General features: G+C 40.0%; 10 protein-coding genes and 1 long non-coding RNA gene across 29 annotated transcripts in view; 6 read left to right on the top strand and 5 right to left on the bottom strand.

Annotated features, from left to right (window-relative positions):
• Window positions 1-30,214: 30,214 nt before the first annotated feature.
• On the bottom strand, window positions 30,215-33,475 carry fastkd5 (FAST kinase domains 5). Its single transcript, XM_077537560.1, has 2 exons — window positions 33,372-33,475; window positions 30,215-32,797 (listed from the first exon to the last, which is right to left on the bottom strand). The coding sequence occupies exon 2, from the start codon at window positions 32,791-32,793 to the stop codon at window positions 30,388-30,390; it is 2,406 nt and encodes an 801-aa protein (XP_077393686.1). The 5' UTR covers window positions 32,794-32,797; window positions 33,372-33,475; the 3' UTR covers window positions 30,215-30,387.
• A 35,674-nt stretch (window positions 33,476-69,149) lies between these two features.
• On the top strand, window positions 69,150-174,248 carry gpc6b (glypican 6b). Of its 2 annotated transcripts, XM_077537520.1 has the most exons (10): window positions 69,150-69,712; window positions 108,951-109,109; window positions 114,538-114,929; window positions 119,197-119,362; window positions 140,451-140,581; window positions 144,505-144,648; window positions 146,341-146,370; window positions 168,567-168,703; window positions 170,307-170,482; window positions 172,314-174,248. In XM_077537520.1, the coding sequence occupies exons 1-10, from the start codon at window positions 69,562-69,564 to the stop codon at window positions 172,517-172,519; spliced, it is 1,692 nt and encodes a 563-aa protein (XP_077393646.1). In that variant the 5' UTR covers window positions 69,150-69,561; the 3' UTR covers window positions 172,520-174,248. The 2 variants fall into 2 exon arrangements, with proteins under 2 accessions (XP_077393646.1, XP_077393647.1); XM_077537521.1 differs by lacking the exon at window positions 146,341-146,370.
• On the bottom strand, window positions 156,726-157,344 carry LOC144030876 (uncharacterized). The gene is made up of 3 exons (XR_013287384.1): window positions 157,184-157,344; window positions 157,043-157,086; window positions 156,726-156,981 (listed from the first exon to the last, which is right to left on the bottom strand). It is a non-coding gene; the product is annotated as an uncharacterized LOC144030876 (long non-coding RNA).
• Window positions 174,249-175,467: 1,219 nt separating the features above from the next.
• Window positions 175,468-259,776, top strand: LOC144030146 (uncharacterized). 11 transcript variants are annotated; one of them, XM_077536152.1, is made up of 8 exons: window positions 175,468-176,264; window positions 176,968-177,020; window positions 177,131-177,247; window positions 196,332-196,426; window positions 200,717-200,765; window positions 202,974-203,012; window positions 204,337-204,414; window positions 222,253-222,503. In XM_077536152.1, exons 3-7 carry the CDS (start codon window positions 177,182-177,184, stop codon window positions 204,409-204,411), a joined length of 324 nt encoding a protein of 107 aa, XP_077392278.1. In that variant the 5' UTR covers window positions 175,468-176,264; window positions 176,968-177,020; window positions 177,131-177,181; the 3' UTR covers window positions 204,412-204,414; window positions 222,253-222,503. The 11 variants fall into 11 exon arrangements, 8 of the variants coding, with proteins under 8 accessions (XP_077392278.1, XP_077392273.1, XP_077392280.1 ...); XR_013287204.1 differs by having other exon boundaries at window positions 175,468-177,020; window positions 196,332-196,421; window positions 202,977-203,012; XR_013287205.1 differs by having other exon boundaries at window positions 175,468-177,020; window positions 196,332-196,421; window positions 200,717-200,897; window positions 202,977-203,012.
• On the bottom strand, window positions 175,489-181,212 carry dct (dopachrome tautomerase). Its single transcript, XM_077536136.1, has 8 exons — window positions 180,713-181,212; window positions 180,344-180,643; window positions 179,876-179,976; window positions 179,483-179,649; window positions 179,218-179,397; window positions 179,007-179,142; window positions 178,731-178,932; window positions 175,489-175,881 (listed from the first exon to the last, which is right to left on the bottom strand). Exons 1-8 carry the CDS (start codon window positions 180,993-180,995, stop codon window positions 175,709-175,711), a joined length of 1,542 nt encoding a protein of 513 aa, XP_077392262.1. The 5' UTR covers window positions 180,996-181,212; the 3' UTR covers window positions 175,489-175,708.
• sox21b (SRY-box transcription factor 21b) lies at window positions 199,857-201,709 on the bottom strand. Its single transcript, XM_077536145.1, has one exon. The coding sequence runs from the start codon at window positions 201,707-201,709 to the stop codon at window positions 200,966-200,968; it is 744 nt and encodes a 247-aa protein (XP_077392271.1). The 3' UTR covers window positions 199,857-200,965.
• On the bottom strand, window positions 201,656-267,538 carry LOC144030138 (ATP-binding cassette sub-family C member 4-like). Of its 5 annotated transcripts, XM_077536135.1 has the most exons (32): window positions 267,250-267,537; window positions 266,695-266,805; window positions 265,818-265,938; window positions 265,529-265,747; window positions 265,365-265,454; window positions 264,759-264,922; window positions 264,563-264,688; window positions 264,238-264,487; window positions 263,520-263,627; window positions 262,423-262,512; window positions 262,161-262,352; window positions 261,961-262,055; window positions 261,814-261,900; window positions 261,639-261,735; window positions 260,735-260,956; window positions 259,511-259,639; window positions 259,394-259,431; window positions 259,052-259,155; window positions 258,504-258,650; window positions 251,849-251,928; window positions 243,945-244,095; window positions 243,289-243,408; window positions 242,619-242,729; window positions 242,446-242,546; window positions 242,198-242,389; window positions 240,008-240,163; window positions 236,780-236,869; window positions 236,145-236,317; window positions 235,570-235,675; window positions 233,819-233,953; window positions 201,809-201,846; window positions 201,656-201,726 (listed from the first exon to the last, which is right to left on the bottom strand). In XM_077536135.1, exons 1-31 carry the CDS (start codon window positions 267,321-267,323, stop codon window positions 201,817-201,819), a joined length of 3,909 nt encoding a protein of 1,302 aa, XP_077392261.1. In that variant the 5' UTR covers window positions 267,324-267,537; the 3' UTR covers window positions 201,656-201,726; window positions 201,809-201,816. The 5 variants fall into 5 exon arrangements, with proteins under 5 accessions (XP_077392261.1, XP_077392260.1, XP_077392257.1 ...); XM_077536134.1 differs by lacking the exons at window positions 201,656-201,726; window positions 201,809-201,846 and adding an exon at window positions 211,724-212,484 and having other exon boundaries at window positions 267,250-267,538; XM_077536131.1 differs by lacking the exons at window positions 201,656-201,726; window positions 201,809-201,846 and adding an exon at window positions 215,270-216,220 and having other exon boundaries at window positions 267,250-267,538.
• On the top strand, window positions 265,462-273,362 carry LOC144030141 (claudin-10-like). Of its 2 annotated transcripts, none has more exons than XM_077536140.1 (5): window positions 265,462-268,478; window positions 271,455-271,616; window positions 272,393-272,474; window positions 272,991-273,092; window positions 273,212-273,362. In XM_077536140.1, exons 1-5 carry the CDS (start codon window positions 268,136-268,138, stop codon window positions 273,360-273,362), a joined length of 840 nt encoding a protein of 279 aa, XP_077392266.1. In that variant the 5' UTR covers window positions 265,462-268,135. The 2 variants fall into 2 exon arrangements, with proteins under 2 accessions (XP_077392266.1, XP_077392267.1); XM_077536141.1 differs by having other exon boundaries at window positions 272,991-273,096; window positions 273,186-273,362.
• Window positions 273,363-274,956: 1,594 nt separating this feature from the next.
• cldn10l2 (claudin 10-like 2) lies at window positions 274,957-277,166 on the top strand. 2 transcript variants are annotated; one of them, XM_077536143.1, is made up of 6 exons: window positions 274,957-275,313; window positions 276,159-276,320; window positions 276,398-276,485; window positions 276,557-276,664; window positions 276,733-276,981; window positions 277,017-277,165. In XM_077536143.1, exons 1-5 carry the CDS (start codon window positions 275,082-275,084, stop codon window positions 276,929-276,931), a joined length of 789 nt encoding a protein of 262 aa, XP_077392269.1. In that variant the 5' UTR covers window positions 274,957-275,081; the 3' UTR covers window positions 276,932-276,981; window positions 277,017-277,165. The 2 variants fall into 2 exon arrangements, with proteins under 2 accessions (XP_077392269.1, XP_077392270.1); XM_077536144.1 differs by having other exon boundaries at window positions 274,991-275,313; window positions 276,438-276,485; window positions 277,017-277,166.
• A 72-nt stretch (window positions 277,167-277,238) lies between these two features.
• Window positions 277,239-280,562, top strand: LOC144030142 (claudin-10-like). Its single transcript, XM_077536142.1, has 5 exons — window positions 277,239-277,972; window positions 279,052-279,213; window positions 279,334-279,415; window positions 279,556-279,663; window positions 279,738-280,562. Exons 1-5 carry the CDS (start codon window positions 277,741-277,743, stop codon window positions 279,970-279,972), a joined length of 819 nt encoding a protein of 272 aa, XP_077392268.1. The 5' UTR covers window positions 277,239-277,740; the 3' UTR covers window positions 279,973-280,562.
• A 621-nt stretch (window positions 280,563-281,183) lies between these two features.
• The window catches only part of dnajc3a (DnaJ (Hsp40) homolog, subfamily C, member 3a), an 8,246-nt gene continuing 1,071 nt past the window's right edge, over window positions 281,184-288,358 (top strand). The window contains exons 1-9 of one of the 2 annotated variants that reach the window (XM_077536138.1): window positions 281,184-281,431; window positions 282,428-282,538; window positions 282,626-282,750; window positions 283,025-283,099; window positions 284,125-284,277; window positions 284,360-284,541; window positions 284,607-284,726; window positions 285,853-285,958; window positions 286,037-286,160. In XM_077536138.1, coding sequence (XP_077392264.1) covers window positions 281,350-281,431; window positions 282,428-282,538; window positions 282,626-282,750; window positions 283,025-283,099; window positions 284,125-284,277; window positions 284,360-284,541; window positions 284,607-284,726; window positions 285,853-285,958; window positions 286,037-286,160 — 1,078 coding nt within the window. In that variant the 5' untranslated portion in view covers window positions 281,184-281,349. Of the gene's footprint in view, window positions 281,432-282,391; window positions 282,539-282,625; window positions 282,751-283,024; window positions 283,100-284,124; window positions 284,278-284,359; window positions 284,542-284,606; window positions 284,727-285,852; window positions 285,959-286,036; window positions 286,161-288,358 lie in introns of both variants that reach the window. The other variant, XM_077536139.1, reaches the window with a different exon arrangement.

The following is a 288,358-nucleotide window of genomic DNA, read 5'->3' as shown; positions in this document are numbered from 1 at the left end:
ACTCTGAACTTCTTCATCCAACTAACAATCGTTGATTTTGATGGAAAGTTGCCACAATGGAAACGCTTTACAAACTGAATCTGTACACTCTGGTATGATTTTGTCGCAAAATCGGTCTCCAGGGAGAATATCTTCTGCTGATTTGTCCAAGACATTTTCAGGGCAACTATAGCTGCAAATAATCATCCATAGGTTCAACTTTCACGTCCTGCACCAGAAAAGACATTCGTTAAAAAATGGATTTTTTTTATCCAATAAAATATGGGTACGCATCTTTTTGGGTCACCCTGTAAATAGTAGTCTCATGCTGCGTTCTCACCAAAAGCGATTCGGCGGCGCGTTTGCATTGTAGTCAATGGAGTTTGCGCAACACGGAACGAAAGTGCGCGGGTCGGCGCGGAGGACGCGTTTCGCGCGTTGGGACGCGGTGCGCGGCAGCGAAAATCCGCACATTCGCATGTTCGTCGAAGTTAAAAAAATGTAACTTTGCAACCTTATGCATGCCAGATCCGTCGCACCAGCATCTACTGAAACTCAACAGAAGTAGCCTCTCCCTCCCACAGACCCTTGAATCAGTGGGTGCTGGTGTCTGTGGATCTCACTTTGCTTTATCTATCCTTCCCTCCTTCCTCTCTTTAGTTTTTCCTCTGGTCACTTGAGATCTCAATTTATTGGAAGTTTGAGGTTTCTGGGGTTGGCATAAGACTCTGGTTTTGTAACCACGCAGGAGGGGTTTTGTTGGTGCTGGATTTCACTTTGATGGATTGGATATACTGGCTTCTATGGATCTCACTCTGCCTTATCGATCCTTCCCTCCTTCCTCTCTTTAGTTTTTCCTCTGGTCTCTTGAGATCTCGCTAAATTTGCTGGAATTTAGAGGCTTACGGAGTTGGCGTAAGACTTTGATTTTGTAATCATGGGGAAGGCAGGAAGTGTTTGGTCGGTGCTGGATTTCACTTTGATTTATCTTTCTTTTCTCTTTATTTTTTTCTGACCTTTTCTCTGGTCTCCTGACCATTTAAACCTCACGACTCTGGCAAGATTCTGAAGTACCTGGTTAAGGCGAAGGGTAAATGGGATATTTATAAGGCTTTAGGTGAATTAATGAGTATAAATTTATATGTATTTGCACGCGCACGCACGCACGCGCACGCACGCAAACGCACGCACACAAAAAAAAAAAAAAGAGCAATGATGATAAGACGTTGAATCGGTAAGACTACCGAATGAACAATTCTGAGCTCTTAAAAAATAAATAAAAAAATAAAAAAAATAAAAATAAAAAAAATAAAAAAAAATGTTACTTTTTTCCCGTTTCGCCTCGCGGTAGCCAATCGGCTTCGGGTACGGGCCACGTCGCGCGCAGCGTCCTCTCTATTGTCACCCCCGAGCGCAACAACACGGCCGTGACAGAATGGTGATCAATAAAGTGCTGGTAAGTCTGTTTACTTGCTTTTGAACTGTACCGAGTTAGCAACAGTGCTTATTATTAACGCCAAAGCTATTTTTAGCACAAATGCCGGCCGCCCGATTGCCACTAAAAAAGCGAAAGTGCTATCACGTACCACTTCCTTGTTCACCAAGGGACACGCCCCCTCCGCTACGGTGAGCACGAATGAGCGGCAACCGTTCCAAAAACACCCGAATGAAGCGTTCCACTTCGCCTTTTCGGATTTGGTGAGAACGTAGCATAACGCGTTACTTTATTCTACAAAGTAGTCTGATTAAAGTTACTGTCCAGAGATTCAATGTGTTACTCCACATTTTCATGAGGTAGGCAAAATATCTCACTGTTGTAACAGTCACAAACAACTTCCGCTAACTACGAAGATGAGGCGAAAGTCGTTGATGGCCACACTGAATTCAGCCATGGTCTGCTCGTGAATGGTTTGCACATTCAAAACAAAAGTGATGATACTTTTACTAACTAGTTTTATTAACCAACAGGCACACAACGCAACAAAAAAAAGTGTACATTATGGACCATAAAAGAGGAAATTGTTGTTTTGAATTTTGTTTTTTTTTGCTAGTTTTAGTTAACTCAAATAAACTAATAGCACCTGTGTTTTTTGACACCCTCCCTTCTTACTTTGACCATCTCCAAACATCCATCCATCCATTTTCTTGACCACTTATTCCTCACAAGGGTCGCGGGGGGTGCTGGCGCCTATCTCAGCTGGCTCTGGGCAGGAGGCGGGGGGACACCCTGGACTGGTTGCCAGCCAATCGCAGGGCACACAGAGACGAACAACCATTCACACTCACACGCACACCGAGGGACAATTCGGAGCACTCAATTGACCTGCCATGCATGTCTTTGGAATGTGGGAGGAGACCGGAGTACCCGGAGAAGACCCACACGGGCACGGGGAGAACATGCAAATTCCACCCAGGAAGGCGAGAGCCTGGACTCGAACCGAGTCATCTCCAAACATTTTTATTTTTATTTTATTTGAACTGAGTCAAATGCCATTTTTTTTTTAGCATATGTCGCGGGCCGCTAAAAAATGGACGGCGGGCCGCAAATGGCCCCCGGGCCGTAGTTTGACCACCCCTGCTTTAGGGGCTCCGTAGGCCTGCCCATCCATCAATTGTAAAATAACAAACAGTATAAGTGAATAATTATCTGGCTATTTCTGAAATTGCGTCTGAGCAAGCCTTTCTGAATGTTGCCAAATTGTGACTAATAACTGCCCTCGCACCAAGTTTCTCCGCTCATTATTTGACAGCTCGAGTCGCCATGATCAGGCCACTGCCACAGTCAATCCACAGGATGGTTTCATTAGCCAGTGTTGGATTTGCGCAAGTACCGTTCATTGGCGGTCGTGACGCAGAGGGGCAGCTCCTAACAGAACATAAACATGGACTCACACAACATTGTGGAGATGTGAGGGTCTCCTGGCACACTATTTGTCATTACTGTAAAATCGTATTTAATACCGCGCAGGCACTCCAAGCTTTAATTTATGTGAGAGCCCGGTGACGTGCTCGAGTCAGATTCAGACAACTTTATTGATCTCGGTGTAGGGCAATTAATTTGCAGCTTCCAGGTCCAAATGCACCTTCAGTCTTAACAAACACTTCATAAGACAAGGGCAGAGAAGACACAGTTAATAGGCTGTGGGGCAGGTTATAATAAAGAAATAAAGAAATAAATAAAGAAATAATGTGCTGAAAGCAATGTAACAATAAAAACCCACATCAAAAACAACACGGTTTTGGCTTCGCAAACGGGTTCAGGATGACGTAAATTGGGGCAAATTTGTGACTAACAACTTGCCTGTCACTTGTAGAACACGGACCTCCACCAAGACTTGGGTCTTGTGGTCACGCCTGGGTTAAGTTTGAGTAGAGTTCATGACCGTGCGCCAGAGTTCACGACCCCGTTACGTGTCTGTTTTGGTAGTGATGTAACAGCGTCCAGTTTCAACTAGTTTTAGGCTATATGATGTCTGGACTATAATGATGTCAAGGATCTTTTATGCTATTTGATGTTTGTTGATGTCAGGAACTATCTGTAAATACGGAGTCAACAGCCAATCAGAGAAGTCCATGTCAGTACTAGTACTCACATGTCTCGCCACAACCAATGAGATTGATTGACTGTCTATTTAACTCATTTGCTCCCAATAACGTGTAAATACGTTTTTTTAATGTTCTAAGTGTCCCAAAGACATATTTATACGTTTTTTGTTTTTTGTTTTTTTTTTATGCTAGAGCATACGGAAGACTTTGATGCAGCCTCTCAACTGCAAAGAACGGTTGCAGAAATGGTAGTTATTATACAAACGGCCAGCAGGTGGCAGCAGAGCAAAGGAGATCAACCAGGGCCATGTAGAAAAAAAGCTCAGTGACTTAAAATTTTGAATAGACTTGTGAAAACTGATGAAACTTAGCTCTCTTCGAATGCTAATTGCTGCAAAACGAAAACAGATAGAAACATACTTTTTTTTTCCTGATGAAAGAAGAGACTTTAATCTTTCTTTTGATAGGTTCCACAGCAATAGAACACAATATTCTGTGGGCCTTTTAAAATCAGTCAAAATCTTCTGTGACAATGGGAGTGAATGAGTTAAGGGTCTGAGAATTGTGTGTCTTTTGCCGGATTATTGCTCAACTGTTTCTGTGTACAGCTCTCTTAGTTTCTGCCTCTCAATGTGAATAAATAAAGACATTTGAGTCTGCGTTTGGGATCCTTACAACTTCCTGGTTTATGGGGGATGCCATTATGATTCTAGTGGATTCACAGGGAACTTGACAGCGATTCAGACTGTTATAGTTAGGAAATACTTGTGCAGTCACGAACACATACATGAAACTTTTTAAGGCGAAACAAACATCATCGGATAAAGAGGATAAACACATTTAAAATTACAATGTAAAGTTTTGATAGATTGGGTTTTGTTCCCCTTCAAAAGGGACAAAGTCATTTTAAACCCCAAGTCGACATCTCGCAGTAAACTTTTGGGATGGAAAGTACGCAGATCTATGCCGTCGTCGACTCGTTTAATGGTAGCTTTACAAGAGAACAAGCTCGTTAAAGCTGGATTTTCTTTGCTTTACGTTTAAGAAAACTTCCACGTACAGGCGACAACGTTGTCAAAACAATCCCCACTCACGCGAAGCTGTAAAAATGATTGAAGACCTCAACTGCATATCCTGTCTTCGAATTTGAGTGATGGCAGTAATATGTCATTGTCGGTCACAGTAAATTTTCACTTCGCTGGAGAAGCGCCATCAAGCGAGAGCCTTGCCTTTGAAAATATGCGTTTTTCAGTCTTCAGGCGGGAACAATAACGTGATCGTTTTTAACAAAGGTCCACTCTGAGATCTCTTTTCAAAAAGTTTGACTTTATCTGATGCCAGTTAAAAATGTGGCCCACAAAATTCCTTGTTTTTACCAGTTTTTTAGTTTAAAAATGCTCCTGCATGCAGCTACCTTGTTATGATGTAACTAGAGCTGTCAAACGATTAAATTCTTTAATCAGATTAATCACATCGTAGAATTTTGATTAATCACGATTAATCAGACTTTAAAAAAAAAAAGCTTTTTTTCCCCCCCAACATTTTTGCCCGCTTCACACACTCATCCTGCTTTTTCTAATCAATTAATTATTTGCATCATTTAAAATGGGGAAAAATGACCGACGGCATATGTAAACATTTATTAAATGCTTTACTTTAATGCATGTAGTTTTATTTATTGCTCAAACTCCAACAGCTTCCTTTAATGTAACTATCCGCTGTTGCCTAAAAAGGATCATCTGCGGTCAAAATTAATAGTGCGATTAATCTGTGGTAATACAGTGATTAATGCGATAATTTTTTGGTGATTAATTAATTAGTTAACTTTGACAGCACTAGATGTAACACAATGAGTGAACAAGTTGACAACAAGCTCCAGGCAAGTAAATTAGGGCAAAAAAAAAAAATGTATTAAATTACATCAGCATATATAAACTAGGAAAATGATATTTACGAGTATTGTATCTTGAATAGCTGAAATGTGACGTGTGCTATTTGGTTCCTGGCAGCACGCCGTCTCAGTCCCGTGTTGTATCGGATATTGCGTTTATGTGCGTGTGTACGAGGGTGAATAAATTATTGACTCAGAGTGAGTTCATGCTTGCCTCCAGGATTGCAGCCAAGCACAGTGGCTGCATCCTCTCCTCTTTTAACATCTCTGTTGGCAAAACAAGGAGAAGGGGCAGTCTTCCCTTTTTTTCTATTTTTTTTTTTTTTTTTTTTTTTTTTTTTGCACGATATATTGAACACAAACAGCAAATTTGTCTGTGTCCGTCACGTTTGTTTATGTCAAGCGTGATGTCTCCCTGCTGATTTGAGGGGAAATGACACGCTGCAAGAGGGTTGGGCAATACATGCAAACGCACGGGGTTGGGGGGTGGTGTAGGGGTGGGGTGGGGGGTCGATGGGGGGGGTTGGCTTTGGCAGGAGCGGCACACTGCCAATATATTTGCAACAACACAGAGCTGTTTTTGTTGAAAAGACACTAATATTCATGAGGGCTTATCCGGGCTTATGACTGCCAAACCTGAGAGAAGTGACACAATCCCTCCTCATCCTTCCATTTAGAGAACACATACTACACGGGAGACTATTTCACATAAAGAAAAGGGGATTTGGCAACATTGCCGACGGATGTTTGGAGAAAGGCTTTCCAAACTGTCTGAGTACATAACGTAATTCTGCCTGTACGCGCACAAATTAATAACATCCTCCCATGTCAACATGACTCAGTGTTTGTCCCCCTGTCGCTCACTCGGATTCACGCTGCCCTGCAGAGATTTAACCTCTGCCCACGCCCACTTCCACTTGGCCCCGCCCCTGCCTGAATGTGGAACACATCAAGGGCGAATTGGAGTGCTAATGTTGGCCCGGAATTTATCGGGACAACAAACGTGATGAACGTGAACTACACATTAAGTACCACGGAAACTCGGCAAACTGGCTCCGGGAGGCTGACCGTCCATTTGTTCAGTTTCTGAATGAATCTGTAATGTAATGTACAATGTATTCCATCCACTCCGCTTAAGAGAATGTGGTTGCAGATTTGTACACACCCTCATATAACTGTGGATGTGGCTTTGTATCATGATTAATCAATCACTTTCAAACTTTGAAGGTGTTGTTGCTAACAGCTAATTTAAAGTAAGAAGTTTTGAACTTTCTACATTCCAGGAGGAAAAATAGGGATCCTTTTTTTTTTTTTTTTTTTTTTAATTTAAAGGCCCAGTATGCCGGTTTCACTCAGGAAAATGCACTTTTTAAATACAGGATGTACACACTTTAACTTTCTCTCAGTCTACACATGTGGGTTTATGTTAATCTTTGGTGGTGATTTTGTCCTAAACCCGCAACCCCCCAGCCTGTATTTTGTCATTTTGTGTTTGTTTTGTAAACAGCGGGACGATTCTGTGGAAAGACAGTGTTTACACCCCTCCAGCCAATCGCAGAGCGGGGGGGGGGGGGGGGGGGGTCTGGCGTGTCGCAAACGGGGCGGGGCGAATTTGTCGGCCGTGTGACGTCACTCCTGCGACAATTTGAAAGCACGCACGGATTATTATTATTTTTTCACTCACTCACTCACTCACTCACTCACTCACTCACTCACTCACTCACTCACAGAAGCTTACGTGTGTGAATGAGTGATTGAAGAAAAAAAAACATCCGTTAAGAAAGAAATCACATTAAGAAAAAGCCCAGATCTGTAAATTGAGAGGTAGTTTGTTTGTTTGTTTAAATCCTGTATTTAAAAAGTGCATTTTCCTGAGTGGAAACCGGCAGACTGAGCCTTTCAATAAATAAATAAATAAATAAATAAACAAACAAACAAATAAATACATAATCACGAGCAAACATTGTTTTGACTTCTACGTGTCATTTGTAGTCATCGTTGTCTTTTAAAAATAAAAAATAAAAAATGGGAGGAATCATAAATTACCAAGCCCTAATGCAAGCCAGAGGAATGACGTTACCTGCTAAAGTCTTCATGCACATATAAACACAGACGAGAAGGATAGTGACGTGACATTGCTAACAACATGCCAGGCGTGCATATTACAGCGTTTCTGTTTATTTTTTATTTTTGCTGTTCTGCGTGAACTGAGATCGTTGCAGTTTATTTAAACTGACCCCTTTAATATCCCAAATATAAACATGGAGAGGAAAACCCTCAAAATCGAATAGAAATTAACTTTCTCAATGATGAGAGAGAGGGGAAAAAAACAAAACAGTGTTTACTCTGGTTGTCGGCCAGGATTCATTAAAAATGTATTACACAATGTCGTCTGTTTATTGGTGGTTCCTTTTGCCTGAATACATGTTAGTTTTTGGCTTCAAATGGTAGTCTGTGGATGTTTCTAGCAAAAAGTATTGGAAAGGAAAAAAATAAGGCTGAGATCAGAAGTGACAGTTCTATTAAAACCACACTGAAGCAGATTACTTTACAACCTTACAAAAGACACACGTTAACTGCGATAATTCATCACAGCGTGTTATTCCCTACGATCTTCATACAGATATGTCGTCATTTCACCCGGCAAAAAAAACGAACGTGATCCAGCAGCACAATTTAACGCCGTGACATGTATGACTGCGGATTGCGGCGGGGAGAATTCAATTCCCGGCCGTCTCTGGAAACAACCGGCGTTCCGCTGACAGGGAGCCGACCGCTCGCCCGTAAATGAAGTTGGCCCTGAAGAGCAGCAGAGACTTCTGTAGTTAAGAGTGGGTCATATTTATTATAATAATCGTGCCATTTTCAATATTTGTATGGATTGTGTGTGGGACTTCAGCCTTGCATTTGCTCTAATGAGGCAACATTTCATCCCTTATTAAATGACTACTTGAGCTTAAAATGCTTGACTCAGTTGTCAATACTAATAATAGTCATCAAAATGATTAGTAAAGAATAATGATGCTGCAGGTTGTAAGATATGTTTCATTTCATTTTACCTCCCTGGATATAAAGCTGTAAGTGAAAAATGATGAACACGATGCTCTTTAAACCTGAATAGCCCAGCAAATAAATGCATGATGTCGACAGCAAAATTCTCGTAAATATACCGACAAATATGCGACTGTCGAGCAGAAACTTTTGCTCAAAGGAAACTGACATTATGTTTTAGAATTTATTAACAGGGTTCAAGCATGCATGCTTTCACAAACATATGAATATACACCCCATTATTTAAGCTTCCTTGAGTTTTGCCTGTTTTGCGGGGGTGGTCCTATCTCCTAAAATGTAGTGACTGGTAGAGCAAGCTCCTCCAAAATGCCCATTTTTGAATTTTTACAATTTAAAAAAAAAAAAAAAGAAGAGAGACACTATATGGAGGTTATATAGTACAATATGTTTTGCCTCAGTACAGTGTCACATAAACGACACGGAGCCAATAAGGACTCGGGCAGAGTCTCGCTCCGGGCCAGTGTTGCATCAGAACGGACACTTGGGGGGGATACAGTGACCCGCATAGCCACGCAGACCCGCACACGCTTTTGGCATCTGGTGCGTTAACGTCACGGCAAAGTACATACATGCCACACAGGGCACTGTCTGTTTAAATCATGGCTCTCCTTACGCTGTTTCATAAAAAAAAAAAAAACACTTCGAGCAATTCCAGCTTATGTTTTTTCTTCTTCTTTTCTTTTTCAGTCTGTTGCCATGACCGTAGCCAAGCATTCACTAGACCTAAAAACAGTGGGCAGATTCTACAAGTCCAGCAGCAAAAAAAAAACAAAAAAAACATGGCAGACACACAGCAGAAATGTGCTGAGCACATTTTACATTGCAATCATTTAAAGCGGAAAGCTTATGCTTTGATTCATATTCGGTGTGTGACATTTCTTGTGGGATTGTTTGAATACAGTACTGCCGAACAATTATAACTGTGTATTGCAGGGGTCAGCAACCTTTAAATGCATGTCAAAAGAAACATTTTAGATCAAATAACAAAAATTCTGTGTGTAATGCAGAGAGCCCATGAGCTAATTAGAGCTGCACCACAAAAAAATAAAATAAATTAAAGCAGCATCCAAAAAGTAGACGTTCATTTTCTTCAACCTTCAGTCTTCCCTTGTTGGATTTTTGTGTGTGTGAGTGTGTGTGTAATTTTTTTCATACTTTAAAAAAAAAAAAATGTTTTTATACATTTTAAGACTTCTCCTTTTTTGCCAAATTTCTGACATTTTTAGCAATTTTAAGGACATATAATGGTAGTTTCCTGCCTCTCTTCTTCCTTTTTAGACATTCTATGGCTATTTTTTGAAAAAATAAAATTCAATTCTGCCTTTTTCTTTTTTGCTATCAATTTTCTGACATTTTTTGGCAATTTTGTGGACATTTTATGGTAATTTTGGGAATTTCTTCTTTTTTTTGTGGACATTTTCTAGTTACTTTTGGAATGTTTTTTTTTCTGCCTTTTTTAAAAATAAATTTTCGGACTTTTTGGCAATTCCAAAGACATTTCTGGGCATTTTTCTGCTTTGCCTCTTCCTTTTTTTGGTAACTTTTTAGTTTATTTTTTTTCCATCTACCTTTCATTTCTCCTTTCTAACAGCATGCAAATTTTGACTCTGAATTTTTATTTTTTTTCAACATTTAATTATTCTTACATGCTTCTAGTTCTGCTGTTTTGGCCAGCAATAGAGCTAAGTAGCAAACTGTGGTCCCTTTTTATTCATTAAACGCATTAGTCGAGAGACAGGCACGCTAACAAGTAACAACAAAGGAAGTAAATGAGGGCATTTTCACACTTTATTATTTCAAAATCCAAACAAATGACCACATTGAAACTGTTTCTGTTTTGCAGTTTACAAAGTTTTGTTTTGTATAATCCCAAACACAAAAATAGCGTTTTCTACAAATGGCAATGAATTGCTTTCACACAAAATGCTATGCAACATTTCGTGACCACACACGAGCTGAGAAATAAAGAAGATGATTCTAATGTAAGTCACTCGTGACAGGAAGAGGGTGCGCAGCAGTTCCTAAAAGCACTTTTCTGTGTTTCTGTCTTCCCTCGCTGTGCACATCCTTGTGGGCTTTGCAGCCAGCTACATTGGAGTTGGACAGATGGCAAGGTGGGCGTGTTGGGTAACCATCTTGCGAGCCCCTGGGAGCGCGACCATACTCAAGCTGTCAAGAAAATGTCTTCGCCCGCCGTTGGATGCGTCATAATATCTTCCGATGCTTTGACAGCCGCGGTCACAGTTGTTCAGACACCCAAAAATGGCGAATTGCCACTTTGACGATGATGTAAAAACTTGCTTGAAATGCCATGAAGGAGTTGGCTTTCTCTCTTAACATTTACCACCTTTTCATCAGAAGGACACCTGTCATTCTCGCTCAAACGGACTTCCCTGTCCCATTCGGACAGAACTCGTGGAAGTGAGCGCGTGTTCAGACAGCCGTTTCGTCTTTGCGCATTCGGATGATTACATGCGTAGCGATGTCACAGACAGCTTCTGGGACGATGGCTTTGAAGTGAAGACTACAAAAGCTCCATTTGCATTGATGGCGCATGCTGAGGTGGCTTATCTTGATTTACGTGAAGGCCCAAGACTCTTTTTTTTTTTTTGCTGAATTTGATCAAGATTCAGGCAGACAAAAATACGCGAGCTCTGCAGTTGTTTGGTGAAAGTCATCTTATTTCATTCATAAATATTAACAACAGCGAGCATCAAACCATTTAAATTATTGTCGAAATCAGTTCATTGAACTTGTTGTTATTATTATTGTTGTTGTTGTTGTTGTTGTTGTTGTTGTTGTTGTTGTTGTTGTGGGAATGCTGAAACCGCATTCCGACTTATGTTGTTTCTAACCTTTATTATACTTACAGCATTTTATTCTCCACACTTTTCTTTTTTTTTTTACCATACTATTCCTGGCAATCTATCATCTGATTCCACATTACTTACAGTATTCGCACGATTTAACGTAAAATATCAACTTTTCCTCGTTCATTTTCAATGGAACAGACATTGAACTCTTTCTAAGTACCAATTTCCACACCCACTTTCATACATGCAACTTATCATCATTACCAGCTGGCTCATACTGCTCAGTTAATTGTCCAGTAACCACGAAGTTGCGGGTTCAAATCCCACCTCCGACTTTACATTGCAAATATATCCATGGCCATTATGTTAAGTGATAAACATGTATACCAACTGACTATCATCTGGAGAAATGCATTATAATTTCACTGAATGAAATTCACGCAACAATTTTAAATATAAATCCGCAATGAGCGTAAACAAGTGGTTAGAGCAATTGCCTGACATCACGGAGAACTTGGATTCAAATCCTGCTTGGACCACAATTTAGTACATTTAGTATAGTCCCGCCTTAGACTAATTGCAGTTCAACATGTCTACTACAATTAATAATGAGTAATTTTCACATAATTTATTTTTTAATTTACTTCATAAGCATTCCACATGCATTCAAAACCTTAGCATTGAGTTTTCAGCATTCCAACGCAATTTCTCCAGAAATTGCCTTTAGTCTAGTTATTATATTTATATATATTTTTTCAAATCATCCCAATGACTGTCAATCTTTTGGAGTAAGTCTTGCAAAAAATCAACGAGAAGCCAACGAAAACGTGACACAAAAAGACGTATGTAACTGTCCATCTTTTGGAATACAATAACTTGACGATATGCTGAGGTCTTGAAACATGCTGAAATCTACGAGGACAGTTTGCAATCCTTCAGAATGTTATGTACTATCTCTGTGTATCTTCAAATGTCAATCTGTTCTCGAGATAAAGTGAACTGAGGTCTTGTGAGATTTGCAGACCCTTATTTGTCTTATATATAACAATACATATATAAACCTCCCACGTACCCTCGCATCTCCAGCCCAAATGTTTAATTGGGCTTCAAGACATTCAAAGTTCCACCGAATTAACTGGGAAAAAAAAAAAGGTGCCTGAGGTCCAAAGTCAAATCAGTGCTTGTGCTTTTTAAGCGGTTCTAAGCTGTTCTTTGAGGGATTGTTTCTCAATGTCACAGCAAAGGCCTTATTGATTTCTAACATAAAACGGCCAGTGGAGTGAAGGTTTAAGGTCGGCATATGCAAATTGTCTTTTAATGCCGGCCACAATTTTCAATCAGTCCTCTTCAACTTTCAGGGATTATTTGTCGTCGTCGAAGCAAATAGTCGTACTTAATTTGATTAGCGTCGCAAGCAAGATGCTCGCGATAGCTGGTGTCAAGGATGTATCGTTGCGTAAACGTTTCATTGTGTCCATTTCAAAAGCCTTGTGGAGGGCACGGTTTTCAAATGATGAACGGCGTAATCCCCTTTGACTGAAAAGGGTTGTTGTTCACCGCTCGCATGTTCGCGAATCCACTGGGGGCAACACGGCCATCAAGAATTTCCATAAAGTAAAGTAGCAAATAGGTCATGAATGTCATTAATATTCAAAAGGCTGCACTTCAAAGAGCGGCGCGGCAACAGCGGCACGCCACGTTTGACCATTCGTATCGTTGCTCATTAACCGCACGAGGAAGCATTATGTGCTGCGGGCTGTGTACCGGCGGCTGGTGGCGAGGGCATCAAAACACTTTTCGCTTTCAAGTCGCTTCCTCCTTCCAGTTTTGGAATCAAGAGCGGCGGCTCCTAACGAGCCGGCGGACTGAGACGACCCTCCGCCGCAGCACGCGTCGCGTACAGCTCGGTTAATCACGATCGAGCAAAAGATACGCGGCCACTGCTCCCTCGCTAACCGATAGATAACTGGCGGCATGCTCCCTCCATTTGCAAGGTTTCACGACGGCATTTGTCTCGGCAACCGAGGAAAGTGACTTCCCATTTATGCATGAAATACAGGTCAAACTCATTCCTTGTGACAAATAATGGTGTAAAAATTCATATGAAACTTTCAATTTCAATTTTCTTTTCAATTCACTCGGGAAAAAGCACTTTTTAAATACAGGATTTAAACACACAAACTACTTCTCAATTTATAGATATGGGCTTTTCATAACGTGTGGGGGTGATTTTGTCCTAAACCCCCACCCACCCCAGCCTGTATTTTGCCATTTTGTGTTTGTTTTGTAAACAGCGGGACATTTCTGTGGAAAGACAGTGTTTACACCCCTCCAGCCAATCGCAGAGCGAGGAGGTGGCGTGCTGTAAACGGGGCCGGGCGAACGTGTCAGCTGCGTGACGTCACTCCCGCTGCAATTTGAAAGCACGCACGGATTTTTTTTTTTCACTCACTCATTCACACATGTAAGCTTCTGTGAGTGAGTGAGTGAGTGAGTGAGTGAGTGAGTGAGTGAGTGAGTGAGAAAAATAATAATAATCCGTGCGTGCTTTCAAATTGTCGCAGGGGTGACGTCACGCAGCCGACAAATTCGCCCCCCCCCCGCTCTGCGATTGGCTGGAGGGGTGTAAACACTGTCTTTCCACAGAAACGGCCCGCTGTTTACAAAACAAACACAAAATGGCAAAATACAGGCTGGGGTGGGTGGGGGTTTAGGACAAAATCACCCCCACACGTTATGAAAAGCCCATATGTATAAATTGAGAAGTAGTTTGTTTGTTTACATTTTTTTTTTTTAGATTATCCCTAATTTCTTAACCCGTAGGCCACATCTTATTTTGAAATGACTTGGTCAGAAAAATCAAAAGCCCAAAACGGGTCACAATACTGCCTACAGGTCATGATTCCATCAATGAAGTCATTGATCAGCTCCACGAATTAAGACGTGACAGCGGCAGTGTTTCCCACATAAATATAACGTGGACCAAGTACTGTACAGTTATTAAGTTATTTAAATCGACATATTGCTTCATCAGTTCATTTAAACTCACCGATCTGCCCCAGGAATACTAATCATGTAAAGTCAATCCAAAACTGCCTAAGCCAAACCCATCCTCAAAAAACCCGGTGCAGACCCAGAAAAACCCGACTACTAGCGAGAAATCTTCCAACCTTTCTGTCCTCATTAAGTCCTGGAAAGAGCAGCTGTCAACCAACGTTACCGACATACTGTATGCCTAACCGTGAATTCTATGAACAATTTCAATGTGGCTTCAGACCCCACAACAGCACTGACAAGGCCCTCGTAAAAATAACCTCCTCACTGCTGCCGACTGGGGACTCGTTCTCCTCGACCCCTCTGCTGCAATTGACACCATCGCCTCCGATCTCATCGTCAACCGCTTGTCTGAGCACTTCAGCCTCGTGCATAGTACAGCTCGTTCCCGGTTCAACTTACAGTATTTCCGTCCATCAGTGAAAATATTTTGATGTCTGACTGTGTTCAATCAATGAGGTGTATTATTTGGAACTGAAAAACCAACCCCCAAAACAGTTTTCTAGAGGTGACGAGACAAGGACATAAACATTAGAATTTTACCCATCGATTTACGGCACGGTGATTGAGTGGTTAGCATGTCCGAGTACTCAGTACTGAGGACTCGGGTTCGAGTCCAGGCTCCGGCCTTCCCAGGTGGAGTTTGCATGTTCTCCCCGTGCCCGCGTGGGTCTTCTCCGGGTACTCCCGTCTCCTCCCACATTCCAAAGACATGAATGGCGGGTTAATTGGGCACTCCGAATTGTCGCTAGGTGTGTGTGGATGGTTGTTTGTCTCTGTGTGCCCTGCGATTGGCTGGCAACCAGTCCAGGGTGTCCCCCGCCTCCTGCCCAGAGCCAGCTGAGATAGGCGCCAGCACCCCCCGCGACCCTTGTGAGGAATAAGCGGTCAAGAAAATCAATGGATGGACGCATCTACGTTGCTCTACTCACTAGAATAGTTCACAAATCACTGGCATGTTCCGTTCTCTTTTTAACGTTGGAAAAGAAATTAGTAAGAGCGAGCACTACAGTATTGTTTCCCAGTATGTAGTCTCCGTAAGTGGTTGGTGCCCCACTGTTTTTTTTATATCAAAATGCCACTTAAGTTATTTATAGCATACATTAGCCTGCTCTTAACAAAAATGGATGAACACCACACAAGGAGTCCATTTGTGAGGTATCATGATCCATTATGTCGTTATTTCATGTCATTGAAGCATCGACTCGAAGCTCATTTAAGGCTGAGCCCGTAATAGCAAAAATACGGTATACTGTACGTATTTGTCTGGGAGAGAACAGATGTGGCCCATCAGTACAATTCAATCTCGTGAGGCATTGCAGCTGTTCATTTTTTCTTACATCCACAGGAGAAGAAACAAGGAGCTTCCTCTGGTGGCTACATGGAGACAAGATGCCGAAACTCCAACATTTATCTCAGGAGACGAAGCACCCTTACAAATAGCGATTAGATGCACCCCCCGCCCACCACTACCACCTCCACCACCCCTTTGTCTGTGTTTTTATTACTATTTACTTAGTACTTAAAGACATACTTAAGTTGTGGTTAATTTGTTTACTTTTTGTGTTTACGTCCACGCGTTAGAGTGAATGGATGATTGTCGATTTTCGCTAATAGCTAGTAGGGATGTAACGATAACGGCAATATCGTGATATCGCGATATTAAAACTGTCAACAATATATCGTCGTTGTCATGTCAAGATATTAAGAGCAGCAAATCTGTTAAAAAAAAAAGTAAGGTTGATTTCCATTTGTGCAATTCTAGCACCCTCTGGTGGCGAGTTTTGTTTTTTAGTGCAGTTTAATTTTCACAAGGCATGTTTTGGCTCTTCTGTGTGGTGATTTTAAATCCACGCTAATGGTCAGATGAAGGGGAACGTAATATACTTGTGAACCGAGTCAATATGTGGGGAAACTCAATTCATTTGTGCATTAGCAAGTAAGTGCCTCAATATTAAGTGTTATTAGAGATTGTAGATTGCTTATACGCATTGCTGTAATATACAACAGCACATTTTTTTAGCATAAGCTATTTTTTTATATATTTTTTTTTTACAATATTGTGACTTTTGTATCTCCAACTTCCCCACAATACCGTGATAATTATCGTATGGTGGCCTTTTATACCATGACAATATCGTATCTTGATGTTTAGATATCGTTACATCCCAAATAGCTAGTGGATGAACGGGTCGATATGTTTTCAAGTTTGCTTCGAGTCTCATCTACGACTGACATTACCCTTCTGGGTAATCTTCTGATGTTTTTTGCTTATTTGTTTTCCACCTATCGTATGTTGCAAGGCCTTGTATGCATGGTACTTCGACAACATTGCTGTGTTTTTCAAAAATTATCTATATAATGAATAAAAAGATGTAAGAAAAAAAAAAAAAAAAGTCAGCTCACCCGCCACTCTGACAAGCTCTACAGAAAACGGATAGATGGAATACTCAAAATGATTATCTGTCTAGGATACCGGGTTTCAGTTGGGGCTCAATTGGGTCAATTTCCTCACAGAAGCCTGGAATTCATCCAAACTGCTCTACTTTCAACTCAATTTTTGGCATATGTCCTTCAGATCTTTATATATATATATATATATATATATATATATATATATATATATATATATATATATATATATATATATATTGTTATTTATTTGAATCCTCATAGAGCACACAGAATACTTTTCTGATAGCATATTCCACCAAAAGCAGATTTTAGTCACAAAACTGAAAAGGTCAACTTACTGAAGTTAGCAGGCAAATTGTTCATCAGTCATCCATCCCTGACGGAGTGTTGAACACAGCTGCATTTGTTGCTGCTGCTGCTGCATCAGCAACAGCAATGACCGTACATGACCGCCAGCCTGACACACTCGCTACAGATCACTTGGCAAGGCGGTCATCCGTGACATAGTGTACCCCTAAAAAAAATAAAATAAAAATCAAATAGTAAAAGAAACACATCACAACTGTTGTAATTGGGCAGAAGGAAGAAAGACAAGGTAATTAACATTTTAAAATGACCACGAGAATGCAAAGTATTCCCACGCCAGGACGCTCACTTGTAAATTGAGTGATCACTCCAATGGAAGGCGCGCAAAGAAAAATGATATTTGCATATATTTAATACCAGCCCAGCCACTCGCTACAGCTGAGCTCATCCTCACATCTTTTTTTTTTTTTTTTTTTTTGTCTTTTGGTTGCAAATGAAGCTCTGCGCGGCAGACGCGTGAGAATGGAGATTAGTTTTAAAATCAATTCTTTGAAAGCACTTTTCAGCATGAAACTCACAAGAACGTGAGATGAATTATTCAAATGGGCCATTTTGCAATATCTGTTAATAATGCACGCCATATCTTTAATATCTGAAAAATACCTTTGCAATGAGGTTTGCATGTGTACATATTACCACATGTAATAAGAATTAGTGTATATTATATAATAATATATAATATATAATCTGGTCATTCTTTACGCAACTCATCTTTATTTATATAACGTTTTAACAAATTGTCACGCTATTAATATAACTGCCTAACTCATCTTCTGTTTTATTATTTATTTATGAATTAGGCAGTTATTAGCGTGACAAAATAATATATTAATCTACACATTAAATAGCATTTTTTTAAAATGCCTTTTTTTTTTCCCCCGGACAAAAAAAGTTGTGATGAAAAAAATAATTTCTCATTGCATTGTGACTTTAGTGTCATAATAGGCCTACAACATGTATCTATATATTTTTTTTTTAATGCGATCCAAATAGTCCTCTGTACAGATCAACGCTTAGAATGTTCAGTATAAATAATTCCGACTTTTCAAAGACTGCAGCGTACGGTGACGATATTTCATTTCCTCTTGTAAAACATATCGACTGCTTGGCTGCTCCTCTCCACGGAGAAAGAGTCTCCCAGTGGTTATGGCACAATTAAACGGATCACCTAGCCGCCGGCTACCCGATCAAAGCAACATCCACTCACAGGAATACAATCGAGTGGGGGGGGGGGGGGGGGCTTGTTGCTATAGCAACTTATGCCACCGCTGTGGTGCGCGCAGTACGCACGACGCAGGAACATATTAGGAACATCAAACAATGTAAGGCTCAGCCTTTACAGCGTGAGAGGAGCTCGCCGCTGGGGTTTGTCGACGGAATCACACTTAATTAGAGATGTTTGAGAGATATTCAATCACTCTTAAATCGCTTGCACTGATGCGAGTTTGCTTGTTTTGCAGGATGGGACAAAAGTACTGGGACGTCTTTGTGCGTGTTTCTGGGACGATTTTTGTCAACGTTTGTGACATCAGAGGCCACTGATGTTGACGAACAATCTCAATTCCAGTTCATCCCAAAAAGGTGTTTGATGAGGTTGTTCCACACCAAACTCATTGATGTGTCAACTGGGAACAGAAAAAGGGCCTTCCTCAACCTGGTCCCACAATGTTGGAATCATTCGATAAGCCTTAGGTCAATTTTTTAACATCCTGTCTTATAATGCGAGACGCCAAAGATGACAAGGGGGAAAAAATGAGCACATACGTGCTTATGCTCTGATAGTGTGTCGTGCACGAGAGATGACCAAAACTGCACACTGCACACGTAACGATATCTACACTGACAATTGCTTGTCTGCGATGCCACAAGACATCAAGAGAGAAATATCGAATAATAAGAGAGAGTAGTAGTAGTCAAGTCAAGTCAAGTCAAGTCAAGTCATGTCATCTTATATAGTAGTAGTAGTAGTAACTGGTGCCTGGGGCTGCACGTACGGTCATGAGGTCCTGATCGAAAGAACAAAATCCCAGATACAAGCAGTCGGGCTCTCCTTTGGAGATAAGGTGAAAGGTCGGTCATCAAGGTGGGACTCCACGTTGAGGAGGCTCGGGCATCTGGTTCGATCGAATGCCTCCTGGACGCTGCTGCCCTGCCATGACCCAGGACACGCTTGGAGAGACGATCGTTGGTTTTCCATCCAGCCATTTTTTTTCAAAATTTCAAGAAATGCAAAAATAAAACTCATCATCATCATCATCATCATCATCATTTTCATTTATTTCAGGCAATAATGTTCAGTTGAACACAGCAGCAACAAGTCATACTGTAGTTTCATAATATGAACAGAAAATAAATAAATAAATAAATAAATAAATAAATAAATAAGAGAAAATTTGATTCTGCCTGAAAGGGAGTGGGAAAAAGAAAACTTATTTAATCCCACCCCCGTCTCTAATCTATAAAAATACATAAATACAGTATTTCCTGCAAGTTACAATATTTCTATCTTAAAAATGTAAACTGAATGGAAACGCTAGAAATTTGTAAAAAGGGCTCAAAATTCACAAACAAAATTTTTATGCTTAAAGGGGGTGGATTTTGAAGCGTATCGAATAAAAGGAAAATGCGAATTTTGGCTATGGAAACGGGTTTTGCGAATAAACGCCGACAAGATCGGATGCACGGCACATGTTTTGGCCGGGGGGGGGGACAAAACTGAAGTCTTTTTGGAATGAATTAAAGAAGCGAATATTATTGCAATTTTTTATGGAAAACAGTAAAGAAACGGTACAGTTTATGAAGAATTACAAAGCAGACTCGTACGACGTCAACGCACGGCGTAGTCGCTTCCTGTTCTTCTTCTGCTTTTAAACGACTGGTGGATCACATCTCTTTGGTGTATACCGCCACCTACAGCGGCGGAGTCCTCTCTCAATATTCACAAAAGAAGAACAGATGGAATAATTCGCATGTCCGTTTTGCGCATTTTCACAACATTTGCTTTAAAATTTGAAACATTTGGACGGAAACCTGACTTATGACTCGACTTAAGAGTTGGAAGAAGTGGATTGAGAGAGGGAAGACGGGATGTCTGAAGTCTCAAATTATCAGCATGTGTATACCCTCCATTGATAAAGTACCCCAAAAATATTTCATAATCCTTTCACACTACAATTAGCAGATGCTGTCTCTAATATGTTGGTACATTTTCCTAACATTTGGACATTGAGTTTTTGAGGTTCTCTTGGTTGTCATTGTAAATGGAAGGCCAATATAAAGGGACCATGTCGTGCATGTCCTCGATCCATCCTACAAATATCACCTTGTAGATTTCTCTGCATTTTTACATCTGTCAAAATGATGCTACATCAAGTATTCACACTTGGATTCGATGCTTCTGGCAGAAGAGCGTCCTTGAGAGTCGGACATCTCCTGTATAATTAAGTTGTGCGGATTAAAGGGAGGAACTGGTTCTAATCAGCGGCAAGAATGGGTTGATAAGCGTTAAGTCACAGTTTTTGATCAGAAGGTCTCAGAATGCATTTTCGTTTCTGCGGAATGAGGTCAAGCGCTGTGGGTTTGCAGTCAAGTCCATTAAATCAGCCAAGATGACAGCCGCGCTGCAGCGTCTAAATTGGTGGGCAAAACAAAGAAACGTCCTTCATTCTTGCAGTGTCGCTGATTTTGGGGTTTCTCAAAATTGCAGAAGAACATGCTTGAGCGAGACAAACTATAGCTTTGAAGTGTTTTTTTTTTGTTTTTTTTCTAGAGATAACATTGCTGGGTTCCTTAAAATAGGCCGAGTTTTCCTCTGCTGAATGACAAGCTTCCTTACGGGGATTTGATTATGCAAAAACTACAACACAGATTTCAGTGAGTTTGTGAATAGGTCGAACATGCACAACAGTCAATTTGGGTGTAAATCGGAGTAAAAATGTGGATGGGAGAATTAAATCTTTGACCGCCAAAAACGGTTAATGACGTATTCTAAAATCCTAATGAATGCCGCCCTAAACGTTAATTTACGTTTATTACGTTTTTTTTGGTGTGTTTTTTTTTTCTCTCAATGGGCAGCGCAACGTCTTGTGCAGAGCTGCCTTGTCACTAAACAAAAAACATTAGTGTCAAAGTCACTGTTGTGCAAAAAAAAATGCTTGTTTTTTCTTTATATTTTTGTTTTCGCTTATGTCACTCAAATGACCTACTTTCAAATCTTTCACAAGGTATCCACCGTGTTTATGTAGTTATACCGCACAATATTCTATTTGCTTTGAAAGATTAGTGAAAATGCTCCAAATCGGCTGGTACCATTGGGGTTGTTTTTTTTTGGATAATGTGTGGCAGTCAAAGAGTTAAATGGTAGAAGTGTCAACTTTCCTGCCTCAGAACGCAATGGTACGGTCTATTATATTATTAAGCATACTATATATCATTATTATACATTATATTTAGGTGATTCTGACATCATTTATGGTCCCGTTAGAATCACAATTTTATCTAATAAAAATGGGTGCTATTATTATTATTATTATTATTATTATTATTATTATGAGAGATGCGGTCAACCTTCATTGCCATTGGGTAGGTATGACTCAGAGAGGCTATACTGCTTTTTAATTTCACCGTGGCTCCGCTCGCAAACGAAAGGGACAGATGTTGCGGTGCTTTTCATGAGACGGGAATGTTCTCAAACAATGCGCAGCAGTGCGCAATGTTTTGCAATGTCAAGTCAATGTGAATGTACTGTAAAAAGCATCAATTATTCACAAAACAGAACTTGGAACACTGGAAAGATTTTTAAATTCCTGCAGCTCCTTCTTTCATCAGACGTCTTCCTCAGCACACCTCCCGACAACACAACACAACACCCCCAAGGACAGAATTAACGAACAAACACACTGACCGCAATATTTCACGATGTTTGCCGGTGTGGTGTTTGTGTGTCCGCGGTGACTTGACACTGAACAGCCCCATGCCGCGTTTTCACGAGTGTTTGAGATAATGTCATGAATAATTACGCAGCGCATCACTTCACATTTGTCGACGGGGTTACCAGGGTCTTCTTACAGACTAAAATATGAATTAGCATTAAGGAGACGAAGAGTTAAAAGCAAAGGACGTGGGCAGCTTTAATGTATGCTTGGAGGTTAGCAGCGCATGACTCTCTCGAATGTATGACACCAGATCTTAGCCAATTGAGTTTTCTCTTAACTCATTTGCTCCCAAAGACGTATGTATACGTTTTTTTGTTTGTTTGTTTTTTGTTTTTGTTTTTTAAGGCTAGAGCATTCAGAAGGCTTTGATGTAGCCTCAGAACTGAAGAAAACGCTTGAAGCAATGGAAGTTATTACAAAAACAGCCAGCAGGTGGCAGCAGAGTATAAGAGATCAAACAGGGCCATGTTTCAAAAAAATGTCACAATCTAATGAGAACCAATACAAGAGTTGAATGTGAAACTCAGACATTTCAAATTAATCTCTCTCTGTTTTTAGGCAGTAGCAGTTCAACAAATATAACGATGCGAGTTCAGGTTTTATTGCAGTCTTAGTTAGACAGTGGTTAACTTTTTATATCAATTATATGATGGTGAAGAATAGCAGAATGTTGACAATGATTGTAATAAAGGTTTTCAAATGTGTACATTTGCACATTAACATCCAATATTCAGTGACACATTTTGCCAAAGTAGCCTAATTGAACAAACATTTTAAAATGTGAATCTCTGATGGTCCATAGGTATGTATGTGAATGGTTGTTTGTCAATAGGTACCTTGTGATCACCCAAAGTCAAATGGGATAAGTTCCACTCACCAAAGACCAAATCACACCAAAAAGAAAAAAAAATACATGAACAATCGGAATTATTTCATGATATAATGTAAATAATTCATAAAACTACCACTACAATAAAACAATCATATTTAAATTAAATATTTAAATATTAATATTATTTTTAAAATAAATATTAAATAAATAATTATCAATAAATACATTAAATATTAATAAATATTTTTTGTGTTGATCAGGGTCAGATATTATTTCACTTTTTTCTGTCCCCTTTCATTTCTTTTTTTTTTTTTTTTAAGAATGAATTGAAATATTATTACAAAACAAAATCTGAACAGTCAGACTCCACTTGGAAAAATAAACATGCTTTAGTCTAATCAATAAAACATATTTTTACTTCACAATAGTGTCACTCAGTGGAGCGCATACCTGCTTCAAAGACAGTTGAAAACCTGAGGTGAAGCTTGTCACCCCGCCTGAGGCTCTGGAAGTTCAGCATGGTACCTCATAGATACACAGGGAGACCACTGGCACAAATGTTGAAAGGGAAACTCCCTGGAGGACGAAAAAAAAAAAAAACATACAGTATCAATAACTGAATCAAGATCAAATTCAAGTATGTTTTTCAACAAAGGAAAATCTGACTAAAATGGCATGCTTTAACATCAAATCCCAACTGAATAAAAGGTAACCATAAATTCAGAAACACGCCCTAAGCATGATATTGTACAGTTCTACAAGGTGTTATCAAATGAATACCTCGAAGATAGTGTCAATAAATAGTCTATTATCTTTGTAAAAGTGGAATCTTTCCTACAGCATATTGGAGCTCATCCAATTGTGTAAATGTACCTAATAAAGTGGCAGCTAGGGATGAGGGGAAAAAAAAAAAAAAAGTCATGACCGAGCGGTGAAGCGACGAGTGACTAATGAATCCAAGTAACGCTCATAATTAAGTTCATACTGTATGTGACTTTAGCAGGAGTAAACATTTACGGAGACATTTCCGCATTTAAAACACATCCCGCTATAATTGCAAAGCCCTCGGAGCATATCGTCGGCAGGCGTATTTATAGCAGGCGTATAAAAGATGGAGGACCAAAAAAAAAAAAAAAAAAAAAAAACAAGGTAGTGTGTTTTTAGACTAATTAGCACTGTGAGTCGCTCTCCCCGTGCGAGTTAAGTTCAAGATGACACTTGTGCAAGCGGCAACGTGTTGTGTAATCCCATTTCTGTCCCAACACGCTCACACACAGCATCAACGCTGTAAGCAGGAAGATCACGAAACATTGTGAAAGTGTTAGGTAGAAGGTTGTTTTGTTTTTTTTTTGTTTGTTTGTTTTTTACTCTGACATTAATCATCCAATGGCGCCATCCTCAAAATTTGGAGTCTGGTTTGGCTAATTGTTAAAGTTCTTATGCTATCAGTTTGATACATTTTTGTTTTTTTTAGAAGTCTATTGGAATTATAATATTTCAGTTGTAGGATTAAGTTGATGGAAGCGTGCATCTTTGCTGCCTTTTTGTCTCTACAAGTGAGAGTTCAAAAAGAATGCAAGCATCTGCAATAAAAGGCAGCAGAACCATGTTATTTTTCCAATACTAATGAATAATTTTACAGTAAATTGTGAACTACTGACCCAGCAGCATATTACAGCAATTTCAGTGTTTTCAAAGATCTGTGTGAACAGACATTGTTTTGACAATGTTGGGGGGTTTTTTTCCATGAACATTTTCAAAACGGAGAGAAAAAAAAAAAAAGCTTGCAGTTTTTAGTTTGTTGCTACAAGTTAATATAAGGTTGTTGTTTTTTTGTTTTTTTTTGTTTTTTTTATAGAAGATGGACTTTTTAATTGGCAGTGCATTTTCTTTTGGTTAGCACATTTGTCTCACAGTTCAGAGGCTTGGGGAAAAAAAATTATGCAAAATGTCTAAAAATGTACCAATATTGTGATATAAGGCGCACCTTCAATGGATGACATATTTTAAAACTTTTTCCATGTATATGACACATTTTCAAACTTTTTCCATATATAAGGCGCACCACATTATAAGACGCACCTTCAACGAATGACATATTTTCAAACTTTTTCCATATATAAGGCGCTACAGTCGAGGCTGGGGATTACGTTATGCATCCATTAGATGGTGCTGCGCTAAAGGGAATGTCAACAAAACAGTCAGTCAAACTTTATGAATAGATTACAAAGCAGCTTTCTGACAACTCCATTCACTCCCAAAATGAATAAACAGCTGTTTTATTATTTTCTCTGAGGTAAAGGCTAAGGTAAAGATTAAGGCTTTTCGGTGCGCCTTATAGTGCGGAAAATACTGTACATAAACACACACTAATATGACGTTACGTGGTAACAGTCACTAGCACAGTCGGAAAAAAAACTCAGATGAATCTTGCCTACATGGGGAAGCAAAAGCAATCCAGGTCCAATTTAGTATAACTTATCTTTATGCTTCATGTATGCCAGTTTACAACACTTAAAAACATTGCAAATAACTAATGATGGTAAAATTTTGGCCCTGAAACGGGTAAATGATGTACATTTCTATATGGGAAAAAAAATAAAAAATTGATCCTGCAGTCAAACGGCATCGAAAAACAGATTGCGTTAAACTGCTTAGGTTTGACTATGCTGCTTTTCAGAAGTCCATTAAACGTGTCGAGTAGGTCAAACAAGAGCTGAATGCAAACACTTCCCATCAATTCAAGTTGATAGCAGCGGGTTTGACCCTGGAACTTAGTCATTAAATTCCCATTATTTCCTTTGGGGAAACAGTGATCCCAAATGAACCAGTATCTCAAAAACAGATTGCGCTCCAACCTCTCGGTTCCACCGTTTTGCTGCTCGGGACTCTATTAAAGTGTATCTAGTGCTGAATGCAAACACTTTCCATCAATTTAAGTAGACCGCAGCTGGTTAACAATGTGTGTGCGTGAGGAATGTTAAAAGCTTCAGAGCCAGACACAATTCTGAAAGGCATCCAAGAGGTCAGCCGGGCCAAGACGATGTACGCACACACAAAACACCATCTCGGGAGATGAAGCGACTCCAGCAAAACCATTCACACATTTCCGCCGCTTCTGTTGCATTCCGAGCTTGTTGCGTCAGCGTTTTTTTTACGAGAGACATTCGGATTTGTCCGTTTCCCTACAATGAAGTAAATGAAAGAATTAGAGCAAGACACAATGTAAGTATCTCTCCCTCGGGACGGAGCCAAGCGATGCCGACGCGCGCTGAGGCCACAGATTCAGCTGCCGCCGGATTAGCCTCCAGCCGGAGAAAAAGCGGAAGAATTGAAATGCAAATAAGACGAGGATTACTGAGACAGCATTCACGGCTCCTCGACTAACTGCCTGCAATGTAGTGTCTGAGCCTGATGATTATCCTCTATTTACCTACTTGTATTGATAGCTGCTTAATTAAGCATGTCGTGAGAAAGGCGAGCGATCAAGGAAATGTAGAAATAAGACTGTTTACAAACCGAGGTCAGCCACTCCACCGAGCAAGGTAAGGGGAGACCGCTGCTGTTGTATAAAATATATATATTTAATAAAATGCGCTAAATGAGAAAGGGAGTCGTGTGAACTTCAAAGGGATGCGCCTTCGCTCACCCAGAGGTGTGAAATTTGCTGCCAGAGTTTGGCACATGAAAGGTCCAAATGTGAATTCACTCTTACAGTAATGTCTCGAGGCCATTGACGCCGCTTTTGACTAATTAAAATGCACTTACTGTCCTTTGGGTCTTTTTAAGTGAAAAATATTAGCTACGGCCGACAGCGTTATAGGTGGGCTACACCAGCATGATCCGTACTATAAGAAATTGTTTTGGGGAAAAGAGGTGAGGTAGAACGATAAGGCAGTGGTTAGCATATATGGCGTCAGTTAAAAGGTTTACAAATTGCAAGTTGTAATCATACAATTTTGACACAGCAACACCTCTACATACACAATAACAGTATACGCTTTTTTTTTGGACTCATGCTGCCTTCGAGGATGGTCGGAAGTCGGAAATATCCGAGTTCAAACCAGGAAGTGCGTCCAGGAACTAGGAAATTCCAATCGCGAAGTCGGAAAAAAACAAGGACCCCCTTCACCGGCGGACTACAATGTGACGTTACTCTGAATATGGTAAAACACAATTTACTCGAGTATACAACTAGATAGCTTTCTTCATTCATAAATATTCACCATAACTTCACGTAACGCAACGTACGTGACCGTATTGCCGCTATATCCCTACATGAAATTATACGGTAAACTACTTAACTATATGGAATGCTTATGAAATAACAATAAATGAAGCAAAATTGCAAAAAGGTCAATTTTGTGGCGGTCAAATTGAGTTTTGAGGACCAAAATAAAAAACAATTTATCACTATCCGCCATTTTGGTTGTTTACTTTCACCTCGAACGCTTTGAGGTCGAAACTGGGAAGTTTCAACTCGGATATTTCCGACTTCCATAAAAATAGCCACCTTATAGAAAGTACTACAAATACCAAAAATTGACAATTGTGAATACTTTGATTAGTGAAAAAAACTTTAATCGTCCCACTCTCTGTGATGTAATAGTGGTTATGTTAATGGGCATCTGCAGTTAGCTTGTCAGTAGCACTTTAGCCTAATATTAACACACACGATACAACAACTAGCTTCGTTCATGTAATTCAAACAAAGGACAGCGGTGGTGTCTCTGGTTGGTCTGGTGTCGCTCTTCTTTCCAAGCTAGAATAAATGTGCGCTAACTCCTACTTAACAAACAGCGAGCTACGATTAAACGGAGCAAAATTGAGGAATGGTCATGATAATAGTGTGCTGGTATTGAATGGTACGACTTAAATATTCCACATGTCCTGGTTCATGTCCCAATTAAGTTGGGAGGGAAGGGAATGAGCGCAAACGAGCCATTTTTGAGGCAAGGGCTGTTGAGCGGGATTTCAGTTATGTTATGTAACATTTCTTCCAAGTACGGTATGGTTATACATAGGGGTGTTAAAAAAAAAAAAAAAATCGATTCGGCGATATATCGCGATACTACATCGCGTGATTCTCGAATCGATTCAATTAAAACTCATTCACTGCCTTTGACAAGTATACTTGTCAATTGTATTTTTTAGAGCGGTGCTAAATGGGGGCGAATATGAGCATGCTCCACTGTAAATATCAAACTTGGAAACAACTTTACTGATGCCCAACCACCGGTAGATGACATCATTGCCCCATTTTATAGGAAATAAACACAGTTTCAGAGTCCATGGGAGAAATGGCTGTATTTTGGCAAACCTACATTTTTCTGCTGTCAATTATAAAAGAACGGGACGGGACAAAAAGTAGGGAGTCGATTCTGTTATTTGGTAGATTCGGTTTATATATAATTATTGAATGTAATATCACGTGAGTATTGGAAATGTAAAAATTTTCTATAATGACTGGCAGTGAATGAGTTAAAAAAAAAAAATCGAATTTTTTTTTTTTTTTTTTTTTAAGAGCTCAGAATTGTTCATTCGGTAGTCTTACCGATTCAACGTCTTATCATCATTGCCTTTTTTTTTTTTTTTTTTTTTTTGTGAATCGATTTTTAAACTTCCATTTTTAATGGAAAAATATTCAACAAAACGTCTGACTTCGGGTTAGGATTCACACCTTGAGCATGGAAGAATGTTATATGAACGGAACATTAAGCCTTAATATTTCATTTTAATGCTGTTCAAACATGAAACAGATTACAACCTCTATAAGACTGAAATTTCAGATAAATAAATAATACATTTTCATATAAATCTTACACTCTACAAGCTTACTGATTAGTATTTTCTAAATTTGAATGAAAAAAAATCGCAACAATCGACTTATAAATTCGTATCGGGATTAATCGGTATCGAATCGAATCGTGACCTGTGAATCGTGATACGAATCGAATCGTCAGGTACTAGGCAATTCACACCCCTAGAACTTATACACTTTTAGCTTGTTTTAAACGGACATAGGTCACGAAAGTCTCTCAAATTTCAGGGGTGCTCGGATTGAATTTAGGAGTGTTTGTACACAAAAATAAATATAAAAAATAAAACGGGAAAAAAAAAAAAAGGCTAGGAACACCTGTTTTGCACCATTTTGAAGAATCTGTGTAACATCCAGCACAGGTGTCACTGTGGGCTCCAGGTAGCCCCCAAAGCCCACGAGTAGCCCACCAACGTGTTCTAATAATAGCTCAGCAGTGATGGGACACTGATTTCTCAGGAATGTTATTGATCATTTGAAAATGTAAACAGTGAGATTTATAATCCTAATAATAATAATGATGATGAAGTGTTGCATATTAATGTGTTTCCTACCTTGTTAAATCATTGTTGGTCTGTATCTTCATAATATTATTCAGAACATATAAGAAAGAAAACGTGTGCAAATTAGTGCGGGTACGGTTTTCGCCTTGCAACGTTTTCTCAGAATTACAAATTGTTATAAACTATAGCAATTTCTTTAAAATATCTACATCTACTTTCTTCTGCCACTTTTGTTTGTCATTTACAACTGAAACATAGCAAAGGGCCCAATACAACAATCACTTTTACTGAAAATCAGAAAAAGGAATTTTGGGCTTTATTAAACTATACTCAATGTCAAAACCGTAGAAGTGCTAATTTAATGTGTCACATTTATTAACACTAAAGAAAAGCACATCGAAATGCATCACAAGCATCATAATGCAAACTACAGTTATGATGCAGCTTTTGCACTGGAACATATTTGATTCTGCGTTTGGTGTTACTCTGTTGGAGAGCGCTCTCTAGTGGCAACAATCCTAAAAGCAGCAGGGATTTAAAAAGACAAAATAGATATATTTTTTTTCTCCTTTTCATTATTGATGTTAGCTTTTTCCCAGCATTTGTTATGTAAATAATTTAATGAAGTCTGGTGTAAAATGAATCTTGCTTCTAAAATATATATATATACACATGTAATAACTACTTCTAAATAAAATACAGTATTCAGTCCCTTGTTTTTTGTTTTTGTTTTTTTAAATGAACCTTTTACGCTTTATTAAATTGTTTATAATTTGTTGATGCATCTAAGCAGAATAGTGAAATAATTGCTGAAATGAAGTCCCTCTGTGTAATTTCTTCTTAACCGCTTCTTCCTCACAAGGGTCGTGTGAGTGCTGGAGCCTATCCCAGCCGGCTTCGGGCAGTAGGCGGGGTACACCCTCAACTGTTTGCCAGCCAATTGCAGGGCATAGAGAGACGAACAACCCCTCAATGACAATGACAAGATGGATGATTTTGTTATACAAACTTCATTTTGACATACAGTATATGGATGATGTACACAAAAGTCAATAGAAATTTTTATCATTTTTTTTAAACTGTGCTTAGCACATACGTATTATTGGGCAAACTTTACATGTTTGTAAAGTCAAAATTCATTTCAAGTCCAGCAGGTGCATGATGTCAAGCTTCCAGGCTGTTGTACAGCTTGCAGTGAAGATACGCCATCTTCTCAGTCCTGCTTTTCCTCAGCATGGAAATCCACTCGTGATAGCAAAGCTCTACAACTTTGTAACCCGCCAACTTCAGTTGCCTCCTCTTCATGGCGTAGAGGCCCAGTAGCTGCTGCGAGTGGTAGCAGTAGTGGTTCCTGCTGGACACCTGGATGGCGAGTTTAACGATGGCGCAGTCTTGAGGGGCTGACCTGTGGATACTTGGAGTGGTGATCGTTTCTGTGATGCTGCTTGTCAGGTCTAGTCCTGCGCTCAACAATTTTTCTTCTTCATCGGGCTCCACAACAGAACGAGTTTGGACTTCTGGAGATGGGACTGGTGGACCTGGGAGGTTCTTGGCATTCGTAAGTTGCGCTATGAGATCATCAGTCACATTCACTCCTACGTTTGTTCTCCCCCAGCTCTGCTTTGAAGCACATTTGGAGGAGCTGCTCTGAACTTCTGTTTGAGATTCCGCGTTGACAGGAACAGGCTGACCAGTGGCGTCGAGATGCACTTCAAGGTCGATGGATCGCATGTGGGGTAGGATCATTCGTTTGCAGACAAACTGGTCTCCTCCCAGCAATTCTTGCAGCGTAGCCTCTGCCTCCTTCACCTCGATCTTCTGGCACACATCCGATTGGATAAACTCCCACAACATTTGTTTCACCTCTTCTCTCAGTTTGCTATTCAGCCGAGGACCAGTCCACCGAGGGAACTCCAGACCCACAACTCCATCCAAGGTGTACAAGTCTTTCTTCAGATCCAGCTGCGTAGACTTTAGCGCTATTCTGACAAAGTCCGGGCTCAGGGCTAACTCGATGAGGTCCTCTGGGAACTGCGAGACAAAAGCCAGGCCGAGAAGACCAGTGAGCAGATGCTGTGGGTAGCGTACAAATTCGGCCTTCCTCTGTCTAAGAGCCTCTATAAGACTTGGGTAAAAGCTTGAGTTCTGAGCAGGGAGGAACCCCAAGGTGCCAAAGGCCCACAAGAGCTTGCATAAGTCTTTAACCCGGCAGTGTGGCACAAGTGATGGAATTCTCTCAGCGATCGCGACGAGGATGCGCTCATTCCGGTAATGCAATGCCGAGCAAGCCAGCGCCACGTGCATCAGTCCCTGGACGCCCATCCCGGAAGCTCGCCGTGGCACCTCATACGTCATAGCCTCCATCCATGCCCTGTGAAGCAAGTAGCTGAAACGCAGGTATTTCAACACATTGGCCATTGCTAGGTCACTCATATCCCCCACAAGAGAGTGTGCCTTATCAACAAGGCGATTCACTGCTGCCTCAGAAAGGGATGTTTGGGATTTGAAGAGGCCCAAGCAGACAGCGCCAACCTCCTCCGGCTCTAAATGCTCCAAGTGCCGCATGAGTAGCTGCTCCATGGGCTGAATCAGGACTTTGGGGCACTGCCTCCCTTCTCCCATGATGTACAACAGTTGGACCACCTCTGGGAGCGCGACTTGTCCCAGATGCAAATGGACTAAGTCATACAGTGTCTTTAGGAATTGAGGCACCTTCCTGCCAATGCAGCGCCACAAGTCGGCTGCAAACAGCAATTGGTCTAATGTCATCTCGTTGGCGCGGCAACTCAGCTCACCCTCGTACAGCCCGAGGACTGTGTGGTTATGCGGCATTTCCAGCCACGCGAAGGAGCTCAGCACGTCTAGGAGCTCAAGCAGAGAAAAGAGGCGAAGGTTCTCCACGGAGTACCGGAGCAGCATGTTGAAGCGTTGGTCGGTCCTCACTAATGACACCTTGTCAGAGTCAGTGTGGCTGAGCTCTACAAAGAACTGACAAATGTCAGATGGCTTCATGCTGCCTCTAAGGACAGCCACTTTTTGGAGTACCTGCATCACCTGTTCCCATTCGATGGAGGAAGGTCGTTGGGAGAGATCAAGTGTTATGGATGAATAATCAGGCCGGCACTTGTGAAAGGCACGGGCATCAACTTTAACATCGGGTGACACATGTATTCTTTGATGCAGCGGTGTTTTGGGTTCGGAGCTTCTGTTGAAGGCCAAGTCGAGCAAAGTGTTTTTGGAGCTGGAAAGATGGCGTGAGGAGCTCACGCTGTAGCGATTCCTCTGCTGCCAGAAGGAAGGAGCAAGAGCAGGGAGACACGGTTCATCGTCATCGCTTTGACTGTGGGAGAGGGCAGATTTTCCCACAGGGTGATGATATGAGGATGGGCTATAATGGACCCTGTAGCTTCCAATGAGAGAGGCATCCAAATGCTGCAGCGCATACACCCTTGTGTCCTGCTCATCAGTCTCTATGTCAGGTTTGCCAATAACATGGTGAGCAAAACCCTTTCTCAAACCTGCAAGGTAGCGTAGCCTCGGCCTCAAGCGACACAGCACACAGGCAGCCATGAATCTGCCGGATGAAAAACAGAAATGCAACAATTTATAGTTAACAGTCCTCATCTTCATCAACACATTAATATTTTTACAAACAATTCAAAATCACACTTTTATTCCAAAAGTACAAACACTTTATTAATTGAATATGTTTAATCATTAAATAAAATGGCAGTGTGTGTCTGTGTTTTTTGTTTTGTTTGTTTTTTTCTTAATTCAGGACTTTTACACATTTATTTGCTGTTGATTGATACTTGTGTGATCACCGATCAAGCAAATGCAGAACCAAATCATGACTACACATTTTAATCAAACTCTTTTCATATTTCTTTTCAGACTGATTAATGCACCTTTCACTGACAATGGTAATCAAATCTGTTCCGATTCTGAGGTGAAGTAAACCTGCATGAGGGTCATTTCTGCTGAGCATGCACCATTTAACAATTAACCCATAAGGAAAACACGAGTCACCAATAACTGAGGATATTTGTACTTTACTCAAAGCAAACGCAAAGTTGTCATGTGTTTCATGTGTCATTCGGATGAATTAATAGCGCAGTAAGTGTTCTTTAAGAGAAGGCTAAACTTACCTTTACCTCCCCGACGCGAAAACCCCATGAAATTGACAGTGGAAAAGGTTAGCGTTCCATGCAGTCTCCTATTCCTCCCACGGCCTTAGCCGGACATCGTGAAGTAGCTACACCTTCACAATAAATATAAGTATACCGTTCTAGAGAACATCCTAAGCTAAGAAGCACAAACGCAAGGGACATATTTCACTTTTGTACAAAAAATTAAAGTATGAATTATAATACAGTATCTTGCTTGGTCTTTTAAGATGGTTAGGTCATTTAACCACTTAATATGAGTGGAAGCAAATGAACGGAAATGGTCTTATTTTGAAATATTTAGAAAGTCATTACAACTTCCGGTAAACGCTGCCATAACGTGACGGTATGACCTATGGCAACTGCGTAGTGCCAAACAAGGAGGAAACTCAGTACAAAAAAATAGTTTAGAAAGTTATTGGAATTAGTTTAATATTTTGTTTAGTTAATCTTCAGTTTTTATCAGACCTTCGCCCAGATATAAACTATATAAAATGCATATGATAGTTTAATTCAAGTTGATGTTGTATTGTGTTTTTATAAAGTTATTAATTTTTAACATGAATTAGTACCACATATATTTATTTATTTATTTATTTTTATCTATAATTACAACATATATAGAAACAGACAATTATAACTGAATACTCATGAAGAGCATATTACTATTCTAATACACAACCTAATCAGTATTTAAACTTTAAAAACTAAGGCAACTATCAAAAATGGGTTAATGAACATTTCTCTATTCATCATTGCTTTCCTAGTATGTGGAAAATCATGTTCAGTTTTCAGTAAATTCAAAGAACTAATTTGATAATTGTATTCATATGGGGTTTGACATAAAAACTGGCCTTGCTTATCACTGTTTTATTTTCTTTTAAAGAAGGACTACACACGAGCAGGAACCTTATTATTTGTTTATGTTTTTACTTTTAGACTGTTGTTGGTTAAAGATATACTTTAATTAGCAAATTAAGACCTAAACACAAGCCATGGATAATTTAGTCAGTTTTTTAATTACAATACATTTTAATCTAATTATTACCAGTGACATGTAATTCATTAATATTAAATTAAATGAAATAAAAGTATTATCAGACGTCTGTAGAATCATAGCTAAAATAGAGATTACAAAAAGAAATAGTGGTCATAACTTGTTTGTTTGTTGTTGGTGTTGTTGTTTTTTTTAATTGATTTTTCCTATTTGTTGAATGAATATTTTGTTTAAACAAACACAAAACACAATGAGCATTTGCGGGTTAAATGACTTTAAGGTTGTTTATGCTAATCCTTCTGAGGTTTTGTTTTTGGAAGTTTAACTGTAAAGTTGTGCTGAACATGCCACTTTCTTATGTCATTTCAAGCTACAAATGCACACTAGAAATGTACTTGAACTTAACTATCATAAAAAAAATACAAAAAAATGTTACAAGAACGGACAATAAGACATTTTTTAATTTTTGTTTTTAGGCTGAGGCCCTCAATCCAGAGGCCTTAAATGGACCAACGCAATATATTTTTTTTGCCCAACGAATTACATAAAAGAACACCACAAAAGGAAAACAAAATAATGGATTAAATCTATTCTGATTGTACTATTATGAACTGGTATTTCTATCCAGTTGGTTGTTTTTCTTTTTTATTGACAAGGCATGACATTAAAATACCCTCACGAATATATTTTCTTTTTACATATCTTTAAATGTGCAATGTGGCTCCCACAATTGACAACTAAGCCTATTACATTAAGTGCAAAGGAAATGTACTTGAACTTAACTATCATTTTTTAAAAAACTACAATAAAATGTTACAAGAACAGACAATAAGACATTTTTTTTTAATTTTAGTTTTTAGATTTAAAAACCTTCCTCCATCAGTGACCATAACTGGAAGGATTTGTTTTGTTCTGTTCTGCTGAATGTGTTCGACAAACTTTTCACATTTTAACGTGATAACTTTCTTTTGAAGTATTCTATAGTGACTTAATTTACAAAACAGACAGACAATAAACTATCAAGTCAATAAAACATACATTCATGAAAAGAAAAAAGAGCTGAAAGGATTTCAAGTAAAAACTACCGCTTCTGTATTTTAATGTTGATCATTATGGTGGTACTTTGAGTGCTCTGCGTCTTTATTTTTGTTTATTAATCCATCCATCCATTTTCTTGACCGCTTATTCCTCACAAGGGTCGCGGGGGCTGCTGGCGCCTATCTCAGCTGGCTCTGGGCAGTAGGTGGGGGACACCCTGGACTGGTTGCCAACCAATCGCAGGGCACATGTTTATTAATTAATTAATTTATTAAGGTTTGAGGTTTTTTTTTTTTTTTTTTTTTTTTTTTAGTTGAATAAGGTACTTCTTATGTACTGTCTGGTTTCCTTCTCAGACATTAAGAAAAGAGGTTTCGATTGACTAAATTTGGATTTGTGAACAAGAAATGTCAAAAGAATAATTATTACATTTATAACAAAAAAAATACGTTTTTTTTTTTTGTTTGGTTTTTTTGTGTTTGATTTTGCTTGCTTGCTTCAAGTAATTTTTCCAATGAAGGGTGAAGTCAGTGTGATTTCTGAATAATAAATCAGGAATTTGGGACATACAATTTGTTAGAATTGTCAGAATAATCAAAGTGTTTCAGGGGACATTTCACACAATATCAATCAATACAAATGATCTTTTATTCTCAGTTTTATTCTCAATTCTCAGTTACTATTTTCCTAAATTTAAGAAGAGTAACTGTATCTGCTTTATTTGTCAGATGATATTTCCACAAAAGAGTTTTAATATGATAACTTTAATGAAATGTATCACTAAAACATTTTAATAAATACTTCACTGGTCTTTCCAATTCAATGCGAAAATAAACATTAGTGTTGGAATAATCTGCGTTGTTTATTCATGGATTGTGAAGTTCAACACATTTTCTTACATGCAGATGAAACCATATCCCTTTTTCATCAACTTTTGAACGGAAGATCTCTTGCTGTTTGGTGGAGTTGTGTGTTGATGGAGAGGAGTGCTTGGAGAGGAAGTGGTTGATTTATGCTAATGAGGGAGTTGGGCTCCAGTGGCCTCCAGTGGGAGCCGCCCTTCATTGAGCACATGCTCAAACCTGGACCCGTTTCTACTCGCGCCACTTTCGCAATCTTACTACCATTCACAAACACACGGCCAAGCGTCACAGTGCGAGCACATGGTCGTGCTCGCCTCCTTTTACCTTCTTCTCTCTCTGTGTGGCGTCTCAGACTTTTGTTTTTTTCTCGTCACTTTTTATTTTCTTTCATTTTTAGTACAGAAGAGTGTGAGTAAACGGTAAGTGTTCAAGGGATGTTTTTTTTTATTATTATTAATTTTCCCCTTCCACCCCCCCATGTAAGCTAGTAGTGTGTGTCCACCACGCGTGTTATTACGTGAAGAAACCTGTTGTTAGCCTTGTTCTCGTGCAAAACAAAGTCAAGTGTTTGATGTGTAGTCGACATCTTATTTTGCTCAAACGGACCGAAATGTGCTTTATTGGCCACTTTCCACGTTTGGGGAAGGAGTGTTGTGCGTGCGCGGCGCATGGTTACCTCTCCTCCATGGGTGAGGGAGATTTGAAAAGCATGTGTTGCATTTTGCTTTCGCTCCTCCGCTCGCTAGCGAATGTCCTCGCGTGTTTCCTGCGTCTTTCCCCTCACGCAGCCCACCGAATCCCACCGCTCGCTTAAAGCCGTAGTGGGCGACGTGTTGGGCGGATAACGCTTAAGAAAAAAAAATAAAATCGAGCGAGTTTGTCCGCCGGATACTTAAAAAGTGGCTCCGGAACAAAGCGGCAGCACATGGGATGGAGCAGGCCGCGCACGAGCTACGTTGTTAGCTAGCTAGCTAGCGGCTAATGCTAATCGACAAACACGAAAACGGCGTGGAATTAACTCGTAGTTTTTTTGTAAACAACTATTTACACGCACGCGTGTAAAGTCCACACGCCACTCAGACCAACACCGATAAAAGCCTTTATTAGCACGTGTTGCGTGTTTACCACCAACTTAGTTACGTTTCGAAGTAACAGTATATGATGAAGGGGAAGCTAGTTGGCTAATTTAGTGCGTCTTTTTGAACCGTCGCTCTTGTTTTAAAACCCCACTTTCCCCATCTCATAACCCTCATAAACGCTAAAAAAAAATGGTGCAGCAGTGGTTTAAATAACAACGACGTTATTTGGCGAACACATGCCCGCATATGCGTGTTTTGGTGAGCGTGTAAGTGGAGAGCTGCTGAGGCAACCGCAACGTTGTGTGCGCGGTGGTGATTACACTTTACACGCACCACACCGTAGTGGTTGGAGGCACGTCGGGATTTAGTGTAGTTGTACTCGCGCACTTGTTCATGTTGACCGTAGCCAGCCGGTGGATGCATGTTGCTGCCAATGCGGACTCGTGGGCGCCATGTTAGTGCGTGGGGGGAGGGGTGCAAAGCAAAGTCTCGTTCTCCCACTCTTGTGTTCTCTCAGTCAGCGTATCTCTTGTATTTGATTGAGGTTCGAATGGTCTAAAATTTGTAACAAGCAGGCAATTTTCCAGAAACTACTAGGGCTTGTTGGATGGACCTCTGGTATAATACTTTAGTCCTAGGTGAAGTGTATATACTTTCTTAAAAAAAAAAAAACAGAAAAAGAAAAAAAAAAGTGCATATTGTGACGCCGTTTTCGACATGCACCAAGGTTGATATAATTAAGGAAATAAAATGAAATTGAAAGGGGGGGGGGGTCCAACAACAAAAAACTATTTTAAAAAATCACAATTGAAACATTTATTTATAAAACTATGATAGTGAAAATGTCCTTTGTTTTCAACTTTGTCAATTACTTTCATACACACACAAAAAAATTATGAACAAAATATTTTATGCCCACAATAGTCTAAATGCAGCATTTTGATTAATATTGCATTTGTAGCACATGAATTGAGCAGCAAAATCCACCAGTTTTTAATCCATCTCAGGGGACGGCCATTTTGACACTTGCCGTTGACTCAAAATGACATCACAGTTTCTCAGTGCTTAGATAGTGGATTTTGCTACATAACTTATATTCCACACCACAGACACAATAGTGTAAAAAATATTGGAGAGTTGACTTCCCTTTTAGATAGTCATTTATTAAGGTGCTACTATAAAGCCTAGAAGAAGAAAGAATGCAAGAACAGTTGTTTGGGAATTGTAATTTATTGCATAGTACTTAGTGACCCCATTTTATTTGCACTACACAAATATTCCATATACATTTTTAAAAAACTCATAAACTAAAGAGTAAAGCCAATAATGCATAACAAACACTGTAAAATTAATTAAAACTAACTTTAAAAAAAAACGTAAAATCAAAATATAAGCGACCTAGACTGGAAACCCCATCCTATTATATACCGTAATATATACCAAAGGAAGAAGTGCAGAAAAGTAGTGATAAGCCAAGTCAGTCATGAAAGATGCCCCTACCCCCAAAAAGAGGATTTAAGAAGCTATTTCGCTTAAGATTTAAATTGTTTAAAATTCTTCAATGCTTTGCTTTGTATTTTTATTTTTTTTTTACTTCATTGGTTGTTTCTATATTATGAGTGTTTGTGAATATTACTGTTTTGACTATTTTCTTTCACGGGATTAACAATTTATCATATTCAAGTGAAGGAATCAAAAAGCATGAATAAAACGGGTCTGATGGAGGTGGTCACGAAGGAAAAGATGTGTCTGAGCGAGAAGGAAGACAGGAAAGAGGTCAGAAGGAAGACAAGTTAAGGAAGAATCAAAAGCAGCTTGAAAGAAAGGAACAACGAATGTCACATACTCCTCTTGCGTAATGTTCTGAGCTGAATACTGTAAACAAGTTGTATTAATGAGGCACTAAACTAATATACAGTTGCACTTTACGGTAGTAAAATTGAGGCGATAATTTTAATGACGCTTGAAAGTACATTAAGTGGGTCGTTCAAAATGTACACAGTTCTGCATTAGTTTTGCTGGCTTTGAGTAAGAGAAAAAATAAATTGTATTATTAAATGTATAATTAAATGGCATGGACTAACCCGCAACAGCACATTTCTTGTGGTTCACACAATCGATTCAATGAAATAATTGATTAAAAATTAGCTGATTGTGTGGAATTCAATCCAAATCCTCGAGGAAAATGGAGTGGCTCCAACTAGCAAGTGCTGTTGAGTCAGTCAACCTGCTGTCTAAAGAAGCATATGACCACTGCATCCACACTATGGCGCAGGTTCTCTGTGCAGCAATAGTTGTCGCAGTACCACGCTGGCAATGAAAGCACGTTCAGATTCATCAAGTGAGATGAAATGGCCCATTGCTTATTAACACGAAATTGTATACTGGCGGTGAGCCAGAACCTTGTGCCTCCCAAAATAGTCACTTTTCAAGAGACCCCAAAAAATAGTACGTTTATTCAACCACTAACATTACATCCTCAAAAGGCATTTTCAATATTTTAGATTGGGAAATGGTTTGAAAAGGCCCAGCAGCATAAAAGTAAATATGCACCATACATTTGTGTAATTTTTAAACACACAATGTATATTGATTTTAAGGTGAACTAACCAAATGTAGTGATGGACCTAATTGAGCTACAAAAATTGCATACATGGTTTTAAATTTTCGTGCTTAAGAGTAGCTTATATATATTCAAGTTGTTACACAGAATTGTATTAAAAAAAAAAAAAAAAAAAAAAAGACTCAACATTAAATTAAATGCACTCATTTTACTCTCCCCAGGGGAAATTGTCTTAACAGCAAAAAAAAAAAAAATAACTGTAATCATTTGGCAAGAAATAATTAGCCACAACAGTGTGCCTTCGCTTGTTGACACTTTTAATGGCTGAATTTGAATTGCAAACATATCCAACTTTCAGTCGTAGTAGTGCACTCCATTCTTTGCAGTTTTTTTAGTTTTTCATTCATTTGTCTTGTCTCAGTTAGTAGATCAAAGCTTGAGTTGAGCGCAAACAAAAAAAATAAAAAATAATGGTGCCACACTCTTGATTCTGTGTCATGTTTCTGTTTTCAGGTGGTGGAACACACCTGCACCACGTCGGGAATCTTTGAAGGCCACTTTAGTGTCAAAGTGCTTACAGTGCAGGTAGTTTTATGAGATCTACTGCAGTGGAGGCACTTTCTGCACTATTGTGGCACATGGAAAGGAAGCTTCCCCCCCCCAGGACGGAGGTTTCCCTACAGAGGGAATCCCCTTCGAGCAACCCGGTCTTTGTGGGCAGCGTGATGTCATTCCACGCGCTAATCAACTCCATATTTTGACGGAGCGACTTCTCCAAGCCAAACTGCCTCTGGCGCTTATGCTAAGGTGCATCTAGTGCAGATAGTTAAGTCGACGTGCACCTACTGCCCTAAGTGCCCCTTCTGGCATAAGGAGCCTGGACTGCTCCATGTTGTTGCTGCGTCCGTGTTTGCGCAAAGCACACCAGCGGCGGTGCTCTGTTAGCTTTGCGTGGTTGCGCTGCAAGAACACAGTTGTGCAAATCTATGCAAAGCTGACGGCGTCCTGTGTTTTTACGACCGTCTATGAAATGTTGTGGCCCACCAATCAAGGCTGTCGGTTTCAGAGGTATTAAAGTGCTTATAGTGCAGGTAGTGTCATGATAATCTACTGCAGTGTGAGCACTTCAAGTACGTCTCGATGCCATTCCGGCAAGGAAGAACCCGAGCGGTGCCCACGTGTACGTGGTGACTTCCTGGTAAGTTTTGCTGGTTTGCTTTCAGCTGTTCTGTGCGGTGCTGTGCAAATCCATGCAAAACTGACCATGGAGCCAACGCCAATCACGGCAGAGTTGATTCCGGTCTCAGCAGGTTGGGAGAGGTGGCAATGCTCTGGATGTGTACGGTATTGCACTTGTCCCGGCCTGTTGATGACACTGGGAGTGCTGCTTCGCCAAAATGGTCCATGATGTATTGTTTCGCTGGCTGGATGGTCCATGTTTGGACAATGTTGTCTTTTTTTTCTTTTTTTCTTTTTTTTTTTTTCTCTCTCTATAATACTTCTACTTTTTAGTTTTTTATCTTTTAAACTATTTTAGCTATTTGAGTCATTTGCATTCATGGAGTGGCCATGTGTTTGTGAATCCTGTGCTGTGTACGCCTTTGTAAATGTTTAAGCATATGATAATAAAATTGATTTTAATGACCTATTGATATTTGTAAGTGTAAAAAAAAAAATGCATAGGTTTGCAGTGTAAAACTCATTGAGTGAACATTACGAGTAAAGTTAATCTTTATGAAGTGCACATAGTCCTGTCCAACCATCCATACCATAGGTCAGTGGTTCTCAAATTGGGGTACGAGTACCCCTGGGGATATGTTAGATTTTAAAATATATTCAAAAGAATATTTAAACATTTCTTTCAAAAAAAAAAATAGAGAGAGATAGAGAGAAGTTCATGAAATCAATTTTGTAATCAATAGGCAATTGAATTTCAGTGTCCTAAAACCCCAGCATTTCCCCCATACCAGAATGGTTTGACCCAACTTGTCATTATGCCACTTCGAATCGCCTGTCAATCACGTTACAACTTTATTTAAAAGTTAGTTTTCGTTTTGATAACAGAGCTTTGCTATGATCCCAAAAGATGACACTTTATATTGATTATATTGTGTACAAATCTTTTTTTTTTATATATATATATTTTTGAAATAGTTCAAGAGACCACATAAATACAAATAAGAGTTCCAAAGTTTAATATAAAAAAAAAAATCACATTTTCCTCCCAAACAGTTTTGCCTTTTTCATACATGGCCTACAAAATTAAATGGGGAGAAAATACATTACATGCTTTTACCCAGACTGATAACTTCTTGGATCAGCAGCATATTGTGCAGCGGCCTGCTTATAATACAAGCTTAATTATGTTGGCATTTTGTAGTTAACATTTGCTCACTGAGGAAGAAAATGTGCTGATTGTAATGGGGATTTCCTTGGTCACTTCCAAATACAGTACAACTTAATGCATGAAATAGCTTTGTCAACACAAATGAATGCTTTTACGGTACAAGTACTGTGCCGTGAAATTTGGCTAGCACCTCTGAAGAAAAAAATAAATGAAAATCAATTTCACAAATGTAGAATAGTTTAATGGCTGTATAATCTGCATTATTTTTTGCTAATTGCATCCAGTTGAAGAGAATTACAACATTAACTAAGGCATAAAGCAGTACCATAATGTTTCTCGTAATTTGGAGAAATTGTGGTTACTTTTACAATGAGGAGAAGAATGCCGGTTTTTACCGACATTGTAGTTGCAGTTAGGCGATTGTCCAGCAGGGGGAAGCACTTGTACACACTACTGTAACATGCATCTCGAACCTGCCTATAAGATGGCAGCGTCCTCATCAAGATCACGCAGTCGTCCCAATTTAGTCGTCATGAAAATGTAAGACAATAAAACTCGTTCGTTTAATGAGGCCAATAAACTTTTTTAATCCACTTGACCAATAAATAAGTTTCACATCTTTTTTTTTTTTTTTTTCACAGAGATGCAACATGTATAGAAATCTAGAAATGGTGTCATATTTACTCCAATTGGAGTTTACCACAAATTCATGCCATAAAATAAAAAAAATAAAAACATATGAGACATATCCTTCCAAGCAAGCCTCCCTTTGGCTCATGTTATTGTAGTGCCAGAGTGAGAGATGCTCACTGGGGTGTACACCTTTCATTATCATGTCCTCTTTGCTTTGACAGTCGAGATAAATGGTATACGCATCCGGGAAGGACACCGACTCAAAGGATGCATTTCCGCTTGTCACCTCGAGCTGATTGCTGGAGCCTCTATTTATCCTGCAGTCTGCGTTGACATTTTCCCTTTATTAGATGTTAAGAATGCATCTTGATGGCGAGGATGTCAGCCACGTCACTCGGGGCTTTCAAGCACTGCTCGTGTGGCCACTGTGACTTTTTCAACCCTGTGAGAAGCGAACAGTCAGAGGGCAAAATGAATGAGAAAACAGTGTTATGACTAGTGGGATTGCATACTGCAACACTTGCCCATATAGTGTAAATACAGCATTTATATTTGCTTAAAACTGTTGGGTCAAAAATTGGACCAACCCACCACTGATCAATTCGTAGTCAAGTAGTGGTGGGTCAGTAGGCTACTTTTTTTTTTTTTTTTTTTTTAAATAACCAATATTGTTATTTTTGACCTAGCATAGTACTAATTACATTATTACAATACATTCATTATTAGGGCTGGGTTAAAAAAACAAATATCAAATATATTTTCCTTTTCGAGCCTGATATCGATGAGTCCATTGTTTTATTATCCCATAATATTAATATTTATAATATTTCCCATAAATTCGTAAGATTTATTTATTTTTTGTATGTTACTGTTTTCTTGAAATTTACTGTTCACATAAATTTAAAAGTATTTTCTTACATATATGAAAGACCTGACCTAGGGCTGTGCAATTAATCAAAATTCAATTACGATTTCGATTATTACCCTCCGTGATTACAAAGTTGGCTGAAACGAGTCCTCGTCATTTCTGCCTCGGATACCCGCTGAGATAGTCATAGTCAAGCTCACGACAGTGTAGTACACGGGGATGTGACAAACCCAATTTCAAAATAAACCTTACCTTACCAAGTAGTATTTGTAGATCAATGCATTGTAGTGCTTTTATTTTGAAGTGTGTCGTCGCTGGATAGCGGCTGAGGACGTGCTCGTCAATTAAGTACAGTTTACGGCAATATAAATGCCCCAAACTGTTGCGACAGATGTCAAGTAACACAACTTAGTCCTGAAGTCACGTACAAGCTCCAGTTAAGCGGTAAGAGCGCTGAGACATAATTATTCTGACATTGTATAAATTGCACGACGCCTGTTGTCAGCGTTTAACGGTGACTGCTAGCTAACAGTGAGCTAACAGCAGCAAGCTAGCCGCGCTATCTAGCAGCTGTAAAGTGCTCCAGGCTGACTCATTGCACTTTGAATCGCTTAACTCTTATTTTAAATTTACAATTATCGAATTTGAATTATGAAAATATTTTCAGCTCATCCTTGCTGATGTCAATGTTTTTGTAACACTTAAGTGATTATAACGTGTTACTTTCATTAATAAATGAAATCATTTAACCGGTTACTGCCTCCGCTAAATTTAATTTGGAATTGAATGTTTGTGGAGTTTTGCCATGTCCTTCATATTTCAAAATAATTGACACTCCATAATTAAAATATCGGCTTTAATTGGAGTGAATCGAATATTTATGGAGCTAATTGAACCTTGCACGTGTGTCAACTTTGCAACATCTTGGCGGCGTAATCACAATGTGGCAGCAAACTCGAAACCAAATAAATAAATAAATAAAAGCATCCTGTCAGCCATCTTGCTGGCGCGGCACTTCAACCGCCAGCCTTCTCTGTGACAGAGGTCCCCGGTCCACCAGCTTGACCCCTGCCAGTTAACCGCCCCTCTCCCCGACCGCCGCTTTGAACCGCCGTTAAGTGTGCGCCCGCTGCACCGCCGCCGTCGATTTATGCTAATGCGCCTCCGAATTGGTTGCGGAAAACAATTAATTTTCCCGGGGCAGGTTGATGATGAGTTTTCACAAGCGAGCTTCTTCCCAATCCCGGTCTGCCTCGTCGACACTTTGCCGACTGCGTGGCTTGTCAGGCGAGATGTGAACCGAAGTAAATTTGTGTACACGCTTTGTATGCTTCGCACACGGCAATTAAAAATGTCAAGACTTTTCATTGTGGTTTATTTGCAATATTAATTAGGTTTTGATTCCCCATTAGAACTGCCCACTTTGCAACACCCACCGCGTGTAATGGAAACTCGCATGCTTGGCAATTCAACATCATCCATCTGTCGAATAAACAGAACCCACTATGAATATGAAAGTGGTTCAATAATGTCGCATCGCGCAGGTGTCAAAGTCAAGATAATGGGGCCAGATCCGGCCCACAGCATCGTTTCAGATGGCCTGCCAAAGCAAATCGTGTCCGTCTACTTCACGTTTCTTGCTAAAATCAGGAAGGAAAATGCAAATTGTCTTCACAAAACTGAACTGCAGCTCTGCTTACCTTTTGACGTTGGCATAACGTGGTTGAAGGGTGCACAACAATTTACTCGCAACATTTGCTTAACTCATTTGCTCCCAATAACGTGTAAATACTTTATTTATTTATTTTTAATGTCGTAAGTGTCCCAAAGACGTACTGGATTTTGACCTCTTTTGCAAGTCCCACAGAATATTGTGTTCAATTGCTATAAAAGCATGGAATCTACCAAAAGAAAGATTAAAGTCTCTTCTTTCATCAGGAAAAAAAGTATGTTTCTATCTGTTTCCGTTTTGCAGCAATTAGCATTAGAAGAGAGCTAAGTTTCATCAGTTTTCACAAATCTATTTCAAATTGTAATTTAGGATTTTTTTTCTTGATGGCCCTGGTTGATCCCCTTTGTTCTGCTGCCACCTTCTAGCCGTTTGTGCAATAACTACCATTTCTGCAACCGTTCTTTGCACCTGAGAGGCTGCATCAAAGCCTTCTGTATGCTCTAGCATAAAAAAAAAAAAAAATCCATATCGGTCAAGCCCTATTTAACATTGTTTATTTAAATACAGATGTTTGGCATTCGACCGCTGCACTTTGGGCTCGTCATTTTGTCGGTTGTTATGCAGTTGCTATGGTCCTGTATTTGTCACCTTTTGTTTTGTCATATAGGCCTTTAATCCGTCATATAGACTTGAGCATGGCCCTCGCTGGAGTTGCTCAATGACACATTTGTCAGTACGTCGGCGTTTCTTGGTCAAGGTTGCTTCGTAAAGTTCTCTGTGGTTACTTTGCATTTGTTTTTATTTTTTATTTATTCATATATGTTCTTTGTATACGAATACTCTGTTCTTTGACTTCCGTGTTCTGTCTGCGTTTGGGACCAAATTCCTCACCTCACGTGACAGCTCTAAAACTTTAAATCACTCCCCTGGAGAATGACCAAACGGAGTTAGCCCGCTCTAGTTGTCAGTGGCGCAACTGAAGCACAGCGTCGGTTTCGGCGTTAGATATCACAAGCTTGTGTATACGATCTCCTCTCTTAATGGATTTGGAGCAGATGAATGGGGATTAAATTCTTACAGTCTCGTGTGTTTGGATCTGCAAAGGCCACACCAGGCAAACCACGGGGGGAAATATGTGTGCTCCAACAGTGTTATTTGGTATAAACAGTCCACATTGTACCATCTGCGCTTTTGGTGTCGCTTATGCACCAGGCGTGGATTACTGTACAGACAGAGAGAGAGAGAGAGAGAGAGAGAGAGAGAGAGAGGGGGAGGGAGGGAAAAACAAAACCAAACAGGAAGCGGCTTGCATAGAAAACAAACACTGCAAATATTTTGTGAATGACAGATGGAGGATCAAGCCAAAGCCAACGCAGAAATCCCTTCAAAGTGTTCGTTTCCAAAGCCCAAAAGTAAATTGTTTTATGCGGTCTTACATTTGATGGAGTACTTCTATAATAACAAGGAGGAGGTCACGCTTTCATATTTATTTACAGAACAAACAAAACACATTTTCTTCCCGGCTTTTGCTTCTTTGAGCCACGTGAGATCATTTGCGAAAGAGCATCAGGGTCGTGTCAAAATCAAAAACAACAACGCTAATGTTGTAAGAGCAAAGCCATGCGTTTTAGAGAGATTTTTTATTTTTTTCCCCCCAAGGAAAAGTAGTTATCTACGGAAGTGTATTGCAATCAATTTTGGTGGGGTGTAGTTTTTATTTTTTGCAGGAGTTTCTTAATTTATTTATTTGTTTATTTATTTATTATTTTTATTACCTGTTTTATACTTTGTTTTTCCCGTTTTCTGGATTTTATTTGTCATAATAATATAGTGAAAAACGGGGGAGATTTTCCTGAAAACCAGGAAAAAATATTCCAAAAATTAGAAACAAAAATAGTCGGAAAATAATAATAATAATAATAATAATAATAATATAAACAGAAATACATTCCAAATCTTTTTTGAAAAACAGAGAAAATAATATTCCAAAAAATAGAAAAAAACAGTCAGAAAATAATAATAATAATAATAATAATAATAATAAACAAAAGTACATTCCAAAAAAATATCAGACAAACAAAGAAAATATATTCCAAAAAAATAGAAAAAACGTCAGAAAATAATAACAATAATAATAATAATAATAATAATAATAATGATGATGATGATGATAATAATAATATAAACAGAAATACATTCCCAAAAAATTTTGAAAAACAGAGAAAATAATATTCCAAAAAATAGAAAAAAACAGTCAGAAAATAATAATAATAATAATAATAAACAAAAGTACATTCCAAAAAAATATCAGACAAACAAAGAAAATATATTCCAAAAAAATAGAAAAAACGTCAGAAAATAATAATAATAATAATAATAATAATAAAAGCAAAGCCCTCAAAAATAAATAAATAAAATCTCTCAGAAAAAACAAACTGACCCCCCCCCCCCTCCCCCCAAGGGAATGCAATATGCCTCCATAGAGATGGTTTAATTAAAAAAAAATAAAAAAAATAAAAAAATAAAGGACGGGAATGGACTTCCATATGTATATAGACGAGCCAAAATGAATTAAAAATAAAGTAAGACGGTAACAAACGAAAACAAAGTATTTTTTTCTGGCAGGAATGGGCTTCCATATGTACATATATGAGCCAAAATGAATTAAAAATAAATTAAATCAAGCTTCCCTTCATTTCATTCGTCGCTACTATAGCAGTAATAAGCATCAGAGTAACCGGATTTCAAGGAGAGTTCTCTTGCACGCAAAGCATTTCAGTTCAAAAGCACGCACTTTCTCAAAAGATCGTCCCTCGACAGTCAAATGCTGCTTGATGTCTGCTTTACCAAAATATGAAGTCACGGATGATAGTCTTTTTGCAATGAGAGCTATGTGGTGGTGCTAGCCGATTAATGTTAATGTTATTTTGGGACGTGGCCGTTTTTCAGCTGCAGTGCTTAACACGTGCAGACTCCCTTCAAAGATGCGGTCTCACTTGACGAACCCGCACTCGGGTTTGAACCGCACAGGAAGGAGAGTCTCTCTCAGAGAGTTCCACGTGGGGTAACACACTTTGCTTTTGTGCGACGTGAAACGCTTGATGTGTCGCTCTGTGGGAAATAAAACCTTTTTTGACAGGTGAAATGACACATCTGAGGAAGCCATCGGAGAAGAGAGAGAGACTCGTTAGCGAGTAAATGGAAGCTGGCGAAGAGCTATCGAGTTCCCGACCCGATTTGTCAACCATAATTATGAGACTTTGCCATAACGGGGCAAAGCGAGGCTCGTATCTACTGCAGATTTTCAATAGTTGAACATGTGGAGCATGAAATTTTCAGCGCTTTATGCTTTGCCGTATATCTCAAGTCGGTGTTGAGTATTAAAGGAAGATTATTAATAGTGACAGCGTCAGCAGTGATATGTTTACATCCCCACTGTGGCAAATAAATCTTGTCGTTTGTCAACACTGAATTATTGAAATATACCCCGTTGTGCAGCTACGAGAGTCGGCAAACTCCAACGTAGACCTCCAACCAGGCCAAATAATCCTGGCATTACCGTCTGATGCATTTTTCTAAGAAATGAAACATGTTCTTCACAAGCAAGTCATTAGAACAAATCCTCCTTGACATTGGTAATTACTCACACCGTTGTACTAAGTGGCGCTCGTGTCGGGAACATTGATAGATGCTTGCGAGTATTATCATTCATCCTGCTTCTTGTATTGTCAAGGCATTGAATCGATCGCTGGACTGCTCGGAGACTTGAGCCTCTTATGCGGCCGGGCTTTATCAGAGGGCATGCTGAAAGAATAGCTTCGATAGCGCTCGTCTGAAAAGACGGAGGATCCAAGTATTTATTCTCTCAGGCGGGGGGTCGTTGACATCGGTAGCGCTCGCGGGCAGCAAGGTCCCACATGAGTAGCCCACTGGGCTGTTCTAAAAAATAGCTCACCAGTGATGGGACATTGTGATCATTTGGAAATGTAAACATTCATTTATAGAAAGGAAGTGTTGCATGTTGATATGAGCCAGAGTAAAGGTACCGTATTTTCCGCACTATAAGTCGCACCTCATTATAAGACGCACCTTCAATGTATGACATTTTTTCAAACTTTTTCCATATATAAGGCGCCAGAGTAGAGGCTGGGGTTACGCTATGCATCCATTAGATGGTGCTGCGCTAAAGGGAATGTCAACAAAACAGTTAGATAGGTCAGTCAAACTTTATTAATAGATTTACAAACCAGCTTTCTGGCAACTCCATTCACTCCCAAAATGAATAAACAGCTGTTTTATTATTTTCTCTGATGTAAAGTATTAGTATTAGCTAGCGATCCAAGATGGCGGGACCTTCTGCGCATGCGCGTCACCGATCGTGCAGGGTCACCGATAGCGTCTTGAGAGCGCGACCTGTTGCGGCTCAATATTGATCCATAAGGCGCACCGGATTATAAGGCGCATGGTCAGCTTTTGAAAAAATTGAAGGATTTTAGGTGCGCCTTATAGTGCGGAAAATACGGTAATTTGAGCACATTTGTTATTTCAGCAGTGTGTATCAAACTGGTAGCCATTCACATCAATCAGTCCCAAAAAGTAGCTGTTTCAAAAATGGTTGGCAATTGTTAGAAAAATTATTCTTTGCGCTTATAAAATGTATTCCATGATAATTATACCCCCATGGAAGTTTTTTTATTTATTTATTTATTTTAGCGTAAGAACAAGGAAGTCAACCTTGATCCTCTTCTGTCGCTTGTATTGTCACTTTGTTGTGGATAAAGCGAGATGTCTGTCGGTGTGGGGGGGGGGCAGTTGCATGAGGCAGATGACAACTGCCTGTTTGTGTGTGTTTTTATGACTTTGCCTCAGGCGAAATGGACAGACACTTCCTAGAAAGCAGCCGTCATCAGGTTGAATTCGAACTCTCTCCTTGCATGCAAGTTTGGAATAACAATGAACACTTTTAAAGTGCTTGTCCTACTATATGTTAAGATCAGAATTTTTGTCTTAATATTGACTCATTAATTCATGAGTGGAAAAAAACGCAACATTGATATTGTCATTCCATATATATCAGGTCTAACTGCACAACTCAGAAAACGTTTTTTTAACCAACACAACATACAAAACGTACACCCAAAAAAACAAAAACAAACAAACAAACAAACAAAAGCTTTGAAAGAAAAGTTAGTGAAGCCATTTACGTCAAGGTTGAGAACTGTCTCCTTCATACAATGCTGTCATTTCTTTTATTCTCCTTTATAGGATACAATAAAATCTTAAACAAAAAAAACAAACACGACAAAACTACTTTTGGCCTTCAGTTGCCTCCATGGTCGTTGTTGCAAGTGAAAGGAATATGAGGTGGTTCCACTCATACAGAATGACTACGTTAACATGCAGTCAATATTCGTGCTTAGAACCAAATTTCGGCTGCTGAAACATTCGGGATAACCAACAGAGTAAACTCCTGCTTACATATTCAGATCTAAACTGTGACATGCAGACATCATTACACAAATAGATGCATTCAGCATTGTCACTTTGCAAAGTAAATATAAACATATTCATGTCACTCACCACACTAAGAAAGTACAGCGTCGTCATTTTTCACCATGTATGTTTACCTCTACTTGTACGTTTCCAGTGGGTTAAACGTTGACTTATACCACTGGTGTCCAAACTACGGCCCGGGGGCCATTTGCGGCCCGCCGTCCATTTTTTTTAGTGGGACGCGACATATGCTAAAAATGGCATTTGACTCAATTCAAATAAAATAAAAACAAAAATGTTTGGAGATGGTCAAAGTAAGAAGGGAGGGTGTCGAAAAACACAGGTGCTATTAAATTTTATTTTAGTTCACTAAAACTAACAAAAAAACCAAAAATTCAAAACTACAATTTCGTTAACAAAATAAAATAAAAATTAAGACACTTTAAAAAAAGAAAGCTAAATGAAACTAAATTTTACGTTTACAAAACTAACTCAAATAAAACAAACAAAATGAAAAATATTGCGCACAAGTAATACACATTAAAAAAAACTAAAACTAATACTGAAACTAACTAAACTAAAACTAGGCATTTATTTAAGAACTAAAACTAATAAAAACAACTAACAGAACCACCCTGAAAACTAATTAAAACTAACTAAATTTAAAAAACAAAACTCAAAACTAAATAAAAACAAAAATGGAAAACTCCAAAACTATAATAATACGACTGTCATATTACAAATAAATTGGTTTATATACTGTAGCATTTTTCTAAATATGCAAAAGCACAAATCAATTATTTGCACAATATTTAGGACGAAACACAATTTCTCTTCATAACATGATGTGGCCCTTGCGTCCTTCTGATTTTCTGGATGTGGCCCTCAAATGAAAAAGTTTGGACACCCCTGACTTATACTGTATACATACTGTGAGTAAAGAAAATAATGTGAAAACAAACGCCATGAAGAAATCAATTCATTCAAGTTAGTCTGGCCTAGTAATTGGCAACGTAAGATGGCCGCCAGGCAGACCAAGATTCCTTGCGGATCAAACATGCGCAGAATACAAACTAATACTCAATGACCAATTCTTCAGGTTAGAAAAGGGGTCATATTTTGGGTTTTAAAAACTTTGGCACATTTATATGTCATTTTTTCAAAGGGTTATTGATTGATTTAATCGTTCTACCTGTCACTATACATCGCAATATTATATACGTAAATTATGTGTTTTTCTACAAAGTAAGCTATAATTAGCATGTGTGTTTATTTGTGTATTTTTTTTGAGTTGACGAGGACGCTGAACGAAAACCAAACACTGCAGCAAAGCGGAGATTGCGGAGCAGCAGCAGCAGCTGTGTAAGTCAGTTCATTGGAGGCTTTTGTGGCTTCAAGCAGTCATCTGTCAGTGTTTGATGCTTTGACCCCACTCGTGTGAACATGGCATCTGACACCACTGCAGGCAATGTCAAATGAGGCGGCGTGGGCGAAAGCTCCATACAACACAAGTGCGCGCTGCAAGGCACTCGTGTGCTCAATGGGCTCGCGTCTCACAGGTGATCTTTGCACGCCCTTTTGTCCTACATTCAATAAACATATTTCATGTACTGAACACAAATATTAACACACTTTTTTTTTTTTTGCTGCCATTTCTCATGTGCTAAACAAAATAAATTGCTATGCACAATGTGACATTAAAAACAAACAAACAACAATAACTTTTAACTCTTTGACTGCCAAAAACGTTTATTGACGTATTCTAAAATCCTAATGAATGCCGCCATAAACATTAATTGACGTTTCCTAAGGTTTTTTTTTTTTTTTTTTTTTCAATGGGCAGTGCAATGTCTTGTGCAGCACTGCCTGCTCAATGGGCTGTGGAATCAAAAACACCCATTAACTATGGCGAGCAGATGGCAGCATTGTATCTCTTTTCTCACGGTATACGAAATTACAATGAAACACAAATGATATGATGAAATTGAACGTTTTCGAGGATGACGTGAATGATCAAAGCCTTTGTCACATGAAATCTAATTCACAGAGCATCAATAAACAAAAAAAAAAAGTGTCTAAGTCACTGTTGTGTAAAAAATTTATCTTTTCAATGTCACTCAAATTATGGAATAAGAACGGAATAAGGTAGAATATACTTGTTTTATGTTTATGTAGTCGTAGCACACAATATTTTGCTTGCCTTGAAAGATGAGTGAAAATGTTTGAAATTGGCCTGCACTGCTGGGGTTGTTTTTTTGGATAATGTTTGGCAGTTTTTATTATCTAAAAAAGGAAACCAAATAGTCTTTACCTTTTTTTTCTCCAAATACTCAATTATTCAATAGAATTTTCAGCAGGATACTTGAATAGTAAAATATTTGATAACTGCAGCCCTAGTCATGGATTACTAAACCTTGAAAAGACGCACGAGAGAGACGACTATTGTGCATATTAGCCCAGGCGCGATAATAGATTCAGCTAATTTGAACCTCTCACACTGGTGCCATTATAACCAACCATCCATTTTCAAGCGTGCATGTCCTCATTAGCTGGAGTTCAGGCCAGCTGACTTCCAGCAAGTGGGAGGGTACACCCTGGACTGGTCGCCAGTCAATGCCTCAACATGCACACGTTCAGGTTTGCTTGCTTTTATCGTGTCGTAATTGCTTCCTCTCGATTCAGAAGCTTTTCTTTATGCCCTAATGTCTCTTGGTCAAAGTCTCAACAATTGTTTGTTTTTTTTCCATTTCTATGAGACTTTAAACTGTAATGAGGAATTCTAATGGGAAGTCACCTTTTCATAACCCAGTATGAGTCTGAGCAGCTTCTTTTGTGAGTTCAGGACTGCAAGTTAATTACTCTATAATTTGACATCTTAGCTAAGCAATCTTAATGCTTGAGTTTATTTTTTTTTTGTGAAACATTAAACTTGAAAATTTATGGACATTGATAAATATATTTTAAAGATATCCAGTTAAAGCTTCTACATGCTGTTGTGTTAAAATTGCAGGGGCGGAAAAGGTCATGGTAATTGCTAATGTTGTTAATTTATGGTAGATGTGGCATGCTAGTGGGTGCTGGTCTAACACATTTGTTGAGCATTGTACGATATATACACATACAATACTGTACATCATGAATATATTACATCATTAGTATAGTATAGTATAGTATAGTATGGTATAGTAAATAGCAATATACAGTAGTAGGAGTAGTAGTAATACATTTTTAAAAAAGTATAGAAAAAAAATAGTAAATAGTAAAAATAGTATAGTATTATATTATACAGAATTCTGACTCTTATTTTTACCATTTTTTTGGAAGAAAGAGGTTATCATTATTATTATTATTATTATTCCTCAATTTGAGTCTGAGCAATCATTCAGTCTCTAAAAACATGTTTGTTTGTGTTTAAAATCCAGGAATACAAAAACTGTAATTTCACATTTCAATATAATGAAATTATGCTATTATTTTGGTGGTGGAAAAGAAAAAGAAAAAAGGTTAATTAGAAAATTAAGATATGTATATTTTTTTTGTTTTAGCATTAAAAATATAATTTCAATGAAAGCTTCAATGTGACCATGATTGCTGTACATTTAGTGTAGCTTTGGCATAAACTTTACATTTGGCGCTGTACAATGTTTATGACAGTAATATACAAAATGTGTATATAGTGTAACATAAAAGCATAAAATATAAAGTATAAATTGTGAATAAATATCCCTGCAATTCCCATTTTCTCCCCAATGTGTAGAAGAATGCAGTAATGAAGTCATTTTGTTTGCCTTGTTATACGACATCTGCATCAAGACCTTGATGCAAGCATGTTGGTCAAAGGCGCATTTAATATTCCGTGCAGTCCCTCTGAGCTTTGGCCTTCCCCTCCTAGCAGGGGCGCCTAATGCAACATAATGAGTGGCTGGCACATACTCTTGAGTGCATCATCGTCCTCACTGCGGATCTATCAAGCCATCACAAATGAATGGACGCAAGCTTTTTTTTTTTCTTTTTTTTTCCCCCCCCTGAAATGTCAGGCCAGTTTTCAAAAGATGTTTACTGACTAATTACAGAATGTCAATTGCCAGGAGCTTGAGGGGGAGTAAAAAATAAATAAAGAAAGAAAGAAATAAATGCCACATGCATAACAATAACAAGGCTCACATGAGAGTTGTTTAATTGTGCAGTCAAACGTCAGGAAATGAAAAGATGATCAATTATCTGCAGGGCGAGATCGTTGACTTGTCTTAATCACACACTTGTCTGGTTTCAGTTGTGTATTGACGGTAACATCTGGTCTTCATTTTTTTTTTTTTTTTTTTTTTTATTGAAGGGAATCTATTAATAGACAGTAAATTCTGTAGAGTAAATTTGACTCTATATAGAGAGGGAATAAATAGAATCAATTTTAGAGTAGGCTAAAATGTACATTAATAAAAAATTGAAAAAAACTAAAAGTCACTCAAGGGTTGAGGAACGAACTCTCGACCTTCAGCTTGCGAGACTGCCACACTACCACCTGAGCTATGCCCCTCCTACTGTGTGCTTATCTCCAAGAGACCAAAGACATCGAGTCATAGTTTTCCACGCTCCAAATGCAGAGGTTTGCGGGTGCACCTGAAGGAATGTGTGTGAACTGTGAACCTTCCTGAAGTGTCAGACAGATTTTTTTATTTTTATTTTTTCCCCCCCACTGCTTAAAGTGACTTTCTATCAAAAAATAGTGATGCACCGAGGATTCACTCTGCACCGTCATACGAGTCCGGGGACTTCCGAGTCTAATTTGCCTCCAACTGAAAAGGCAGATAATAGGGAGGTTCAGAGAGGCAGCCCAATTCCCCCGTTTCCCTCATCCGGAATATATTCCCTTTTAAATATCAAGCTGCCAGTATCAAATGTGAAAAGAGCCTTTGAATGAACCAAAATTGGATATGAGGAGAAACATACGGAAACTTCCATAGCCACTTGATAATTTGTGCAATCTCGCTTCATGTATTGTAGTGGGAGGAGTTCATTTCTTTGTCTTGTAATGTAATGAGTCTATTAGTACAATGTTTTATAGAAGTCAAAGTAAATCTACAATACATGAACACTGGATCATAGCTGGGATTTTTTTTTAAATGTTTTGCGATATTGTAAAAGTGAACTCGTTTATTGAAAGGAGACATATTATGGAATATTGGTGTTTTAATTGTATACAAATAATATAAATATACATGTTTTTTTCCCACATGCTGCCTTTTGGGTGTCAATTTCTTGGTAATGAAGTGCTGCCTCCATATATGTATATGTACATATATATATATATATATATATATATATAGACACATTTCTTGCGTTGCAGTGAGTTTTTTCAGATCCCTGTTGACAGATAAAAAAATCTGAATACAATCTAATTACGATACTAATATATCTACTATTATTTGCGCATCTTTGTCAGCATTCTCAGCTTTTTTTTTGCAGCACAGCGTATGCAACATGGAAAGTGGCTCGAGAATGAGAGTGGACTCGTTTCATGCTGTCACTGCAATCGATGCGGCTGCAGTCAGAGACAAGAGAAAAAAAAACATTGACGTACCCAAAGGGCAAAAATATAATGGAATTTTAACAGCGAATCTGTTATATTGGACGACTTCTGTTTCTAGCGGTGTTTCCCAACCCTTATTGAGACAAGGCACCCATTTTACATTAGCAACATCGAATGACACACCACCAAATTAAAATGTCCAAAAAAGTATAAATTCTTATGACCTTGGGGCTCTATTGTCATGTTGTGCAATGTGAGATCTAAATCTGAGGTGTGTTAGACCGAGTGTTGGTAATTTCAGCAGCAATAATCGGCAATCAAAGGCCGGTAATAATAATAATAATAATAATAATAATATTTCTTTCCTAAGGCACCCCTGATCATCTGTCAAGATGCCACGTTGTTATGAATCACTAGTCCACGGCTACATAATTGCATCTGCAATTGACAGATAACTTGTAATTAAAACAAATAAGGTAGCCAGTAAATCAGCTAATTAGAGGAGCAAATCGATAATGAAATACATCACGCTTGGATATTTGATGAAAGTATAGGAACGAAAGCGCGTTGAGCGGCCCCCCGAGGGTGTTTTGCATTTCACCAGGCGGGAATAATCACAGTCCATCTCGTCGGCCTCCTTGAATTTTCGCACTTATTGAGATAAAATACAGTAATGGTATCCGTGTCATTGGACTCATTAACGGCATCTCCAATGTGAGATTACGTGAGATAAGAAGCGGCGCAAAGCATCCCTCAACCAGCTCATCGTCGTCGCATTAACGTTCCTTACTGCAGTCGGGCAGCACGCATTCAAATCTCCATATAGGGTCCGAGGACTTGCGGCATTTCTATTAAAGACATTGAACAAATGGCTGAATTATCGACTCGGTCTTTAAATATGTATTTTCTGTACGCCGAAAGCGAACGCAGGGACTTAATAATAATGTATTTTGTAATCTAGTTTATGCAGAACAGTGTGCCCATTTGAAGTATATATTTGGGTGCCACTGACAAGAAAAACTAAACTGCAAGTTTTCATCCATCCTTAGAATCCAGAATCCTCTTTACTGACCAAGTTTGGAATTTGCCTGAATTTGGTTTTCATCCTATAGCCACTATTAAAGCAAATGACACAATGCCGATTAAGCCTCTCAGCTCCGCTAATATCTGGCCATATTCGTTATTGTTTAACCTTTTAAATTTCATGCCAGCTATAGCGACATCACCGCAATGACATCATGGAAATGGCCGGGCGGAAATGATATATTACTTAGCAATCGGCGGAGTTTGAAGTTTTGTCTTACGTTTGTAAAAAGATAATTGAAGAATCATTTTGAATGTCTGTAGGGGTGGGAAGGAGTGGGCCTAAGTATAACCATATGTCATATTGAAGTGGCTGATCTGTTGAAATACAAGATTACTGAATTCAATTATTAACTCATATAACACATAACACTCCCAGCCATTTTTTTTTCACTGGATTTTGAGGCCCACAGAATATTGTTTTCCATTTCTACCAAAAGAAAGATTAAAGTCTCTTCTTTCATCAGGAAAAAAATGTATATTTGAATGTGTTTCAGTTTTGTCAATATTCACATTCCTGGTGAAAACACTGACAAAAAGAGCTTGTTGCAACATGGTCATGGCTGAGCTCTTATACTCTGCTGACACCATGTCACAAGCTGCATCAAAGCCTTCTGTATTCTCTTGTATTTAAAAAAAAAATAAAAATCTAAACATGTTTTTGGGAGGGAAGGACAAAACATTTCAAAACATTTTTACATATTTTTGGGATTGAATGAGTTAAGTATTAAATATTGTGAAAATAAATTCAGAATAAATGGTCAATGGCACAGAAAATTGTCATAATTTCAGTTTAGGTGAAAAAAAACAACTAAAAAAAATGTATTAAACTATAAAAAAAAGTAGTTTTTTTTTGTAAAATATAATATTAATTTAATAGTAATATACTCATCATAGTAGTTTGTATTGGAAAAAAAAATCAAACAAATATTTCATTTATAAGAATCAATTCTTACTATTAAGATGCTTGTAAGTTCTATCTATTTTTGTTCTCCTCATAGTGTCCCTTTTACGCTATCATAGCCAATAGTGTTGGCCCTGTTCCACAAACACCTTTAGAATCGTTGCACCTTTTAGCTCAATCACATCTCAACTCTTTTAGTCGCAGCTCCATTAGCGAGACACTTCTATATGGAAGCTACGCCTCATTAACTAGGCACCTTCATTACACTTAATGGGCTGATGGAGGCTAAGACAGGCGCACTCTTCCTTTTGCAGGACAATAAATAGCTCTCCAAAGACGACGTCCTGATAACCTGGAGGGAGCGCGGCACCGCCGTGCGCGCAGAATGTATTTCTACATTTTCTTTTCACAGAGGCGTTATTATGATGGCGACAATGCTGGGCCTGAGATGGAACATTGCACTTTGACAAGCACTATTTCAACAATGTCCATGTTACGTCACTGTAGGCCTACTTACCGTACATGAACAATACATTGCATGCTGCTTTGCCTCCCACTTGAAAAATCTTATTTCCAATGACTGGCTGTAATGTTAGAAAAGGCAGAATTTTTGCACAACTGTATTGGCTCACATAGGAGTGTACCTAATATTTTGTCCAACAAGTGTAGGCTCCATAGAAGATGGGAGAATCCATCTGGCACGTTCCGCTCTATTGACAGTAGCCTTACCTTTACCTGTCAGTCTGTTTTTCTTCATTGCTTTGTCCTTGCTGCATGCATGCATTTGCAGCTTTTTTTTTTTTTTTTTCTCTTCGCTGTGTTCCAAACTGACATTGGACTTCAATCCAGTGTTCGGAGCTCGCTAATTACAGGCCCCCGGGGGATGTAAATGCACTCTTTTTTTCTGTACAGGAAAGAACAACGTTTGGAGCGCTTTGAACAAACATGTCGTTTTGAACCGGCCAACCTGTTACGATTTATGAAGGAGAAACTTAGTTTTCTTGTTGTTTTTTTTCCCCCGTATTTGCATAGCGTAAGCGTTGATTGCTGCTCACGCCGTAATGGTTTCATTCCTCACTGTCAGCCCCACGGACATGTTTGTTTGCAACGCAATCAACGGGTGAGGTGATGAAGCATGAGCAATGACATTATGTTCAGGCGTTGCCTCGCTCGCTGCAGGCTGCAGGAGAACGTGTGACGCCTCTCCTCTCCAGTTCAAGCTTGTGCTAATTACGGCAGCCTGGTGGCTGGCAGGGGGGTCAAAATGTCACCGTTTCAACAGTTAGTCATTGTGAAATACATTCTTACAATCAGATCAAGCATTCTTGTTTTTCTGTAAAGCGCTTTGTGACAGCTAAGGCTGCCTGAAAGCGCCATGTAAAAAAAGATGACTTGGCTTGGCTTGACTTGACTTGACTTGAGTCACCTGTACTGATCGAAGATGATGGAAGTGAAATTAATCCATCCTAGCCTCTCCATCCCCCAAAAGTCCAACCAATATGTCAATAATGGATGGATGGATGGATGGATAACAACAATTAAATCAAAGTGAAAAATTCAACAGCTTGCTCATCACGATCATTTCATTGCAGCGACTCTGGTGTACGCTTCTACTGTACTGCCACCGAGGGGCGGTATAATACAGTTATTAAGACAAGTGAAGAAGAGTTTCACAACTACTGTAAGTTACTCAGTAAACTGCTGTAATAGTTGTCAGTCTTTGCAGAGGATGAATTAAATATGAAAATGAAGTGAGAAAAAAAAATGTGTTGATGTCTTGGTTTTATGTTTCGTCTAAAAAGTAAACTTCAACTGTAGGTAAACAACATGAAACCTCTTTTTTTTTTTTTAAAGCTTGCTTAATATCTGCCAAACTGCTGCTTGTTGTGAAGTGAGATGAGTTGAATTAAGTGTCCATACTGCGCTTGTATCACAATTTATTATTTTTTGCTCACAAGACAAAGTCAGGTCACTCGAATCTTGGAGCACCAATTTACAGAGGGTAAGGACCCTTTATTAAAAAAAACAAAAACAAAAAAAACAAACAGCTAACTGATAAAGCAAAAAGTCAAGGTGGTCGGCATCCTTATTTCCCACCAGAATAGATCCACCCCTGCACTGGCCAGCAACAGAATTTAAAATTTAGAACAAAACACATTATGTTAAGCTGACCTTGAAATGGAGCAGAAAGTGAAGCAATTGTGATTCACAGTGTTTGATGCTATTTCAACTGAATTATCTTTATTCATCGGGGTGTTATAAAAAGAAATGTTGTTACTATTTTTGTTGAAAATAAGTAGTAAACAAAGAAGTAAGAGATCAGGACAAAAACGGCTTTTCTTGTTTCTGGCTTGCCACCAAGTGTAGAAAGTAAGTACAGTGGTACCTTCCTTGACTTCAAAATTCTGGTGGTTGCTCAGATAGTTTTGATAACAACAACAATAAGCATGAGCAAAAAAAAGAAAGAAACTTATTAAGCCTAGACTTAGAAACCTTTACACTTATGTTTGACTTCACTTCTGCGAGTGTGCAGCATAACAACTGACTGCTGCTTCACCACGTTTGGTTTGAAGCCTGGCGTCCCATTATCTGACCCGAGTCTGCAAATATCAGTGCCCTCTGTGGTTTATATACCATTAGCATTTCTTTAATATATTCATGACCTAAACCATTCGGTTATTTATAGACCAGCAGCAGAACTTTAAATTCTATTCTACAGCTGATTTTGAGCCGGTGAAAAGCCATTTAAACTAAAGTAACGGTATTCTTCTTCTGGTTAGAAGCCGTGCTGCAGTGTCCCGAATGAGCTGCATCTGTTTCATTACCTTGTGATGGACTGATGATTATACTATCGGATGAAAAAACATTTTGTCAGTGTTTAGTCCATCTCTTTTATTTTTATTTTTTATTTTTTGGGGGGGCGCTAAAAAGAGGATGACGCGTCACAGACAACCCTGAGCCCTGTTTGGGACACCAAAAACATATTATTTCAAACTCATCATACAACATTATTACTAAAAATAATTGCCTTGCAGATGGGGGGGGGGAATGCAATAATCCCTAATTGCTTGTGAATCAATTTTGAAATGCCACGTCTTCTTCAGAAATGGTGGGTGCAGTGTAAAAGACGACTTCTTAGTACAGTTAGCAAAGCTAATTAAAGCCTACTTTTTTATTATTTTATTTTTTTTATATATTTGTTTTCATCTATTATTATCAAATAGAAATAAGAGTTGTCAATAAGAGTTGTCATTTGTGCAGCAGATATGCTGAAATAACTGGGTCAAGACATATATATTAGAACAGAGACCGCTATTTGAGGAAGTACGTCATTTAGAAGTGTGACCTTTTTACTTTTAACAACATTGAGTAGAAGTGATGACGTGACATTATAAACACCGTCACCGCGCCTTCTAGCCTCCTCCCAGTGGCTCGAGTGCATTTCATTGCTTTTAAAAGGCAATTTGAAACCCTGATGGATACATTTCATCCTTGAGCTGGCTAACATTATTAAGGAGACAGACATCTTCATTATGCTTTCATTTCCCTCCAGAGTATAATGAAGTTCTATTAAAAAACAAAAAAAAACAAAACTAAAAACAAACAAACTTTTCTGTGTTAATTCCTTTGTGCTAAAGTGACCCTTTCAGACCGTGCCACAGGAGATAATTAGCGTCGCCTATAGAAGCAAATGAGCCTATAAACAAATCCTATTTAATCCGCTTTAATTAGATCTACCTTTAAGCACTTTCATTAAAAACAGTCAATGACCATGCCAAAGCGCATCATTTAAAAAGAATCTAATCATAAAAATAAATACATGGTTAAAATATTATACTATGCGCCTTTTTGAGAATATGTACGGTTCAATTCACGTGATACTTTTTTTTTCTTCCCCCAATTGTATTATCATTACCCTGTTTAATCATATTAGATCAGACAGCTAATGTGTGCTGCGAGAAATTATCCAATTGCACAGAATTAGGCCTGAAATTGTTATACACGTACGAAAACTTTTATATATTTAATTAATGCTAGCTTTAATGCTAGCTTTTCCACTAGTAGCAGAAGGTACACTCAACTTGTGGATTAACCTGCTGCCTGTTGTTTGGTAGAGTGCAGTAAGATTGTATTATGTAAAATATCTGTTTTGGCTCAATAATTTGGGAGACCCTGGGATAAAAACACTGGCGGACAACTGGACATGTTGTGTTAGCATTAGCATTGGTGCTAACTTGTTTAGCTTCTGACTGTGTCATATGTACAACTTTCTATTATATTTTATGCTGCATTCGAGGATGGTCGGAAGTCGGAAATAATCCGAGTTCAAATCAGGAAGTGCGTCTGGGAACGCCCCCTGGAACTCGGAAATTTCACTCACGAAGTCGGGAAAAAAAACAAGCACCCCAACTTCACCGGCGGACTACAATGTGACGTCACTCTGAATGTCAAAACACAATTTACTCGAGTATAAAACTAGATAGCTTTCTTCATTCATAAATATTCACCATAACTTCATGTAACGCAACGTACGTGACAGTATTGCCACTATATCCCTGCTTGAAATTATACGGTAAACTACTTAACTGTATGGAATGCTTATGAAATAATAAATGAAGCAAAATTGCAAAAAGGTAAATTTTGTGGCGGTCAAATTGAGTTTTGAGGACCAAAATAAAAAACAATTTATCACTAGCCGCCATTTTGGTTGTTTACTTTCACCTCAAACGCTTTGAGGTCGCAACTGGGACGTTTCAACTCGGATATTTCCGACTTCCGACCATCCTCGAATGCAGCATTAGACCCTGGAATTAGCTGCTAACTAGTTAGCTGCCAAGTTGCTAATTGTGCTTCTTGTCACGTTTGAACATGTTAAATGACAGTGGTCAGCTATTTTTTCCCCACCTTGTATTGCTGTGACTGTATGGGTGCAATTTAACCCTCATCTTATATACAAAAGTGTTCATGGGTCAATAAGATTTTCAAGATTTGAAGATGATCAATTACAGTCAAAGCACCAAGATGATTTACTTGTTAGCATTAGCATTGGTGCTAACTTGTTTAGCTTCTGACTGTGTCATATTTACAACTTTCTATTTTATTTTAGACCCTGGAATTAGCTGCTAACTAGTTAGCTGCCAAGTTGCTAATTGTGCTTCTTGTCACGTTTGAACATGTTAAATGACAGTGGTTAGCTATTTTTTTTTCTCCCCACCTTATATTGCTGTGACTGTATGGGTGCAATTTAACCCTCATGTTATACACAAAAGTGTTCAAGATGATTTACTCGATTGATAAAAATGAAAGATGATTCGAAGGGCTTTTCCGTTGAATACATTGCGTTGTTGGGAAAATAAAACATTTGCCAGCGCAGCCCACCGATGCGGAGACCCCAAAAGATTAAACACGCACCTGCACGGACAGAATAAAAAGTCATTCACATCTCATTTAGTGAGAGCAGACTGCATGACGTACAGCTGGGAGCAAAGTGGGCTCAGGTGGAGGTCCGGGCGATAGCAATTTAAGAAGCTGCGTGCAGGTGCTTTCATAAAAACCTCAGCGATCCTCCCTCTGAAAGAAATATCGCGGATGTGTCCAGCTCCACACTCAGGAATGATTCATACGCTTTTTTCCCCCCCACTGGACTGTCCATATATTGGCCAGTTTTACCCATTTAGCACCGCTGGAGCCAGTATTGCTTTATTATTTCTCCTGCTGTGGGTCGAGCCTGCGTGCTCTGACTGCCACGCAGAGGCAGCTTCCACCGAGAAGGGATTAAGAGTTCGCCTCAGTGCATTCCCAGATATTCCATCTCGACATTCATACACACATATGCAAATTATGTGAGCAGTCAGATCGGGGACACGCATGCCCGAGAAATAGACACGGCACGTACTCTATCACAGGACGCATCTTTAATGCCAGAGAACACTGATAAAAAACAAACAAAACAAAACAAAACATGCGGACGGGACTAATGGCAACATGAATTTCACATTTCCCCGGTTTATCAATGTCCCACAGTGAGGAATGGAGTGATTTGGCAAGTATTATTATTAATAATGATCACATTTAATGTCACTTGACTCGTCATTTCTTTTGCAAGCCCAATTTAAACAATTATAATCGTTAACTGCAGGGCGCCGTCATCCAAATAAACATAAATATGCAAATAACAGACCCCCCCCCAGGCGGCATGCTTTTTATCCTGAGAATAATGGCTCACAAAAATCATCTTGTACCGTAATTATTTTTGGGTCGTACCAACTGCCACGTCTCATTGTCAGGCCAAAAAGATTTCTGGAACAATACCCAGGCGCTGGCAGCCAACGGGCTTCCTGTTGACTGATGCAAAAGTACACAGCAGCAACCACACAAGCTGTGTTTTTGTTTTTTTTGTTTGTTTGTTTTTTTGTTTTTATGTTCATTTATTTCTTTATTTTTCTAACCTTTTGTATGTAGCACAAGCTGAAGGAATAACAACTAAAGACAAAGATCCCAGAGTGAATAATTAAAATTGCACAAGGAACTGTAGTTTTGTATTTCCAGACTCCAGCTACATTTAAGCAATATAATTTTATGTTTCGATACTGTTGTGAATGCAGTCGACAGCAGCAAACTGACAATTAATTGCTCGATAAATACGCTCAACCAATGAATGCTAAATGCTAACGAAAGATGTTTTGTATTTTAAAAAACACATCTTTCTCGTCAGCATTAATGCAATTATAATACTTTTTTTTTATCAGTAAAAGAATGTTTTTCCCCAGAATTTGGGACAATTTTTATTAGTAGTAAGAATTATGAAAAATCGTCACACACTGTACTGCCAGTTTGAAGTTTCCTAGTAGTTTAGCCTTTCGGTTGTTAGCTTAATGCTAATGCTAAATAGCATTTCACACATGTATACACACAATATAGACCGACAATGTAACAGTACCCAGTCCTTTATCCTTATCTATTATTTCTGGTCTATATTACAACAAAAACAATGTACAAAACAAATGAGCCCAATTCACACTACGGCTTTCGCAAGGACTGCAATTCACACGTGCGTTGCGTGTCCGGAAATCTGCACCCGCCAGACCACAAGATCACGTGGGGTTCACGCTGGAGTCCTATTTTGTAAACAATAGCCACGCTTGCCTTTTGTTACATCGATATGCTTTTTGTACATTATTTCTTGGACTTCTACCATGGCTATTCTGCCATGTTTTGTGTTTAAATATTGTAATTTTGTCATGTTTAATTCATTCTGAGCTCATTTTTGTCTTAAATGTCTGACTCATGTCATGCTGTGCAGCTAGATAGCTCCCAAAAAAAACGAGTTCGCAAACAGTTTTATTTTGAAATACACCGGATTTACCTCGATGCGAGAAGCACTTCCTGTCCGGCTCGTGTCATTTCTTCAGCTTCATGAAAATCTGCATACGGCGTCTGGGAAAAAAATAGAACGCTTGCGGAAATCTTCCGCATCGCCGCAGTCGTTCCGCACCTGGTGTGAATTGACACGTAAACTTGAACGCGTTCTATGCTTGCGGCATCCGTACGGTCGCCGTACGGAAAACGCACCGCGTCCGTTCCGCAGCCAGTGTGAATTGGGCTTTTGGACTGTGGAACAGGTGCTGAATGGACAAACGTAAAGTTTAAAAACATATTCAATGTTCATTTCAAAAGCAGATGAGCTGCATTTGGCCCTTACATGAGCCGTTTTTGGCACTACGGTCTCATTTTCAACAAAATGGCCACCCGTGAAATGGATTTTACTTCCATATACCACAAACGTAATATTAATCACAATACTGTGTTTAGACTAGTTGGGGCACATTTATATATATTTTTTCCCAACACTTTTAAAACCGCTGGTCGGTACATCCGTCCGGTGAATGCTAAATGCTAACAGAAGCCATTTGTGTTTCGTCTTTCAGGTCATAATCTCGAACAGGAGCATTAACGGACATGCCCATGGTGGAAAAAACATCAGAGGTGTCCTGACCGGTCCATCACTTTTCTACTCCACAAGAGATGATGATTTTGACACATCACGGTTTGTTTAATTATTTATTTATTTAGTTAGTTAGTTATTGATTTTCTTATTTTTATAAGGAAGCGGTTATTTTGAGCATTTTTTTTTCTGGTACCCTTCCACTGCTACTCAACAAGGGGATACAAAGGGGAAGTTCAGTGTAAGAAATACTTGAGACTTTTTTGGGGGGGAAGCCTTCCTCTTGATTTGTTTAATTTGTACTCCCAAGTCTTGTGTCAACTCCAGGTTACATTTTTCACATTTTATTCCCATAATATATCAGCGGTACACCATAACCGAAGTGGATGGAACATGATGATACAACATGATGTATACCGTGCATCATCATCGAAATATGAAAATGCACGAGGTTTTCCTCTTTTGCATACTTTCATACTCAGTCCGCAACGTTGATCATCATGTCAGACTAATGGTAAAATCACATTGTGAATATTGGATGAGCAAGCAAACCACACATGATGTCCATATGGGGCTCTTACGACTCCACTGATTTACCATCAAACATCCGTTTTTGCACGAGACAAAACATCTCCATCAGCTTTTGCGTGAATGTGATCATCGAGGGGAAAAATGGTGGCGGTTTCCCACACCTCGAGGAATCATTGGCGCTGCCGCGGCGGCCATATTAATCCACTGCTGATCTACCCCTACGGATCAAGACGCCCTAAAATCGATAATGTCATGAAGGCTTTGCTTTCTGCTCTTCATCACAGCCTCTCCATCACTTGATTTAATGCACTTTGATACTGCGTTAATGGGATTTTCTGTTTTGGTGGGACGCGGAAAGACAATAGAGTGAAATATGTTTACAAATAATAATCCTTTACTGGTTCACCGGTGACTTTGCAATTGGATTTCCATGGTGCAGTAAATGCATGTAATTGCATTGCATACGTGCCCTCTAGTGGCAGTGATTAGCATAAGGACTGCGTCAGGATCATCCAATCTCAATGGAAGGAGTAGTAAATGTTTTGGAGAGAAATGCACACTATACAGTTTTAGCATTTGCACTGGAATGAAAATGGTTGGTACAGTATGAAGGCTGAGGAATCATCATTTTTTTATTACAACATTTGTTTGCGCAATAAATTCTGTAGAGTAAATTTAACTCTATTTAGATTGGGACCAAATAGACTCAATTTTAGAGTAATATTTACACATAGAAAAGAGTCAAATGAAGAATTGGAAAAAATAAAAGTGACTCAAGGGTTGGAAGAATGAACTCACGACCTTCCGCTTGGGAGACACCCGATCTCCTCCCCGAGCCACACAGCTCCTGCTTTCTGGTAGCATATCGCTCGTGTCAGCTGCAGATGATTCCATGTAATCTTCCTAACTCCAAAACCGATGTTTTTTGGTCTCTTTTTGGTCTCTTGGATATAAGAAAACAGCAGGAGGGGCACAGCTCAGGTGGCAGTGTGGCAGTTTCCCAAGCTGAAGGTCGTTATCATTCCTTAACCCTTGAGTGACTTTTATTTTTTATTTTTTCCCCAATTTTTTACTTTCTTGCTAGTGTAAATGTTAGCCTCCTCTAAAACTGAATCTATTTGGTCCCTCTCTAGTCATATTTACTCTACAGAATTTATTGTGTAGTAATTAGTGCTGTCAAAGTTAAAGCGTTAACTAATTAATTAATCACAAAAAAATATCGCATTAATCATGTATTAACGCAGATTAATCACAATTAATTTTGACTGCAGATGATCCTTTGGCTTGACAACGGATGGCTACGTTTAAGGTAGCACAGGTTGTGTATGAACAATAAACATAACATGCATTAAAGTGAAGCATTTAATAAATGTTTGCATGTGACATTCAGAATATTTGTTCATGTCAAACTATATGGGTCATTTTTTTCTACTTTAAATTATGCAAGTAATGTAACTGATTAGAAAAACAGGAGGATGAGACGTCCTCTTAACATTAAATGCCGAAAAAATTAACACATAAGAGGTGCATTTTAAATTTGGCAGGCAAAAAAAATGTTGATAAAAAAGCTTTTTTAAATAAGCGATTAATCGCGATTAATCCAAATTTGAAGATGCGATTAATCTGGTTAAAAAATGTAATCGTTTGACAGCTCTAGTAGTAATGCTTGTTTTCTAAGCATTCATAATATTTAAAATATGTGTAGGATACACTTTTTTTTTATGAACGCAAATGCTTGTGTCACTGCATTCATCCGTTCACTTTATTCTCTTTTTACTAGTTTTATTCGTTATGAATGTTTTTGCTCAGAATTAATTGTCTTTTATTTCTACAAAATGGAATCAACATGAATTTTTGTCACTCATCATTCATGCAACACATAAGTAGGCATACTTGTTTAGTTTTGTTTTTTTCCTAAGGCAAATTTCGTAAAAATGTCATATAAGAATACCAAGAAATAATCAGTGTCAGAAAATAGACAAATGCTGAGACAAGCGTTCACAATCAACCCTGAATTCTGAATGATGTCATTTTGTGGCATTCACACGTTAACGATTTCTAGGAAATAGTGATCTTTTTTTTTTTTTTTTTTATGTCACACCTTAAAATGACAACCTCTTTATCTCTCTTCAATACCTTTGAAGTGGTTTCTGCAGTGGACTCCAGTCCACGTTTTGTGAGCCGCTTTGCTTCGGCTTGAGCATCTGATGCGCAGTCGTCCCTCCACTGCACCCACTCGCACAGCGGTTGCACTTGAACGCAGCACGCCGGGCTTCTCCCACAGTCGTCTTGCTGCCGGGCTCACGGGCAAGTTGAGTGCGAGCGGCGGGGAAGAGCGCGCTTCTCTACTCCGGATCCATGTGGCACCTTCATGCCCGCCATCTCTCCAGCGGTGCATGGTGGGGGTTCTTAATCAAGCACCCCTTGCTGCATTTTAAACATATTTTCTTCTCAGGGACGTGCGCTTGCTTGGCTTTGCAGACAGTCACTGAGTAAAAGACTGAAGTACCAGAGGATTTTTTTCTTTTTTTTTTCTTCTTCTTCTTTTTTTTTTTTTAATTAGCAGAGGATACAGCAGGGAAGCTCCTGGATCTTTTTTTTTTTTTTTTTTTTTAAATCCAAGTCCACAATGCTCAGACTGGAGATGCTCGTTTACACTTTTTCTGCGCTGTGCGTCGCAGCCAAAGCAGAATTGAAAGCAAGGAATTGCAGCGAGGTGAGGGAGGCTTGTGCAGCCGGAGGCTTCAGCTTCACCAATGTCCCCCTCCAGGAGATTCCAGGTAAGATTCAAAGGCAATATTAACCCACAAGAAAGTGTTTGTTTGTGGCCGGGAAAAACAACTGACGAGTGATCATTTTTGTGTTTGCTGCTGGCTGAGTGAGAATGGGGCAACACATCAACCACTTGTTCAATTTACATGTGCTAAATAAAAGTTTTAAACTTCAGATTGGAGGGGGGAGTCATATGATGAGAATCAAGAGATTCAAACTGACGCAGTTAGCAGTTTATGGGAAAATGCTCAGTTCATGAAAAGTTGCTCTATTAAAATTTCTGTTGGGTAACAAAATGCAGAACGAAAAAGTAGCACTAATTAAAAATAAAATAATATATGCTGACTAAAGGTCGACACGCAACTTGATGCAAAAACTAAAGAAGACGGAATAAATAGTAGCCAACAAGGTAGGCTAACAACAGCTAAAGTAACTGGAAAGGAAAAAAGGCGCGAGAAAAACAAAACAGAAACTAATCTACTACACGACTGAAGACGAGGTGAAAACTCAAATCAATTTCTAGAAGGCAAGTGAAATACTGCTTCCCTGCTTACAAGCCGGCGAATTGTAATTCAACTCAGGTGCGTGCCAGAGGCTCCGCCCATCCCTGTGCAACCCCCGCCCACACTCCTTGCCAAACCTCTGCACCTCTGAACTTGGATTCCTTCTATTTCCATTCATCTTAATGAGAAACATTGCTTCGGTTTGTGAATATTTCAGTTTGCAAACACAGTCGCAAAATGAATTACGGTCCAGCAAGAAAGAAAAGTCATAATATTAAGATGGAAATGAATAATTACAAGGGCAAAAGATTAAAATGAAGTTGTCATTTGAGAAAAAAAAAAAAAAGTAGTGTACATCATACAACTTAAAAAGGTCAGTCAAACTTTTCACATTTTTATTTATATGTTATATTTCATATTTTTGAGAATAATAGAAAGTTGTAATGCGATTTTTCTTTCAAATTTAATTTAACATGATTAGTGAAAATATTGCAAAATTGAAGTTGTCAGTAGGCTACATGACTAGTTATATATATATATATATATATATATATATATATATATATATATATATATATATATATATATATATATATATATTATGAGAAAAACATTGAAAAAAAATTCCATTTGAGAAAAAGTTGTAATATTACACAGAAAACATCAAAAAATTGCAAAATAAAGTTGTCAATTACGAGAAAAGATGTATTATTAGTAGTAGTAGTAGCAATGGTCCATTCCACTTTTTTTCAGACCACTAGTACGAATATTCACTTAAGTACACTACCAATACCATGTAATGATACCACTTGCGCTTATGATACAAAACATTTCTATTAACACAATGACACAATTGTGAACAAACACCTTTGTTTTTTGTTTTTTTTATGTACATAACAATTCACTGATGTGTCAAACAGTCATAGTGTAGCACCACCTACTGGCAAGGAAGACTTCCTTGATGTGAGATTTAAAAAAAATAATATTTTTTATCAGGAGTACCTGATACCTTAAAATATGGCTTATAATAAAGTCATATTATGAGAAAAAAAACAAAAAGTGATGCCACTCATCCCAATAAATTCCAACTTTATTCTGTTTATATTGAGATTTCTTTTCTGGTAAACAGACACATTTCCAACTTCTTCTTTTCTTGTACTATTCCTTTATTTTCCATTGAATCGTGTCCCTTAATGCTCCTTCGCAGAGGTCAGTGGTCAGTGTGGGTTTCTTTCCTTCCTTGAAGCCCGCCAGTTAATTACGTGCGAGCTGCTTCTACATGATGATAACAATATTTAATCCTAATGTGAAGAGTCCCTCCAGGCGGCCGCGTCGAGATTGGCTGCCTGCTCGGTGCTGGAGCCGACCCTGCGTGCATAGATAATGGATAATGAATGGTCAGCCGTAAGCAGATTAACTAACCCGGTCCTCCTCGCGTTGGTTTTAGCGCCAACGCCAGGCGGAACTGCGGCTTCCACTCGCTTAAGTGTCTCCAACCACAAGGGACTCTTTTTCCACATGATTAAAAACCCTATAAAAGGCAATTAAAGCGCGTCTCACTTGCAATTATATTATATAGCTGACTGATAGACTGACTTGCGAGTTTTTTTTTTTTTTTCCACACTTGCAAATAATCACTACGGATATAAATACCCGGTTGCATAATTAGATATAGCGTAGCATTTTGTCAATGACAACAAAGCGAACGGTGAAAGGCAACGTCACAAAAATTCAAAGCAAAATGTCAAATTATTAGTGTGCTTGCCGGCTACTACCGAGGCGCCTTTTAGCAAAGCACCGCCGCCCCCCCGTTTGTGTCTCACTTTCACTCTGAATCGCTGCTTGCATGCCTGCATGTGTGTGATGTGGTCCTCGGTGTGGTGAGCAACGTTAAATTTATAGCCGAATTTCCCCTTGAGGCATTATAATGAGTATTTTTAAATTGAATATAGACGAGATGTGAGTGTGATACGTCAAAAAAAAAATAAAAATGTTGAGGACAGAAGATTAACAATAGCTCTCATTTTCAAATTGTCATCTTCCTCATTATCACTTGCAGAGTAGAAAAAAAAAGAAATGTTTTTAAAATAGAAACACTATAAATGCATGAAGTTGCTTCTTAACTGACATTTCAGTGTTGGGTCAAATTCGGGTGGTTCAATCAGTCATTCGGCTAAAAAATGATGCATAAATCTGTTGAAACTATGATTTGTTGTTCAGTTGATACCTCTCGACACAATGATCAAAATTGTGGATTAGTTTAACTCCAAATCAGTAAGAAATGTTCAAAGAGCAATCGTTTGTTCCAGGAATCAAATCCAGGCAGGGTAGAAAAAAAAATGCGGGTTTGAAGGGGCGAAACCTCAAGTGCATCTTTGAATGACAGTTGTGGAAATGAATGAGAAGGTTTTCATTGGCTGTTTGTATGTTGAATTGAAATTAAGAAAATAAATATTGATCAGATTAATTTTGGATACAATACGACCATTTGGGCTGCAGTTTTTCGTTCACTGTCTGCAAGCATTGATTGAAACATATCCAGTACTATTTATTTAAAAAAGTAATAATTTGTACCCTGACTACAGTCAAACGCTTGCTGGACATGTGATGACAGCACAAATGCCAGCGGAACGACACGTGTCTATTGAGAATGCTTGTGAACACAACACGCCTCCCGTACCACTTCAGATATACACAAGAAAGTAACCCCTGCACTTATTTCTAAAGATTTGCAGAGCTTTTCTGTGGTCACAAATGTGTGGATGAGTCAGTGAAAATGCTCAACCAAAGTTGTTTCAGGGACTATACAACGTAACAGTTGGATTTAAAATAGTAAATTCTGTAGAGTAATATTTGCTCTAAATTGGTCCCACTCTAAATAGAGTAAAATTTACACATGGAAGAAAATATTCAGAGTAAATTTTACTCAAAATATTTTTCGTGTGTACAAGAGAATTTGCCTATCACATGAAAACAAAAACAAAAAAAACTCATTTGCTCCCAAAAACGTATAAATACGTTCTATTTAAAATGTTTTAAGTTGTTTTATGCTAGAGCATACAGAAGGCTTTGATGTAGCCTAAACTGCAATGAATGGTTGAAGAAGTGGTAGTTATTACACAAACGGCCAGTTGGTGGCAGCATAGCAAAGGAGAGCAACCAGGGCCATGGTGAAAAAGAATATTTTGTTTTTGGTCTCTTGGAGTTAGGAAGATTTCAGCTGACATTAGCGACATCCTAACACACAGCAGGGCTGAAGTTGCGGGTTTTCTTCCTTCAGGCCTTGAGTGACTTTTTTTTTTTTTTTTTTTTTAACTGTTTTTCAAGTGTTACTTTTGCTCTAGAGTGGGGACCAAATAGACTCAGTTTAGAGTAAAATTTTTCTCAGAATGGGGTGCAGGCATGACCAGTCAACCCACACTTATCCGTTTGGTACACAAGTAGAGCTTTATTTGCTTACATTGTTGTATGTTTTAATTTGTTAAACATATTTTATTCTGTATTGTCAAGTATAAGCAGCATAGCAAAGGGCGGGATTTTCCTCATTACTTGAAAATAGTCCAATTCAAAAGTAATAAAACGCATTTTCCACGATTTCTCGCTAAATTCCTTTGAGAACACTTTGCATGGTTTGAACGTGGGAAATATAATAATTCACATTACCTAGCAATGGCAGGCCACTTTCCAATTGTTGCGTTCACCGGCACGCCGAAAAACCCGACAAGAAACAGCTGCGAAAGCGCGTCGGCGTTAGCGGCGTTGTGCTTCAGTCACGCGTTCAGAACAGAAACAGCTGTGTTTGGGGGAATTGAAGTCGGCAGTTAAGCGTAAAGGTGAGTTTGCAGGAGAAGTGATGGTTTCATCTAAAAATCTTGGCACGCGGCGAGCATAGCGCGAGCGTTTTTTTTCATCCTGCATCAGCAGAAGTGTCTCATGGGGAGAGGATTTTTTTTTTTTTTGTAGAAGGCAAAGCTGCACGGGATGAGGAGTGGAGACGTCGTGCTTGTTTCAAATGATGTCCAACATGGGACGTGTTTGGTCCTCCTAAATGCATTTAAAAGCGCTGCTTCAAAATGAATGGACACTCCATTAGGGACACCGTCTCTTGCGCAATTTATTTATTTTTTGTCAGTTTTGATTGATACTTCCGGAGATGTTTTAATTCAGCTTGTAGTACAGTTACACTACACTTCCTCATTGTATTGTAGATGACATGAAGAACTTTTCGCTCAGGTGCAATAAATAGCACATAATAGCACATTCTTTTAGTTTATGACACTTTTTAGTCAAGATAAATACAAACTATCCTTGTCAACATTCCTGACAGCCCTATTGTTTGGCACACTGCTAATTAAACACAAAGAAAGGAAAAAAACAATGAATAATCCCATCTGGCACGTCTATCACGGTCGTGTCTAAGAAGCCAGGCTGCATATTTGATAAAAGGCCCACCTGTTCGCTGGCGCCTGGTATAACGAACCCGCTCGCACCTTTTGCATCCGTGTCGCCGACATCACAAGCCATCTCGGAAAAAAAAAAGCGAGCGAACAATCTCATCTCTCGTCTCCAGATGATGTCACCTCTTGAATAGACGCCTTTTGATCAGCTCCTTTGAATGAGTCATATATAGAGGCGAGGCGTTATGAGCGCCTCAGCAAATTCACGCGGGATGGTCGTGCCCTTGAGGCGTGCAACCTGCCTGCTTCTCGTTAGAAATTTAAAACAGCTATGATTTTTTTTTTCTTAACTCATTCACTGCCATTGACGGAAAAAGACGTCAAATGATGCATTTTTTTTTGCTGCTCTGGCAATGAATGTGTTAATAAATAACTTTAAAAAAAAAAAATCAAAGTGGCCCTTGCAGCTTTCTATTTTTCTGTCTGTGGCCCTCAGAGAAAAAAGTTTGGACACCCCTGCTGTACATTATATCAGCAATTTATAATTGCTTCATTGATTTTTACCACGTTTAACTCATTCACTGCCATTGACGGAAAAAGACGTCAAATGATGCATTTTTTGCTGGTCTGGCAATGAATGTGTTAATGACAGCAGATTGTTGGTTTTTTGAGACACGTCGCTCCGCTAAAATATTGCAGCATCTGTTGACCAACTAATCAGCACTATTGGAGTCAGTCTCGGAGCTGCTGTCACACTCGATTAAGTCATGTGGAGCAAAAGGCAGCCTTCATATGGCTGCCACAATCACTACTGTACGTGTTTCTATTACATGAAACCGCGGTGCCAGTTCCGTTTATGTGCGTGTGCTTGCCTTCAGAAACGCATGAGGATTTTTCTGATCAAGGGTGCCTTAAATGTCACATGCGCAATCGCACAGGCGACACGGCAGAGTGATCGATAATGCGTAAAAAGTCTCAAATTGGATTTTCTAGAATAAAGACATTATTTATACTTAAATAAATACACTTGATCCTTAAATTTTTGCCCAATTGTGGCAAGAAATACAATAATGCAAGGCAAATTGGATAGGTAATATGTGCAACTGCTGTATATGGCCACATTAGGGTCACAGAGGTCAATTCAATCTCCGGTGTAATAACCTTAATTATTGATTGATTGAATTTTTATTTTTTATTTTCTTCTTCTTCTTCTTCTTCTTCTTCTTCTTCTTCTTCTTCTTCTTCTTCTTCTTCTTCTTCTTCTTATTATTATTATTATTATTATTATTATTATTATTATTAATAATAATAATAATAATTCAATCTCTGGTGTAATAACCTTATTTATTGATTGAGTTATTTTTTATTTTATTATCTGTTCTCATTGCTGCTGGACATGTAAATTTTCCAGAGGGAGCCATCCCAAAGGGATCAATAAAGTCAAGTCTAAGTCCAAGTCTAAAATGGCCTCTCTCTACTGTAAGTTCACTTCTGTTCATTCTACAAGTTTATTTGTATATCCCTTAATCACAAAAAAAAGTCTCAAATGGCTTCACATGGCTCACAAATATCGAAAAACATCCCCTAAGCGTAACCTCTCAACCGAGCAAGACAAAACTAAAATAAAAGCCATTTGGGTGGAAACATGAAGAAACCTTGAGAAGGGACCACAGATGGGGGTAATTCCCTTTTCAAGGATGGCCAGACTGCAATGGATGCTGAGTGGGCAAGTTCAATCACGTAGCTGTACAAATGTTAGTTAAAACAGCATAACAGCGTCCATGTAATGAAATGAAGCGCCGCAGGTAGACACCCTTGGGGAGGTGCGTTTGCTTACAGCAACACTGTCATTGTCAACACTGCTTCAAGCATGATGAACCAACAGTAAATTTGACCCCCAAAAATTGTATTTATTACAATATAAAGTATCTTTAACATTACATTCCTGTTCCATTACAGCTAACAAATTGATAGTGAAATATTATGAGCTCAGCGTGATTGCACTTAGGTGAAAAGAAGTCACGCTCTCAATCCCAGAGTTTTATCGTGGTCAAAGCGGTGCTGCGGGGTGAGACGGAGTCAGGGTGAGTCGAACAGCTCCACCGGTGTAAACTTTTTGTCAGAGCGAGGCCACGATTCAGCCTGCGGATGAGCTGGCTTGAGGCTGTTTTGCGGATGCAATTCTAAAGATATTGTGTTGTCCGACCTTTTGTACGAGCACAAAAAAATTCTGAATTGATCCAAACCTTCTGAAATTGCTCAAGTCAACTATTATGTGTGACATCTCATCTGATGTCAGTGAAACTTCAGCTTATGGAGCAAAATGGGGAAAATTAGGAAATTCAGCTAATTCAGTGGATCACATCTCCTTTGCATAAGTTTATTTTGATTGTGGCCTGCGGATTTTTGAGTACAGCTCATAAAAATGGAAGCCAAAACAAAAGTGTTGCTTTTACAATTTATAACTGCTTCTTCCAAACGTTTTGATTAAAATGTTAAAATAAAACTTAAAACATAGATTTAAAAAAAATGTTTTATTGTGATGACAGTTTGATACTGTATAAGGTCATGTAAAATAGATGGATGGAAGGATAGATAGCTAACTGGATGCATAGCTAACTAAATGATGGCTGGATAGCTAACTAGCTAGCCAGCGAGATAATAGCTAACCTTTAGCTAGTTGAAAAGATAGATAGCACAGTATATGATGCTAACTAGCTAGCTAGTTAGATGATGGCTAACTACCTAGCTAGATAGATTTCTAACTAGTAGATATCTATAGATGCTACAGCAAGCTAGCTGCTAGCTATCTAGCCAGCTAGCTTGACAGTTACTTTATTTATCCCATGAGATTTATTTTGTTGACCAGCATCTTCGAACAGATTATAATCAACTCTTACTTCACTGTAATAAGCAAACGCTCAGCATTACTGTCACATGAACGCCTGTAAGGTCTCTTTTGTGTCATACAAACAAAGAACGCTATTTGTTATCAGTTCTCATTTAAAAACATGTCACATCGACGGCCCCCAAACTGTTGTCTGCATTGAGGTAGCACCACAGATAAGATGTTAACGATATGGAGGAAGCCACATCATAATAAAGTCGCATCCGCTTCCACTGTTTGTTTACTCTCAGCCATCAGCCGGACTGAAATACGAGCGCTGATATTATTTGATCCTTGGCCACTCGCATAAGGGCACAAATGAGCCTTGCTGGAGTGCGTAATGTGCACAGGTTCTCCCGCATCATGTAATGGAATGGAGAGGATTAGAAAGGTTAAATAGGAGTACCTGCATGGTGGGAGGGGGGGTGATCGGGATTGGCCGATAATGTATTACGAGACCAAAGTGACCTTGCTGTCTGTCACACACGCCGAGACGGATCTGTGATGAGCTGTCACGCTGATGCTTTACGACGCCGCCTTTGGACTTCTATGCTATCCTTCTGCTCCAATCGCAAATCACCTGCAGTTACTGCTTTTATATGGCCGCCACATTGTTAAAGGGGGGCATTATTATTGAAAAGTGTCTTTTTAATTGCTGGTATAAATATAGTTGGGTCTCTGGAGTGCCTGCCCACCTGTCAAGTGGAAATTACAACACAAAACATTACAATAAGTTTCCGAGTTTTTATCTGACAAATCAGCGAGAATATTGCCCCCACCCTCTATTTATACGTGGCCCTAATATGCCGCCGTAAGATGTAAATACCGTGGCGTTAAAAAAACTGTATATGGGTATGGGTAAAAAATACAAGCCATTGTGAAGCTGAAGCCCAATTCACACTGACTGCGGAACGGTGCGGTGCAGAACGGCTGCGGCGATGCGGAAGGTTTCCGCAAGCGTTCTATTTCTTCCGGACGCCGCATGCGGATTTTCATGAAGCTGAAGAAGAATTACACGAGCAGGGCAGGAAATCGAGCGTCTCACATTAGGGTAAATCCGGTATATTTCAAAATAAAATTGTTTGCAAACTCGTTTTTTGGGGGGAGGGAAGCTAGCTAGCTGCATAGCATGACATCAGTCGGACATTTAAGACAAAAAGTGAGCTCAGAATAAATTAAACACGACAAATTGGAACTATTTAAACACAAAACGTACTTACCCATGGTAGGATAGCCATGGTAGAAGTCCCAGAAATAATGTCCAAAAAGCATATCGATGTGACGACAGGCAAGCGTGGCTATTGTTTACAAATAGGACTCTACATACACCAGGGGTGTCCAAACGTTTTCATTTGAGGGCCACATACAGAAAATTAGAAGGATGCAAGGGACACATAATGTTATGCACAGAAATTGTGTTTAGTTCTAAAAAAAAAAATTGTACAAATAATTTACTTGTGCTTTTGCATATTTAGAAAAATACTACAGTACATAAACCAATTTATTTGTAATATGGCAGTAGGGTTATTATAGTTTTGTAATTTTTCATTTTAGTTTTTGTTTTGTTTTGAGTTTTGTTTTTTAAATTCAGTTAGTTTGAATTAGTTTTCAGGGTGGTTCTGTTAGTTTTTATTAGTTTTAGTTATTTAATAAATGCTGAGTTTTAGTATTAGTTTTAATTTTTGGTTTGTTTGTTTTTTTAATGTGTATTCCTTGTGCTCAATATTTAAAAAAAACACCATGGGAGCGACGTCATCTGAAGGTGCTTTTCTATTGGTTGCTACTAGATGATGTCACTTCTATGTGACATACTTTCAAATGTCATTATTCTGGTTTAGATCAAAATAAATCTACTAAAAATTACATTTAAAGTCATCCGCAAAGTCTCATGCGTTAAATTAATTACCAAAGACTAAAACGAAGGAGATTTTTGCTGTAATTATAGTTAGATTTAGTTAGTTTTGTAAACATAAAATGTAATTTCAGTTAGTTTTCGTGAAGGAAATTGTTTTTTGAATTATAATTTTAGTTATTTCGTTAATCTTTGTTAACTAAAATAACCTTTAATAGCACTTGTATTAAAATTAGATGTAATAAATATTTGAACTGAGTCAAATGCCATTTTTAGCATATGCCGCGTGCCACTGAAAAATTGGACAACCCTGATATACACGGTTGTTATTGGGTGAACTCAACTCGCCAGCGTGAACCCCAAGTGATCTCGTGGTCTGTCGGGAGCAGATTTCCGGACACGCAACGCGCGCGGTGTGAATTGCAGTCCTTTCGCGCGTCCGCACGGAAAACGCACCGCGTCCGTTCCGCAGCCGGTGTGAATTGGGCTTGAGAGAAGATGGACAATAATTCAGAAACATTGCACAAACAAAGGCCAAAGCCATTCCAACCATTTGGAATGTCCTGCAAAAGAAGGAAACCGCTAACAACAACCAAGTAACAGACCTCAAACGGGCAGATCAAGGAAAACCAGAAGCTATTGAAAGACTGCGTGAGAGCTGTAAAAGAATGCCCCAAAACAACTGTTTGTGACATCGGCAAAGCATCCAGAGGGCAAGAAGTGAACGTATCACACAAACATTTCCCAGAAACCTTCACGAACAAAAGTACAGCGGTTGCAATCGTTTGCTGCTTAAACCCAAATGTTTTCAGTCTACAGCTAAAATCAAAGCAATGCTATTATAGGGGAGTGCAATACCGTACGTCTTCTTTAAAGGCTATTCTTGCTCCTCTTCAACGTAATCTGCTGGTGTCACAGTCATCCAAGAGGAGGGAATTCAAACAAACGATGGCATTTGATGCTGCAAGTGGGGATTTCCGTTTGAGCTCTGACTTCAACTCGCGTCTCATCCGTCCCGCTGCCCGTGACGGCCAAAATGGCCCCATGATGCTCGCTCTCCCCGCAGAGCCGTCGAAAGGCGTCGTTTGCCTGCTTTTGCGCCGCCGCCGCCGCCGCACGTCCACATCAAGAGAGGGGGCAGGGGAATACTTGAATTTTATAACCTCCGCTGAAGCGTGCGCCAAAAGGAAGGAGGGATGAATGAGCAGAGCTGGGATTCGTCTTCAGTTTGTTCAACATTGTATTAGTAGTTAATGTCCCTGGAAGTGATGCATGCGCCCTTATAAAAAAAAACAAAAAAAAAACGATCAGTCATGTTCCTATGCACCACGTAATATATTTTTACACGGGCATGACCCAAAGATAACATCACGTGCACATCATTTGACATGGTTATGGAGATGTATTCTCATTATTTCAGCTGTCAGTTGGCACTTACCAGCAGGAGCTGTTTGGCCTTGCGGTTCTGTTTGAATTCCACTTCATGCGGTTTTATATAACATAAAACGTCATCGGCAGCATGGATGGAGGATGAGCGGTTAGCGCGTCCGACTCACAGTTCTGAGGTCCGTGTTCAAATCTCGGTCGGTCTCCGTTTGACTTGAGTGACGGTGGCAAATTTTTCTTCATTTATTTTTTATTTTCTATAATTTTGTATTTATTTATTTATTTATTTATTTATTTTTATTGTATTATGGATGTCCAGCACTTTGAGTTGCATTTCGAATGTATGAAAGGTGCTATATAAATAAAGTTGATTGATTGATTGATTGATTGAAATGCATGTGATCAGTGAAGGCAGCATGATGACCTACTGGCTAGCACATCGTCTTCTTCACTGCGCTCATGTTTTGGGTTCGAATCTATACTACGGATTTCCTGTGTGGAGTTGTGCTTTCCCACATTCCCAAAACATAAATCAGGCTGGATTAGGCTCCAACTCACTAATGAGGACAAGTGCTATCGACAATGTATGGGTAAACCTAATCAATTATTAACCCTTTCATGGATACTACAGTGGGCAGCTATTAAAATGTTGTATTTTTACTCTTATATAAATGAATCTTTTTGCCACAGTTGGCCATTAGCCACTACAGTGGACACTAGTGTAGTCTTGACATACACTGCCATCCATTGGTCAATGTTTATAATTGCAAAAAAAAAAAAAAAAAAAAAGACCAACAACAAGATGACCGACGGAAGTTCAGATGTGACGTGCAAGGAAGGAATAAGTGTCTATTCCTTCTATACCAGGAAGTCCTTGCAAGCAACAACTAACTAAGGAGTAATATAATTGTTAATCTATTAATTAATAATTAATTACATCTACTATATATATATATATATATATATATATATATATATATATATATATATAAATTAATAATATCCACTAAGTCCACTGAGTCCACTAAATTGGACTTTGGACGTCATTAGCTGACTACAACTTAGTGTTACTGTAACTTTGTTCCTTTTGAAAATACTTAATGTGCAGTATTTTTATTTTTTGCTTTAAATCAGCATTAAATTTTTATTATAGAAATATTTTATGGATTTTAGTCCTCATATGAGAGTAAGAATCCTGGTCCTTATATTTTGTAGTGGTCAGGTGCAGAAAATGCTAGCAAAACCTACAGGATAGTCGACTATATACCATCTGACTCAAGTGGGGATGATGATGAATGGTTACCAAAAAAGAAAAGTGCTATGCGTATCCTTATTTCATAAAAAGTTCATTTTTCATATTTTTTAAATATGTGAGCACAATGTTTAAAAACCAAACAGACATTTTCTATAGTGTTACATAATTTTTTCATTATGTATCCTTTTCTTACAAACATAATTTCATCAGTTGCTCAAATGCACGTCGTCCACCCTAGTGGACATGTCACCATCTCCTTGAAAAATGTTTGTTTCAAAAAAAAAAAAAGAAAAAAAAAAGGTAATTATATTTTTTTGTCATGCCTAAAGAGTAATAAAAAAACAGTTGAGACAAAAATCCTGTTGTAGGTTATTATTTGTGCATGAAAGGGCTAATTGTTCAGTATCGGTGAAGCAGTATGTGGCACGTTGCCCAAGGTAAGTCTCGTCCGACCTGTTCCAAGTATCTGCAAAACAATTGCATGTCTAAGAGCACTTGGTGGCTTCTGGTTTGTGAAAGCATGACAGCCGCTGCCATACTCGTCAGAGGACGTTACACGGTGCATCTGCTCCATCCAACCTGGAACTCAGAATGCAGTGTTAATTGTTTTTCTGTTTGGGCTCCAGCTGCCCAAAAAAATAAAAATAAATTTACATTCACAGATGGATTTCAAACTCATTATTTCAGGTTCAGTGTTTTTAAACAGCAAAAACTCTCATTGATAATGTATCACTGGAATTCATCTCCAACGGAAGATTTCAGTTTATTCTTTTTGTGGCTTTTGGTTCTCATCCAGTGTTCCTTAGCTCCAAACCCTAAGGTGGTGAAAGAGGGTTGGGGTTTTTTTTTTCTACTGTGTCAGCTAGTTAGAATGACATTTTAGGTTATGAAAATATTGATTTATTCACCCAAAACCAGCTCTTTTTTTTTTTTGCAATGTAAGATTTGGGAAAGGCGGTTGGTCAACACAAACAGTTGCTAAAGTTACTAAAAGTGAGAATATGTCTTATAAATGTGACACACCACAAAGGGGAGCTGCCAAATCTGAATTATTTAAAAATAATAATAATAATAAATCAAAAACATATATAAGATGAGGCTTCAAATATCAAGCTATTTGAATGCACTGAAACCACCCGTCTCAGGTTCCGACTGGTTATCAAAATGCAATTTATACCACCTGGAAAATAACTCGTCTAACATCGTTCTTACTATTGAACATGTATATTACGTTTGACCTTCGAAGATATATTCCATTGAGTTGTCATGGCAACAAAGAGGTGCTCTTAACGCGGCCATGCCACACGCTGGCCATCACATCTAACTTAAAGAAGTAAAGAAATGACCTTGATCGACCACCTGCTCGCTTGCCAACAAACTATCTGAAGGGAATGTACATTTTTGAGGTCTATAGATAGATAGATAGCATTTATTGTCCTCATATAAACATATGTACATTTAAGTGTCTCCTTTTAGTGCAGCATATATGTATGTAAAGTAGATAAAAAAAAAAAAATGAGATTCCTAAAAATAAATATCAAATATAAACATATTTTTAAAACTGTCACAAATGTGCCGGATAACTGCTGATGCAAACAAATGCGCTCAAATTCATATACAGTTAAGGATGACTCATCTGCTATTAGGCACTGTTTTTGGCCACGCCTCCAAAAGACCTGAAACACTTAAATGGTGAAATTCTTAATGCTATATCTCCACAATTGAGTACACAACATGACAAACGTTTTCAGAAATAATCTTCAATCAGTCTAATGTAGTTGAAAACACATCTTTAAATTCGCTTTGCAGGGTCTTTAAGTTGTGATGTTTTAAATTAAAAAAAATAACATATTTTGAAAATTGAGTGTATGAACAAGGACGTTCTTAATGAGCACAGCACTACTTCTATTACTTAAGACTTAACTCATTTACTGCCATTGACGGAAAAAGACGTCAAATGATGCATTTTTTTTTTTTCTGGTTTGGCAATGAATGTGTTAACTATTAGTATTGTACTCCACATTCTCCACTTTGCTGAAGTGGCCCTTAGTCGCCCTGTATAAAAAAAAATAATAATTAATTGTGTCGTTGGTTCAATGCGGCTTGTTTATTTGTAGTTTCACACTGTGCTATTTTTCAAGCGGTAAAACCGAAACTGATGTGAGTAGAGCTGACTGGCAGTGGATGGAGTGAACTTCCCCAGGCGGATAAAGTTAGATTGCCAATATGTTGGCACTGAGTAATTTTTGGCATAAACCAAGAGACTTATTTTTGTTGCAGTTACTTTATAAATTTGATTGTTGCAGTCCTGTTGAAATTAATGGATTGAATATGCTCTGCTATTCAATGAAATTAGAAACTGAAGGGGGTTTTTTTCGGGTTTTTTTCTTCATTGCATTAATTTAAAACTACAAGCTGCCTGCACCGCATGAATCATTCAGATCTTCACGGTTGGACTATTTCTATCATAAAAATCAATTGTAATAAAAAGTCATCTCTTTAGCCTGAATGGTTTCGATACAGGGGGAAAGATAATAATTAAAGCAGGGTTGTCCACAGAAAGTTAGACATTGGCTTCCTTGCAGGGACACAAACTTACACCGTCTTGAATGTGTGCAGACATTCTGGAGGAAAATGTACGGCTCAGTGTCAGAAAGTTTGGTCTCAGATCTTTCCGCAGGATAACCCTCCAAAAAAAACATTGTTTTTGTGTATACAGTCGATAACTACTATCTTAGTCACGCCCACGCAGGGGATCGACTTGCCAACCAATCTTTTGCTCGGACACCAGCGAGTCAATTCCTGCTTCTGCACTGTGAAGCACTTTGTGCGCTTCCACCACCCTGATTTTAATGGGAAAGAGGGGAGGGTCGGGGTGTGTTCGGGGGTTTGGGGGCCGGGGGTGGTGGGGCCTGGGTCGTGGCGGGTGGCGGGTTTGGGTGGGGTGCGGGGGGGTCGTGGGGGGGATGGGGGCTGGGGACCGGTGGGTCGCTGTGGGGGCCCGCTGGGCCTCGTTCTGCGGCCTTGGGCTCGGGGGTGTGGGCCGGGGCTGGGGCGGGGGTGTTCCGGGCGTCTGGGTCGGCTCGCCGACCGGTGTCCGCTCGGGTGGCTTGGGGGTGGCCTTGGTGCTGCCGCGGCCTGGGGATTTCGGGGGGGGGGGGGGGGTGCTCGCTTTGCTGGACCGCGGTTGACGGCTTCTTTCTTTGGTGGTGGTCCTTATGCATGCCAGATCCGTCGCACCAGCATCTACTGAAACTCAACAGAAGTCGCCTCTCCCTCCCACAGCCCCTTGAATCAGTTGGTGCTGGTGTCTGTGGTTCTCACTTTGCTTTATCTATCCTTCCCTCCTTCCTCTCTTTAGTTTTTCCTCTGGTCACTTGAGATCTTAATTTATTAGAAGTATGAGGTTTCTGGGGTTGGCATAAGACTCTGGTTTTGTAACCACGCAGGAGGGGTCTTGTTGGTGCTGGACTTCACTTTGATGGATTGGATGTACTGGCTTCTATGGATCTCACTCTGCCTTATCGATCCTTCCCTCCTTCCTCTCTTTAGTTTTTCCTCTGGTCTCTTGAGATCTCGCTAAATTTGCTGGAATTTAGAGGCTTCCGGGGTTGGCGTAAGACTTTGATTTTGTAATCATGGGGAAGGCAGGAAGTGTTTGGTCGGTGCTGGATTTCACTTTGATTTATCTTTCTTTTCTCTTTATTTTTTTCTGACCTTTTCTCTGGTCTCCTGACCATTTAAACCTCACGACTCTGGCAAGATTCTGAAGTACCTGGTTAAGGCGAAGGGTAATGGGATATTTATAAGGCTTTAGGTGAATTAATGAGTATAAATTTAAACGTATTTGCACGCACACGCACGCAAACGCACGCACGCAAAAGCACGCACGCAAACGCACACACGCAAACGCACGCACACACACACACACACACACACACACACACACACAAATATATATATATAAAAAAAAATAAAAAAAAGCGCAATGATGATAAGACGTTGAATCGGTAAGACTACCGAATGAACAATTCTGAGCTCTTTTAGAGAAAAAAAAAAAAAAAGGGAAAGAGGGGAGCCGCTTCGATTGGCCGGAAGTCGGCTGAATTCCGTCCAACAACGGCGCACAACAAAGCGAAACGCTCTATTCTATCTGTGCTAATGTATTGGTCGTTTTATGTATCAAACAGCTGTTGTCGATTATGTCATTCAGCTCCTTGTTATAGAGAATATGCACATTTAAAAGTTTAGAAAAGGTCAAATTAACTTCACCGGTAGTAGTGACAGTGTATTTTTAGTAGGGATGTTCGATACCACTTTTTTTTCAGACTGATACCGATACTCAGACCCTCAGTACTCACCGATACCAACTGCCGATACCAGTAGTACATTTTGACAAATAAAAAAAATCCCGAAAAGATATTTTTAAACAAATATATCTCCTTTAATTTTGACCAAAAAAAAAAACAGCACAGTCACTCTTCAATAGTCTTAACGCTCAAAATAAATCATAAAAATGCTCTTTTAGTTGAAGATTCACAATTTTGAAGTATTTCCAAACCGGTGAAGTTTTGGTGAAAAACTGCTGCAAGCTATAGCGCCACTTACAGGCAAGGAGGACTCACTTAACTGCCATCGCTCGCTTGTACTCGTCTGCGTCACCAGTACTCGAGTACTTGAAAAAAGGCTGGTATCGGCCCGATAGTACTCGCCCATCCCTAATTTTTTGGTTCATGCTGACATTTCACCTGAAAGGCCAGTATCCCTAATTTAGTCAGTCAGACAGGTCTTCTTTCCTCAAGGCCTCACCTAGCCGTCAAATCAAAACGAGACGAGGCAACTGCCTCGAAACGCCTCAACGCCCCCCCGTCTATCTTTAGCCGCCGTCTTGTTAAACGCGAGGTTTGCCCCTTCGCACTCCGGAGGTTTTGGTTTTTTTTTGAGGCGAGGGGTAACGCGGCCTAGGAGCGCTGGAGTGCTGACGAGAAGGAAGTCCTGGCACTGTGGCGAGGTTTCAGCGCTAATGAGGAAGCCGTTAAATGCTGAGTGAAAGGTAATAATCAGTAAAAGTGCCACCGGCTGCTGCCCCGCGGTGCCATCGCCTCCGCTAAGTGGATGCAGAGCATGTTGGCATGCATGTCTAAGCAGCGCGCGGACTGAAAATCCATAACGGCCTCCTCCTCCTCTTTGAATCTATACTGTAATAATCAACATTTAAAAAAAAAAAAAAAAGGTAGACACCACATTACTTATGCTGATCATCGTTCCTAAATGTGCTGAAGATGCATACACGCAATCTTAACTGTATTGATATCGGTAGGCCTTGCGGCAGTATATTGCTCATGAATATTCCATAGCCATTAGCATCCAGGTCGAGCACGTTGTACATTTTATTTGTCTATTTGTCTTCTTGACTTGGATTTATACAAAAGGACCCTTGCTTGGTTTGTTGTTGTTTCCCTATTTTTTGCCTCATAAGAGATTATTTCCCTCTATAAATGTGACCCCAGTGTCAGGTAATACTGTGACAATATTAGCGCTGCTGTGTTATTTTATGAAAAAAGCAACAACAAAAAAACATTACTTTATTGTGTGCCTCGGATGACCTCCTGACTGCTAATCATAAAATATGGATGCACTCTGTCCAATGGGAAGAAGTAGTGAAGCCATCAACCGGCCTCCACCATTGGCACACTGCTTAATTTGAACTACTTGGTGGTCATATTATTATTATTATTTTTTTTTTTTTTTGCAAAAATGTTGATCAGTTTACCTGAAATGGCAGATATAGTGATGGAGGTGGAATTGTCCCTCGGTGTGCTTGTGAGTGTGGATGGTTGCTCGTCTCTGTGTGCCCTGCGATTGGCTGGCAACCAGTTCAGCGTGTACCCCGCCTACTGCCCGAAGCCGGCTGGGATAGGCTCCAGCACCCCCGCAACCTTTTGTGAGGAGTAAGCGGTCAAGAAAATGGATGGATGTTGTGTTGAGTTTGACTGTTGCTCCCTCTCTATAGGTCATATTTTAAGTTACGGTAATATTAACCATTACTCAACACAGTTTTATCCCAAGGAGATACATCACACACAAAAATGTAATTAATTTTAAAAATTTAAATAAAGAAATAATTAAATAGGTTTTCTAAAGTAATTTTAATAATATATTTTATTGTGAAAGTGAATGGCAGTGTATTACATCCTAATCAAACGCAAACACCTTAGCTGAAAATTAGCTGTATTTGTCCAAATTATAGGAGGCGTGGTAGAAAAGAAGAAAAAAAAACAGGACATCAATGCTATTCTTAAGAAGGATAAATAATGGCTAAACTCAACTGTTTCTTCTCAGCATTTAATAAAAAAATAAAAATAAAAAAAGTGAAGTTAAGCACGCCAGCTATGGAGCTGCTGTACACGTCTTCTAACTGACCCCTGCCACAATAAATAAATAAATAAATTACACTAACAGTATTCGAATCCTCAATATGAGAGTCTTTTCAGAACTAGCTAACAAACAACACCTAGCTACTGGGCTAATGAACAACAACAACAACAACAAAAATCAATCAATCAACCACCTTTTTTTTTTTTTTTTTTTTTTTTTTTTTTGAAGAGCTCAGAATTGTTCATTCGGTAGTCTTACCGATTCAACGTCTTGTCATCATTGCTCTTTTCCTTTTTTTTTTTTTTTTTTTTTTTTTTTTTGTGTGTGTGTATGTGTGCGTGCGTTTGCGTGCGTGCGTTTGCGTGCGTGCGTGCGTTTGCGTGTGTGCGTTTGCGTGCGTTTGCGTGCGTGCGTGCAAATACGTATAAATTTATACTCATTCATTCACCTAAAACCTTATAAATATCCCATTACCCTTCGCCTTAACCAGGTACTTCAGAATCTTGCCAGAGTCGTGAGATTTAAATGGTCAGGAGACCAGAGAAAAGGTCAGAAAAAAAAGAAATAAAGAGAAAAGAAAGGTAAATCAAAGTGACATCCAGCACCGACCAAACACTTCCTGCCTTCCCCATGATTACAAAATCAAAGTCTTACGCCAACCCCGGAAGCCTCTAAATTCCAGCAAATTTAGCGAGATCTCAAGAGCCCAGAGGAAAAACTAAAGAGAGGAAGGAGGGAAGGATCGATAAGGCAGAGTGAGATCAATAGAAGCCAGTACATCCAATCCATCAAAGTGAAGTCCAGCACCAACAAGACCCCTCCTGCGTGGTTACAAAACCGGAGTCTTATGCCAACCCCAGAAACCTCATACTTCTAATAAATTAAGATCTCAAGTGACCAGAGGAAAAACTAAAGAGAGGAAGGAGGGAAGGATAGATAAAGAAAAGTGAGAACCACAGACACCAGCACCAACTGATTCAAGGGGCTGTGGGAGGGAGAGGGTACTTCTGTTGAGTTTCAGTAGATGCTGGTGCGACGGATCTGGCATGCATAAGGACCACCACCAAAGAGAGAAGCCGTCAACCGCGGTCCAGCAAAGCGAGCACCCCCCCCCCCCCCCCACCCCCCCCGGAATCCCCAGGCCGCGGCAGCACCAAGGCCACCCCCAAGCCACCCGAGCGGACACCGGTCAGCGAGCCGACCCAGATACCCGGAACACCCCCGCCCCAGCCCCGGCCCACACCCCCGAGCCCAAGGCCGCAGAACGAGGCCCAGCGGGCCCCCACAGCGCCCCACCGGTCCCCAGCCCCCATCCCCCCACGACCCCCCCGCACCCCACCCAAACCCGCCATCCACCACGACCCAGGCCCCACCACCCCCGACCCCCAAACCCCCGAACACACCCCGACCCCCAGCACCCAACCCCCCACCCACCCATACCTCCACCCCCCCCCCAAACAAGCCGCCCCCCCCCGACGGCCGCCACCCCCCCCCCCGCGAACCCGGCCCCCCGCGAGAACCCCCCACCCCCCCCCGGAAACCGGCACCGGGCAGCAGCGCAGAGAGGGAAGATGTGCCCACCCCACCTCCAGCCGCGCGAGATTTGCACCGCGGCGGGAGGGGGGAAGCAGAGGAGGAAGCACCAGGGGAGAAGGCGGGACACCAGAACACCGAGCCCGGTGGGGAGAGGCCCCGGTCGTCACGCCAGAGTACAAGTGACACCTAACCCTGTTACTGAGTCCGCCAGCTCGCCGACTGGCGAGCTCTACCCTTACACCGTGAATGTGGCCCCACCCAGTGTATATACAAGTGTGTGCGTGTGGTGCATTAAAATTGGGAGCAGGTGAGTCGGAGCAGAGGGAAAAAATTTCCCCTACTCCGACACACCCGTATCCCCCCCAAAAAAATGAATATGTATATGTGTGGTGCATTAAAAAAGGGAATGGAGGGACAAAGTGGTGGGGCAGGGACACAAATGGGGGGGACCACAGCGCTGCCAGGCACTGCAGTCCATCCCCTCTGATGGCTCCCCGCCCCAACTCACCCCTCCCCTTGGACGTGAGGTGCATTAAAATTGGAGGGGAGTTGAAGGGTGAAGACGGTGTTTCCACCCTTCCCCACCCCACCAAGAAATGTGTTGTGTGCCCTATGTGTATATTTACAAAGTGTATAGTGCAAGCTAGTGAAGTGAGTAAGAGGAGCGACCAGTGGGGCCTCACCCAACCCGGCGGGTGTAGGTGGCACGCCCGCCCCCCAGCACCCCCACCCCCCGCCGCCCCCCACCTCATCCACCCGGCACCACAATGGGCGGACAGCCAGCGCAGCAGGGCTACCGGACAGCCCACCAGCCACCGGGGCCCGCCCGGGGCACCAGGAGTTATACCGGAGCGGGGCAGGCCCCAAACCCTCGCCCGGCCCCCGGAGCCCGACGCCCGGGCCGGGGAGGGAGCCCCAGGCCCAGGGAGAGGGAGGGGGAGGGGCCGCAGGGCAGACAGGGAAGGGGGGGGGGGCGGGGGAAGCGGGGAGAAGACGACAAGAAGGCGAAAGGGCGGCTGCAGGGCAGGAGGCGGGGGGGGAGAGGAGGAGGGAGGGCGACAAGGGAAAAGGGACCGGGAGGCAGAGGAGGATGGGCGGGAGGAGGCGAGGAGGGAGAGGCGACGGGGGGGAGGAAGGGGGAGGGGAGAGGGAACCACGGGGCACACCGGAGGCCCACCCACCCCGAACCGCGCCGCCGGGCACGGAGCAGCGGACCGCGCCGGGACGGCACCGCCCCGGGCACCAGGGGAAGCACCCCAACACCGCACCCCACAGGGGGCCCGGGTAGCGGCCAAGACGCAACCGCCACCGAGCAGACAACGGGGGGGGGGGGGGGGGTGGCAGAACCACCCCCGCCCGACCACAGGGGACGGCGTCAAGAAAATTGACTAATTAGCATGCAGTAACACCAAGTGTTGATGCTTAGTGCCCACTAGAAATAGATCTTAAGGAGTTATTGAGTATAGTGTCGTATAGTGTGGTATGCTCGAGCCCACTAGCAGCAACTAGGTTCCTGACTATATAAAAATAAAAACAATCAGATACAAAATACCAAATACAGGAGCAGCGAAAACAGAAGTTGTAACGATGTGGTGGCTCTCGTTAACAGGCAGAATCTTGGCAGGATTAAGTTGCCAAATTGAGATTAAAATATTCTATGTACATAGACCATATTTGTTTAAATCTTGATACTTGATTTTTATTTAAGGCAGAGATTTTTTCCATTGAGATATAATTTATTAGTAAGTTTAACCAGTGGTCGATATTTAGAGATTGTTTATTTTTCCAATTGACAAGGATTATTTTTTTAGCAATAGTAAGGGCTATAAATATAGATTGAGATTGTTTACATGGTCGCTCAGTTATTGTTAAGTCACCTAGTAAACACAGTCTTGGAGATAAAGGAAGCCTACAGTTTAATATATCAGCGAGCTTTTCCAAGATTTTAGTCCAGAAATGCAGCACTGGAGTACATGACCATAAAGCATGAAGATAAGTATCGGCAGTGTTTTGTGAGCACTGGAGACAAATGTCGGAGTCAGAGAGTCCCATTTTTTTCATCATATATTGTGTAATATATGTTCTATGAAGTATCTTATATTGGATAAGTTGCAAATTTGTCTGTTTGGTCATTTTAAATACATTTTCACAGATTTGGGTCCAAAAGTCTGGTTCCGGAACTATAGACAAGTCTTTTTCCCATTTTAAAGTCGGTAAATACGTTTTATTTGTGTATAAAAATAACTTATATATTTTTGATATTTTCTTTATTGTTGTTGGAGAAAGCTTTATAATATCTTTAGCTAAGACAGGCAGTTGGAGCGTATCTTGAAGTGTTGGGATTTGTTTCTTAACCATATTTTTAACTTGCAGATAATGTAAGAAATTTCCCTTTTTTATTTCATATTTCTGGACCAAGTTTGTATATGATATAAACTTATTATCTGAGAAAAGATGATGAAGGTGTGTAATTCCTTTCTGCTCCCATAGGCTTAAATGGAACGACTGATTATTAAGTTGAAAGTCGGGGTTATGCCAAATGGGAGAGAGCCCACAGGGCGCCAATTGGGAGTTTGTAATTTCTAATGCCTTCCACCAGGCAGTCAGGGTGGCGGCTATCATTGGGTTTTTAAAACAATTATGTCGTCTTATTGATTTTGTAATAAAGAGTAAATCTGACAGTCTAAGATTATTACAATCCTTCTGCTCCAATTCCAACCAACAGTTAATATCTCTGTTGGGTTGTGTCCATAGCACAAGATATTGTAGTTGATTAGCTAGATAATAGTACATAAAGTTTGGTGCCTCTAAACCTCCTTTAGATTTACTTTCCTGAAGAGTAGATAGACTAATTTTGGCTTTTTTTTTATTCCAATAGAATTTTATGATAGCAGAGTCCAGCGATTGGAACCAGTTAGACGTAGGTTTAAATGGAATCATTGAAAATAAATAATTAATCTTTGGTAAAACTTTCATTTTTATAGTAGCTATCCGTCCTATTAAAGAGATCGGAAGATTATTCCAGCGTTCCAGGTCACTACGGATACTATCCAATAATGGTGAAAAATTTAAAGAAGTTAATTCAGTTAACTTAGGTGAAATTTTAACACCTAAGTATTTTAAATTACCTGTAGGAAAGGAGTAGTGTGGATCCTGACTTGTAGGATTCCATGAATTTTCTGTAATAGGTAATAATGTTGATTTTGTCCAGTTAATAGAGTAATCTGATAAGTGAGAGAATTTAGTTATTAATTTAAATGCTTCCCCTAGCGAAATAGCAGGTTCTTCTAAATAGAGTAATATATCATCGGCATATAGATTAATTTTATGTTCTATTGTCCCGGAGTGGATTCCTTGGATCCGTCTATCCTGACGTATAGCTAATGCAAGCGGCTCAATAAATATAGCAAATAATAAAGGAGAAATTGGGCACCCTTGTCTTGTTCCCCTTTGTAAAGTAAAACTCTGTGATGTAATCCCATTAGTAGTAACTGTAGCTTTAGGAGAATCATATAATATTGAGACCCATTGAATGAATGACTCCCCGAAGCCGAATTTATTTAAGACAGCAAAGAGGAAGGACCAGTTAACTTTATCGAATGCTTTTTCTGCATCCAGCGAAATAACAACTGCCTTTTTATCATGCCGCTGTGACATACTAATCAAGTTAAAGAGTCTCCTAATATTATTAGTAGAATGACGACCTTTAATAAAACCTGTTTGATCACTATGAATAATTGTCGAGATTACCGTCTCTAATCGAGATGCCAAGGCCTTAGCGATAATTTTAATATCGGTATTAATTAGTGATATCGGTCGGTAACTTGACGGGAGGGTAGGGTCTTTTTCTGGCTTTAATAAAAGTTTAATTGCTGCTATATTCATATCTTGACGTATATCACCTTTACTTTTAATTTCAGTTACTACTCTTAGAAATAATGGAGCAAACATTAACCAGAAATGTTTAAAAAATATAGCCGGAAAGCCGTCTGGACCAGGTGCTCTGCCATTAGGCATACTGTCTAAAGCACGATACAACTCATCTATAGTAAGCGGGGTATCGAGAATATCTTTATGTTCAATAGATAACTGAGGTATATTTAAGCTGTTTAGGAATTCCTCAATATATTCAGGGTTAGGTCTATTAATTTCTGTGTATAGATTTCGATAATAGTTATAAAAAATATGGTTAATTTCTTCTGGTGATTGTGTGCATTCACCATTTATATCTTTAATAGCCGTTATAAGAGATTTTTCCCGATTCCGTTGAAGTTGATTTGCCAGGAATTTACCTGATTTATTATTATGTTCAAAATTATTATATCTCAACTGTTGTATTATAAACTCTGTCTTTTTAGATAACATGTTATCTAACTGTATTTTTATATTCTGTAGTTCTATCCATATTTGATTATTTGGGTTTAATACATATTCATCCGTTAGTTGTTTAATTTTATCTTCCAGGTATTTTTCTAATTTTTGATCCTGTTTCTTTTTATAAGTTGAATATGATATAATTTTCCCTCTAATTACCGCTTTCCCTGCTTCCCAGAGAAGAGATGGAGATATATTTGGAGAGTCATTTATTTCCAAAAAATCTGCCCACTCCCTTCTAATAATTTTATCAAACTCTACGTCTTTCAGTAATGAGATGTTAAAACGCCATATCGGGGGAGGTTTAAAGGTAGAGTCAATTTGTAGAGTGAGGGAGACTGGTGCATGATCACTTATAATTATAGAATGTATTTTTATAGCAGTTTTATCAACAATAGAATTATTTGTAAGGAAAAAATCAATTCTTGAGAATGATCGGTGCACAGCAGAGAAGAAAGTAAATTCCTTCTTAGTTGGGTTTTGAAGTCTCCAGCCATCGCTGAGGCCAAAATCCTCCATATACTCATCTATTACTTTAGCGGATCGTAATCGCCTTGTATATATCGTATTATTAGAACGATCTATTAACGGGTTCAAGACCGTGTTAAAATCACCTCCAATAATAATAGTAGAATTTGTTGCTAAATCGAGTAACCGAGAGAAAAATTCATGGAAAAAATCAGGGTCATCATTATTTGGGGCATATAAATTACCAATTGTATATACTTTATTAAATATAGTTACCTGGATAATAATATATCGGCCCTCTAAATCTGTTACTATATTATTTAGAGTAAAGAATAAATTCTTATGTATAAGTATAGAGACACCTCTTTGTCTACTATTATAGGAGGCAGAGTAAACTTGACTAAAATTTTTATCTATAAATAATTTTTCTTCTGATTTTTGTAAGTGGGTTTCTTGTAGGAGACAAATATCTGCCTTAAATTTTGAGAGATGGTCTAAAATTTTTATTCTTTTTGCCTGGGAGCGAGCGCCACACACATTCCAGGAGACCAGAGCTAATTTCTGCATACAAGCAATATAGACTCAGTCTTATGTATACATCTATATAAGCTGCTTATTAATATTAACATATTGTAGGATAGCAAAAGAGTAATTAGGCAATTTATATAATTTATATAAAGAGAGAGATAGCAAGTAGATAAGTATAATAGTGAAGAAACGTGGGGGGAAGTGAGTGTGAAGGAAATCTGTGGGGGATTCAACATAACAATACACCAGTAAATGGTGACCTAAGCGAGATTATTATTATTATTATTAATTTATTTTTTTAAGAATATATTTCTATATTATTATTATTATTATTATTATTACTTTATAGCCTATGCATAATATAAATTCATATTCTATTTCGTAACCCATTATCCATACATATACATACATATACATATACATATATATACATATATACACATATACATACACATACATATACATATACCTACGTCAAATAATCACACAATGCTCGGCTCTACCAATTGTCAGTTAGAACAGCCAAGGGGTCGAGGTTGGGTTTCGGAATAGCTGGCCGTCGATATATAATTTATCAACGACCATCGAAGTCCGTTTACCCTCCTGTCTATTTTGTTTCATGATAGGAAACAGTACTTTTCGCCGCTCGTTTATCTCTCTTGGGAATTGATCATTCATCACGCAAACGCACGCACGCAAAAGCACGCACGCAAACGCACACACGCAAACGCACGCACACACACACACACACACACACACACACACACACAAATATATATATATAAAAAAAAATAAAAAAAAGCGCAATGATGATAAGACGTTGAATCGGTAAGACTACCGAATGAACAATTCTGAGCTCTTTTAGAGAAAAAAAAAAAAAAAGGGAAAGAGGGGAGCCGCTTCGATTGGCCGGAAGTCGGCTGAATTCCGTCCAACAACGGCGCACAACAAAGCGAAACGCTCTATTCTATCTGTGCTAATGTATTGGTCGTTTTATGTATCAAACAGCTGTTGTCGATTATGTCATTCAGCTCCTTGTTATAGAGAATATGCACATTTAAAAGTTTAGAAAAGGTCAAATTAACTTCACCGGTAGTAGTGACAGTGTATTTTTAGTAGGGATGTTCGATACCACTTTTTTTTCAGACTGATACCGATACTCAGACCCTCAGTACTCACCGATACCAACTGCCGATACCAGTAGTACATTTTGACAAATAAAAAAAATCCCGAAAAGATATTTTTAAACAAATATATTTCCTTTAATTTTGACCAAAAAAAAAAACAGCACAGTCACTCTTCAATAGTCTTAACGCTCAAAATAAATCATAAAAATGCTCTTTTAGTTGAAGATTCACAATTTTGAAGTATTTCCAAACCGGTGAAGTTTTGGTGAAAAACTGCTGCAAGCTATAGCGCCACTTACAGGCAAGGAGGACTCACTTAACTGCCATCGCTCGCTTGTACTCGTCTGCGTCACCAGTACTCGAGTACTTGAAAAAAGGCTGGTATCGGCCCGATAGTACTCGCCCATCCCTAATTTTTTGGTTCATGCTGACATTTCACCTGAAAGGCCAGTATCCCTAATTTAGTCAGTCAGACAGGTCTTCTTTCCTCAAGGCCTCACCTAGCCGTCAAATCAAAACGAGACGAGGCAACTGCCTCGAAACGCCTCAACGCCCCCCCGTCTATCTTTAGCCGCCGTCTTGTTAAACGCGAGGTTTGCCCCTTCGCACTCCGGAGGTTTTGGTTTTTTTTTGAGGCGAGGGGTAACGCGGCCTAGGAGCGCTGGAGTGCTGACGAGAAGGAAGTCCTGGCACTGTGGCGAGGTTTCAGCGCTAATGAGGAAGCCGTTAAATGCTGAGTGAAAGGTAATAATCAGTAAAAGTGCCACCGGCTGCTGCCCCGCGGTGCCATCGCCTCCGCTAAGTGGATGCAGAGCATGTTGGCATGCATGTCTAAGCAGCGCGCGGACTGAAAATCCATAACGGCCTCCTCCTCCTCTTTGAATCTATACTGTAATAATCAACATTTAAAAAAAAAAAAAAAAGGTAGACACCACATTACTTATGCTGATCATCGTTCCTAAATGTGCTGAAGATGCATACACGCAATCTTAACTGTATTGATATCGGTAGGCCTTGCGGCAGTATATTGCTCATGAATATTCCATAGCCATTAGCATCCAGGTCGAGCACGTTGTACATTTTATTTGTCTATTTGTCTTCTTGACTTGGATTTATACAAAAGGACCCTTGCTTGGTTTGTTGTTGTTTCCCTATTTTTTGCCTCATAAGAGATTATTTCCCTCTATAAATGTGACCCCAGTGTCAGGTAATACTGTGACAATATTAGCGCTGCTGTGTTATTTTATGAAAAAAGCAACAACAAAAAAACATTACTTTATTGTGTGCCTCGGATGACCTCCTGACTGCTAATCATAAAATATGGATGCACTCTGTCCAATGGGAAGAAGTAGTGAAGCCATCAACCGGCCTCCACCATTGGCACACTGCTTAATTTGAACTACTTGGTGGTCATATTATTATTATTATTTTTTTTTTTTTTTGCAAAAATGTTGATCAGTTTACCTGAAATGGCAGATATAGTGATGGAGGTGGAATTGTCCCTCGGTGTGCTTGTGAGTGTGGATGGTTGCTCGTCTCTGTGTGCCCTGCGATTGGCTGGCAACCAGTTCAGCGTGTACCCCGCCTACTGCCCGAAGCCGGCTGGGATAGGCTCCAGCACCCCCGCAACCTTTTGTGAGGAGTAAGCGGTCAAGAAAATGGATGGATGTTGTGTTGAGTTTGACTGTTGCTCCCTCTCTATAGGTCATATTTTAAGTTACGGTAATATTAACCATTACTCAACACAGTTTTATCCCAAGGAGATACATCACACACAAAAATGTAATTAATTTTAAAAATTTAAATAAAGAAATAATTAAATAGGTTTTCTAAAGTAATTTTAATAATATATTTTATTGTGAAAGTGAATGGCAGTGTATTACATCCTAATCAAACGCAAACACCTTAGCTGAAAATTAGCTGTATTTGTCCAAATTATAGGAGGCGTGGTAGAAAAGAAGAAAAAAAAACAGGACATCAATGCTATTCTTAAGAAGGATAAATAATGGCTAAACTCAACTGTTTCTTCTCAGCATTTAATAAAAAAATAAAAATAAAAAAAGTGAAGTTAAGCACGCCAGCTATGGAGCTGCTGTACACGTCTTCTAACTGACCCCTGCCACAATAAATAAATAAATAAATTACACTAACAGTATTCGAATCCTCAATATGAGAGTCTTTTCAGAACTAGCTAACAAACAACACCTAGCTACTGGGCTAATGAACAACAACAACAACAACAAAAATCAATCAATCAACCACCTATAACTAACGCACAAAATTAATAAATCCTAATGACAAACAAATCCTGAATGCTAGGCAAGCTTCTTCCTAATTAATTAGCTAACAATTTGAACAAAAAAAGTTTAAATTAAGTTAACGGCTAAACATAGCTCCTGCCGACCTACCTAAGTATTGTGCAGAGCTAAAATACACAAGACTTCATCTCACTCTTAAATATAAACAACAATGGTCTGAACTAGCGCTTTCTAAACAATATTATAGCATCTTGCTAGCAAACTAGCTAATGAACAAATGAGCTAACTTATGCCTGAGCAACCAACCAAAACTAATGAACAAAACTAACTACTGAAATTAACCACCCAAATTCTAAATACTACGACAGGCTCTCACAATGTAGCCAGCAAGCTAAATAGCTAGCTAATGGGCTAATGACGTTCCAACCAACCAAAACAAATATCAAAACTAGTGAAATTTTCTTCTCCTGGTAATACTTATAGATGTTTTTATAATGAAACACCCTCTAATTGATTCCACAGCTTTTTTTTCCCCTTTCTTTTTAATCACCGACAGCACATGTTGCCGTGGGATACGTTGGCATGATTTGAATAATTAATAAATAAATACTGACACATTTGCTCGGTAGATGAAACCCTTTTTCTCTATATTGTTTTCCCCATCATGCAGACTCTCCCGAGGATTAAAAAGAAGATTCCCATCCTACAAACGTATCGCACTGCTTTCATTGTCGAATGTTTTATGTCGCCGGGAATTCATTTCGGTCTTGAATCTGTCCTTTTTTTTTTTCTTTTTTTTTTATGCCCAAGGACAACCGCACGCCCCTCTTTCTCTACCTGCAGCCGGCGCCAGTTATTTAAAGCACATCATGTCTTTCATTATGACTTGTGACATGACCCAAAATGTGATATAGTGTCACTGGAATTGATTTGATGCGAGTTTGAACTTGAGGAGGGAACTTGGCTATTCTGTACACAACGCCTCTAGAGACATTATTAAAAGCGGAAAGGGAAGAGTGTGTGAGAATGCATGCATACTGATGTTCGTGGACATTATAATTCACTCTCATACAATTCATTTCACAATCTTATGATTTCTTTTCCAAGTTTAAAAACAGGATTTCTGTTGAAATGTTTGGAGGCGCGTTATAGTGTGAAAAATAATCTAAACATTCGTGATTCATCCAACATACTTCAATGGTTTAATTATACAAAAAATAAAATAAGCACACATTAAATGCTAAACAGAACGTAAATTCATTTTGTGCTGTATGTAATTAGATAATGAAGAATGAAGCAGGTGATCATGATGATACAATATGTGTTGTAAGAACTTCTACACATGCAATTTAGAGGCTGAATTATTTATAAATGGTTCAATGGCAGTAGCTCATCTTTTGGAGCCGGAGGGCCACAGGTTGCAGTTGTTGTTTTAGTTTTTGGAGAGATGCTTGAGTCTGTTTGCTGGCTGTTTGCATGCCTCTTTCACGCTGGAGGCTCTTTTTTCATGACCGGCGCAAGTCTGGCGTAAGGTGCTGTCGAGATCGGCGCAGGGGCAGGCTAGACTTTGTTGGAGTATTTTCGCAGATTCACGCATCTTAACGGAATTGTGGGTGTGAACACAGCAAACATGATTTGACAGTGACACTAATAATGTAGCTTAGTTGAAGAGAGTATTAAGTGGGTTATTCGTATTTAACAACCATTAGCCATTAGGGATGTAACGATATCCAAAAATCATGATACGATATTGTCACGATATGAAGGTCACGATATGATAATTATCACGACATTGTGGGGAAGTTGGCGATACAAAAAAATGGTCACAATATTGTAAAAAAAAAAAAAAAAAAGCTCGCCTCATACCAAAAAACACAATATTGTGCTTTAAAAAAAGTCACAATATTGTAAAAAACAAAAAACAAAAAACGAGCTCATACTAAAGAAAATAGAAATAACAAATAAATGAAATAAAATAACTAAAATAACAAACTGAAATAAAAACAAAACCCTCAATATTGTGCTTTTGTACATAACAGCAATGCATGTAAACCACCGACAATCTCTAATAAGACTTAATATCGAGGCACTTACTTGCTAATAATGCATGCACACATTGAGTTCCTCCACATACTGACTCGCTTCACAAGCACATTACGATTCCCTTCATCTGACCTATAGCGTGGATTTGAAACACAGAAGGGCCAAAACATGCCTTGGGAAAATTAAACTGAATTAAAAAAAGAATGAGCCACCAGAGGGTGCTAGACTGCACAAATGAAAATCAACCCAACTTTTTTTTTTTTTTTTTTTTTTAAACAGATGTGCTGCTTTTAATATCGTGACATGACGACGACGATATATTGTGGCAGTTTTAATATGGCGATATCACGATTGCCGTTATCGTTACATCCCTACTAGCCATCCAACGACTCATGATGAATGAACGGCTAATTGAAATTAATCAAAAAGTAACAAATTAGACAAGACAAATATGGAGTAATAAAATAAGGCCCATGACTTCAGTGGAGTGGCTATGAAATAGCGTTTAGGCAGCAGCAGATAGCGGAGCACTTATGCTGCCCATCTCTCTGGCCAGATGCACCACCGACTCCGTCGGCAGCTTTTAATACCTCTCAAAAAGGACTAAGCATAATGGTGCTACTTGTGGCGCAATTAGCGATAAGTGCATATAGCAACACGGCTGCGGTATCTTAATTTTAGACTGGCTGTACAAAAGCAGAGTTGGATACCGTTTGTCCGCAAGAGCAACAATTACAAAAGGTTGGGATGGACAAAATGATTGGTGCCAGATCATGTGACACTTTCTGAAATGCTAATTAGGGGAGGACAGATCTTTTCACTCCGTGTTAATATTTAAACTTAAATTTGCTCTTGCAGTACTCTTCCAAAATGTGTATTGTGAAAAACACTAGCATTATCTAAAATGGGAAACCCTCTTATAAGCACGCTGGTCTCCACCATTTGTACACCTGTTGCCAACATGTCCACTCAACTCAACTTTAATTATAAAGCGCTTTAAGAACAGGCAGCGCTGTATACAAAGTGCTGTACATAAAACATCAATCGGATAGGATAGGGTTGCCTAATATTTAGTGGAAGCTCATTCCAAAGGGAGGGACCAGCAACAGCAAAGGCTCGATCCCCTCTTAGCCTCCGCTTAGCCCCCGGTACCTCCAATCGAGTCCGGTCTGCTGACCCGAGGCACCGGGCAGGTGTGTAGGGGTGCAAGAGCTCGGCCAGATAAGGTGGGGCACGACCGAGAGATTTGAAAACAAATAGAAGCGTCTTAAAGTGGATTCTAAATTTCACGGGCAGTCAGTGAAGAGAGGCCAGAATAAGGGTTATATGTTCCCTCTTACGGGCACCAGTAAGGAGACGAGCAGCAGCATTTTGGACAAGCTGGAGGGAGGACTGGCTGTGTTTGTTTGTTTTTTTTTGTTTTTTTTTTCCGGCTATTTGGGATTTTAGTGAATGATCGCAGTCTTTGTAAAACATGCACAACATGTCCACCAAAAACACACACTGTCTGTTAGAATGAGTTTGCAATTTAGTACCGCATACGATCGTAGTTAATCAAGCCCCGAATGTTCATATGCTCACTTCTGATTGACGCCGTCAGAGTTTGCAGCACTAATCATGCTGAGAGCTGTTTCTAATATTCCGACTAATGAATAGAATAATGCAGCAAATAGGGTTGACAAGCGCACGAGATCGCTGACATGCGAGTGACGCAAAGTAGTTGCGGCCCGTGATGGCAGTTTGTAAACACACTAAAAGCGACTCTGATTTCATGCTTAAACTGTTTTGCTGTAATTAAAATGAGTCAAAGCTCATTAGAAAGCTGCGCACGCTCTTGTTAGGCGCAGGCACGGCGATTGGCTCAATACGGGGGAGGTTAAGCGGGGATACGCTTCGAGCCTCTTCTTCTGTCTGACTAATAGACACGCGCTATTCACGTGAAATAATTCCCTCTGAGTGCCTTGCTCAGGGTCGTCGACAGCTTCCGATGGGAATCAAACTTTCCATAATACCGTCCAAAACAGCCATTAGCACAGAAACAAACGCTGACTTTGCTGTCAAAGAAATGAAGCACAATGCATAACCCTGACTTCTTCTCAATGGGTTGAGAAAGTTTGTACTAACAAGAAACTGTACCAATGAAGAAAAGTAACCAAAAAGCTAAACAACTTCAAAAAAAAGTAAAATAACTATAAGCGAATGCTAATAGCTAAAAGCTAATAGCTAATGAATGATTAACCTAATTAAAGATGGGACCTCACCGGTCTAAACATGACATTCTGATTAATATTATATTTGTGGAATTTCCAGCCAGTTTTATCCATCTCAGTGGGCAGCCATTTTGCCACTTGCTGTCGACTGAAGATGACGTGACAGTTGCGCAGAGCTCAGGCAACAACCAATCACTACTCACTTGTTTCCTGAAGCTGAGCTGTGATTGGTTGACCTGAGCAACATTGATGCCGTCTTCAGACCACAGCAAGTGGCAAAATGGCCGCCGCCCCCTCCTGAAATGGACAATAACGTCTGGATTTTGCTTCTTAACTCATATTCCACGAACACAATATTCACCACACTACCATATTTAGACCAAAACCAACTAGCAAAACTAACAATTGTTGAAATAAAACCAGTGACACGAATCAAAAATTTAACTTCAATAGCAAGCATAACGATGCTCACATAGCAAACTTGGAACTAGCAAGACGACTGAACCAACTAAACAACTAAATGCCACAATCTAACAAAGTCAACTTACTAACAATATTACTGTAATAAACAAAACTGTTAAACTTTTATCTGTTAAACAATTGAGTCTAATAAACACACAAATTTAACAAACTGGCTCAAAGAACAAAAAATAACAAACGAAAGCTAAGAAAATTAGTAGAAACAAAACAACTATATAAGAAACGTACTAAAAAAATGGACTAACAAAACCAATGCATGACCAAAACTATCTAACGTCATTCACTAGCGAAACTAACCAACAAGTGAAACTAACAAAATTAGCAACGCTAGAAGACCCGAAACTAATAAAACTAAAAAATGAACTGTACAGTTACTGTCAAAACTAATAAACAAACCAAAGTAACTAACCTAGGAACCGAAAATGAAAATTTAAAGAACAAATTGACAAACAAATGACGTCATATAGCCAAAGTCCTATAGGTGCCCTGTAGCCTTTTATGGCTGACTTTGGGCAAGAGGTGGGATAAGCCCTTGAATGGTCTACTACTAATCTATCGCAGACAAGCAAAAGTAATTAACAAAACTAACAACACAATGTAGCAAAACCAATGAAGGAAATCAAACAAAACGGGGGGGGGGAAAAACGGATTTTCGTATTAGTCAGACATCCTCAATTATATAATTACGTTGCCACTGGTAAATAAAGGCGATCTCATGAATGGTTGATTGAAGTGTGTGATGGAAGTTACAAGGACTACTTCCATTTATTTATTTATTTTTTTTAATGGCCATTAGTTTGGCCTTTGTAAGCACAAATGTTCCAGTTGCTCGTAAGTCCCGAGCTGGTGCTCCAAGATGCAGCAAATGACAGCAGCTGCCCATTAGAGTCCAACATTAAGTTCAAGTTTTATTGTTGCTTGCCATTTTCACGCCGCATAGGACCAAGAGGTTTTGTTGCTTGGTTGCTTGGTAACCTCAGGTCTTTAACCCATGGAAGATTGGGATAAAAGCATGGATTTAAGGAATTGAAAGTTGTTAAGTTTCTGGCTCAAGTGGTGCGGTGAACTACCGCAGCCAGCAGATTGAGCTGTGGTGGGAAAAAAAAAAAAAAAAGTCATGTGTGTCATATTTGTGATGTGTTTTATACCGTTTAATCTTTCGTTATTTCCGCGGGTAATGAGCTGTTATCTTGTCCATCGTTTTCATAGCTCATTGACAACAAATAGTCATCTATTTCATATGTTTAATGCAGATGCACTCAGGTGGTACTTTATTACCACTTTATTTTTTTAAATGATTTTTCTTACCTGTATTGTGAAGGATTTATTTACCCCAAATGGTGCCTTACAACTATGATTTCTATATCATTTGCGATAAATTATTTCCAATCATATTTTTGCTTCTTATTCAGACATGAATTTATTTAAAAAAAAAAAATCAATTTTGCTTTCAAGCGCTGTGGTAATCATTAGAAAATTCCATGTCATTCATTTAATACCTTGAAAAAAGAATGCTGGTAACAGATGAATCCGCATCTAATGTGTCCACCTGCTGGAATCCAAATGTTTAGGCATTTAAATCCCAATGACTAAATATCAACATGTTGAAGCCAAATGCTAATGCGTGGTTAAGACTTGTTTACACAAGCTACCCATCCACCATACACTTGTTGTTGAAACAGCAAATTAAAATCGACAATATGACCAATAAATCTATAGCTCCCACACTGTGTTTTTTTTTTTTTTTTTTTTTTTTTCTTGATCTACTTTGATCCAAGAGAAAACACTTGCTGTCTGTCTGAAAGTCCGCCTCTAAAGTGGAATTGTCTGTACTGGAAAAAACTGAGGAGATTGTGAGTGATGCAGCACGATGTATTGACACAGCAACTCAAGGCTGTAGCTCACTTTAAGACGAGCAGTAAATTGTATCGAGAAATGAAAAGACAGAAAGTGACTGGATGCTGAGAAAATTGGCCTTTTGGAATCTCTGCTGAGAGCACTTAGGAAAGAAAGTGCTGCTTTGTGCAGTAGAGCCATTGACCGTCATTAGTCACATGTCAATTCAACAATATTTATATTTAGCACGGCGTTTTCAAGAAATTATCCTTGTCGGACTAGTTTTAATGCGCCAGACTTTTTTACTTTTACTTAAATATTTGGGTTAAGATGAAATGCTACTTTTATTCCCTTACATTGAACTACTTTCCGCCGGCTCGTCTACCCACCTCTGCCACATATCGAATTATCTAAATGCACAAAGTCACAATGGCTGCATGAACACACACTGGTGGATTGTGTGTGTGAAAGGGACAAGCACCTCCAATTTGCCAATTTACCTGTGAATAGGATTTGGTCCTTGCAAGTTGTTATCTACTACTCCCTTTCTCAAAGGCCGCCATTCTGTCTCTGAAGCCAGGACGTTCGTGGGCCATTTTCATCCCGACCTATTCAGTGTCGGGTCCAGGTGACAGAGACCAGCAGTGGAAAAAAATCTGACTTTCATGGGTAGTATGAAAGGTGTGCGGTCAATTTAATGAAGCTTACGTCTTATTCAGATGCAAACAGTCAGTTTGTTGTAAGGATTGAGACTTTGGAACTGACTTTGGATTGTAGAAGGAATGGCCTAAAAATGTAGGGGTATATTCACTATCGGTAATAGCGAAAAATATTTGCACCCAGAGTCTGCTCGCGCCCAGTTACCTACCTAAGGATATTGCTCTAATCGTATACCGGCGCAAACACGCCCACAAAACTGACAGCTTGGAGCAAATTTGCACCTGATTTACCACACACGGCAACGGATTTGCGCCAAGAACATGGTTGCTATAGTAACAGTTGCGAGAAAGATGACATCAGAAAGCGAAGTTGGACCGAGAGTTAGCGTTTATAGCGCCATTAAACTGTACAGAGCAGAGAGGACGATTCATTCATAAAGTACAAATTATTGGTGCGGTCGTTTTTTAGAAATATATTTTCGGAGGTTGGCGTGGCCGTACAGTATGCATCTGGCACGTAAAAATGATCGTAAAATGCCGATCAGCCCGAGTTATGTTGTTCTAAACCAACATTGAGGAATGTCTGCTTCCCTCTCTCTCTCTCTTTCCTCTCTGCGTGAACAGCCAGAAAGCGACGGTGCACCGTGCCATGCACTGCTGTCATGATCCCGGGATCGAGGTTGCGTCAGGTTGATGATACATGCTTTCCAAAAACGTTCTTTGCGTCACACAAACTCTGTGTGGCTGTTTGCGCTGGCGTTAGTGAATTAAGACACTGCATATCAATGAGTCTCATTGCATTGGGGTGGGCATATTTTCCGCCAAATGTATGCAAAGACCTCATTTACATACACGCAAATAACACCTGCGCACCGTGGCGCAGTCTGGTTGGCCGCGCACTTTGTGACGGATTTCCCCACCTGCGCGCGTTTAGTGAATTAGGCGCTGCTCCCGGATTGCGCCGTTTTTGCCGGTTAGCGCCGTGCAAAGGCGACGCAAACCGTTAGTGAATCGGCCCCGTAGTTTTGAACACAGACCTTCTACATTGTGAGGCCAACCTGTGAAGCATTATTGTTTTGTGAGCACAGATGTGAAGAAAATTGCTGTGGATAAAATAATTCTTGGAGGATGTGTTGAGGTTAACCAAATATGTCAATAAATCTACTATTATTGACCCTAAATTTTTCCTTGTGGATTTCTGTGGTCCAGTTAATGCTAGTGTAGTGGTTCACATGGTTGCTTGTTGTCGGGGGGGTTAAGAGATGCCGTGGATGGATATACAAAATGGATGGATACCAATGCAGTCAGTATAACGGTTAAAATGGAATTATAATGTGTGTGAAAGAAACTTGTCAATGTTGGTGGACAGAAATAGATTCTTTAAGCAGCGTATAAAGTGTTCGTCAAGTTTGTTAGATAGACTGAAAGTTCCCAAGATTTCTTTAGCTCTTTCTAAATCACTGCTAGGGGGAAGAGAATGATGTGCATCATTAACTTCTCCCCAACGTCATTAATTATGTAATGTGCAGCCGAATCTTCTAAAGGGGTGTAGCGTCTTCTCCCCCACTGATTTATCTGTAACTTAACTTTAACTGGTGGCATCAACAATGCAATTCATTCTCAGCCCCACTCTGATGGTGAAGTGCAAGATTGTACATACTGTCACACTACGCTACCTCAGCGCCAGCATTTAAGTGCCAGTTAGGGAACTTTGTCTTCTCTGTAATTTATTTTTTTTAATGTATGCCTCCATTCTTTCGATTTTCTTTGAATAAATTTGATCTTTGGTTATGTTGTCAAATGTAGTGGTGTGCCATCACATAATGTGCAAGAGAGAAAAGCTTTCTAGGCTTGTTCGTACCACAGGCCAAGAATGTCAATGTAAATCGTTAGCGGTCATTTTAGCTAAAGTACATACGGACAGAAAAGATGACAGCCATGGGAAATGTTGGCCAATAAAGAAGCTTGAGTGTTTTTGTAGTGGTGGGACCTGATAATAAACATGTATGTAATACATTAGAGGCTTCACATTTTTTCTAATTTCACAAAATGACCCATTAAACAACGCTTGTCAATTCAATGACATTTTTGGTGAGAAAATGAACATATATGTGAGCTTCCTCCATAAAAATCCATCAATCTATTTCACCATGGGCGTAAGGTGAGATACACCCCTGACTGGTCACCATCACATGAAATACTGTATTATCTGGACAAGACAGACTTACCGGTCTGTTATGCAAACACAATTAATTGCTTTCTCAGGGCCACACAAAATCTAATAAAAACAGATTGCTGAGAATTTCCCAAGAGTCGAATTCCTTTATTCCACTTGGTCATGTTCTAGCTTTTAAAGGACTCATTTTTGTGTGAAAACTTCAAAATTACCTGAAAGCATTTTTCTTTTCTTGCCTGGTGCTCCGTGCTACTTAGAACATTTTTCCGCATTAGGCTTGAAGCGCTTCAGCTAAAACCAGTCGAGTCTTTATTGCACTATTTTCACACAATCATGCTTTTTCCACGTTCCCATTCGGCAATTTTCACAAAATTGAATTTCTGCCCTGCACACAAAGCAATGCAGCCTTTCATCATGTTGTTAACTTCAGTCCGAGATGTTGTGATATGCTGACGTCAGTCAATGCGTCAGTGGAATTATGGCAACGAGAATTGTTTTATGTTGCCTGGATTGTGGAAATGGAAAAGCATGATTAATCTTCTCCAATTAGTGAATCAAAATTAATGACTTAAAGTTGTTTCCTTATTTTTTTTCAAAGGGATCAGAGTAGCTACAGTACATGCTAGCATCTAAGTTCCTCATAAGTTCCACGAATGCCCTATTATTCAGAACCAGATCTTATTTTATTATTATTTTTAAGTTAACAATAAAAAAGGTAATTTTGTGCTTTAAAATAAGTCATTAAAAGAAAAAAAAAGTTAAGCTGTTTGCTAGTATGCTTCTATGCTAATTTTCATCATCTACTGTAAGTATGCTAACTTTCATCATGTAGGCTACAACTCTATATTTTAATAGTTTGATTTTAACACAACAATCTGTGTTTCTTTTCACAGGCGAACATCTGCGAGTGTGTCCACAAGGAAACACATGTTGCACCCAAGAAATGGAAGACGCCTTCGGCCAGCGCAGCAAACAGGAATTTGGTGAACTGGCTGACGAGATGAGTCACAACTTAAGGAGCATGTTTGTGTCCAGACATCAGAAGTTTGATGGTAAGTCATCTGTGGAAAAAAAAAGTGGCATTTCATAGAGCGCTGAATGCTTGCAAAGGTAGCAAATGTTAGATGAGTCTACTTTTCTTGACGAATGTTGGCGAAAATCAGGTGGTTGCTTTTGTCGTTAGCGACATTTAGCGACTTTTTAGCAGCGCTTACTGACAACGCGCGAAGGTTTGGGAAAGTGTTTGCAAAAGACAGGTGGCAATGTTTAGCTACTATTTGGAACAGTCTTACAAAGATTAGCTAACTATTCGCCATCACTTTGCCACTGTTTGGGAACCTTTGGGACAGTTTTGACAACTCCTGGAGTAGGTACCAGATGAATCCATGGACCTGACCCAATAAAAAAAGGTGTAGATTAATTCTGTTTCCATTCAGTTTCATAGAAGAAATTGCTTTGGTTCACAAACAGAACCTGCGCTGTTTATCAGAAGCTAACTGTTAACTGATGCTAATCTGTGTTTCCAATACACCTAATGCGGCTCTGCTAACCTTTTGGCTTTGATAAGATGGTAATGGCCCCACCACTGTAGGGAATGTGGGGGGGTTCTAGATGATAGTATTTCAGATTGCGCTGGTTTCACTGCCATTTCCAAAGCAGAATCTTATATGCTGCCACCATTTTGGAAATCACCGCTGTCACAGAGCATAAGTCACTTGTCAATCGTCATCGGCAGCCAATAAGATACGTTTATTGTTATGAAGCTAGGATGGGGAATTAACCGTTAGGCATTATTGTGACCCGTTTTGGGCTTTTTGATGGTTCTGACCAAGTCATTTCAAAATAAGATAACGCCCAGGGGTTAATATCAACTTTGAACACAAAATAGCAGGCAACTATTATTCTTGCCAGTATTACAAATGTTCTTAGGTTCAGTTGGACCTCCGAGCTGCCTCGCGTTCCGGTAGACTGACATGTTATGGCTCTACAGTATTGTATGTTAAAACATTTTTTTTTTTCCCCCTTTTAATTGTTGAACAAAAAGGAAAATTCAAAGACTGTCAGTGTTAATTTGATAAAAGGTTAAACGTTTGTCGTTCTTCACTCTGTGCCGCCTCAGCCCCCCTCCCCCCATATGAAGATAAGAAGGCCTTGTTAATATGCAAGCGTGCGTAGTAGCCTTCCTTTCGTCGGATTAAACAAAACACGGCTCCTTGCTCAGCAGATTGACAAGAGCAGCCCAGAGCCAAACTTTGCATTATTAAGCTTTGTTTCATGGTCTCGTGTGCTGTTCCGTGAGATGGAGCCCCCACAGCGACTGCCTTGACCACTAGGCTGATGTTACATGAAGGGGGCGGGGAGTGGGGGGACTCATTACCCAAAGCAGACTCTCACTCTTACCGCTTTACCATTTCTTGTCGGCTCCTCAATAGAGTCAGCTCCTCTTAATGAGATATAATAATCCCTCTCGCGCTCGATGTGAGACTGTGTGGGATGGCATGTCTTATCACCTCACATGCAGAGGTGAAAAGTCTGGGGGGGGGGAAATAGCCACCTGTCTTTTTGATGTTTAAGGTGATTTCAATGGCGCGCCCAGCGGATTGCAGCATATAAAACTTTCATTTCTTATTAAAGTTGTGCCTATTAAGTTTTAATTCCCGGTTGACTTTGGAGCTCTTGAGGTTTCCTTGGTAACAGCGAGTACGGTTTAAAAAAAAAAAAAAAACGATACCTCACGCTCGAGCTGAGCATTTGCTTGATGAGACGTCTAATAAAAGCTGCGTTTGTGTTTATAGCAGATGTCAGAGGGAAAAAAAACAACATGCCATCATAAACAGTTACATAGATGTTTTTTTGTTTGTTTTGTTTTTCAGAAATGTGGTTTCACGGTTATCTCAAGGTGTGGATCTTTCTATAAAATACTAATGAAACAAAAATTGATAAATAAGCAACAGACTCCATCTTGTTTCTTGCAAACATTTCACACTTGTTGGACCGATGATTCTTGAGGGGGTAAAAAAAAAAAAAAAAAAAAAGGGTCTATTATAAATCGCAACTTGAGTTTCAATTCCCTACAGTGTTAACTCAAGTAGGAACATGCTAATCTGATAATGCTTCACAGAAAGACACAATCAGATTTACTTGTCTAATACACCTGATTAGCAGTAAACTTCAATGTTTTGACATGTCAGTGTTTCACAGTATTTATGGAGCCTTACTAAGACAAATCTCAGACAAAACAGTCTGACTTAGAGTGAAATGCGTTTAATTTTAGGAAGACATTAGAATATTCTATTGTAGATTTATTTGTAATTATTGACTAATGATATTTGGGCAAATTAGGTGAAAATGGATGCAATAAGGTGTTCTTTTTAAATAATTATGAAAACAATGCAAAATAAAAATAAAAATCAAACACTGTTGAATTCCAGAAGCTCGGTAATGTCGGCGTGCTGGAGTGATGCCCGCTTCTTTCATCCAGGAATGTACGCTTCCTCTCCCTCTCCTCAGGACATCATTCCGGGAAGCGCATGAATAAATAAGTGTTTTATATATTTTTGATCTGCTGCTGTCAATGTATAGTGAATGTCCCAAGGAGGAAAAGGGAAGACATTGGATTTGTCCAGCCGCTTCAGTTTCCTCTTGGGATTCGCTGCCATTCTCCATAATTTCATCAGCAACAAAGCAGATTCCGTTTTGAAGTTTCAGCTTTTTCGCCACAAGTATTGATGATTATATTTCTGCCGTTCATCGAATTAGAGCCTTTGAAATTGAGCGTGATTGTCAGGATAGAAGAAAAGCAAGTGTAAGTGGACGCGGGGCATTCACTGCTGGAGATACCAGAGGAAAGCGTAAATCTAGATGTTGCATTATTTATGAAGCTTGCACATTTGTGAGTTCATACATTCCTCTGCTAAGCAGCGAAGGCGCAAGCGAGATGAGCGTCGATGTTGGTGTTGAGCCAAACATGCCAAACACGCTATCTATTAGTTCACATAGATGCACCTTAGCATTGAATTAACACCTGGTGTTGGAGTCCCACCTACACAGAGTTGTTATGTTTTCCTCTTGAAGGAGACTTTTTAGTGAGTGTGCCTATAGCTAGTGATATAGTTGATAGTTTCCCTCTCCGAACCGAACCCTACACTTTCATTTCACCTCTAAGTGTGAAAACAATTGTTGCAAAACTGACTTTCCAACATTTTCAGCAAACTCAACTGTCAGGACCGTGTTGTGTCTTTAATAAAAAATATAAACTACTGTGAGATACTGCAGAGGCGTCTTGATTTGACACTGTACAATAAACCTGAAATGAATTGTGACGGATGTGATTTTGGACAATACAGACGGTAAACATTCAACTTATTGCTTCCCAGAAATAAGGCTTTATGTGGCGCTCTTGTTTGCGCGACTCCAAAGATAAACAACGCTTCAAAAGTTGAGGTTCAAGCTGAAATCATCTTCCATCTCAGTATGATGGAAGGTGAGGCCATCCCAGCTGATTTGGGGCGAGAGGCAGGATACATTTTTGGTACATCATCAGTTCTCCACTCTCACTTTGAGATTTAGCCTACACAGTTGCTGTTACTTGAATTAACGTCTTCACATGTAGCCATGTTAAGTTCACTTGTCATCCTTGTCAATATATTTGAGGTGTTAAAATGTTTGTATATGTTTTCCAGATTGTCATTGTGAGCTGACAGCAAACTTCCTAACAACTTACAATTTATGACAGCATTACTTTCAACAAATATAAGGCAGCATTGTCACACATACAGTAAATATGCGTTTTATTTTGTGTTTTTGTCTGGCAAATTGATGAAGTGCTGCCGCCAAGAGTGAAAATGCAATCAATGTTCAAGTGTGCTTTGCTGGCTTTTTTTTTTTTTTTTTTTTTTTTTTTTTTAAACCCAGGTTTCAACAAGTAGCTACCCAGCAGCTCCACCCAGATTCAGTAGGGTAACAAAAAGATATTTTGGTGTTGGCTTTAGTTAATTATTTTGGACCCAGCAGATTGGATTGAAGATTGGATTTAGGCAAGCCGAAATGCTGAAGCTGGTTCCTGTCGGAATAATTGTAAATAATAAGTTACCATACATTTGCTGCAATGAAGAACTGCTTCTGCTTGCAATGAAGAATGCTTTGCTCTGTTCCCACTCATAATTCACATAGCCTGGCTATTTGAAGATGACTCAAAAAGCTGAAGAACCACGACATCTAACGCAGCAGAATGGTTTGAGCCAGTCTGCTGAGGTCGCCTGTTTTCTGTTAAGAAATGCTTGCAAACTTGACCACACGTACTCAACAATCTTCCACTCACATGTACAACACGTAGACAAACAAGTACACTGTGTACCAACTATGCCTCGCATTTGCATTTTTTAGGGTTGGAACACCCATGTAACTAGGGGTGTAGAAAGGACGTGGAAAACCAAATAAATAGAGAGCGTGAGGAGAGGAATCTTCAGAGAGTGCAGGAGTGAATTGCATCAGTCAGTTCCTCTCCTCTCTCCTCGCAAAAGCGTCTTCTCTCCTTTTTGTGTCGTGTTTAATAGATGTCAAACAGGTAACCCTGACAGTTACCATTTTTGAGTTGTGTTGTGTACTGAAGTTGAAATAAATGTTTTAAATAGTGCACACTAGGGGTGTGAATTGCCTAGTACCTGACGATTCAATTCGTATTACGATTCACAGGTCACGATTCGATTCGATACCGATTAATCCCGATACGAATTTATAAGTCGATTGTTGCGATTTTTTTTCATTCAAATTTAGAAAATACTAATCAGTAAGCTTGTAGAGTGTAAGATTTATATGAAAATGTATTATTTATTTATCTGAAATTTCAGTCTTATACAGGTTGTAATCTGTTTCATGTTTGAACAGCATTAAAATAAAATATTAAGGCTTAATGTTCCGTTCATATAACATTCTTCCATGCTCAAGGTGTGAATCCTAACCCGAAGTCAGACGTTTTGTTGAATATTTTTCCATTAAAAATGGAAGTTTAAAAATCGATTCACACACACACACAAAAAAAAAAAAAGGCAATGATGATAAGACGTTGAATCGGTAAGACTACCGAATCAACAATTCTGAGCTCTTTAAAAAAAAAATAATAATAAAAAAAAATAAAAAATAAAAAAAAATCGATTTTTTTTTTATTGAATCGATTCGAGAATCGCGCGATGTAGTATCGCGATATATCGCCGAATCGATTTTTTTTTAACACCCCTAGTGCACACCCTGCAGTTGAGGTAGGTCGGATTGAGCACTGGCTCATTTGCACAACGCAACTCAACTCAACTTTATTTATAAAGCGCTTTAAGAACAGGCGTCGCTGTATACAGAGTGCTGTACATAAACAAACATCAGTTTTGACAAGACAAGACAGGACCGCCCCCTCAAAAATGTGCAGGAATAGCCCCGTGGGTGAAATTTCCACCAACAAAGTTACTCATGATCGCATTTCCTTTGCAGAATTCTTCTTGGAGCTGCTGGACAACACCGAGAGGTCCTTGAACGAGATGTTCAAGCGCACGTACGGCAAGCCTTACATGCAGAACGCCGAGGTTTTCGAGAACCTGTTCGCCGAGCTCAAGCGCTACTACACGGGCGGCAACGTCAACCTGGAGGAAATGCTCAACGACTTTTGGTCGCGGCTGCTGGAGCGCATGTTCACGCTGCTCAACTCCCAGTACGTCATCACCGAAGACTACTTGGAGTGCGTCAGCAAGTACACGGATCAGCTCAAGCCCTTCGGAGACGTGCCCAGGAAGCTGAAGGGCCAGGTCACCCGGGCGTTCATCGCCGCTCGCACTTTCGTCCAAGGACTCTCCGTCGGCCGCGAGGTGGCTCAGAGAGTCTCCAAGGTAAAGTCAAGAAGGCCTAAGAATCAACAACTTTTTGTGTGTGTGTGTGTGCAACATCTGCAGATTTTAACACGCCTGAGGTCACGTTTGCCGTTTGTGTAGCGAGCCGACTTTTCCTCTGCTGTTTCACTGTAAACAACTTCCTCCTTACGCTGAATAATTTTTTGTGTGGGTCTGCAAACGTCTTAACTTGTTCAGATGTTGTTTTCAGGAGGTGACATGCGGAAGAAAAGGTACGGCAAGAAATGGTCAGCGTTGTTTGTAAAGTTTTCCCAACAACATCTACCAACCATAATTAAGCCGTATGTCCTTAATATTCTGTTTGATGTAACGCACTGATTTAATGCCTCTCCTGCTTCCATACCGTACTGCCTCAGGAGTGTTTGCACTTTTGATCATACACAGGGTGAGATTAAAGGAAAAGGCACTGGGCTAAATCTTTGGATTAATTTACAAGTGTCACCCTCCAAATGCGCGAACAGAACTCCTGTGTGTTAATTTCCATTCGCAAGCGCTTGTTACCTCTCAAGCAATCGCACTCGATCTGTTATCAGGTTTTACAAAAAAAAAAGTGTGAGCAGTCACCTTCCAGCGAAACCCAAAAGAAGTGACGACTTTCACCGAGTGAAAAGCAAGAATGTTTTTCTTTGCACTTTTGCGTTCTTCGCACATCCTACAACATAAACCGACAGCAGTGACTGAAAATGTCGAATCCGTTGGTCTTTCACTTGTATGGCGCTTTTCCGCCTGTTATGGCACTCAAGTTTCACATTCAGCTACTGGGGGGTTCAGTATCTTGCTCAAGGGCACTTTGACATGGTCACAAGGGATCGAACCCACAACCTCTGGGTTGGGAGACAACCACTCTAACACTGAGCCGTGCCGCCCACCAGTTGTAGGGTGATGTAATTCCAAAGTGTGCCACAGGGAGCTCATCTGAACTAATTAGTCAAGGCAAGTGGAGTAACAATCATTCACAATGATTTGGAATTGAACTCATGCGAGCTATAAACTATAAAATGATCACAAACCAGATTATATATTTTAACTCTTAACTTTAATACTTTGTCCTTCTATTTACAATGTTTTTTTGTTTTGTTTGTTTTTTGTTTTGTTTTTGTGCAAGATAAACAGAAGGCTTTGATGCAGCTTCTGACATGGTGGCTTAAAGCAATGGTAGTTATTTAAAAAAAACGACCAGCAGGTGGCAGCAGAGTATAAGAGGTCAGCCAGGGCCATGTTGCAGCAAGCTCTTCTTGTCAGTGTTTTTCACCAGCAATGCAAATTCTGATGAAACTTAGTTGTATTGTAATGCTAATTGCTACAAAACAGAAATAAATACAGATATACGTGTTTTTCCTTATGAAACAAGAGACTCTAATCTGTTTTTGGGCAGGTTCCACGTTTTTATAGCAATAAACACAATATTGTGTGGGTCTTGCAAAATCAGTCCAAAGCCAGGGAAGTGGGTTGCTGCAGTGAAAATTGCTGGGAGTTAATGCCATAGGTGTACTTGTTTGCTATAACAGAGTGAACACAAACAAAAGACTTTTCAAAAACATACAACTTTTGTTGTGAAAACAACATAGAAGATCTTCTAAGATGAGCAGCACAAACTGTTCTATAATTTATAACTGACTGTTCTTTCAGCAGACTTTCTCAAAGCACATCGAGGATTCCCCCTTTGGGCAAGAGACGTGATTGTGGAATTAAAACATGCTGTGGAGTCAGAACAGTGAGCGCCTTGTAAACTAAAAGGCCAACTGAAACCAACAATCAGCCAGACTAATTGTTTGGTTAGAATTCCAATGAGTTTGGATTCATCATTAGGATCATTAGGATTCATCATTAGGATCATTAGAATGAAGTGAAAATAGATCCGTTTGAAAAAAAAAAAAAAAAAAAGATCTGTTCCGTATTACAGTTTAATATCTTTAACATCCACAGGCGAATGTTTTTAAATACATTTAAAAGTACAGCATAACTATTAAAAACCGATGAGGACTGAGGATGGAGCCCTGAGGAACCACACAATAGTTGTCCATTCAGAATATTGTGTTCTATTGCTATAAAAGCATGGAACCTATCAAAAGAAAGATTAAAGTCTCTTCTTTCATCAGAAAAAAAGTATGTTTCTATCTGTTTCCGTATTGCAGCAATTAGCATTAGAAGAGAACTAAGTTTCATCAGTTTTCACAAATCTATTTCAAATTGTAAGTAATTGAGCTTTTCTAGATGGCCCTGGTTGATCTCCTTTGCTCTGCTGCCACCTGCTGGCCGTTTGTGTAATAACTACCATTTCTGCAACCGTTCTTTGCAGTTGAGAGGCTGCACAAAGCCTTCTGTATGCTCTAGCCAAAAAAAATTAACAAAACAAAAAAAAACAACAACGTATAAATACGTCTTTGGGACACTTAAAACATGAAAAAAAAAAACGTATTTACACGTTACTGGGAGCAAATGAGTTCAGGAATTGCTTTATTTCCGTCAACTGTCCCCTGCACACGTTCTCCCTGTCAGTGTGGCTGCATGCTTGACCTGTGTGACCTACTGGAGCACTAATGCAGCAGTGGGCCGAGGTGCAACAACGCGCATCACTCAATGGCAATCGCTCACAGTGAGTGAGTCACAAGATGGAGGAGCACGGAGAAGACCGAGAGGCCACCTTGGCAAATGTTTCCCTCCTTCTTTATGAGCAACCTGGTCATTTGCCCGCCGCCGCTGCTTCTGTTTCCTGGCGCGTTGACGCCCTAAGAGATGGATGTATGCGTGTGCGGAAAAGAGCCGTGGGTGAGTGCATGCCGGCTGTGTCCAATTCATCCCTGAGATATATGACAAGCTGGGGGTGAAGTGGGGAGAGCTCATCTTCTCGTTTATTGTGAAGAAGCGGGCCCACGGGTGTCACGCATTTAACTCTTAGGTGGAGAGGTATTCTTACATCGAGCAGCGTGGAGATGATATCTCCGCTCGGCTGGAAAGAGGCAGCAACGGCAGGGGGAAGATGGGGATGCGGGCATTTCTATTGATGCGGCACACGCTAGATGCAATGATAGAATGCACGGAGCTTCTGTCAAGTCGTGGGCACGTCCCATCATTCTGCTGTGACGGTTCGCATGTGCACAGCGATATTTTGTAGATGTATTGAGCAAAGAGCTACAACAAAGTCTACATTTGGATATTCCCAAGCATGCATGTTAACGGTCCATCGAGGTTTTTTTCATTTGGATTTTTATGATTAAATGTTTGGGTAGTAAGTTCCTGAATATAATGCGTGAATTGTGGAGCAGTGGTTGTTGTGTTCACTGCCCCATAGTCAAAAGGTCCCAGGTTCAAATCTCGGCTCTGTGGAGTGTGCATGTTGCAGCTTCCTCCCACATTCCAAAAATATGCATGTTAGATTTATTAACTCATTCACTGCCAATGACGACTATAGACGTCAAAATCCAAGCAAACAGCCAGTTTTAATTTTGAAAAAAAAAGAAAAAAAGAAAAAATTTAAAATTAAAATTTTAATTAAAAAATTATAATTTAGTTTTAGTTATAATCTTCTGACTAAATTTAATTAAAGCCTTAGTCATAACTCAGTCACCTGATTGTATTTTAGTTTTAATCCAACTTTAGTCAACAAAAATAAAGAGCAATTTTAGTCGACTAAAATTGGCTTTTGGAGGCCGAGACCCAGTATGTGGTCTCAGTAAGACCAAGACCGATCACAAGAACGTCAACGCCCGTGTTGTAGGGTAACAGGAATCCGTTCTACGCACAATGGTAGCACTTAGCAATGAAATTGTTGTCATCGTTGTTATTCATAACAACAATGATTAATAACTATGAATGAAAACAATGAATAACTAAAACTTCAATTCAAATTTCTTGTCAAAATTCGCACTGGCTGTTTGCTTGGATTTTTGACGTCTATAGTCGTCATTGGCAGTGAATGAGTTAAAGGTGTTAAATTGTCTATAGGTGTGAATGTGAATGGATGTTTGTCGCTATATGTCCTCTTGGCTGGTGGCCAGTCCATGGTGTGTAATGACTATATATATAATATATAACATAGATGAAATTTAAAACATCTGTTCTATGGTATAATCATCTATTGCTTTATATCGTAAGATTTACCGCAACAGAGGGAATCCTGTAATTTCTTTTCCATGACTTGAATGTTATTTGAAACAATTTGTAACCATTCCATTATTCCAGCAATTGTATGATTATATTTTGTTCAAAAGTGCTCACAGCTGCGCTCTTTTGTGTGCTGTTCCAGGTAAACAGCACTCCGGCATGCATGCGAGCGCTGACCAAGATGTCGTACTGCCCCTTTTGTCAAGGCATGCCGGCCATGAAGCCCTGCAAGAACTACTGCCTCAATGTTCTCAAAGGCTGCCTGGCCAATCAAGCCGACCTGGACCCCGAGTGGAACCATTACATCGGTCGGTGGGCTTCATTTCCCGCTGCTCTATTTAACTTTGATTCTTCTCATGCGCTGCTCAGTACGTGCGACTAATGTGTGATGGAGTTGCATTTCGAGGCCAAAACAGAAACTTTTGCAGGCGACGTTGTTGTAAGTGTGGAAATCCTGGATCGAAATGTGACTCATGAAAAACAAATGAACAGAATAGGATAGAATATGCTGTTTACAGGAGGAAACATGTATTATTATTATTATTTATTTTATTTATTTATTAAAGAATTATAACTAATTCCACAAAAAATGCTTCTGACAAATCTAATATTGGGGTCTAAGGAAGTTAGTTTTCATTTTTCTTTATTTTTCTTTATTTTATTTTTTTTCCACTCACTCACACATACACGCACACAAACTTACATGGTCTCCCAGGCGGGAAAGCGAACCCGCAGCAACCAGCACCAAAGGCAAGTGACGGTTCCACTGCCTGAGCCCTTATGCGTTCGAGGAATGTGGGGAAAGTGGCTTCCACTTTAAACTTTTCACCGAAATGTCAAATAATTGTGAAAATAGCAACAACAACAAAAAAGCTCATTACAGACTTTTGTTTACAAATTAAATGAATAAAAAAATCAGTCACTGAAAATGTGCGAAAGCATGAAGAACAAAACAGTAAAAAAAAAAAAAAAAAAAAAAAAAAAAAAAAAGACAGGTTTTTAACCTTTTCAATAAAATTATAATCAGAAGATGTTAATGATTTGGCCACGAGGTAAAAAAATAAAAAAAATAAAAAAAATCTATCGAGTGACTCACATGAAATATATTTCTCCATATTGATGTTACATATGTTCAGGCTAAAATATTTTGAATGAACATGACGGTTCTCACTAGTGAGGCAGTAACTTAATATGGACGAGAACAGATGGTCCACGTCGCCATGCTCATCTTGTCAATTTGACAGTTTGTGTGGAATGAACTTGACTCGGAGGAGAGCTTCGCTTTATGTTTTGACAACACCAGCTTCTCCTCGAATGAGAAAATGTGCTTTTTTTTGTTTGTTTTGTTTTTCTAGACGTTCCCTCATTGGAAACGATTTTCCTCACTGGATTCTTCTCTCCCGTCGAGCCTAATGGGGATTTGTAACGTTGGGGGGGGGGGGGGGGGGGGGGGGGGGGGGGCGCAGCACGTCAACTTTAGCGCCGGGAACGTGTTCCGCTGCTGAGACAAAGAAGCGCAAACATCAATGTAACATTTTATATATTATTTCCATATTCCATGAAAGGCCTTGCTGGCGCACACGACTCCAGTAGGTAAGCGTGTCATGTAAAAGGTGCGACAACTAAAAAAGGGTGACTTGTGCTGACAGCCTGTGGCAAAGAAAACAGTGAAATCCCATCCCGGAGTAGAAGCGCTTTTTCCTTGAAGTCAAACCTCGCCTGCTTGCTCTCTGGGGTTACTTTGGGTCGTTTTCGAGGAGGACAAAGCATCAAAGTGTGCATGTTTTATCTGACTATCGTTCACCGGCGTGTGCTTCCACGGCTAGATGTCTTTTTTTCTTTTTTTTCTTTTTTTTTTTACTTCCTTATTTTGTTCTTACCTTTTAAATCATGTGTATGCAGTGTTTCAGCCTGGCTCTGCACTAAGCTAGAAATACATATTTTAGTTATTCATTTCTTAGTGAGAGCTGGGGGGAAAGCAACAGAATGGTGACGGTTTAAACCGCCATTATTTGTGGTTGTGGTCGCCCTTATCACATTTGATCACATCTACTTTAAATGTTAAATGTGAGAATTTTTTTCGATAAGCTTTGCATAAAACAGGGTTTATGTAGCAGAATGGAGAGAATATCAATAAAAGCAAACACAATCTTGGCTTGGTAATAGCCTGAAACAACCCCAGTGGCACACAGGAACCCATTCGGCTGTAATATTGCCTTGTTAGTGACAAAAAAAAAAAAAAAAAAAAAAAAACATGCGCACATGCTCGTTGGCTTATATTAGCCTATCTTGACCGTTTAGTTGGATATTGCTCAAAAATGATTACCAAACCCAGAAAACAGGTACGAGGGCTTCCTGTGTAAGTAGCATGACAACTGCTTGCATGATGGTTTGAAGTCAAACTTGCTCAATTTTTGTTTTTTATATGGCTGGGGTCAAACAGGAAATCTACATGTATGGACAGTATATCATCTATTTACACTAATATGACGAAATATGATTGTTTATGAATGAACACGACTGAAGCCTAAACAACATTTTGTTGTCGTGCTTGCTGACATATTGCAAAAAAAACTAAACAAATATCACTCAGTGCGTTTCCATGACCATTTTTCACAAAAATAAAAGCGATATTTTACTGTTTCGATAAAGTACAATTTCGAATTGTCGCTGTTTCCATTGAAGAGAGTTTCACTTCTGAGTGGTAACTGCTAAACTAATTACTATTAGTTACCTAGAGTTATATTAATTTTAAGTGCAATTATAAGCAGGTTAATTCAACTTTGTTACCTCCCCAAGCACATAAGCACAAAGGCAAGAGTTGGTGTTTTGATCACCACATTAGTTAGTTATTGAGTCAGTTGGTTACTTGGCCGGTTGATTGGACGGCCGGGCAGTCAGGAGCTCAGTTAGATAGTTGGTTTGTTAGTCTGTGGGTGGTTTATTCAGACAGCAAGTTGGTTAGTTAGATGGTTGAACACCCAGTTTGTTGGTTGGTTGTTAATTGATAACGGTTAGTTTTTAGGTTAGTAATTGATTGAAAAATCAGCTGTTCGGTCAGTCAGTCAGCCAATTGGTTAGTTAGTTTTTCCATTGAATTAGTTGCTTGGTTATTCGTCCAGTTGGTTCGTTACTTCGTTGGTCAATCAGTTCGTAGGATGATTGATTAATTAGTCAGTGGTTCAGTTTGCATTAGTCAGAAAGTCTGTTGGTTAGTTATTTGGTTGGACAGCCAGTCAGTCAATCAGCCAGTTGGTTAATTAATCAGTTGGACCTTTAACTGGTCAGTCAGTCAGTTGGTTGGTTGTTAGATATTAGTCAGTTAGTTGATTGAGTCGATTTGTTGAATGGTTGGTCAGTAAGTCGGTCAAAAAGTCCGTCAGTCAGTTGCTTAGTTAGTTGTTGGGTGAGATGGTTGACTTGATTTGTTGAATGGTTGGGCAATTAGTCGGTTGGTTCGTGAGTTGGTCATGAGTTAGTTGGGCAACTAGTCAGTCTGTCACCCGGTTCACTTATCCGTTGGTCAGTCAGTTGATTGAGTCGATTTGTTGAATGGTTGGTCAGTAAGTCGGCCAAAAAGTCAGTCAGCCGCTTAGTTAGTTGTTTGGTGAGATGGTTGACTTGATTTGTTGAATGGTTGGGCAATTAGTCGGTTGGTTCGTGAGTTGGTCATGAGTTAGTTGGGCAACTAGTCAGTCTGTCACCCGGTTCACTTATCCGTTGGTCAGTCAGTTGATTGAGTCGATTTGTTGAATGGTTGGTCAGTAAGTCGGCCAAAAAGTCAGTCAGTCGCTTAGTTAGTTGTTTGGTGAGATGGTTGACTTGATTTGTTGAATGGTTGGGCAGTTAGTTGGTTGGTTCGTGAGTTGGTTACTCGGTGAGTACATTGGTCATTCGTGTGGTAAGTTGGTCAGATGGTGAGTTAGTTAGTCCATTAATTGGTTTGGTGAGTTAGTTAGTCCATTAGTTGGTTTGGTTACTTAGTTGGTCAGTCAGTCACTCAGCTGGTTAGTCAGTTGGTTAGTCCATTAGTTAGTAGGGCAACTAGTCAGTTAGTCTGTCACCCGGTTTGCTTGTCCGTTGGTCAGTCAGTCGGATGTTTAATTAACAAACAGATGCACAAACAAATGTCCATTTTATTCAGTTGTTAATTTGTGTAAGTTTATCCGCGGCAACAGGCAGCATGTGCGCTTCACTGGACGATATCCGCTTTCGAATTGCGCCTCATTAACGCGGGAGCAGCTTTCCGTCTGTCTTCATCGGGTCTCATTGTGGTCAATGAAACGGCGCTCTTATGAGTTTTGCCTGTGACATTTCAAGCTAATTTCAACGGCAAAGATTTTCCCGATGAGCTTAAGGTCTCGCCATAAATGCTCTTCCAATCACGGACAGACAGAAATACGTGTTGAATTTGTATTCAAAGTAAGCCATAGTATGCAAATGTGTCTTTAATTCCCGCTCTCCGAGGTTCTGAGATGTGGGCTGGTGCACGGCATCGTCTTACGAAATTCATCTTGATGGTTGCGGCGTTAGCACCAACATCATACGTCTGCTCCGCTGAGCACACGCGACAAGCTATCGGAGGAGGTGAAAAATAATCCAAGCAAAAGAGTGTGAAAGCCTTTAAACTCAGAAGCTGCACCCACTGATAGCTACATTTTTTTTGTTTTCCGCCACCAGACAACAATCTCTCACTTCAAATAAAATACAGCACTTGACATTAACGAGACCTCGCCTCTTATCCATCGTGTGTGCGCGCGCGCGCGTGTTGACAGTCGCGCCATCTGTGCGCTCAAACAGATGCACTGATGTGACTATACTATATGTGCACAGTATATTCCTCAGAGATTTGACAAGATAAAAAAAAAAAATGCTTCTTTTAAATTTGCAAATGTATCCATAATAGAAATGACGCCGGCGTGTCTTAATCACTTCCTGTTTGGTCTCACCCGTCCTGTGATTATTCATTCATGAAGCGGTTTTCTTTTTCCTAACAATATGAAATCAAAGTCCTCGTGAACGCACTTGTTTTTCTTGCCCCCAAGCAAGAGCATAATTAGGCAAGCCAATTAAATATTTCATAATGCACTCGCTGACTGGACACTCCAAGGTTCCATCACATGTAAATGCATATTTATTATGACCCAAAGGGGAATTATGGAAATGGTATTAACCTGTTACAGGGTCAAATTATGTCCATCATCAAACCTTTATTACATTAGCGTACAACTTTTTTAATGACAATATTTAACTCATTCACTGCCAATGACGACTATAGGCGTCAAAAATCCAAGCAAACAGCCAGTGCGAATTTTGACAAGAAATTTGAATTGAAGTTTTAGTTATTCATTGTTTTCATTCATAGTTATTAATCATTGTTGTTATGAATAACAACGATGACAACAATTTCATTGCTAAGCGCTACCATTGTGCGTAGAACGGATTCCTGTTACCCTACAACACGGGCGTTGACGTTCTTGTGATCGGTCTTGGTCTTACTGAGACCACATACTGGGTCTCGGCCTCCAAAAGCCAATTTTAGTCGACTAAAATTGCTCTTTATTTTTGTTGACTAAAGTTGGATTAAAACTAAAATACAATCAGGTAACTGAGTTATGACTAAGGCTTTAATTAAATTTAGTCAGAAGATTATAACTAAAACTAAATTATTATTTTTTTATTAAAATTTTAATTTTAAATTTTTTCTTTTTTTCTTTTTTTTTCAAAATTAAAACTGGCTGTTTGCTTGGATTTTGACGTCTATAGTCGTCATTGGCAGTTAAGATTGTTAACTGTTGGAAAGTGTAGAAATATGTATATACATATTCTTTTTTTTTTTTTTTCATTTAGAGGATCCTTTCATAACACTCAATCATAAAGCTTAAAATATGAAGGATTTTTATCAATTCCAGGGTCATTCTGTCCATTGCAAAATCTTTAATCGTACAAGAAATGTAACATTCTTAACATACAAGTGGGAAAAAAGAAAAAAGAAAAAAAAAAGTTAAACAATCAACATTCTTTAAACTCCATCCTAACTTTTAAATGTGGAAGGTGTTATTATAATAATGAAACATTTAATTTTACTTTCACGGCAATAGAAACAAAGGGGGGGGGGACTAAATGTGGTTGGCTAGTCAATCAGTTGGTTAATCAGTTGTTTAGTTAGAAAGTTGATTGTTGATTTATTGGTTGGTTGGTCAGTCAGTCACACAGAGTTGGGAATTTGTAAGTCACTTGGTTAGCTACTTAGCTGGTCAGTTAGTGCGTTTTTAACAATCAGTCAATTAGTTAGTTAATTAGTTGGCCAGACATTTGATCAGTCGCTTTGTCAGCTAGTGAGTTGCAGGTTGTCAGTTAATATGTCTGTCAGTCTCAAAGTTGTTTTTTTTTGTTGTTGTTTTTTTTTTTTAGTCAGTCGATCACATTTAGTTGGTGTAATTTTTTCAGTGCAGCAGTAAGTCAGTTGGTTATTTGGTTACTTTATCTATTCACACTTTTATCCGTCCATACGTCCATCCATCCGAACTGAGGTCTCGAACCGTACAGCTTTTGTGGCAATGGAAGTACGATGACATGCATGAATCATATTTTCTTTGCTTGGTAATATTTTTGCACATTTGTCTCTAAAGCAATTTAATCTTTGTGTTTCTGCCTCGGTTACAACGAATAAATCACATCCCAGTGAATCACACAACAGATTAAAAGGCTTCTGCTAAGTAGCCCCTCGTTAAACCATTTTTTCCCACCGCCGGACGGCAAAAGCATCCTCGACGACCTCGCCTGTTCCTGCAAGACGACAATTGCTTTGTGCATTAATTATGATAAAAGATGCATATTAAAACAATGTGCTGAGTTCCTGTGACAATCCACCCCCCCCCCCCCCCCCAAAAAAAAACAAAATATAATAACATCTCTATGCTACCATTGGACGTGCGCCTTACAAAAGCAGAAAATTCAGCTTTTAATGAGAGTGGGATTACAATTCAATCATGTTAATTAGACCAATCAGGAAGCTGCAGCTGTCGGTCTTCAATCTGTAACTGAGTGACGTGGAATATTTTACATATATCTATGTGCATTTTTTTTTTTAACACAGCAGTGATTCAATTTTCTAATATTTGTCGTAGGGATGTTCGACACCACTTTTTTTTCAGACCGATACCGATACTCAGGCGGGTGCTGGCACCTAAAAAAGATCACAATATTGTTTTTAAAAACAAAACAAAACAAAAAAAAACACAATATTGCGCTTTTGTACATAACAGCAATGTATATAAACCACCTACAATCTCTAATAACAATATTGAGGCACTTATCTGCTAATGCAAGCACACATTTATCACCTCACAAGCAAATTATATTCCCTTCATCTGACAAATAGCATAGATTTTAAACTTAGAAGGCCAAAACATCCCTAATGAAAATTAAATTGCACTAATTGCTTGCTTACATAGATTTACTCGGTTGTTTATTTCACTCTTGATTGGCGGGCAGGCACTCCAGAGACCCAACTATTTGTACACTACAAGCCATTAAAAATCCAATTTCTCACCAAAATGCCCTCTTTGAACCAGAGTTTTGTTGAAAGGGTTTCAAGTCATATTTCAACAGTGTATTTTCACTTCAACTTTCAATTGCTTGCTGCTCGAGCTGTCGCTCTCAGAGCCCACTGCGAGGCAAGGGTTAAACGTGGCAACCGGTGTAGACCTGCCAGGTCCGGCCTGGCTCGGTGACCCTCCTTCCCAGCGGGTTTGAATGGGATCCAATTATCAGCTTTGGCGGACGAGCGGAGGTGGGAATGTAATTGCTTGTTATTAATATTTCAAATAGATTTAGCCGACTCCCACTTTTTTGCTGATAAAGAAAGATAATGACGGGGCGCATGGGTGGGCAAGTGGAGCGGGAATAAAAGCGACACTGGCCATTGGGTCAGATTTGATACTTTTCCAACATTATTGTGAAGGTCTCGTGTTGCAGCTTACATTGTACATGAACCCGTGTTAACAGAAAGAATGAGTTACACTTGGAGATTTTACATGTACATGTATACATTGTGATTCAATTCAAATCAAATTTATTTTACTCTTTAAAAAAAGAAATGAAAGGGGACAGAAAGTAAAACTTCAACACACACACAAAAAAAAATCAACACAAAATGAATGACAGCAAGCAGTCAAGACTCTTTCAATACCGATTTTGTTTTATAATCCCGATTGTTCCACAAACTGACACCTTAAGTTGTTTTATATTTAGGTTTGGGGAAAAAAAATATCTGTTTCTCTTCATTTGTGCTCCCTTTCCCTTTTTTTGAATTTGATGTGTGTTAATTGGTAAGATTTAATGACGGGCTTTATACATTATTTGAAGGCGGTTAAACTTCATCGAGTCATTAAAATTTTACAGTGTTGAGTTGTATAAATATTGGATTAGTGTGGTCTCTGTATCCACACCCGAAAACGATACAGCACATTTCTAGAAGATCGATGGGTTCGGTGTAAGGTTTTGCCAGCATACTTCAATGCAATAGGGTTCAGGTATGGAACAATCAATGAATTATATAACTATAACAATTTAAAGCATTCTTGTTCAATCATTTTTTTGACTATGTGTAAAAAACGGCTACAGTTTGGGATACCTTAGATTTAACATATTCTATATGCCTTTTCCATGTTAAATGTTCATCAATAATAATACCTAGAAACTTAGCCCTTTGTATTTTTATTCCCTGCACTGTCAAGTGTTGCTTCAACATCTATATTTCTACAACAACAACAAAATCATAAACCTGATTTTACTAATATTTATAGACAGTCTGTTGGCATTGAACCACTTTATAATATTCTTAAACTCTTTCTCTATTACTTGTGATACATTATACTGTATATACTTTTCCTGGCATGAAATAAAGTGGTGTCATCTAAAAAAAAAATGCTTTTGAAAGAATTTTGAAATACACTATACGGTAGTTATAATATCATTCTTATAAAGAAGAAAAAGAACTGGCCCCAAAATTGATCCCTGGGGCACCCCACAGATTCATTGGTACGTTTGTATTTTTTGGAAGATTTTATTTTATTTTTTTCTGGATTGATAGGAGTGGGAATCGTCTGTAGGCTATGTTTTGAAAACACACTCTAGTAAGCAGCCACCAATGACAGGGACTAAATTGGACCAAAGGGCCAGACACTTCATGGAAAGTGTTAAGGTTCTGATGAAATTCGTCGACTTAATACTTCTTAATTAATAAATAAATAAATCTGTTACACGAACAACTCGTGAAAAACATGTTTTTGTTTTCTTTTTTTTTGCATTTTCCTCTGACAAAAAGGTGTCTTGTGATAAAACTATCACAATAAAAGCAATAAAAGCACCTTCCCATTATTGGCAAATCAATTTACAGAATCTGAACTCAAGAGGAACCAAAAGAACTCACTTAACAGTTACTTACAGCCAAATGGAAGAAAGTAGAAACATTATCCATACATGTCTCTCAATGTCACCATCGGTGATTGAATTTGAACAGCTTGACAGAGGTCACACGGCACTGGTGAAAGACAAGCACTTATCAAGCTGCACTCATTGTTCAAGCGCAACGTGTCCTTCGTGCCGGAAGCCTTAATAGATGCTCTGGGTTTCAACAATGGCACTGAAATCCCTTTTCACATACGCCTCTTCAGTTAAATGAGTCTCAGTTTGTTCACAGTTTAGTTTGGTAGTATAATAGTTCACACAGCAGACATAGGGATGTCACGATCAGGGCCATATCGTGATATTAAAACTTCCACAATATCGTCATGTTCACAATATTTAAAAGGAACACATCTGTTAAAAAAAAAAAGTCAGGTTGATTTCCATGTGTGCAGTTCTAGCACCCTCTAGTGACCAATTTATGAGTAATTGAATTTCCATTAGGGATGTTTTGGCCTTCTATGTTTAAAATCTGTGCTCATTGTCAGATGAAGGGGAACCTGATTTGCTTGTGAAGCGATCAATGTGTGCTTGCATTGGCAAGTAAGTGCCTCAATATTGTTATTAGAGATTGGAGGTTTTTTTTGTTTTGTTTTTTTTTTAATTGTGATCTTATTTAAATATCGCCGACCCTCCCCCCCCCACACACAATATCGTGATAATATCGTATCGTGAAGTTTGGATATCGTTACATCTCTAATTGATTGATGTGTGATCTTTGAATATGTTGCCCTGCGATTGGCTGGCAACCAGTTTAGGGCGTACCCTGCCTACTGCCCTAAGCCGGCTGGGATAGGCTCCAGCACACCCTCCACCTTTGTGAGGAGTAAGCGGTTAAGAAAATGGTTGGATGGATGGAGATTTCAGTACGAGTTCCAAACGGACTTAAGGTAGACGTCATGCTGGACTTGCCGTTCTGAACATATAAAAATTCACACTCACATTCACACCGTCACTGAGTGGGAACTGAACCCAAACTGCCTGCCAGAAGTCGAGCGGAGAAACCACAACACCATCAGTGACAAATATGCGCATTCAACAAAACGCAGAGCACTTCTGTTTACCTTTTTGGCTTTGATGTACTGTGTAAGCCCTCCGTGACAAGACTGCAAATGAATGGCACTTACTCAAAGCCACCACCGGCTAATTTAACCAAACCCCAAATCCACGCTTAGGGAAACGACATCATTTTTGTTAGTCGGCGTTAAACACGAATGCCTGTCTAGTCGTACATGACGGAATACGATTAACATCTTCTTTGGAAATTGCGGCTCGAATATCCGCTAAAACTTTTGGTGACTCATAAATCTCACAAGGGCTCAGTTCATAAGTATAAAATGATTAACTCTGTTTTGTCTTTGGCTTTTTGGTATAAGTCAAAGAACATGAGTAGAGAGTAAAAGGGACCTTTTAACAGATCAATAATTCGGAAGCTGAAGAGGAGCTGGTGAATGTGTCGGCCGCCAACGTTAGCCGCTAGCATAGCCGCTAGCTGCGGGTTTACTGGCTAGCTTCTTTATGTGTCGTCTACTTTATTGCATGTTTCACAGCGGTTGTGTGACGAAGAGTTCATTACTTCTGACACTCGTAAACATTGTTGCTGTATAAATCAAAGCTTGTTATAAAACTTTGCCTGTTTTATGATGGCAACGCTGGAACAAATTATTTCTATTTCCTAGTATTTTCGCTGTTAATTATTTTTATTTGCAAGCGTGTGGCCATTTGTTCTATACAGAATAACTTATTATTATATGTATATTTCATTATCTTTATTTTCCCATGATCAGGTTAGAGTATGTTGGGAACCAAACCTGTACTGCACGAGCGTGAAGTGTTTCATCAGTTCCACAGTGTGTGTTTCATTTGCTGCAGAGCGTGCGACCCGCGTCGCTGCTGTGCCGGTCGTAACTGTAAATTTAAAGTAGATGAAGGCAATTTGCCCGCCGTTTGCTTTCTTGCCTCCTTGCCTGCTAGTTTGTTTCAACTCCATTTCATCCCAAAGTGGAGCGCGACGGCGTTCGTGGACGTTAATGTTTCTTCGGGTTCCAGCAAAATTCGGAGTAGTGGTGGGGAGTAGCAGTGCTAAACATGATTTATGCGATGTATAGAATTAATGATCATGCGTGCTGTGGTCATTACATAGAGTCACACAGTGTGTCTGATTGATTGTATACATTTTTAATACAAATGTAAAACACTGGAACCCCGAATGGCTCCTAAGGTTAGAAAATCAAAAAGGAATTCTGTCAAAATTTTGGATGGACAATGGCTACATGGTGATGGTTTTGCGCCCTTCCACTACCTTTATCTTCACACTCTCTAGCCCAGGGGTGTCAAACTCATGTTAGCTCAGGGGCCGCATGGAGGAAAATATATTCCCAAGTGGGCTGCAACGATAAAATAACGGTATATAACTTAAAAACAATTACCGTCATTTATAAATTACGGAGCTCAACTGTCATCATGTTGTTCCGAAAAATAACACAAATGCAAATAGAATGTGGCAGCACTTTGCCGGTATACGTTCCGGACGTGTTAAATCGACCCGTTTTGCGTATATATTGTTCCCAGAATGCATTGCGTGTCGCAGTTAATGACGTTATAAGTAGTGTTGTTCCGATACCGTTACTGGTATCGGTAGAGGTGCCGATACTGCATAAAAACAGTGGTATCGGTATTGGTGACTACTCACAAGTAACATGCCGATACCATTAATTCCAACGCTAATATAGGATTTTGGATGCAGCATCTTGTGTCTTGCTCATGCATAAAATTCACTGATATGTGACATGTTCACTGCATGCCGATCTAAGATATGCTATTGGCCCTTGAATGCTCTGAACCAATGGCAGGACAGCTTTTTCATGTTGAGGAAAAAAAACAACTTAAGTATCGGTATGTTATCGGTATCGGCCGATACTGCAAAGCTGGGTATCGGTATCGGTATCAGGAGCCAAAAAACGGTATCGGAACAACACTAGTTATCAGGACGCTAATCCTTGTCATATCTATTTGTGTTACCAGTAATTGAATTTGTGTCGTATTTAACACGTTTATGTTGGTCTGTGATTTAAAAATAATAATAATAATGAAACAAAACATAAGTTTAAGTTGTGTGTAAAGTAATGACATCCGGGACGAGTCCACCGTACAAATTGCATTGCTCATCTGAAGACTGCTTGTGAAATTACAAATTTTATATATTTTGATTTATTAGTCCGACAATAGTTTTTTTTTTTTACAAAATGATCTTGCGGGCTGGATTAAACCCCTTTACGGGAATGATCCGGCCCGCGGGCCATATGTTTGACCCCCCCTGCTCTGGCCAAACATTCTCCAAGTTTGTCCGCAAAACATCTAACCTTCCCTGTCTCTCAAATGAGCTAATTTCTAATCCCATCCAACCTGATAGCTCCTAAAGAACCCCTCAACGTCTTCATTTCCGCCACCTCCAGCTCTGCTTCCTGTTGTCTCTTCATTGCCACAGCCTGTAATCTGCGCATCATGTTGAAAATACTCCCTCCGTGCGTGTTTGTATTGTGACGTTTATTGAAAATGCAGCTGGATAGAAAAGGGTTTGAAGGGACAAACAGAGAGACACACAACAGATATGGGAAATAGGGATACAAACCACAGCAGAACAATGGCTAAGTAAACATGATAAATGACGACAATAACGTTATACGTGGGCGTCGTGTTCTTGTATGTGAATGGAAGGTACACCCTGCGAGGAAGGGATGCAGCAACTAGCCAATAGCATTGTTTTATGATGGTGAAAGTTCAACCCAAGGACGCATTATTTTGATTACTTCCTATGGGAAAACAGATTGTGTTTGCCCTTATGTGGTCTTTGTCAAGACTCTATCGGTGACCCGGCGCGATCGGTGACGCGCATGCGCAGAAGATCCCGCCATCTTGGATCGTCAACTACGGCAACCACACTAGAACAAATACCTTTATATGGGTGCGCGTTCGTAACAAACATGATACAACATGGAAAAAAAACATAAGATTATTGATGCATTTTAAAGTAACTAAGTACATTTTAATCCTATAAAATGAACATTGTACTTTTGACCTCATTACATTATAGCAGTGCTTCTCAATTGTTTTCTGTCATGCCCCCCCCCCCCCCCCCCAGGAAGAAGAAAACATCTCGCGCCCCCCCCATACGCTTCGTCATATTTCCTCGTCTTAGCTTTCGGGAGACTTTCGTTTGTCTCTTTATCTCCGTCTCTCTCCGCCTGTCTTCTCATCCCTGTTAAATATTTTTTCATGGTGTCACTTGAGGGTGTGCTACACTTCGTGCCGACACTTCATACTCAAAAGCACGCATGCTCAGTGCAAACAAAACCCCTACGCCACTGAGCGAATGCTCCCTGCGCACACTCTGCCAATGAGAGCACCACTGCCCCCTAATGTAGCGGAGGTGCAATTGCACTTTATTCTAGTACAGTAAAAAAATAAAAAAATAAATAAAAAAGCATGTTCCCCGAGGTCAAAAGCACCCCCCTTGACGAAGCCTCGCGCCCCCCTCGGGGGGTCCCGCCCCACTATTTGAGAAGCACTGCATTATAGTGAGTATGCATTGTTGTACTTTACAGTAAGTCTGCGGTGTGTGTGTGTTTTAAATGACCCCCCCTGCCTCACACACCCTAAAAACCTATCCTATGATATTGGCTACACATTGTTCTAAAGACAATAAAAATACTGCAGACTAAACGTAAATATTAACAATGAAGACTCACTAGGAATGTAATGGGGTCAAAAGTAAAACGATCGTCTTTAAAACCTGTTGAATTAAAATAGTTTCTTTATAATGCATCAAGAATCGAAGCTTTTTTTGTTTTTGTTTCAATGCTGTATCGTGGTTTTACGAATGTGCGTTATCGTGCAGGCATATAAAGATATTTTGGTCACGTGACGTTGCCGTAGTTGGCGATCCAAAATGGCGGAACCTTCTGCGCACGCGCGTCACCGATCGCGCAGGGTCACCGATAGCGTCATGACAGTCTTTCTTAATACAAAATATACGTAACAAGTGGAACTCAGTAAGTCAGGATATTGTAGAAGAAATATCTAAAAAAAATCTATCAATAGTTCAAGGCAAGAAGTGAAGCTTGTATAACACAGACACATGGGAAATTACTTTTCAGAAGGGAGTCTGAGCAGGTGTGTGTTATATACTGTATTTCAAACCCTAACCAAGTCTAAACAAGTGTAAATGGGTTATTATTTGTTTTCCTACCATTTTTTTTAGTACCATTAGTTGGGTGACTGAGCCACAGATAAGGTGCACAAGGCAAAAATGATGAGCTATTTTTCATCCCAGTGAAAATAAACTCTCACAGATAAGCTCGCTCACTTTCCTGACTTGTCGATGTCTGCTGTGCGATTTCATCTCTCCTATTTAAGTGCACATCAATATTGATAAAGAGCGCAGACTAAAAGTGTCTGCTGTGATGTTCAAATAGGTACGTTTTGAACCAAAGCGATGTGCATATTGGTAAAGCTGAGGTCCATTGTGTTGCTTCAGCATGGTGCCTCGTGCTCGACATGAGGTACGGCTTCTGATGTTGTCTTTAAAAGCCCAGGGCTCAGAATAGGACCTGTCTATCTCCAAGGCTGTGTCTGCACGATAAAAAGATTTCCCACAGCTGGATGCTCGCCTATCTCTGCATTGATGCTAGGAACATTTTGGCTGAGAGTGCCAACTATGCCATCGTGGTCCAAATGCAGACTGGCCAATCAAAGAGCTGCACGGAACACAAGTCTGACACTTTCCTGAATTCGATGATACATTTTAGGACTTTTTACATTTTGAAAATAGCTCTGCCCTTTTAAAATGCTCTGGGGTATCTGCGTAGCCTATGTGACACAGACATGCTAGCTCCAACCAACCCGACTTTGCTGACGTCAGAAGTATGAACCAAAGTGCTAGTGTTATTCTATTTAATTTTTTTGTATAGTATTGTTAGTAGTAAATAGGGATCTAACGATATGGGTAATATCGTGATATCGTGATATTAAAACTGCCACAATATCGTCGTCGTCATGTTCACAATATTTAAAAGGCACAAATCCGTTAAAAAAGTCGGGTTGATTTCCATTTGTGCAGTTCTAGCACCCTCAAGTGGCTAGTTCATTAGTGGGATTTAATTTTCATTAGGGATGTTTTGGCCTTCTATGTTTAAAATCTATGCTAATTGTCAGATGAAGGGGAACCAAATTTGCTTGTGAAGCGATCAATGTGTGCTTGCATTAGCAAGTGCCTCAATATTGTTTTAGAGATTGTAGGTGGTTTATATGCATTGCTGGTATGTACAAAAGCACACTATTGTGCTTTTTTTTTAGTATGAGCTCTTTTTTTTTTTTTTTTTTTTTTTTTTTACAATATAGTGCTCTTTTTTTTTAAATATCGCCACTGCCCCCGCAATGTCGCGATATTTAGCGTATCGTGACCTTCATATCGTGATAATATCGTATCGTGATGTTTGGATAACGTTACATCCCTAGTAGTTAATGCTCCTGGTTTTGTTTTGTTTTTGAATGTAGTACTAGAACTAGCCAGCAGGAGCAATGTCGCTTCTCAATCGTCGTCATGATTGGTAGGCACTGCCTTGGTTGGGTGACCAGATTTTCAAAATGGAAAACCTGAGACACGACAATTTTGCTGAAAATCAAATATACAATAAATGTGCGATTGTTATTTTATTTGCGTCTCACATCCGGAGGTTGATAGTATCCGTGGCTAGCGAAATGCTAATGATTGCAGCATTTGCATCAGCTTACTTGCTTTTTGCTTTGAATGATTGGACTAGAGCTCGCGAACAGAATCTGTTGCTTCTCAGCCGTCGTTTTGATTGCCAGGCAAAACCTTGGACGACTTCTGCACCGAAACCTGTTTTCTTTGTTAGCCTCCAACTTTATTTCACATGATTTCTTTGTGTCACGTTGATTCAATGGCTTTTACCGTCAAAGGCACATCGCACAGCTGTGTAAAATGTCCTTTCTCTATAAATTAGATGATATTTCACCAAGGCAGTGGAGACCCGCACTGAAAGCTTGACAGACGTAGCAAAAGTAACTAAGGGTATGTCGTTTCCCTACATGCCACGACCGGTGGGCCGGTGGTCTCTACACTATGTCATCTGTGTCTGTAGGCACTCTTTTCTCTTACTTTGTGGAGCCAGTCTGATAAGTGTGAGGGAAAACATCAGGCGTCATTGCGAACGACTGCCATTATCTCCGATGCCAGCGGCAATTCAGTTTTCTTATGATAAAAAAACCATGAAAATGATTTTTTTTTTTTTTCCCTAGTCGGCTCCTTTGACCTAAATTGTTGCTACATGCACTTGACAGCTTTTATATTCACGCTAGATGTTTCTATTTTTTTTTGTGCTGCAAGCGTGCGAGCGGACCAAACCAAGCATATTTACATGGTAAACAGACTAAACTGGCGGCTAAATGGCATTGTCAACCGCCATTTGAAACAACGGGAAACACACCGACACTAACTGATCATCATCGCTGCTCCAAGGCTAGTTCAAATTTTTGCTTTCCAGATGAAAGTGTCATTTACACTTACTGCAGAGACTCGGTGAAGCCAACCATTGAAGTGCTACTTCACAAAACCATTTGGCACTGATGTTGGTTGCATATTAACACCTCACAGGTGCATCATGGGCTATTTCCCGTCTGCACTGTCAACAAACATTTAAAAAAAAAAAAAAAAGAGGCATACACATAATTGGCGAGTAAATGAGTAAATGGAGCCCAAGCTGAGCTAATGTGTCTCAGCCATTAGTGACCTCAAGCTCCATAAAAAAAAAAAATGACAGGAAGGACAGAATCTCTCTTCAATCAGTGAAATTTACAGTTTCGGGTTTACATCATCCATACATCAACGTTCCGTAATTCTTGTCCTCATTGCAGAACACATGTAGACAAACAACCATTCACACTCACATTTACATCTACAGACACTTTTGAGTCTTCAATGAACCCAACGTGCACGTTTTGAAAACTTGGGAGGACAAAAGCTGCACCAGCAAAGGGAAGACGATGCAAACTCCACACAGGAAGGCTGTGGTCAAGATTAGAACCTTAAATCTTAGACGAATAAAGATCTCAGAGTGTGGAAAAAATATTTTTTTTCATCTAATGCAACATGCATTGTCAAACTGAAACATTCTTAACTTTGGTAACTTCACCGAGGGATCCAATGAATTAACTTAAAAATGTCCAATTTAATATTTCTACCATTTGTACCCGAGTAGCGTTGAGCTACTAAAAATCCGACCTTGTCACTTTGTCTTGGTCTTGAAACACTTTTGAGTGGGTGTCTGAATCGATTAGATTTAAACTCAGTGCGCTCTTGGACTTGTGATTTATTCTTAAAACGAGAACTGAAGTCCACCCAACTGACATGTACTCAGCCATTTACTTTTCTTCTGGGCCAAAACCCATGACAGATTCCCACATTTCCGCACTTTGGCACTGAAAGTGCACATTTAGGGTACAGAATCTGTCATAATTCTTAAAAGCAACCAAACTGTTTCTTTAGTGCTTTAAGATATTTTCCGAGTGACACCAAAGATGTTTGTTGTTTGCCAACTACCCATTGCTTGGTTATTACCGTATTTTCCGCACCATAAGGCGCACCTAAAAATCCTTCCATTTTTTCAAAAGCTGACCATGCACTTTATAATCCGGTGCGCCTTATATATGGATCAATATTGAGCCGCAACAGGTCTCGCTGTCAAGACGCTATCGGTGACCCTGCACGATCGGAGTGTTGATCTAGTAACTTCAAATTCTTGATTTGGTCTCATGTCTCGAAAAGGTTTAATAGCCTCAAAGTCTTACTCTTTGCTTGGTCTTATTTCTTCAAAGTCTTCGTTCTTGCTTAGTTTCGCATCGTCTTGGTTTGGACTTTTAGTCTCACAAATCCCAATGCTCTGGTCTTGTTCTCTCCCTCTTAGTCCTTGGTTTTGATTTCCTTAAAGTCTTTGGTTTGTCTTGGTCTTGCATTGTCTTGATCTAGGACTCATCCCATGCAAGTTTTTTCAACGTCTTGGGCTTCACTTAGTTTCTGATTGTTTTGGACTTGGTCTTCACTTGCCCTCACATTGCCTTGGTCTTGGTCTCGTCCTCTAAATGCGGACTTGGAAAGGTCTTTCTAAAATCTTGCTGTTGGCTTAGTCTCCCGTACTTTTGCTCTTGGTCTTGCCTTTGGTTTCACACTGCCATACCACTGGTGTTAACTTGGCTCGACTTGGTCTTAGTTACATATTATTGCATAGTTCTTTTGATTTTGATTTTTGCAAGTACAGCGAATCTGAAAATCTACTGTGAATCTTTCCTGCTATTTATTACCAGTTGCTGAAGAGAGGCTGGTTTTGTTTTCGAAATTCTGCCAAAGTATCCTTCATGAAGATATAAAAACAGTCATAGCATCATGTAAGAATTCATGCCAAATAGAAACTGAGACATTTTTCTTTTTTTTTTATATAAATCCACCCAAAGAGAGGACAGCTCATGGGAACAGTAGTAGTAATGTGCTACATTTCCAATTGAAGTGAGGGTAAATCTGGGAATCTCTCCATTATGATTCAGTTGTTCAACTCACAACTGCCATTTAAAGAGCCAACGTTGCATTAGCATACATACCCAGTGGGGTTTAGTGCACATTCAAAGGGCTCTATTATCCCCATTTTAGCTTTTCCTGATTGTGCAACTGTGCTTTGATTAGAGTCTATGTCCTTACTAACTTGACATAATTTCAATGTGCAGGTTTTTAAAGGGTTAACTCTTTGACCGGCAAAAACGTTGAATAACGTTTAGTAAAATCACGATGAATGCCACCATAAACGTTAAGTGATGTCAACTACTTTTTTTTCTTTTTTTTTTTTTTTTAAGTATATCAGTGGTCAGTGCAACGTCCAAGTGCAGTGCAGCCAGGTCAATGAGTTGTGAAATCAAAAACACCCACTGACAATGGCCAGCAGATGGCAGCATTGTATCTCTTTTCAATGGGCTGCCGGTGTATGGAATTACTCAACTCAACTCAAGTTTATTTAACCTCGTAGCGGTAGCTGCTCGGGCCCTAACTAGAGCTGCGACTTACAATGAAACATGACGCAATCTGATGAAATAGAACGTTTTCAAGGCTGAAGTAAATGATCAAAGCCTTTTGTAACATTAAACCTAATTTGACGGAGCGTCACGAAACAAAAAATATTCGTATCAAAGTCACTGTTGTGGAGAAAATGTATCTTTTCTTTTCAATTTTCGCTCAATGTCACTCAAATTACCTATTTTCAAATGGTGATTACTAAAGAACGGAATAAGGTAGAAACACACTTTTTTTTTTCTAATGAAAGTATGGAATGCGACCTTTCATGTGGTACCCATTTAGTATATGTAGCAAAAGAACACAATATTCTGTTTGCTTCAAAAAATGTGTTAAAATGCTCGAAATCCGATGGCATTGGGGGTTGTTTTTTGATAACGTGCGGCAGTAAAAGAGTTAAAAAGGTGTCATTAACGGCAATGAAAACAAAAGTTATCTGCGCAGACAATGCCGCAAGTGTCATGAATTCAATGAGTTTCTGGCTCGTGTCCACACGGTGACATTAATGAGGCGTTGACCTTCCCGTGGCGCCCGCAGCCGGTAAGAATAGGTGCTTGGCTTTTCCATTAAATCAATGACTCATCGGCGCGGGCTTTTGGCGCACGGCGCCAAACGAAATCTGCTTGACGTGACGGGGTCAATCATCATAAAAATTTAATTTACCCTGAAAGGCATTCATGCCTTGTAATTTGGCGCCTGTGTGGTAAGATGGCAGGAACTCACAAGATAATGCGTGATAATGAAAGAGACGCGCTGTGTGAGGCAATCAGCTTTATTTATTCAGAAAATTATGCTTTTTTTTTGGGGCAATTTTTGTCGATGCGCTCCAAGTGTATTTTAGTGTGTAATAAGTAGTATTTGATACCCAACCTTATTTGAAGGTATTCGCGACAGCACCGTCTTTTATGATCATGAGCTAAAAATTAGGGGAAAAAAAGAAAATTGGCATTAATTTCATGCAATTTTAATGCTATAAAAATGTCATATTGGGATATATATCTGTCTTTCTTTAAAATTATTTAATATTGTTTTTTTGTTTTTTTTGGTATCGTACTTGGTATCGGTACCAGTGACCACTCAAAAGTTGATTACTTGTATTGGTATCGGTCTGACAAGAGTGATATCGAACATCCCTAGTTATAAGTATAAAAAGTTAACCATTTAACTTTGAATTGCATGATGCTGCTGGACTTTTACTGTACGTGACAAAGCAAAAAAAAAAAAAAAGCCAAAGAAGAAGCAAAGAATCCTGAAACATATTGCGTGATGTCATTTATGGATCCGGTCCATCTTTTGTAATACGTTTCTCAAATGAAGCTCCCAAAAGCCAAAGAAAAAGCAAATTACACACATAGATAATTGTTTCTTTTTGTGATCAACATTAAATGAGACTTCAGTTCCTTTTTTTTTTTTTTTTTGGAACATGCCAGCGAGTGTGACACTTAATCTCAAGCATTAATGAACTCATTAGTGCAACAAAAGTCTATGAGCACTGCATGGAAATGAGTCAATGACTCCCCGCAATATTATGTTACATGTTTAATTAATATTATAATTTATCCACGGCGCATTTATCTTGACTCTGTTAACAAATGGATCCATTGAAAAGAAATATTTATTTACAAGGTATAGTATTGTAAAAGATTATATTCCTTTGTGGAGAGTGACGAGACACAAGGCTGTTTATGTGTCAGTGCATAATGATACGTAATAATTATTTCATTTGGTTAATATCTTCGCTTCGCGTGTCAGCGTTGACGTCCGACTGTGTTTGACCCGTCCCGCGACAGACGCCATGCTGCTGGTGGCGCTGCGGCTGGAGGGACCTTTCAACATCGAATCGGTCATGGACCCCATTGACGTCAAGATCTCCGACGCCATCATGAATATGCAAGACAACAGCGCCCAGGTTTCCTACAAGGTATCGTACGTCTCGTCGCCAACGCCGTGCGTCGCACGTCAGCGCTGAATCACGCGCCGCTGCTCTGCTAGCTTCAACACATTTCTCATTAAGTCCAAGTTTAAGGTGTCACATGTAAATTTCACGTCTGAGTCTGCATAGATAATCTTCGGGTAGGCTTTCATTCAATGATTGAGTAAAATCGAGACTCGTATTAGTGGAAAAATAAAAGTGCCTCATTTAGAGCGTTTTAGGGAATAAAATGGAAAAAGGAAAGCACAATGTTGTTTACAGGATTACATTAGACACATTCAGTTGAGAGACGTGTCGAGGAGAGTAGCAGTAAAAAAGGTGCTGATTAAAGAATTTTGTTTGCATTTGTGGTGATTAAGTCGATACAAAATGTTTGTCACGCACGGATGACAACGCTGTCAAAATGATCCGCGTTCACGCAGAACTGCAAAAATTCCTGAAAACTTTGCATGATGGTAGAAAGGTGTCGGCGCTGGTCGCACCTCATGTACGCACTGCAAGCTCATTATCTTCGAGCACGTGCGCAACAGCAGCAGCTCAGTGTTTGTTTTTTTTTTGTCAAGGTGTAAGTGTGTCCTTCAGCTTTCGCAAGAGGACGATAACAATGAGGGTTTCGAAAACTTTCAGTTTGAGTCACATTTCAAAAACTTGATAATTAGAAAAATGCAGATGAGGGGCCAAATCGGCACCATTTGTACAAACAGGCTTTATCTTAGCGTGTATTAACACAAGAACATTTTCATTTTCTTTTTTTTTTGCTTTAAAAAGAAGATACAGTCAAACCGAGGTTTTCGAATGCTTCTGTTCTCGACCAAATCGGTTTTCGACCAGAAAATTTGAGAGTTTTATGTCCAAAAAAAATCAGCTCTCGACCAAACTGAAAAAGCCCAGGATGCTTCCTCCGTAGCACGTTCGTGTTCAAAGTTCGTTCGGAGCAGACCTGTTTTTTTTTTTGTTTTTGTTTTTTTTAAAGTTTTGCATCATGTATTAGCCCCCAATCATGTGTTCAAAGAAAGCAAGTGCATTTTGTTTGTTTGTTTGTTTGTTTTTTTTGTTTTTTTTGTTTTTTATCATTTTAGATAGGATATCTTCTATTAAAATAAAACAGTGTCTATTTCCACCCTTTTCAATTTATGGTAAACATTATACAGTGCAGTTTATGGTGTAAAATAGTAAAAAAACAAAAAAAAAACTTGGAAAAAGTTTTTTTTAGACTTGGAACGGATTAAAATTATTTACATTAACTATAATAGGAAAAATTGTTTTGGATTTCGAACAATTCGCTTTTGGAACAGCCTTCTGGAACGGATTATGTTCAAAAACCAAAGTTTGACTGTATTACAAATTTCCCAAAAAATGTATACTTTTATTCACATCGGGTTTCAATCACTGACATAAGCGTAGAAATGTTCTTACTCTGTGTGCATATCGAGAACGACAACTGGGAACGAGAACTTTATTGGTATCACTTGATTAACAAACACCAAATAATCATCAAACATAGTTGACGACAGTGAATCTTCAGTTGTGTCACCTCCATTTTCTTGGAATGTCACAGACAAAGAACAGATAGAGACAAAATGTTTTTACTTTTGAAAAGTTTCATTTGTACTAAAAAAAAAAAAAAAAATGTCATTGACACAAAAACTGGGGGCACAAACAGTACAATATGTATTTGTTTTGGTGTCAAACTGTCTCATGTAATCTCGTTAGATAAGCTTGGGGTAAGTTGACAGGAGAACCTTCTACAAGAATTTAGTCAAATCAGAAGTTTTGTTTCTTTGTTTTTTGCTTCTTTTTTTTCCATTTCCAAATGACAGCATTGTCAAAACAATCGGTGTTCACAGAGAGCTGCAAAAGCATCCAGCTATTTTTGCTATTCGCAATAAATGTGCGCCCATCAAGGTCATTGTCTTGAACGGCACACACGCAATAACCTGTGCTCGTCCATTCGTTAATGATTGTGATGTACTGGCACACGAGTACATCCTGCATTTTTTTTGAAAAGATGATTCATTCAGTATCCGGTCGTGTCCAGTGTCCCTGTGTAATGAATTGACTATGATTTGAATATGTATTTTCAATAAAAAAAAAAAAAAATAGCAGACTGTGCACAAGATAATTAAAAAAAAAAAAACTTTAAAAAAAAAAACGCGTGTAGGCTAATGATTGTGATGTACTTGCACATGAGTACATCCTGCATGTTTGAAAAGATGATTCATTCAGTGTCCGATAGTGTCCCAGTGTCCCTGTGTAATGAATTGACTATGATTTGAATATGTATTTTCAATTTAAAAAAAAAAAATGGCAGACTGTGCACAAAGTAAGTAAAAAAAAAACACACACACACAAACACATGTAGGCTACTGAAGATGACCAACAAATCATACTACACACATAATACAAAAAGAAAGATTAGTGACAGTAGAAGAAATAGAAGAGGCTAAGCTAACTGTAAGCTAACTGTGCTAAGCTAACTACACTGGGCTTACAAACTGTGACGGGAAGGCTCATTATCCTTTTTTTTTTTTTTTTTTTTTTTTTTTTTGTGCTTCAGGTCACTTCCTAATTAGCTATCATGGAGTTTTAATCATTGCTTCATTGATTGGTTTTAGCGTGTTTGGTAAAATATTTGGACAATGTCAAAATGGCCGTTGTATCCTTTATGTGGTCCTTGAAGGAAAGAAAATGGACACCCCTGGTTTAGGACAATTAAACAGCCTGTAATGTTTAATATTTGTATTGCTGGTAACAATAGTGTAGTTCTTTATGTGGTCTTTAATATTGAACTTAAAAACACCTGAAAAAAATACGTGAAAAGTCAGATTTAGGCATTAAATTACTCTGAGACCTGCAGCGTAAATCTGTAGTTGAAGTGTTTTTTTTGTTTGTTTTACCATCCATCCATCCATCCATCCATCCATCCATTTTCTGAACCGCTTAACTCATTTGCCCTCAATAACGTGTAAATACGTTTTTTTTATGTTGTAAGTGTCCCAAAGACGTATTTATATGTTTTTTTGTTTTTGTTTTTTTTATCCTAGAGCATACAGAAGGCTTTGATGCAGCCTCTCAGCTGCAAAGAACAGTTGCAGAAATGGTAGTTATTACACAAACGGCCAGCAGGTGGCAGCAGAGCAAAGGAGATCAACCAGGGCCATGTAGAGAAAAAGCTCAATTACTTACAATTTTCAATAGATTTGTGAAAACTGATGAAACTTAGCTCTCTTCTAATGCTAATTGCTGCAAAACGGAAACAGATAGAAACATACTTTTTTTTTCCTGATGAAAGAAGAGATTTGAATCTCTCCTTTTGGTAGGTTCCATGTTTTAATAGCAATTGAACACAATATTCTGTGGGCCTTGCAAAATCAGTCAAAATCCAGTAAAACAGCCGGGAGCGAACGGAATTGCTTCTGTGAAAATAGCTGGGAGTGAATGAGTTAATCCTCACAAGGGTCGCCGGGGGTGCTGGAGCCTATCTCAGCTGGCTTTGGGCAGTAGGCGGGGTACACCCTGAACTGGTTGCCAACCAATCACAGAGCAGTTTTACCATCCACTAAATCAAAAAAAAAAAAAAATGTTTGAAAATTATGGAGTGCTGTAAACATATTTATATTCTCACATGCTGTTGATATCAGTTGGTTCCCATACAAAACATCCAGTCATGCTATATGCAATGTTTTTCCCCAAATCTGTCAAACTTAAATAACGTCGGTCGCAGCCCAGCTGAATCACCGTCAGCGTCACCGTGGTTACCTCAGCATGCCGCCCATGATACACCGACGGCGCGTGTTGTTGCGTGAATCGCGACGTCTCGAAGCAAACGTCGTGTTTTCCTCCATTCTCTCCTTCCCAATAAGTCCTTTCAGATGCTGACCGTCGGGTGCCCGTGTTTGTTCAAATTGCAGGCTTTTCAAGGTTGCGGTCAGCCAAAACCCGCAGGAATGACGAGGTCTGCCCGTGGCGTTCCGGATGTGTTCAACGCCCGCTTCAGGCCCTACAACCCAGACGAGCGTCCCACCACGGCAGCTGGCACCAGCCTGGACAGACTGGTAAGGGCAAACCAGCGCCACTTTGCTTTTCGGGGCATAAACACAAATTTGTCTTTCTCGCTCATGACACCGTTGATTAAAGCCACCCAAGCCGGCGGCAATTCATTCCGCCGACTTCTTCCCGCATGTATCGATCGGCGTTTGTTAACGAATCAACAGCCGCCCCCCCCCGGAGAGTGAGGCGTGCCACGACGTGCCCTTCTCCTGCCTGCCTGTCTGTGTGCTTGGCAAACAGAACGGACAAGGCTGAAGGCTTTTTCTTTTTTTTTTTCCCCGAGGGCTGACCGCGGCCATTGTTTGCTGCAAAGCCAGCCCTTTTATTTCATATCAGATGGGCTGCGTGTTTGCGGGATTGGACGTTGATACGTGCATTTGGCATCTCAAACAACCTTGAGGGCTAAAACGCTGCAGCCGGGGGGGAAAAAGGTTAGCGCTGACAGCCAAAAGAAGCTCAGTGGCAGTTCTCATCATGCCATAAATACTTGCGCAACCACATCGCCTTCTTTGCCTCTTAGGCAAAAGGTTGACAATGTTTAGAAATAAAAATACAGCAGTTTAAAGGGTTAGTTCGGATTTTTTTTACATGAATCTCTATTTCATCCACACTTCCATTGTGTGCGATCATCACTGACTTACCCCTGACAGCGTTCTGTGACACGAGTTCTGGTCCGGTGTTGGACGATTTGAAAATAGTCCAGCAAGCTGGCTGGGGTCACGGAAATAAAAGCGTTTTTCTTCTAAAAATAATTTGTGTTCGAAAGAGTGATACATTTGCATCACAATACTCCTTTCTAAAAAACAAAACAAAAGTCAGACGCCATTACCGCCAGGCACGACTTTTCTGTTTGTTCGTATCACTGCGCGGCGCCCTGTCGTCAGCCGATGGACGCGCTGCAGACAGCTGATCCGCGCGCATTCCGCCTTCGAAAAGACAAACAACTTGTAGATTGAAGATATACTGGAAGTGCATTTTGTTTTTTGTTTTTTTTCATCATTTTAGATAGGATATCTTCTATTAAAATAAAACAGTGTCTATTTCTACCCTTTTCTATTTATGGTAAACAGTATACAGTGCAGTTTATGGTGTAAAATAGTAAAAAAAAAAAAAAAAAAAAAAAAACTTGGAAAAAGGGTTTTTTTAGACTTGGAACGGATTAAAATTATTTACATTAATTATCATGAGAAAATTGTTTCGGTTTTCGAACAATTCGCTTTTGGAACAGCCTTCTGGAACGGATTATGTTCGAAAACCGAGGTTTGACTGTATCACTCTTTTGAACACAAATTTGTTTTTAGAAGAAAAACGCTTTTATTTCCGTGATCCCAGTCAGACTATTTTCCTCTCGTCCAACACCGGACCAGAACTCGTGTCACGGAACGCTGTCAGGGGTAAGTCAGTGATCGCACACACTGGAGATGAGGATGAAATAGAGATTCATGTCAAAAAATCCGAACTATCACTTTAAGACTACATTAGTCGTCAGTCAAATCCCATTTGTCTACTTTGTTAGTTTTATGTTATATAATGTGTATTTTTTCCTTCCACAATGTTTTTATTTGTCTGATTCAATACTAATTATGTTTTTACTACGTCCTTTTTGCCCGGTTTTTGATGTTCTATTCATTTTGTCCACCTACACAATTAATTAGGACTTTCTCTTTCTCCTCCCGTTTCTCTCTGCTGCGAACCAGAGGATTATTTGGAATACCATGCAACACAGCGTAAGCTTCAACACATTTCTTCTTTGCTGCTTGGGGGTGGGCTCGTTTCGATGTCCGTGTCTTCAATCCATTCGTTGATTTTCTATAGCGTCATTATGGTTGTGGGTGAGCTGACGCTATCCCAGTTCTCCTTTGGGCTTAACACTGCCAGTCATTTTTAGAAAATTTGTCAATTTTCAATACTCACGTGATATTACATTCAATAAATCTACCAAATAACAGAATAGACTCCCTACTTTTTGCCCCTTCCCGTTCTTTTATAATTGACAGTAGAAAAATGTAGGTTTGCCAAAATACAGCCCATGGACTCTGAAATTGTGTTTATTTCGTATAAAATGGGGCAATGATGTCAGCTACTGGTGGTTGGGCATCAGTAAAGTTGTTTCCAAGTTTGATATTTACAGTGGAGCATAATCAGATTCGCCCCCCCCCCATTTAGCACCGCTCTAAAAAATACAATTGACAAGTATACTTGTCAAAGGCAATGAATGAGTTAACATCAATGCTGTATGTTTTATTACTGTCTGCAGCAGTTCACATCATCATATAGTCCAGCTTCGGCCTTTAAACGTGTATTTTATGACAACAAAGTCATTAACTCATCACTGAAGGCTCGACCATATGCCAGCGTTGTCCTCAGGTGGTGACGATCCCTGAACACAACACCTTCCTCAATTAACCGATCTATTCTGGAAATCTCCCCACCCCCGTCCGACGTTAGTAATAGCGCGGACAACAAATCAGGAGGTGACCTGGTCTGACAGAGCGCTGCGGCCGGCATCTGCTCTAATGGTACAGCGACGCGGGCCGGCGGCCAGGCAGGCGTGCGTGCGTGCGTGCGTGCGTGCGTGCGTGCGTGCGTGCGTGCGTGCGTGCGTGCGTGCGTACGTGCGTGCGTGCGTGCGTGCGTGCGTGCGTGCGGGGGCCGCTCATGAATAATCAGCCGGCATTCAGACCAAGAAATTGCAGGAACAGACAGGGAGGGTGTCACATACGTGAAAGTAGAGCACCGAAAATGCAGAAAATAGCACAGCCAAGGCTGCCGAGCTATAGGTGACACATCATCGCGTTGTTATTCAATCAGCTTAAAAAGCCGGAGTATTCTCGGATCGTCATATCACGGGCAACTGTTACGTTCACGTGACCGTCATTCTCGCGGTGAGTCACATCGTGAAAAATATCGAAGTTCGTTAATGATGCTCGAATTGTTTTGAATGTTGGCGGAGTTGTTTGAGGTCATATTTGAAATACCGTCAACATCTGCTGTGAACTCACTCCGGTAGCTTACCTCCAGCTGCTAAATATTAAACAGCGAGAGACGTGAGCGCCAATAACAGCAAGGACGTTCAAGCGACGGCGGGATATGCTTGAAACTGTCCCCAAAGTCACAGCGTGGACGACTTTACATTTATTTCTGTCTGTTCCTGGCAGACATTTTGGGGGGCCACTGACTCAACTCACTCAACTCACTGTCAGCGTCACAAATATAGGCTAACTAGTAAATATTCTTCAAAAAAAAAGATTCTTCAAGTTGTTTACGTTCAGCTAAAGCTAAGAATTACACATTTTCATTTAGCGTAACCACATAGCCTCCACGACCTGAATGCTACCACACAATGAGAAACTCCATAGACACACTGGCTAACAATTAGCATCTATGTTGTTGTGCTCTAATGAATGGATGTTTGGACACAAACTGTGCAACAACACATGTACACAGACCATATAAAAATACTTACAGGCATATATTATTTATCCTCTACGAAGAAAGACTAACTTTACTGCCATATTGAGAAGCAATCTAGCCTCACCTGTTACCATACACATAAAAACATCAGTCAGGGATAAATCAGGTGTTTGTTTTTCATCATACTTCTGTTTTTTTTTTTTGTGTGTTTTTTTTATTCAAGTAGTTTTTATTAGTTTTTTGACCAAATTTGCTAGTTTTTCTTAGTTTTCTTTTTGTTAAATGTTTGATTTTAGTTTTATTAGTTTTATTACTATTGTAGTTTTGTTTTTAATGGATGGAGTATTTGTAAAACGCAAGATACAGAAAAAGTAGTGCAGAATAAAGTAAACTCCAATTCCCAAATGACTGTTCGACCTTCCTTCTTCCGTACAGTCGAACAGAAATACTGAAATAAATTTAAAATGAACCCCGAAACCTTGTGTATATCAATTGATGAAAATAAAGTGGATTTTCATTGTATAGTTAAATTTATACCATTTTTTTGTTAAATGTTGTTTGTTATTTTTCATCTTTTATTAAAAAGCATTTTCATTTTTATTTCATTTTGTGTATGAAAATGTTTTCAATGTTATTTTTTTCATTACTTTTCTATAATAATCTTGGTAGCCTTATTTTTTTTTTACCCTAATTACCCGTCTACCCTACTGTACTTACTTACCCTTCAGTTATCATACACAACAAACGGAATCCTTCTTTCCCATGTCTGGTTGATTTTAACAAATAAAAGTTGTCACAAAGTGGAACAAGTCCCATGTAGGAACTGAAAATACAATAACCTGTGCGCTGGCCCTTACAGCAGAATAATGTACATTTGTTTTTGAAAGATATCCTACACCTTTCTTTTTCCTCTGTTTCCCTTTTTCTATTAAAATACATCATATTTTATTCAGCGAGCAAGTGTTGCGGTTGAAAGGTTTTACCGGGACGGTCTTTTTTTTTTTCTTTTTTTTTTTTCCATGCGCAACATAAAAGGAACGAAGAAGTTGAATTGCGGTCCCAGTTGCGGCTCTTTGAAGACAATATGACATCCTGTTATTGTTTTGTGCGGCTTCGTCTTTGTTACAAATAGAATTGCGTGTCACCCAGTCCAGCAGCTGCTTTGTGCAATCATTAGTGTAGCAGAATTTCCACGACTCGTGTTGCAAATGGATTCCAATGCGCGAAACGCATCTTTGTTTTGGCCTCCTTTACGTACAGATGCGACATAATTAGCCAAGACGGCGACGCTGTTCCGCCGTGTGCTGCGTTGACAAAAAAGTCAAACTTGCCCTTTGATAAAAAAAAAAATGTCTCGCGTTTACGTACAGCCATACGTTTGTTAGTGAAGGGGTGTCAGGTGGGTGGGAGGGGAGTTTGAGCAGCGGTGTCCACCTCCAGCTCAATGAGCCACGATGCTTTAATTGCCTGACATTCTGTCAGCGCACACACCCCCAAAAAAAAAGCCCAGCGAGAAACGGAGATCACGAAACTCGCAAAGCTGTGATAAAGCCACAACAGACTGTTAAGTTTGGAGCCAAATTATAGATAAGGGGAGAAAGCGTTTAATTTAGCAATTGTCGCAAGTTTTAAAGGACTTTTGTGTCCTTTTGTGCAAATATGGTCGGGCGTTGTATGAGAGTGTGCAGGGGGTGACACAAAACGTCACTAGACTTCAGATTCTTTTTTTTTTTTTTTTAAATGAAAGAATTTATTGCGATTTTATCCTTTAAATCGTATGCCCTAAATTCAAGCAACTTTCACAAAGGAGGTGTCACGAATTTGCGATAAGGTGCTTGACTTCAAAGTTGAAATTTCCAAACATTTCTATAAAGATGCGGAAAAAAAACATTTATTTGTACATACATACAGCGGCAAATTATTCAAAAGACATAACTTTATAAACACGTTAAAAACTCAGTATTCCCTAATAAGGGCCCTATTTTCAAGGCGAACAATCTCTTAGTGAAAAAAAAATAAATAAAAAATATTAAAAAATAACTTGACTGTGTTTGGGAATTTGGAAGACCGCCAGTGTTGGGAAAGTTCATTTTCTACTCGAACTTGTTCAAACTTCAGTTCACAAATTTTAAACGAGTTAGTTTAATTCATAGGATTTAGTTCTGATCTCGATAAATACTGCTGGATTTTGCTGCTTAACTCATATTCCAATAGCACATTATTAACCAAAATACCATATTTAGACTAGTAGGGCTGCATAGAACATATTGTCAAAACAAAAAAACAATTGGGGTTGACTTCCCCTAACTCATTCACTCGCCGCCATTTTCACATTTCGTAATCCCATTCGCTCCCGGCTGTTTGACTGGATTTTGACTGATTTTGCAAGGCCCACAGAATATTGTGTTCAATTGCTATAAAAACATGGAACCTATCAAAAGAAAGATTAAAGTCTCTTCTTTCATCAGGAAAAAAAAGTATGTTTCTATCTGTTTCCGTTTTGCAGCAATTAGCATTAGAAGAGAGCTAAGTTTCATCAGTTTTCACAAATCTAAAATTGTAAGTTATTGAGCTTTTTGTCTAAATGGCCCTGGTTGATCTCCTTTGCTCTGCTGCCACCTACTGGCCGTTTGTGTAATAACTACCATTTCTACAACCGTTCTTTGCAGTTGAGAGGCTACATCAAAGCCTTCTGTATGCTCTAGCATAAAAAACAAAACAAAAAAACAAAAAAAAAGTATAAATGCGTCTTTGGGACACTTAGAGCATTAAAACAACGTATTTATACGTTATTGGGAGCAAATGAGTTAAGAACAGGGGTCTCCAAGTGCAGTCCTCAAGATCCCCTATCAAGCCTGTTTTCGATGTCAACCTCCTCCAACACACCTGAATCAAATAATTACCAGGCTACTGCAGAGCTTGCTGATGACCTGAACACGAACTTGTGTGGGATCATTTTCCAGAAAAAGAAAAAAGATCTAATTTCAAATTGTAGAACTTTTGGGATGCCAGTGTATTTGCAATGCTCTTTTTTTTTTTTTTTTTTACTTCTTTTTTTGATTATTGTAACCTCACACCAATGGTAAAAGCTATCATTGCAGACAAATTATAGCTCCTTCTTCATTGTAGAGATATAATTTACTGCCGTCACTCTGCGCTCGCCTCGCCGCCACCGTGCTTTGCCATGTTAAACATTTTTTTGCACCGCTGGATGAGGCTCACATTGTCCGTAAACAATCAACAGCGGGCATCCGTCGTGTATTTAGGCACACACCACAAGGTTTGTCCAAGCTCGCCACCGCAATTTGAAACTTAAAACAGACAAACAATTCAAAGGAGGCACACGGGCTTGCCAGACAGTTTTGTGGAAAAAAAAATAAATAAATAAATAAAAATGGCGTGGGTTCACTTGATAGATGTGAGGATGTACGAAGATTAACAAGACAAACACAGTGGGTCCCTTTTCTGCATTCGTTTGTCATTCTTGCCTTGTTTCTTCTCAATTCCCGTTTGGTTTTGCTTCAAGTAAGGAGATAAAACTTTATCTATGATTGAACTTCCTGTCGCCGTGTTTTTTGTTTTTTTTTGCCAGTCCCATTAAAACTAAGTTAGTAACCCCTGTTGCCACCACCACCCACCCTCACCAGATGCTTTTGTGTTGAAAAATAGAAAACACGTGTTTACCTTCAGCAATACCCAACCACACACATGACCCCCCCGAGACTGCGCTCGTACCTGGCCTCTGGTCAAAATAAATATTCAATATATACTTTTGCTGCAGAACATCACTTACACAAATACGGTAGCGTTGTACAAAATAAGGTGATTCAAGCCAAAGGGTTTTAGAACTTGCGGAGGTGTAAAAATCCGTTTTTATTGACTTGTAATTGCTCGAGAGATCCGTCATCTTAGCTTTAACGATACATTTATTTGCTTGGGCACAACTCTCCCACTTTAACACACAAAAACCACTTCCTAAATCAAGTTCTTTTGTGGGGACGCATGGTCTCAGGGTTAAGTATCCCACTTCTGCCACAGAAGTTTGAGGAACAATACATAGATTGGAATCCGGGTCTTATTTTAGCTCAAGACACAACTCAATTGAGCCATTTCAGACATTCTCATGCTCAGGTACCTCGAGTATCTTTTCCTTACATGGTCTGGAAGTCCAATTTCTCACTGAACTCTAGGACAAGTGTCCTCCACAGGTTTTAACCAGGATCTAAACACATACGATGGCCTGGATGCACAAACAGCTACTTGAGCCACGAATGCTCTCATAGAACGCTAAGAAGAGTAGTACCATAAACCCTGTTTTTAAACCAGGTATTATTGTAAGACCTGTACCCTGAGCAGGATACCGTAGAACCAAACACTTTGGTACACATGGCCTCAAAGGCAGCATTGATCAGTAGTGGAGTGGTTGTCTCCCATCCATCAGGTTGTGGGTTCGATCCTCACCCCTGACGTACCATTGGAGTGTGTGTGAAAGTTTTATATAAAAAGCAGTCGATTGACCATCCTTGTTTGAAAACCAAATCCTTGTTTTGAAACCTTAATTTGAAACCCAGGATCGAAACCCTAATTTGGATCCCCACCTCTGGCTTCAAACCCTATTCCAAGCTCCAAACCATAATTTAAACCTCTAACCTTTTGCTGGAAGAATTTGATACCCTTGTGTGTAACGCTAACCCAGTCTTGAAGCGCTAACTCAATTCAAACACCTAAAAATCCCCTTCAGAAACCATCATTTGAAACCCTAACCCAGACTTATAACTAGGGATGGGCGAGTACCGATACCAGGTATCGGGCCGATATCAGCCTTTTTTCAAGTACTCGAGTACTCGTGACGCAGACGAGTACAAGCGTTAAGTGAGTCCTCCTTGCCTGTAAGTGGCGCTAGCTTGCTAGCTAGTTTTTCACCAAAACTTCACCGGTTTGGAAATACTTCAAAATTGTGAATCTTAAACTAAAAGAGCATTTTTGTGTTTTATTTTGAGCGTTAAGACTATTGAAGAGTGACTGTGCTGTTCTTTTTTTGGGGGTCAAAATTAAAGGAAATATATTTGTTTAAAAATATCTTTTAATGATTTTTCTTTTATTTGTCAGAATGTACTACTGGTATCGGCAGTTGGTATCGGTGAGTACTGAGGGTCTGAGTCTCGGTATCGGTCTGAAAAAAAAAGTGGTATCGAACAATCCTTACTTATAACCCTAATTTGAAGTTCTGTTTTTTTACCCTAAACCTATGCTTGAAACCCTAACCTGTAGTAGAACCCCTAACTGTCTCCAAAACCTAATTTGAAATTCTAACTCACCATCCAAACACTAAACCAAAATTTGGACCTCCCACTCAACCATGAAACTTGTAACTTGAGACCCTAACCTTTGCTACAAACTTCAATTTGAAACCCGACCTACCTAAGCTAGGCTTGAAATCCTGACGTTTTGCATGAACCTAACCATCCAGTTTCAGACTAAATTTCTCACAGAACTACAAAGAGGGACTATCGATTCAGCGTACTGGGTTGAATGATACTGAACAGTAACCTTAGCGCACTGACTACTCAGGGTCCTTCCATGCCATTGCTAAGCGGCTAGCCAATCACACGCCTGCCTCCGTTGTTACTCTCAACAGAAGACCCCGATTTGATCGCAGGTCTTATTGCGTTAAATGGTTGGATGGTCCCAAAGCTTTAAACCCAACGTGTGTCTCCATTTGTCAAAGAACTCTATCCTTCACCTAGATTTCTACTTACTGACCCAGACACGCTTCCTTCTCCTATATCAGTCATCCCACTGCTTCATCTATCTACGTATGGTATGACACAGTTTCACCCGTCCCAATGGTTCTTTCAACGGTACGCGGCCTGGATGACCGTCGGGTCAAGCATCCCCGCTTTGACACCGTTTGCCTCAGCACCTTGAGGAGAGTATTGCCTTCAATCTCGGTTTGAAAATGGGTCTAATAGGTTGGGAAAATTGTAGAGGCTACCTTATAACCTTTTACACATTTCAATCATTCTTCACCTTCACCCCGAATCTGAACTGAAAAAAAAAAAAAAAAAAAAAAAAGTACGCCGAGCATTCCTTTTTGGTATGCTAGCCAGACTGTTGACTCCACCGCTAACTGTCCCACTTCTGTCACCATTAGTCACAATACTCTTGGAACTGGTGGCCTTTTGGTTTGGAAAAACCTTTTCAGTAACCACAACACCAAAATAAATAAAAAATACAGACTGTCTGGGCATGGTAGCCATTATTATGTACAGCTAGCACACATCCTCACAGAACCGCAAAAAAAAAACAACGGCCAACTTGAATTTCCCTCAGGGATTAATAAAGTCAGCTTTAAATTTGAGTCTGAAGGCGGACGTCTTTTTTTGTTTTGGTCTCTCAGCCGCAATACGTTGAAATCATTATCTTCCACTCAGCAACTTTAGTCCGTTTTCTGCATGGTTGCCTGTAATCTTGTGCTACTATTGAAAGCGCAGTTTTATGATGTGTGCTTTTTATGAGCTCCGTTTTTGTTCTTACTGTATATATTTATGATTTGGATATCTGTCGAGTCTTCTGAGCTCCAGTTCACAGCTCAAGAACAGCATTTGTTGATGTGGAGAGCTTAATACGGAGTTAAATTGGTTACCTCTCTCACTTCTCTCGCTTTCTCTCTCCCTGCCGTGCTCAGCAGGAAACACAGAATAAAACATCCGAATGTGGTTTGTGAAGTCAGGGAAAAAAAAAAAAAAAAAAAAAGAACCCAGCCACTCCTTTCCCAAACATCTTGAAGCCGACATTATAAGCTGCAGCCCAGAAATATAATGCAGCGTCAAGCGACTGAGAAATTCTTGCACCGGATCCAGTTTAATGGAAGCGAAGTGAGCCCGTCGCCGTCCACAGCAAAACTCTGGCCAAGTTGTTGCACCTAGCGGCCCATATAATTATGTAGATTCCAAAGATTCTAACATGCTTTTTTTCATAGACCACGAGAAATAACTCGTCTGTGAGCGCACATGTGGCAAGTGCAAGTGTTTAATTTTAATGTTGGCCGTTTTCCTCAGCGAGGAAGTTTTATTTCAAGGCATTACCTCCGCTTCCATGGTAATGAATATGACTTTCCAAATGGGGGAAAGTCATCATTGCTTCCTAACCACCTGTGAGTCTGCATTTTATTTTACCACATGAATGCTCAGACAAAGTCAATGTTACGTTAGAGTTTCATTTAGCATTTTTGCTGTATGCTGAACATGAGCTTCATTTTAACGACAAGGCTGTTTTTCCAAACATATGGATTCAATCAATCGCACATGCTTTCCTAATGGATCAATCGAAATATTCATAAATAAAACTGTATTAAAGAGAAATTAAATTTTTTGCCAGGTAAATTTGAAGATTTGCCTTAGCATAAAAAAATGATAATTAAAAGTGAGTAGGTGATTAGTTGGATTGGTGTTTGTCAGGTTTAAAATCTTTAAAGAAAATTTTTTCAGTCCTACATATCATTAAATTGACACTCATCGGAATTTGGCTGCGTCTGCGCACGGGCTAAAAAAAAAAAAAAAAAAAAAAAGTATATGAAGTTGGTCACCTGTAAAACCTCACTTCCTGACCATTCAAATAACATGCTGAGCTGTGGTGGTGACCATTCAAATGTTAGCCCACTGGTAGCACTCTGCGCTTCCAAACCGTAGACATGGTCATGGCGTGGGTTCGATCCACAAGTTGGGCTCTGATTTAGAAAATTGTCTTTTGTGGAGTAAGACTAAGTTTTTTTTGTTAATAAACTACAATATAACATGGCATCTTTGAGAATCATTTAAGTATCTCAAGGACAGGTGGCGCATCCCCTTTTTGGAAATCAAAATATGGCTACCCTATAGTTTACAGCCACATGCGTTGACCAACTAGAATTAGCAAGTTAGCATGAACTTGCTAATGGCGTTAACCAACCGCTGGAAAACATAACATTGCACTCTCATGCGTACCACAATTAGAATGTACACAAATGACTATAAAACCCAAATCAGACCAGTTTGGTAAAAAAGAAGTTATCCTAATTTCTCATGAACCAGCAACTCCAATTGTCATTTCATCACCTTCTTCCATTTTCTTAACCGCTTACTCATCACAAGGGTCGCAGGGGTGCTGTAGCCTATCCCAGCCAGCTTTGGGTAGTCGGAGGTGTACACCCAGAACTGGCTGTCAGCCAGTGATTTCAAAATAAGAGCAAATACCTGTTGGGCATGTGGCCAATACAAAAGATTGAAAAAAAAAAATATTGATTTTGAATGCTAGCCAACGAGAGTCAAGATAGAGCGCAAAATGGAATCAGTACACATCCTTTGACCTCTCACCCCGTCGATGTTCTGTCAATGAAGTCTGCGAATGTTTGAGATTAGGACCTCAGCCTGTCGTGGCAATCAAATGCACTTATCTGTGAGGTCCGAATTCATTTCAACATTTAACAGCCGGTGTATCTCCATAGTCTGTGTGAAATAAACAGAATAAAAAAATAAAAAATATGACTGGTTCCGTTTAACAAGTTTATTACATTTGCTGCCATGGAAGTGGACGATAACCTGGAAGCAAGAAAGTTCATGAAGTTAGCACGCAACTCAACAAAAATTGACAAAACAAACTTACGGTAATTTCTTTACTTGCTCTACCAAGAAAGCCAAGGTGGGCCACAGCCACGCCGACAGCAATTTGCCAGGCAAGGGCAAGGGCTAAAAAGTGGGACACAGTAAGGCAGAGGGCACGGGAGAAGGTCGCACGGATGACAAACACAACTCGGCAAGCACTTTGCGTCGAGTCCGTTAACCCAAGTTGGTTGTATTGCAGTGGAACCCAATCACTTTGCTGGCTTCTCGGGGCACTCCCATCCAACACGGGAGGTGCAAAATATCCACGTGTTAAACTATCTCCTAAAGAGAAGGCATAAAAGTCACAATAGTTTTGTGCATGCACAAATTCACTGGCACTTACCCTTTGCATGCCGTGCAAACACTAACAGCCAGAGCGCAAACACCCTGAAGAAGGAAAATGACAAGTGAAAAAAAAAACAGATTTAAAAGTCAGTAAAAAGTGCATCAAAAAAAAAATAAAATAAAAAAATAGAAATATTACATCATATACAAGTCCCAAGCCATTGGTAACATGGTCGCCGGCTCCTGTTTTGTTGCTCGTGCTCGTGTCCTCATGTTGCTGGCAACTTGCTGGCTCTATTTAGGGGCTCTCACCTGCACCAATCAGCTTGCTGCATGCTCTCGATTATTGCACCCAGGTGTGCAGGAGTTTGTAGCTTGGGTAGCGCCAATAAATGCTCTCAATGTCAAAGCGCTTTGAAATCTCACCAGTGGTTGTCAAAGCAGGGTCAAAGTGTGGATAACTACGTACAGTTTAGGGACCAATAAAAACAAATGTAAAAAAATGAATTCATTACTTCCCTTAACTAAGCCTTTAGTTGTTGGATAATAAAATGTTCTGATATCATTGTGAAGCTCCTCTGTAAGAACTTAAGAGAGATGGGTTTAAATATGGTTCTGGACAAAAATGTAAATGGAAAAATGTGAAAAAATGTTGGGGGAAAAAAAAAAAAAATGTTCTCCCCTTGTTACAGGTTTTCATTTCAGTCATGATATTGCTTGGGAAAAATACAACTTTAATCTTGTAAAATTTGGATTTTGCACACAAAAAAACGTATAAATACGTCTTTGGGACACTTAAAACATTTTTTTTTAAACGTATTTACACGTTATTGGGAGCAAATGAGTTAAAGGTGCATGAGGTGATCGTTGATACTCATTGGTTGTCCTTCATTGTAGAGTGAAAGCATCTGCGGCTCTTCATAAATGTGTTGCACGACATTTTGTGAATAAAACACTCCACAAGGAAAAAAATCATTGTGATGACACATGGGCAGGAACTGAAAATTCTTTTATAGTAATTGATTTCTACCAATCTAATGATACAGACAATCAAGATTTCAGAAACGTATGCACAGACTTCCTGACCTTATTTTTTTTTCTTTTCTTTTCAATAATAAACGTCCGGTACAACATGTAGGAAACACAAGCACAACAGCCAGTGATGTTATTGTGTTCAAAATCAGCGCCTCCATTGTCCTGCACGCGGATCATTCGTACTCGTCATCGCGCTAATGAGGCGCGCCGGCCCTTTAACACTCCAGGCCGACTGCTTCTCAGGGGAGCTCTCGCCACGTGGCCCATTGATGACGGCGCCGATCTCCGCGGAGCATCGCTTCCCTTTAATCATCCCTCTTGTTCAAACTTCCGCCGTCGTAGCCCCAGGCGAGTCACAAGTGCCGACTCACCACTGTTTCATCAATAGTCTTGTCATTTTTATTTCCTTGCCGCGGGATCGGCGCGTGGTACGTTTTCCTCACAGTGATGGGACTGTATCGGCCATACGGGCTTGCCGTCACGGGACTTCACGGATAGTTCGAGGCGATGATATGTAAAACGCGAAGACTGAATTTGACCTACGCTGACGGCGTGTAATATGACATAAAGAGGAGAAAACGCTGCAATTTGTCATCCGAGTGAGCGATCAATCGCCACTATGATCACATTTGGAGGATGCTTGCTGAGGTTATGACAAAAGACTTCCAGGGGAGGATTAAGTGTGCAGAAACTCCATTGAGGTATTACCGCATTTTCCGCACCTATAAGGCGCACCTTCAATGAATGACATATTTTAAAACTTTTTCCATATTTAAGGCGCTACAGTAGAGGCTGTGGTTACATTATGCATCCATAAAGGGAATGTCAACAAAACAGTCAGATAGGTCGCTCAAACTTTATTAATAGATTACAAACCAGCTTTCTGACAACTCCATTCACTCCCAAAATGAATAAACAGCTGTTTTATTATTTTCTCTCAGGTAAAGTATTAGTATTAGCTAGCGATCCAAGATGGCGGAATCTTCTGCGCATGCGCGTCACCGATAGCGTCTTGACAGCGAGACCTGTTGCGGCTCAATATTGATCCATATATAAGGCGCACTGGATTATAATATGGTCAGCTTTTGAAAAAATTGAAGGCTTTTAGGTGCGGAAAATACGGTATTCAAATTAGCCACAATGTCGTGTTAATAATAAGTCCGAAATGTGAAAAGCTTCCTTTCAGACACTTTTTTTTTTGTGACATTGGCAGCTTACTTGGTTTTTGTAATTTCACACTTGAAAGCTGAACAGGCACTCCTGTGACCCGGTATGGGAATACAGTACAAGCAAATAAAAATAACTCCGTAATATTGTACTGACTGTCCCCTTTAAAGCGATCTTTAAATCCAGCGCGCAATGTGATAATCCCAATCAAATTCCAGACAGCACAAAGATATGTTAGTCGTCTTCTATTTTTGGATTTTTTTTTTTCCCTCTCTTTTGTGTATTTCAACACAGAGATTTGCCGTCACATTAAATTAAGGGCACGGTGACTCATTTTCTGCAACACACATTAGAGTTGAAAATAATGTTATGTCTCAAGGGTGTGACGAGATTTTCCATTCAAAATTATTATTGGATGGATAGCGAGTTTGAAAGAGAAGTCGGCGACAGCCAATCCAATCTATGCGCACGCTTTCTTTGAGGCAAGCGTTTTTTTGGGTTGTTTTTTTTTAATCACATTGTGTGACAAGTGATAAATATGCAGTGGTTAAAGTGCATCAATTGAATCATACAGTTTTTTGATGCGCTGCTGAGATGTAGACGTTATGTCGTTCAACAAAACAAAAAGAAAAAACAAAAAAGTCCAGCCTGCAACTTAAAAATGCAAAACAATGGACAATAGGAACATGAGTTTGTCGAGCGTCTATTCCCGCAAGGCGGCGCGATAACGATCCCACAGGATTGTCACTGTCAACGCTGTCAACGAGAGCGATTAGAAGGACGTGCGCCCGGCACAGGCGGGCGCTTTGTTGGGTTCTCTGTGTTAAATTGTGTTTGTAGTCTCTCACCATGGCAGATTAATAATGGCTTGTAATCATGAGAAATGGGGAGTGTTTGGGGTTTCCGGCTAAGTGTTTTTATGTTGCATAGACTGGAAGCCTTTGCGTCAAGGAGGAACATATAAAACAGCATTTTTAATGGCGGTTCTCATTATGTTCTCGCTGGTAAAGTCACACTGGGGAGTCGGGGTTGATTGGTATTGATTGGCCTGCATATATGTGATCTACTTACCTTGCTGCTGAAGTCGCTTTCGAGAGGATGTCATCGAGGGCAAGGACCCAAAATCAAGCTGAACATCATCACATACTAGCCGTCATTCACTTTCTGCTCGTGCGCAATTGCTTAAAAACATTTAATCCAGTACAAGATGAGATGTCGTCTTAGCGGAAGCCCCAAAAGCCCAACACAATTCGTTCCGTGACGCTGGTCCACTTCCAGCCGTCCATCCATTTGCTATAAGGGCCCGTCCTAATTAGAGTCACGGATGAGCTGCAGCCTATCCCAGCTGGATTTGGGTGAGAGTTTTTTGGACACAAGGATTGGTCGCCAGCCAATCGTACATATGGACCAACAACCATTCACACTCACATTTGCAGCAAAAGTCTGTGGAAGGCATTCAGGCTGGTTGACTTCCAAAGTCTTAGCATCATTATTAATGACATTTAAAATAAAAAAAAAAAAAAAGTAACAGTGTTTTTATATTCATAACCAGTGATGCCGTGTTAACTCCAAAATTTGTGCATTTTCAATTGACGACTAATTGCGTTACTATTTCAGCAAATTTGTTACGTGAGATCCTGAAAAAAATAGTTTTTTTTAAATTAAAATAAATATGAGTCAAAAATATTGTGTTTATTTATTTTTTTTCATAACCATCACTGTTTAAAAAAAATACTTCCAATTCAGTGGCGAAACAGGGTGTCATTTTTATATTAAGTGGGTGGTCAGTATCTGTGAAATGAAACTATTAAAGTAACTTGTAATCTAAATTAGTTACTTTTAAAGCAAGTCATCAGTAAAGTAACTAAGTTACTTTTAAAAACAAGTAATAAAGTAACCGAGTTAGTTTTTCAAGGTAACAACTGCAAACTAGTTGCCATATAAGCTAACTTTTCGTCTACTAGTACTTTTCTTCTCGTTAGCACTATTTTGTACAGTCTTGCATGGCCTGCAGAGCCACGCTGTCTCTCATAGGTCACACATCTGTGTTGGGAGAGGAAACATGTAATTGTTGTGATGGTCATCTTGAGTACGCCACAAGAGCAGAAAGCACACTTGCAGGAGATGTGAAAATATTTTTGACATTCAGCTTCAGATCGAGATGTTTTGGTAATATAGAGTCCCATTTCTTGCTGCCCTCCTCTCAAATGAATCACCTTAACAGCCACATACCGAAAAGTCAATAAATTAAAAGGAGACTTTTGTTCTATTTACGTTGTTATTGTTATCGCGTCTCATTCTGACTGATGGATTCAATCCAGCTTAGTTTTCACAAGTTACCAACTGAGTTGGAAACTGTGCAGCTATATTTGAACTGTGGAAAAGTAGCACAAAAGAGCGATGACAATTTTCAGTAATGTACCAAATATAATCCTCCCGGTTGCTTTATTTGCATATCAGCTTACATGCAAAATAGCAGCTCTGACCTTCGACTTGCTAATTTGTAGTCTTGCAACAACAAGGAGAATTGGATGGTACAAGACCGGTCAGCTGACACTCTCAAGGTCTCTTGTGTTACGCAACACGTCAAAGTCGATCTCGTGTTGAAAGATCTCATGGCCGAGGAGGAGATTCATTGTCTGGACCAACATTTATCAGGAATCTGATGAGGAAGCAAAACTATTCTGACCGTGGCCTGTGAGAAACGATTCCATCGCTCCTCAGAGCGGTCACTGGTCAGCCCGAGGCCTGGCGGGGGTCCGGTATGAACGCCGCCTTACTCCCTGACCTCTGTAATTGAGACGCAGGAAGAACACTGCAAACGCATATCGCGCGCAAAACTATTTTAACGCAGACTGCCGTGGAAGTTGCCAGGGAAAACAAGTCCGTCGAGGAGTCGTCTGCCCCTCGCGGTTTTGGTGGCGAGGCCTGCCGCGGACTCTGTGATTAAAAGGAGCACGCGCTAATTTAGCTCCAACTGGCAGCCGCAGTAGAAAGTCAGTGTCAGGCGGGCAGGACATCCCTAGATAAATGGCTGTTTAAATAGATACCGAACCAGGCAGAAAGCCAGATGGAGTTGCTCTCTGAAAGAGAAACTCCAAGGGTCATGCGTCAGGTTTTCGTCAAGATACCCTAAAGCCGCGTTTCCACCAAGCGGCACAGTACAGTTGGGTTCGCCGCAGTGCGGTTCAGATCCATAAATCCTGACCGGGCTCCCACCGCGGGTTGCGTAGGTAGGACGCGCACAGCTGGGTCAACTACGTCAATAGCGTGACATCACAGCAACAAGACGAGATGTAATTCGCCGGCGATTTACGGCAAGATGATAAACACGAGCCAGTAAACACCGACTGCCCCCGTGGCTTCCCTCATAACATCTCTCAACCTTCCCTTGGGTCTTCCTCGAGTTCTGTCCTGACAGGTCCATCCTCATCATACTTACTATCTCCTCTGGACGTGTCCAAACTATCTAAGGGCTGGTACACACAAACAGATATTTCATTATGAAACCTGTTAACTCTTTGACCGCCAAAAACGTTTAATAACGGTCAGTAAAATCACGACGTATATTGCCATAAACGTAAAATAATGTCAACAAATTTTTTTGATCGTTTCTTGCAGCGCTGCCTGGTCAATGGGTTGTGGAATCTAAAACACTCTAAACTATGGCCAGCAGATGGAAGCATTGTATCTTTTTTCGTCAATGATCAAAGCCTCTGTCATATCAAAGTTTTTCTTTGATAACATCTGGCAGGAAAAGAGTTAAGTACTATATTGGCCATTTTGTTTACCAATCCCAGTATTGGTATTTTGTTTTGCACAAAAACCCCAAGAAAGTTGGATCAAATTGACCCAAAGTAGTGGGTTGGTCCAATTTTTGGCTGAAATTGGCCAAAAAAACAAACAAAACATTTTTAAGAGTATTATTTTTGTTTTGTTTTTTGTTATGCAGCTCCTTCTGAACTTCCCTGTACTTCTCAAACTAAATAAAACCAAAAATCGTGCTTATTACTTGTGCTCAGTCATCTTCATGACACCGAAACGACTCACGACTGTAAATACTGTATCGTCACAGTCATCCGTTTCGAATGTGAGTCCAGTGAATATTCTGCTTCTCATGCAGTTGGCGTCCTTTCAGGCGTCGGTGTCGCGAAAACCAAAATGAAGAAGCAAAAACACTCATGCAGTTAATCTTTTGATTACTTTGATTACTGGTTGAAATGAAGTCCACTGAGGCATGTTTGATATTTTGACACCACCTACAATTACAATTACAGATGATGTTTGGCCTTTTTTTTTTTTTTTTTTTTTTTTTTAGGAGTAGTTTGGTCTAACTCCACATTGTAAAACATTTGGTGCCTTGTAAGAGGTTTGAATAGCACAAAATTTCAAATGAAGCACAGATTCAAACAGGAGCCTTAATGCAAACTCCAAAACATCAAGTATGGTGGCCCACATAGGTCAAAAACGGACTCGATTATGAGCTGCTTTACACATTTCGGAGTGCAAATACTACAAACCTGCACGCACAGACTGTGATGACGATTAATTGACTACAAAGTGTTTCTCAATGCTTTATGACACATCATTTTTTTTCATTGGCTGTGATTTAGCTTGAAAGTCAGGCATCCGAAAAGGGCGCAGGACAGCCGCCAGGTACGAGTGCGGAGCTGAAAGGAAGTCGGCGTGATCCACATGAGTCATGAGAGTGTGTGTGGCAAATATTAGAAGAAAGGCTGCGGAGCATCTGCACACAACACGCCCACTCTAAGAATGCAAACACAATTATCTCATTGGCTCATGCTGTTTTTTCCCCCCCCCGTAATTAATTATTCTCTGCAAACACTTCCCTCAGTGCCGTACAGTATGTAAATAAATACTCTTTTGCCGATCCAATAGAGGTTGCGTTGAGGACGAAAACAGTTTTGCAGCTTTACAAGCAACTTTTAAGTTGTGTTTACTGCTGAACTAATCTTCAGATTGTGTTTTTTTGTAAACATCTTGCCTCCTTTATAGTTTGAGGAACGAAGTCCACGTGGACGAACAGGGCAGCTTTATTAGTGATGCAACACCCATTGCCTCACTTTTTCTGAGATTCTAGTTCTATTAACTCATTCACTCCCAAAAACGTATTTATACTGTTTTTTGTTTGTTTGTTTTTTTTTGTTTTTTTTAGGTTGTTGTATGCTAGAGTTTTTGTATGAAGGCTTTGATGCAGTTTCTTACCTGAAGCGGTCGCTTAAAGCGATGGTACTTATTACCAAAATAAATAAATAAATAAATAAAAGGCCAGCAGGTGGCAGCAAAGTATAAGAGATCAACCAGGTCCATGTTGCAACAAGCTCTTTTTCCCAGGATTTTCAACAGGTTTTTGAATAATGATGAAGCTTAGCTAATTCTAATGCTAATTGCTACAAAACATAAAAACAGATAAAAAAAATATATATACCGTTCTCTTTTTTTCTCCTGCTGAAAGAAGAGACACATTTTTCTTTTGGTATGTTCCATGTTTTTATAGCAATAGAACATGAAAATGGCTGGGAGTGAATGAGTTAAGAGCCAGAGAGATACTTCTTAGAATAAGAGGCTTTTTTTTTTTTTTTTTTTTTTGGTGGGAGATCACAGGCCATGAAGCGGCGGAACCTTCGCCTTCACTTAGGACAAAGGGCTGCTGAGAAGAAGAGCAAAGTGAGAGGAGATCACAAGACACGATGGAGTCGTAGATTCTCGGTGACAGGCTTGCTGCACTTTTTTTTCTTACCTCAAAGCCGTCGTTGAAGTGTGAATTGTTTCGTATACTTTGGATTAAAGCGTAACAGTTGTCAGTCACTCTCTTTGAACAATGCTCATAAAAGCGATTATGATTTGACCCTGTGGTTTTTGTGATGGGAACCTGTTGTTCTTTGAGGACTTAGAACTCCAAAAGGATCGAGTTTTAATCATGCAAGCCGTTGCAGAATGCCCTAATATGATGTTGGCTTGCACAGTTAGAAAGAGACTTCAGTTCATACAATACGCTCCTTCATAACTCTGCCTCACTCTAGGTCATACTGCCATCTAGTGGACATTTATGGTAGTTGCATTCAGTGGGTCTCGTTGCACTTGTTATTTACTTATGGGCAACGTGAACGAAAAGGGGGAAGGAGGCGAGAGAGGCTGACCTTTCCCAGAAGCATCTTTATTGTTCTTTGAAATTATTTTCCCTCCCATCTAAATGACGCCCATTAATCATCAAATGCATAAATGTTTTTCCTTTGACACGTGATTTATTTGCTACTTAATCTGACTCAGAATATGTCAAGAAGAGTAAGAAATCTGACTTGTATCTGAGTGCAGGAAGCAACATTTAAATAGTGAGATGATGAAATAAATTTGAAACAAACGTTTAAATAATTCAAATTGTTGTTATTATTATTATTATTATTATTATTATTATTATTATTATTATTATTACCCATTCATCCATTTTCTTGACTGCTTATTCCTCACAAGGGTCGGGGGGGGGGGGGGGGGTATTATTATTATTATTATTATTATTATTATTATTATTATTACCCAACCATCCATTTTCTTATTCCTCACAAGGGTTATTATTATTATTATTATTATTATTATTATTATTATTATTATTATTATTATTATTATTATTATATTTATTGATTAGCCAGACAAACATTTCATAGTAGTAGTAGTAGTAGTAGCAGCACTAGTAATAATAGTACTTATTACTAATGTGGTTGTTAATAATAATAATAATAATAATAATAATAATAATAATAATAATAACAACAATAATACTGCGATTGGCTGGCAACCAGTCCAGGATGTACCCCGCCTACTGCCCAAAAGCCAGCTGAGATAGGCTCCAGCACCCCGCGCGACCCTTGTGAGGAACAAGCGGTCAAGAAGATGGATGGATGGATAATAATAATAATAATAATAATAATAATAATGTCTGCATGGATGCCCTCGTAGCTTACATGTCTGCCACACAGTCAGTTCTAGGGTTTGAATATCAGTTTGGTTCCAGATGTGTGAAGTTCTCTGCGTGTTTGAAGTGGCTTTTCTTCGGGTAATTCGGCTTCCTCCCGCATTCCCCAAAAAATATGCACGTTAGGTTAATTGAAGATCCACATTTGTTCAAAGGTAGTGAATGTGATTGTCAATGTTTTATGTGGCCTGTTATTGATGAGCAGTTCAGGGTGTAAAATTTATTATTATTATTATTATTATTATTATTATTATTATTATTACCCTGCCTCTCACCAAAGTCAGCCGGGATAGGCTCCTACCACCAATTTCATGATCATTTAGTGAAAATGTTGTTGGTCATATGGGAAGGCCTTGATTTGGCCTATAGGCTCCGCACACCTGTGACCCTAATTAGGATTAAGAGTTATCGAAATTGGATGGAAGGATAATCTCAACCGAGAAGCAAAGCTATTATAAGAGGGCCTTTATAGTGCATGCTTGAGCCCTAATAATTTGAAAAGAGTCTGTGCGACTTTATTAAAAGCTTCCAGCGTGCTGACTTTTAGCAGCAGATTAAAACAGAATACATTAATGTGTTCCCATTAAGTATTTAGAGTGTTTATGCTTCTGCACACAGAGGCTCAATCATCCAAATGAAGCAACAATAAGCAAAGACGTCCCAAGTCGAGGCGTAGTTCACATATTTCTGCATATTTGCATCAGTAAAATGTAACTTTTCACTCTGGGTTCAATCCACATCTTTTCACGGACCCCGCAGATGTCAAGTGACGTTAAGCTAATCTTGAACGCGCAAAGGTTTTTTTTTTTAGTCCCAACATCGCCCGATCGTCAAATCTGCGGCAGCTCAGAGCGCGTCTGCGGTGACCCCTCTGGGCAGCATCAGAGCCGGCGAGGTGCCTTGGCATCAGTGTGACAGGATTAACACATCAAAAGCGCCGCGGAGGCCCACAGCGGCGTTGGCGCGCTCGGCGCAGCACCTTTCATGTTCTGCTCAGGTTCACCGCAATTTCACGAGCCAACCTGCAACCAGGCGCCCCCCCCACACACACACACACCTAAAAAAAAAAAAAGATAATGGGGCCAGCACGCCTTTATCAGGCCCTCCCCTCAGCTCTGGCAAAATATGTCACATTTTGTGTGCTTGATGAAAGTTTGGACGAGTTGAACATGCTCAAGTCAGAAAGCGCAGAATAAAGTGAGATGTGTCGGAATGTTTAAATTGCTGCCATCCTGCCGGGCCCACTTACTGACCTCATTCGACACAAATTCTCAATCCACATGACCCCTAAGGCAAATCAAGTGTGCCTACTTGATGTTTCTTGATAAATGGATTTGTTCATTTTTTCACAAAAATGGCACCCAAATTGTACAATTTCTTCACTTTTTTACAGATGCAGCAAACGCCAGCAAAATCACAGTTTAACATTTTTGTTGGGGAGCCAGCCTCTATTTTTAATCACTGTTTTTGTGCTAAAACGATTCTTATGCCACCATCTGTTGGCTTCTTGGTGTCGAGGATCTTTGATGTGAGTTGAGGAGCTTCATTTAGACAAAAAAGTGTTGCTTCGCTGCCCTCTTGTTGGCAACTTGGTGCCAAGGGACTATGAAGAAGTGAGATGAGGAACTTCATTTAGAAATTGATTCGTGTTCTTTCTACATGTGCTTGATTTTTGGACCATAATTTTCTTGCTATTTTAATGTCAAACCAAAGATTTTATGTGCCAAATGTACTGTATTTGTCACGTGCTGAAGGTTGGATCCCAAAGTGCACACACAAATAAGGTTTTAACTATACACATCGAGAGGCGGAGAACAAACTTGACTAGACGACAAACAAAGAGAGTTGCACAGAGGGACAGAAAGCAATAATCCGGCAAACACAAACACTTCTCAGAACGCTACTATAGACAGTGAATCGATCTGATTGGTTGTGACTAAGTAAAGGATTAAAGATTGACGTCACATAGGTCCTGACACCACATAACATCACATAGCATTTTTCCAGTTGAAACCAGATGATGGTTGCATCAGTTCAAAACAGACACTTGACCTCACGGTCATGAACCCAAACTTTTGAGTCAAGACCCAAACATTACCCCTGCATGACCCGAGTCATGACAGTATTGTTGAATAGTGAGCAGGCTTATTTTGGAGGTTTAGTTGGTCTGCGGGGTCTCTTTTCTTTTATTGGTTACTTGTTCCTTTATCGGAAAAAAGTTGTCACCAGGGAGCACACTATTCTCTAATACCAAGCTTTAAAGGTTAACGATGAACAGAAATGCAAGCCAAATGTTAGTGTACAAGCTTATTTTAGGTGTGTAATGACCCCATAACGGCCACATTAAACGCTTTACTTAATGACCTTTATTCTCTCTCGCTTTTCTTAGGTTGTTGACATAAAAGAGAAACTCAAGCAGTCCAAGAGATTTTGGTCTAGTCTGCCTGAGGAGATGTGTGTGGACAGCAGACTGACTTCTGGGAATGCTACTGACGAGCAGTGCTGGAATGGACACACCAAGGGGAGGTAAAAGGCACCACCAGGGTTTCAGGGGTCTGTATAGTTTTCCCTGTTAATGTAGCATCCAACACTGCTGGAAAGTAGGACATATTGCATTTTGAGACTTTGAGGTCTGACCTCAAAACGGTTCCATTGACTGAAGTCCAAATTCCTTTGTTGTTTTCCATTTCGGATGTCTGTAGTAAAGAAAAATGCATGTTTTGTATTTGAAACAACCACGTAACTTTGCCTTCAGATTTCTCAATGCTAACACACAACGCAAAATGGCATTGATGGGTTAATGAACTTAAAAGCAACAACAACAGATATCTGAATACACAAACACGTAGACCAGGGGTTTCCAAAATACGGCCATTTGTGGCCCGCCGTCCATTTTTTGGTGGCCCGCGACATATGCTAAAAATGGCATTTGACTCAGTTCAAATAAAATAAACAAAACAAAAATGTTTGGAGATGGTCAAAGTAGAAGGGAGGGTGTCGAAAAACAGGTGCTATTAAAGGTTAGTTTAGTTCACTAAAACGAGGGGAAAAAAACAAAAATTCAAAAAACAATTTCGTTTACGAAATAAAATAAAAATGAAGATGCTTTTTAAAAAAGAAAACTAACTGAAACTACATTTTATATTTACAAAACTAACTAAAATAAAACTAACTATAATTATAGCAAACATGTCCTTCGTTTTAGTCTTTGGTAATTAATTTAATGCATGAGCATTTGGGGATGATTTTAAATGTGATTTTTAGTAGATTTATTTTGATATCAACCGGAATAATGACATCACGCCCACGGTGTTTTTTTTTAAATATTGCGCACAAGTAATACACATTAAAAAAAAAATTTTTTAAACTAATACTGAAACTAACTAAACTAAAACTAAGCATTTATTAAAGGACTAAAACTAATTTAAAAAAAAAACTAACAGAACCACCCTGAAAAATAATTAAAACAAACTAAATTTAAAAAAACAAAACTCAAAATGAAAACTAAAATGAAAAATTCCAAAATTATAATAACCCGACTGCCATATTACAAATAAATTGGTTTATATACGGTAGCATTTTTCTAAATATGCAAAAGCACAAATAAATTATTTGTACAATTTTCAGGACTAAACACAATTTCTCTTCATAACATTATGTGGCCCTTTGCGTCCTTCTGATTTTCTGGATGTGGCCCTCAAATGAAGAAAGTTTGGACACCCCTGACGTCGACGGACGGACAATATGAGAAAAATCACAGGATCCAGACTGACCCGCGTGTTCTTTCCGAGGGAACAAATGGTGTTTTGACAAGCAAAAGTAAAATGGAGTCACACAAATAATCCACCGCCGCTTGATCAAAGAGGCCGCTGTAGTGTAGTGTCAGAAGTTCGGAGCGTTATTATTTATTGACTGGATGGAATGTTGCGTCGTCTTGCAGCGCTTTTATCTTCACGCTCAAAGGCGACTCATGAGAAGGTGACTCGTCAAAAGACAGATAATGGTCTCCTCTTTCTTTCTAGATCAACTGTCACAATATAGCACAACATGTACACTTAAAATGACGCCTAAGAAATCTGGCTTGCTTTTACAAACACACGTCCTCATTGTTTTTCTCGTCCCACGAAAGGTATTTCCCAGAAGTAGTCATGGACGGACTGACCAACCAGATGAACAACCCCGAGGTCAACGTGGACATCACCCGTCCGGACACGTTCATCCGTCAGCAGATCATGGCTCTCCGGGTGATGACCAACAAGCTGAAAAACGCTTACAATGGCAACGATATCTACTTTCAAGACTCGAGTGAGTTTACGGGTTGCGTTTTTTTTCTTCTCAGGTCGTTAACGCTCTGCAGCATTTTGCAGTATAGGTTGCCCACGGGCAGTTTTTTTGTGATCCGCCGGTCAGTTTTATTTCCTCTTGGTGATGATAAAATCCTACTGCCAATTTTAAAATGAAGTCGCTACCGGTGAGAGCCTAATAATGCTACTATATTAATAATGTTTTAAGGATGTTAAAGCTCATCTAATCCTTCCATCAATTTTAATAGCTCAGCTGGAGCCAATTCAGGCTAACGCATGGGTGAGAGGCAGCTCGGGCACTTGTTGCCAGAAAACTCACATCCTGATTTTGGAATATGTAAGGAAGCTGGGATACAAAAATAAAAAAAACACGCAAGCATTGGGGGAAACATACTCCACAGAAATTCAAAACCAGAACCTCTCGACTGAGCTGCAGGAAAATGCATATCTACACAAACAACTATTCATATTTGTATTCACGCCTATGTACAATTTAGAGATGTACTTAAATATGGAGGATTAAAAAAAAAAAGCCAAAATAAGTAAAAGTGAAAATAAAAATGGATATAAAAAATATAATTAAGTACAAAAAATAAATATAAAAAGAAATAAAAGCAACAAATTAAATGCAAATATTTTTTTTTTAAATTAAAAAACTAAAAATAAATATAAAAATGTGGAAATAAATACATAAATAAATATAGGAAAAGATGTTTCCTGGTTAAATAAAGGTAAAATTAAAAATAGAAATAGAATTACACGGAGTCCTTGAGTTACGAACGAGTTCCATTCCTCTTTTTTTTTTTTTTTTTAGAAAAAAAAAAAAAACGGACGAGTTCCATTCCTACGCTAGCAATCTAACCCGAATTTCCGCGTAAGTCGGATTTCACTGTTAAAGTCGGAATTGACATCAAAATACTTTGTATTAAAAAAAATAAAATAAAATACATTGAAATAACAAAATAAGAAGCTGTACTTACCATTATTGCTAAGGGGTGGATGGAAAAGAAGTGAGGAGCACTAAGCTAAGCACAAACACTGTTGACAAAATGGCAGACGAGTGACAAAATGGCGGACAAGGCGTGGCGGTCGTATAGTCGAAACGTCGTAGGTCGGGTGTGCCGTAACTCGAGGATTCCCAGTAAATCTTAACTCTTTGACTGCCAAAAACGTTTAATAACGTATTCTAAAATACTAATGAATGCCGCCAAAAACGTTTATTTACGTTTATTACGTTTTTTGTTTTTTTTTCTCAATGGGCAGCACAATGTCTTGCGCAGCGCTGCCTTGTCACTAAACAAAAAATATTAGTGTCAAAGTCACTGTTGTGCAAAAAAAAAATATTTTCACAAAAAGCTTGTTTTTCTCTTAATATTTTTGTATTTTCGCTTATGTCACTCAAATGACCTAATTTCAAATGGTGATTACTAAAGAATGGAATAAGTTAGAAACATACTTTTTTCTTCTCATGAAAGAATGGAATGCAATCTTTCATATGGTATCCACCATATTTATGTCGTCATACCGCACAATATTCTGTTTGCTTTGAAAGATGAGTGAAAATGCTCCAAATCGGCTGGTACCGTTGGGGTTTTTTGGATAACGTTTGGCAGTCAAAGAGTTAATCAATAAATTAAAAAATATAAAAACGGAGCAACCTGTAGCTTATCTGTGTATGTTTTTGTCATATATACCAAAAACCTGAAGTCATTTGTTCAATAAAAGCTTATAAAAACGCCGGGCAAGCGTCTTGTCAAGCCAAAGCAACAGGAAAAAAAAAGAATAAAGGTAACGTTAGGAATGAATCACTGCGTTTGTTTTCACCACTGTAGGTGACGAGGGCAGCGGCTCAGGCAGTGGAAGCGGCTGCACGGAGGCCTGCCCCACGGAGGCCGACGTGCCCCCTCCCGAAGCCCCGGGCGTCGAAGCCGACCGGCGGGGCCCGGTGGACGGCGCTTCTTCAACTCGTGCGGCCCCCGCGGGCCTCTTAACCGCACTGGCCTTCTCGTCTTTGTTCCTCCAAATTCATTGGAGATAATGCAGGGAGAAAAAAAACAAAAAAAAAACAGGTGGGGACGACCTTTGCCAGACAAGGCTGAAGAAGTCAAGTCAGTCATGCATCAACTTTCCCAAAGAAAGCACATCCATTGACTTGATAGTTGACGTCGTTCCTCTGTCCAACGTTGAAGCCCACCCCACAAACTCTGCTTGAGAGATTAAAACTATTTTTTATTCAATAAAAAAAACACAAAAAAAAAACTCTTTGCACATACAGTATATGACAGGCAGTAATGTCTGCCTCCATGTGGAAGAATATAGCACGCACTTTGATTGTTTTGACTTTTTGTGTTAAAAAAAATATATATGTGTGTGTACGATCATTTAAAAATGTGCTTATGATGACTTAAAGTGGTACAGTTATGTTCAATGTAACATTTAAATCAAATTCAAAGGAGGTGTTACAGGGACATGCCGTTAAATAATGTTTTTTAATTCAGTCTTAATAAGTCTGTCCTCATGCCATATACTCGTATAAAAGGGAAACGGCTGATATTGTATATTCTCATTCGCCACGCAACGGATTGATTAACTTTCTGAAAATGCTTTTATTTTTATTTAATTTTATTATTATTTTTCGTAATTAACCGGTAAGTAATCTTGAGATTAGACGTTCTGTGCTGATGTGCCTCCATTGCCATTCTGTAATTTGTTCACAAGGCTAATTGTTGTTAGCGTCCCTCCATTGAAAGTCCAGGCAAAGTCTGAAAGTTCTACTCATTAAAACACATTTACCTCTTTCCAAAAAAAAAAACAAAAACAAAAAAAAAACATTATGAAGGCCGGCACACTGTTGTTTCGTTTAATTGGGTGCTTCTAGTCGAGAATTTTTGTACGTTTGAAATTGCCTGTGATAATGAGAGTGAGTTGAAGGCTAGTTCCATCCTGCAAAAAAATCATTTCAGAGAAAACACACTTGAATGAAGAAATAACATAACCACCAAATATGGAATCACCAAAATGAGTTCCTTAATTGTAGTCAGTTATTATCGCAGCTTCTCGCAAGCAAAAATAGTATCCTGACCTTTACAATGAAAATAGCTTATTCTTCTTTTTTTTCTTTTTTTTTTTAAATATTAAATAGAAATTTAATCAAACACCCAACTAATACAGTTCTTCCCCTTCCTTTCAAATATTGGCCACACCCAAGTCACCACCTGCTCTTAAATAGGAAATACAAATTTTTTTTTTGCTTCAAAACTACTGCAGCATCCTATGACTAATTAAAAGTCACAAAAATGCTGCAAACTGTACTTCACACATCTCAAAGTGTGCCATTTCTATAGCGGCACTAGCACAAGAATGCGGAATGTAAAAGGGATTATTAAGGAGAGTGTGCGTCAAAATGCAAAGAAAAAGGGGGCCCTCGATCGTGTTTTTTGCGAAGCCTGAACGTTGGTGTGTGCGTGCGTGTGTGCAGCGCAGGCGGGCTTGGAAGGCGACCACAGTCACCTGTGAAATGAGAATCCATGGAGAGTGGAGAGCGGACAGGCCTCAGTGCGTCTCGTCAGTAGAGCGTATTGTTGAGGGGGTCGGTCGGGGGGGCCCGGCCGACCAAAAGCAGCTTCTGCTCGCGCGCGTGTCATTCATTTCATAACATATCGGCAAGGACTTATACAAGTGTACATACAGTGTGTCAGTCAAAAAATGAGTCTTTACAATGAACAGTGCTCTTATGTTTTGTATCATCAAACCTTTAATGGTAATATTTTTGCAATAAAAAGATGAGAGGGGGGGGGGGGGGGGGGTATATCCAGAGGTGGAAATGCTTCAAGTCAATATTTTTCATTTGTCATCAGTGCGTCGTTGTTGTTGTATGAATTTACATTTGAATGAAGTTGGTTTGAATTTGATTTCAAGCAGATGAGCAAATATGCCTTACGATGCAATCGAAAGGGATTGCAGTCAGTGTTTTTTTTGTACTCTTCTTAAGAATAAATATTTGTTAAAAACATTCCAATAGGTTTTCATTTGTGTTGACGTTGGAAACTTAAGACAGACTTTCTAAATAGTTGACACGTGTTCTGTTGCACGTTCAAAGAGCACCATTATTACATGATGTCATTCATATACAACAGTGAGTCCCAACCAGTGTGCAGCGTGCGCCTTGATCGTAAGCTCATAAGCTAGCAAACTGATTAAATCAATTTGTGAGTAAATTAATGAAACTAATTTTAGTATATGTATATAGGCTACTTTATGTAACATTTTTGTTGCGTAATGCACAGAGATTTTTCTCATAAAATACGTGATTTGGCTCAATAAATGTTGGGAAATACTGATCAACATTCAGCAGAGTTTAAAAAGATACTTTACTTATTTAGCCATTTTTGGCAGTCAAACAGGAATATTTTGCCAATAATAAATTCAATATTTTAATTATTTTTCATGTACAATTAGTACCTTTAAAAACACATTTTGCAACTTGCTGTCGACTGCAAATGACATCACAAGGGCTCATGTAACCAATCACAGCTCAGCTTGTCAATGTCACATAACCAAACCTAAAAAAAAAAATAGGTGAGCTGTGATTGGTTACCTGAGCCCTTGTGATGTCATTTTCAGTCGACAGCAAGTTGCAAAGTGAGTTTTTAAAGGTACTAATTGCACGTGAAAAATAATGAAAGTATAAAATTAATTAGAGGCAAAATATTAAAGAGATACTTTACTTATTTAGCCATTTTTGTCAGTCAAACATTAATATTTTGCCTATAATAAATTTGATATTTTCATCATTTTTCATGTACAATTAGTACCTTTAAAAACACATGTTGCAACTTGCTGTCGGCTGAAAATGACATCACAAGGGCTCAGTTAACCAATCACAGCTCAGCTTGTGAATGTCACATGACCAAACCTAAAAAAAAAAATAGGTGAGCTGTGATTGGTTACCTGAGCCTTTGTGATGTCATTTTCAGTCGACAGCAAGTTGCAAAGTGAGTTTTTAAAGGTACTCATTGTACGTGAAAAATAATGAAAGTATAAAATTAATCATGGACAAAATATTAACTTTTTTAATGCTATAATGGGCTAAATAAGTGAAGTATCTCTTTAAGAACCGCATTTAAATTTTTATGTGTTGGCCAACATATTTTTTTAGGTTGGATCAAGTGCTCTTGCTGGATATTTTTTATTTTTTTTCTCTCTGCTTCTGCAACCTGATAGGGATCTAAGCTTCCTCCGTGTACTTCCTATGTGTGAAGTCCGCTTTTATCAGTGGTTCGAAGCCCGTGTTTCTGCGCTGGCGTAAGTAGAGCACGAAGATGAGGAGCAGCGCCAGGAGCCCGATGAAGACTCCCCCGAGAGTTGATCCCACCACAAACACGGCCGATCCTCCTGCATCTGAAAGAAAGGAAAGTCGACAAGACAGTCATCATTGGCGATCAAATGCAGAATTGTCTACATCCATTTTCAATACCGCTAACCGATATATATTCCAGTTGACTTTGTGGCGAGAGACAGCCAATCAGTGGATTGTATGTTTGCCTGTCATGCCAGTTATGAGGTTAGGGGTTCAAAAATGTGACCTTTGCCCTGTCAATGGATGGCAAACAGTCCAGGGTGTACTATGCCTCTCAATAGTCAGACTCCAGCTCATCAGAAGTCCTAATGACGACAAGCGCTACTGACAATTCCGAGGTTACGTCACAAGTCAAAATGGCGGTCAACTCAGTGAAAGGAAGCTCTCCTCATTGAAAAGCATTGGATTTGGATCGTTGACATTTGTGAGGATTACTTTGTTTGTTTTCACCATGGAAGCATTTCATTGCATTGCTTTACAAAATATCAGAAATACATTTCATGACTTTCAACGTGCATTTTTTTTAAACATGTATTTTACATTCTATAATTGTACATACATAACATTTGTTTTAAACAAAGAGCAAACTATGTATTTTACATTCTATAATTGTACATACATAACATTTGTTTTAAACAAAGAGCAAAGTAGTGCAAGTGTACCTAATTAAGTGTCTCATAAATCCAATAAGTAGAATTTTAAAACAATGGAGATTTGAAGTGACTCATCAACTGCCTGATTAAAAAAAAAAAAGTCCTTAAAAAAAATGAAATACGAGTAAATAGTAGATGGTTAAATTATCATGGGTGTCAAGTCGTGTTTAAAAAAAAAAAGAAGGAAGGATTACAGAAAAACATTAACATTCTGAGCTTTTTCTATGTATTTAAGATTTCCTACTGCGTGCGAAGTCATTGAACGCACCTAGAGTCAATTGCAGAATGCGACCGTGTTCTTGCTTTTCTTTTGTTTATAAATGTTATTTTTCTTGTTACAAAACCTTGATTCAAAAACTCAAAAACACACGCGTCTTCTTATTGCGTTTATTGAACAACATGCGTACACTTGGCAGGGGATAGAATTTTTTTCGGAGGTAACTAACTACTTTGGCACACCTGTTCACGTCGTAGGTGAAGCGTGAAAGAAGAAAAAGGAGGTTATACAAAAGCATCTCCTAACGCAGGTATACAAATAAAATGTACATGTTAACAGTTAAACATGTTTTGTTGTGTGTTTGTGTTGTGTTAGGAGTTGGACCCTTTGGTTGTTTTATAATTGGTTTGTTGTCCACAGGGGACCTTCTCGTGTGCAAAAGTTAGCTAGGTAGCCGCTAACGTCAGAGAGATGCAACAACAATTCACGACCGGACCAGTGGACGATACTTGGAAGCATATCAAACATTTTGGCACGGTAGAAAGTCTTTCTCATTACTGCTATGGAGCAACCTCAGTGTGACGTCATTAGATTTTAAATATCAGCCTCAAAATTACATTTCTGTTTATGATTTACGTTTTTAAAAGGAAGCTGCCTAGAAGTGGTTTGAGTATGTTTATAGAGAAGCCTGACGTACGTAAACTATATGAATGAAAAAGACACCATGACGGTGCCATTTATAAGTTAAAAATCAAGGTTCCCTAGGTGGCTTATTCATTCATTGTTCAATTCACATTTTGTATAATTGTGGTAAGCTTTCATAGGGTCTCTACTGTAGGCCTTCAATTTGACACTTGTTCACTATACACATTTCTTTTCTCCTCTTCGTTCTTGTTCTTCCTTTATGTTGAGTCGGTGCAAAACAACCTTGACCTTTTGTTACACTGCTGCGTCTCTCATCATTTAATTTATGTGTCAGGGTTACTGTCAAGTACCCTGCGAAAGTGTTTCACATTTCACTAACCGTTGCAAAGCTTACATCATGTTCCTTGATTTTGCAAAGCATACTTCAGAAGCCCACCGAGTCTTTGTGTTTGGAAATAACATCTGAGTCTTGTACTGAAATCGTCTGACTAAAAGGCTCTACGAGTAATTCTGCTTATGGAAAAACAAGCAAACATAATTTGTGAAAAATTCACAGTTTCATACCCAACATGTTTTAATAGATCATAGGCTTAAATATTTCATATTATTAAGGTCTTTTTAAAAAAATGCTTTATATTTAACATTGTAATGGGTAATACTTTAGATTTTTCACACCTTAAAATAAGTAATTTTCCATGCATGCTGTGCTTGTGGTGTTGTTGTTTTAATGGAAACTACTGAAATATCAAATTAACCTATTCATCCATTACAACAGCTTATCTTGTGATGCCGTAGGTCAGCGAGCATCTAAGTTTTTCCTCTTGTTTTTGCTTATTAGTCTTTTTTTTGGGGGGGGGGGGGGGGGGGGCAATGTGGAATACAACATAGCAGAAAAAACACAATACCATAACAAAAATAATATAACAAAAATAATAAAAGAAGAAAAAAAGAAGAAAGAAGAACAAGAGTCATGTACCAGTACTCAAGTCAGCTGTGTTTACTTCCAATACCTCAAAATTCTGTCTTCATCACAAATTTTGGTAAGTACACAATGACCATTTTTACTTGGCACTACTTCTTTATGTAATTGTGTGATACGTGTTACAAATGTTAAAATGGATGATGCATGACCTCTACTGTCTTACGCTAACGTTGCTATCCACTCTGTTCGACATAATTGTCCTGTTAGTAAATATTCTATGATGGCTAGTTTTTATTTAATGCGAAAAATAATTTTCAAATATAAACAAGTATTCACAAGCAAATATGAAAACCACAGATATTCAGACCTTAGCTAAATATTCAGGAATTATTTCACCTCATATCTGAGATTTTAAAAAGAAGGTTTTAACTCTGACATTTACGACTTGCTTACCTTCAAAGGCAACAGCGTAGGAATACCCCAGCTGCTCTGATGGTATGTAGATCTCCTCATTTGTGATTGGCGGGAAGAACGGAACCATGTTGTAGTCCCGGTTATGGCCGATGGGGGCCATTTCATCTGGGAAGCTGGCATTGGATGGGACGAACCTCCTCATCCACTCATCAAAAATGGCATCGGTGAAAGCGTGGAGGACCTGAAAGGCAAGCAGTCAGATTTCAACACCCCAAGCGTTAGACATCTGAGCACCCTGTAAAATTGGACCCTGACCACAAAGATGGGGTCATTGGCTGCGGAGTGAGGCAAAGCGCTGGTTCCGTTGAGCAAAGCGTGGACCAGGTTGTGAAGATTGTTGACGGTGTCATCTATTTCACCGGTGGGTTTATCATACCCTTCCAGGGCGTTTCTGTGTGTTCGAACATTGGTTAATAGAGTACAATGTAATCATGGATGGCTGAACGTGTTTATTCTAACGGTCCACCTAAAACTGAAGGAAGAGTTAGTGAAGTATGGAGGGGTGTCAAAGTCCCGGATACCAAGGCAGCTGCGAACATCACTCATGGTGGGCATCGTCGTGTTAGCTCCTCTCATCATACCTCTCTGAATCAAACCCTCATTGGTGCCGTTGCAAAGCGTCACCAGGAGATTGTAGTCATCCAAACTGGAATGAGGAGCACAAATACGTAGTGATTATTGGCAATCATGCCACATACAGTATCCACCTTCCTCAGTGCTGCAGTGCGGACCTGTTACACACCACCCCCCAGTTAGAGAATCTGGACTGGTTACTGATGAGGGAGGGGTTGTCTGGGTTTCGGCCTCCCAGCAGAGCGTCTGTGCACACGTCACAATCATTTTGACCTGTAGCAAAGTTCCAGTATGGTACAGCAAAGTTTTCATTGCCAGTCAGCCTCTGTGGGGAAAACATTTATGGGTATTAGTATGCCTTGTAGAAAGTCTGGTTTTGATTTTCTTAGATAGGCTCCATTTAGGTGAATTTGACAGATTGACACAATAATGTATTCACGAAATTACTTCTTTTTTTTTTTTTTTTTCAAAAATCTGTTCTCTTTTAGTCAATGTATTGAGGAAATCATTCAAGTCGAACTTAATGTTCAAATCATGTTTTTCTGATGTACCTGTATGTCTCTTTCCAAGCCGAGGAGGTGGTACCTGTGCCAGGTGATGAACGCAGGTCCTTTGTGTGAGAAATCGATGGCTTTGAATGGGCGACCGGGGCCTATGCGGAAATAGTTTTTGAAATCACATTCGGATTTGAGGGAAAATTAGCATTTATTATGGGAAAAAAAATAGCTGAGTTCAAGGTGTGAGCACAGATAGGAGCTTCTAAAAGTCTATGCTAAGTACCTAGACGACAACTACTTCAATACTTCCATGAGCTACAAACAGGCTGATAGGCACAGTGGATTATGCGATTATTTGCTGTAATTTATATACATTTATTTGTTTTAAAAAAAACTGTTATATTCAACTTTTGTGGATTTTCTTAACCAGGATAAGAGAATCTAATAATCATTGCATGACTCGACTCATAATCACTGTTTTTAAATTTGAGCATTTTGACGAGAATAGCTATGAGTATTTACCAAGCAGGGTATCTCGGACGGAGTAGTAGTGTTGCCACACGAAGAAATCGTAGATGGAGATGTTGGCAAACTGGGGCTCAGTTCCATTTGGCCCCAGGAGGCCGAGCCAGTGCTGGGTGGCGATCATGTAATCTGGGTGGATGGTGGTTTTAGCCAGTTGCAGGGCATCCAGGAATTCCTGGAGCTCTGCAGAGGTCAGCGTGTGGATGTCCTTTCGAATGACGGGAGTTTTCCTCTGCTCACAGTTTGCTCCAGTCCAGCCAAATTTGCACCGCCCACAGTCATAGCCTGCAAAGTTGCCTGAAACACAAAAAAATTATATCAAAATTAGGGGTGTAATCTTAATTAACTGTCCAGTACATTACTCACCATTACACCTGCAAGTCTGGTTGAAGAATTTGGTGGGCCATCTCTCCCTGTCATCAACGTTCCTGAGCCTGTACGGTCCTCCCCAGGGTTTGGTGTCGACCCGGACAGCGGTGCAGTTTCCTCTCCCTGTCAGGGTGCCGCATACGTTTGCAGAATCGGAGCCCAGGGCGGGGCAGCACTGCTTGGACAGAATCCCCTCCACAGTACAACACGCTCGGGGGAACTGAGCCTCGCCAGGTCGCAGGAAGAAGCAAAAAAGGCTGAAAAGTAACAGGCTGGTCATTTTCCACCTGCTTGATTAATCCGGTCAGTGGCGAAAAATCAGCTTGTTGATCAACTGATAATTTAGTTCCCCTTGGAATCTCCCTCTCTGTTGTGGTGCCCCTGCTTGTGTATCTTCAAGTTGGATACGAAGGAAGTTTGTGGAAATGGCACTTAAAGTCGAATCATCTTGTGTTCCAGTTGGTTTCATGCACATTAAGGGCGGCACTATTTTGTGTTGGGGCTTTAGTAGAGCTGGGTGGGATTAGACTAGTTGGTCTTGTGACGATCACCTGACAGACTGGACTGAGATGTGAACCGAGAAACATGTTTGCCCTGAAGGGGCCATTAGGCATAAGACGTTAATGCACTTTATCAAGGCTGTATTCAATTGGTTCTCTGAAATAGATTAATCAGATTAAGGTTTTAACTGGCAAAATATACAACAATAAATGGGTTAACATAAGTGCACAAAATAACAGGATAATTATATAATCAACTGTTGTCATTTCATAGAAATACCAGCACTTTCTCCTAAGGGCAGGAGAGACTTTTCAATGAATACTCCGCTTTGTTTTCCAAAAGGGAGGATGTTGCATGAGGCAAATTCATGTGATTCTGAATGACGCTGGAAAACTAACATGTAGTTTCATATTATGCTTAGAGCTAGGGTTGGGAATCAGTCACTTATAATAAATTACAAATATTTTGCCAACAATAATGGTAATGCATCAGTGGAATCAATAACTTTGCAAAAAGCCAGCTTTCATCTGTCATATCTAGGCAAGTAAAGGATAAACTTGTGCAAACGCATTGTGCATGGAAATATAAAAAAAATTGTATTAAAACAAAACATTAAAACATTTCATTTACTTTTTAAAGGCGTAAGTCAAGCCCCCAATTTTTTTTGACACCAAGTTCTATGCAGCCCCACTAGTCTAAATACGGTATTTTGGTTAATATTGTGTTTAATAGAATACGAGTGAAGCAGCAAAATCCAGCAGTTTTCGGCAATACTGATTATTGTACCGTAAGTGTTTCCCTCCTAAACACTCATTCTCCCTCTATTTCACTATTAGGAATATTCTTGTATTCTTTCAGATGGTTTTCTATTTGTGTTGACAACTATCTTTGAAAGTTTACCGGACTTTACATTTAAAAAGAAAAAAGAAGCGTGCTGTGATTGAGTGGCCATTCTAGTTTGAATTTGATCGTATTGACTGACAAAATCCAGAGAAGAAAGCTCCGCAATGTGGTTTTTGTTGTGCAGTGTAGCAAAATAGTGCATTAGAGGGATCAAGCAGCCACCACACAAGTGCATGGCACAACATCGGAGAGCATCTTATTTGATTCCAGAGTCAGCAGTCCATTTGCATCTTTAAAAAAAAAAAAAAGTGATTCCTATGAGGACAACAATGGCCAAATTCTGGTTAGGAATGACCTCTGGTTTGAAAGAGGCGGCGGTTTGAGGCATCACTTATCATCTGATTTCAACATCCCTCCTGCCGAAGATGATCTCATCCCACGGGAGGAGTAGACCGAACAAGCTGTGAATGAAAAAAACGGTTGTTGTTATGCAGGGGAGTTGTTTACTAACCACGCCTGGAGCCAATGACCTGGATGACTGAGAATCTACATTTAGGAAAAAAACACATTTGAAACCAAATGCTGCTTTGTTTGCCTTATTTATTTATGTATTTATTTATTTATTTTTAAATATTGAGAAGCTATTAACCCGGCCTAAATCTAACTAATATATTATTTGCGTGCAGGTTGCACACTAATTTGTGTGAGATATGTGCTGTACTTTTGATATGCAATGAAGGTGTGTTTTATTTGCGTGCATGTTTTTGAATATAAGCCAATTGTATGTCGTAAAACGACAATAAATTCATTTGCCCTACATTGCAAATCATCAATGAGTCCTAAATTTCTTCCTGCAGCGTTGTGCGTATGCTCATGAGACTCCCTCAAGCATCCTTTCTGTTGCACTTGTGACTGCATTTCGGTCGACGGAAGCATCAAAGTTTGGTTGTGATTCAGACACATGACTCCCGGGTTTGTCTCTTTCACCCGGCAATCCCGCTTGCCGCATTCCATTCCGGGCGCGCACCTTGTGACTGCTGACGCTGTAAGTCAGAGTATGGAATTTGATGTCAAAGCGAGACTCGACAGCATGAACGAGGGAAAAATTATTTGGACGTTTGAGCCTCTTGCTTTTATGTGAAAGCAAAGACGCATCCACCCACGTTTCATTGCAGCTGATGTCATCATTTGTTTTTGCAATAATTACCAAGCCAATGTGAAGAAAAGGTTATAATGACAGCTTGATGTAAATATCCTTTTCACTCCTGATTGTGTTTCCTATTATTTTCGTTTGTTTTACTATATAAATAATAGCAACCGTAAATACTTCATCATCTCAGGACCTAGGAATATTGCACTATAACATAACGGCGCCATGGGAAAGCTCTTGTGACCGCTGAGTCTTTTACACAAGAGGCCTCGTGAGCTTGACTGGACTGATGGGGATTAGAAGAATTCCAGCCCGGAGTCAACTGGAATGTCGGAATGATTGTGCTTTTATCAGGCTTCTGGAAGAGCAGAGACATAATAAAGGTGTCAAAATGAACCGCGATTGTGATATGATTTGGATTGGTCACAGTTTTGCGGCTCACCGTGCGACAGATGGATCAAAAAGCCTGGTCCAAAAATCCAAATCAAAGGAAAGATAAGCAGCATTTAAAGTTGTGCATTTAGGTGGAATACAAGACGTGTAAATTGCTGGCGTCGGGCCGAAACCTTGTACTGTACCTCCAAAATAGTCACTTTTTAGGAGACCCCAAAAATGTTTGTTCAACCATTAACATTGCATCAACGAAGAGAACAAGTGATTTTCAATATTTTAAATATGAAAAAAAAACAAAAAAACTTTACTTACACATGTGGAATGACCAGTAGTATTGTTTTACTAAATTGTGATGTGAGGTTTTGCCAAAAAGATTATTTTACACCCGTTACCCTTGTGAGGAGTAAGCGGTTAAGAAAATGGATAGATGAATATTATTTTACTAGTGTGCAATCATACACACAGTACTTTTAATAATAGACTTGATTATTCCTGCCTAAACACAGGATGGTGCCAAAGAGCCGTGGAGAAACAAAGTGTAACGTTTATGGAATGTGAGACATGGATATGAAGAGTGAAAACATATGATTGGTTGTCTTTTAAAAAAAAAAAAAAAAAAAAAAAAAAAAAAGGCAGTAGACATTTAGACTTAACTAATATAAATTAAATAAAAATTAATATAAATAAGACACTGAAACATTACAGGACTCCTTAAGTCCTTAATGTTAAAAATCTGACAGAAGTCTTGCAGCATTATAAAAATACATGATTGCTTATGGCAGAATTATTGCTATGTATGCTTGTCTGAAGTGTTTTGACTATTATTGTACAAAACATGTACTTTTACAAAAGCAATACTCAATTTTCCTTGACTGTTATAGAAGCATTTATTCAACTTTTTTTTTATGTTTTTATTATTTTTTGGGGGGGAGTAAGTTGTTCACATTGCATGCGGGATAGGTGAGCAGCTCTCACATTATACCACTGCAGAATGGAAAAAAATATATAAACACTGAAATTTGTATTCGCATAACAGTCCAAATAAGTTTTAGTTGTGTTCATGTTTCTGCTTTCTATTCAGTATGTCAGGCTGTCCTTTTTGAAGAGGGCAATACTGTTTTGGAAGCGATGGTGGTGCAGTACCAGTCGACAATAGGAGGAGGGCAGTGTTGCCGTATCTGGTGTATACTCGTTGGCGGTGGAAGGGAAAAGCGACCCTGACAGTTTGAATTTCCTTCAGGATGCGCGGGCCAAATATGCCATGAAATAGTCTGGGATTGGACATCTTTGTACTTTAACTGTCACCATTTAAAATGTCCACCATGCCGAGCGGCGTCTGGGAGCGCAACACAGTAGCCTGGGTGGTAGGCAGCCATGTGAAATGAGTAGCCTGTATAGAGTTTTAATCCTCTTTAAGACTCCTATCCATCTCCAAATTAATATCTAGGGGCCACACATTCCCTCCCCGAGCAGCCTGTGTCTGTGTGTGCGTGCGCGCGTGTGTGTGAGAGGAGAGCCACTTCTCAAATTATTCACTGGAAAATAAGATTAATAGTTATGCTGGGAAACACGCTCGAGGTCAATTAGTTGAGAGATCCTATACGATAAAGTCATTACGCTACGGAGCCAATTCAAGGACATGAAGAACCGAGTCGTTAGAGGTCAATATGCGTTAAAATCCAACGTGAAGATGCTATCCCGGCTCATCAGTAGAAAAGAAACCTATAATACTTATTACATGCATTTAAATGAGGCTGTCCTAATTACTAATCAGTCTCTTGTACCATTAGAGATGGAAATTACAAGTACAAAACAGAGCCTTTGGCCTCATTCACCAGTCAGAATATATTAAAGTTTACTTCTGTTGGGTGTAAGTGGCATTTGAGTTGTGCTCACCTATTAGAACTGTTACAAGTAAGGATGGACATTCGACTGACTTTGGGATAAATCAATTGTTGTTGTTGTTGTTGTTGTTGTTGTTGTGGGTCGGTTTTATATTTCTGCATAGATTGTAGAAGAGGCACATTTTTAATGCTAACGTTAAAACTTTATCGGAGATAATATATATTTGGAATTTAATCATTCAACCCATTTTGTATTTTAATAAAATACTAAAAAAAAAAAAAAAAATTATTTAGCACAAAATATTAATAAAAGGTTTCATTCACTTTAATATCTTATTTAAAGAGTCAGATTTGGACAGAATCCCTCAAATCTTTGCCATATGCAAGAATGAGCATCAACTAAATTTGCTGCATCAACTTTGAAGGAAATAATCTTTAATAATCAATTGTTATTTTAAGAATATTTGTATTTAGATGGCTAAAAATACAAATTTTAAATTAAAAAGTGTGTTCAGCCGCATATTTAATTTCAAAAGACAATTTTAGTCTAAATCATCTTCATAGTATGAGATGGAAGAGCAGACGTAGTGACTTAATATTCGGGGCTCTTGTTTTCTCGTCTCAAAGTCATTTTCAAGACAAATCAAATGACAGTGATTCAATTGCACCCCTGCTGGTTACAACCAAGCACTGCACTGAGTTTTGCCTCAATGACTTGGAGACAATCAATAAACAAATCAATTCCACACAATCAGCAGTTGATTAATTGACTGATTATACTCATCTCTTGTCGTGCATTATCTCATTTCAATGAACGTTCACAATCAAACATTGTGCAACACGAAAGAACAATAGTGATTATAACAGAACAGTGCTATGTGTTGTCTTTTGAAAAATAAAACCATACTGTGTATTTCCTGTTTATTTTTCTTTACCCCAATCCGAATATTGGCTAGACCCCTTGAGTGAGTCTTTCTTCAGTGATTCCCGCCCACCACTCTGGCAGCTTTACCCATTTACATTTGAGCATAATGCCGGCATTAGAGGAAGCACAAGGAGGCCCTGATAAGTTACAAAGTGCTGCAGGGGTAAACCTCGTAAGAGAGGGCTTGGGAGTTATTTACAGCGTTCAAATCCTTAAAAAAAAAAAAAAAAGCCATGTCTGCGGGATGAGATTGGTTTTGCAGTCGACGCCTTGCACACAAAGCAAACACAATGCAATGTGGAGGGTGTTTAGCTGTAAATGACCAGATGACATTAATTCTAATTGACTGATCTCATCCCATGCTTGGGACCCCTGTGCGTGTTAGTGTGTGTCAGTGTGTGTGATGTCGCTCTGATCACAATGTTGCACATAAAGCCCTTGAACCGAAACACTAAGATTGCCTTTTCTTTTAAAGAAGAGAATTCTCAAAGCAATTTAATTTTCATTGAAGCAATGCTTTTAGCAGTGTGGCATTTTCTATTCAAATTCTCTGTTTTGATTGCCTACTTTTCACAATAAGAGCACTCCAGATTTGCAAAGGCATTACAAACGAGGTTAAAGGCAATGGAATTCCTCCCCCTTATCTGCGAGGCGCTCCGTACAGTTGTTCCATGTGAAATGCATTTAATTGCAAATAGAAAAAGAGCGCAGAGAGCGAGGCAACAATGCGGCGGACTGAAGCGCTTCCCTCGTCCGCTTTTGAGCGAGCGCATTCAAATCGAAGCGGGCAGACAATGAGGGGAAGGAATCGTGCCCTGAATAGTCTCTCTCTGTCCTTTTTTTCCACTCTCCTCCCGGCCAATCCTCATCCTTGAAAGGGGCGGGGTTTGGAAGTCTTTGCCGCTGTCGCACCTGATAGCACGAAGACTCGCAAACGCTTTTCATCACAGGACTCTGCATGACATGTCTTATATGATAAGGCCCTTCCGCTACAGCAGTGGTGCGCAAACAATGGCCTGCGGGCCATGTGGGGAAACATAATCCGGCCCTATGTATAATTCGAAAAGAGTTTAGAACCTTTTGAGTAACACCAAAACGTTATGAGAATAAATAATAAACATTTGTTCAGTTGTAGCATATATTTTTTTTGTCATAGTACAAGAACCGTATCCAATGAAAAAGGTTCCCCCACCCCAACACCTCAGTCACTCCTTGGAGGGTTTTTGGTGGGGTGGGGTGAGTGTCAGGGGATCATGGTGCACAAAGTGCTTGAAGGCTCATGGGTCTTTGTTGGGGCAGAACACTCCCAGCGGGTCTGCTGACAGCGTCACGGCACCAAGAGGAAGAAGTTGAGGCAAGAAAGTGCACCCTTGAAACTTTCTATTTTCCCCCTGCTTAACAAAGATTTATACATATTTATACATGCCCAACTATACTGATAGCAAAGTGGTGTGGCGTGTGTTTGGGGGGGTGAAAAATCTTGGAATTGCAGAGGTAAACTATATGTAAATGCCATAAAGTAATAGACTTGTAGTGCAAATCACACCATTTTATCTTTAATTTTGCTTTCGTACCCTCCCTGCCACCGCCGCCGCCGCCCCCCCACACCGCCCCATCCTCTTTCCTCTGGCTTAAAGGTGCATCAGAGATATGCATTTAAGCATATTCAGAACACGGGGCGTGAAATTAAATGTGTGGCAGAGTGAGAAAAATATACAGACGCCCGAGATGCCTTAAAAATAGTCATTTATGCAGATGGAGAGGAATGGGATGACCCTCTCTCCAAGCATTTCTCCCCTCACTGTTCTTCCCCAATCTTGCTCTGTATCTTCATTTTTCATTGAACTCGCCAGTTTGCTGCTAAGCAGCCTTGTAGATAAGGCAAAGTGCTAAAAGGAGACGACAGAAGGAGCTCAGTGGGCCCGTTTCTATTGCACTTTCACCCAAGGCAATGGGCAGAATTTAACGGATTCCTTCCAACATATGTTTTTGCCAGATAAGTAAACAGTGTGTGTCGGAAATGAAAAAAAAAGCATTTGCAATTTAATGACATTACAGCTCCCAGCTTAGCCCGCCGTGCTGCGAGGCGAGGAGCAGAGAAAGGGGAGACTGGAAGAATGGAACTGGTGTCATCAATGTTTTTTTTTTTTCTTTCCCCCCCTTGCAAGAAACAGCACTGAATTCTTCTTATTCTTCTCTCACAAAAAAACACTTCCTTTCTCCATCCCTCCTGCTCTTTTGTTCTCCCTTTCTCCCCATAGTTTGAAATGAAATTATCTAATATTTTATTCAAGAAAAAGTTGCCTGTCCTCCATCGTCTGCAATGACGGTGCCTGTGAGTGCTCCCTCCCTCCTCCAATTCACTAAAACCTCTTTTGTAAGGCTTTATCAATGCATGCTAAAAGCAGAGCAAGAATCCAATGTGAGGACTTAGCAGGTGAGGGGCAAAGGGAATAACCTCGGACGGTTACATTGGACTGGCTGTAAATAATCCATCCATCTTATGTGAAACTCAGTGATTTTCCTCTTATTCCTCTTCCCCCCCGCCGGCAGTCAGTCTGCAGCCTTCTTCAAGGAGACTAATTGTGCAGGAAAGCAGATTAGTGCTCGGATGTACTCCTTGACCATGTGCTAATGTGATGACAAATTTGGGGACCCTGGAAGCGAAAGGCGTCGCACGCCAGGGCACTTTTGGCAAGGGGCTGTAATCTGCCTTTGGTATTAGCTCAGCAAACCGGCTTGTTTGAGTATGGATCAATCGCTCGCTCATTATTTTTACAAGAAAGCTTTATATTCAAGGCGCTTTGCCGCTGTTGATCTCTCATTAAGCACGCTTGCATGTAAATGCACTGGCAATCCCTGTGTAAGGGATATGTCACCCCGGGGCCCGGGCTTGCACAAGCACGTAAAGGAGAAGAAGGGGCCAGGAAATTTGGGTCAGACGCCGTCGCCAGGAACTTGAATTTCAGGTTTCGCTCAGAGCCACCTGCTTGGCTTTTCTGCATTTCATGTGTTTTCTTTTTTTCTTTTTTTTTGCCAATGTTGTGTTTTGAATGTCAGCCCTGGAGCCGTTCAGCAATTTAGGAGGCACAATGAGCTTTGTCTCAGTATCCCTTCCAAGTGTTCATGTTACCGCGTAAAGTGCCGCCGGCTCCTGCTTTACACTCGTTCACACGTGGTCTTTTATCATCGCTTGGCATCCTGGCTGTACAAGCGACAAAGGTGAGCCTGGGTCAGACCCAGGAGATAATGTTACACTGCGGCGAGAGGCTTATTAGTGTCTCGCTAGTCAACTAACTTCACCTGAAAAGGAACTGGCATGTGACACGCGATCTTAAACGCCACCTGAATGGAATTAACTGTCAGGATGCATTGAGCGTCAAATTAAGAGGGGGAATATTTTCAACTTGTTTACAAACATCCAACAATTCCCACATCTGTTTGCGTGACAAGAGATCACCATATTTGGCCTCACCGTACGCTGCCGCCGTGAATGACGCAACACGGAAAACGAGCCTGACAGCACCAGGCGTCGGCTGTGTCTCTTTTTTAGCGCCCTACATACATAAATCTCTTCTTGCTGTATATATTTTTACACCTTCCTGCCTTGTTATTGACATTTGTTTGCTTTTCTGACGTTCAAGTCCATTTGTGTCTCTTGTGAGAGCTTGTATGGATTCCATCTCTTTGGAAGGGGGAAAAAAATATGGTGCTGTTGTATTTGCAGTTTGTTTACAACTTGCTAAAAAAAAACATGTCAACATGCTCTGTGAATGATAGCAGACCTCAAAAGTTGTCATTTGTTTGCTTGGACAAAGCAGAAGCTAAATAAATAATGTGTCGCATGTATGAAGTAGCTGTTTAGCAGTGAGGAAAATCTGTAAACCACTCGAGAGCTGATAACAAACATCCAACTTAACTGTTCGATCAGCGTGGAAGTAGCACACCGCTTGCAAGAAACGGTTATCTAACAATCCTTTCACATTAAGAATATCACACATTGACTCATTTCATGGAACCCGGAAGGTGTAACATAACCTATTTAACCATAACCACCTATTTATTCTACGTCAGATGAAACAATTTTTATTTTTGTGCGTGACTTTTGAGTCAGTTTCTGAATTGTATGACCTTTATTGTAGATTTCAATTTCAGAAATGAGATACCATTGTCCGTCTATTTAAAATCTTCCATATTGTTATATTGCAAGTGCTGTAATCCAATAAATAATGTTGTAAAATTTTGATTTTGTGTGTGAAAAGAACCTTTAAGAATTTTACCTTTTGAACCGAGCTACCGCTGCAGTCTGATTTAGTTTATTCTTTTAAAGTCTCGGATAAAACAGATTGTTGAGGTGATTTTGAATTATATTTGTTGCTAAAAGATTGATCATAGTCTGTGGTTGGTAGAGCACTTAAAAAGAGTCTGCAAAATTTAACCTCTCAGCTGTCTGTTCAGGGATGTCTGTTTTTTTTTCACCCTTTGTTTGACATAAAGAAATTATCATAGAGATGCTGAGTAAATTAAATAAAACATTTTTAGTGGACAAAAATATGCCATATACACTTTCAAAAGTCCTGCAAATTTGATAATCGCGCGTATACGACCTCATTGTAAACCCCGCTTTGTCTGACAAATAACTGTTGGCTGAAGGGAATGTGTAGACTGTTGTGATGTCTACTCAGACCATTCATAATAGATTGGTTCTGAGGACACTTCACATTAACTCCCAATCAAGGTATGAAGTCATGCTTGTTCATCAGTAGAACTAATGGCACATTTCATGGGGCATGTTCTGAGATAATGCATGTGCTGAAGATGCCACTGTGAATTGTTGTTTTGACAGTAGGACACTTTAGTAGGTAATACAGCTTCCTTTTTATTTTGTTTTTTTCAGAACTACTAAGCCCACCATAATGCTAGATTTGGATTTCCAAATAATATTTTCCATTGAGATTAATTATATTTGGAATCATTTTTTGCAGTCTCAAAACTGTCTGTAAAACTAATTGTTGTAAATGTCTCATCTTAATTGATATGACAGTGAAGAGCTGGTAAGAAGTCAGTCCAATAGCAATTTGATTGAAAAAAAATACAAATAAAAATCTCATTCCACGTCACTTATCTGTTATGAAATCAATTCAATCAATCAATCATTATCTTAAATAAGTCAGAAATTCTTGTAATGGATGTCACTGAATTATATGCAATATCTAACAAAAGTGAGTAAAACCAAAATGACTAACTATCTACTAACTATTTGGCATTTTCACTTCGGGGTGTACTCACTTTTCTTGCCAATTTTGAGTTATTTTGAGGGAGCAGTAAATTCACACTGTTACATAAGCTTTACACTGACTACTTTTCATTTGAGTCAAATTGCCGTTTCATTAAATAACTGCAAAAATGTGAAGAGTGTACGCACTTTTTAAGATACTGTGGGTGTGTCTGTAATTTCAGTTAGTGTATTAAAAAATGCTCGATTATAAAACCATGATGACAAAGTTTACTGTCTCTCATAAAGAGGCTAACAGTAAGACTGTCCCCTCCAAAAGATTAGTCGTGCGGCAACATATCACTTGGCAAGCATCTATTCTGTTAATTACAACAAGTCTGCAAGCATTTGACTGCTAAACTGCGATATTACAATGCGCACGCTGCACTCCTGTAATCCTGTTAAAAGCAAATAAATAATCTCTGTGAATGAATGTTGGCAATAGTTGCTCTTTGAGGAGTGAGCGCGAGGGTGCCTACACAACCGCTGGCATGAAGGACTCACTCACTCACTCGCACACTCACTCAATGATGGGTTGTCATTAAAGGTGCAGTCTCGGAGCCCCCAAGATCTTTTTCCCGCTGTAATGGGCAAAATAATCTTCCGCTTTGATAGGCACACGTCGCAGAGAAGTATGCCAAGTGACAGGTACTTATCTTTTTGCCTGTGTCCTGTGTTAAAGAAAGATATAATTCTTTGCGACTGCTCCTCAGGGCATCGGCTCTTCAACTTCATTATTTCTTCTCATGATAAATATATATATATTTATATACCCCCCTCCTCCTCTTCCTCCTCCTCCTTGAAAACCTGAGAATTAATACCAAAGCCAGCAATCTCTGCCAGCGGTCATTTGGAAATGGAACAAAAAAATGTCAAATCAGTTTAAAGAACATTTTTTTTTTTTTTAGGGCTTCTCGCATGACATTATTCTAATTTATTGATGGATTCATGCAATAATCCTATGACTCTCTCTCTCTCTTTTTTTGGCTTATTAACTTAATGATTTGAGTGGATATCAAGAAGCTATACAGTCTTTTCATAAACTCTTGTCAAAAAATTCCATTGAGCCTCTCACATTGGACTTTTTCCCTTTTCAAGTTTTTGCATTTGAGTCTTACGATTTGCCATTTTAAAGGGCTTGGTGTCTTTTAATAATCCTTGAGACGCTGACTAAATAGAAATGTGAAGGTTTTACTGTAGTGAGCAACTTTTGACAGCAGTGGGAGCTATAGAGTCCCTTTGTACAGACTGAACAACATTATTAGCTTACACTGTTTTTAATTGTGCTTTAGTTCTGATTGGTGCTTAGTGTCCTTATTCTGAATGGCTAAACTGATAATCAAATTCATTGAAATGGAGGACTTTGATCTAGAAAATATTTTTCATATTTTGACAAAAAGGGACAAATGTGTAGAAGTTCATATCAAATATTGAATTAAAAAATAAATAATTAACATAAATGCTAATGAAATAGCTGTCCATATTATGAGAGCATTTCATTAAGATGTAGGTGTTAATTTCTGATCTAAAAATATGTTTTCAGCTAAGGACAGTTCTTGTCCTTGTGGTTTTATTTTGCACCATTTGTGCTCAGTTTGCCCCACTTTCACAGTTCACTGTTAAATGAACAGTTGACACAAAAATCCAAAAAAGAAGTTTAATATAACCACATTTTAAATATCCTGATAGGTGTCACTATTCATTTGCACAAAATCAGTGCATGGTCTAATATTAAGCGGTGATGAAATAATGACACAATAAATAAATAAATAAATAAATGTCACTATTTACATGCCATTAGTGTGGTCTGGCCCCAGCATCTATCGACCGCTCTTTATATACACCCCAACAGAAAATTTCAATCTGATTCAATCCAAAGTCAGTTATACAATTACAGTATAAGGAAATACAGTATGTCATCTGGTGACTATTGACCCAGAAATGGATTTACTATAGATGTAGCATAAAAACACAAGCATCTCTGTCCTGGCTGCTCAGCACAACACAGCTAATGCATTGATGACGATAATATGTACTGTATATAAGACCTGTCAAAACTGGATCCTCGTCATCCCATGTGCGTTCCCACTAATAACAAAATGCAGACTCAACTTGTTCTTATGCAAATTAGCCACGTGGTTGGCGCCTCTCTGTCCAATTTTCTCATCACAATATGGCTCAGTGAACAATAAAAGAAAAGAATGTATATTTTTTTTAATGATGTCATGGCCGCTTGTTTACCCATTTTGTAACCCGAATATTTGGCCTTGATCGGGTTATTTCCATTGAACGGAACATTGCTTTGTGTTCTGCACATGTTCTATCTGCAAGGAATCTTGGTCTTTTGCGTACAGGAAGTATATGCGGCGTTTGGCACGTATAACCCACTAGAAATACACAAGCAGAGGTAAATGTAAGGTTCAGAAAGGAGTAAGATTTATACATTTTGGCATTTTGTTTATACAAGTAGCTAAATTGTCGTGTTGAATCTGCTGTTCTCATTCACTTACATTTACCTAAAGTTTGCTAGCTCCTGATTGGTTAGTGTTGCTCAGCTGACGAGTTGTCAGGAAGTGTTGCCGCTGTAGCAGCGTATGTGACGAGTAAACGGCGTTGTTCCAAAAGAAATCCGTCTCCATCCTGCTTTGAGTGCTTTCTCATCTTATAAAGAATTTTCCTTTAACAACCGGTGGGCCCTCACGTTAACAAAAATGTTGGCAAAACGAATACACAGCACAAAACTACACTTTTTGCAGCGAAGAGGAAACAGTCTGCTTGATTTAGTGTGGTGACGGTGATTGACGTGAATATGTATTTTCCTGCTAGTAGAAATTAAGAAGTGGAAATGATTTTTGCGTCATTGTCTGTGCATGGCTGTTTACATGGGGACATTCCAATTGCCATGTATATGGGAATAACTTTGTCCATTCATGCATGTGAACGGTTATTGTGAATGTTTCACAAACGGGAATTTTGACCTTAATCCGAACATTGATGGTATGTAAAGGTCTTATTGTTCACTTACTGTGTTTTGAAGTACAAATATTTACTGTAATTGTAACTTAACGTTAACGTAGGCCAATGCTAGACTACAGCATGTTCCAACTACAAATTGGGTTTGCGTCCATCTCACAGGAACTCCGAGGACCACCTTTACCAGCCCCGCTACCCCCTACACCCGAATTCAAGAATCCTCCATTCTGAACTCTTTTTTTTTTTTTTCTTCTTCTAAAAAGAGCTCAGAATTGTTCATTCGGTAGTCTTACCGATTCAACGTCTTATCATCATCATTGCTCTTTTTTTTTTCTTTTTTTTTTTGTGTGTGTGTATGTGTGCGTGCGTTTGCGTGTGTGTGCGTTTGCGTGCGTGCTTGTGCGTGCAAATACGTATAAATGTATACTCATTAATTCACCTAAAACCTTGTAAATATCCCATTACCCTTCGCCTTAACCAGGTACTTCAGAATCTTGCCAGAGTCGTGAGGTTCAAATGGTCAGGAGACCAGAGAAAAGGTCAGAAAAAATAAAGAGAAAAGAAAGATAAATCAAAGTGAACTCTGTCCACTTATTGTATGAGCTACTTTTTCAACAAACTTCTCAAAGGCAGAGTCAGACTTCAGAGACTGTGTGCCATGTTTATCGGAGGAGGGGGGGGTCCTGTAAAGTACACAGACATTTCTCATTTCTACCTGTGACCTTGGGCACAGCGACATTTGCCGCATTGGGCTGTCGTGGAAAAGGTGCAATGCAAGATAATTTTGGCTTTTTTTTTTTTTTTTTTGCCCCCGCTTCTCCTCCTTCCCTCCTGGGAGTGCGGAGAAGTCAGAAATACAGCGTGGAGATTACAGGTAATATGACACACAGTCTTCATAGACATTCTTGACCCGAGCCGATGATGGAGATATTGCTGCAGGAGAGACTTTTCACACTTTGATTTGCCTAAAATGAGCTGGAAGAAGTCCAGCGATCACACTCTTTGAGCTTCCTCGCACGCGCGCGCGCACACCCCCACACACACCGCAATGACAACCAGGTGAGCGTGAACAAACAAATAGAAGAAATATCCTCAAAGAGACCATATTGATGTTTTATTCATGTACGTGGAAGGAAAAAAAAAACTGTAAAATGATCCATCTGAAGCCATTGAAGTCAGGTGATAATCCACATGCTCGTAGGGCGGCCCTGGGGCGAATTAGGGAATGGGAAGCTTTTGTGCTTCCATCTCAGGTCAACACGCTTGAACCGCTGATACATATGTATGTTAATTTGCCTAATCTCACTTCTACAAATGTCTTACAGGCCTTGATATAAGGCTTTGACATAGAATCGTATCAGGGCATCGGAATGGGAGCTTTTTAAAAAATTGTAATTCATACATAGAGAGCCTTTTGTATCATAGTGAAATACATTTTCATTCGTTGCAAAATATAAAACATTGATAAGTATATTGTCATTGTCATTAATAGTTAGGCCGAACTGGGCATTATTATCATCTTTAAAAGCATTTCATTATGTGCCCAAAATGTTGTAGCCAGTGGGAAGGATGACACATTTCTTCTTTAAGACCCATTTTTCCGTTTAAATTAGGACAAATGTAAAATGAAGTGCTTTCAGTCATGTAACTTTTTTTGTCATGAATTAAATAGAAATATCCAGCATAATAAAATTAACTCTTCTCCTTCTCAGGTAACTTGGCTGAATGTGTTTCCTCCCTCCCCCTCTCCATGCAACCTTGACGCTCCTCCTGATGCAAGAAAAGCAAATGCACTCATTGCTGTAAGGTCAGACATAAAAAAATGTGGTTTCAATAGTAAAACTGAATCATTTTATCCGGTATAGAGCAACCACTTGAGCTCCTCCAATGTTCAGCATCTTCACATCAGGGCCAGTTGCCTATTCACACACGCACACAGATGCATACACACACATTTAGTGATTTAATATGCAAAGGAAATAAATTCCTATTCGATCATTTATTCTTCCTTTTATTAAAAAAAAAAAAGAGACAGAAAACGTGATTCGAAAAGATTCTAAGGCTCAAGGTGAGTGAAAAGTGATGATGTCAAAAATCATTTGGACTGTGCCTTTTTCTCGGGTGCCAGAGTTATTGAGGTCACGCCGGCAAGAAAAAATAAAAAAATAAAAAAATTAAGTAACATTGTGAATAAATTCTCATAAATGTAAAATTGGTGTAAATGCACACCTGCAATGAAGCCTTATGGGAATGTTATCAAGTTGTACTTGAAAATATGAATGATTCCTGTAATCCATCTTGGTTTTTGTAACCTTATGTCTTTTTTTTGTCATACCCATATGACTTTTCTGAACCAAAAAGATAACTTTTTTTCATTCTTACATTTTTCCTCGTAAAATACAGATAACATTTTTAAACATTTAAGAGCTTAATTCAACAAGATTGCAACTTAAATTTTAAAACTTCATCTTTAAAAGATTTCATTATGTGTCAATTCATAGTGCTTCATCTTCATCCTGTTATAAAAAGTCCCAAATATATAGACGTATATAACATTGACTTTTAGAAACATGCAACATTTTTCTCGCAGCACATTTGGCATCCACATTATGACCGAAAAATAATATGATCCTCTTCTACAACTTTGACTTAATTCAAGTCACCAAAAGACTTTGCTTTCATAACGTTACGACTTTTTGCATTTATACTTTTTTTTTTTTTTTTTTTTTTTTTTTTTCCAAAAAAGCGATGTTAACTGATTTTATATTATTAGGACTTTGATTTTGTATGTCTTGTTTCATATATATATATATATATATATATATATATATATATATATGTATATATATGTATGTATACACACACACACTTACTGTGTATATTTATTATTGTATATTTTTTGGTGTGGGGAAGGGATTTATTGCTTTCTACTTTCTTCTTGGGTTGGCTCCTTCCCTAATATGACTTACTGTAATTCTCGTCACTTTACCATTCTTCTCATGTCACATTATAACGTTACTCATCACATTCTTAAGATTTTACTCTATATACTGACTTTTCTCCGCCCAAATTGTCTTGTTTTTATTACTTATAACCCAACAACTTATTTCTTCATTACATCACGAGTTATGATCTTATGACTTTTTATACATAAACATACATAAACATTACGATTCTATTCATGCGTCATTCAGTGTGCGAGAAGAAGCAGGAATTGTGGCCTAACAACTTGTGACAGATTCTCTATGACAATGCCGTGTGCATCTGACACTTCCTAAGTGAGAACATCACATCCTTTGTGTTATTTTTTTTTTCTTTTCTTCTTCTTCTTCGTCCTCGTCATTTTCGTCGTCATGTTCGTCTATTTCACCTTCTTCTTTGCTCTTTCCTCTTTCCCAAACTGAGTGGGATCCCTTTTAAAGACGTGGACGGCATCAAGATGGCGACGGCGATTGTGCTGTGGGTGATCCTGTATGAGTTTTTCCAGGATTGCATGGCAGAGAAGGCTGGGGAAGTGTCTTTGCGTTTGCAGTTCAGATTTGAAAGGGAACTTTCGTGACACCACCTGGAAGTATTTTATTTTATTTTTTTAATATGTCATTTTCCCGCCTGCAGTATACAACTTTAATATTGTGATTTCTTTAAATGTAATATTGTGGATTCATTATTTATAACTTTTTTTGCAGGGTGGTGTAGTGCAATCTTTTTCTCACAAAACTGCATTCCTGTAAAATGAATGCTTTTATTCTCAGAACCTTATACATAACATATGACTTTATGATTGTAACCTTTTTTTTCCCCTCAATGTTCAACTTTGTTCAGGTAATATTACACATTTATTCGTGTTGCAATTTTTTTGGGCTCCCAAATGTCACTTGCTCCTGCCATTTATTTTCATTAACACTTTTCTCATGTCGCCCTCGGTGGATGCAGATGCACAGCACCCCACACCCTCCCTTTCCTCTTATTCACTTGAAGACCTTGGAGCCAAGGCTGGAAAACATTTTAATAGGAAGGCCTTTTCTTCTCTCACTTCTTTCCATAGCTGCATCTCCACCTTTCCCCATTCAGGGCCCGTCTTCGACAGAGAAAACATAGGCCATCTATTCAAAAGGCATTTAGTCCATTTCTTTCTTGGCCGGTAAACCCATTCATCGATTGTTCTGGTTTGTAGATGGCATTCTAATGCTAATCTGGCGTGTTAAATATCTTTTTGTTCCCCTCCGCCATCTTTCACCGTTTTGTCATTCAGTTTATCCAGTTTTGGCCACCCATTTTATTTATTTATGCGCCTGCTCCTATTCATCCGCTCATGTATTTTTTATTATGTTGTTTCACTGTCATGCAGTGTCAACTCACTCCATTCAGTGTGGGCTACTTGAAGGGCTTGCGGGGACAAAGCGTGTACACATTGCACCGCTATTCACTCCGTCCAGCTGGATCGCTTGAGAGAGAGCGAGAGGAGGAGGGAGGGAGGGAGGGGGGGGCAAAAACCTTGTGAAAAGAAATCCTGCACAATGGACACAGAAGAAGTGCACAATGCTAACAGTTTTCCAAATACCACTGATTGCTTTCATCACAATGAGCGAGAGCAGCCGCTTTTCTCCGAGCTCCACTTCAACAAACAACGCTCGCACAAAACCTCCCAACCCGCGTTTTGTGCGCAAACAAAACCTCCTCGACCGTCTAAACGCTCCCACAGAAAGAAAGCAAGAAAGGGGACAAAAAAAAGGGGGTCTTTCACATTTCCTTCCCTTGCAAGATAAAATATATATAAAAAAAAAGGCTAAAAAGCAGGAATTTAATGCAATTTATTGTAATTTTTAATGAGACGATTTTAGCAATTTCCTCATTAACAGTAGTGCAATTCAATTAATCTTAAAGAAGCATAACCATTTAATTTGAATACAATTAAATATTTGTTTGTGTTTTATTTAGTAATAGCACCACGAGGTCACTTTGCGCGTTCTTTTTAAGTGGGTGGTGGGATGGGTGGGCTCAGGGCTGTTCCCCCCCCCCCAAGGAGGAAGTTCCACGGGTGTTGCAAACGCAGAGCTCCACTCAAAGGGTTTAATTAACCGCGACGGAGATAATTATCCCTGGACTGTCCAAATTAGTTTTGCATAATCGGCACCGATCCTTATGAATTAATCTCCCAGTGTAATCTAGTAAAAAGAGGGGAGGGGGCTGGATTGAAATTCAACGCACACAAACACATAGTTGAGAACACACTGTGATCAGCAGGTTGTGCATGTCCCTTTTAATTCAGATTAGAAATACACTTTTAGGGGGTACATGCACTATATACACCCTCAGTGACACCGGACAAAAGCGGCCTTTTCTTTTTCTTTTTTTTTTTCTTAAATTCACCTGGACTCCACAGCGGAAAAAAAATACCCTGATGTTCATCACATCAAAAACTATAATCCGATTAATTTTTAATCCTATTTGGGTTTATTGTTGTGATTATTATTGTTCCTCTGATCCGCTTCTCAACAGGTGACACATATAAAGAAAACACAAACATACAAATTCTATAAGAGTTAGTTAATCCCTGCACATGATACAAGAGGAAAGTTTTTTTTTTTTTTTTTTTTTTTCAGGGGTGCTTTTGAATTTATCTGAAGGCAGATTAAATAAATTACATCCTCCTTAAAACGTCTCATGTGCAAATTCAGTCTTGTCCTTTTTATTTGCTCACCATAGATTCCACTAAAACAATAAATATTACAGACATCTAGAAAAGGGTTTAAAAACTCTAAGTCAGGGGGGGGGAATCCAAGTCGGGTGGGCCACATTACGGCCCATGCATGGGAAGCATTGCATCAGGCCGGTCATGCAATTCCAAAAACAAATAGTGGACCTGTTATAAAAAGTCCCAATTGTGCATAATAGAATCATATACTTTTGTTCCATTGAATATGAATTTAGTGTGGCCCTTGAGGACTTAAAAAAAACAACCCTGCAAATATTCCCCACCACTGCTCTAAATGTACACATGATGCTAGTGAAATGAACCTGCGTGGGTGCCCCAGAACACTAAATAAACTGACTTTTTTTTTTTTTTTCTTTTGTACATTTTGTTTTTGTTTTGCAGGTGTGTCACAATCCTCCCAAGGACCGTCGGACAGTCCCGGCTCCAACAGGTGCAAATTAACGTCCCCTTTTTCCCTCCCTCTAATTGGCAGAAGTTTGGCGAGTTCTTACAGAGACCTTTTAAATAAAGGCAAATCATCCATACATGTGATCCATCTATGCACACGTCATCACATGTTCAGGTTTGTGCATGCATAAATCAAAGTAATGCATCAATAGTTTGTTTTGTCTAATGCTCGCCTGGGGTCGATCATAAGGCCGCCGCGTAGGCGGGGTAAGGTTCGAGTTGGGGCTTCCCCATCCCGGGGAGCAGGATGTACGCGAGGGGCGGCTGGAGTCCGGTGGAGGGCCACGCCGTGCAGTTGCAAGGGATCATGTAGCCAGGGTTCCCGGGGGACGGGTGCGAGTGGGTGTGCGTGCCGCCGCCCACGCCGGTCCCAGCGAAAGCACTGGCGGCGCTCGGCGGGTAGCCCAGCGGGGACGCGTAGGGGAACGAGTGCGGCGAGAGCTCGCTCATCTTGGAGCCCAGGTCGAAAAAGGAGTAAGGGTTCGTCGACATGGACGGGTTGAAGAAGACCCGGGCCGCCGCGGCCGCTGCCGCCGCCGCCGCCGCCGCCTTGTCCGGGTTGCCGATGATACTCTCGGGCAGAACTCCGGCGGAGAGCCCGCTGACTTTGAGCGCGTCGTGCTCCCCGAGGTTGTAGGGCACCGGGAAGGAAAACTTGTCCTTTTTCATCAGGGTCTTGGGCTTCCGCCGGGGTCGGTACTTGTAGTCGGGGTGCTCCTTCATGTGCATGGCCCGCAGCCGCTTGGCTTCGTCGATGAAGGGCCTCTTCTCGGACTCGGTCAGAAGTTTCCACTCGGCGCCCAGACGCTTGCTGATCTCCGAGTTGTGCATTTTGGGGTTCTCCTGGGCCATTTTCCTCCGTTGGGCTCTGGACCACACCATGAAGGCGTTCATCGGACGTTTGACGTGATCCATCGGTTTTGACATAACTTTGCACAAACTCTCTGTAGCGGAATGAACACATGCGCAAACGTCAACAAAATGCACTCACTCGACAATAAGACAATCACGAGTCGGTTTACTTACTTGGGACTTTAATTCTTCATCCCAAACGCGATGATCTTCTGCAAACACAAAAAAAAAAAAAAGAAAAAGAGAGAACTCCTTAAAAGTGTTGTATTCTCCTATTCATCCTCGCGTCCACGCCAACGCAAAACAACAGTGGGCAGAAAAACACGCAGTCTTGTCTGGTTGTCCTACGGGTGTCATCCGGCATCAGCAGCAGCGCGCACGCAAGTGGATGACAAGTCTGCGTGGCCCCGTGTGAAATACTGCATGTGTGGCAGGTAGTGAAAGTGCCGACTGGCGCATGCGCACTAGAACGCCACCGCGCGCGATCGACTCTTTTCACCCCCCCCACCCCCCACCTCTCTCTTCTTCCCTCTAAATTCCCAGCCTCTATTTTAAAGAAATGCTCAATTCGCGCAGTGTTACCCCGATCACTTTATCCCATAATAAAAGCGCCCATTTTATTTCTGTTAATTGCGCACGTAATAGTCCATTACGCACGAACGCGCGCGCGTCTTTAGCGCGCTCGTTCACCTCGCATGGCCTCACCTGCCCTTAACCCCTCCGCACTCACCAACGCCACCTTTTAAATATACTAGCCCGCTATTTAATATTGCCATATTTGGTGACAATATTGAGCCACTGAGGAGGTCTGAAGTGTTTCTAATCGTGCTCGGTGGAATTAATTACTTTCCTCAAACCACCAGCAACCCCCCCTCTCCCCATTTTCCCCTCTTTTCACTTCAAAAGACCCTCCCAAGGGCAGCCAGCCGATTCATAACTTCGCAATTATTACATATCAGCTTGGACTTGTTCAGTAAATTGATGGTTGGAGTTTTTTTTTTTTTTTTCCCCTCACACCTTCACTGCTCTACATTATTATTTATGTCCAACAAAAAAATTAATAAGGGAATATAGCAGAGCGCTTGAAAAAATATAAACGAGGAATTGTGTCTGCAGGTGAAACATTTTAATGAATGAGGAATTCAGTTAATAGTGGTTTGCCTCTTTTAAAATATTGAAATTTACAGCACAATCACTTCTACATGCAACAATTGTGCATAATTGGTGGCTTTTACTAAATAAGTCATATATGCAAAATGTAATCCTCCTGTTAACCATGGTATTATTTTTAATGATTTGCTTAAAAGGTATTATTTTGATTATTTTGTTTTTGTCTCAGCAGCTTGGTGGAGAGGATGATCAGCATCCTGCAGTGCAGGTGAGAGACACACACGACACTACACGCACACACACACAACACACGCATGCATAGAAATCCTACGGGTGGCTTAATTTTTTGTTCAGCAAGATAATGACACAAAACAGGAAAAAATATGATGCATTTTTTTTTTCCATTAGATGATCGATGTACTGTATATCTATATTTTCCAATACAAAGGTTAAAATTCAAATTCTTATTTTTTTTAAATTCATTTTAGTTTTAATGTTTTCAAAAATGTAATTTCTTCCATTTTTCGTCAGGATTTTTATTTTATTTTTTGCACGTACACGTACACCAGTTGTGAGGCGTTTAATTAGAATCTGTCCAAATGAGAAAATCACAACAATAAGACAAACCCTCCTCTCACCTGCGGTCTTCCCATCCTTCCAAGCCCTTGTTGTCAGGCCGGAAATAACACTTCAATAATTCAAGATGAGTTAGTGAGCGCGGGGAGAATTATACCTGCATGGCTCCAGCCTCTGAGACGGAGCCACCTCGGAGCACACAGAGCAGGATAAGGCTTGAATGGGGGTGGGGGGCGGTAGCATGCAAATAAATAGACGGAGACAGCAGCAACAACATGCCCATGGGGACTTTCTCCTCTATTAAGAGAGATCACTCACATTTGACTCCCTAAAAATTAAACCAACACACACAAAAAAAAAAAAATCGTGCAGCAGCGATCTCTCTGAAATGAAGCAGCCCCGAGAGGTGCAAGGATCTTCATGATAGCACCAAAAACACTTTTATTCCGCTAACAGTGCACAGGTGGCGTTAAAAAGCATGCAACTCGACAGAATAATTCCTGAAATTCCACTGCATTTTCGTTATTTTAATCTCGTTAGTCTGTACATACTTGTTTAAAGCAAAACATTAACTGACCTCCTAGGAAGAATGTACTTAATCTAATAAAATGCATATTTTTAAATTCATCATCTTTCTGAACCTTCTAGAAGATACATGCAATTGGATGAGAGGATGGTGCAGCAAACTAAAATAGGAAGTTAAAGGAGAAAGATGTTTGAAAGAGGAAAATCTAGGCTGACGAAAGTTGATGCAGCAAGTTAAGGATCTAAGTAGATGAAGAAGGAAAAATGCAGGAAGTAGGAAGGCTGTTAAAGGAGCAGTATGCTGGCAGGCAGGTCCTTCAACTTCCTGTGGGTTCACCCTCAGCAGGCAGTCAGAAGTGAAACATGAAGAAGTTGAATGTGCATGTACAGCTTCAACTTCTTCAGCATCTTTCCCGTCAAATGCTCGCCTCCTTCATCCAACCCCTTCAACTGCCTGCATCCTCCTCATAAAATTATTTTTCTCCTTTTAGTTAACCACCGTCTCTCCTGCCTTCGTCCTCCTCCACCTCCTCCTGCTGCTCCCGCACAGGCCGAGCAGGAAATAGCAGGTATGCAATTTTTTATTCTTTAAGATTGATGCCCCACTTTACATCAGATGAAAACAGATTTTCTGTTTAACGTGCGGCCAATAATGAGCTTGAAGCTGTGGGATGTAATTATAAATATGATGTGCTTTGTTTAAAACATTTAGGCCACTTGTATAATTAGCTGATGGAATAAATTTTATCATGAAGATACGAGCACCATAAATAAAGCATGCATTTGATTAAAAAAAAAAAAAAGAAAAAAAAAAGAAGGAAATAAAATGGGAACATTAGAAATATTTTTCTGTTGGACAAAGGTGCTCCTCTGCATGATGTGATCCGTATTGACAGTCAATTAGTCACCAACACATCCTATTAGCTCCAGAATCTTATCTTAAGTGAGCCTTTGATAAAGTGCTAATGACAAACAGTTTAAGTGTGTAAGGGAGCCAATGGATCGCTATTTAAAGATGACTGCTTGTAGATTAGAAGCCATTTTGTCTACGGAGGTTTCTGTGCGGCTTTGCACAATGCAGAGAAAGCGCAGGGCAACATAATGATCGGATTGCTAACGAGACAATGTCGACTTCGGCATCACCTCAAATGAGTCACACATCCATAATTCATGTGAATAAAGTTAGTATTTTCCCGCCGTTTAAAGATGTGACCTATTTTGAATAGTTGTGTTCTCCAAACACATTCAACGGGTGCCAAATTAGTTGTGCAGCTCTTTAATCATTCTAATTATACAGTCTTTATTGCACCTCGGGGCAGACTTTCGTGTCTTTGTCTACGTGGGAATTATTTTGGTGAAGAACCAAAATATTTACTCAACCACAGCCTAAATATTACGCATATCAGGAGGAATTGAGAAAATAATCCTCTCATAGACCGCTAGTATTAACTTAATCACATTAGTGTAAATACTATTGATGGTGGTCATGATCCTGAGCGAGCGTTCGTGTGTGTGCGTGAAGCAACGGCGCGGGATGGTGCTGCAAAAGGCCCCCGAGGACTGAGCGCTGTCAGTGCTTGTGATGTGCCTCTAAAGAGGATTGATAGTCATTTCCTTCATGGAGGAGCTGAGCCGACGTGTACACGAAACTTTGAAAGCACATTATAGGAGGAGAATGGCTCCACAGAAGGATGCGCCGGATAAGACCTTCGTCTTGAAACCAGCGCTTGTCATCGTATTAAATGTAATCTCACCTTGCTTGAATATCGCCGCACTCCCGAGGGGGGCAAAGGAAATAGTAGCATTGGTTAAAAAGAAAAACCAACTGTCTGATATTGATGAAAAGTCAGATATATTGATGTGAGATTACAGCGCTGAGCCTGCGGGCTGGATGTTGAGCTGGTACATATCCTTGGTTGAGATCCACCTCCCTGCAGGCTCTGACTTTTCCCATGATACACTGTTTGGAACCATTTAGCAGATACATTATCACCGGCCTTTTCTTCCTCATTATATTCGCCTCCCCCTTATCGCCGCGGCATCGCTGCAAAGCCCCAAATAGAGAGTTGTAATTACCACCAGCGCCACCTGATAGCGACCCCTCCTATCAGCTTTTATCACTGCAAGTCTTGCTAACTCATCACGGGGACCTGGGGAAGAAAAGACCCCGCTCGTGGCACACGTCTCTCACAAACGCGTATAGTTGCAGTCGGGGGATCGGAGAAAAGTGATGCACTCAGGCTTTTTCTTCCACCTGGTTTCCTGCAACCCCACAAAGACTCACCTCTCCTTTTATGCGGAGGCTGAATCGAGGCGGTGGCGCAAACAAAACGTGATCCAATCTCCTTGAACCCGCGGCAACGCACCGCGTTGGCTTTTACATTGGCCGTCGTCCTTCAGCGGGAACGCTCGACTTGTGTACGCGGCACATCAAAGGCGCCGGTGTAAAAGTTGTCGTGGGTAGCGCTCCCAGCTTGTTAGCCACCTCTGACCTGAAGGTTTCCCTCGTGCCAGTGAATAGACGACGGAGCACGCAGCCTGTGTGGGTTTTTGGGTTAAAACTGTGTATCTATTTAAACAGCTCTGATTAGGGGTCAAGAATGCTTATGCAGACAGAAAGAAAAGAGTGAAAAGACCAAATCAGACAGCATAATCATGAGGCGCTGTGTGCAGAAGAAAAGAGAAGGACAACATTTAATGAAGCTTACAGCAAAATTATAACCCTGACTTGGGGTTACATTCAGATGAATGAACGGAACAAAAATCTCAATACCAAGCTGAATTATGTTAACTTGCTTTAGTGCTGTCTTTGTCTTGCTTATATAATTACACTCATAATTGTATGCCACCGGGTTACTTTGGATTCATCCTCTGCAGTGATTTCTTTATGTGCACAACACAGCTCAGTTTAATTTGTTAATAGTACGGCGGAATATCCAAACGCGAGTGCTCTTAAAGGTGTTAAATGCTTTCAAAAAGTCGCACAACCTCCTGGGAGCCATGTAAGACATCGACAAAGTTTGAAAGACATCGGCATGTTGCATATTTTTTAAAGTCATTACTTATAAAGTTAGTAAAGGTTTTATGATGGCGACAGTTTGACCCTTAAACAGATTAGTTTATTTCTAAAGCTACATTCACAGTGCAGGGTGTGATACCAAATTCAGATTTTTTAAATTATTTTTTTTGTATGAAATCACGTCTTAGATTTAGCCAGCCAGGTTAAGAAGCCAGCCAGGCTCCTAACATATGAAATTGAGGTAGCGTGACAATTTTACAGGTAGCCCGACCCTTTCTGTGCTCTTTAATTCACCTGAAACCTGTTATAAATCTCAGACCCTTCACCTTAACCGGATGCTTTAGAGTCCCGCCAGTGTCGTGAAGTTGTCAGGAGACCAGAGGAAGTATCAAAGGAAAGAAAGATGAAACAAAGTGAAACCTAACTTCCACCCACAGTTACAAAACCAGAACCTTTTAGATACATCTAAATTCCAACAGATTAGGGAGACCTTGAGAACAGAGGAAAGACTAAAGGAAGGAAAGATGAAGCACAGTGAGATGCACAAACACCAGCCTCCACTGATTCAGCCACCAGTGGGAGAAGCAAATTCTTTTTTGAGTTTCAGTAGATGCTGGTGTGATGGATCTGGCATGCATGAGAACCTGAGTAACTGTGTGATCAATGGCAGGGCAAGTGTCCTGTCAGCAGAACCCTGTTTGGCCCGAGAGAGAGGAGGTGGGTGGGCGACGGCTGTCTGTGGTTATTTCATTATATTTGATGTACATCAGCGTGGCATGGTAACGTTGCCGGTGTCGCTCGCTCCGATCGGGTCATTACTCATTGGAGAGAGTGAGTGAGGGAGACGGGAGGTGACGGCCGGCAGGGGTGTATTGATCAAATGTTGACGGAGTATTCCCACCTCGCTGTCATCAGCAACATCGCCACGCCGATCCCGCGAACCGCGCGGCAGCCCTGATGCTCCCGCGGACGACTTCCACTTATCGGCAAAGCAGGCGCTCCGCGCGTTAAGATGTTTGTCTAATGATTTGAAGTAATCTGTTTATTCCCCCACTTCTCCTCCCCCTCCTCCTCGTTTATCTAAGCAGAGCAAAGCGGGGAACATGCCCGCTCAAAATCACACTTCAAAGCGCTAATCAGTGGCGTGAAGATGAATAAATTTACTCGTGTGAGAATGCTCCTCCGGTTTGCACTTTTTTTGTTGTTCTTTGCTGAAAGTCAAAGGTATCCGCTCGCCACACAAAGGCCAGGACTCTGGAAGTGTCGCATCGTCCTCCCAGGGGATGCAAGCTAAACAGGTCCCGCCCCCCTATAATGCCCAGTCATCCCCGAGGGGGGTGTTTGTAATCCATAGGAAAGTATCTTTTACTGCTCAAATTAAGTCCTGCCAAGAGTCAAGTGAAATCAATATGGTTAATCCATAAATTGTCCTGAGTGGTAATTGCTAAGAGGAACTGTAATTACAAAGGACATTAATTCACCTCCTTAGATTTTGTGCCACAGTAATCCAGCTGGCTCAGACTAACAATTCACAAAAGAAGTGTCCGTTTTTTTGTTTTTGTTTTTGTTTTTTAGCATTTTTGAAACATGAAAACACAAACTTTATAAAGTTAGTCAAAATCATAATTTCCGTCTAAACACATTGACCATCTAACAATCAATGATTGTCTGTGAAAATTGTGAGCTGACATGCCATTGTTGCTTCATAACGGGTGTCCTCAGTTTAATCAACGTACAATCAACTACTAATACGTTGTGACCCGCACCGTACTTAATGTAAAATTCTTGTGGGGGAGTTTAATAAGAAATGTATTTTTTTGCCCCCATTGTTTGGACGTTTACCAGTACCTATGGGTTGTTAAAACAAACAAGAAAGCAAAAAAAACAAAAACAAACACATTATAGCGCACTTCATACGCAGCATAATCAATATGCACAATCAATGCTCAATATGCTTCACATACTGTAGTTTGGTAAATGGCCCATACTGTAGTTGAGTACACAAGTAAAAGCACTTCCAAGCAGAGTTAGATCTTTAAAAGCAAAGTAAAGAGATTAAAAATAGCTTACTGTTATTACTAAGAGAGCGTACAGAGCAAGAACAAGGTTTTCAAAAACGTAATTTTAAATATGCTTTCAAAGACCTTAATCATACATATGGTTATAGGTTTTAATATGGATTTAAAAGCTTATACACTATGTTGGTATGTCCAAGTTACTGTATTCACTTTGACAATAAAGAACTCCAGCAAATCGGGAGACTATTATATACAAGTACAGAGAACAAATTGCTTTTTAAGGGTAATTTTGGGGGGGGTTGTGTTATCTACGGGCGTGTCATTCACGGGACTTTGTGGTAATTGTTTTATATTTGTAGCCTAGAAGTGTTTTTCTTTCAAATACTTACAGTAATTATGACTTAACTACATAAAAGTGATACACAGTCATTTGCATAGAAATTGGAGTTCAGTTGGAACTTTGTCGCAAACCGAGTATGTCCTCCCGGTACTGTGAGCCAAATCCAATATCACTGTTTACTTTTGCCGTACTGTACTGTACACTTGAAACAAATGACATCTTCACGTGCCTAATTCAAGCATCTTCTATTATCGCCAACTACTGTCCTGGCATGCAAATTACAGCATTTTTTTTTTTAAACTGTCATTGTAAGCATAGTCTGGTTGCCCTCAAGTTCTCTTTCCAAACACTTTTGGCTCTGCTGCAAGCATTGTGCAAAGCTTTTTGAACCCCTGCGTGCTACACTCCATGGGTTCTTACACTGACCAGTCATCGATAACAAAGCTTTCACAAAATATACACTTTTGTTCCCACCGACAATGTGTTCCGGGCATTAGCATGACAATAACGTGAAAAATCTACACGGATCAAACCTTTACGCGCCCGACTAAAGACACTCGGAGCGTCGAGCAAACGCCGGACGACGACCTGTGTACATTCGGGTCTTTTTTTTTTTTTTTAATGCACAAACATTCTACAGGCATTCTTGTGTGCAGCCCCAGGTTGCAGCTGGCCCGTCTCTCACTGTGCACTGCCAAGTGCAAGAAAAGGGGGCTCTCTTTTATCAGGACGGAGCGAATGTGGGTTAATGTGTCTGCGAGAGAGTGTCCCAGGGAGCCCCGCTCTCCCATTCTTTGGCCATTCTTTCCACTTTTCTCCTCTCCTGCACTCGGGATAATTGCAGTTTAATTGGGTGACAAGAAATGAAAACTGTGTCCACATTATCTGGGATTATCTCTTTTTTTTCTTTTTTCCTCCAGCTTGCCATCAATTCAAAAGGCCCATTTATCAAGCACGGGGGAAGCTGATGCATGGTCAGCCTGTAGCACCAGTTAGCAAAATGAAGCGCGAGGGAGGGGTCGCTGCAACTGACAGGCCGGGAAAAATGTTCTTTGCATCTTATCGTAAGTGTGCATTCATCTTCGAGATGCATATCTTCAAGCCTCTGTAAATCAATAACGTATACAATCCTATTCTTCCATGAAAAGTGTGTTTCTTTCAGACGCACAAAAACACCACATTCTCCCCAACAATCAGGATGCTCGAGTGGAGATTATTCAGAAACATCTCACAAAAGCAATCGCGCATCACTTTAGCATCGCAGACAAAACAAAATAATGAATGCAAATAAGTTTTCAGGGTGCGCTTTAAAGCCTTGCGTCATTCATTTACTCGACATTCTTAAATTGTCTATGGCAAGGTTATAAACATTGAGTCAGCGCAGCCTAAGCTCTCCTCTCTTTTTGTTTGAGCTCCACTCCAAATTAAAAGCCTCTTTCAGGACGCATGGATGCATTTAATGACGATCCGCTCTGATGGCACAGAGAGGAAGGTTGTTTGGAGAAAGGAAGCTCTCCTAGAGAAAGCGTCCCCATTATTGGCTTTGCTTTTCTATTCTTACTGTACATTTTCGCTCACAATAAATCCTCTTTTCATGTTATTTGCCACACACTCAAGCACCGTTGAAAACGGGCCTGGCATCAGGGTTAGGACGTTGCAAATGCGAGCCAAATAATGGCGAGCCGGTCGGAGAAAGCCGATTAGTAAACAGTTTAATTGATAGCCTCTGCATACAAATGGGTGAGACCTTGTCAGCGGACTTCATACGTAGCTCTTGAGCCTCAGGTGCATTGTCGGAACATCTTTTGCTGCTGTTAAAAGTGTGTAGGGGTGGGGGTGGGCGGGCATTTGGCAGTACCAAGAATTAACAAATGGGCGACAAAACATGAAACAACGTGAGTGCATTCTAAGCTCTAGGGTACATTGGGAGTGTGCTCATGTAAATATTAACATTCCAAATCGCCAATCTCCTTCATGTGCACAGTTCGTGGGTTTTATTTATAAAAAAAAAACGAGAAAAAAAACACTATAGATCTCACACAACATGCACGAAAATGTTTTTGTTGAGCAACTTAGAGTATCATAAACTTACTGTAGGATGCTGTTTGGAATCCATATGGCCATCGAGATTGAGTGTTGCTCGTTGCTAGCCACTAGTGTTGCATGCTTCCAAGGTGGCTCAGACCTCAGACGAAGTTCATGTGGGGTGGCATGGCTCAGTGGTAGAGTGGTTGTCTCCCATCTGTGGGGTTGCGGGTTTGATCCTCACCCCTGGTGACCATGCTGAAGTGTTCTTGACTGAACCCCGATTTGCTCCCATTGGTGTGTGAACGTGAGGGTGAACGTGAGGCATTGTAAAGCGCTTTGGGCATCATATGGTGCAGTAGGGCTAGGCTATATAGCCCAAATATGATTATGGTTTAATCTTAAAAACACAACAACAACAACAAATGTTTCAAGTTTTCATTTATTCAAAAATAATTCCTGGGCAAAATATTCAGACAACGATAATGTATACTGATTCTAAATCAGTTTTAACATAAACTTAACAATCAAATAGTTGTAGCTATTGAAAACATGTCTTGGAATCATCCAACATTCTACCACTTGTGCAAAATTACAAGTCACAGTAACATCTGGATGTAACAGAACATAAGAACAATAGCTTTTAACAATCAGAAGGCAAAATTTGATTTCACGATTTCGCAACAATTCGATTTTCAAAATGATGAATCAATTCATTCGATGTATTGCCCAGCCCTATGGTGTAGTTTTACCATTCTCCTTCGGGTGTCCGTAGGACTATATAACAAGAATGTACACAACTGGGAGTGACAATAAATAGCTTGAAGGAAACACTTGTTTACCCTTTGCCAAATTGCTGCTTCTTGTGAAGTTTGCTGCTACCATCAAGGATTTGTAACTTTTTATTGGCAAGACTAAGCAAAAAATTGTCTGGGCAATGGCTCGGATTTCGCAAATCTTGTAAGTCAAGTACTCGTAACTTGAAGCACCAATGTGTATAGCCTGTGAGGAAAACCATGATTAGATTCACTTGAAACCCTTTACCTTAACCGGTTACTTCAGGGTTCCACCAGAGTCGTGAAGTTGTCAGGAGATCGGAGGAAGGATCAAAGGAAGGAAAGATGAAGCTATGTGAAACCCTCCACCCACAGAGTTACAAATCCAGAATCTTTCACCAACCCCAGATAGATCTGAATTCCAACAGGATTAGGGAGACATCAGGAGACCAGAGGAAGGACTGAAGGAAGGAAAGAAGGATAGATGAAGCAGACTGAGATCCACAAACGCCAACCTGTACTGATTCAGTGACCGGGGGAGAAGCAAATTCTGTTTGAGTTTCAGTAGATGCTGGTGTGGTGGATTTGGCATGTATGAGAACCTCCACCAAAGTGGGGAGCCGTCGATCTCGACCCGACAAGGCAAACAACGCCCCTGACATATGCATATTTATTTCTAACAGTTCCAGTCTCTTCTATAGGATTGCAGGTGTTATTATTACAATCCACGGATAGCAAGGCAAGTTTATTTATGTACACTCATTCACTGAAGACGTAATGAATTGATACCTGAGTCAGGATGAGAGTAAAGCAGGAATTCCACGCCGACATCATTTTCACACGACAGGACGATTGCTTAAGACCGGTCAGTGCATGATGAGATTGGGGGGGCGGGGGAGGGGGGTTGCTTGCGGTTTGTCTCATCAGAGTGCAAATAAGTTCTCATCACTGTCCAGTGTAATCTGGCGCGCGGGCTGCATGTGCTGCTTTAAATCAAGCGTCGGGGAAGCTGCAGGTGCGACCTCACAGACAGGCAGCCCCCCCCCCCGGGGGCCTCGAGCGCGAGGATAAACGGCGAATAAACGGCGGTGCTGGCAGAGCAGCGAGCTGATTAACTCACTGCGGGGGCAGTTTCTCATCAACAACCCCCCCCCCCCCCCCCCACCACCTTTGTGATGACCGGGCCTGGTGTCACTTTCACTGGCGTGTACGCGCGCGTATGCCAGCCGGGCCCACGTCGTCTGGGTTACACTCGTAGCCAGATAGAGTTGGGATGTTTTAAAGAGTGAGAATGTGTGTGCGTGTGTGGGTTGCCTCTCCTGGGAGCGTGCTAATGTGTCAGCTCCATGGCTCATTTCTTTCAATTACAGCAGCTGGACCAGGCGAGAGAGCGAAAGAGCCCACCAGCGGTCCGCTGACAGCCCCATATGGGTCCCATCACCGCTTATCACCCACCCACTCGTGAAAAAAAAAAAAAAAAAACATGAATGTGACATATTGCCATCAACAAAAGCGGTTACACAGAGCACAATTTGCTCTTTGTCGTTTAATGAGCAGGTGACTGTGACAGTCTTTAGATGTTAAATTAATTTTTATTCATTTTCCCCCTCCCGCGCTTTCTAAGTCACCCTCAAACCATTTTGGAAATGACAAAAAAAAACATTCTAAATGAAATCCTACTGTGAAGCTAACTGCCTGAATATTTAAATAATAAATGGAAGTCAGCCTTAATCGTCTCCTACTCTCCAGTGGAATTGTCCAATTGTAAAATGTTGATTTAGCGCGCCGCATGAATACAGAGCGTCATCGCGCACGTTTTGAAACGAGCTGTGCTCTTTTCTATTGTATCCCCCCCCACTCACTTCCCTTGTGGTTCCAACCCCAAATTAATTAACATGATACAGAAATAGGTAGAATGCAAATGTTGGAGCCCTCACTTTGTGCCTGCGTCCTCCTTTGTGCGCCTTTATTGTACCAAATTATTTAATTGGGTCTCTCCGATTGTGCGCAGACACAGGAAGGAACACGGGCCATTGTGGGCCTTCGTACGAGTCACAATACGCTATCAAATTCAATTGCCATCAAAACGTCAGGCTGCCGGAGAGCCTGCAGCGGCCCCCGAGATTAATGAAGATCTGCATCAAGCCAAAGTGCAAGTCTGAGATTGGAGATTTCCCCCCCCCCAAAAAAAAAATAAAAAATAAAAGACCTCTTCACCAAGAACAAAGGAGGGCCTGAAAAGCGCTAGCATGTTCTGAAAGGGTGAAATACAACAAAACAAAGCATAGGGAGGATTTGGGCAAGCTACACTAGAAAGACACTTTTTTTTTTTTTTTCCTTCTTTCCAGTCACTTGAGTTGCCTAATTCAGTCAACAAGTTGAAATAGACAACACAATGCATTTTGTAAAAAAATATATATATATATATTAAATATAAATAATACATTTTATTAAAGCTACCAAAAAGCAGTTTTATATTTAGTTAAATTAATATAATATTAAATTAATATATTAATATATATTTAGTCACATGGTTTGTTTTAAATAATTCCAAATGTAGTTTACTAAGATAGTAAATTAAGTCTATCTATCTGATAGTATTTAATTTTGTATGCACGTCATCAAAAGCATTTTCTTTTAAAATGCACAGAATATGAATTGAATCCTGCATTCATCTGCTCAAACAGCAACAACGAGTGCATGTTGCATGTGTTTAAATGTGGGGTAAAATAACAGACGTCAGGATTTACCTTGATTGTGCGACCTGACGTGTGAAAAGCGTCAAATTAAAAACACTCGTCGTGTCCTTTCAAGTCTCCTGCCGTACGGAAAGAGAGCGTCAGAGACGCACCTCGGCTGCATTCAGCTCATGTGAATGGATTTTTCTCTTCATTGGCTTTGTCTGACTGCGAGAATTTGTTCCATGAAGGCGGCATGTCGACAGGTGGCCTCTTTCAACTCAACTTGGCGCGGCAGTTCTTATTTGTGTTTTTTGTTTTCTCGTGGTAGAGAGATAAAAGTATGTCATTGTTTACATACAGACACAATATTGGGTAACACTGTAAGATTGGAGTGTGGTACCAAAAATGTTCAGGTTTGAGTCACACTATTCTGATTATTAATTTAACAGTTGATTTTATTATCTGTCATATGACGGTTACAGAAAATAGCACTAAATCTGATGTTGTGCAGTTCTAAACCAAAATAAAAAAAATATAGTGTATTATTAAATGAATACCTCAATCAAATCAATCTGATCTTTTGTTAAGAGTTTTACCTTTCCAATTTAAATTAATAAATATAAATCCCAATTGAATTTTTCATAAGTCACCTATTGCATATAGCCTCCATTGAGGTATTTAAAATAATATCTTTCATTAAACAAAAGCAATTTGAGATTACCTACTTTTATACAAGCGCTTAAAATGCAACGTTTGCTTATGTATTGATTTTGGCTTGTTTGTGAGCAGATTCCCGCCTAAGAATGAATATTGAAAATGATCAATAGATTGTTTGGCGTTTGCTGGAATGTACCAGATTTCATACAAACTTTCAAATGATATCTTTTCACCAGTTTGGGACCGATTTCTGCCCTTCTCGATGTGTACCCTTGTTGATGAAAAAGATCCATTCCCTACCAACAAACGTGTAGTATTTTAGCATTTTAATATCATGCATTAAAGCATTTATGATTTCAGATGCGATGCTGCAATCCGCACAACAAAAGGAGATCCATGAAAAAGAAACGATTCCGCGCGGTGCCACCAAAGCATTCGGCCGGTGTTGTGTCCCAGCCCGCCATATTTACTTCATTTCCCGCCATTCATAGATGCTGCTCGCCGGACCGGAACATTCCAGCTGCCGCCTCAACATCTCATTATTTTTGGGAAATATCAAGCTTGTATCGTCTTGATAAATAATTCGCGCTCGTATAATGTATCGGACTAAAACATATTTTCAGGAGGGCGGCTGGGGTTAAAGTGCCAATCTCACCTCCTTTTTATTTATTTTATTTTATTTTATTTCGCCCCCAAGACAGAGATTTCCATATATAGAGTGACCAGGGCTCGTGTTGGGGATGGAGCGCGCGTCCTCCCATATTGCTGTCACAGATTGGAAATGAGGCCTGCTAACCTGTAGGCAGCCTCCCCAATCAGCTTTTACACATTGCCAATGCATTTGCGGCTGCTGCTGCCTCTGAGGGGAGAAAAAAAAAAAAAAGAAAAGAATTGTGAGGTTTTTATCTGAGCCGCTGACAAACATTACTCTTTAATGCAGTTTTGTCGGAATGCATTCTTATCCCTCTTGGAAGGAATTTTATCTACTTGAAAGCGGCAAAACGGTTGCCACAGGGAAGGATTTCTTTTAATGGACTACAATAGGCTCAGTATGGGACGCGTCCCGATTTCAGCGATGGCTCGATAGAGGAGGCCAGCCATATATTCATGGGAAATTGTTTATCTTCACGCGAGCTGGAGCCAAAGGCTGCGTGACAATAGCATTTCAACTTTCATCCCAAATGATTCTTTTGCACTCTTATATGCAATTTCAGACAGGTGCTTCAGGAATATCAATCTGCAAAAGGAGATGTCACAAAACGTGAATACAAACTATGTGTAGATATATTATACGTGTGGAAAAAAATAAAAAACATCCCTCCCCGTGGGAGGTAAACGTCCCACAGTTTACTATTCACACGAGTTGACATTGTCGCCGTCTCTCCTGACGCGTTTGTCTTGTGAGGTCCTTGTGACGCTTTCACCCCCAACCATCGCTTTTCACCATCTTGTTGTATCAGGGGCCAGCATCTAGGGACACAATTGTCGGAGCCCAAAGATGGGTTGGGGGGGGCGTCTGTGCGCTCTTTATGCCGCTCTCAGGAAGCGGGGACAATAAATCAATAGACTGTCCTCTCTGGTAGGGGCCAAATGTAAACAAATTGAAAAGGACCGAGAACAAAACAGATTGGCCACTGAAACAGACAAACTCAATGAGGGGGTCTGCTGCGAGAAGACAAAAAAAAAACAACCCCAACCCTTTGGGGTACTTCCCTTGCAGGCGTCCCCGTGATACTTGTCACTTGCAGCATGTTTCAGTCCGTCATGGGGTTTTATGTTTCAGTACGAGTACTCGATCTTAAGTTGTCACAGATACCAAGTATAGATACGACTACATACCCCCCCCCCCCCCCCCCAAAGACAATGAAAGATATTTTTTAAAGAAAGACTTTTTGAAATTAATCTAAATTTTCTATTCTTCTACTTGGTAATTTCGCATTTCTAGTTCCTGATCATAAAATGGCCACAAGAGGGCGTAATGAGTATCTATGTAACGGCCGACACCGATATCTAGTTTTGGTACTCATAAATCCCTAATAGAGAGCAGGGCTCTTCATATGTTTTACATTTATTGCAGATAAGTAATTATACTTTGTACTACTTTCCATTTTTACTTCCTATTCCTTACCTCTATCCAAAGCTCTTTATATATTTTATATTGATTGCAGAGTAGCCTTGCTTTCTACTTCTTGTTCCTGCTGCACACTGCCCAGGGGTCCGTATCAAATAAGCCAGTGCCTGTCAAAACTTACTGTAACTTGACAGCCATCCGATGGTGCTGTTTATTCACTCCAATCTTAAAATTGTATTTAATACAGAGCAGAGATTCTACTTCTGACTTTGTTTTCTTTCTACTTCACTTAGGCAGACTAGTGGGCAGATGCAAATTTATTATTTTTTTCTTTTCTTGGCTCGTGGTGGCACAAAACATTGAGCCCTACGTGCCCACACAAATATGTGACGTGAGCAGGAAAAAAAGAATGAAGAAATTGGAATTAAGACATCAGACCGAACTGTATTTCTCCTGCTTAAAAAAAAAAAAAACCCACTCATGCTGTAAGTAAGAATACTGTTGAAGATTTTGACAAGCTTTTTTTGACCTCTATAACCAGCTTTGAAAGTGAACATGTGCAGGTGTCGTCTAAATTCTTGTTTCTCCGCAGCCGTCTGACAGCGTGCAGCATCGGGCGCTCCAGGCCACAGAACTTGCCGCATGCCACAAGTTGAATTAATGAACCTCTTAACAGGTTTTGCATTTTTCTGCTTCTCAAATGAGAGAATCTGTTGTCGCCTTTTTATCAAACCTCTTCATATTTCACTGAGGTGGAATGGCGCGCGGCACATTTGCGAGGCAGAACTAATGCTATATAAATCTCAAGTAATGAGCGGGCCCCGGGGACGTCATCTAAATGAAGATTTTACAGCAATTTCAACATGGCTGCGATTTGACTCCTGCCTTAAGTGCATTTGTTTAACAGGTGCTCGGGAGAAGTGTCGCGATGTCTGCTTTATTAATTTCTGGCGCGCGAGTGGGCGGGGGCGGGCGACGGGAGGGGGAAAAAAAAAAAAGGGGGGAGTTGACAAACACTAATCAAAAGGTTGCGAGTGGGATGATTCCACCATTGAAGCAATGTACTCGCGCTTCATTTGCAAACTAATGATTCCGAACCCCCCGCAATCTGTTTGAGGTCAGCTCCTGTGTATTTTGGATACGCTTGGCTATTAGCATCAGTGAAAGCTTCAGATGTGTCAAACCTGCCCCCCCCTCCAGTTATAGCCACCTACTTTAATTTCCCTGCAGGCCTCCGAGGGGGACGAATTCAACTAAAATCACAAGCTGTTTTGTTGGCAATCCTTTGTGGCCTATAATGAATCTAATGAATATAAAGAGAGGCGAGCGGGGGGGGGGGGGGGGGTCAACGGGATAGAGGCGAATACATTTCAACCACTGCTGTGTTGCTTTTACTTGACGATTTGTGACCCTCAACAATGAGACAATGGCGAGTGTTTTTGTACCCTTAATTTGCCTTTCGGCCTCGTCTCTTTCACCACCGCGCGCTCAAAGTCGTCAGTCCAGGGAGGGCGAAAAAAAAAAAAAAAGTGCTGACCGCACGGTCGGCCGGACAAAGGGGACGTTCTAAGATGAATCCTATCAGGCGGCCAGAGGAGCAAAAAAAAAAAAAAAAAAAGGGAAAGGGACTCAAAAGACAACAAGTTAAAAGGTTCGAATGAGCCCCTGAAGCACTTCCTCTGCGCTCTATCGCACGGCAAACAGCACTTCCACCGCTTTCAAAAGTGACTGAGCATGTGCAGTGGCGCCCGCGAGAGGTCGAATTAAAGCGCTTCATCAGATAAGAGCCAAAAGGCCGAGGAAGGTGGCGGACGCGGTGGGGGGGGCTCCTCGGTTGGGGGGCGGGGCTCAGGTGGCAGGATGGAGTTAACGGGGTTATTGTTTTCAAACGTGAGCCACGCTGACGTCGCGGCCTGCACTCCAAACTTTGAAGAGCTCTTGGATGGAAAAAAAGTTCTGTATCGCTGGTCCGTGCTGGTGTGCTCCCCAGTCCCCGTAATGATTTCCATTCATAAACATGCGCTGTGCTACCCTCCACCTGGCAGCTGCCTCTGCGCGCAGGAGATTACTATTATGAACCCTCCAATCCCGAGGATAAACATCTCTCCACTTTTGAAGTTTGCCAGCATGAGGCATATTTTAGTGCCGTGCGACTTAAGCATCCCTTCAAGGTATCACTTGCCACATCTTCCTCTCATTTTACATACATTGTTCAACTTTAATGGGGATCTAATTTGTGTTATCAGCTTACGGGGCAGTAAGTAATAATTTGCATGGCTGCCCTAAGCAAATATGCCTCCATAAGCATCCCGTCGTATAGACACAAGAATGGATTAGCCGCCATATTGGCTATGCGCCGCCGGTCAGTGGTTTAAAGAAGCAGAACAGATAGTTTCGTTTGGTGACAATCGCTCTACCTTGAGATGGCGCCTCGGATAAAATGAAAATGACGGTGGCAGCCAGATGACATCGCCGCTTCTTATTTGCAGTAATGCGTTCGGCGGTCTTATAATAGCAAATACAAGAACCTTTAACAAGATAATAACGAGCAGGTTTGATTGATCTGATGTGACTGTGATTGTAATTTGCATTGGCATCTTATCTTATTGACGTATCAAAATATTTTGTGATGTTAACAATGTGGTAGTGGTTTCATAATATTTAATGTACATTTTTACCAAATACGATTAAGGGATGATCTCCACAGTGTTAGTGAATCTGCAACACTCCATAAAAAAGGTGGACATGCTGATCTTAAAACATTATATTGTACCGACAGACTACAAAGAACACGTTTTTTAAGTAACCCAAAAATGGTTATTAATCTATTAATGTTTGAAGTTTTAGTATAAAATTTTATTAAAAAATAAATAAAAAATAGAAGAGCTTCTAATGTTAGCTACCAAAAATTTTAACAATGCAGCAATAACAAGCGTATGATTGAGATCCTAATTAATAGATAATCTTGGAAAATTCAGTTCTATTTGTTCTGGACCATTTTCAGCTAAGTGATGAGCCACAAAATTTTTAGCCTAAAGCGTTGCCCTGAAAACACAGTCAAGTGTGAAATACTTTATAAAAAAAAAAAAAAAAAATCACATACCAAAATAATATACTTCTGTACTCTACTTTTTATTCAATTTCCAAATTTTGTATAAAAATTCAACTGAATGTTTGCATCAACACTTTTAGATTTTAGAATAATTTTTTTTTAAATATGGTTACGGGGTAGCAGACAAAAACTAATCTTAAGTAACCACAAATATTGTCAGTATGTACTTAAACTATTTGCTGTACCTTTTGAGGAAAAAAAAATAATAATAATCAGGCGAACTGTCTCTCAGGTTACATATTTAAACCATGCCGCCATCTTGGATTTGTGCTCTTTTTGTTCCGTCAATAAGCAAGCAATAGCAAGCTACCTCAAAGACTAAGTTTGAAAAAGCCATTTCAATTTGTCGAGGAGTCCTTCCCACCCTTGCTGACGTTACGCTTGGCCTTCATAATTGTATCTTTTAAGATCATAAAAGTCAACGCGTGAACTTGCATTCGCGGGGACGCAACATCTCCAGAGGAGAAGGCGCTTGATATGCGACTGGCTTGCGTCAGGCATGTGCGTTCCGCCTGTTAGCTTAGTAGACAGTTAATTGCCATGGTGGGTGGTTGGAGCGCTAGGAGCCTGATCTTAGGAATATGTCATATTTGTTAATCGGACATGCAGATGCAAATAAAGTGTGACAGACTGTGACCAACACCGCCGGAGCATAAATACCGTTAACTTCAGAAATGTTCTTGGCGCGGGAAGAACGCCGCATAAAAGCTGCAGCGACAGCCCTCCTGTTTATCTGTGTATTTATTTTGTTTAGCTATTTCTGTTCATAGGCCAATGTGACAAAAGAGCTGTGATAAAAATAAAAATAATTTAAAAAATGGAATACTAGGGTGCCAGATTGTGTCTTTTTTTTTGTGTGTGTGTGCATCGCAGCCCCATGCTAGGTGGGAATTGTCGGGCTGATTGCATTAGCGGCAAAGAATCCCCGTTAAGTGAAATGTTCGCCGCCGTTGAATAGAAGCGACGCTCGGGCTCGCGCGACCTAATTCATATTCCTGGAAGGCTTTTTAATTTGCAAAACACGCCAGCTATCTGACAGGAGGGCGCAGCCTCTTCAGGAGGGAAAAAAAAAAACAAAAAAAAACGGCGCCATTCAAAAGTTTGTAAAGCTCGTCCGCAGAGATTGATTAGAGTTGTAAAGATTTTGTATCAAAAGCGGCGCTGATTAGAGCTTACTCGCTGCTCATTTGCATCTTCGCGTGCAATCTCTCGCTCTCGTAGAGTTGTTAATGCTGAACTAATATCAATGCAAACTATATTAATAACCGCGCGGCGAGGTGTCACTTAATCAATGAAAACAAATCATACAACCGTGATTATCTGGAGGAGGGTGAATATTAATGTGTGAGTCTGAATCAATGTCGGGGGGGGTCGGAGAATCTGTTGCCTCCTGTTTACTCGCCGATTCTTTCTTTTATACTTCCTCGCCATCCCAGAGATCAATTGGGAATGTGACAAACAGGAATAAGTTATTAGAGCAATTCGACAACAAAAACACAGCCGATTGTATTATTCTGAAGTCAAACGGGGATACTCAAATTTCAATTAACTTTCGTTTGTCTGTGTTATTAATTAGGCGGGATGCGAGCGGTTTATTGTGTGTCATTATTCTCTCGCAAGTGGCATTAGTATGTCGCGCGAGGCCAGCAAATTAAGCACGAGAGGCAAGAAATGACTTTTTTTTTTTTTTTTTTTTTTGATTCGCCAGGTAATAGCAGCGGGGCCCCCGAAACACAGATTCTTTATTTCATTATTTGATAAGGAGGCCTCTAATGAAAATATCAGCCAGCAGCAACACAAGTCAGCGGTGGGCGTGAAAAGAAAAGTGGCTCGGAGGAGGACGGTGGCGGGCGGCCAAATACCTCATGACTGCGCTCTATTACATCAAATGTGAAACACACCTGGTGGGCTAATGGAGGTCAAATGTAGAAGCGAGCGCGTATGAGCAGTGAAAGACGACACAAGTGGCACTGCTTTTAAATAAAAATAAATAAATAAATAAATAAAAACCACTCATTTATTTGACATTGTTGTTCTTGTGCCAAAAAATTCAGGACAACCTTGTAAGTCAGTGCCATCCCAAATGGTCTCAATTTGCTGCAAAGACGGAACAACAATTGCTTTTCCTTGACATGGAAAGATGTTCGTCTGCTGCAAACTCTTTGGCCTGGTGTGGCCTATCGGTTACTCACTGCCGGTGATGCACACGTGTGTGGTTTCTACAACCATGCTGCAAACACATGACGGCGATAATTTGCTGTCTAATGCTGCAATGCTCTTATTTTGTAAGAGTTATTTCAGGTTCTTGCTTTTTGGGGTCTTTATGTGCAAATTGCACAGTTAGATCACCCTTTGAGCTAATCTTTTGTTGGACATGAAGATATGGCCCATGAGGTTTATAAAAGTACATTTCACATGCGGTTAGCATGTCTGCCCAGAATTCTGAAGTTCTGGTTTTGAATCCTGCAAATGCAATTATGCCATCTTGTGGCGGAAAAGTGACCTCAATACAAATGAATATCACACAATGAATATCACACTTTTTTTCTTTTTCTTTTTTTTTTTTACAGTACAGTACATCCTTTTACTCTGACTGCCACATGTTATTTAAAAAAAAAAAAAAAAAAAAAAAAAAAAAAAAAAAAAACAGTGCCAGCCGATTTCGAGCAATTTAACTCATCTTTCAAGGCAAAAAGAATGTTTGCCTTTACTACATATACAATGTGGGTACTAAATGAAATATCGCGTTCAATTCATCATAATTTTACTAATCGTTATTAATTGTCTTTCGCAGTCAAAGAGTTAATTTTAACTCAGAATTATGGAATGACTGTATCAATGACTAAAAGATGCAGGAATATTTATATTTAACATTTTTGAGTATGACAACTTAAAAAATATTGTACATTTTATTTTGAACAGATATAAAATGTGCGATTAATCGCGAGTTAACTATTGATGTCACGCGATTAATTACAATTACACATTTTAATCACCTAACACCCCGAAAAATAAAGTTAACTAAATACTAATTAAAATCTGCCTTCCAAATGCCACAAAACAGAAAAGTAACTGACAGGACTCCTGAGATGAAAACTTCCTAATGGATCATTTTTGACATTATCATCCAGATTTACAAGTTTTTATTCTTCGACGGTGATGTGTGTCAGATTAGCCGAGCCAGCCGCTGAGCCGCGTTTCCATTTTCACACCGATGGCTTCGAGAATAAAGACACAGCGTTTAAATAAATCGGCCCGCCGAGGAGACATTTGGCATCAGATGTGAGGCCGATAGCGTCAGCCTAATCTTGCAGCAGCCGCGTCAACTTAACTGTGGAGTTACTGCGAAGACACATGACGGCAGCTGTGGATTTAATTGGCGTTTTCATGATCGTCATGTCTGACAATTACAATTTCCGTTTGAAGAGATTCTCCATGCATGTTCCTTTACAAGGGTGTAATTAAACAATAACCATCTAAAATTCATGACTGATAAATATATGAAATGTTTATTAGCTGTTGTCAATTTTAGGAATAAAACATTCCCGGATTGCAATGGTATTGACATATTACTTAAAGTGGAAGTTAATACTACATTTGTGAAATATGAGTTATGAAGCAAAATCCAGCCAGTATATTTTATCTCAGGGGGTGGCCATTTTGCCACTTGTTGTCCACTGAAGATGATGTCACAACAACAACCAATCAGAGCTCACCTGATTTCTGTAGCTGCACTGTGATTGGTTATTACCTGAGACCTGAGTAACATTGATGGCATCTTCACGCAACAGCAAATGACAAAATGGCCGCCCACTGAGATGGATAAAAATGGCTGGATGTTGTTGCTTAACTTGTGTTATACTAACACAGTATTAACCAGAATACCATATTTAGACTGCATAGAACATATTGTTTAAAAAAAACAACAAAAAGGGTTACTGTTCCGTGTTTTTTTTTTTTCCAAAATAATTTCAATCAGGTCCTTGCCCAGCAAAATGAACTGTTCGTGATTCCAATATTAAAATTAGGAGAAAAAAAAAAAAAAGAGTTGCTTATAAACAACCAATATGGATTTAGAGTAAATATCAACCTCAATGGCACAAACCGATTTAATAATACTGTATATGATCTGATGTACTAATAAAAAGTGTGACCGTTGGAACTGTTAAACCTGAGCAATATTTATAATTGTGAATTTTTATCACTGAGTTGGGCCGAACCACTGATTCGTGTGATTGTGATTGTTACGTGGTATGAAGAAGCGACTTGAAGCTGAAATCGAGGCGCGACAGGTTGTTGAGTTTTTGAGTGAAAATGAAAAGTACAATTTTCCACTGGTTTTTTAACCGTAGTTAGCAGATAAGCTAAATGTAAGCCGAGCTTCTTCTAGTTTTCTGTCTGACTGGATGCACCATGCTGCCTCCCACAGGTCAAACTTGGTACTACCTCAGGCATCTTTTTTTTTTCTTTTTCTTTTTTTTTTAAATCCTCCACCCGAGTCAGAGTTGTCCAATCTATAAAGGAAGCGGCTTGTTGTTGTTGTTGTTGTTGCGTGTCCCACTTTATCAGGCATCCAGCAGCATTGTCCCATGGGAGTTAACTTTTCGTCTGTTTACTGGCATCTGAAGCCACACGGGCTCGATCATGTCTCCGGGGGCCACAAAAAAAAAAAAAAAAAAAAAAGCAGGCAAATCACTGCGCATTAAGACCAGACACACAATGGACAACAATGGCTTGCATAAACACTATTTAGAACTATTCACATGGCATTGAAGAGATGGGCGTCGACTGGCCATTGCCGCAAAGCCGGCGCATTGTGGCGAGGTGAAAAGAAGTCTAATGAACAGGAAGCCTTATTTGAGAGCGCTGACAGTAACCGTACAACAGGCGCTTTGTGCGCTTGCCACCAAGCCTGTGGCTCTCTACATTAGGAGAAATGATGAGAACGTAACCTGAAAAGACACACTGGGCCCTTGGACCCGCGTAAATGCAAGCGCACAAGAATGGAGGCTATGGATGGAGGGACACACACACACACACACTGTCGCCACCTTTACCCAATGACATGCACACAACATAAGACAGCTCTCATGGCCTCCCTCAGATAAATTCTCAAGCCAGACACACACACCTCCACACACACATCAAACCCCCTCCAAGCCCGATGGAACTTTGAAGTGCATTCCGGTTAGTTTGCCACCAAGGAGTCTCAATTTCAAATGTCGCAGTTAAAATGTCATACATTTGAAATGATATCAAAGTCTGCAGGGGGAGTTAGCAACTTTGGAGTTCACACACTCTGACAGAGTCAACCCCACACCCCCCACATCCCCTCCCCTCCCCAAGCTTCATCAATCTGGGACAAAGGGATGACATCACCAATAAGCGCAAGGGCCTTTAAAGCAATAAGCCTTATTTACTGATGAGCTGAGCCCCCCTCGGGCTATTGTCTCGGCACTTTCCCTCTCAGGCGGGAGAATCAAACGGCACTTTTCGAAGGTGGCCGAGCATGGCCTGGGATTTAAAACTCATAAAGTATGAAAAGAAGGGGTTTTTTGGGTTTTTTTTTTTTTTACACACCCGTTTTGGGAGGGACCGTCTCAAAAAGGGGCAACATGCATTGTGCGATTTCGTCCAAGCCAAGTGAAAGTATTGGAAGATCAAACATCAAAGGGTGATTATGTTCACAGTAAGCATGTTTTGTGAGTGGTTAACATGTTTTTCCCTTTAAAATTGGTATTAATTCAGAATTTTTCCTGTATCTCGTTACTTATATAATTAATTTTAAATTAATTACAACATATCTGTAAAATAATTAAATTACAATGTGCACATAAAATGCATTCTTTTTTTTAAAAAAATAAATAAAAAAATATAAATACAATGCAAAATCAGAATTAATTATTTTTTATGCATATCTAAGTTACATTTAATACTTTGTTACTTTTTTGTTACAGATTTTGCTTTTCCTTCATTAAAAAAAAAAAAATGTAGCAGCAGTTTCTGATATTGACACACACTTGATAGTTTAAATGGCACTCCAGAGACCTACATCTACATTTTTGCAATACAATACCCAAATTTGAATATGACCCCTTTAAAAAAAGTTATGTCGAACATTAGTACCTGTACAGTTAAAGCATTTATGATGATAGTTTTGAGTTAGTCAGTTCTATTTTTATTATTAGTTGTGAGAAAATCAGACAAAATGGAAGTTTACCAGCATCCCGGAGAGCTCTTTATTAATGGTTAAGGTGACTTTATGTCAACTCCATTTGTCGTGTGAGTGAAAGTGGGCCAAGTTCAGACCAGGTGATCAACCGCACAGGGGGTGTGACTCATTGCGGCTGAAGCATGCTGGGTAAAACCAAGCTTTCATTGCAAATAGTGCGCGCCCACTTGCATTTGTGATCAGCGAGTTAGAAATCAACAAACTACCATCAACGCAGACTTATTTTTAACGGTGACATTTTCTTGTGTCATCACATGCTTTTCAAGTGGCGCCATTTGTTTTTTGTTTGGCTTTTGCCGCACACGCACTCACATCAGGCCTTGGGAACTTGTCACACATCCACTTTGTAGTCGCTTTTAGAAAGACACAGCACGGCAAAAGTCTCCAGGGGGTGGGACGCACCCCCCGTGTCACCAGCCAGGAACAAAGCCGCCATAGTCGATTCTCCTAATTTCGACGGCAGCCTGTCGAAATCCCGCTCGCTCGCTCGCTTCCCTCGTTTTGGCTTCCCGTCTCCCCTTCAACAAGTACTCGCCGACGGGGTCGAACGCTCGCTTAACTTGCCGCCATTCAGACGCGCGTGCAATTTTGTTTCCATTTTGAAAAACGATCACAAAAGAAAACGCTGGCAAAGCAGAAAGTTACCAAACCTTAAACAATCTGCGAGCATGTTTGTGTTATCGTCCATTCATCGACCGAATGTCAGTTGAATGGCGTTTCTCTTTAAGTGACACTATTTGACATTTTTCATTCAGGCATTGTGCTGACCGTATCCATTAAAAGCACATGTATTTGCACACCTATTAAATGACACCATTATTCCGAGGTATCCTTCCGCCTCATAATACTTATTGTGCAAACTTGTGCGCGGCAGCTATCAGGCGGAGAACAGGAGGAATAATATGCTGACTGTGATGTAGATAGTGCCATTAGAACCCCGCCCCCCCCTCCCCATTGTGGAGACCCCCACCCCCTTTGTCAATGCTGCGTCAGGTGCTCCAGCTGCCACGAGGTCCCCCAGACCGCCATCCTGACACGGCGACACCAAGTAATCACCGATCACGCTGTTTAATCACTGAAACAAGCACTCCCGAGCCCCCCTTCACCCCCCCTTCCCCCTTCTGTCAATATCCCACTGGCTCATTATCTGTTTGGATTGCACATCCTCACTGTCAGATAAACAGAGTGGAAAATTAAGATTAAAAATATGGTAATTTCATTTGAGGCAGCAGGCAGGCCCTTCTCACTGGCCCATTATGCTATTGATTACCCCCCCCCCACCAATCCTTCCACCCCAATTCCATTTCTCTTTTTCAATGTAAACTTTAATCTATTTGCAAGGCAACAATTCAACTCCCGGGGGGGCTCTTTGAGAGTAAGTAACCATTTAATATGACGCTGGCTCAACACTCGCCGCCTTTAATGAATTGTCTAAATCTCCCTTCTGCGTGTGCGTGTGCGCGTGCGTGCGCACTTCACCAGCCAAATGTGCGGCTCATCCATTCTCGGCTCTTCCCGCCATCCGCCGCTATGTGCATCTCGCTTGCTAATTGAGCCGCTAATGACAAAATGACATTGTAATCGGCCGTCGTCACGATTGTACCGCTGACATGTTAAATTAAGCGAAGAGGCCGCATAGCGAAACTCAAACACATCGTTGGAGTCGCTCAATGAATTGCAAGGCTGGAAAGGACAAAAAAAAAAAAAAGTCAAGTTGAGGTACGACATTTTTATTGCATATATCTGATGTCTTAGATTGACATGTCAAATATTTACAATAGTTATATCATTATATAAATACATGTTTATACTGTATGTAGCTTGAACGTGTGTTGTGACTGTGGCTCGCCTTTCCCACACACAAGGGCATTACAAATGTCCATGATAGTGGGGATTTCTGAAACCAATGCCAATAGGAAATATTGGGGGGAAAAATTGGGCTAAATTGGAGGTACTACTGCCACATTCAATCTCACAGCTTCCACTGTACTTGGTGGAACTGCTAGCTTAAATTAACACAAACGTGGACATGGAGCGTCGGGAAGACATTTTTGCCCTCTTGTCAAATACTTTACTAGTTAAGATCATCAAACAAATGGAAATATCAGACAAAGATAACCCAACTAAACATAACATGCTTTTTAAATTATGGATTTAATTAAAGGAAAAAATATTCAATAAAAATAATAATATAAAAAATGATAAGTACTGAGCAAAAAAAGGCATCCATGGCAGAATTTCATAGTGAAAAAACACAGCTGACCAAAATGAACATCATGGCTTGTCTTACTTTAGCGATATTAGTTATTATGTCTTGCATAAATGTAACAGCCTTTAAAAAAAAAAAAAAAAAAAAAAAGTCATGGTGGTGGTTGTGTGATGGTCTAAGGCTGCTTTGCTAATTCAAGAGCTGGACGACTTGCTGTGATTGATGGAATGATACATGAAATCTGGTCTTCACCAGAAAAGCCTGAGGGAGAATGTTCGGCCATCATTGGTGACCTCAAGCTGAAGCCCATTTGGGTTCTGCAGCAGGATAACAGTCGAAAAAAAACACCAGCCAGTCAACTTCTGAATGACTTGGAAAAAAAAACGGAAGTTTTGGAGTGACCTAGTCAAAGTCCGCACTTGAATGAATCCGATTGAAATGCTGTGGCATGACCTTAAAAAGGCCGTTGCTCGAAAACCCTCCAGTGCTGCTGAATTAAAGCAATTCTGCAAGGAAGAGCGCGTCGATATCTTCACAGAGATGTCAAAGACTCGTTGCCGGCTATAGAAAATGCTTGATTTCAGTTGTTGCTACTGAGAGTAGCCCAACCACTTATTAAGCTATAGAGATCAAGTACTTTTTCCACACATGGCCACGTAGCTTTGAATTTTGAACTTTAAAAAATAAAATGAAATCACCTATATTTTATCCTTATTTGGGTTATCTTTGTTTGATATTAACATTTGTGTAGAAGCATTAAAGTGGAGAAACTGCAAAAAATAAAATAAACATCTAAATTTGAAAAGAGGGCAAATGCTTGCTGTACTGTATAGAAAACAGCTTTTCGGTTTTCAAGGCAGGTGACATGCTAGTTGTTGTTTCCTGAGCTGAAGTTGACATACGGTACGGTGGTCATGTTTTTCAAAGTGCAGGAAGACTCATCATTCAAAACAAAAGAAGTAGTAGAGTGGTACCTCTACTTACGAACGTCCCTTCATACAAAATTTTCAAGTTACGAAACTTCTCAACAGGAAAATATTGCCAGAGTTTCCTGAACGCAACATACTTGCAGCTGCTCTGCCATTGGCTATTACCTTAGCATACTGCATGTAGCTATGTGTGTAAAATAGATAGATATTCGATGTATCTATGTCTCGTCCACGTCATTCCCACCTCGGGCTATGAGGTGTTCAGATAGTTTGACGTAAATGTATTCACTAACGGCCGACGCATTTGTGCAAAAATTCATACAATTGATGATTGATAAAGGCTACACTGCACAGTAAGTTTTTAATTGCGGCGAGACGGGCCTTTTTTTGGAAAAAGATGCCTCGCCGTACCTGAAGTTTCCGTGAAGTTTCAGAATTTGTTGGAAAGAATCACCCAGAAAAAGTGTTCACCAGTCGGGCGATCGCTCACTATGACGACGTTTGCCTTGGACGTTTTTGAAGGATTGTTAAAAAAAACAAACATCCTTCGTTCTTGACAAAAACCAGGCAAAAAACACTTCTGAGAGAGAGAACATGAACCAAAGAGGGCAAAAAACGATGAGGACAGCAGTTAAAAAGGTAAATGACCATCATTTTTATTCCCTACTCTATTCTTTGTTTTTTGACATTATGCACAACTCTCATTTATTGTGCAATATTGTAATTGTAACATGTATTTGTTACGTTTTGATACATTTTTATGCTTTATAAAACATTTATGTCTGAATTTTGGGAGGCTTGGAACGGATTAGGGCATTTACATAGAAAATGCGTCTCGACTTACAAAATTTTCTACTGAAGAACTTTCTTCCAGAACCAATTAATTTCGTAAGTAGAGGTGCCACTGTAGAAGGTACAAACAATCATTATTGAGCTTTCCTTTCCCAAATAATATCAAGCTCACCTGTCCGTATAGCTCAGCAAGGAGAATTGAAGCTGTCATTCATTTAGTGCAATAAAATGAATACATTTCAATATGTGCACTCTGTCAATCTCCGGCACAGGATTTGAATTCCCACCCGAGAAGCCCGCAGTGCACATACAGTAACATAGCAAGCTGTTATCAGTAAACAGTCACGCTATCAATAAAGGCACAGACACACACCAAAGTGGACATTCCACAATGTACAACCAAATAAATAAATAAATACTTCCACCAGGGCTCGGTCAAAGACGCCCTCCAAAGTGTCATAGAGACGTCTCAAAGACGACGTCCTGGAGGTGGCGCGCCTCCCGCTTTTTGTTCTCGTGCACCTGCAAGCATAACGGGAGGGGGGGGGGGGGAGCGGCGTCACGGCATACGAGCGCACAATCGCGGCGACGATCTGTTGGGCGGCCGCGTTTATGACAGCTGCAGTCAGCGCCGGCTTGACGGGATTTGTCAGCCGCTCAAGCATGCCAGAGTGGCTTATTTAACAGGGGAAACGTTCAGTCCTGCTGATAGGATGGAACTATTTATCGAGGAAGCCTTGAATTCTTCATACAAATAGTCAGGAAGCGAATAACTGCAGTGAAGGCGACATTATCTTACCTTAAATGTTACTTTATAATTTGCCTACTAGTGTACTTGGGATCTTGGTATGCTTCTGTACTGTAGCGGAATAATTAGGATAAGAATATAATAATAAATAATGAATTTACAGTACATATTTTTTTAACTAGCTTTTTTTTTTTTTTTTTTTTTTTTTTTTTTTTTTTTTTTTACCAGAGCCACCCAAAATTGGTTCCTAGCCACCATTTGACAATCACTATTCTAGTGGTTGTTAGTTGGTCTTCCTAACATTTGAGAGGTCATAAGTTTGAGCCTTGCAGTGGTTGGTGTGTTAGTGAGAATTTGTGTTTGTGAATTTTGTGTTTGTCTCTTTTAAAACACTTAAATTTCAACATGATGTGTACAGTTAGTCATGATTTTATGATGGCAACAGCTCTAGCCTGGAAATAATGAATTGATTCATTATTCTTTATGGGGAAAAAAAAAAGTTTAGAAAGGAGAACAAAACTGCAATTGTCAACCCACTATAACAAACTCCTTGAAGTAGAAAATATAGCCTGATGGTGTAGCGGTTTACCCGCATACTGGATGTATTGGCGGCAAAATACAATATTGAATGCCTGCCATGTTCGTGCAGTAGGTTGCGTTCGAACCTTGAGAAAGAAAAAATAAAAAATGACAAAAAGCATCCAGCTATGAACGTTATAATCCAACGCTTCCATTTTTGTGAGCTTTTCTATTAACGTCTTGTGAGAAGAGAATGCCATTCACCGGGCAGAGGAAAGTTTGAACAAAAAAAAAAAGCTGCAAACAGGAAGTCGGCAAGGCGCGATATCCAGAGAGGGAGCGGGAGAGCCTCTTTCAACGCGCACAAAAGCAGAAAGAGGTTGATATCAGATTATTGAATGCGTACAAACTTAAGTGACAACTATAGAAACTTGTCACACAACATTTCTGTATTTAATGTAAAAGTGGTGCTAGACAGTAATCTGATGAAAGCGGGGAAGCGGCGTACAATGCGGGAAAGGCTTGGACAATACGTCCCCGCCAGTGGAGCAGTGTGCAGGCTAACAGCACGGCAAATAATAGCGCAGTGTGCTGACGCTTCCAAATCACTATTTTACTCATTTCACTCCTCTGGCTGACGAGATGGACTGCAGCTGATAAAGTTGTGAGGAAATGAAATGATGCCCACTTTTTTTTTCTCCTCGTCGCACAAAGGCCCGTTTGAAGTTGCAATGCAATGCTATCTGCGGCCCCAGACAGATGCGCAGAGAATGGCGCGGAACAATGACGAGCCCGCCGCTCTTATCGCTCGTCACTGTCCGAGGGCGAAATACATCACAAATGAATTTCACTGGGGAAAAAAAATATGGACATAATCCCCATAGAAAGTTTATCCCCAATTGCCATGAAGTTAAACTCAATATTTCTTCAGGAATCATCTCCAAAATGATCTCAAAATTATGTGGAGGGGCGAAGATTATATGGGCACTTTTTTTGTGATAATATCTGCGGATGATAAATCTACAAAGAGACCATTTCTCTTGAAATTAATGTTCTGGTGGCTGTAGTGCTTTCATTGAAAATGATCAAGTCAAGGGTTCATCTTTTGCTTGACTGTATTATTGCGAAAGTGGAGTATGGGTATCATTTTATTCATTTCCGTGATGGGTGAAAGTTATTGATCCATCAAATAATTATATCACCTCTGATGCAATATCAACACACCAGTGTCAAATATGAATGAACATTTTTTGATTCACTCAAAAAAAAAAAAAAAAAAAAAGAATAATCAATGAATTGTCCGTAGTTCTAAAGGATAATTTGATCCTCAAGTATCAACATGAATCCAAGTACATTTGATGTATCGATTTGCGTACTATTCATTTAACATGATGTCATGGTTGGTTATTGTGTTGAAAATATTGTGCTGGTATTCTTAGGTTTATTGTGTGGAAAATATGTTGATATTGTATCATGTTTTATGGTTATTGTGCTGAAATTATCATATTGATCTCCTTCCGTGATACTATGGATATATTACACAAAATGTCATACCGCTATTGTATCATGTCTAGATAGGTTTTGTGTGTAAAATGTTAGGATTATCATACTTCGGGCTGATATACTGTAACATGAAATATGGAATGGAAAATATAGTCAGTATCATATACTTTTTGTTCAAAAAAATTGGTCCAATATCAAATTAGCTGAAAACTGGGGCATACAATTACTGAGGTTCGATTGTATTTAATTCTCGCTGTTGTACGGGAAATATTGTGCCAATATTGTATCGTAATACTATATTTTGAAGGGGAAATCTTTTGTTGGCATCGTATCGTGAATTACCTGTTTGGCCGCTTGCAACAGTGAGGCAGCCTCGGCTCGACCTGTCTGCTGGACCATTTGGTAGAAAAGCCCTTGGTGGTTCTGGAGTAGCACGTAAGGCTCATCATATTCGTGGATCTTACTGGCATCCAGAACCTGCAATCGCACAGACAACTATACTATTGTTTTGCTTGTGCCTGCACCTGCGTGTTACTACTTTCCACATTTCTGCTTCTCGTCAGCAGCAGCAGTAGCTCGGAACATGTCATTTTATGTGACTCATGTTGACAGCAAACACCTCCTGCTGGACAATTAGCAAGCATCTACTTGTAGCCTGATATCCGTGTGACAGTCGACTGCTGAGTTGTACAGACTGAAAATCAGAAAACCAGCCACGCATTACTATTGTCAAACACAACAATCACATCCTGAAAATGACCATTTTTATATCCTCACCTGAGAACCACACAATGAACAGTGCCAATTAAATAACAGACTGCATTTATGCCCCAAGACCTTTCTTTAAAATAAAAAAAAAAAAAAAGGCTACCAGTTTTTATCTTAATTAACCAGTTTGTGCTGTGGGATTGTTAGTAAAACTCTCTGAGCCTTAAAAAGAGGGTCCTAGTTGCTGAGTTAGCAGCTGTGGTTTTTAGGCTCAGCGGTCAGAGTGCTCAACTCCCGAACGGGTGACGAGAGGGCGTTGCAGGTTTGAACCCTGATTAGGTGTTGGTTGCACAGTGCTGGAATGCTACAATTACAGTGGGGCTATGACCCAGATTTGGGTGTGAGGTTTTCAGGGGGAGTGGAGACATGGGGGTTAAATGAAGACCCTAAATTGTCCATAGGTGGGATTGAGTGTGAATGGTTGAATGGTTTCTCTGCCCTATAATTGGCTGTTGACAAGTGCAGGGTGTAAATACTCTCGCCCAAAGTCAGCTGGGAAAGCCTCCAGTTCATCTATGACTATATAAAAAAAAAAAAAGTGGTATAGCCGATGGGTGGACGGATATTTTTTTTTTAAGAACCGCATGCGTTACGGGTTGGTCAAAACATGAAATCGTGTCATGTATGGGCAGCAGAATGTAGAGTTCCCACAACTGGTTTTGACTCGGGAGACATGAAAAGTTGAGTTTGCGTGTTGAGCAACTTCTCCTCGTCAAATCTGGGACCAGGGTCTTTTGCGGGGACTTTATTTAGTTCCCCCCAGAACCTAATGTCAATCCAGGTGCATTTAACACAAGTATAGGTGTGACCCAGCTGCTCAATATTTGGCCTTTTTTTGTTTTTTTTGTTTTTTTTTGGGGGGGGGGGGGGGGGTGACCAGTTAAGTGCCTGGTCCCACAGAGCCCTCTATAGACTCTTGACAAACGCGGCCACAAATGGCACTAATTGGCACCTCTGCAGGCAGTTGTAGGAAAAGGGCCAAAGATAAAGTGGCACGAGAGCCGGCTCAATGAGAGGAAACACTGTGATGAGAAAAACAGCAGCGTGATGATTGAATTTGGTCTCTGTGGAGGTTTGTTGCAGGCCCTCCTAAAATAAAAGATGCCTTCTGGCCACAATGTGCCATCTACAAAGGGCTATTTTTTTCCAGTGAATGTGAAAATGTTTATAGGGTCCACATTAGCATGTGATGAATTTAAATACATTTGATTAAAGTCACAGATAATTGTGCAGGTAATTCTGAATCGATAATGAGCAGGTCTGTGTGTCTGAGTTATAACCTTTCGAACGCAGGACAATGGAAAGTTACCGCCTGGTAACCTTACCAGTATTCTGTCACAGTCAATGATGGTGTTGAGCCTGTGGGCGATGGTGAGGACGGTGCACTCTTGAAACTTGCCCCGGATCGTCTGCTGGATCAGGCTGTCGGTTCTAAAGTAGCACAGAACACAACACCTGAGAACAAAACACTCTTCTGAAAGCGCCCCGGGCGGGGATTTTACGCGGCGCACTAAATGCAGCGAGGTATGTGTGTCTGTAGACTTGACAAAACAAAAAGGCTATCGGAGCTCAGTTACAAAGTGTCACGATGTTCACTGGGGAATAGAAAATGTAAACACAAAATAACATTAGGATTGTCTGATTTTCGGGTTATAGTTTGTATTGTAGTGCTTTTTTGCCCCTCATAGTTAAGATTTTACCTTATTGAATATTGACTGAAGTTTTTAATAGTACATATGCATTATCAAATAAATAGTTTTACATGCAATAAGTCTAATTCTAAACATACATATTAAATTCTACTAAATTGCCCAGTTGGGTGATGATATTTTCATTTCATATCAATCATCCTAGTAAGATCGTCTGATTGAATCCTTTTTGAGTGGCACTTCCTGATGACCTTGGGTCCACATTGGCCGTGGCCTCGTCGATGACGAGGATGCGGTTTTTGCGCAGGATGGCCCTGGCCAGACACAGCAGCTGCCTCTGGCCCATGCTGAAGTTGGAGCCCGACTCAGTCAGCGCCGTCTCCAGCTTATTGGGCAGCTCCTCCACCGTGGCCTTCATCTGCACCTGCGGAGAGGCAGAGCGCGACCCCCGACCCTCCGTCACTCCCGTAATAAAGGCCTCCCGCCGAGATGCCTTTAAAGAACCATCCAAACACACCCATTAACCGCCTGGCACAATGCAAGGCCAGGTCCACTGATGACCTTGGCCAGTGCTCTCTTGTGGTCCAGCCTCGAGCTTTAATCCAGGCCAGCAAACCCATTCAGAGGCAGGACCAGGAGCTGAAGCCCTTCAATGTGGGGGGAGCCCTCATCCTGATTGGCCTGACTGCCCAAACACCCCCCCCCCAGCACTTTCAATGCTTCCCAGTTACAAGCCGCACATTGAGCAGGGCCCCATGGCCCTAATGGGATTTCCCCCCATGACTTGTGGCGAGCAGGGAGGCTGAATGGCGGCATTGTACGGGGGGACAGAGGGATCCCCCCCTGGGCCGGCAAGGGGGAATCATTCAGAGACAGGCTGGAGTACCTCTTGGAGTGCATTCCACAGGTCCTCATCTGTGTGCTGGCTCAAAGGGTCCAGATTCTTCCTCATGGTGCCCGTGAAGAGAACTGGGTCCTGCGGATAGATGGATATAGAAAGAGAAGGCCGTGGCCAGGAAAGATAATGACTAGGGCTCGGATGCATGAAAGGGTTAAGACGGCCTTTATGGAGCGCATCTAGGAAATGTGTGTGGGGGGGGGGGGATGTTCACAAAAGGCTCGATACACTCCGGAGTCCCATTCAGTGCTTTGGCCGACTGTGCTTCACTTTGTTGATCTTTTACTTGGAGAAAAATAGGGCTGAGAAGTGGAATACAATAGATTTTGTACAGTAGCCACATTGGTCAAGATTAGTGCTTGTCATCTTAAAATAACACTCATGTACATGTGTGAAATGACTATTGCAACAGGTGGGACACTAGCCAAGCCACGCTCACCTGTAGCAAGGATGTATGTGACATGTACAGCATTTTTAGGAGTTGAAATTATTACAGTGTGAAGCCCCTCCAAATGCAACAAAAGATAATTGATGAAGGCAGAATACAACGGTTGAGTTGCAGATATGCTTGACACCTAACATTATTACTTTGTGCATAATTATTAAAAGAAGTAAACCACTGTTTACACTGACATGCTCGATTTGATAACATGACACTGATTGCAGTCCACTTACTTTATTGAACTGATGTACACTATAGTCTTCACACAGGACCACTTTGAAGCAAAAAAAGCCGAAGATGTAGATCTGCTGAGGTGATGTGATGTTGTGCTTGACAGTGGATTGTGTGTGTGACTTTAAAGGTTTCGATGCTATGCGAGTAAAAAGTGAAACTTGTGTGAATCTGTCAGGCACAGTGATATTTTTATGTACTTTTATAACTCATGTCTCAACGTTTTTATAGGTGAAGAGACAAGACTACGCCATCTTCCTACCCTCCCTTACAAAAATAACACTTTTAGAACTTCACCTGTGCCTTAGATGCTCCACTGCTTCATTTCCAACAGGCTTTTTGGAATTCCCAATTCCTGACAGCAAAAATAGCAGCGTGCCATTAAAAGCCAGTTGAAGTCCCAATTCAAACTAGTTTTGTGACATACTTTAATTGAGGATTTGCCGTTCTGTCGGATAAAAAAGCGCTTTCAAGCACAACTTTCCATTCAGCGATTATGTGCTTCACCAATTCTAAGCCCTCTGTTTGCTGCGCATATATATATATATATATATATATATATATATATATATATATATATATATTTTTTTTTTTTTTACAAAGTCATTCCCTCATAATTCAATCCAATCTGAAATGGCCCCTTTTGAATGCCATATGCTAATATAAGCTTATCCTAATCAAATCTGTGTCTGGCAAATAATAAAACTCCTCACGGCAGGATGTATCGCATGCATATCGCACTCGACATTCTACGAGGGGAAAATAAGGAAACCTCAAATTGCGTCCCAATCTTTTCCATGTGACAGGTTGACTGGAAATCATGTCATCTTTTGACATATAGAGAGTAAAAAAGGGTTTTCAGATCTGAATGTGTGCGCATCCAAGCGGTTTGTAAAACTTAGTGCGATGCACAGAAACATCTCATAAAAGCGTGTAGTTAAGACTTGGGATTTTCGCTGCAGGAGCGAGTCAACGCAGTCGCATCACATCTATCTCAAATGAGTTGGGACCAGGAGGAAAAAGTTTCACCGAAGCAGCGTCAATGCCAGAAAACTATCAAATCCAAAGCGATCCATTAATGAAAGTGTTTTTGGGCATTTTGGCTGCGATGGGGGGGGGGGGGGGGGTACAAGGGGGCTCTGACTGCGAGGATGGGGAGACTTGGTCTAAGCAGCTTTCCCATGTTTGGGGGGGTAGAGGGCTAATCCCCTGTCAGTGATGGGGAGCTGCTCTCTTCGCAGCGCGGGCCGTGGGAGTCTCCTCCCCTGCCTCCACTCGGCTGACACTCACCCGCGGGCTGGCATTTTCCTAATGCCGTATCGCTTTCAACAAGCGGAAATAAAGTTAAACTGTCTCAAGGCGTCCGTTTGTCTCACTTTGAGAAATCCTCTGAGTGACAACTCTTACTTGTTTCAGATGATGTGCAAAGGTGCATAAAGCGGCCAAAAGCATGAAGGTTTATGTAACCGGTGACACAGAATGGTTATGAACTAACAACCTCACAACATGTCATAATTTCACCCTAAATGTCATTTAAAACACAGTCAAGAAAAATCTGAGCGAAAAGCCCAACGAGTTTAAGGGGGTAAAGTCATAATTAGGGATGTCACGATAAGGGCAATATCGCAATATCGTGATATTAAAACTGCCACAATATCGTCGTCGTCATGTTCACAATATTTAAAAGGAAGAAATCTGTTAAAAAAGTCAGTTTGATTTCCATTTGTGTAGTTCTAGCACCCTGTAGTGGCTAGTTTATTAGTGAAACTTAATTTTCATTAGGGATGTTTTGGCCTTCTCTGTTTAAAATCGATGCTAATTGTCAGATGAAGGGGAACCTAATTTGCTTGTGAAGTGATCAACGTGCTTGCATTAGCAAGTAAGTGCCTCAATATTGTTATTAGAGATTGTAGGTGGTTTATATGGATTGCTGCTATGTACAAAATCACAATATGGTGCTTTTTTTTTTTAGTATGAGCTCTTTTTTTTTTTTTTTTTTTTTTTTTTACAATATTGTGATCTTTTTTAAATATCGCCAACGCCCCCACAATATCGTAATAATTATCTTATCGTGACCTTCATATCGTGATAATATCGTATCGTGATGTTTGGATATCGTTACATCCCTACTCATAATTTGAGAAACGAAAAATCATGAGAGTAAAGTAAAATTAAGAGGGGAAAAAAAGGCAGAATATTACAAGAAAAAGATTCTTAAAATTATGAAATATTCCATTTGATCTTGATATCTTTAATTGTAATGATATGATTCCGTTTGATTCAATGCATTTGCATTTTTTAAATCAAAACCGCTTTTTTTTATTACAGCCCTATGATAAATATTAGAGCGCGACATTTTTGTTGTTGGCAGAGAAACTACATTTCACTATTCTACTTCCATTTGCTGTGTGAATCGGAATGCATGAGAACATCCCAGAGCTGCACGATAGGATATGGAGGCCATCTATAAGCAGTTGTATCTCCACTTATCGGTTTGGTTTATGTTAATAATGAAAAGTGGTAAGCGGTGATAACAAGCTGACCTGTGGAATGATGGCCATCTTCTGGCGGAGGGCGTGCAGACCGATGTCAGACGTGCGGACGCCGTCAATCATGATCCTGCCCTCGGGTTCTGCCAGGCGGAACAAGGCCGAGATCAGAGAGCTCTTACCAGCGCCGGTGCGTCCCACAATGCCCACCTACAGGGGATGGATAGAAAATGTAACTCACACAACCAGAGAAATCCGTGAAGAGACAAATTGCTTCCTTCCTACTAGTATAAATCAGTTTTTTTGTGGGGCTGTCATGTCTCTCTGAGGGGCAATGCCATTGGGCATCTTGTGTGACAGCAGAACAAAAAAGAAGATTGATTGAAAACACATCAACCTCCTGTAAGGATGACATACTTTCTCTTTTGTGAAGTCTAACTGGACTTTCAGTGAACTACATACTGTATTATGTAACAGCAACCAAACACTGGGCCTCATACTGGAAATCGACGGTTGAGAAAATTAATCAATTGTTAATTGACGAGAGAAGTCTGGAAATTAATCCCTGTCTAAATTTCATTTTGCTATTCTTGTCTACACCACAGTTTAATGTCTGATCATACATGCTAACCTTAGCTAAAAAAAAAAAAAAGCTAGCATTTTTAATAGAATTCACCAGTTCTCCGAGCCCATTTTGTATCATTGCTTTTAATGTAGTGTTTTGTTTTTTTGTCTCATACTTACCACCAATCAGGCAACCTTTTCAAAAGGGATACATGAGTCTTTGAACTTTTTATTTTTCAGCAGCAAAAAGTTAATATTTTCTCCAGAATAATTTTAATCGAATCAAATGATAAGCAATACAGAGAATGCAAGAATGGGATACAATAGAATAGAACATTTGTAAAAATGTTAACTTAAAATCTTCTAGAACAGAATTGTTTGAAAATCCGAAGAAATGTTTTAGGCTTTATTGTGTGATTGATGTTTGGTCTGGCATATACAAAGTTATCTTTTGTGAAAGCGATCTGTGATACAAAGAAGGTTGCAGACCGCCGTATTGCCGGACATTCAGGGTGGAGTTTGCCTCAGTGTTGCGCGACTTGGAAATCCCCAAGTAGTTTTTTGTTGTGGTGGTGCTGTGTGCTTTCACACAATTCTCCAGAGGATGCGGGATATCAATGTCGGATGATGGTCTTTTTCACTCGAGTCTGACGGTTGTTTGTCACCTTCCATAGGCAATGTGGGTAACCACTGACCAAATAATCCACTTTGGTACCAAAATGTGTCATATTTGTGTCAGGGAGAGTTGGGAAAATCAGCTTATGTACAGTATGTGACCTCAGTGAGGAATGCTGTAAATGAATGTGGTCGTATGGCTGACATGCAGCAGAGAGCCCACCACACACATACACACACGCACGTACACACACCCCACCCTGCACCCTCCCTATGTCAGAGCCAGAACCTCTACACTTATCAACCTATTCATTGTGAAATCAGCCACCCTGCCCAAGCATAGCCATGCAAAAACACACCCCCTTGCATTAAACACAATCCCAATCATCCTCAACCATCTCCATCTCCTTCCCCTCTCTCTCTCTCTCTCCCTGCATATGCCTTCCCTCTCTCTCATAGTGAATAAACACTTGTCAGCGGCAGGTAGCTGAAAATGCAAATGTGGAGCGAACGGATCCACTCCAACAGTCTTAATTACAAGATATGTATTCCATGAATCACAAATGGTATAGTGCTGGAGAATCAGCAGCACAATATGCCGTCCTTTAATAATTGATTGGGAAAGAATGCCACGTAACAATGAAGCACATCCCCACCTTCTACACCAGCTGCATATTATCAACCTGCGTCATGGGCCGTGCACACCAGTGAGGAAGATCTCGCCTTTTCAAAACAAGCACTATGATTATTTATAAGGAGCTTAACATTGTGTGGACCTCATTCCTTTGTACAGTGGAACCTCCAAAGTCCAACGCGATGCATTCTGCGATGCGGCTTTCGCTCCCAAGTTTTGCTTTTATCCAGATGCAAATTTTCCCAAAACAAATCATGTCGTGTTAAATTTGTTCCAAGCTCAAAATTTCATACAAATATAATGAGAAGGGACTGTATAATAAAAGTAGAATAAAAGATTTGCGGAATGGATCCTTAAAATGCCTCATCAGATTTGATGACATCACGCATGATGAACTTTTGAGACATATTTCTGTTTGTCTGGGTTTGTACCTTTTCTCGGGATTTGAAGACCACAGTCAAGTCCTTGAGGACCAACGGCTCACTGGCACTGTAGGAGAAGTTGACCGATTCAAACATGATGGAGCCTCTCTTGGGCCAATCATGCGGCGGCGTTATGTCAGTTTCCCAGGGTGCTTCGCTCTTCAACTCTGCGTACTCTACCACCCTCTCCACGGATGTCATCTACAAAAACAATTCCATGAAATACCACGTTGAATTTTTCAACCATAATCTCATACCATATTCTCGATCTCGGCGCTTTGCCTGACGCCCCACTGAAACATGCCGGTCAGTGTCACGGCGTATGACAGAGCCAGACCAACTGCACCAGGGTCCATGTCTGCAATGAATTAACATATGGTCAAGATGTTGAGAACGCGTCACGTGGCTACAGGGAAGTCCAACGCAGTACCGTCACTGAAGTAAAGGCAGCCAAAGGCGGTGAATGTGATGAAGATGGAGCAAATCCCGTCGAGGCGCACGGCTAACCAGCGAGATGTAGTCAGGAACAAGAACCAGGCCTCTGTTAGCAAACACAGATTTTTAGTCATTGAACACATCCAAATGATGTTGAATTTAAAATAATTTCACATTTGCCTTATGCAAAGACCTGATTATTGACGTCTCCAAATATTGACCTGAGTGATTATGTAATGTTGTGGTGTGTGTTGATTGATTGATTTATTTAATTCACCATGATTTCAGAAAAGAGTCGGTGCCGGCAGTCGTAAACTTGATCAATATTTATCTACAATGTTTTCCCAAGCCGTAGATAAGTGATTGTGACTTTACACGTAATGATAGCCAATAAGGAAGCGACCCGAAGCTCGCACTGTTACCAGAACACAAATAGAGAAGCAACCGGGTATGTTGTGGGTGTCTGTACGTGTAACGCGTCTCCCAAGTCATCCTCATCAATAACAATTACAAGAGAAGTTTGAAACCACAACGCATTTACCAGAAAAGCTAATAGTTAGCCCCATCAACAAATAGGATTCGTGTGTGTGCGTGTGTTGGGTCTCACATTTTAAAAATCGGCACGCGTGTACGCCGCGTATAGCTCAGCTAATGAAGTCTTGTACCTGAGTGGAGATCTTGATAGTCATCAAACATCTCCTGAAACCGCCGCTGAACCTTAAACGCTCGGATCGTACTCAGACCTTGCAGGGAAGAGGAGAGGTGGGAGAAGACGGGACTCCTTGCTGCAGGAAATCAACAAAGACGCACATTTAGCCGTTCATCGTACACATTAAAAAAAATGCTCGCGAGCACTTTCATTTGAATAATGGACAAGCAAAGACTTAAAATGTTAGCTTGCGATATTCACAGCTTCTATATGAAAGCGTTTTATGGAAATGTTGCAATTCAGCCGGCTTTTGTTTGCATTTGTCAGGCTGACAAAGCCTAAATGTTTCCGCTTAAAAGCTTTATTCTTGAAGATGACACAAGCTATTGGACCGGTGTGCATTTGGGCCTTTGCAGCACAGAATCCAAATAGATGAACTCGAGCCCAGTCATGCCCACTTGGCATTTTCCCCATTGTACGCGATGTCATGAACTCCCGTCTCTTGAGGAAATTGCGTGTGGCCGAGTCATAGGCCAGCGCCACCTTTAGCCTTTATGCTAATGACCGTGGAGTTCCTCAATGGTCTATTAGCATTCCTGTGGTCCGCCTTTGTCTCCCACTACCAATAGACATGCCTACCCCCGCACCCCTCCGGGAAGAAAAAAAAATTACCGGTCGCCTCCAAGCGCTTGATGTCCCTGGAGGTCCGAAGGTAGTAGCGTCGCAAATACAGGAAGACGGCAAAGAGAGGAACAAACGGGATGAGGATCCAAGGCATGACGATGGCGGAAACTGCAATCACACCAAGGACTTGCAGGAACACCTGAGGAGACGAGAAAACAACAGCAGCAGCTTTTAACGTCTGTTTGCACGCCGCCGTCGTATAATAAGGTAGCAGCAGGCTAGGTGACTCACTGCATGCGTGGAAGGAAAACCACGGCAGCGCTAATTCTCACTTCGGAGCAGGTGAGAATTTAACACTTAGCCACAGCTCATTTTCCCAGCAAGCCCCCACGGTGGAGCCTTCAACACCTCCGGCCCCTTCAGAGGAGGTGGCAGGCAAGAGGCCAGGCCACAGTGACTGTCCACTGGCCACCAAAGACACACTCTGTCCTCCACAACAACACAAGGACTCTAACATACATACAACACTGTCATTATTTCCCTATGTGCATTTACCAAACCAATCTTTATTGAAAAATAAAGATTTATTTATTGATTTATTTGTTTTTCAAATTCAAGCCACAAGTATCTAGGGTTTTCTGGTGAACAAAATGAACATGGAACGTAACCTTTTTCATCAAATTTGGCTCACATCACCTTGAATTCAGAAAACGTCGCGTCATCTCCATGCAGCTAAAGGGAATGTTCCTTTAGTTTGGCTAGATAGCGAGTTCTGCCGGACTAGAATTGCTCAACTTGGCATTGCAAATCATGCAGTTAACGCTGACTCCCATCACTCAACTCGATATTTAATAGAGCGCTTTAAAACAACCTTGGCTGTTTTTTTGTTGTTTTTTTGTTTTTTACGATGAACCTCAGGGGCAGCAGATACAATGAAAACAGCAGAGGCTCCAGAATTAAACCCTGTGGAATGCCATGCGTTATGTTATACGTGACTTTTTTTGCTCAACGTACTATTAAAGGATTACATTAATAAATGACATGACATACCATCACAACAGTCACAAGTTGACTACTTAGTGCACCAAACTCCCTGCAGCACAGATAAGCTAAGCAATGTCATGTGATCACCTGCAGTCAATGATGGCCAAGCGGGACGTATCATCATGAATCATTTGAATCGGGTGTGTGTGTCTTCACCGCCGCTGAATCCCTGAAATTGACTCATCGTACCCCTGGGGTTCGATCAAAACTAGAGAAAGAACCACTGCTCGAGCCCTAAATCAGCTGGGATAGGATCAAGCACACGTGCGACCCTATTGAGGATAAGCATTATTGTAAACGAATGGATGATTTGAAGTATAAAAATACGCTAAAAAAAAAACAAAAACAAAACTGTAGTTTTAAAACTCAATGAAATCAAATCTATGTAAATAATATATTGTATATAGGCACAGTTTTTTTAAATAAGAATATTCATGAATTCAATTTCTGGCAGTAAAATGTGAACACAAATTAATACATTCACTAGCCACAACATCAAAACAACGCCTACCAAAATAAATATGCCTTTCATTCTAGCACTGCGATCAATATCCCCCAAAAAAAAAAAATATTAATAATAATAATAATAATAGTTTTGCAATTTCTGAAGTTTATCGCAGATGCTTCTCCGCACACTCCTAAACAGACAAATCTGAAAACTTGTAGATTAGTACACAGTAATGCCGCTGCCTCTAACCCATTCAGCACCTTAATTACAGTCGACTATCTGTATTTAGGCCCACATTTAAAAGCGTGATCACTTTCACAGTTAATTTTTTTTTTTGTGTGCGTGATGAAAAGCCCCTTCATTCCACTTGTGGGCCAGATAAGAGGGTATTACCAGTGGAAGCACCGGCGTGGTGGATCCCACACAATCAAGCGGGGAGTGGAAACTACGGAGCACATCCGATCCCAAGAATTTCACACTACATAAGTTTCAATCTGAGCCTTGATGGAAGGCCAGCAGACTGCGGAGAGAGATGGCACACGGGCCATTACTGCACGCTATCTGGCCTCCTCCTTCCTTGAGGGCAACACACATCAAGTGAACAAATATCCCCCCCCCGCCGCGCTCCTCTTTACATCATGCTAACCGGTGTCGTTCATTTCAATTCTAATTGGACCCATTTCAATCAGGGTCGCCCGGGTCCGAGCCTGGGCGCCTTATCTGACGCCAGGGGTCATCAAAGGGGACACATGAGGAAAAGGAAGCGTTAGATAGCAGCCCCCCCCCCCCGCTCCTCCTGCTCCCCCTGGGCCTTTCTGTCGCCACGTCCGCCCGTTTGATGTCATCCCATTTTGCCCGGTCTGCCGCTTATCGTGTCAGAATCGGGAACACGGCGGCTCCCGCCCACCGCTAACACAAAGATGACTCCGATAAGTCATCCTCAAACCCTCTCAGGCCACAACCATATCTCGCCGGCGAAAGCCACACAGGAACCGAAAACTCCCAAAGCCACATCCCGTCGCACATAAAAGTGGAGGGATGGAAGAAAGGTTTCGTGTACAAATAAAGAATTAGCGCTAATTGCTCTATAGCGAGGAAAAGAAAGCCACCGCACGCATGTGATTGACTCATTCAAGAACAACTGCTGTGTGCAAAGTCCATTCAGATCCCCGCGGACCCTAATTGCTTTATTTGCTTTGGCGATACCATCGCCCCTTTGATGTCGCAATAAATGGAGAAAATTGAAGTTAATCGTCATATTTGTTTAGGGGCAGTGATAAGCGCGACGTAAAGTAAACACTCGGCTTTTAGTGAAACATCCCTGCAGACACAAGGAAGTCGGCCCGCTCGCTGCGGCCTCCTTTTTGGCTCCCTTTTATTTACTGACAGCGCGTCGTGCTTGCCACTGGGAAAAAAGTGCAAACAAAACAGGAAATGAGGGGAAAGCACGGCAAAGAAAAGTCCTCAAAAGAAGTCCTCTGTCATTGCCGGATTTTTATTTTTTATTTTTTTTGCTCCACGCTTTCCGTGACAGGGCGGCACAATAAGCTGCAAGGGTCAGTGGTACTGAAACAAAACGGGGCTGTTCTACTCGGGCTCCGGGACAATGGAGGTGACCCAATCCATTCTGCTCCATCTTCGGGCTTTATTTTAGCATTAAATGCCCAGATGCGACTGCCTTTCTTTGGGAGAAATGACTGTGGACACCTCCTTCACATTTTGTCCTTCTGGGCCATATTCACTTCATAAAGCTGCAGTCAATGCGTTTTGTTGCGTGATGAGTAGAGGCTGACACATAACTGTGGTGGTCTCGGTCGCTGTCTACATTGGTGGCTCAAGTAGTCCTTGGATTAGGGCCTTTGTGTGCTGTGAAAAGGTAAAAGAAGTCACTTATTTGGGCTCAGTCAAGCTGCTGATTTCCAACCCCATCGTGGAAATAAGAGAAAGGCTTTGAAATGCGCTCTCTCCAATGCTCCAACTATAAATCATTTGTCCCCACCATTCAGTCATCACGCCTTTCTCCTCCTTCGCGAACACAAAACACATTTTAAGCGCACGGGAGAGCAGTGGTCGGACAGAAAGCCCGGGATTCATCATTCTGTCACATGGGGAGGTTTCGGGGCGAGGCTGAGACGGCGTAAAAGGAAGTTCCCAGGCTTGAAGGACCCCCTCAGTGCCTCCCAGGCCGGGTGAGCGTGAGTCACATTAGCCGAGGTGCTGGACCGAAGCGTCGTAGGACCACACGTGCACAACTGGGAGCGTCTCTGGACGACGCTCGCCGTCAAATGACCATGTGTGGACGAAGCCCGATTCCATGGCAATATGGAGATGCGTGTTGCCACACATTTCCACACAGAAGAAGCATCTCCTTCTCTTTCCCAAAGTAACTTTAGCGCCCGAAGGTGTGCGGCGCATTCTTGACTTGTTCCGTCACTGGGGCGGTGAAGAACCAGAGAAGAGCCGGTGAAATCCCATCCCGCAGCAATGGCGGTTACGTCAGCACTTCTCATGTCCCACAAAGCCGCTGAAGAAGCCTGACACACAATGCGCCACAATACACACACGCTCACCAACAAAAAAAAAGAAAAAGAAAAGATCCACCCGCCAGTGTTTTTAAACAATAGTCATCTTCGCTCAGTGTTTGCGAGTGTCCTCTGTGCTCAGTTGGTGTCTATAGCGCGATGAACAAACACACCAGCTATTTTGTCTCTAATGATGACCGCAGGCATTACTGCTGTAATGCATGAATTAGCAGGCAATTGGTATGCTTTGATTTGCCTTCAATGAAAACTTTCAACTACAGTCATGGCAGAATGACTTTGTAGGAATGCTTCAGATGCAGTACCTGACATTGAAGGAACAAAATGCAACGTTATGAGCACCCAAAAAAAACGTATATACCAGAGGTGTCAAACATACGGCCCGCGGGCCGGATCAGTCCCACAAAACGGTTTAATCCGGCCCGCGAGACGATTTTGTAAAGTGGGAAAACAATTTGTAATGTCTGACCAATTCATCAGCCAGCCACAATCAAATATATAAATTTGCAATTTCACAAGCAGTCCTCAGATGAGTAATGTAACTTGTACACGGAATTGTCCCGGAAGTCATTATTTTACATACAACTTAAAGTTATGGTTCGTATAAAAAAATGTTTTTCTTAAATCATAGACCAACATAAACGTGTTAAATACGACACAAATTCAATTACTGGTAACACAAATACATATGACAAGGATTAACGTCCTTATAACTTCATTAACTGCGCCACACAATGCATTCTGGGAACTATTTATATGCAACACGGGTACATTTAACACGTCTGGAACTCATACAGGCAAAGTGCTGCCGTGTTTCATTTACATTCGTGTTATTTTTTTTTTAAACAATAGATTACAGTTGAGCTCCGTAATTTAGGGCTGGCCAAAAAAATCGCAAAAATCTGCGTATAATTGACAGCAATTGTTTTTAAGTTACATACAATTATTTTACTGATCTGGCCCACTTAGTAATATATTTTCTTCTGAGCTAATATAAGTTTGACACCCCTGGTATATCCTATAATGTACTACCAATCAGAGCAAAGCTGTTTTCCTTATTCAATTAAGGAGAACAGCTCTCCAATCAGAGTGAAGCTCATTTACATATTGAATTAATGGGGTAAAAAAAATAAAATAAATGGCTTTCTACAAACTGCTTCCAATGGACTCTTTCCAATCAGGGGCTACTAACACTTACAGATCAATGCCTAATTGATTAATGAACTGGTTAAGAAGCATATTCCGATACGTTCATACTAAGTGGTCAAGAGTTCTCAATGCGATTCCTTTAACCCCCAACCCCTTTATTGTCCTGCCCCCCCCCTTTCTCTGCCCCCTCTGTGAAAACAGAGGCAGGCCTGGATTTAAAGGTCAAGTCCGCACAAAAGCTAACAGTCCACAAAGCCTGAGGTGTTTTTAATTGACATTTCTGTCTTTGTCGTCTGGCTGTAAAGAGAGCAGAGAAGAAGACTCTTCTTTTCAATATACTAAATGACTGCAAAATAAAACCTGTTGGGGGAAAAAATAGGGCCAGTAGGGTGTAACCAGGTTGAGGGAATCCCCTTGTTAGGTGGGCATGAGGGTGGTGCTGCTAAAGTGCTTACTTCACCATAAAAAGGGAAGCTCCGGTGCAAATCCCCTCACAGAAAAAAAAACAGGCTCTCCCTATAGAGGGAGATAAACCAGTTAGGGCTTTGTTTATGAAGTTTCACTTTATTCCTGCCTGACAACCATTTAGACAAAGACTATGGGGGGAAATGTCCTCCCAGGAATGAGCAACAATAGTCAGGATCAGCAGCTTTTCTGTGCAGCTAATGCTTTGATTTAAAGGAGAGGAAAAAAAAGAAAAGAAAAAAAAAACCTTCCTTCCTAAAAGCATTAATGATCTGTGGAACACCTGCAAACAAGAGCAGAAAGCAGCCTAAACAATAAAGCTTTGTCCAAAACGCAAAAGGCTCTCAGACCCAAATTTTGGATCGTCCCCTGGACCGGAAACTAAAAAATGATACCAGTTCATATAATTGAAGGTGATACAGAAGCATGAAGGTATTTGTGAAAATGTTGTCTGAGCACAACAACAAAAAAGCTTACAAGAATTTATACTTAAAAGTTGTTGACCCAGTAAAAAGTGACTTGGGATCTGTTTTTGGAACCTCATTATTTATCCTGCACTAAGTTTAGACTGCAAACAAAAACATTCTGAATCAACCTGTAAACTTGTTGACGACGCTCATGACAATAACTAACCAGTGAAATCGTCTCCTAGGTTTGGTGTGATGCGTGCTTGTGCGGCCTTGCGGACTTTCACTGCTTTCAGCGCCACCGGCGGGCACTTGGCTCAAACTTATTATTTTACTTTCACCATTATTCGCCTTATCAAAATGAAGTGGACAAAAAAAGCTTTTGTGCGTGCGATCTTTTGTGCTTTCAGCATTTAAGATGGCTTTTGTCTAGCGGGAGATGGGTATCTGCCACAAACATCACTCAGGCATTGTGGAGTGGGGGGGGGGGGATTCGTTTTCAGCGCGCCTTTGTTCCATTCTTTGGGCCTAACCAAGGAGCCACGCCTGCTCCTCTACCTCCAATTGTGCTGCGAACATTCCCTTCTTTGTGGAGCGAGGTGCATGAGCTGGCGCATCTCCGCGGGCTTTCGTGGGAGACGCTGGCGGTAATTTAACCTGCTTCTGCGTCGGGGTGGCCCTCGGCTACCGGGCCCAAGATGAGCGGCGCGTTAGGCCGATCTTGTCGTGAGAGGCAAGTGAATGTGGTCCAAAGAAAGCTATACAGTAGAAAGGGTAGGGCTTTTAATTGAGGAGCACAGTCGAATTGAGTCTAATTTTAAGGACGCAGCAAATTGTAAATCAGTAAATATCTACATTTCTTACTCTTACTGATAATACACAGAAATTCATCCTTAACTCTTTTACTGCCACGTTATGAAAAAAACTTTGAAAAAAAAAAAATTTGACAAAGGTTTTGATCATTCGCGTCATTTTGGAAAACGTTCTATTTATCCGATTCCGTCATGTTTCATTGTAATTTAATAGACTGGCAGCCCATTGAAAAGAGATACAATGCTACCATCTGCTGACCATAGTTATTGAGTGTTTTTGATTCCACAACCCACTGACCAGGCAGCGCTGCACTTAGATGTTGTAAAAAAAAATGTAGTTGACGTGATTTAACGTTTATGGCGGCATACATCATGATTTTACTAATCGCTATTAAACGTTTTTGGCGGTCAAAGAGTTAATCAGAATTGCATGTCTCCCACCCGCCATAACTGTTTTCGCACAAAACAATTTGGACTTATAATTAGGATTTATTTCCTCTTGTAGAGTCATTTAGGGAGTGGATGAATCATTTATATGGGAAAAGTGCCTTAAACATTAGAGGTTTCACTGTTATCTTCAGTGATCTAAACTACAGTTTCATAAAGACGTTCTTAATAAAATAACCGCATTTGTGCCAACATATCCTCAACTTCCCCACGTCCCCTGTGGCCATGTTTGCAGCTCCACCCCTGCAAACAGCAAACTCGTCCTCACTTCCTCTCAACACCTCGTCCTTGTCATCCCCTCCCCAGTTTCCCTCCCTATCAGAGCCATCATCCTTTGTCCATTATTTCCTCTGTGCCACCTTTTTTTTTTTTCCCTCTCCCAATCACTGCGTACACATTCTGCGAAGAGGCCGCCTGTGTTGTGCGGCACTATGGGAGCCACGCCCCCCAGCCTATGAGGCACTTTTATTAAATCTGCGAAGGCGCTGGGCCGCGCTGGCAGGTAATCCCACAGTAATTGTTTCCAGATTAGGGGACGCGCACCACAAAGCAGGTTTAGCCAGGCATGAAATGGCCTCCCCCCACCCCACCCCCCCGCGCTGCAGCGCCAGCAAAGCAAACCTGGCGAGGTGAGACTCACCTGGGTGAAGTCCACAAACGTCCATGGCAGCAGAGAGTCCAGGTAGCCGATGTCTTTGGAAAACCTGTTGAGGATTCTTCCTGAGGAACCACGCCGCACAAAAGAACACATGAAAACAGATGTTTTACATAATTGAAGGCATTCGTACGTCGACACAATATACAGTAACAAGATCCAATAGAAATCATTTTTGCTGTGATGAGTTATTCAGTCATCTTGTCCTCATTTGAGTCACTGATGAGCTGCAGCCCGGTCAGCAATCATTGGCCAAATACAAAAAATGCAGCCATGAGCAATTTCGAGTCGTCAATGAACCTAACGAGGAGGTTTTTGGAATGTGCAAGGAAGCACCAGAAAGCCGAGAAACGAAACCTCAGTTGTGAGGCAGACGCGTTACCCGCTGCTTCTTTTATTATATTCAATGATATCACTTTTTTTCTTCATGGATTGGCTGCTGGGAGCTATCGCATCATTTGACGCCTCACAGTGAGTCATTTGGGGTCAATTTGGAGTTGCAAGTTCAAATAGCCTGCGACCCGAACTAAAGAACTTTGTACAAGGAATATACAATATGCAGCGTAAACAATATGCAATACAATACATACTGTATACAATATAGTAGCTGCAGCCATGATAAAAAACTAATGTACGGTGTTTTGTCTGGATTGAGCCAGCAGAGACAAATATTGCACAATTAAACATAAACATTGCTAGATCGAGGGAGGAAAAAATAAATGCATGTATCTCCTTAAAACAATGACTCATTATTCGTTTTCCATTTCATGAAGATTCTCTCAACTGAATACGTTCAGGAGGCTTTTGTGTGGGAACAAAAAGGTGGTTGTGGAGGGGGGGGCAACACAAAGTGCCTGACTGCCTTTTACTCGAGACTGTCAGCGTCGTTGACGTTAATTGAGCTGCCTCCAATCTGCGCAGGTGTTCATTATTTCAAATGATGCTTTTGCAATTTTTTTATTTGTTTATTTTTTTCGTTACGTTGCCGAACGCGGATATCCTCCAGTGGCTTTCACACACTGTTTACTGCAGGGTCACTGAAACTGACAATCCCCACTTAACTCTGCCTTAAGGCTTTCTTTATCTCACCATGATGGAGTTTCTGATTGGGGGGGGGGGGGGGAACAAAACAAAAAAAACAGAGTGGTGCCACCTATACCACTGCTGAGTGGAACAAAATATTGATATTGCCGTGTCTAAAGATTTTGTGTATACACTAACACTAACACTAACAGATGTCAATACTGGGATAAAATATCAATATCACATCGGAGTGTGTGGGACAAAAATATTGATATAATATCACAATGTAACAAATGGCTTTCCGTCTTGATGAATCAACTTACGATATTGACACTTGTCATGACTATTGTTGTCCATCATGGTTTAGTGAGAATGAGGGCTGGGTATTGCCGCCAACCTCACGATACGATACGTATTGCGATACATATGTATCCCAATACTTGATCTTCAAATTATGTTGGAGTTCAACATAAAATGTCAGATGTTTGACATGACAGTTTTCTTTACTCTGTCATTCAAAATTCCAACAAGTCCGACAGTAGCTGCTTGTTCTGCAGTGTATGTTCTCTTCGATATAGGCATCGTTTAGATGTGTCGTTTTGTTATGTTACCAGTATTTAATAACTTTTTTTTATTTATTAGTTTTTTCCCCCTGTTCTTAAGAAAGGTTTAATTGAACAAATGTGCTTTATATATCGGACTAGAAATTTTCGGGGGGGGGGGTTATTTTATTTTTTATTCAAGTATTTCATATCAATTGTTTCATATTCTGTAACACAGATGATTTATGATGCTCGTGAAGTATATTATTGTTATCACAGGCGCAAAAAATAAAAAATAAAAAATCCTATCAGGAATTACTCTGCAAATCCCACCCCTACTAAGCAAGCAAATATGTTTTAAGGTGAATATATGGATGCATGATTTAAGAAGGCGACGCGAGGGAGGGGAACGTGGGAGTGCGTGGCCCGCTGGTGGAACCGTGGCACCACTGACCTAAAAGTTGCCTCCCAGTCACTGCTATGGAGGTGGGCCCTGTAATCACCTCTCTCCACGGCTGTAAGCGGCTTACAGCTTTATCCAAAAGTACCGCTGCCGCCTAAAAACATGCATGCGGACGAGGCCGGGCTCCCGCATAACAGCCATTGCATAAACCCCGCCAAAGCATTATTCCCAGCAATGCTCCAAATCAGCGCCGATTCAAAGTCAAGTGGCGTAAGCATGTTGTACACTCGGAGGCAGACTAATCGTATTCACAGTGTGAGTGGCCCTTTAGCATACAGACATCCCGAGGGGAGGGTTCAAATAAGCGGGCAGAGTTGCTGCTGCTGCTGCTACCATGCTAGCAACCAATCTCCTTGCTTTAGCCTGGGAAAAAAACGGCTTGTCAAAGCCTGTTTGCACAGGATCCAATGATATTTTATGTAATGTTACTGTCTAAGCCACAGATGACCCAAATTCATGCAAGCCTTAAACAAACAATGCCAAGCGAGAAAGGAATCCGTTTCTGCCGGTTACATCACGCGACGCTCCGAGGCACCCAATGCAGCAGACATCAGTCAACTATCAGCTGTTTGACATGACAAGCGGCTCGGTTAACAGAGAGGGATGAGGTATATAGCAGATGCATTACGGCGATGTGGTTACGTGAATGGAAATGCCTGTGAGGTGAGATCAGCGCGGGACAATGGCTTCAATCACCGGGTGCTTGTCAACAATATCGACTATTGTGCCAAAATGGCGATCGCTATTTCAGCGATATCAAAACCATTTCGAATGCTTTTTAAGACATCAGCGGTGATTTGCGCCACTTTTTCTAGGCTCAGGAAATATCAAGCCCTCGCAGCTCAGGTGGAGATATCAGGTGAGCGCCCCCCCCCAATCACATTTCAAGAAGTGGAACAGTGGGGTCCGACTGGAGCGAGATGTGTGTCAAATCGCTGTTCCCTGTAAACATCGCGATAAGAGAGCAACTCCGCGTGTGGGCACCAGCACACTTAGACGGGCCTTTTCAGACAGGCGAGTGCAATAATGTCGGAATACTGAGAAGTGGGGAGGGGGGGCTGCCAAGGCTGGAGGTGGCACAGCTCACCTGCAACTTTCCATGAAGGGCCCAAGGGGCCCGGGGCAGCCTCCCACCGCCGGCACCTTGCTGCCAATACTAATACATTCTAAATCCATTCTCTTCGCTCTCAAGCGCCAGGCTTGTGCAATCTCCCTGCCTTCCCTTTCATGCAATTAAATAGTGCAAGTGCCGAGCGAGGGGGAGCTCTATCAGCCACGCTGCACACACGCGCGCGCGCCGCTCCATCTCCACATTCAATTTACACACTTCGATATCATCATCCTGCTGTCTGCAATACTTCCCCCCCACTTGCATCCTGGACCTGAAATACAGACATTTTGAGTAGAAGAAAAAAAAAAAAAAACATTTGCTCTGTAGACACAATTAGAATCTCACATGGGGGAGAATTCTAGAAGGTCTCATGTTGAGCCCTGAGATGGACCACTGTGCTGATGTGAAAGGTAGACATTGAGTATAACTGCTGATGAGCCAAGGCTCTGGGCCTGCGGTCTCTGAGGGGATTAAGCCACTCAATGACACTAAATTACAGGGATCAACATCAGCTCAGCACATCCAGCACTGTCTGTGCTGCTCCAACTGGATCACATTCAAATGAATGGCTGTGTTTCAAGTACACCTTATGCTCAACTCCATAGATTGAGTTACAATATATGAATGTAAATACAATATAGGGGACCTGTTCTTCTTAGATATGGTAATTTAGTAGAGGCCCTACCTAAACGTTAGAGTATTTGAAGGCACTTTGCCAAGTAACAAGTATCGTGACAAACACGCTTATAGACAACCACAACCTATCCTAACTTAGAGTGTTGTTCTTGTTTTTTTTCATGTATTCCAGTATGCCAATGGATGAGAGCCCAAATAAGTTCTCAGTTGATACAACATCACACTACAACCTTCTACTGTACCATTTAAGCTCGGAAATCAATACACAAAATAAATCAGTGTTCCAAATATACTCAGAATAAATACATGATATTGACACTTGTCGATTAGCACCTAAAAAGTCAACAGCTTCACCCAAAAAAAAAAAAAGATAAATTAATCTACGTTAATAAATAAAGAAGCAAACGTTTGCCCCGTTTTACTGTTAGAAATATACCGTTGTGATTTACACCGCAATCATGATCTGTTGACATGTCTGCCATCTTTGTGGAGTATGTTGTTGCTGATGTTATTCTGCGGTGTGGATGCAGACAAACAGTGCTTAACTCTCATTCTAACGTCACGTTGAATACTCATCATGTGACATAAAGTGATTGTAAAATATAAAGGTTGCGATCACCAATTTGGAAGTTGACGATACCCGTGCAGCGCGGAAGATAACGCCGACACAAATTGGCACTGAATGGCTCAGAAGCGCTGAATAGCTGATACACCAGACACACAAAGCCTTAGCATCAGTTTGAAGTCAGCGCTTCAGTGCTGCATTGTTGCATGGCACATTCACACAGCGACAAGTAAGACCTTTGTGCAGTGATGCCTGAAAGGGTAACCTTTACCTTTGAGGCCGACTCTTCAATGCTCAGCCTGTGAACAGCGGTGACGTGCAAGTGAGGTTCATGACTGGCGAGGCACTGACTCCTCGGGAGTCGCATAGAAAAATTGCTTTCTGGTTCATGTTAGAGATGGACAAAACTCTAACATTTGTTGTCATGGCACCTCGATGATGACTCAAAAATGATTTACTTTATCTGTATTTTCTTTTTAGATATTCACCAAAATGGAATGGGTTGTTGCTAGGGACATGTGGCTTGCCTCCGCTAAGTTTCACTGAAATTGGTTCCTTGCTTTTTGTGTCATCTTCACTGAAAGACCAACAACAGCCTTTTCAAACAATATCTCGCATTCAAGCTTTAGCTTGCTTAAAGACCTACCTATTACCTAAAATTATAAACTGAAGCTATAAATTAGTATCTCTCAGAATTGAAGATTATTTTTGTGTAGGCGTCATTGTGCTAATTCTGCGTGCGCATGAGATTGTGCAGGTGTCCGTGATCAAACCACGGCGGCAAAGCATCGACGGTGAGGATTTATCAAGGTTTATATTCCATTATGCGGAAGCGTAAATATGACAAATCAATTAATAATGACTATCTCTGAGGCATTAGCCCGACAATCCAGTGTAGACATACAGCTTTGTTTGCCCTCCTGCAGGCCAAGCTGTAATAATAAACGGACGGGTCACACAATAGTCGCTGATAGCGCCAATCAGATAACTGCCTGTGGTAAGCCTCTCCTATGCGGCGATATAACACAGATCATTACATTATTTCAAAGTGTTTGTGAATAGATTAAGTCACACCCAGATAGTCCAACACGCTGCACGGAAGCAACAGCAAACAGATTGGCGACGATTAAAAAGCCAGCGGTGTTTGCTATAGGAACACACGCGTCTTTTATAAAAGGCGAGCTTTTCCGCTACGCCCGCCTCAGACACCCTCAAATCATATTTAAGCAGTTCGTCGTGAGTCATTACACAGATACAAGCTTCTCTCCTGTTGCACATTCCCACCCGGGCCGACTGTGTTGTATATGCATTGTCACTATGAAGAGATTAGACTGAGTAATTGTCTGCTGACAGGTGAACAATGGCCAGGAAAAAAAAAAAAAATGAAAGCCATCACTTAGCCAGCTGACTTCAGCTCTTAAATGACAAGTTGTTACGTTACGGGTCTATAATGAAGAATTACACAGTGATTGGCAAAAAAAAAAAAAAGTACATTTCCAAATGATTTTTTTTCTTTCTTTTTTTTTTTTTTTGTTACAGTTGCACTTGAAAATGTTTTTACCGCTTCAAGAAGCAAAGGAGTCAGATTTTTGTTTTTGTTTTGTTTTTTTTAAAGAACATATAATTTTCTAATTACTACCTTTAAAATAGTATAAATGTTAGTCTTTAAAATGTATATGCTATATATTTTTTTGTTTTCTAATTAAAATGTTTATAAATGGCTTTACTTTCCAATATGGCACTTTTTTTGCCCATGGTTTTAAATTTATTTACGAAGATTTTAATGGGTATGAAAAAATATATATTTTTTGATAGATTTGTTAGAAATGCTTAAACTATATGTTATACTAAAAATGTTTGGTAAGGCTTGGCTTCTTGGTTGCTTTGCATCTACTTTGTATCACAGTTGATTCGAAGTGTCATTTAGACCTCAAATTGTAAATTCAAAAACAATCTTTGAAAAGACGTTTATTTATTCACTAGTTATTATAACAATATTTTTTTTGGTAGTTAAACTACATTTGTGGGTAAAATATATATTTCTAGAATATTAATTTTGTTTGTTTTATGAGTAAGAATGCCTTGCAAATAAATAGGTTAATGTTAAAAGTTAAATTGTATATTGAGGTTGAAGATACAGCGTAAAAAGAGTAAAAAAAAAAGAAACAGGACATAGTCTGCTCTCTAGTGTTGGCATGTTAGAATAACTACCCTCAGTGTGACTCCCCTGATGGCTCGTCGCGTACATCAACCATCTCCTCTTTTTAAATAACAAGTGTACAAGGATGTCGGCCTCTTACCAATTGGATTGATTTGGAAGAAGTGCACCGGGCTCCGCAGGATGGAGGCAAACATGCGGTTGTGAAGCGTCTGGGCTGAGCTCACCAGCACGTTGAAGAAGACCAAGCTGCGCGCGAAGCCAAACACGACGGCTGCACCAGTTAAACCTTCGGTAGCAGACAAAGAAATAATCAAAATCTGTCACGACTCGTGCTTCCTTCAAGGACAGCCATGTTTTAATTGTCAATCTGTGCACAGAGAGAAAACAAATGTTGTCCACTTAAGTATTTCTTGCTTTTTTTTTTTTTTTGTTCCCAGTATTTTTCTGTGAGTTTATGTACAAAGAGTGAAGACGTTCAGAGTCAGGGTATACAATCAGAGTGTAGACAACACGAAAGGGGCCGCTATCTTTTAATACAGCTGAGGCCCGTGTACCAACACTTGGCCTTGAAGGCCTTGGATTACTGCCAAACAACCGCCTAACCCTTTTCTGAATGGATGCCATATTGTATAGTACACAGACATACTTTTTTTTTTTTTTTAAAGGTGGACAATGAACAAGGTTCACCTGCGTAAACACTTAAGTATAAGTCAAGGTCTGGCTGTCTGTGGAGGCTGCCATTGAAGGACTGCATTACATTGACATCCTGCTGCTGCTGCTGCTTGGAGGCCCTGCCGAAGAAAAGAAAGAACAAGGATACATAAACGTGAAGTAAAGAAGTGGCACAAACAAGACATTTTCCACTCTAGAAAAGCAAAAGGTCGCCTTCAACAAGTGACACATAAAGTCACGGTAAACATTTCATCCCTGAAGACGTCCTCTGTTTACAGTCTCCACAAAACTGTCTGCCAATGGAGCTCTTTTTGTATTCTTTTCTACAAGCAATTATTGTGTGGGGAAGAATCTTACCAATGAGCAAGCCACCAGTCCTGCAGCACAAACGCCACCTTTACAACAAATCAAATATTCATATTCCTTACAACAACCACAACACAGCCGCATTTTGAAAATTGTCATTGGACTCACATGTGCGAGAGCGTTGAGGAGAAAGAGGAGGAATAGAACCAGGAAGTTGGCGCCCGCGCTGAAATATTTCACGTACATTTGCAGGCCGATGTCTCCCTGCTTGCGCCTTTCCTGCGTGGGCTGTGCTGCCTGCACACGCAACGTGCAATGTCAGTCACTCCATCATTGAACAGCTCTGCAAGGGAAATTAAGTCTGTTCTGCCCTCTAGAGGCTATATGAAAACATAGCACACATGTTTTCCCATTTGTACAGTATTGTATATCAAAATCCAACACCAGAGTGTGAATAAAAACAATATACCTTCACAAGGGTTAAAATCCTTTCATTGACTGATGGTTTTCATTACTGTTTGGTTGGTTGATTGTTTTGTTGCAGTACGCTCGTGACGCAAAACAAAACGATTTTCGGACTACCACGCGGATCCAAAAGGTTTTTTAACAGTCATTTTTGGATGAATACTTGACATTTGTCTGAGAATAATGTATGAATTTTAACAAACCAATTTAGGCACATTATGGTCATAATAAATATAATAACAGGAAAAAGGCCTAACTTTACAAGAAAATTTGAGCAATATGAAAATATTGAATTTAGTTGAATAGTTGGTATTTTATAAGGGTCGAGTCTTAATATTAAGAAAATAAAGTTGTGCTGTAAAGAAGAAAAAGCATCATTAAAACAATGTAGTTTTACTGGAGTATACAATAGTTGTCGAATTATTTGGGGGAAAAAATGAATTTTGGAATTAAGTTGCAATTAAATATAAAAATGACAATTTTACAAGATTAAAGCTGTAATAATCCAAGAAATTATTTTTATTTTAAGACCTCCTCTCAGCATTTGTAACAAATATTATGTTTTCTGAATACAATACAAAACAATGTGTCATGTCTCTTGACATTCACCCTTTAAAAATTACCATTCCATTTTGTCATAATTCTACTTGTAGCTTCTCTAACTTGTTCTCTCAACTCTAAACTGTTGAGCCTTGACGGAAGTCAGCATTTTACTAATTGCTTTTGTTTGACAAGATGTTTATTTATTGTGGCCCGTGGTGTCAAACTTTATTGCATCATACTGAGACCTGTCAGAACACAGATCCCCACAATAATAAATATACAATATTGTTATTGTGGCATCTTATAGATTGCCTGTCAAAAATGGCTTTGAACTGCCTATCGAAATCAACGACAATCGCAACCTGACGCTCCATTCACACTTACCGGTGCGTGCGTTTCTTCCATCAGCGAGTAGCAGGAGGCGGACAAGGAAGACATGGACGACATGGACTTGTCAGAGAGTGCAGAGGGGCAAAATGAGGTCATTTCCTTGAGGGAGGTCGCGCTCGGTCTTTCCTCCTGGCTGTCGTCCTCTTTGAGGAGTGACGAGAAGTCAAGTCCGGAGCTCTGCAACTCTCGATAGCTCCCCTTGGCCACCATTTGACCCTGACAACATTGGAAAAGACGTGGATTATTTTGTGCGGGACATTTTTAGTTTTAAAATTGGAATTGTACTGGGTGTAACCTGCTTCCTGCCCAAAGTGAGTTGGGACGGGCTCCAGCTCACCCTTATTCCTTTTTTTTTTAAATTTTTATTTATACTTATTAATTCACCTAAAACCTAATAAAAAATCCCATTACCCTTCACCTTAACCGGATACTTCAGAGTCTCGCCAGAGTCGTGAGGTTCAGACGGTCAGGAAACCAGAGAAAAAGTCAGGAAAAAAAAAAAAAAAAGAAAGATAAATCAAAGTAAAATCCAGCGCCGACCAAACACTTCCTGCCTTCCACATGGTTACAAAATCAGAGTCTTACGCCAACCCCAGAAACCTCTAAATTCCAACAAATTAAAGCGCTCTCAAGAGACCAGAGGAAAAACTAAAGAGAAGAAGGAGGGAAGGATAGATGAGGCAGAGTGAGATCCACAGAAACCAGCACATCCAGTCCATCAAAGTGAAATCCAGCACCAACCAAACATTTCCTGCCATCCGCATGGTTACAAAACCAGAGTCTTATGCCAACCCCAGAAAACCTCTAAATTCCAAAAAGCTCACCCTTATTCCTAATGAGGACAGGCGCCGTAGAAAATGTTTCAAAGGAACTCTGTATGACAATTAAAATCACTCACCTCCTTTAAGACGACAATTTCGTGTGCGGCCTGCAGATATTGCAGCTGGTGAGTGACGAGAACACGCGGCTTGTTCCTCAGAAGTCCACAAATACACCTGTGGGAAAGAATATCGGAATTTCAAAATACTTCAACAGAAAAACGGCTCACGTATGACGCAGCGCAGTCCTTTTACTCTTCAAAGATGTGCTTGCCCACTTCAGTATCCACAGCACTGAGCGGGTCATCCAGCAGGTAGATGTCTGCATCCTGGTACACTGCTCTGAAAAGAGGATATTTTTTGATTTGTATTTATAAGTGCGTGGTTTTCTCTTGCACACACCTGGCCAAGCTGACTCTCGCCTTCTGTCCTCCGCTCAAGTTGGCCCCTCTGTCTCCGACGGGTGCCAAGTCACCACCTGGCAGGAGTGTCATGTCCTGTACAGGGTCCAAACGCAGCCCTTACAGAATTATTCCAAACTGGATGACTCACAATAAGGTGCAGGTCTAAGAACCCTGACGGGGAACGGGACTCGTTCTCACCCTCTTGAGGGCGCAGGCTCTCAGCACTCGGTCATACTTGAAGCGGTTCAGCTCTTTGCCGAAAAGGATGTTGCTTCGGATGGTGCCGGATAAAATCCAGGGCTGCTGCGAAGTGTAGGTCAGATCCCCTCGGACCTTCACCACGCCACTTTCCTGGCTCAGCTCTCCCAGGATGGCGCTGAGGAGTGAAGACTGACACAAAAACATGGAATGAGAGCGAGTCCATGCTCACTTTGCGACTCACTCGTGATGGCAACTACACCTTCCCCGACCCAACGGGACCGATGACAGCGAGCAGCTGATCAGGTCTGACTGTGAAGGAGACATTCTGTAAGGTTGGAGCCTCTTGCATCTGTCAGCAAAACATGCAATAACTTGAAAACAAGCATTTCAAACATTTCAGGTTTACCGACCGTATTTACTCAGCAGCAAAGCTATGGTGTATTTTCTACGTGTATTAAAGGTCACTGACAATGGAAAAGACCAATAATTGCCTTTGTAGATAATGCCTTGCAAAGAAGAAGAGGGATGAAATGAAATAGTATATCTGTACAAAGGTCTTCTAACAGCATCTGCTCACTCTTATATCATAAATTGATGATTGAAACACCTTGTCATTATAAACAAGTTTAGAATGTGCAATAATATTAGGTGATGAGCAATATGCTGCTTCACCAACACTGAATATTAGATTTGAATTTATATTTTGACATTATTAATAATCTTACATATTTATGAGATATGAAGCATGTGTTTGTATCTTGCATTTTTTTTTTCCTTTCTCCCTTGTTACTATTTTTTGGATATTTCAGAAAAATCTCATTCGAACCCCTATCACTCACTAAAAGTTAGATTTTTAAATTCATATTTTTGCCATTTTGTTCTACAAAGAATCAGTCGTTCTATCCAAATCGTTGCTAACTTTTTTTCTTTCGTCCGGCTAAGGCAAGCTCAAGTTTTTTTCACTTGCTATGTTTTTTTCCTGGTCAGTGTTAGCTTTTGTTTTGGAATTCTGTGATTAGGCCGGGGTGTACTTGGCCCCAAATCAGCGAGTATAGTCTCCAGCTCACCCGCGGCCCTGATGAGAACAGGCGCTAGAGGAAATGAATGGATGTTTCTTATACAGCAACAATTTAGCTTGAAACTCCATCCTTAAAAGTCAGCTTTATAGATGCATGTCTGTGGGTAGGCTTTGATAATTATGGTAAAGTCTGCCACGGCACACGGTATCAATCATACTAAAGATATGTGCAGTTCCATTACAGGAACAGTAATTATTTAGTCGAGTGGGCGGCAATTCTAGCAATTATTGAACATCCCGTCTCAACTGTTTGATCAAACATGACAAATTGAGCTTACCATGTCCCAATAGCAGACTAAATCCTGAATCTTCACCATACAGTCTTTCTTCTCCTCCACCGGGAGTCCCAGATGCTGAGGAGCAACTTCATCCAGAAGGAGAAAATCCTAACAGGGATCATGCCAACAACTTCTTTCAGTTAATTTGTGTAATATAAACACTCACCTGTCACTCCCCTTAGATGCAAACACCATCCAAACCAGTAACGCTCACATTTGTTGACATTTGTTGAAACACAATGTTCTTTATTCTTTATTTAGTTATCCAGCATGGAGGACAAAATTTCATTGAAGTTAAGAGTTGGTATTTACGGAGCTTCTAAAGTGACACAGGAGAAAAAAAAATGGGAGAAAAAAAATATTAAATATGTCCAGACGAGAAACTTCCTCTTTCTCGCCAGGACAAGAAACTTTTTTTTTTTTTCCCCCTCCCATGTCACTTTAGGTGCTCCGTACTACGGTATTTACTTAATATTTTTGCTATTTGATTTTTGGTGAGAATCCACTCATCGATATATATGCAAGGGCAGAAACTGCGATGTTAAGTTTAATCCATATCTGAATTGGATTGTGCTTTTGAATTTAGATATTTGGATTTAACATGTAAAATTCCTAATTAACATGTTCATTTACCATCCAAATGTTTTACACAGCTCAATTGTGCACGTAATGCGGCAGGTGAAAATCCATTTATGTAACTTGTTATCTGCATTCTTACTTGAATTCTTTGGATGCTGATGAGGGACTCCGAGACCTTCTCGATGGCGAAGGGAAAGAAGAGCGTGATGGTGAGTCTGACGGCGCCATAGAGGGAAACGGCCATGAAGGCGGTGCTGGAAGTCAACTGGCTGCCCGTCAGCACGTAGACGCAAACGGTGAGGAAGATGATGAGCTTGCTGGCCACGAAGAACGACGCCATGTTCAAGCCACGCAAGTAGGAGCTTCTCATTATTTTGGAGATTTCCATTCTGTGCCATGGCAAAAACAAAAGTTGTCGGGAGATGCACCGGGATCGTATTGAAGAGAATGAAGACAGGCGATACCTTCGAACTTCATCCACGAGCGCGGCAAAGGGTTTCTCCCACCCGCACATCTTTATAACACGGATCCCAGATATGACCTCATTCATTGTGCGTATCCTGTCGTCAGTCAGGATTGCAGTGTCAGCCCTAGAATGACAAACACTCGTGGCGGTGACGGTACCGATACAAAAAATTGACACTTTTGATAACTGCAAACCTCAGCCTGGAAAACAGTCTTCCAAACATAGTCTGCACTGGTATCAGGATGAAGAAGACGGCCATTCCCGCAAAGCATGACGGACCGATCCAATACATCAATAAAATTATCACCATTGCTGCTTGCAGGGGGGTGATCCACAGAAAGTGCAGATACAATGTTACCTAGCAACATGACAAATATATACTGTACTGTATATTAGGGATGTAACGATATCCAAACATCACGATACGATATCACGATATGAAGGTCACGATACGATAATTATCACAATATCGTGGGGTGTTGGCGATATTTAAAAACGGTCACAATATTGTAAAGAAACTCGTCTATGCTACACAGAGTGAAATATTTCATGGCTATTTCTATGTGTATGATGATTTCAGTTTTCAGTTAATGGAGCCTTAATATTCACTAATAGAACAAATTAGTACATGAGAGTCAATCAAAATTGTCCTGTGATTAGCTGGCGACCATTCCAGGGTGGCTTGTCATCTGTGACCGTACATTTCTAATCTTAAGTAAATCAAAACTGAGCATTTTGATATACTGTAGCTCTTTTACTGGAACACAATCATGTGGATCGGCTCATTTTCAATTTATTACCTCATCAAATTTGTTGACATCATTGGACAACAGATTGACAATTTGTCCCGTCGTCGTTTTCGTCAGCGCCATGTTGTTAAGACTGAGAGCCTTTGCAGGGGGGGGGAAACGTGTTACATGGAGTAACTAAATAATTACTCAATAATCTTCTTCCCCATCCGTACCTTACGATAGATCATGTGACACATTGCCACGCGGATTTTCATGCCCGCTCTTTGGACATGGTAGAAATAGAGATGGTGGAGGATGGCCATCCAGACGGTGGACAGGCTGATGCCCAGCGCGTAGCTGTAGGCCTCGGCGGTTGGTCCTGCGGCGTCAGGACTCTCAAAGTACTCAATGAGCTTACCGAGCAACACTGGCTGAATGACTTTGATGACTTCCTGATGGCGTAAACCCGACAGGTTCAAACACATGAAATCCATCTTTGCCACATGGATATTTTGACTGCACCTCTATGAAGATGTACGCGCCAATTAGAGTGTAGGATTTCCAGTAACACTTTATGAGGACTTTGGTGAGTTGAGGCTGACGCAAATCTTTTGCCGACACCTTAACTTCTTGGTTCCAGTACCTTTGAAAAGTATGAAAAATGTGTTATTGTTAGCAGTGACAAACAAAAAACAGTTCCTAATTCTGCCTTAGTGCAAGTGAGCTAATGTGTCACTACTAGCAAGAGCCGATATTTAGCCAGTACGACACCATCTGTGACCGGCGTGACGGGGCAGAAACGTGACATGTTCAACATGAATCATTTGAGCAATTGAGCAACCACCTGACAACCAAGCTTGTTGACCAGACAGCACGACACAAAATGTCATGTGCGACCGTGTGGGGGGTTAGCCAAGACTTGGCACAATGACCTCAATTTTGAGTGTAATATCCTGCTCCTATGTGGACTAAAAAAAGCCATTCAATCAAAGTGTATATGAGAGGAGTGGAAGAGAACAGTCTGTTTTGTGTTGCAGCTCCAGTGGTACATTCTATATATAAGTGGGCCGAACGTCACGCACATCCTCAAACACAATATCACCTTTCCTTAATGGGTGGGGGTGGTGTTGTGACTATGTATTCTGGCTTTACACAGGAGTTTATTGCAGTAATGTATTGGACTGGTGTATGATTTTGTATTATGGAGCAATTATTTTGCTGTAAAGCATCTACTTCTATTACATAGTTAAATGAACAGACCCTACACTTTATCATTTTAACCCATCGGGGAAGATTTATTTTATACTTTATAATGGCACTCCGCCTGACATGTTCTTGTTTATAATGCAGATAATGAGCATAAACATATTCCTAATGGATTACAGTTAGATATTCTTACCACTCTAACTCCTCCCCAAGTCTGTCAGAGGCATCCTCAGGAAGAACCTTGTACAGGTCCTCTTCTTCGAGCCTCCTCTTGTAGCCAATCCTGAACAAGGGATTCAACCAACTACCAAGTACAAATATTGTCAATGCCATTAATAACAATAGTAATATAATAATGCAAATTTGTTTCTGTAGCATATACATAACAAACATTTTATATTTTGTGTTTATTTTATATCTATGGCCTACATTACAAGTATTTTCCATACTAATATTTACTGTAGATTCTACTAAACTGGAGTGCAGCAGGTGTACCTAAAAAGTGGAAGTGTCCCGCCTGTGTATTATCTGCCATCTAATGACAGGCACTCCGTTCGACTACTTTAATTTGCTATTCTAAGAATAACGCTTCTACGTAAACACAATTTGTTATCACTAAACTCCAGTTTTGTCCTCTATAAACAGTTTATACAACATTTGAGATGAATAATAGTCTACTCTTGGTGTAGTTACCTGCCAACGCAAGCAGGTGTGCATGTGTCAGTGACGGCTGTCGCTATTTTCTTACCAGAAGAAAAGCTTGGAGACAAGATTAGCCTTTGGCGACGGATTATCCTTCACGTCTTGACGCAGAGCTTCCATGTCACTGGTAACACGGGTACTTTCTCTGCCGCCAAGATAGGTAAAAAAAAAAAAGAACAAAAAAAAACAACAGGTCGAGTTTATGGCAACATTGGAGGACGCTTGATTCTAGTAGAAACCGGCCGGCTCGTGCTAGGGGCGTGTTAACGTGACGTGTTCACGCCCATTGTCGATTGTGATTGGTTGTAAGAAGTGTCAATCACTATGATTTAAAACAGCAAAAAATAAATAAATAAATAAATAACTTCTATTCTTAGTCTACAACCAAATTAATAAGCGTCAGGTACATGACAAACATTACATAAAACGTATCAAGCAGAAGACAAGTCAAACGCGAGATGAAGTTTTGTGCCATCTGGGGGTACATTTAGTAATCTTCGTCCATCGGTGGTGCTGTGACGTCACAAATAAAAACTGAAAACCGAATGGCAAGTCATATATATACAGCTGAGGGGGTTTATTTTCGACAAATATAATCAATATCCATTTATTACAGCAATTGAAAAGTATTTACATTTCTAGATACATACATGCAGTAGATAAACACACACATGGTAGCCCCCTGAGCTCGAAATCGTGAGTCATCATCTTTCCTTGAATGTTGAACTCGAAAGTGGACTTTGCTTCCATCGATACATGACTAATTATGCTTTTACCGTTCTTTGTGTTAATATGATGCATGGTATCACTTCTGGACCAAAACACGGGCAACACAAAGGAGGTGCTTTGGTATTGCCGAAAAATAATAACTAACTGCCAGCTCAGACTTTGATTACTGTTTGACTTTGAGGCCCTTGTGTCCATCCTTGACCATGAGAGATGTCCTGTCTGTAAATCATCTCAGTGAAAACACATGTCCAAAGTGTAATTTACCTGTCCGGGGCGATTGCGTGTATTTCTTCCGCCGAAAAAAGATCACATTCAATTGTGAAAGCCAGCAAATGTCCGGCTTGCAGATCCTGGCTTTCATCAGCGGCCTCGGGGGACTGGGGGCCACAATTGGCGCCACGGTGTCCAATGAATGGAAGGCCACCAGCCGGGCGTCCTCGGTCATCACGGCCACATGGGTGCTGCAGGGCCTGTGGAACAACTGCGCCGGGAACGCCATCGGAGCGCTCCACTGTAGGCCGCACCATACCATCTTGAACTTGGATGGTGAGTGGCACATTGTGCGACTGCTTTTCAAACTATTTATACGATAATAGAGCTTGTCAATGGGCCGCCATCCCAAACTGCACGGCACGTTTGTCTCGTTTCATGGTGAAATGTCATTTTTCGAGTGCACGTGATGCAACTTTAGGAAATGTCTCTGGTGTGTGACAGCTAAGGAGCAGAAAATATTCATCGCTGGCATACACGCAGCAAAATTTGCTCCACAGACCTTATTTAGTGACATGGGAGAAGCAGCTCTCAGGATGATGCGGTTCTAAACCACTGGAAACAGCATGCTGAGGCGCTTCCTAAATGATGAGGAGTATGAGCTATAACAATATGTCATTATCAGGAAGAAATCATTATTTAAATACAACAATCGGTCTTTTTGCTTTAACTTATTTTTGCTTTTTTTCCCTTTTACTTCTAATTTATTTTCCGCTACTGTTTATTATTTTACTACATTATTTTTAATCGTTCTGTTCTTTTGTCTTTGCGATCATATCAGAATTTATAGTGGTAGCATAACAGAACGTATGATTTTATAGTGTTGTCAAAGTTAAAGCATTAATTAATTAATTCATCACAAAAAAATTATTGCATTAATCATGTAATCATTATTAATTTTGACTGCAAATGATCCTTTAGCTAAACCATTTAATCAATGTTTGCATATATCATTTACAATATTTGTTCATGTCAAACTATTGTGGGTCATTTTTTTTTCTACTTTAAATTATGAAAGTAATGAACTGATGAGAAAAAGAGGAGGATGAGCATGTGCAGTGGCTCAAAAAATATTGAAGACATCCGCATAACATTAAATGTAAAAAAAAATAAAAAATGAACACATAACAGGTACTCTTTAAATTTGGCGGGCAAAAAATGATAAAAAAAAAAAAAAAGCCTTTTTAACGAAGCGATTAATCGTGATTAATCAAAATGATTTTGTACTAAAATTTAGTGAGATCTTATATCAATCAGATCATATCTTTTTTTTTTTCATTGTTCTTGTTTTAACTAAAGCTTAAGTGTGATTTTTTTTTTTATGACACTGGTCTCCAATGGAATGGATGTACTTTCCTGCTATAGAATGCAAATTTTTCTTTGCGCTATACTATAGCTCGCTAAGAGTTAGAGGACATGCTGTCAATGAATTATTACAACAGTTGTGAGGAATTTTAGCATCGGTGACACATTCACATATGTTTTGTTTTGGGCTTGACAAATCTGGACAGAATGTTATGTATTATGTAGCATACAGAAGAAGACACTTCAGCTATAGGTGTGGATTCTTTTGTTTTTTTTACCCTGTCTCATTCTCTAACTGTAAATAAATTATAAAGCATGTCATGATTACTAGTCTGATTTTCATTGGTTAATTTTCATCTTTTTTTTTTTAATATTATTAATACTATTATTTTCTTTATTTTATTTTATTATTAATTAATTATTATTATTTTTTTATTCTTCTAACTATTATTATTTTATCTGCATATGTGAAAGTGAATGGCTGACAGTCTCAGTATACAGCAGGGGTCACCAACCTTTTTGAAGCTGAGAGCTACTTCTTAGGAACTGATTCATGGGAAGGCCGACCAGTTTGATATAACAAATGTGCTCAAATTACCTTAAATTATGTTTTTTTTTTGTTTTTTTTTCTTGTATGGCTCGAGCAATTTAATTGCACAATATTATCTATTCTAAAATGCATGGTCAAAAATTGTCCCAAAAAAAAAAAATACTTCCAAATGATAAAAAAAAAAAAAAAAAAAAAAGAACATTAAAAAGCTCTATGTTTGTAATTCTGTTGGAGAAATCACATGAGATATTGTGAACGTGTATGAAAAAAAAATGCTTCTGTATTTTATGGCCTATAAGTCGCACTAGGCTAAGGGGAAAAAAATGCATAATTAGGTAGAAAAAATATATAAATAAGTTGCAATGCAGTATACTGTAAGTAAGTCACATTATTTATATATAGTATATTATAATATAAGTCTAGAGCACCCTCTTGTGGCTGTCTGTGAAATTATATTCCCAGGTAGGCTTTAATTTTTCCATGCATAAATCACAGCAACAGACAACCTATGAAAAAAAAGTGTGATTTATAGTCCGGAAAATACGGTAAGCAGTACAAATTGTAGTGCACGATTCTCACTTGTTACTTATTAGTCAGACTGAAAGTATTGGTCATCCAAAGCCTCTTCCTTTAATCTTAAACTACATTACGGCCTCCATCATCTTTCGTTGTGAATATTTGGCAAGAGCTTGGAGGACCACATGACAAACCGTCGGCCCTCTCGTTGAAGTTCAAGTCCAAACTCCTTGTGGCAGAATACAGCAGTCCATAACATATTAACCGACTCAGCGTCGCACATCCTGGCTACTTTTTCAACCGCCTGGGAACCATTAATCAATCTTTGGTCCCGCCGAGGCGGTCGGCGCAGAGCAGCATTCGGAGCAGCATGTATCAGGAGATCCTGGCCTTTGCGCTCGCCACCTCGGGATGGGTCCTGGTGTCGTCCACCCTGCCGACAGACTACTGGAAGGTGTCCTCGCTGGACGGGACGGTCATCACCACGGCGACCTACTGGTCCAACCTGTGGAAGACGTGCGTGACCGACTCCACCGGGGTGTCCAACTGCAAAGATTTCCCTTCCATGCTGGCGTTGGATGGTCAGCTGCACTTTTGCCCTCTGGAAGATGTTTCAAACTTTCTTCATTTGAAAACATCAAATTGAAGATCGCTGCGATCAACATATTTATCCTTAAATGTGTCAATGTTTAGCCCCGGTTGACTGATTCTTAAAGCCGATCAAGGAAATTGACCCCGAGCCTCAGGCGGTTTCGACCACGGCTCACTAGTTCCGAGCTAATATTTGCCTCTAAATCTCACCTCGTGACTAATTGTACGGCATGCTTTAATGTGCACAACGGTCAAAAGGTGAAGAGGTTGTTGTTGATCTCTGGCGACAGGTTACATCCAGGCCTGCAGGGGGCTGATGATTTCAGCAGTCTGCCTGGGATTTTTTGGGACCGTCTTCGCCCTGGTGGGGATGAAGTGCACCAAAATTGGAGGAAGTGACAAGAGCAAAGCGAGGATCGCCTGCTTCGCAGGTGTCAACTTTATTCTCAGTGGTAAGAAAGTTTGCCGTCAAAAGAGACCGTTTCATTTTCAAACAAGACAAGATTTTTTTTTTCTTTTTTTTTTTTTTTTTAATGCTGTAACCCCAAAAACAAGCAATGCATTTTTATTTTTTTATTTTTTTTGGCGCATTGGGCACATTTACTGGAACACCAAATTCAACATTATTGTCTGTTTAGCTAAATATTTATTCATTAATTTATTTAATAACAAAACCATGTAGGCTATGTTCTTTTTTCTCTTTTTTGTTGTTTAAAGAAAGTCTTTTTTACCTGATAAAAGTGTGTTTATGCAGATGTTTTGATTTTTTTTTTTTCCCCTTTGTCAAAAGAAAGGGTGGGGGGAACGGGTGGGGGATTTAAGTGCGTACCTGTTTACCAGAAAAACAACTTACAGTAATTGTTCAGGTCATTTTTGTCTCTCCAAATTTCAGATATGTTTTCATTTATTATTATTATTATTATTATTATTATTATTTGTTTGTTTGTTTTCTTTTTTGCATGGACAGCATTTTCTGTTTTTTTTGTTTTTTTGTTTTTTTTTGTAACGAGAGGTAAATAGTGAATTACAAACTTTGATATTTTCTGTTACCGTATTCCCTTAAAGAGTAGCGTATTTTCTAATAAATCCCATCCCAGAGTTAATTGGGCATGTCATCTACCTGACAAATTGACACCTGGAAACAAAATGACATGTTTTGACCCTCATTGTTTATTATAGGCCTATAGCAACTCTATGACTTCATACAGTATGTGTTGTTCTTCTTCAGGTCTGTGCTCACTTTCAGCATGTTCCCTCTATGCGCATCGCATAACATCAGATTTTTTCAACCCACTGTTTGTGGAACAGAAGTAAGAAATATTTTTTTCTCATGTTGAAAGGATTTCAAATGAGTCACATTTGTACGGAGCCCCGAAGGTGACATGCTAGAAAAAAACACACAACAACTTTGCGTTCCCTCGCAAAACATTTTGCCTTGCGAGGGGAACGCAATCTTTACGAGAGAACACAAAGTTGCTGTTTTCGCTAACCATGTTACCTGAGCTGCGCCGTAAACACTTCCGGGTCATCTTCCATGTGAACAAAAGCGACGTGTAAACAAAGCAGTGGAAAAATACATGCTCCATCCTAGTCGCTTTGGGAAAGCTTTCCCACTGTTTTGTTTCATGTTTACAAACGTTCCATCCTCGTCGCTTTTGTTCACATGGAATATGACCCGGAAGTGTTTACGGCGCAGCTAAGGTGACATGGTAGACGAAAAAAAAACAACTTTGGTTGTTGTTGTTTTTTTCTTCTACCATGTCACCTTAGGGGCTCAGTCCTTTCTTGTTGTTAAAAAAAAAAAAAAAAACTTTCCACCATTTTAGGTATGAGCTAGGAGCAGCACTCTTCATTGGTTGGGCAGGTTCTGTTCTTTGTGTTCTTGGTGGAGGTGTGCTCTGCTTCTCTGTGGCAGACTGCAAAAAAAGGTCAGTTGTCCCACTCCATGCACAAGTTACATGAGGACATTTTATTAGGTACTCATTAGGGGTAGCTAGGCTGGCTTCTGGATGGTTAATCAGCGCTGTGTGTGTTTGTCCACCCGCAGTCAAACAAATTATGCGTACAAAGGTGCTGCCTCCCATTCGCATATCTCCTCCTACCAAAGAGGACGAGGACAGTCTGTGAGCCAGAGGCCGCCTCCTGACTACAGCAGCTCCTCCAGGGCTCCCAACTTCGATAAGAACGTTTACGTGTAAATGATGTGAATATTAAGAGCCTCCACCTGGCGAGTCGTTTAAGATAGAGTGGAAGAAAAGATAACAGCGCACTGGAGGAAACGTTTGTGTTGAACATCGGGTGAATTTCTTATTTCATGTCGCAATGGAATATCATTGAGGGCCAGTAACAAATAGGTGTTGATTTGACTTCAAACACAACAAATTACTTCTCTTAAAAAAAATAAAAAATAAATAAATAAAAAAAAGTAAAATTGTTTACCATAAAACTAGATATGTTCTTTTTGTAAACGGCTGCTCTTTATTTGCTATAAATATATTTACAAAAGTGTGCATGTTTTTTCTTATTAGCTTAAAAAAAAATGTAATTATCTCCAAATAATACCTTTTTTCAGTTGAAAAAAAACACATTTATTTTATCGGCAACAACAAAATTATTATAATGAAAACATTTTTTTAAAACAATATAATGGTTTAAAATTAAAAAAAAAAAAAAGTCGCAAATCAGCGCTAATGTAAAACTACAATTGCTGAATGCTCAGCAATTTTGAGGCGACATGTTTGCGTTTGTCAACTCTGACACACTTACAGCAATAATGAAATATCAGTAATCTAAGCAAGTGTCCAATCAGATCGCTCTGATGTCATGTACGCCACCCCTAGCAACCACTAGGGGGCACATTAAAATGTGCTATGATATGACGCGATTAATGTTTTTATGTGAATTAATTCACACTCAAATTCCAAGGGATTTATAATTTGTATTTATTTTATACAATGCATTTTGCTGGTTGTATATATTTACTTTCTATAGGCTGCAACGTGTGTTACTATTCTTGTTTTGTACTACGGCATTTTGATAGCACTTTGGTGACGGTTTGTGAATAAACGTTAAACTAGTTGAAAGTAAAGTAGAGTATATTGTGTTGTGCTTGTTTGCTTCCTCTCTGTGTCATTCTGTCAGCATGACTAGTGGTGGCATACTTGTAGTTTTATCCCGAATGCGTTCCAAAGTATCAGATTGCACCGAGTATTGGTTCATGAAGTGCAAAAAAAAAAAAAAAAAAGTGATCGAGATATCGCTAATTTAGACATAATTTATGGGGGGGATTAAACTCTGAGCTTTGTTTTGACAAAGCACATTTGTACATTTGTTTGTTTAATAAAAAAAAATTAAATCCAATTTTATTCTTTTTTTATTTATTTATTTTTTTACCCCAAAACACAATTCTGAATCAAAAGTGTCATATCTTGTACCATTCAACTTTATTCATTTTCTTATTTATTTTTTTACATTTTTGCTCTCTTTCATCCTTTTCTTATCTTTTTTTTTATGTTTAATTGTATTAGAGTTAGCGACAGGCCAAGAAAAAACTGGAATGAACTGCTAATGGCCTCCAGGTTGAACTTTGGACACACCTTACGATTGGCGTCCAGGTTGTGACCAATTTACGCCAATGGTCAGATGGGATTGGCTCCATCTTACTCATCACTCTAATGACGAGAAATGCTATAGGAAATGAATTGCTGGATGGATCTAGAAGTATGATGGCACACTCCTGTATGTTTACAGTAAATAGCCAACACTCAGGTAAGACACCCTCATCAACACTGATGACACACTGCAGAAACAAAGCATGCTCCGCCTTTTGTCCATCCTGACACACACTTGACAAATCACACCAACCAAAAAAAAAAAAAAAACCCTCAACGCTACCGTGTGGACTTTTTCTTTCGGACATGCGTAAACGTCTGATCCAAGTGTGCGGCTTCCTGATTTCCACGCTGGGATGGCTCTTTGTGCTGTGCACCATGGCCATGGACTACTGGAGGATCACCCAGCTGGGAGGTCAGGGCGGCTCGTTCATCATCAAGGTGGCCTGGTACTGGTCCAACCTGTGGAAGGACTGCTTCACCGACTCCACGGCCGTCACCAACTGCCGAGACTTCCCGGTGCTCTGGAGTGTCACGCGTAAGACTGTGCTCGTTCTTGATATTATGCTAATCGGCTGCGGTCTGTCCTAGCTGAAATGGGGCAAAAGTGGAGCTACGGTAGGCTACTGGTCACCAGTCAATCTCAGGGCAGCTTGTTAGATTTTAAATGGAAAAGGTGGAGAAGGTGAACATTTTGATCGATCAGGGGTCTGCAACGTCGTTCGTCCCTATCCTGTGGATCTTGCTAAAAACTCTGGTAGAAATTATTATTATTTACATATTTATTTGCATTTTTAAGAATTAATAATTAAATATCACAAAAAATTCCAGTCCAAATTGTGTAGTTGTCAGAAAATTGCTAGCAAAAATGGCAGAGAAAAAGGTAACCCCCCCCCCCAAAAAAGGAAGAGCGGCAGAAAATGACCATATGTCCATAAAAGAAGTAGAAATGTGATGAATATATATATATATATATATATATATATATATATATATATATATATATAAAAGCAAAGACAAAGGCTAGAAGAAAATACTGTAATGTCAAAGTATTTGATGCTGAAAGAGAAAAACAGAAGAAGAAAGAAAATAGTCAAAAAGTAACTGAAAATCCCCCCAAAAGACAAGAACAACAACAAAAGGCAGAAAATAACCATGATATATTTTTTTGGAATTGCAAAAAAAAAAAAGTCACCAATTGTATAAATTTTGAGAAAAATGTCCCAATAAAAGGAAGCAAGGAAGAAAATGACCATGATATGTGCATAAAATGGCCAAAAGTAGAAATTTGACAGAAAGAAGGATGGAAGGATGGATGGATCGATATTTTGTGAAGGATTTAATGCTTTGTTTATGACGTCTTGTGCCAACTGTACCTGAAAGCGTTTGTCCAGGGCGTGCGAGGCTTGCTGATGTGCGGCCTGACTTTGGGCTTCCTCGCCGCCATCTTGTGCTTCCTGGGCATGGAATGCACCTACCTCGGCGGAGACGAGCGGAGCAAGGACAAGATGCTCTTTGCCGGCGCAGTGTTTCATTTTGTGGGCGGTGAGTAAAACAAGCGCACCTGACTTCTTGTTGCCTCCCTGCCACTGTTTTGCCCACACGCGCTGCTCTGTGCGCAGGAGTGTCTGATATTGCGGCCTACTGCTTATATATCAACAGGGTTGCCAGGAACACATTTGCTCTCAACTTAGCACCTGGACTCTTACGGTACAATTTCATATATATACATGAACAAAACATAGATGTTGGCCTTTCATTGTCTTTTTCCTTAACTCTAGATACGATTTAGGTCCTCCCATATTTCTCGGATTGGTTGGAAGTTTTTTCATCCTTTTAGGAGCCCTCTTTTACGCAGTTACAGTCTTCAGAGTAGTCATACCCAAAAGGTATTTGAAAATGTTATCACGTTCTTGATCTGTAGTCATACAATATCTCTTAATTGTTCCCTGCACAGTCAAGTGATCTATGCCTACGGAGGAGGTACGTCCATGGACCCCCGCTTGCGAGGAAGAAGCATGTACACCGGCGGCTACTACAGACCCAACAGGCTCTACGGAACTTACTACGGCTCGGCAAGATCCAGCAGCTCCAAAATATCCAAACTCTCTGCAACAACACCGGAAAAGTTTTCTGCAAGGGACGCGTTTGTATAATGTCCGCAAATGGAGGCAAAAGGAGCCTCACTGAAAGACTTAAAAAAAAAAAAAAAAAAAGTCATATTATGTGGGGGGGGGAAGTTGATGTGTGATGTCTACAAAGAAATCAGATTTAAAAAAAATATATATATTTGAACAAACGTGAATGCAACATTGCAAATTTAATTGATTAAAGGATTTCACACAGAAATTGTTTATTTGCTAAATAAAAAAAAATAAAACTGAGAAAACGTTCTGGCTGATTAATTAATGTAATACCTTTTTTTTTTTTTTGCTTAATGGAGCTTCTTTTTTTTTCTTTTTTTTTTAAGATTATGATAATTGTTTTAGAAACTTTCTTTACCAGCCTGAATTGTGAAATGTTTTTCTTTTGTATATTTATGAATTTCTCATAAAGAAGGGTGGGAAAAGTTAAAATTGAAAATTACTACACATTTGGATGACATTAAAGGTGCAGTGTGCAAGTGGTTACACATCTGCCTCATAATTCCCAAGTGATATGCTAACAGTATCTCCATAATAGACTCAGTGAATTGAGTCTGCGAGTTTTCATCTTTATGACCGCACCGACATGAAGTCAACACCCCAAACTAGAGCCATGCTGGTAAGCGTTTTGATTTCCTACTAACGACAAACACATCACGGTGACCCTCACTAAACACGGGAGTTGCCTGACAAGAGGTGACGCGCACACAAGCAGCCTTCACATCATCATAACCATTATGAGGGCAAACTAACTCACAGCGCCGCCTCGAAAAGCTCCCACACCAGCGAGTCTTCATCCAATTGTTCATTTCAAATCAAAGATGGGTTACAGGACGGTGGTGATGTACATGGAGATCGGCTGCTTCGTGGTTTGCGTGTCTGGATGGATCCTGGTGTGTTCCACCATGCCCACCGAGATCTGGACCTGGTCTGAGGTGGGCAGCATTGTCCTGACCACCTCGAATTACTTCTCCAATTTGTGGAAGGATTGCGTGTCCGATTCCACTGGCGTGTCCGACTGCAAGGGCATCCCGTCCTTGCTTGCACTCAACTGTAAGTACTGCATGGACAATGTTGTCAAGGTACTGGAATGCTATGAATAAAAATAATAATAATAATAATAAATCACAATATTAGTGCCTGTTGTCCAAAGTGATTTACCAAACCTCATATTCACTTTTTTGAAAACATATTAGAGTGTACATATGCAGCTGATGGAAAAGTTTTCCATTTTAGTTTAAAATAACTATTTATTTATTTATTTTTACCTTCAGTGCCTCGTCTTGTACTGACGAAAGGTTTTAAATCCATCCGTGTCGTGTCTGTATATATAATGATTTGTATGTCATGTAATTAATCTATGGATTTTTGTATCCGGGCATTTCTGATATTTCCCCAATAAAACACAATGCAAATGCTTCCTTGATACGGTGAAAACAAACAGCGTTATATGGGGAAGAGGCGGGACGTGATTTTGCACATCAGTTTGTTTCCGGTCCGGGTTGCGAACGCGCAACCGAGGGGCACAAGTTTTGTTTTTTTGTTTTTTTATTCGACAGAATCAACATCAAATACAATACAAACAAATTAAGCACCACAAAATGTTACACACAAGTCGATTACAGCACACTTCAAGAAATATAAACTAAAAAAAAAAAAAAAAAAAAAAACATAAATCGAACAAATAAAGAACAAGGGGCATTGTTACAAATTTACAAAAGAAAAGGATCCCATAAATCTTTTAAATTAAATCAAAGTCATTTAAAAAAAAAAAAAACTTCGAAAGCATGGGCATTTTTCTGATCCGGAAGCACAAGTATTTTTGACGCAGCCCACACGTCGCAAACCGAACCGGAAACAAACTGATGACTGTGACTGTCATAATCAGGCAGATTGTTATAGTAGTCAAATTTCACACATTCGAAACTAAAATAATCCTCACAAATCGAATTACAAGGTATGAGAGCGTCATTTCACCCAGTAAGACGACATTTTGACTTGTGACGTAGGCTCGTGTGCTAAACAGAACCAGTGCCATCTGCCGGATGTGGTAGGGCACTGCACTACTTTGCCACTCACCACTTCTCACTGCATCCCGTTTTGTTTTGTGTTGTGGAAATGCTTCTCTGCAGGGGACATTCACATGTGCCGCGCTCTCATCATCACCGCCATCATCCTGGCGTTTTTCGGCTCGGTCCTGGTCATGGTGGGTATGAAGTGCACCAAGATTGGCGGCTCCGAGTTGGCCAAGGCCAGAGTGACTTTTGCTGGGGGGATGAATTACCTCTTTGCTGGTAAGATTTACCTTCTTGTAACTTGTAACAGACAATGTATTGGATATGATTAGATTTATGTAGCTGTGTTTAATAATATTGTGGCTGGTATATTTCAATTTAACTATCTTTTTGTTTCAGGATTGTGTTCTATGACTGCTTTCTCCTATTATGGCAACAAAATAAGAGCAGAATTCCAGGATCCTAATTACAGAGAACAAAAGTAAAGACATTTACTATATTTTTTTTATGTAAATACCCCTGAGAGGAAGTGCAGAAGGTATACTTGGTGATGGGTATGCAGGCTTTCCAGAAATAGGTCATTTTTAATATTTATCATAAATGACGCCATCTTGCATTTAGGTTTGAAATCGGTGTTGGCGTGTTTATCGGCTGGGGAGGCTCAACTTTACTGGTGGTTGGAGGTCTTGTGTACAGTATTTTTGCAGGGAGGGAAGGCTGTCAATCAAGGTGCTCACACTTCCCTTCACCATTAGTAACAGTAACATAAAACAAAAATACTAATCCATTCATTTTCATTTCAGTTATGAGGCAGACCCCGCCTACATGTTCCCTGACCCTTACGCAGCCGTGCCCGCACAGAAGAAGGTGGCTATCTCAGATGTGAGTGAGAGCAGGAAAGCACGGAGTAGTCGTACTAGTCGAGGTACTAGTAGTAGTAGTGGTGATGGTAGTGGTAGTAGTAGCGGAGCCAGCGGCAGCAGCGTGTCTGCAGTGACCAGCAGCACCAGAACATCAGCAGGAAATGCATACGTCTGAATTCATTTGAAATGAGCACAACAGTGATTTTCTGTGGTTTGATGGTTGCTTGTGTTGCTTTTATTTTAATTAGCCTCCTGGCCAGGCAAGATAAACCTCACTGTTTTGTCATTTCAATAGCCAAAATGAACCTTGTAGTTATTTTTCGGACTTTTTTTTTTTTTTTTTTTTTAATGAAATGCAATGCAAAACATGTAAAACACATTAACCAGAAATTGACTTTTGTGCCTACTTTGAAATCCAAAATCCAAACTTTGCTCCTCACATTGGCTTTAATATGAACATATCTGCATGCCACAACGGCGACCTTCTGTTATAATTCATAAAGAGGACAGTTGTGCTGTCTCTGACCACCTGAAACGTCCCAAAAATGAGGACTGGCAACAATAATAGCGTGTTGGTATTGACTGGTATAAGGAGAATGAAGAAATGTTGAATACAGTTTTGAATAGGTTTCTGCAGAGTAAATAAAACTCACTTATGACTGCTCACTAATTGAATAGGTTTCATATTGATATGTGAGTACTGCAATAAGTGAGAATATTTGCACATGAAACGATAAGGATCAATAAACGTCATTGTTTTCTAAAGTGTTGAAGTAATTTATATTAATATTTAGCATATCAAACTGTTAGGTTAATTAAACTTTTGAGCCACAGGAAAAGAGGCCGCATTCTCTTTTTCAATTTTTTTTGTTGTATTTTTTAATGTTCTGTTTTATTGATTATTTATTTTTCCTAAATAATACTGTTCTGGGTTTTTGAGGGCTATTTTTTTCTGACATTAAAAAAAGATATATTTTGAAGAACAGAAAAAAAATCTGAAAATTAAAAAAAAAAGAAAAAATATTGAAAAAAGTCAGAAAACAGGTGAAAACCAGAAAAAAACATAGAAAACATATTTCAAAAACAGAAAAACATACTCATAAAAACTTAAAAAACAAACATATTCATTAAATAAATAAGTAAAAACAACATCAACAACAACTAACCTCCCAAAAATAGTTATAACAAAAGCAGTTTTGGATGCAATACGCTTCCGTACAAATCAAATCAACAAACAGAAATAGCTTCATAAATTAAAATTGGATGGGTGTATCCACGCACTTTGGTGTGCTGCCGTGGCTCCACTCAGTTGAACCTCTCGGGATGGGCGTGGTTTTCCTCCAACACGGCAGCCAATCAGCGTGGCCCACGACCGGTCCGCGGAGTTGTGTGTGGCTGCCAGAACAGCAGACGCGGAAGGAGAGTCTCTTTCCAGCTCATCGCTTCAAAGTTGTCAACACATGGGACTGCTTTGGACATTAAATACCAAACACATTCGGAATAACGTCGCTTTTCGACACTTGTCGCCTCTCCACTCGAGTGGCTTTTAGCCATGGTTTGCATGGAGCACCTGGCTCACAAGATACTAACTTACTTGCCATATGTTCTTGTTTTGATTGACATGCGATATGAAGGTAAGTCATGCCGTTGTAACGTGGAAATTGTTTCATGGCGTATTGCACGACACGAGATGTCTGATTTTGCGTCATTTTGTTGAGCGTTAGCGAAATCGATTAACTGTGCTAAAGTCAGCGTAGCCGTTTCATTGTCAATCAATATGTTAGCAGGCTAGCTAACCGTAGCTTGTGGACACTTTGAAAACGACTGTTTACGTTTTAGGGAGCTAAACGAACTATACTTGTTATGTTTAAGTGACTCAAGACAACAACAAAAAAATGCATACAGTAATGTAATATTTAGTACTTGCGCAACATAAATGAGTGCAGTCCCTGTGTAAACAATTTACAGTTTTATCGATTTAGTCCAGGGCTAACGTTCTTTTAAAATAAGTCGAAAATTATCTACCTATCTATTATGAGTAATAATAATAATTAAAAAAAAAAGTCTTAACGATTGAGTATTCGTTATACTTAGCTTTTTGAACACACCCAATTTCACAACAATCAACCTGTTTATTGCCTTGCCCAGTTGAAATTTGCTTTCAAACTAAACATAAAAAAAGAACTCATTGCTGAAGTATTTATAACAAACATTACTTTAAATATTAACAAACGATGTAGAATGACAACCGGAGTAAGAAATAGCAGCTATGTGGCAGTGTTAGACAATATAAAAACAATATAAAATATAATATAAAAATAATATAAATATAAAATAATGTAAAAATAATCACAGGCATCCTCTGAAAATTTTCAACTTTTCGAGCATGGTCACAGAACGAGTTAAATTCATTAGGCAAGGCATCACTGAAATTTGTTCGCAACTCCTCCCAAAAAAACATTTTTACATGGCCACAATCAAAGGCCCACACAAAATGTTTTTTTGTAAATTAAAATTTTTGGAACATGTCGCAAGTAAACATTTGTTGGGACTTTCAGCTCGCTTAAATTTTGAAATGTGATTTTTGTTCCTAGTTTGAGCATACTGATTTGTGCATGCTGTCCTGCCAGGAGTCAATTGTGGCAGGGAAGGGAGCGTCGACCACCACATGGAGATGGGCAAGAAGCTGCTTGCAGCAGGACAACTCGCTGACGCTCTCTCTCACTTCCACGCCGCTGTGGGCAAGTGGCCTCAAAACTTCATATGATATGTGCCATGTCGCCGCCTCTGAATTTCCATGTAATTAAACATCATTGTCCCGTGATCAGATGGAGATTCCAAGAACTACTTGGCCTATTACAGGAGAGCCACTGTGTTTCTGGCCATGGGCAAATCCAAGTCGGCGTTGCCAGATTTGAGCAGGGTCATCGAGCTCAAACCTGATTTCACATCTGTGAGTGTCACATTTATAAGCCATTCTTTCAATAGGAAATAATCAGTCTCATCATGTTAACAGTACTTTTAAATTGTGGCACAAATTGAGCAGCCGGTCCAGTAACGTGTGCACTAATTTTCAGTCAAATAAGTTTCATCTCCTTTTCACTTTTTGTCAATGCGAGTTTTACCCCTGTGGTGACGTCGTGAAGAAAGCCAAAGGGAAAACCAAAACACCTAAATGGTTTTAATCCTTTGCCTGGCTGCGAAATTGATTTTCAAACCCTCACCAGGCACGTCTCCAGAGAGGAAACCTCCTTTTGAAGCAAGGCAAGCTGGACGAGGCCGAGAGCGACTTCCGGAAGGTGGTGAGTGGACAAGAATGTGGTTTAACCTGGCCTGATCAGTGTGACTCGTCTGAAGTTAGATTGCTGCTTGAGTAAAGAAATTGAAGTGTGACGTGTAGGGATGTAACGATAACGGCGATATCGTGATATCGCGATATTAAAACTGCCACAATTATATAGTCGTCGCGACATTAAAATCAGCACGTCTGTTAAAAAAAGTTGTTGATTTCCATTTGTGCAGTTCTAGCACCCTCTGGTGGCTTTTTTTTTTTTTTTAGTGCAGTTTAATTTTCACAAGGCATGTTTTGGTCCTTCTATGTATATAAACCGAGTCAATATGTGGAGGAACTCAATCTTGTGCTTGCATTAGCAAGGAAGTGTTTCAATATTAAGTGTTATTAGAGATTGTAGGTTGTTTATAAGTAGGGATGTCACGATAAGGGTAATATCGTGATATTAAAACTGCCACAATATCGTCGTCGTCCTGCTCACAATATTTAAAAGGAACACGTTCAAAAAGTCAGGTTGATTTCCATTTGTGCAGTTCTAGCACCCTCTAGTGGCTAGTTTATTCGTGCAATTTAATTTTCATTGTGGATGTTTTGGCCTTCTATGTTTAAAATCGATGCTAATCGTCAGAACCTAATTTGCTTGTGAAGCGATCAATGTGTGCTTGCATCCGCAAATAAGTGCCTCAATATTATTATTAGAGATTGTAGGTGGCTTATATGCATTGCTGTTATGTACAAAAGCATAATTTTTATTTTAATTTTTTACAATATTGTCATCTTTTTTAAATAGCGCAAATGCCCCCACAATATCGTGATAATTATCGTATCGTGATGTTTGTTTGTTTGTTTTTTTCAAGTATGAGCTCATTAATTTATTTACATTCTAACCTTTTTTTTGTATCGCCAACCTCCCCACAATATCGTGACAATTGATAATATCGTCTCGTGATGTTTTGATATCGTTACATCCCTAGTGACGTGTGTCCACGCTAAGTAAATCCAGTCGAATTGACTGCAAGTAATGTGATATCTCAGTTGAAGGTCCACCCCAGTGACAAGGAGGCAACCGAGGCCCAGAATCAGCTGACCAAATCGGACGAGATCCAGCGTCTGGCGGCTGAGGCGCGGCGCAGCCACGACAGCAACGACTACGCGTCGGCCGCCGCCTTGCTCGACACCGTCATTGAGGCAGGACACGTCCAACTCGTCTGCGACTTCCCGGTCGCGTTTGCTACCCGCGACGTGACTTCACCTGTGTCCACGTTTGCAGACTTGCGTTTGGGACGTGAGCTCTCGCGAGATGCGCGCCGATTGCTTCATCCAGATGGGCGAGACGGGGAAGGCCATCAGCGACCTTAAGGCCTTGTCCAAGTTGAGGAACGACAACACGCACGCCTTCTATCAGCTCAGCACCATCTACTACAACTTGGGAGACCACGAGATGTCCCTCAAGTGAGAATGAAATCATAACACTTTGTCAATGGAACACTGCTGACGGAGCTTCCCTTTCTCTTCAGCGAGGTGCGCGAGTGCCTTAAGCTGGACCCCGATCACAAGCAGTGCTTCAGTCACTACAAGCAGGTGAAGAAGCTCAACAAACAGATCCTGGCGGCTGAGGAACTCATCCAAGAGCAGAGGTGTGTTTGTGATTGGCCCAGAAAACACAGAGTACCACCATAATGACCAATTAAGTGTTCATTTCATTAACGAAAACAAAAATTACGTAGTCAAGGTACATTTTTCACCGGACTGGACTACAAACCCTCATTAATTAATAAGCAATAACTGAGACTAAACCAGTATACATTTTTGTCGACAAATGAAGACGAGACGAAATAAATATGGACATTTGAGTTAATGAACAAAAACGAGACGAAAATGAAATGATTTAGTAAAATCTTGTCTCTGCTAATCTGTCATGTGATATAGTGAACACGCCCCCTTTTAAATCTGCAGCTAGCAAGTGGAACATCCACAAACACATGGGAAGTGGATTCATGGTGAAAAGGGGGGGAAAAAAAACTTATTAAATAAATTATAGTTGTCGCGTAACATTAATCCAACGGCTATAACGTTCCAACAATAATGTTAATCCGACCGCTAACTAATGCTGGCTAATTTACTAGCTTGTAGCATGGCACCATAGTAGCCACTTGCCTGATATAGGCCTACTGTAATTGTGTGTGGAGTTGTTTTTCATCAAAAAGATGAGAAAATTTTACGTGATATAGTTTTAGATCCAAAATATTCAACATTATCTGCTGGAGGAAAAAAAATAAAAAATGCAGGGGTAAAATGATTGTCCTGACTAAAACGTTAACAGTTTCTGTTGACTAAAACTAGATGAATAAAATTGTTTTCTTGGACTAAAATTATGATTATGATTTATAATTGACTAAAACTGGACTAAATAAAAATGAGATGAGGTTGAATAAGTATGATTAAAAAAAAATAACAAGCGTGATTGAAACCTGACTAAAACTGAGACAAAATTTAAAAATGACTGATAAAAAAAAATATTATGACCAATAGTAAAATGCACAAATAGGTTGAAGTGTTCATCAAAAACAATGTAGAAAATGTATTACCCAAAAAATAAATATGTATAACTGTTTGAAAACTGTTATAAAAGATGATATACGACAGTAGTGTCCTTAAAATCAAGCTACTGTAACATGACTGTTCTTACCACTAGTGGGCGCCCACATACCACTAGTAATTCGTACTGCGTGACATCATCTCTGGGCTAATTTCACCGTTCAGGTACGAGGACGCTGTAAGCAAATATGAAGCGGTGATGAAGACGGAGCCCGACGTGGCTCATTTCACCATCCTGGCGAAGGAGCGCATCTGCCACGCGTTGACGCACGTAAGACCGCCCCCCCCTCCCTGCTGCCATTTTGTTGTCGATGGGAACAGCTGTTCAAAAGGGTGTTGGCTCTCACAGGGCCAGCAGCAGCCCACCCAAGCCATCAAGGTGTGCGGCCAAGTCCTCCAGGCAGACCCGCACAACGTCAACGCGCTGAAGGACCGGGCCGAGGCCTACATACAAGATGAACAGTATGAGGAGGGTACGTGCTATCATGTTATAAGCCTTTCATATCATATATTTGCTGCTTACGTCGCATCTGAAGCTTGACGTGTGGTCGGTGGGCTTGGAGGTCACAGAGTAGCTACATGCTTTTTATTACCATCTCAGAGATTAAGTAAAAAGAAATTTTAAAAATACAAAAATTGTGTTTTAAATCATATTGCAGCTTTATTTTGACAACTTTTATTTTTTCTAGTAATATTATTCCTTTTTTTGGGGGGGGAAAAAAGAAGACTAAGTCTTACAGAAATATTGCTTTTTACTTCCAATATTTCAACATTTTTCTTGCAACAGTCCAACTTTTTCTCATAGTATTATTACTTTTTTCTTGAAAGTAAAATGTTTTTTTTCCCCTTAAGATAAAAAAAAAAAAATGCTACTTTTATCCCACAAAAATTTATTTCTTTATCTTTTTACACCTCTAAACCCTCAGCATTCATATATATATATATATATATATATATATATATATATATATATATATATATTTTTTTTTATATATTTTTTTTTTAACCCAATCCAGAAGAAAATGTTAATTATTTGCTGTTCAGTCAGGCTAAAAAGGGGATCCACTTGAATGTTGAATTTATTCATTCATTTTTTTCTTGTAATATAATTTTCTCAGAAAAATGAACTTGCGCAATATTATGACTTTTTTTTTTTAAGGTTTCAACTTCATTCTTGCAACAGTCCAACTCCCTCCCCCCCCCCCGATTGTTGTACATATTCAAAATTACATTTTTGCCATAGTATTGTGACATTTTTCTCAAAACAATAGAACCTTTTTCTCCTCTCCTGATATTTTTCACAACATTGTTTATAAAAAAACAAATGAAAAAGTGTTGGACTCGGGTTATTGGATTGTATTTGCCTTCCTTGTCATGATTTTTTTTTTGTGGTAGTGCTTTTATTTAGTTACTTCTCAGTTAAAAAAAAAAAAAAAAAAAAAGTTCAGGGATTTCCATGTATTTTGCTCGTACGCCAAATTTTCTTCTGACCAAACATGCCCTTCTAAATAACATGTCATGACAGGGGTCCACCACAAGGGGTCCTACTAGCTCCACCATCAATAAGCACTGAAACCTCATGTGAGTGTAAGAGTGTAATGGTAGTAGTAGTCTTCTATATTAGCTACTTGTAATTACAGTAAGCGCCACACTGAAATTATAGTATTGACACTTGTTTCTTGAAAAGATTTCTCGTAATATTGTATCTTTTTTTTCCCCTTGCATAAATGTTTTCCTGTAATATCACAACTTTTCTCATTACGTTTCTCATTAGAAATTTTCCCCGACAGGACTCCCCCCCCCTCAAAATACAAGACGTGATTGTTCAAACAATGCAACTTTTTCCATCTGACAAGCACCAAACATCCTCCCTTAAGTGTCGCAACGTCCAATGAAGGCAGATGGTGAAAAATCCCGTTTCCCACCTGACACCTGGCGTTGTCTTTGCCAAACGACACATCCTTGGCCGCCGTTTGCCGAAATCTGGCGCTCGAATGCGATACTGAGACATTATGGACAACTTTATTGTTTTTACATAACAAAAACCGCCCAGCCGTGTCCGTCAAACACTTTTAATAGCAGCATCCATTGCGGCACGCCCGGCAACAACCTCGACGACCGTCTCGTCCAATCCTGTCACCGAGCTCAAACGCACAATGAACGCAGCAGGAGCTCTCAGATGTGCTCGCGGTGGCTTTTAAAGTGTCACAGCTGCCTGAGGCTGCTTAATTCACCTTTTAGGGCAACTCGCCGGATAAACAGACAGACTCGAGCAGCTGCAACATGAGCTCCACGTTATCAAATAATATTGACACATTATTCAATTGCTCCCAATAACGTGTAAATACGTTGTTGTTTTTTTCTTTTAAGTGTCCCAAAGGCGTATTTATACGTCTTTTTGTTTTTTTATGCTAGAGCATACAGAAGGCTTTGATGCAGCCTCTTAACTGCGAAGAACGGTTGCAGAAATGGTAGTTATTACACAAACGGCCAGTAGGTGGCAGCAGAGCAAAGGAGCTCAACCAGGGCCATGTAGAAAAAAAGCTCAATTACTTACAATTTGAAATAGATTTGTGAAAACTGATGAAACTTGGCTCTCTTCTAATGCTAACTGCTGCAAGACGGAAACAGAAACACTTTTTTTTTTTCCCTGATGAAAGAAGAGAGTTTA

Source organism: Festucalex cinctus, chromosome 11 (genome assembly GCF_051991245.1).
Source record: "Festucalex cinctus isolate MCC-2025b chromosome 11, RoL_Fcin_1.0, whole genome shotgun sequence".
Taxonomy (NCBI): domain Eukaryota; kingdom Metazoa; phylum Chordata; class Actinopteri; order Syngnathiformes; family Syngnathidae; genus Festucalex; species Festucalex cinctus.
The sequence above is the reverse complement of the archived record's forward strand: the minus strand, read 5'-3'. Positions and strand labels throughout refer to the sequence as shown.

What these genes read in the sequence shown, in the direction of transcription:
- fastkd5 (XM_077537560.1), bottom strand. Translation starts at nt 32,793, where the DNA reads ATGGCTGCCTGTGTGCTGTGTCGCTTGAGGCCGAGGCTACGCTACCTT.
- gpc6b (XM_077537520.1), top strand. Translation starts at nt 69,562, where the DNA reads ATGCTCAGACTGGAGATGCTCGTTTACACTTTTTCTGCGCTGTGCGTC. An exon ending in TGGCTCAGAGAGTCTCCAAG is followed by an intron (nt 114,930 to 119,196) that starts GTAAAGTCAAGA and finishes GTGCTGTTCCAG; the next exon opens with GTAAACAGCACTCCGGCATG. An exon ending in GGAATACCATGCAACACAGC is followed by an intron (nt 146,371 to 168,566) that starts GTAAGCTTCAAC and finishes CGCTTTTCTTAG; the next exon opens with GTTGTTGACATAAAAGAGAA.
- LOC144030146 (XM_077536147.1), top strand. Translation starts at nt 177,182, where the DNA reads ATGCAACAACAATTCACGACCGGACCAGTGGACGATACTTGGAAGCAT. An exon ending in GACAGTCCCGGCTCCAACAG is followed by an intron (nt 200,766 to 202,973) that starts GTGCAAATTAAC and finishes TTTTTGTCTCAG; the next exon opens with CAGCTTGGTGGAGAGGATGA. An exon ending in ATCAGCATCCTGCAGTGCAG is followed by an intron (nt 203,013 to 204,336) that starts GTGAGAGACACA and finishes TTCTCCTTTTAG; the next exon opens with TTAACCACCGTCTCTCCTGC.
- dct (XM_077536136.1), bottom strand. Translation starts at nt 180,995, where the DNA reads ATGACCAGCCTGTTACTTTTCAGCCTTTTTTGCTTCTTCCTGCGACCT. An exon ending in CCAGACTTGCAGGTGTAATG is followed by an intron (nt 180,644 to 180,712) that starts GTGAGTAATGTA and finishes TTTGTGTTTCAG; the next exon opens with GCAACTTTGCAGGCTATGAC. An exon ending in AACTCTTCCTTCAGTTTTAG is followed by an intron (nt 179,143 to 179,217) that starts GTGGACCGTTAG and finishes TCGAACACACAG; the next exon opens with AAACGCCCTGGAAGGGTATG.
- sox21b (XM_077536145.1), bottom strand. Translation starts at nt 201,709, where the DNA reads ATGTCAAAACCGATGGATCACGTCAAACGTCCGATGAACGCCTTCATG.
- LOC144030138 (XM_077536131.1), bottom strand. Translation starts at nt 267,323, where the DNA reads ATGGAAGCTCTGCGTCAAGACGTGAAGGATAATCCGTCGCCAAAGGCT. An exon ending in AAATTGTCGTCTTAAAGGAG is followed by an intron (nt 260,957 to 261,638) that starts GTGAGTGATTTT and finishes CAATGTTGTCAG; the next exon opens with GGTCAAATGGTGGCCAAGGG. An exon ending in CTTCCAAATCAATCCAATTG is followed by an intron (nt 251,929 to 258,503) that starts GTAAGAGGCCGA and finishes GTGGTTCCTCAG; the next exon opens with GAAGAATCCTCAACAGGTTT.
- LOC144030141 (XM_077536141.1), top strand. Translation starts at nt 268,136, where the DNA reads ATGAGAGATGTCCTGTCTGTAAATCATCTCAGTGAAAACACATGTCCA. An exon ending in TGTCAACTTTATTCTCAGTG is followed by an intron (nt 271,617 to 272,392) that starts GTAAGAAAGTTT and finishes GTTCTTCTTCAG; the next exon opens with GTCTGTGCTCACTTTCAGCA. An exon ending in CAGACTGCAAAAAAAGGTCA is followed by an intron (nt 273,097 to 273,185) that starts GTTGTCCCACTC and finishes ATGGTTAATCAG; the next exon opens with CGCTGTGTGTGTTTGTCCAC.
- cldn10l2 (XM_077536143.1), top strand. Translation starts at nt 275,082, where the DNA reads ATGCGTAAACGTCTGATCCAAGTGTGCGGCTTCCTGATTTCCACGCTG. An exon ending in AGTGTTTCATTTTGTGGGCG is followed by an intron (nt 276,321 to 276,397) that starts GTGAGTAAAACA and finishes CTCTGTGCGCAG; the next exon opens with GAGTGTCTGATATTGCGGCC. An exon ending in AGAGTAGTCATACCCAAAAG is followed by an intron (nt 276,665 to 276,732) that starts GTATTTGAAAAT and finishes TTCCCTGCACAG; the next exon opens with TCAAGTGATCTATGCCTACG.
- LOC144030142 (XM_077536142.1), top strand. Translation starts at nt 277,741, where the DNA reads ATGGGTTACAGGACGGTGGTGATGTACATGGAGATCGGCTGCTTCGTG. An exon ending in GTCCTTGCTTGCACTCAACT is followed by an intron (nt 277,973 to 279,051) that starts GTAAGTACTGCA and finishes GCTTCTCTGCAG; the next exon opens with GGGACATTCACATGTGCCGC. An exon ending in CCTAATTACAGAGAACAAAA is followed by an intron (nt 279,416 to 279,555) that starts GTAAAGACATTT and finishes TCTTGCATTTAG; the next exon opens with GTTTGAAATCGGTGTTGGCG.